The 288,358-nt window shown below is 48.1% G+C and overlaps 4 protein-coding genes across 4 annotated transcripts in view; 1 reads left to right on the top strand and 3 right to left on the bottom strand.

Annotated features, from left to right (window-relative positions):
• The first annotated feature begins 30,740 nt into the window (after positions 1 to 30,740).
• LOC119381995 (hairy/enhancer-of-split related with YRPW motif protein) lies at positions 30,741 to 32,779 on the top strand. The gene is made up of 3 exons (XM_037649740.2): positions 30,741 to 31,158; positions 31,719 to 31,909; positions 32,535 to 32,779. The coding sequence occupies exons 1-3, from the start codon at positions 30,755 to 30,757 to the stop codon at positions 32,777 to 32,779; spliced, it is 840 nt and encodes a 279-aa protein (XP_037505668.2). The 5' UTR covers positions 30,741 to 30,754.
• Positions 32,780 to 32,824: 45 nt separating this feature from the next.
• Positions 32,825 to 35,437, bottom strand: LOC119383824 (uncharacterized). Its single transcript, XM_037652111.2, has 3 exons — positions 34,884 to 35,437; positions 34,592 to 34,799; positions 32,825 to 34,225 (listed from the first exon to the last, which is right to left on the bottom strand). The coding sequence occupies exons 1-3, from the start codon at positions 35,349 to 35,351 to the stop codon at positions 33,837 to 33,839; spliced, it is 1,065 nt and encodes a 354-aa protein (XP_037508039.1). The 5' UTR covers positions 35,352 to 35,437; the 3' UTR covers positions 32,825 to 33,836.
• A 9,230-nt stretch (positions 35,438 to 44,667) lies between these two features.
• Positions 44,668 to 206,878, bottom strand: LOC119383825 (venom metalloproteinase antarease-like TtrivMP_A). Its single transcript, XM_037652112.2, has 14 exons — positions 206,800 to 206,878; positions 206,198 to 206,361; positions 193,286 to 193,375; positions 187,220 to 187,349; positions 179,620 to 179,679; positions 154,613 to 154,734; positions 146,164 to 146,238; positions 129,257 to 129,402; positions 114,503 to 114,552; positions 94,097 to 94,205; positions 79,133 to 79,300; positions 78,922 to 79,063; positions 55,796 to 55,897; positions 44,668 to 44,827 (listed from the first exon to the last, which is right to left on the bottom strand). The coding sequence occupies exons 1-14, from the start codon at positions 206,861 to 206,863 to the stop codon at positions 44,774 to 44,776; spliced, it is 1,476 nt and encodes a 491-aa protein (XP_037508040.1). The 5' UTR covers positions 206,864 to 206,878; the 3' UTR covers positions 44,668 to 44,773.
• Positions 206,879 to 243,154: 36,276 nt separating this feature from the next.
• The window catches only part of LOC119381996 (uncharacterized), a 94,798-nt gene continuing 49,594 nt past the window's right edge, over positions 243,155 to 288,358 (bottom strand). The window contains exons 7-13 of the mRNA XM_037649741.1: positions 285,582 to 285,727; positions 282,438 to 282,487; positions 275,892 to 276,000; positions 249,895 to 250,062; positions 249,696 to 249,837; positions 244,033 to 244,134; positions 243,155 to 243,356 (exon numbers count right to left, since the gene is read on the bottom strand). Coding sequence (XP_037505669.1) covers positions 243,303 to 243,356; positions 244,033 to 244,134; positions 249,696 to 249,837; positions 249,895 to 250,062; positions 275,892 to 276,000; positions 282,438 to 282,487; positions 285,582 to 285,727 — 771 coding nt within the window. The 3' untranslated portion in view covers positions 243,155 to 243,302. The remainder of the gene's footprint in view (positions 243,357 to 244,032; positions 244,135 to 249,695; positions 249,838 to 249,894; positions 250,063 to 275,891; positions 276,001 to 282,437; positions 282,488 to 285,581; positions 285,728 to 288,358) is intronic.

A 288,358-nucleotide genomic window follows, 5' to 3' on the forward strand; every position in this document is an offset into this window, starting at 1 on the left:
CGGCGCTCTTGACTACGAGGGCATCCCGGACGGCATTACGAACACCCAGCGACGCCGCGCACGACCTGAAGTCGTTCATGTTGTGCGCCTTAAGCCGTTTTTTGCGCGTTAGTGAACCTGGGGACTCTATTTTTTCCTTTGTTATTGTAATTTATTTGTGTATGCACTTGTTTTTTCTCTTCTATGTTCTTTCACAAGCATCGGGACGATGCTTTATCAGAGGGGGGCAATGCCACGCCCACTTCTTGTCTTGTTTTGATGTATTCCGGTTTGACCGGCAGGGACGGTTATCAACGCTCGATGCTGTCCGCGAAGCAGTGTTCGAGAAGCTTTGCGACTGTAGCAGATCGTTTTGTTAAGATTGCGCCCCGCACGCGAATGTTCCAGCTTTGTCTAGAGATAACGCCGTCACCAGCGATATTGCTGGAAAGTTCGATAGCGCCTGTATAAAAGTCGACGCGCTTGATCGCTTGTCAGTTGATCGACGGTCGACGCTCTGTTCGCCGCTATCAGTGTATTGCTGTAGTTTGACTTTCAGTTTCCCGGCCACAAGTTCGGCCAAATAAACAGTTTCATCTCGGACGTGCTGACTGTTGTCTTCGTCGACGTTACGACCACGTGACAAGATTCGCAAGGATCCAGCAGCTGTAGCTCGCGGCAAAGTAGGTTTCGAATTTTGAGCCAATTGAGGCTTACCCGAACTAGTTTATACTATTGCAGTACTCATTGTAGTGTGTCACGAGTTTGCTGCGCACTCCAATAGGCCAAACGCCGGAGCTGTTAGGTACGCAAAAGAAACCCGTTAGCTTTCCCAGTCGGTCTTCTCCAGCATGCAAGCGACTTCATCACAATTTCTCCACTTGACACATTCGATCTGGTTGGGATTCAGAGCTGCGCCCATTTGCTCCACATCACCCAGCTCGCGCATGGTGGCGGGCCTGAGCTAGCTTGATCATCGGGAACCGCCGGAATAACGGCAGGATGGAGGACGCCCGGATTAGTTTACCGCGTGAAGCATTGAAACTAAACAGTGTCTTTAAAAATTGGGGGACGCTTAAGCTTCGCCTTTAAGAGTTGAACGCGATAGCAATTCCTGCCCCTAGTGCGCACTTCGAACACTACGAGTGTTTAACAGAATGCGCGCAATAAGGTGTGTGCCTTATGTAATGGGTAGCATGCTTTAAACCAGGAGCAATTATGCGCGAGAACCTTTTTCGAAGCTGCGATGCACCCACTACGTGGTCTTAAGGGAATACGCGCAGTAATTAATGTGTGTGCCTTTTGTAATGGGTGGCTGTCATTAAACCACCAAGTCGTTGTGATATTGACGTGGTGTGACGCCCGATGGCAATGTACGCTTGTACCACGCAATATTACTGCCATATTACATCTCGTACTGTGACACCTGTATACAGGACGCGTATTTTTGGGAAGCATGAAAGTTACTTTCCACTGCAGCTCCAAGCAGAGGCGTGGCTGTGTGGTAGAACACCTGCTTGCCACGCAGACGGCCTGGGTTCGATTCTCACTCGGACCTAACATTTTTATTATTATTTTATTTGCAGCTTTTTTTATTTTTCGGTCACGGACAAGATGATAATTTTTCGCTCACAACCAACGGGGCCGACGCCGACGGCGGAATTTCTGCGATACGAGCTCTTTAACGCTATCGCGTTAAAATTGAAACCAAAAATAGTTCCGTCCCTTGGCCACGCTTTTAGTTTAAGCCTCGCGCAAACACGCCCCCGCAAACGCTATGCAAGTGTTTATTATATCATCAATGTACGTGTTGATATAATCTTTGGGCCGGGTGCATTACGGCATAGACTGGCTAAATGTGTGCAAAATAAAAAAAATGGCGGCGCTTGCACTACGTCGCGCAAGGCTTGAAATAGCGGAACGGGACGATTCTCAAGTGTAATCTGGTTGCTTCTAGGTTGTTACTAGGGTTTAGCTAGGTGATGCTAGGTTCTTTCTAGGTTGATTCTCAGCTATGAGAGGTTCGGGTTAAACCACAGACAGTCGCAGGCTAGACACGGATGTGCAAACTCCAGGGACAGAAACTCGCAAGGAAACCGAGCGTTCTCACCTCTCATAGATCTACGGGCACGTCGTCTTTGGCGAAGTGCTTCCATCGATTCGGGGTCTTCTCGCCGCCACCGCCGCCACCGCTCCCTAGTATTTTCTCGTTGTACATATTTGGGGTTCGCGGCTATCCGCCATCCCTTCGCAGCCATTTATGGGGCTTACTGTTACATTCTTCCTTTTTTAGTGGACCAATGGTGAGTAGTGGGATTTGCCCAACTTCTGTGGCACATGCCCGTGATGAAAACAATTTCTTGTGCTAACGGGTGCCTTATTCATTTTTAGTGGGCCAGTGGTGAGTTGTCATATTTAACCAATTTCTGTGGTAGGTACCTGTTTGATGATGATAGGTTTCCGCGGTCTTGCATTTTACCTCCAGCTTTAAGAGCTTCGCTGCTAAAAATAGGTGAATAATAAGCAAGACGGCAGTGGCTCAATATACAATGCTAGCTAAAAAAAGATGTTTGATCCCTCAATCATAGGAATCGGAATAACACGAAAGTAAAGCATGCCCTTACAGAAGTGACTGAATGTTTACTGTACATTGCTATAAGAGAGTTTGCACAATGTATATTGATGTCTGGCAGCTGTAGCACCGTTTAACGTGGATGCACCCACTTTGATGACTGGTGGTACATCTCCATTCTGACGACTAACGTCCATGTTAAATGATTGCACAAAAGCTTGTGGTAGGTGAAGTAGTTAACGGTGAAGGCGTAATCAGAGAACGAGGTGTGATAGCCCGAATAGCGTCGCATATTGGACGCAGAAATTGGTCGCCATCCCACGGCATGGTAAAATGTGATTGAATACCACGGCCAGACTAGATGGAAATGCGAAGCGCGTCGTGCCGCCCCCCGGCCGCGTTTTTTGTCGGGGCGAGCGCGTGAACGGTGTACGCGGTGTTACAGCCTGGTGAGGCAGGCGCGCGTTGCAGAGCTATTTTTGGTTTGGATTAGCGTGATGCTGTGAGCGAGGCCGACGCTTTTACGAAGCTTTAGGGAGCCTTCATGTGCGCGCCTCCGTGCCTCCGTCTAGCCTTCACTTGCGCGCCTCCGTGCCTCCGTCCTTTAGCGTGGTGCCAGCCTTTGACCCACCACTTGCCGCCGCATGCCAAAACACAAAGTTGCCAGTCCAAGTTTCCATAGCAACGGGACGACGAGAGCACCATGTTGGTCCCCACCGGCCACTCGTTCCTCTTCCGTCGTACTGCATCGACTGCACGTTGGCGCGTGTGTGCAAGCTGCTTCATGCTCAGCGTTTGACCTCAGCGCTCGAAACCTGCATTCTGCTGTAACACCATCCAGTTTCTACTGCCACTTTGAAGTTGAAATGCCAGGCTGCTGCGTGCCCGATGCACAAACCACTGCAGACAGGGTGTAAGAATGTTCCGCTTCCCGGCTAGCCCTAACCGGCGGAAACGCTGCATTGCGCAAGTGACGCGTGATTGCTGGGAGCCCACTAGTGCTTCCCATGTTTGTGAGGTGAGTAGTCGTTGTATTGCGAGTGTATTGAGTATATTGCCGCACATTTGTGAAATGATTTGCTTTGTCGTGCGACGTAAAGCAGTCTGTGCAGTAAACGCGTTAACTTCTCCTTTACGCCTGCGCCGTCAAAAGAAATGGCTGCGGCTTAGCTCGGCTAGGCCCTGTTAGGCAAGCGAAAGCTTCTTTACTTGGTTATGCTTGTTTACCCTCGTAGCCGAAGCACAGTTTGCCAACCGAACGATATGGCTAGTCGAACATGCCGTACTGCGAGCACTGAGTACCGTCGTTTTGTCAATTTCCGAAGCCGTCGCCGCAGTCGACGCGACAAACACTAGGCCCCTAAACAAACCACCAACAGACGCTCGCGTGTTCCTCTGGTAGCAGATGTGCGTGCTCCATGCGTTTTCACCTCGGACGCTGAGGAAGGGCATTCGTAGGTTATGATGATGATGATGATGATTGAAAACATTTCTTGAAAACAAAAGAGAGGTGCAGCCCTTAAGGGGCTCCGAAATGGGTGGAGTCCTCATTCCGGGACCCCATTGGTATCTGCCGCTAGCTTAGCCCTTCGGACCAAGGCCTTTTGGGCCTGAAGATCCGAGCCACCGAGCAGGGCCACCTCCCACTCCTCTCGGGTTGGGTTAGGGTTGGGGGAAGAGCTGACTTGAGCTGGCAAGCCCAAACCATGTGGTAGGTGTCAGCCACCTCCCCACAGTATTTGCACTTGCCAGTGAAGGAAGAATCGAAGTGTTTGAAGATTGCCGGGCACCATAAAGTGTTAGTGAAAGGTTGTAGCAAGATGCGTTCATTAGCCTTGCCCAGCCCCTTTGCAGGACGTGGATATTGACGATGCGTATATCTGTAATAGGTCGTGATGTCTTTGAATGCAAGGAGATAGCCGCCTTCGGGTTTCAGGTACTCGGGATCTAAGTGGGACGCCCGGTGAATGAGTGCTCCGGCCGCCGTGTTCGCGGCTTCATTCCCCATTAGGCCCTGGTGGCCTGGAGTCCAGACTAGGCAATGGAGGGTAGGATCGATTCCCCGGTTGCTATAGTTCTGCAATATTCTTTCCGCTAGTGATGTGACCCAACCAGCCTGATAATTTCGACATGCCCTACGCGAGTCGGTTATGATACATTGATATTGGGGATCAGAGGCAGCTAGGGCAATAGCTACTTCTTCCGCTTGTGCTGTGTCCGGGGCTTTGAAAGTGAGCCCATCTACTTGCTTTTCCTCGTGCGTAACCGCTGCCGTATACCAGCCCCCGCGGCATGGACCGGCCACATCTACATAGAAGACTCCGTGTTTGTTGCCATAGTGACGATGCAACGCGTCTGCCCTCGCCTGGCGAAGACCAATATGGCCTTCCCTATCCATCTTTGGGGGGAGGGGTCGAACTCTGACGGGGCGTCTCCAGAGTTCGAGCACTTGGACCCGTTCCTGCGTATGAAAGTCATGTTTCAAGTGGAGCCGGTCCAGCAAATGTTGTCCCGATTTTGTCTGTCTTAGACGTGTATATTGGTTCGTGAGGTGTGCTTCCTTGAGCTCCTGAAAGGTGTTCATCACTCCCAAAGCGAGAAGTCTCGCATTAGAAGTTGCGACAGGGAGGTCAAGGGCCCTCTTCATCACTTTGCGGAGGATTACCTCGACTTTGTCTTCATCATGCTTCCGCAGATAGATAGATAGGGGACCGAATATAAAATTCGGCTGATTACGAAGGCATGAGCTAGCCGCACAGCGTCCTTGCTTCGTAATCCCCCTTTCTTGTTGGCGACGCGGCGGACCATTCGGCCCACTTGGTCCCCAACCTTGCGGAGCTTTTCTAGTGTTGTGTCGACTCTTCTTTGATTGTGAATAAAGAGTCCGAGAATTCGGATCTCCTTGGCTTCGCGAATGGGGCCACCACGTGAGCGGCTGCTTGCAGACTTTCCTCCATATGTCCGATGTTTCCCTCCGTGGCCCAGATGGTGATATCGTCGGCGTACAGAGCGTGCTGCACGCCTCCAATACCCTTTAGCTGGGCCGGTAGATGTACCATCGCAAGGTTAAAGAGTAGAGGGGAAAGCACAGCGCCTTGTGGCGTCCCCCTGGTACCCAATGCGTAAGGTCCATATTCATTGTCTTCGATTCTTACGAGCGCGGCTCTATCTGTCAAGAAATCCTTTATATAATTGAATGTGTTTGTGCCGCAGTGTGCCTCACTAAGGTGTGTTAATATAGTGCTGTGTTTAATGTTGTCGAAGGCGCCCTTTAGATCTAAGGCCAGGACGACCTTGTCATTGTGAGAGTGCTCCGTTGTTTGTAATATGTCATGACTGAGTTGTAATAATATGTCTTGTGCGGACTTGTGTGGACGGAAGCCGAACATGGTGTCTGCAAAAGTGTTACGATTTTCTCCCCTTTTCTCCCCTTTCCATATAACATTAATGTAGTTAAGAACGGCCTCATCCACGCGACCAGGAAGGTTGGCAGTGCCTCTCTTCATTTTGGCTAAGGCCGCTTTGAGGTCGTAGAGGTGGAACGGCTTATCCATCTCTTCATTATCTCTGCCTGCATAGAGATATTCCTGACCTCGAGGGTCCTGTTTGGTGCAGAGATACTTGTCCCTTAAGGTCTCTGCCAGCTGTGTTGTTGTGCCCTGGAAATTGTGTAAAGCGCGTTGTAAGTGTTTCTGGGTTTCTCCTCGCGATTGAGCGGGGTCGATCAAGCTGCGGAAGAGCTTCCATGTATTTTTAACCGACATCTCTCGGGCTGATGTGTTACATCGATCTATCCAGTTGGAATCAGCTAACTGAGAGGCATACTCGGCAGCCTGTCGGGTAAGATCTGTTATGCGTCTTTTCAGCGTTCTGTTGCGCTTTTGTAGTTTCCATATTTTCGTGAGACTGCGGCGAGCTTCCCAGAGATGGAGTAAATGATTATCGACCGCTGGGAAGTCCTCCGTCGTCTGTATGCATTTCTCATGATCTTGAGTGTTGCCATGGGATTTTCAGCCCACGAACTGTATCCATTGTCGATAAGACTGGTCTGTGGCAGGGACTTACGGAAACTAGTACAGTCTTGCAGTCTGGCGCGAGTTGATGTCCTGTTTAGGGGCCGCGTATGAATCAGAGTCTTAAGGATGCAGTGATCGCTTCCTAGCGTGTCTTCGGTGTTATACCACTCACTGTGTTGTATGTGTTTGGAAAGCGTGAGATCGGGACAAGTGTCCGAGTCACAGAGTTTCCTAGACGTGTTGGTTGTGCTGGGTCAGTCTGGAGGGTTATGCCTAGCGTGGAGATGAGCTCCGCTAGCTTTCTGCCGCGCACTTCATCCTTCTTGTAACCCCACACCTTGCTAGGAGTATTGACGTCCCCTACAATGAGTAGGGGATCCCGACCAGCTGTCTTCAGTGCCCGACTGAAGATGTCCACAAACGGTATGTCTTTTAGCTTCGGCGGACAATATGTGTTAAGTATGTGTAGTTGCGGGTCAGAGCGCGGTAGGGGTAACACCGTGACCATGGTGTACGAATATGTTACCTGCAGATCGAGGTCCACCTCTTGTGCCGTGTACGCTTTGTGCACGAGCATGCAAGTAGATGGATCTCGCCGAAATGTATTGTAACCTGAAATTTTGGCTGAGGCCCCGGGTTTTTGTAGAGCCACGATGGCTGCTAGAAGTTGAAATGTTTCTAAGTAGAGCCGAAAACGAGCGCGCCTAGCGGGATCCTTGAAGTGCCTACAATTCCACTGCACGATTGACAGTGGCTCCTGTCTTGAGTTAGCTCGCTTCTGTCGAGGTCCCTGCGCCATGATTAGCGCTACTAGAAGCTTGCTGGCTCTCCGCTACCTGAGGGGTAGGAATGAGCCGGACGTCTTCGGTAGCATCCTCATCAATATTGCGGGAAACTTTGGAGAGGCGACCCACCTCTTTACGGGTCCAGCCTGCCTAAGCAATTTAGGACTAGCCTGAATCCAGGACTTGACATTTTGGGTCACCGCAGCGGTGATTTGCTGAGTGAGTGTAGTCACTAGCTGTTGCATTTGTGCCTGTATTATTTGCTCAATCATTGTTGGCAGCAGTGCGATTTGGTCGGCGACACTTTTTTCGAGAGCCGTCATGCGGCTTTCCAAGTTGTTGATAAGAGGGCCATACGTCACAGATCCCATGCCCGAGCACAGTGAGGCCGATTCGTCGCCGCTATCCAGAGTGCCTGGTAAAGGTGGCTCTGCCCTAACGTTTTGGAGTGCAATGGCTTTCCATGCTAGCTGCTCATTTTTAGTTCGGAGAAGTGCTATCTCTTTCTTGAGTTCAAGTTCTACAGTTGAGGGGGAGGAGGAGGCGACCGCTGCCCAGGTGCTCACCTTGGATGGTGTGACCGCGTTGCTGGTGTCAAGGGGCGAAAAGTCCCCTTCCTGGGAAAGTGGTGTCTTGACACTTTGTCGAGGTGCGTTCCGGTTCTTATTCTTCTTAGATGTCTTGTTTTCGGGAGCAGGCCCTGTGGCTTGTCCGGACTTGCCCGATGACGAACCTCCGTTGCCGGAAGCCTTGCTAGTCTTGTTTCAAGGGGCCCCTTGTTGGTTTCCTGGGCGTTGAAGCCGGCGGAATTTTCCCTTGCAGTTTGCGGTGCCGGTGAGATGGGCCTCCCCACAAACCATGCACAAAGGGGCACACGCGTGTTCAGCTAAGCCCTGCTCGGAGGCGCCTACTTTCTGGCCACAGTAGCCACACATTGCGACATCCGGATGTGGGCAATTGTCTATACAGTGACCGACAGTTCCACAGCGATAGCAGGCTGGGACGGTCTTCTTATATTCCCTAACAACTGTGCATTCACAGTTGTAGTGTACGCAGCGGGGCACTCTCCGGCCACGAATGTGAGCACCGCCACGTTAGATGTACCAAGCTTTCGCACGAAGGCCAGTTCGCCCTCGCGCAACACCATCTTGCCTACGAGAACGGATAACTGGGCTAGTTTGTGGGAACTCATGTTAAGGCAGGTAGCGCAAAGAGACACGGACACAAGCGAAGAATAAGTGCACAGGACAAGCGCCACCTGGCGCTTGTCCTGTGCACTTATTCTTCGCTTTTGTCCGTGTCTCTTTGCGCTACCTGCCTTAACATGAGTTACCATCTTGCCTTTAATTGATGCCGTTGTCTCATCTGCTCGCACGGTGATGACGCCTCGGCACACCTCTCCGCTCAGTTTGACATGGCCCCGCAGAAGAACGGAGCCAGATCCCACGTTGAGGTTCCAATCGCGGGCTAGTTTGTTTGCTACTTCCACATGTTGCGTCCCGCAGACAATCAAGTTCTGTGTCCACACTGCCCAAACGTTGAGGGTAGCGGCAGCTTTGCCGCCGACGTACTGGGCGATGGCAGCGCCTAGATCTCCAGTTTGGAAGGCAGTTTTCAGGTGCAGAGTTTCACGGGGCTTCAACACCACGATGATATCATCTGCGCTCATCTTCGGAGTGTCGCGTGGGCACCACTTAATCAGCTTACTCTTCGGATGTACAGTGCGAGCACGGCCGTTGAAGGCGAGGCCATCGGAGTTCACGGCAGCCGGCTTTGGCATCATCTTGCGCTGAGCAGTTTTCCGTCGTAGAGCCACGAGCTGGAAAAGGCCTTCATCTTCGATATTGGTGGGTCCATTTCCTGTTGCAGCAGCCTGTTGCACATCAATTTCAGTCCACACCATGGCGGCTGGGTCGTAGCCGCGTTGGGTAGCGGTCGCCATCGTAGGGAGTCTTCGGGGAAGGCCCCACACCGCCGGTCTCCAAGCTAAGCTCAGGGAAGTTAGCTACTCCCGGTGTGGCGAAGAGACAAATTGGGCGAAATTGGTTAAATTTCGGCCCACCTGCGTCGGATCGGTGTCAGCAGGTTCCTCTTGATGTTAGGACGAAGCTCTCAACGCTTTCAGAAGGGTAACATTGAAATTTCCACTGTTATTGGCAAAAATTTCCGGAACCGACGCGCCGCACGCCCGATCTCAGCGACGCAAGCAGCGTCCTCCCTCTCGTAGACGCATAAAGACGAGCCGCCGAACGCATTCGCTGTATACTCGTGCACAACTGCAACGCCACAACTATATTTCGCGCGGCTTGCCACTGGTATCCGTTCTTCGCTTCAAGGCCACGCGAAGATGCACAGCGAAATTCGCTCGACTAGCCCAGTAAAAGCTTGCGCTTTAATATTACAGAAAACGACTGATTTGCTCTTCGCGGCTGCCTGTCTGTCTGTTTGCTTACTTGATTCGTTTCCTTGTTTTCTTGTTGGCTTGTTTGTTTGTTTGTTTGTTTGTTTATTTCTCTGTTTATTTGTTTGTTTGTCTGTATGTCCATCCGTCTGTCCGTTCGTCTGTCTGTTTACTTGCTTGGTTTGTTTGTTTGTTTCCTTGTTGGCTTGTTCGTTCGTTCATTTATTTGTCTACTTATTTGTATGGCTGTCCGTCTGTCTGTCTGTCTCTCTGTCTGTGCATCTGCTGCCTGTGCATCTGTCCGTTTGTCTGTCTGTCCTAAGCGCTTCAGTTTGTGTGCACCAACAAAGCCGGTTGTTGGCTTTTAACTGTGTTTGTGTTTATCTTTTATTTCATAACCGCCCACAAACAGGACTTCATATGGTGATCTAAGTTTTCATTTATTGCTTGTAGAGAAAATGTATATGGACTACGTATGTGTCTTTGGTGCCGTGTATGACTTTTCGCGTTATTTCTTTATTTTAGCCGCACATCGAGGACACAAGCTTGGAGCAAAGGAGGCAGGACGGTTTAAAGAAACTAAGGCCAGATGCTGTTTTGACGCTGTTTTCTTTTCGCCGTAAGTGAGCTCAGTTGAATGTGCTTGCTTAATTATTTGGACTATTGCTCATGCATGCGTAAAATGCTTGTGAACCACACATTTGCCTTTGTTCGAGCTTTGTCAAATTCTCACACTCGAAGACTGTCCTTTAGGTGCGTCTTCTTTGACAAACTTTATAATGGCTAACTTCTGCCAATAGTGAGTCTGAAATCTGACATGTCGCGCCTTTAGTTGTTAGTAAAAATGCTAGAGTGGTTTTGTTAACTCTTTCAGCTTTTTCAAAGCACAGGTTGCCCCCAAAGAAGCGGGCTGCTGTATCAACCGTGCTACGTAGGCGTCCAGATGTCTCAAGTGACAGAGTCGGCAGCGTACAACCCAGGACAACGAGCATTCAGGCATCAGAGGTGGCTCCATTGCCGAAAGTGACTCCTGAAGCAAGCAGTGCTGTGCAGCAAAGCTGTGCATTTGCAGATGTAGACACTCCTCTGCTAAGTCTACATTCTGGTGACATCCCGAGCAACACTGACAGTTGTGGTAATGCTAGTTCTGCTTGTCAATCGGTTCCTGCTCACTCGTCACAAACACTTTTAACTGACATGGGCAACACTCCTCACTTAGGTATTCATTGTGCATCATTGCCAATTCCACTGAGTGCACCTGTTTTTGATTATACAAGTGCGCTAGGAAATGATTCCAGAAATGTTTCATATGCACTTAAGAAACCTCAGGTCCGATGTTGTCTTCGCGATAACGTTCAAATTGGCAGGGCTGAGCAGTCCTGGCGCGCACAAGAATTGTTAGTTTCTATGCATCAGCATTTTTATTTCGATCACACAGCTGCTGAGAATGCAGCCCAGATCTCTTGTCTTCAAAATTCTCGTAGCTTTGAACCATGTGTCACGCCCCCTCCTGAAAATGCCACTTCAACGCTCCAAAATCAGCCTGAGTGTGAAGGTGGAGAATCGCTATCAGCACACCTCTTTACAAATGGAAGCAGTGCACCTAAAACTACGTCACTAATTCGTCGAGAGAACGCAGAACTTCGAAAAAAAAAACGTTGACCTGATCCGCAAGTACAAGAGCCTACAAAAACTTCATGAGAACGCCAAATTACAGCTGAAAATGTAATGGAAAAACTGGCGTCTGCTGAACAACAAATACACGCATTAACTACTACAAGCTTTCTCAGCAAGCCCCAAACAACTGCTCTGACGAAAAAAAAAAAACTACGAAGAGAACAAAATGGTCTGATAAGTCTATCAGAGTAGCACTTCAGATTAAACATGCATGCGGCACAACAGCATATGAACTACTAAGGTCACTGTCTTAGCCATTACCATCGAACAGGACCCTGAGTAGAAGACTTCAGAACATCCGTTTTTTGCCAGGCGTTCTTCATGAGGTACTAGATGTTTTCAAGCGCAAAAGTGAGACAATGCATGACATAGAAAAAGACTGCGTGTTATTCATGGACGAGATGGAAATCATTCAGGGTTTCGATCACGACCCCTCTCTAGACTGCCTTTTCGGAGGTACCACGAGGTTGAAGCAGATGATGGCCTATCACTTCACAGGGCGATCGGTTAACGGGGCGGTCCTGAAAGATCTTGTCTTTTATTTAATTGCGCGCTGCTTTAATATCTCGATGCGAGTGCTCGTGGTAACCAGTGACATGGGATCAGCTAATCGGGCAGTATGGCGCCTACTGGGATTCTCCAGCAACAGGCACTCAGAGACAGTCTGTTCTCTACCACACACGTACCTTGAAGAGCAGGAATTGTTCTTTATGGATGACCCAAGGCACGTTTTGAAAAACATTCGGGCCCAGCTACTTCGTTCAGAAACATTTACACTAGGACAAGAAACGGTAAAGGAGCAAGGCCTTCCTGTAAAAACTGTGAGCATTGCTCATATTAAAGCAGTCCTTGAATTTGACACTGACGATGACCACAACGTTGCGAACAAGTTGTTTGACATCCACATTGGCAGCGGACAATTTACTAAGATGAAAATGAATGTCTTAGTTCAAATGTTTCGCGAAGCCCCTCCTGCTATCACATACCTGATCAAACAAGGAGGGTTAAAGCCTGAAGCAGAGGCAACAGCCTGGTTCCTTGAACTAGTGAGCAAATGGTAGATGCTCATCTCATCACGTAACCCAGTGGTTGCTTTGAGCTATTTGATCACTCAAGACATGAAGATGCAGTTAAAATCTTACAGCTGACATGCACAACATTCTGCCATATCAACATGGGCAAAACTCCCACTGGAAACCTTCACAAGCCGGTGTCTTGATATTGCCACGCCCGCTCCTTCTTTTATTTTGATGTGTTCGAGTTTGACCAGCAAGGACGGTTATCAACGCTCGACGCTGGCCGCGAAGCAGTGTTCGAGAAGTTTCACGATTTTAGTAGATCGTTTTCTTAAGATTGCGCACCGCACGCGAATGTTCCAGCTTTGTCGAGAGATAAGGCCGCCACCAGCGATAATGCTGGAAAGTTCCATAGCGCCTGTATAAATGCCGACGCGCTTCACCGCTTGTCAGTTGATCGACGGACGACGCCCTGTTCGCCGCTATCATTGTACAGCGTGTATTGCTGTAGTTCTGGTTCTCATTTTCTCGGCCACAAGTTCGGCCAAATAAACAGTTTCATTCTGCAAACGCCGACTGCTGTCTTCGTTGACGTCACGACCACGTGACATCTGGTGGAGGTGCTGCTTCTTCCATGATCTGGACGCCCCCGCGAAGCGCTGACCCAAGCCCAAGCCGCGAGGAGGACGACGGCAAAGAAAACCCGGAGCGTCGAACAAGCCGCAGGCAGAAGGGACTGCAGCCAGAGTACGGGCTCCTTCCCGAAAACACCAGGCAGCCCCAGGTCCCAACACCGACCGCAGCGACGATGACCGACCCCGTGCAGCCTGCGCCGATACTTCTCCGGCAGCCCAAGGAGCCGCCAACTTTCCTCGGGTCGTCATTTGAAGACCCGGAAAGCTGGCTCGAGGCCTACGACCGAGTCGCCCATTTCTATGGCTGGACAAGCGAAGACAAGCTACGACATGCGTACTTTGCCTTGGAAGACGCCGCTCGTACCTGGTTCGAGAAGCAAGAGCGAACCCTGACAACGTGGGACACCTTTCGCGCCAGGTTCCTCGCGACATTCACGAGCGTCGTCCGGAAGGAGCGTGCTGAGGCTCTGCTCGAGACCCGCGTGCAGATGCCGAACGAAAACGTGGCGCTCTTCACGGAAGAGATGACAAGGCTGTTCCGTCATGCAGACCCTGCCATGCCCGAGGACAAGAAGGTCCGCATCTTATGCGAGGAGTCAAACAGGAGCTCTTCGCCGGGCTGATGCGGAACCCCCCATCGACAGTTCAGGAATTCGTCTCGGAAGCAACGGCCATCGAGAAGACGCTCGAGATGCGCACCCGACAGTACAATCGCCGCGCATTCCAAGACAGCGCAGCAGTTCATGCCCTCGGCTCCGACGACTTGCGCGAAACGATCCAAGCCATCGTGCGAGAGGAGCTGCGAAAGCTCGCACCTTTTGCACAGCCCGAAGTGACGTCGATTGCGGACGTCGTACGCGAGGAAATCCAACAGTCACTGGGTGTTCCTCAGCCGGCGCAGCCGCAGCTGCAAGCAGTGAACTATGCTGCTGCAGCCCGACGCAATGCCCCCCTCCTCGCCCACGTCAAGACGCCGCGCCGCACCAGCAGTTCCGCCGCCAGGCACCACCGCCGCCACCACCGACGTCATACCGCCCGCCAGCCGGTCAGCGATACACGCCGAGGAAGACCGACGTTTGGCGCGCCCCCGACCATCGTCCACTCTGCTACCACTGCGGATAAGCCGGCCACACCTACCGCCGCTGCCATTATCGACAGATGGGACTGCGTGGGTTCGCCGTCGACGCGCCGCGTCCACAGCACGGTGAACGACCACGTGACAACGCCGACTATCTGGCAGGAGCGCAGTGGACCCCCCCGAGGACCTTCCCGATCGCCGTCGCCAGGCCGCTACGCCTCTCCCCAACGCCGACCATACACTGGCCCAACCCGGGGCCGGTCACCTAGACAACATCCGGAAAACTAAGGGCAGCAACCCGATGGAGGTGCGGTTGCTGTACGACGAAATACCGAAGACCCTCCGCCGCCGACGCCGCCGCCACGACGAAGGCTTCAGCACACGACGCGAACCCCTGACGACGAAACCTCGCGGACCGAAATAGACCTGACGACGCAACGTGGAAGCAGCGGAACAAACCGACGTAGCCGTGACCCGACGCCACGACCTAACTGCAACGCAAGACGACGAACTAGCGACCTCGACGTTCTCATCGACGGCCACAGCGTCACAGCCCTCGTCGACACCGAAGCCGACTATTCTGTTATCAGTGGACCGTTCGCCACGAAGCTGAAGAAAGTTAGGACAGCCTGGGAAGGCCCCGAAATCCGGACAGCTGGAGGTCACCTCGTCACGCCGGAGGGAATCTGCACAGCGAGAGTCGCCATTAACAACCGGATTTATCCCGCGGACTTTGTAATCCTATCGCGATGCTCGAGAGATGTCATCCTTGGTATGAACTTCTTAGGCCTTCATGGTGCAATCATCGACCTGAGGTCTAAGTCAATAACACTGTCCACGGAAAAGGCACTACCGCCGCACACTCCGCCAAGAAAGCACGCCTTGAATGTGCTGGAAGACCAGGTCACCATTCCCCCTCGCTCCAGCGTTATCCTTTCCGTCGGCACTCAGAAATCAGGAGACCTGGAAGGCGTTGTTGAAGGCGACCAGCACCACTTGATTAACCGCAAGATTTGCGTCGCAAGAGGAGTAGCAGAGCTGCGGGCAGGGAAAGGAACAGTTATGCTCACGAATTTCAGCAACGAGTACAAGCACGTGAGCAAAGGCACGACGGTCGCCTACATCGAAGAAATTGTAGAAGCCAGCAATGCTTACGGCCTCACCGATTCGCCCGAGCCTATTCCGACGAATAAAGCGCCGCAACCAGCTTTCGACATCAATCCCAGCCTTCAGAAGCACAAACAAGAACAGCTCAAAACCCTGCTCTTGCAATACAAGGACTGCTTTTCGTCGTCGTCAAGAATTAGCCAGACTCCGGTGGCGAAACATCGCATCATAACAGAGGAAAGCGCCAGACCACTCCGTCAGAGTCCGTACAGAGTTTCGACGCGAGAACGCGAGGCCGTGAAGAAACAAGTCGACGAAATGCTACGCGACGACATCATCCAGCCGTCGAAGAGTCCGTGGGCATCCCCGGTGGTGCTAGTGAAGAAGAAGGATGGGACTCTACGTTTTTGCGTGGATTATCGTCGCCTGAACAAAGTCACGAAGAAGAACGTGTATCCCCTTCCCCGGATAGACGACACCCTGGATCGATTACACAACGCAAAGTACTTTTCGTCGATGGACCTCAAGACCGGTTACTGGCAAATAGAAGTCGACGAGAGAGACCGAGAAAAGACTACTTTTATAACACCAGACGGCCTGTTCGAGTTCAAGGTCATGCCCTTTGGTCTTTGCTCGGCACCTGCGACTTTTCAACGGGTTATGGATACAGTACTGGCCGGCTTGAAGAGGCAGACGTGCCTCGTGTACTTGGACGACGTCGTTGTGTTTTCCTCAAACTTCGATGAACACCTTCGGCGCCTTGAAGTTGTACTTAAAGCAATCAAGACCTCCGGACTCACCTTGAAGCCTGAAAAGTGCCGCTTCGCGTACGAGGAACTCTTGTTCTTGGGTCACGTGATCAGTAAGGATGGTGGTCGCCCGGCACAAAGGGTGAATGGTGAATCAAGTAAGACGTGTGCGGCAGCGAACGGGGATAACATTTTTGTGAAGGGCTCCAGTCACTTTTAATAATTACTGCTTATATAATAATAATATCTGGGGTTTAACATCTCAAATCCACGATATGACAATGAGGGACGCCGTAGTGGAGGGGGTCGGAAATTTCGACCTCCTGGTGCACCTAAATCTATGTACACGGGCCTCCAACATTTTCGCCTCCATCGAAAACGCAGCCGCTGCGGCCAGGATTCGATACCGCGACCTTCGGGTTAGCGGTCGAGCGCCATAACCACTACACCACCATGGCGGTGCGCCTACTGCTTATGGAAGGAAGTTTTTTCTGTGAGCATACTGTGCAAATAAACAGTCGTGCAGCTGGCTCAATTTGTTGATTTTGATGAGCTGGCCTTGTACAGGAAATGTGCTAATTTTAGTGCGTGACAACGCCTGCACGCACCAATTGTTAATTGTTCTATGTGTACTCCACCTTGAATATCCGGTGTAAATATATATCCATGGAAATAAACAAATTCATTCATGTATCATGACGGGAAGGCATTTCTAGAATTCATTAAAAAGGGGAAAAATTCCAACCCCAAACGTGACATTTTTAAATTTTTATTTGCCCCTGTTTTACGTAATATCTTTCTTTGTTGTGCTCTGTCTTCGTTGAAATTCCTGCTTGCTTCAATCGCTAGAGTTCTTGTTGCCATTATTATTAATAAAACCGTTTTTGCATTGATTCATTCCTGTTTGCTTCGTTTGGGTTTTCACTGTTTCATAAGCATGCATTGTATCGTTTATGTCTAGGTGCATAAACTCCGATCTCTATATAACTTCATCCTCCATTTTTGTGTACTTTTTCGCTTGATTATGCTCGTCTTTTTCGTTGTTTTCGTAGTGTGTTTTGAGGCAATTGGGTGCGCTATCTTGGTTTTTAATATATTTACACAATCATGCAGGCGGGAAGCTCAAAGAGTGGTAAAAGCGTGCCCTTGACAATGAAAAATGCGTATTAAGCTTAACATCCCACCAAAGATGGTAGTAACAACGGGTAAAAAGGGGGATTATAGTAACAGTAAAAGCTAGGAAAAAGAAATAATATGGTGGGTGTTGCGTTGGAAGTAACGAAGCCAAACACAATAGAACAATTAGGAGGACGAACTACAAAATCATAGCTAAATAAACATGCGATTCAATAAAATCTGACCACAAAAAACGTATTTACAGCGTATCTTACAGGTTTGGGCAGGGGGGGGGGGGAGGTAGGTGCGATATGTGACTGAGTGCCCTACTATTTTTCGCGAATGCTCACCACCGGTGATGTATTTCAGCAGTCCATTGCACGAATTCGTTGGCAGGAGGTAAACTTCCTGTAGGGAATTTATTACGCACGGACTCAATGTGTAGGGTATAAGAAGCAGGGCGCCGGATTTTTGCGGCATGCAGAGAACATCGCGAGCTACGCGATTGTTTGCTCCGCCTAACCCACGGTTACAGGCGCCGTCATATAATATAGCACAGCCTCGTGCCCTACACCTGAACGCCTTTGAAGTGCCTGCACTGATAAGGTGACTTTTGCTTCAGGAATGCCACGCAACATTCAATTAGGTTCACACTAATATCGAAATTCTCCCCATCACAAATATAGGCTTCCTAAAAAAACATAATTCACTCGGCCAATCCGGCAGTATATTATACGAACTCGAGTCAACGGACACGCTCTTTCTGTTCTAGAAAACTGCGGCTAACTTCAGAGAACAACCTCCCCCCCCCCCCTAGCTTTCCAAACTTGCTATATAAGCAAACCAACCCATTCTTGTTCAAACCAGCGCTACCTTCAATGTAAACGAGCGAACGCTGGGGACCAAGATGGCGGCCCGTCAGGTTTGGCGGCCGCCGAAGCCGCTGGTAGGCAACCATGATCAAACTTGTCACCACCCTAAAAGAGAGAGGCACGCAGGCGCGCACATGAAGGCTCCATACGACGCTTTGGCTAAGATTGCCACCTCGCGGCGTGTTAGGCATTGACAAAATTGAACTTCTATTGAAAACGCGCCGAATGGGACGGACATGTAACGCGTTGCAGGTGTAAATCGCCGAGGCCACAGTGATGACGAATTACTTTACCGCTCCCAGAGGGCAACACCACCCCGCCGACCGGGGAAGTGCTAAATATAATAGGCGCGTTTGTAAAGCCTCTAGGGTCTGTGACCGTGGCGCAGTGGATACCGTGCCCTGCACCTGTTGTTGCGGACCGAGCGGTCGTGGTTTCGATGCCCGTTGACGAAATTTTTTTTCTTTGCCACCTGATCGCATAAACACTTTCGTGTTAAAATTCTGGCAAATGCCACGCATTGTGGGAATCGATTTCATGCGAAGCAGTTTGCTTGGAGCAGCCTATGCCAATTTCTTGGCTTAAACCAACGGGGCAACTGGTGTATGTGTATCTTTGTAAATTGGGTGGTTGTGTGCATTGGACAGTCGACGTGCTGGCCAAGCACGTCGATTACAATAACGGTAGTTTATGCTTTTATTGACATCAACATTGCAGAAATCTCCTATGAACTTTTTAAGTACACCGTTCGTCATGCGCTGAAACCAAGCGCCTGAATTCACCCAACCTAATGACAGGCGGTTGCATTCGTAAATATCAAATGGCGTTATAAATGCCGTGTACTTCGATTATTCCTGGAGAAGCACCTGCTAGTAGCATTTGCACAAGCCGATTCCTGAAAATTCCTTGCATCCTCTGGTGTCGTTAATAATGTCGACAAAGGGTATAGGGAATGGATACAGCTCTATAGGGGCGTTGACTTGCCGTTAATTGGTGCAGAGTCGCAGTGAACCATCTTCTTTAGGGACAATGGTTATAGGTGCCGCAAACGGTGATGTAGATGGCCTTACGGCCCTAGCGTATAGCATTCGTTGCAGCTCTTGTTTCAGCCATGTCTTCTTTTCATGGGACGTACTATGGGCTCTCTTTCGCACAGTAGCCATGTCAAGAAGTTCGAAAGCTACTCCGGGTACGAAAGCTGCAGGTGGATATGTGTCCAGGCATATAACCTCCGGAAAAATTGTCCGTAAATCACTAGCGCATTTGACAGTTCTCATCTGCGTCGGCGTCTGGATAGCTGAAACAATGGAGCCTAGAGTCACTTCATATTTCCAAGAAATGTTAATTCTTAGCTTCTTCATGTCGGGTCTGGACAGTACAAACGAAACGTCGCAATGACTCATGACCAGTACTTCTATCGTTAAGTTCTCCCCAGCCAAACGTACATTGGCTCTTTTCCAGGCATGCAGTGTTCGAGATGATCCAGATAGCTCTTAACTGTTACCATCTTACCTTGCCGTATCTCCTCTGGCTTCACCTTAACTGAAACACTCGTGCCAACTAATGCATTTACATTCCTTCAATTTATAATCAGTGCAGTTAGTAAAACGTTTGCCCAAACGTAGTAAGCAGCCTCATTTTGGTTACACGGGTGGGGCTGTGCACCCACGATTATTCGTTTCTTTTGTGTCCTGGAGGTCTCCGTTGCTAGGCCGATAGTATGAAGTGTGGTTGCTTCCCTTACTGTGGCTGAAATATCTACAGGAACTCTCGCTCAATGGGTCCAATTATGCTGTGCAGCGTGCTAGAGGCTTTATGGCGAACGTCCTTAACGATATCCCAGCAGGCTTTCAGCCATCTCGGGCAATCTTATTTTCACTTGCATTTGGCACTCCTTTGACATACCATCGATGACTAAAGGCACAATGGATGATTCAGGCAGCACAGCGTCTGCCAATCGCGAAAGACCTCTCTTCTCGTAGAAGTAATCAATTAGTGGGCCTGAGCGCTTATCGAAAATTATTGCTTTGTCCCACCGGTCAACAGGGTTTTGGTCAAAAGCCGAGATGAAACTTGCTCGCTCTGATTCCACGAATCATCCTGATCGCCTAATATTTGGAGGTCATACCATTTCTTGGCGTTATGAATAAGGAACAACCTCATATTTTGTATTTTAAAGACGACAGTCTTTCTTTGGAAACTTAAACGCAGAAATTTTGGTCTGTCTTTCTGTTTGTCGGCACGTCACTCCATTCAGCCACCCGGCCAAAGTTGAACCACTTGCCCAAGGGCCAGCCATCTTGAACGGCTGACTAGGTTCATACTTGTGTACATAGTTGATCAAAAAGCAAACTTTATACATATCTGAGGCACAACATCACTAGGTAAGTATTAGGTGGTGTGTTCCTTTCACAGAAAATACATAGATACGTAATTCTAGAGACCCTAGTTTCTTAAGCAGCGCTGAAAATGCGACTGCGCTGAAACTTGCCTTTCTCCGGCCCTCTGCACGAGCTCATTGTTGTGTTTCGATTTCGGTTCAGTATTGCACTGTACGACTGCCATGGGCGCTGCTCTGGCATTCCTGTTTTACCCAGGCGACGTGTAAACTAAAGAGTGTGTGGAGAGTGCTCGTTGAGTGCGGACGTTTCTTCTGCTTCGGCGCTTCGCGCCAAACCGCGTGTTCCGGCTGGCTGGCGTCCCCGCCGGTCGCGTTGGTCACCGCCGGTCTTCGCCTGCTGCTGCGCCGGGACTACCAGCCCGCAGTACAGCACTCATGTTTCCCGACGTATTGCCAGATGGCGTCCATATCTCACGCAGCGCCTCTTCTATCGTCTTTAGATGACATTTGCATCGAAGCAAACAGATACGCGTCCAATTTATTCTTGTGACATCATCCACCTATTCTTCTCACAAGCGTACTCGGAGAATTTCAGCCAAGTAGTTGCTGACGAGAACGTCCCATCGAACATGTCCGGCTTGACTAAGTCATTTTTGCGACAAATGTTAGCGCATAGAGTCTCTGTTAGCATCGCAAGCAATCACCCATGTTGCTCAGCTTCTAGCGCCTGCACTTGCAACCACTGCTCCATAAGCACCGCAATGTACTGGTTAGCGTCACTTGAAAACTGCTTGTCATTGATTATCTGTCTGAAGTGCTTTTCAATTCGGATATCTTGATACTGATTTCCCACATACCTCGGCTGCTGAGATCCGCCTCAGTGACGTTCGCCTTACTTTCGATTAACTACAGCGGACTTGGTGATGTCGCCGACTCCTGGAATTCGACTCGTTGCTTGTCTTCAGCTTTGTATGACGAGAGGTATGATTGTCCCGCAGCAGTAGTACCAACTCGTACTTCTATCCATATCCTGTCGCGCTGCGCTAAATATAAAATAGGGATCCGAGACTCATCAACTGTTGTTAACGGTTTAATCTGAATATTCCATCTTCTTCGTCTTCACGATACCGCTCCTCTTCGTCTTCTGTTCGGGACACTTGATGTATCACGTGACATCGATCATTCTTATAAGGTTTCCGTTCTTTCTAGGAGCACCAACACATTTTGCCAATTATTCATTCCTCGGATGTCATTCCGCTTTACGAAAAAACTGTGTCTCTGAGCGATAATTCTTTGTTCCTAGATGTCTTAACGATATTGCTAACTAGAATGCCATTTTAAATACCCGTATATTCTGTATGTCTTGCTTTCCTTGTTTTTTATATTTGTATTTCTTATATATTTCTTTTGACCTAACAGCTCGTAGTAATTCCTGAAATTTCACACTGTATTTTATCTCTACTGAATTATTGAATTATGCTTTACTTTTGTTTACAACTTCCCAATGTAACCCATACCCCACTCACCTTTGTGGTGCATTTTTTGGTCCTGCGGGCCCAATAATTTAAATGAAGTCATAATAAATTACACGCTCTTCTTGCCTAAATTCTTTTGTGCCACTTCTGGTCGAAATATTTTGCTACACACGACTCCTTAGGTGAAGGTAGTACCGTGTTTCATGAAATGTTCGACGTGAGGCGTTTTGGCAGAAATGTCAAGCTATTTTATCTTGCCCCCACGATTCGAAGGCGAGCATCGTAATCACTCGGCAAACTGAGCACACTAGCCGAGCACGACACAGCCTTGTATAGTATACAAATCGAGTTGAAAATCCAACAGATTCAACGCAATGTGGGAATCGATGTCACGCGAAGCAGCCAGCAAGAGCTGCATACATCACCTTGTTTGTCTTTGAGGCAAATGAAGTCATTCATGTCATGACATCTAGTGCACTATATATCGCATCTTTGTCATGCATATATACATGTAGTACAATCTGGTATATTAACATGCTATTTAAACGTATATTCTGGTATATACAATATACAAACGTATATTCTGGTATATTCTGGTGGTTACTTATTTTCGTCGTGCCCTCATGTGTTGCCATACCAATTTTCCAATTTTATGTAAATCCACTTAACAAAACCGCAGGAAGGGCAGCAATAAAGTGTCACGTATATCATACCATACATGACATGAATATCTTGATTCGCATGTTAGGATCTGTCAATTATGTTTCTCGTACAGTCACGTCAAGCAAGACGAATTTTGGTGTATATCAAGTTAGCGAAACGGCCGCCAGCGCACCACGAGCGTCTCAGTAAATCATGTTGTACATGAAATTCGTGCACTGCTTGTCATGTTACTACTCGTCATTTATGTTCGTCATACAGTCACGTCACCCAGTGCCAATTTTGGTGTATATTTAGCAAGAGAAACGACCGCGAGCGTACGATGAGCGTCTCATGTAAATCATACCCCACATACACGCATATCATGACTTATACGTTACTTCCTGTCGTTTATGTTCATCGTAAAGTTGCGTCACGCAATACCAATTTTGGCGTATATCAAGCCAGTGAACCGGCTGCGAGCGTACCATCAGCGTGGCATGTATTAAATGCTGTACATTAAATGCATATCATGTTTGTCATGTTACAACCTGTCACTCATGTTCGCCATACACTACTGTCACTTAATGACAATTATTGTGTATATCAATTTAACGAGACGGCCGCATGAGCACCAAGACCGTGGCATGTAAATCATGCTGTACATGAGAATGATGGAGCTATTTTCATGTTATTACCTGTCATTTATGTTCGTCATGCAGTCATGTTTTGATATACCAATTTTGGTATACATCCCATTTTACGAAACGCCCTGGGGAGCACGAAGTCTCAGGTGGCTTCATTGATAGATAGATATATAGATAGATAGATAGATAGATAGATAGATAGATAGATAGATAGATAGATAGATAGATAGATAGATAGATAGATAGATAGATAGATAGATAGATAGATAGATAGATACGCTCAAAGTCACAGAAGTTCGCTAAGAAATGTTTCGTATTTAAGAGATAGAATGCGAGAGAACGACTTCCTAGAGAGCCCAGGCAGCACAGAACATTGGACAAATATTGTTTATACGTTCTCAAATAATGGCCAAATGAAGGCCCATTCAAACAACTGCAGAACAAGTGTTGCCAAAGCCAGCCTATGAGGATTCCAACAATCGTGCATGAGAGCCAGTCTTGGGCAATATCGAAGATACATGTATCTTAGATTCTCCTTGGGTATCTTGTATCTCTGTTGCAATACGTGTTGCAATACGTATCAGCGCGTGTGTTTCTGATACTTTGAAAAATGTATCGTGTATCTAACGATACAAGACACTAAGATCGCAGAACCACCGTGTGAAACAAACGTCGGCTGAACTCCGCTTCACAAGCTGACACTGCTGCGACTAAATCACCTAAAGGCAGTGACAAAACTAAAGGCAATGACGTTATTTTATGTATCCGCGAGAGCTTTCTACCGAGGATAGGCGATTGCCTCTGATCGTCCTTATAGGTGGAGCATAGTCACGTGGTGGCGCTCGCGTCGTCGTCTCGACAGACAAACGCGCGAATATCTACGCTCAGCCAACCTTTTGCGTTATCGTTTGTTTGAGGTGTGTCAGTGCCATGACCCTTGGCACTTAGCCACTGTCCTGCGCCGTGTACTACAATGCGTCCGGCGTCTTTCGCACACATTCCTACGCTGCTGTAGTGTCATTATAGGCGTTTGTATTGCGCGGTGCTTCGTTACGAAGTCTGAAGACAACGATAATGAGGGGGATGCTTTGCGTCTGCTGGCTTTGACACATCAGCGATTTGAAGGATCTCGTGGATGATTGTTTGACATTCATGCGGTGAGATTGACTTGTATGCAAATAGGATTCTGACAGCTATAGCGGCACTGGTAACGATGCGGGATCAAACGGAAGAAGCATTCACGTAACAGACGCTATCTTGGCGTACGTCACTTTTTCTTTTATTGAAAGAGTTGCTAAGATCGTAACTTGATTGTTAGCACAAGTTCTTCCTTTGCTGTCTTCCTTTTCCATCCCATACATCACCGATGTCTCTATATTGTTTTTGTCCGGGCTGCTTACTGCAGCAAGTTTTTTTCCTGCTCCGAAGGTGAGCTTTTTGCATTATACTGACTTTTATCTATCGGGCATCATTTATGCTACTGCTTAATTGCTTATATTACCCTTAAATTTACTGTGATAAATATGTATATATACCGGGTGTCCCACCTGTCTTTCGCCAAGGCTTAAAAAATACAATATTAGAGGCAGGCGAGTGAAACCAGTTGCAAATTGGTGACAGCCACCTTGCGCGCTACAGAATTTTTAGGGGCGAAGCTCCTTAAGGCGGCACCCGTTCGTCCCTCGTAGTCGTAGTAGTAGTCGTAGTGCTTAACCAGTCTTACGCTTTGACCTCCAAGGTGGTGCCGGTGGGAGATTTTTCCTGTGCGTTGTCGAACAATAAAAAATTCGCAGCGTGCGCGTTAACTAAAAGCCGAATTCTTCTGTCTCTCATTCCCCATTAGCAGCCATTGGCATGTTCCAGTAGGAAACGTTAGTAGAAGTAGAAGTGTAAGTGTTAGCTAAAAGCCGACTTCTTCTGTGTCTCATTCCCATTAGCAGCCATTGTTTACCTCCAAGGTAGTGCCTGGTGAGATTTCTCCTGTGCGTGATTAAACAATAAAAATTTCGTTCAAAACGCCGTTGATTGATGAAATAAACCAACGAAAGACGCCAGATGTTTTGTAAAAGCAAAACGAAAGAACGCCAGATGTTTCTAAAGCAAAACGAAAAGACGCAAGCTGCTTAACGAAAGACGCCAGATGTTTTCTAAAGCAATGGTTTTCGAAACAATGAAAATGACAGCGTAAATGTAAAATTAAAGTGAGCTGCAAGTCGTCATAACTCATCGAACCTTTAGTATAAACGCGACCGATCTCATGTCGGTGATGATGTACTGGGCAGAATTCACGGAAGATTCACGGTTTACCGATGAACCTCCGCAGCTTCGCCCACTCATCATCATTCACTCCGTGGATATGCTGTGAATTTTTTGTTTTCTAATGAACTAATTTGTTAATTAGGACGATTTAACTAAACTGCTAAATATGGACTTTAGGCAAGAAATGCTGCTTGCAAAGTTCGAGAGCGTCTTCAGAAACCCCAGTTGCATCATTTGCGATAAATGAAGTTCAACGTATACCATTTTTTCCAAGCTGCAAAGAAAGCCCGCGAAATACAAAAAAGAACCACGTGACTAGCGCACTCGCGCGCCGCGAGAATGCTGCCCTCAGCCGTGGTTTGAGCAAACGAAATCAGCTGCGGCCGCGACTCGTCGGCTCCGTTGCAGCGGTAGGCCGATAAGTGAACGGCGGTCTCTTGGCCCGTTGCCAGCAAGTGGGCGTGCGTGACGGCGCAAGTTGTAGCGAGCGCACGCCAAGAAACCACCTTTAGCTTATCAGCGTACCGCTGCAACGGAGACGGCGAGTCGCGGCCGCAGTTGATTTCGTTCGCTCAAACGACGGCTAAGGGGAGCATTCTCGCAGCGCGCGAGTGCGCTAGTCACGTGGTTGTTTTTGTATTTCGCGGGCTTTTCTTGCAGCTTGGAAAAAATGGTATACGTGAGACTTTCTTTATCGCAAATAATGCAATTAGGGTTTCTGAAGACGCTCTCGAACTTTGCAAGCAGCATTTCTCCCCTAAAGTCAATATTTAGCAATTTAGGTAAATCGGTCTAATTAACAAATTAGTTAATTACAAAACAAAAAATTGTCTGTTGTGCGCAAGGTGGCTGTGAAAAATTTGCAACTGATTTCACTCACCTGCCTTCTAATATTGTATTTTTTAACCATTGGCTAAAGATAGCTGGGACACCCGGTATATATATATATATATATATATATATATATATATATATATATATATATATATATATATATATATATATATATATATATATATATATATATATATATATATATATATATATAGAACACTGGAGAATTCAGTAGCAAAAGTTTGCTTATTAATAAGTAAATAGCAACATTGACTTTGGATTTTTGTAACGTAAGTTATTACGACCCATTTTAAATGGGTTAGCAAAGGTATTCGAGAAACAGTTTTCTACCGAATGCACCATTTTTCTCATGAGCATCCCAACCAGCCGTTTTACGCTATTTTCCATAGATACTGATTTTAATTGCCGTATCTATTAGAGTAACCCGCCACGGTGTTCTACTGGTTATGGTGCTTGACTGCTAATCCGAACGTTGCGGCGACCGCATTTGGATGGAGGGGAAATGCTCGAGGTACGTTCTGTTATATTTCGGTTATAGAACCCCAGGTGGTCGAAATTTCCGGAGGCCATCCATTACAGCGTCTCTTCTAAACATACCGCGGATTTGGGACGCAAAACGCAACAACAATTATTAGATCTTGGAGGTGCCGCCTGTATCGCGTTTCTATAGTTTTTCGCTATGTTTCTTACCGAGGCTGTTTTCTATCTTACTTAGATATATTTGTTTTCTTTGTCTTGGCTCGCCTAAATATGTTTACTGTTATACTAATCACCTGGTAATCAGAGCTAGAAGTGGGGATAGTGTGAAAAGCGACGGTGTCCTGCGGCGATTTCTGAAACTGTGCAATACGTCTGAAACGTTTCTGGGTTGCACATGTTCTTGGTGACGTACACTTGTGTGGTGATCCGTTATCGCGAAAACCGTAATGTGTCTACAGGGAAGGTAGAACTCCGCCACCGTATTCGTACCATCGTGCGGATGCTTCTTATTGAAGTTCTTGTGATTAGATGGCAACCCGCTAGCAGCGACTTCCATGAATTACAAAAGCGAAAAGCAAGAACCGCTATCAGCGAATGTGTGTCAAGAGCGGTCATGTTAAGCAGCTTAACCAACGCCAATAAAATGTTCCGGAATAAAACTAATAGATCTTGATCAAGAAGTGCAAAACATTTGTTATACTAAGAGACATTTCATTCAAATGAAACAAGATTGGTGGCGGTTAATAAATTTTCATGCGAACATTTTTGTGCATAGTCGTTTAGTGCGACATTGTATAGATATGTACTAACCAATTTGAGAATGTATTGAAAGTAACTCAAGATACAATTGAAGTGTATCGTATCGCCATACAATTTCAAAGTATTTTTGCGCAGCCGCGATCATAGCCAGCCAAACTACAATATTGGTACCGCCATGGTACAAGAACGGCAACGAAGGTCCATCATAGCCAGCCAACATAGATTATTGGCACAGCCATCCTCTAGGGATAGCAACAATGGTATACCGTTGCCCGGTAACGTACAATATTGACGGCGCCGTTGTATAAAGCCGGAAAAACCTCCCATCGTTGTTAGTCAACAAACAATAGTGGCACTTCCATTCTATAAGGAAGGCAACAATGGCCCACACATGGTCTTGATTACTAACTTGGCATTCATAGCGGTTCACCATACTGCCACGCCCACTTCTTGTTTTATTTTGATCTATTCGGGTTCGGTCACTGATCTCCACAAGGAGGAGCTGGATGGTGCATCGAGCACGCGGGCGTGAAGCCACCAGAAGCCGCCGTTTTTGTCCCGGAAGAGAGCTTTTCTGTTCTTTTTTAAAGAAATACCTGCCTGTAGAGCAGTAAATTGTGCGATTCGACCAGAAATGTCGCCAGGGAAGACATTTCACGCGTAAGTACCTCAAAGTTGCATTACTTTTTACTATTTTGTACGTCGCAGCACTCCACCGTATTCGGACGGTGTCGGCGAGGCGTCTGTCATCTTTCGTGTAGCGTTCGTCGGCGTCTAAAGTGAGGCGTAATCGCAGAGTTTGAAAAATAAAAAAAAGAAAACGATCCTAACAACAGCTGCACTCCAGAATATTTGAATTGCTCGACTGAGACGGACAGAAGACGCTAGCTTCCGGAACAAACAGGGGACCTTCCGGTGGCTCCACAAGCTCCCACCTCGCAGAGCGGGGAGGGCGCCGTCCAGCCTTTTTAATGGAGGTCAGTGGGTTTAACAAGCAAGGAGGGTTAGCAACGCTTGACGCTGACCGCGCCGCAGTGTTCGAGAAGCTTCGCGATAGTAGTACGTCACTTTGTTAAGATTGCGCGCAGGACGCTAATAGCTTAGATTATTCCAGAGCTTGCGCGACCACCAGTGGTAAGTCTGCAAAGTTCGATGCGTGATGTATAAAAGACGGCGCGTCCCAGCCATGAGCACTTTTATCGACGGCTGACGCTCTGTTCGCCACAATCAGAAGACAGTGTGCATTGCTTTAGTTTGACTTGTCGATTCCCGGGTACAGCTTCGGCCAAATAAAAATGTTTCACTTTGGACACGCCGACTGCTACCTTCGTCGACGTCAAAATCCAGTGACAATATGTGATAAATAGTTAGAAAAAATCTTTTTTACATTTGGTGAGTAATGTAAAATAAAATAAGTATTAAGTTCCCTCAACTCAGTTTTGCGAGCTGCCGGAAATACTTCTATGAGAAAAGAAACGCAAAACACATTAAAACCGAAGTTTGCAATTTTTGTAAAAGTTACGTTAATCGTGTGCCACAGCCAACATATACATCGCCACTGTAATAAAACAACAAACAACAACAATAAAACGTTTATTTTACATAGATTTATGCTGTAAAAGCCTTGATTAGTTACTTGAGTAGAAGACAATTCTAGTTTGCTTCGCAAAGGGCCTTTGCAGGGCCACGGCTTCTGCGCACGCGCACCGAAAATATTACATGGGACTTCCGCTGCACCTTGTGTTATCATGTTTTCTACACGACTGCTTGGATTACAGGTTCGTAGCTCTTTGTGTGGGCGCAACAGCGATGTGGTACGGTATCCCCCATGGAATCTCCACGTGAGTGATAAGTTACGTTTGCACTCTCAAGGCTTCACGCAACCATGCAGACGTATTCACTTGAAATAAATATTCTGGGTGTTCGGGAGGCCGGAAAAGCAGTACGATACCATGTTTCGCTCAGGAACTTTACTCCCCTCCGCCCGGCAGCGGGGTAGAGAAGTGGTGACTGGTCATAAAACATTTGTCACAAGATGGCTACTCTGGCCCCGACAGTACAGCAGCGGTCCCGCGATTTCAAGGCTTTGAAAACGATGAGGGGGGGGGGGGGGCAGTTGATGGCGGGAGGCGACGGGACCTCGGAGGATACGCACGCGTTTAGTCCTGTTTTGGCCAGTGGCTATTCTTTGTTAGTCGGCCGGTGGCTTCTTTCCCTCCATGAACACTGAAGTAATAAGCACTAAATATCGACGAGCACAAAAAGGAGAGAGCTGACAATGGACTGGCGCTGCTAAAACTCTTTATTTCAGTCACACCCACCGAGCTTTTGTACATATTTTCATGCTGCTGCGCATGCCCAACATCGCATTGGAAACATAATGAAAAACAATATCAAATATAATGTATATGCGCATATAAACGCGGTGGTTGTGACTGAAAGAAATGTTTTTTAGCAGCGGTAATCTATTTTCTGCTCTCGTCTTCCTGTGCTCGTCTATTTTTAACTTTAGTTATTTCAGTGTTCATGGATAGCCAACTATCGCAACAAACTAGTTCTCCTCGTTCGGGCTCCCGGCATGTGCGGGCGCACGCCCTTCGGCACTCAGTAGGGAGTCATGGGGAGAAAAACGGACTCGGATGTCGAGATAGGGTGCCATCCTACGGCAATGCCACAATGAGAAAGCGGCTGCCCTGTGAATCTCCAGACCTGATTGTTTTAATATTTGACGAGCCATCTGCAGATGAGTGCCGATGTGTTCTGACAATCTTATAAATAATCGCCTGATTTTTATGTTCTTATCGCGTTCAGCAAGTCGTTTGTTTTTCTTCATCGCACGTTACATTCTGTGTCTTTTAGTATGTGAAAGATGTGCTGCGTTTATTAATGTCAGATTTACCACGTATTTGCTTTAGCTCTGTTAATTTGCTATTATCAATGTGCTTGGCTTTGGGTTGCGCGTCGACGTTGGTTGGTTAAGTCCTCGCCCCTAAAGAAGTTCTCAGTATTTGCGTCCTATTTTGTTCGTTCGTCGCGCTGTCGTGTGCCAGTTCAAACACCCGTTTTTCATTTGCCCTTCATCGCTCGTTTTGCGCAAGCAAATGCTGGATTATACACTCAGTTTTGACAGCGTAGCTCTTCTAGCTTGGCATAAAATGCGTGGTCTTTCGCTAAACTATCATCATCATCAAAGGTTATGTGCCACAGAAGATGGGCGTCGCCTGTAATAGAGAGTAATAGCTAAGCGCCTCAGCGGGCCAGCGCGCCCAGCGCACGAGCGGAGATGCCAACTGCGCATGCGCGGCACGCCGGGGCAGCGAGCGTTTTTACGGAGAGAGTCGCTCACCCGCTCATTTCGTCTCCTCAGCGAAGTGCGCCCAGCGGACGAGCGGACGAGCGTTTTCAAGATGGCAGCCCCCAACACAAGCGGCGGCGGCATGTCTTCGGCGGCACCTCCAAGCGCGGCGCAGGTTCGGCTGCAGGCGAAAAGGCCCCGGCGCTGTTTCACTACCGAAGAAGACCTAGCCATTTTAAGAGAAGTGGCAGCGAGCAAGCCATTTAACGACGACTTGCAGTGGATTCATGTGATCGAAAACTTGAAAGGTGTGCTTGGCCGGGAGCTCACGCTAAGAAGCCTGAAGGACCGTGTCGATCTTTTAATCGGTTACTGGAGGCAAGAAGATACAAAAAACTTAAGAAAGTAAGTACCACTTTTTATGTATTGTCCGCGCAGATAGCATTTAATTCCGCGCGAGAGCTGTCCAACGCGGTGCGCGTTAAGCTTCGCCGGCGACGCTTTAAGCCGTTCGCGTCTCCGACAAACATAGTCGCACTGTGAAAAGCAAACTGTTGTCGTCCACCTCGAATCTATCAAGTGGCCGCCGTGCGCTCTGTAGCTTGTAAGCTCCGAATCGATGCTTCCACTTGCTTTAGATTCATGTCCTTAAGCTTCTACAGCAATGTATTCGTCCCGATTCGGCATCGTTTTTGAGAGCCATCGCCGTGCCGCTAGAGTGAGCGGGTATTTACCCCGTATTCAGAAACGCTCCTCGACTTGAACTTGACTTGCCACCGCCTTGGGCAGCGCGTTTGAAGCGCGTTCGTGCTGCCTTGGCACAGCCTAAAGGCAGCGCGTTCGAAACGCGTTGAAGGCGGTGGCAAGTGAAGTTCAAGTGAAGGTGCGTTTCTGAATACGGGGGTTAGAGACGTGTTTTAGAGAGCAGCAAGCCTGCTGTAACATGCACGCATTTCTCTTTGCAGGTCGGGAACGGAGGAACAATATGCAGAGAAGGAGCAAATATTACAGGACCTCTCTGATTATATAAGGTCGATAAATTACGTGCCCAGAGTAGCACCTAGAAGTTCAAACAGCTGTGGCCGCAAAAGAAGTCACGCTGCTGCGTCCTGTCTGGCGACGCCGCCAGAACAAGTTCGTGCAGATGAAGATCAAGGTGAGTGCAGCAGTAAAGCCTCACATCTCTCTGAAATTGATAAAATGGTTCTACGATCATAGTCATGTGTATGCACTTTCTTGCGCCTGTGATTTTAAATGTGGCATGCGGGAATAAAAACGACACTTGAAGTATCTCGCATTGTGTTAACGTGCTTGCACATCTGCAACAGCCGAAAAAGAAATGAAGCACTCTTTCTGCCCTGCCTGCCGACTCTATTGGTTCTTATAGTGATAGCAATGAAAAGCAATAATTGCAGTGATCCCGAGCAGCAGGTGCATTATCATGTATTGAGGTAACTCATTAATGATGTTGTCAATGCATGAAGTTGCATTACAACAACAGTGCGAAAGGTTCATTGTGGTTTTGAGTAAAAGTCAACAAATTTGTTTTACTATTTCACATTACCAATAACATGCAAAGTAAACTATCAAAGTGTGATTAACATGTGAGCTCACAATATTATTTCATTACATCAGTTAGCATTTTTTGATGGCTTTGTAACATTGTAATACAAGAAAGTTATTCTCTACTGGTGGGTTCCCAATGTGCCAGAGTTGTAATGGAATGTGCTAGTGTGCTATTATCTGACATCTCCCTGTTTTCCATTATGCATTACAATCAGGACAACAAGCTACACAACTCCTGCTCTCAATGACCGCGCCGTGCAGTCCCGCTGCTGTTGAACTCACTGGAGAGCAGTGCCACGAGGAGGAGGAAGAACAGCAACAACAGCAGCAGCAACAACAACAGCAGCAGCAACAACAGCAGCAGCAGCAACAAGAGCAGCTGCAGCTGCAGCGGCAGCCACAACCGCCGCCTGCAGCTAGGCAACGAGTTCCTGTGACGGCGAGTAGAGGTAAATCTTGAAGGACTCTTTATGCCACGTTGGAACATGGTGCAACATTGCCACAAGGAGCAGTACAAATGGGCAACATGATGTCCCTGTAGAGTCTAGTACATTGGGCTGCTTTGGGCTTACTCGGACTCACTCACCAATATTTTCTTCAACTGGACTCACTCAGACTCACTAAAATATTACTCACCCGGACTCACTCACACTCACGGGCCGATCTGAGTCTGAGTGAGTTTGCCGAGCTGTGGACAAGTGTCACACCTCTCAAAAGTAACTTAGGACAAGACTGTGATGCGAGTCATGGCCATGCTTTACCATCTGTATGTACAAGGAAGGTGAAAAGAATGATTGCTTTCTTTACCACGAATAAGTGGGAGTTTTGGATAAGGTTAGCATACGACAACTTGGAAATTTTGAACCTCTCTTTACATTGAACACTTGTAAATAGCAGTACCAGAACAGTTCTTATTTTGTTATTACACTAAATGTCAGGATCCAAGCAACGGCTGCGATGTTATCAGTCTTCGAGGATCACCCTGCTGAAGCATAAAATAGGTCATCACTAAATGATGTGTGATAGCATAGAGTTGAAGGCTTGTGTTTGTGTTACGAGTTCATCAAGTGAGCTTTCTATGACACGTGATATGCGTATGTGAACCGACTAACTGAATGGCCTGATTTCCCAAAATTTCCAGGAATCAGAGGCCTCCAAAGCATGGGCTTACAGTTGTTGACTATGCGTCAAACGCATGAATTCGAGCTCCGAAAAAAGGAACTTCAAGTCGAAGCCAGAAAATTGGACATTGAAGAGAGACGGCTAGCTCTGGAGGAGCGCAAGCTGGCGCTTGCCGAAAGAAAGCACGAACATGAGGTGACAAGTCGCCAGCAGGAACAGCTGGACTTTATTAAGCGTGTCGAACAGATGTTTGATAAACTCAGCCAAGAGGTGACAGACCTATCAACAAGAATGTCTGGAAATAGGTGAACAATAAAAAAGTGGTATGTTGCACACTTTATTTTTTTAATAAGCAAAGGGATTCACCAGTGCCACATTGCAAGCTGTCACTAAAGTTAACGGGCATTCAGGTACACTTCCAAGGATGGTGGTTGCAGGTCAAAGTATTGCGAGACCTGTGCACCATACAGGCAAGTATGGCAGTTTGCCAGCAATGCACTCGCTTTGTACATCCTTGCAACATTCTGGCGGAAGATCTTCTGGTTTTTTTTGAAATCTACAAAGGCAAAGAGTCCAGAAATTTTTCCGAAGCCCCATTCCACGGCCTGCCTCACGCTGCTCATTGCCTTGTTAAACGCGCATTGCTCCGGTGTCAAAGATGCACCGCCGTAAGGTTTCAACAGTAGTGGCCGCAATGGGTAAGCAGGGTCCCCGTAGAGGCAGTAGTGGTGTCCCTGCACGAGCTTTTCCAGCTTTGTGTATGCCTGGCTGTTGCCAAAGTTGCCTGAAAAAAATTGAAATGAGATACTGCGTTAGCACCACTACGCCTGCTGATCAAACATTGGGTGCAGGTGTGGTACAGAATATAAAAGTAGCAACAGAATAGGCGAGATGCCCTAGCAGGCTTTCAATGCGTCTGCTTATTTAACTAAATTTTATTTTTTTCATCTTACATGATGGATGCTCAGCAGGGAGGAAGCAGTAAAGCTATATATAGAATTTAAAACAGAGAAGTCCGCAAAGGGAACACCAAAGAATACAGAATACTAGGAATTTGACCTATTTTGTTTGATACTTGGTGTACATGACAGTCCCATGGCTACATGGAGGGAAATGTAACTTCCAGGTATATGAACTACCCTTTACTCACCAGCATCGTGCTTGCTGCCTGGATAACATCCATCCAATTGGCAAATGATGCCATTCGGGCACATTATTGACTGATACTTCAGGGCATGAAATCTTTTGTGCCCGCTAAAGTACAGCTGCTGCTGCCTGGTTGGTCGGCATATAGCACGCGCAGTGCCATCAATGAAGCCCCAGCAGTTGGTAAGTGGGGCTCCTTTAGCGTAAATGGCCTGGAAAACAAACAAAGAAATGTCAACAGGTATACCACAATCTCCAATTTGCACAGCTTCCATTCCGCTGTCATTGCTTCTTACCTTCGAGAAATTCTCCAGCATGTCGATGGTCAGCCAGCTGTGGTTATTCACATCGTCCAGCAGGTGGAAGAATTTCTCATCAATGTGCCTCAGCACCTCTATCGTCAAGGACGATATCGTCGAACTATGTCGGCCGAAGAAGTTCTCAAGGTCCTTTAGTCGGTTTGGGTATGCCAGCCGCCGAAGCGTAATGCAGAGGGCTTCGTCTCCAGGGATCGGCACTCTTTGAGCAGTCATAACCGTTTCCGGAATGCGCAAGGCTACTCGCAGCTTCGGTACGTCCTCTTTCTCAAAACGAAAACATGTCCTGAACATGCCGTTGTCCATGGCGTCGATGTTTAGCAGGCCACGGAAGGAGAGTGGGTCACGGCGAGTCTCGCCTAACACCTCTAGTGCTAAGAGATCTTCTATCTCTGACCATTTTAGCTCAGAGAGAAGCAAATGTTCTTGCAGTATGCTTCGCGGCATAGCGCTAACGGCAACGAAGAGCAAAACTAGCAAAACACACTGCAACAACGATGCCACTAAAAACACACACTTGATTGCTTGGCTTGGCTTCACCTGCAACCTTTCAGCGCCGACTGTTTTATTCGAACGTGGAACAGTCCGTCATGCATTCTAACCACTGCAAACATCAAGCTATGTAACAAAAACGAAAATGTGTTTCTACTTAACACATGCGATGTTATAAAAAATCCCTTTCGTAATATTCTTTTCGCAGTAACTTCAATTTTATTCGGCAGGTGACGCAGCAAAGGCTCTGCTCTATCGGGAGTAACTTCAACCTTGTTCAACAGATGGCGCAACAATGCAATCCGCTGAAACGAGAGAGGCGACGCTTAGCTATTACTCTTCTTTTCGTCTTGCGCTCCGCTGCCCTCTCCCTTCGTCCGCTGGCACGCCGGTCCGCTGAGCCGCGTAGCTATTACTCGCTAATAACCCTCATGAGTCAGAGAACGAGTGCACAGACAGTGAGAGAAGGAAAGTATCAGGGAAACAAATAAAGAGACAGAACGAAAGATTTAAAGACAGAGAAATAGAAAAATTCTTGCCGAAAAGAAATCGTTCACCAGGCGGGATTCGAACCATCGCACCCGTGATTCAAAAGGCGACAGTCCCAACCAACCGTCTTTCCAGACACCGCTAGGAGAGCACAGCACATCTTTGTATCGTATCGTCTTGCAAGGGGTTGGAAAAGGAACGTGAGTACAAGGAGGAGCAATGTGATGGTGATGAGGAGGGAAAGAGTAACATGTAGTACAGAAAAAATGAGATAGAATTATAGAGAACGAAATGCAAAAAGAAAAAGAGAGAAAGAGAGATCAACGAGGAATGGAGAAAGGAAATGAGACAGCTAAAAATATACAAGGAGGAAGTGACCAGATACATCACCACCTGGCTAAGCCGCGCAGGCGCATTAGCTAAGCCACGCCCGCCGACGGAGACATCGCGCGTAATCCGCTCTGTACTGCATAGCCTGGCTGCGCTGGATCATGTACTGAGGAGAGGCCTAAGAAAGTGCACACTCCCGTGTAGAAAGCCATGCATCTCAAACCTTCGACAGAGAGTACGAGCGGAGACAGGCCCGTGCTTCGGCGTGCCAAGCTTTGTGCGATTCATTACATACAAACTGCCCATATTATTAATAGTTGTGAATTTATCACACTAATTCCAGCATTAGCCGCAGTCACCGTTTAATGAATAAATGGGCCATGTGCTCTCTGGTAGTTATGAAAAATCTCGTTGTCATTGGAAAAGGTCATAAAGACGTTCACATAGCCAATGTAAAAGGTGACAAGAACCGGTGTTAAACACTGGACCAAAAAAGAACAGTAGAGCAGCCAACGAAAAAGGCGGTCAAGAAATATTGGAGCTGATATTATTGATACGATATTGACGATACATACGACGGAAAATCTTGGCTGAAGCCATCTTTGCCAGTATTGGAGATATGTTCGATGGAGAAAATTTGGCTAGAGCCATGTTCCAAGCACTGGGCCATTACTCACTTCCTATATTGTAGCGGCGCAGATTTAGGTGTAGCAAAACAGCAAAAGTCAGTGTGGGACCGATATTTTCGCCACTGCTTGCCAAACTTGGGCTGATATCGGTCTAATGCTGGCGCACTGCCTTGGTGGTGACGACCGCAGCTGAAGTAGACTAAACGTGCCAGCCATCTCGCTATGGAGAGCGCATGCGATAGCGTCCCCCCGCGTGCGAGACCTGTCGTCGATTACTCAAGTATAGTGGAAATGCACGCCGGCCTTCAATCGAACGTAGGAGCATGCACGCCGATGGTCGTGCTGGCTGCATCGCTCGAGCAGCAACTGTGAACTTCGATCATAAGTTCATGGTCGCGATGGCTGGCGCACGCGCTATCACGCCTTACATTTTCAAGGAGCTCGTATACCCTTATACGATCTGTACTCGCACCACTTCGCGTTAAAACAGACGGCAAGAAAACCGCTTCTCTGCTTATTGCGGCAGTGTCTCTTACACCTGAGTTTTAGAGCGGACCTTTTAAAGCCAAGCTCAAACGGGTGAAGTAGCGTCCGCCGCCTATCGAAATAGGACGGTGAAGAGGGAAGAGAATGAAGCGGAGAATAGCCTTGTGTAGTATAATATACCAACGAGGTTGGAAAGGGAAGTGAGGGTGATCAATTGTTATGTGAGGGTGAGGACGATGCAAAGAAGGAGGGGATAAGCTAATGGCATAATAGCATAGCCATGGATGCTATAGTAAACGAAGGGTGGGAAAGGGAAGTGAAGGCGAGAGGGGGGACTGGAGGAGTGATATAGTATAGCGAATGTCAGTGGAGGAAGGCGGTGAAATGGCGGCAGAGACATGCATGCGGTCAAGCGGAGAAGAGGTCTTGTCAGCGCTACACCATGTCCACGTTTGCCTAACATTGCATTTGATCGCCGATTCTTCCCCTCAGCTCCACTGCACATTTGCTTTTACGACGTTAAGTTAGTAAAAAGACACGTATAAGTTCAAGGTTTACGCGAGAACGCATTGAAAAGTGTGAGCTACTAGTCTTACTTATTATAGGAATAAAATCTGTCGCGTCGCTATCGCATTGATTAGTTCGCCCTTCCGGCGAAACTGTGATTTTTAAGTGCGGAACACTCTAGGGGTCTAGCTTGTCGTCCATCCAAGCATCTCATGCAGAGTCATCAGGCTCGCAGTAAAGTACCCAATACAAGCCGTAACAACGCTCGGCATGTTAAAATCGGGTTAAAATGAACGACCGAGGTCTACAATAATAAATTTATCAGAAATAACCAAAAAGTAACAGCAACAATTAACTGAAATTCTTAAAAACATTTCGGAAACCAGCGGGTGACTCCGGGCCGCGCCCGCGAAGGCGCCATCGCCTCGTCGGTGCTAATGGCCCTTGATCTTAGTAAAATACCGCCATTCATTGTGAAGTGGCTCTTGAGGAAAAGCAATAGGACGGTAATTTCTCTCTGCCTATTGGCCGCGAGGTCGACCTATAGGTGGCAGCACCGTCGCCGCGTTAGTGTGGAGAGGCCTTCGGCGGCGCGTATACAAATGCACACAGCGGCGCTTCGTTATGAGCGGTTTGAGCGGATTGTCAGCCAATAAAATACGTTGATTGCAGCTTATTGGTAATATATACGCTCTTCATTGTTGAATCGATGCACAAAGATCATCCAACGTTACTAATATAGTAAGAGAAGCGCAATCTACCGATGAAAGGGATGCTCGCCCTGGATGACTGTCTGCGCTTACGCACTATATGACGCTTTTGGTTGTTTTCTCTGTTCGTGTTTAGCTTGTGTTCTGCATACTACGCACTGCTGTAGCACGACTCAACTACTTAAATGTTTAATTCTTGCTCTTTTACATACCATATTCTTGTGCAATAAGTTCTATAGCACTGTTCGCGCGAATACGCAAACGAAATTTTTGTATTGTTCAGTTCTGCATGAAATATAGGGCAGTTGATAAGTTTAGTCAGGAAAGCTACGTGATTGACAGCGCTTTAGCGCCACAGAGTCGTTCAACGCGTGCGCACTTGTTCTTGCTCCAGTAACAGAATGAAATGGTAAGAGTTTAGCACAGAGCCGTGATCGATTGATTACGTGCACGACAGTGATGCACCAAAGGTCCGGTTGTTTTATGGAAGAATTGTCTTTACTTTTTTTAAATGCGAAGCATTTCTTAGCGAACTTTTGCGACTTTGAGCGTATCTATCTATCTATCTATCTATCTATCTATCTATCTATCTATCTATCTATCTATCTATCTATCTATCTATCTATCTATCTATCTATCTATCTATCTATCTATCTATCTATCTATCTATCTATCTAGCCGCCTACGGATTTGTGCTCTCCTGGCCGTTTCGTTCATGGTGTGCATACTAAAATTGGTATGTCATAACATGACTGTATGACAATTATAAATGACTGGTCGTAACATGAAAATCATGATATGCATGTCATGTAAAGCCTGATTTACATGCCACAGTCTTAGTGCTCTTGCGGCCGTTTCGTTAATTTGATATATACCAAAATTGGTATGGCTTGACAAGAGTGTATGGCGAACATAAATAACATGAGTTGTTACGGAAATCATGACACGCGTGTCATGTATAACATGACTTACGTGCAACGCTCATGGTGCGCTGGCGGTGGTTTCGTTAATTATATATATACCAAAATTGGTATGGCTTGACAAGTGTGTATGGCGAACATAAATAACAGGAGTTATTATGAAAATCATGACACGCATGTCATATATAACATGACTTACGTGCAACGCTCATGGTGCGCTGGCAGCCGTTTCGCTAGCTTGATATACACCAAAATTGGTATCGCATGGCGTGATTGTGTGACGAACACAAAAAACAGAAATTAACATGACAATCGTGACACGCATGTCATGTACAGCATGACTTACGTGTCACGCTCATGGGGCGCTGGCGGCGGTTTCGCTAGATTTACATACACCAAAATTGGTATCTTGTGACGTGACTGTGTGACGAACATAAAAACACGAGTTAACATGACAATCATGACTCGCATGTCATGAACAGCATGACTTACGTGCCACGCTCATGGGGCGCTGGCGGCGGCTTCGCTAGCTTGATCTACCCCGAAATTGGTATTGCGCGACGTGACTGTGTAACGAACATAAATAATACGAGTTTACATGAAAATCATGACACGCATGTCATGTACAGCATAACATACGTGCCACGCTCATGGTGCGCTGGCGACCGTTTCGCTAGCTTGATATACACCAAAATTGGTATTGCGCGACATAACTGTGTGCCGAACATAAATATCGGGAGTTAATAGGAAAATCATGACACGTATGTCATGTATAACATGACTTACGTGCCACGCTCATGGTGCGCTGGCGGCCGTTACGCTAGCTTGATATACACAAAAATGGCTATTGCGCGACATGACTGTGTGACGAACATAAATAACAGGAGTTAACATGAAAATCATGACACCGGTGTCATGTACAACATGACATGGTGCGCTGGTGGACATTTCGCTAGATATACAACAAAATTGGTATTGCGCGACATCACTGCGTGACGAACATAAATAACAGGAGTTAATATGAAAATCATGACACCCGTGTCATGTACAGCATGACATAGTGCACTGGCGGACGTTTCGCTAGACTGATATACACAAAAATGGTATTGCGCGACAGGACTGTGTGCAAACATAAATAACAGGATTTAATATGAAAATCATGACACGCATGTCATGTATAACATGACTTACATGCCACGCTGATGGTGCGCTGGCGGCCGTTTGGCTAGCTATACACCAAAATTGGTATTGCGCGACATGACTGCGTGACGAACGTAAATAACAGGATTTAGTATGACAATCATGACGCGCATGTCATGTAGGCCATGATTTAGACGCCATGCTCTTGGTGCGCTCGCGGTCGTTTTGGTAACTGGATATATACCAAAATCAGTATGACATGGCAGTGCGTGTGGAATATCACGTATCGTATACATATGCCAGAATGTACGTTTCATTAGCATGACATATACCAGATTGTACATGCATGCATTCATGACAACCTTGCGATATATAATGAACTAGATGTCACATGAATGCGTTCGTTTGCTTCAATGGAAAACAAGGCTGTATATGCAGCTCTGTGCTGGCTGCTTCGCATTACATCGATTCCCACATTGCGTGGGGTCTGCCGGCTTTTTCAATCTAATAATGTCCACTGCCTCTCATCAATTTCTAACTGCTCCACACCAGTGCTCAAGATAATGTAAAAAAAGGATGATGTTTTGCGTGAAATTATACGACAGAAATGTAAGGTACGCCGTCTGCTTAATTTTGATCATTGGGGTTCTGCAAATCATACCTAAATCTAAGCACACGGGTGGTTCTGCATAAATTTAGCCACAAGTTGAAATTGCGCGCGGTAACTCTGTTTTACCACTGCCGTGTCATTCCATTGTCTGTTTTTTTAGGGGACAGTTTGAGTACCGAAGTGTCAGACTTCACGTGATAGAAATGTTTCGCTGTAGCGGGACCACTACAATAAATGGACATCTTAAGCATAACTAAAGATCATCGCATAACCGATGAACTATGCAGTGCCGCAATTATACACCTAACAACAAGGCCAAAGTGCATAGCGTAGAGCCTCGTTTTTGTTTATAAACGAGTCGCTAAAACGGTGCCTTCGCACACTATTTAATGCACCTCACGTTTTGGGCTATGCGAAGTGCACTTTAGGACGTGCTTGAACCAGAAAGTGGCAAACACGCTGAAATGATTCTGGCGAACGAAGAGTACGACACCAATACACAGCCCTCTCGGAAATCGCGCTCACTGATCTTATTACAATGCGCACGCCGCCGAGCAAGCCCATTTGCTCCTGCACACCTGCATACGTACGAGCAGTTAAACTCGCGCTAACATAACAGAACAAACCGCCCTTTGAGAACGCGCAGGACGTACGCACACATGCAAACACGACGTGGCTAGCAGACGACGCAGGGAGCAATCAACACTAGGTGCGCTTCAGCCAGTAGCCGCCAGGTGGCTACTCCGCTCGCGGCCAATATGGCCGCGAGATCGAGCGAGACCTTGCATTGTACGCGAGACCATTCATTGTACTCGCCGCCGCGCGCGTCCTCCTGCCTCCCTCCTCGCCCCTTTCGCGGCCTCCCGTTCTCAGCCGTTTTTCCGCGCCGACGATTGGTCTCCTTCGCCGTTGCCCTTAGCGACGCGTAGATCGTGCGTTTTGCTGGTATTTTTCTTTTTCGCTCGCGCCATTTTACGCCGGGACACCGCGTAGCGAACGTTTCGCGCGCTTTCTTTTCTGTGCTTTGAGTGGGCGCTATGCCGTGCTGTTGCGCCAATAACTGCTACAACGAGCGTGCAAACGGTTATGCACTTTTTACGATTCCCCAAGGTAAGCGTGATGGCTTGCGCAAGCAGTGGCTGTAAGGCGCCTTTCTTATCCCTCGTGTCAAAGCATTGCCGAATGCTGCGTTTCAAATATTCTTCGGGATGCTCATAAAAGTTCTTCTTTTGCTCGACTACTTTCGCGTTGCATAAAAGTGGAGTTGTTCTCAATATGCTGAGTATTATGCTGAGACTCCATCACTTCGCATGTCGGCAACTGTTATTCAGTCTGAAATGCGGAACAACACAAACTGCCTTCCGCTGCGAGCAATACAGCTTCTCGATCGCGCTTTTCGCGATTGTTAGGATCGGCTTAACGTGAATGTTTGCTGAAAAAAAAAAAAAGCTATTGGACAAATGACCCTTACTGGCGTTCGTTTTCATATGAGGTTCTTATTTTACTTTTTGAGGGGGGTGCACACACAAAAATAGTGATATAAATACGATTCGGCGCAATACAAAAAAAAAAAATAGGCACTGCGCAACGGAAAAACAACAACATCGTGATAGCGAAGATGATCGCATGTGAGCCGTTATCTAGCAGGCTGCGGCCGAAATGGCTCGTCTTAGTCACACCTGCATTAACGCGCTGCCCGTTTACCAATAACAAACTTGATTATATTTTGTACTGGCGTCACACGGGCACTTTTCTTCGTGATCAGAGTCAATGCCGATCGAATTTCTTGATCGCAATCAACAATCATCGCTACTATACGGTACCAACTAATCCGGATCGAGTTTGGCGCAAACGTAAATGAAATCGCAATCTGGGAGCCAGATGTCGACGAGTATATCGCAATGGTCTCGATCCCGATCGAACCCAATCGCTATTAAAGTGACCGTGTAGCAGCGCCTGATCCGGAGCAAGCCTAATCCGGGTCGGCCCCGATGACGATCAAAAGTGCCCGCGTGACAGCGGCATTGATTACGGGCTTGCCTTCTTTATGATCATTCACCTGATTAGTGCCTATACTTATCGTAAAGGCACTGAAGTGTTCCCTGTTTAGCTGTATACATCAAATGGACCTTCCAAAGCAGCGCTTGTTTGCGTCACGGGATACCACGTCTATCAATGCTCACTGCATGTAGACGCTTATTGTCTAAGTACTTTTTGGGCAGTAACCGACTATAGAGCTCATTAAATTATTGGTTTGTCTGTGAATGCGCAGCCTATCTAAACTGCACGACTATCCGCATGGAATATTCTTTGTAAAAAGTGAAATCTGAAATCATTATATGAGAATGGAAATTTGAGCGAGTTGGTAGGCGTTCATATTTGGTTGAAACTTCAGTTTTCATCTTTGCTTCAACCAATGATAAAATCATTGCGTTGAATGGTGTAAAAATGCTCAGCATGAGTCCCAGCGCAATTTTCTATGCATATTTTGTATGATCATGATGAGATGTGCTACTATCCGTCAGGTGGTTGCACGGTTGTTGCATAGTCTCCTCTTTCAAACTGCTATTTTTTGCCATTCTCTGATGCTTTATTCGTACAAGCTTCCTTCACGTGTTGCGATGGGGTTTGATTTGTTTCTTCATGCCTCACACGGCTTCTCCGTGTAGTTAAGACTTATCTTGATGCAGTCGCTCAAAGTAAGCTATGTTTCTTAAACGAAACGGTCTTCGCTCACCGTTCAACTGTACGTGAAGCAGAATTATGCGGAGCGTGAGAACGCGTCTTTGTTCTGCAACCCCTTGTTTCTTTCCAAGAAATATACGTCATATCTATGACGCAGCACACCCTTTAGTCTATATACAGGTAGGAATTGAAGTATTTCTTTGGATAGCTCATTCCTGCCACTTCATTCATTTATTTATTTATTTGTAATACCTCAATGGCCCCATGAGGCAAAATGTTATCCATGAGTGGTGGTTATTTCTAGTAAAAGAGCTCTTCGATTATGAGTTTTAAGATGCTCAGTTAAAGTTGTTGGAATGTTCAATTCAGTTATTTTATGTCTGGAAGAAGAATGAGGAGGCATGGGAGACAGTGCGAGGTTGAGGAGGGTACACGTTCTATTCGTGATTGATCCCGCTTGATCTAAATTGAGCAGGAAGAATGATACCTATTTGGGGTAATTTGTAGAACAATATGTGGTAGAGACAAACACGGACGGCTAGACGGCGTGGCACAATGCTGGAAAGGTTGGCTTGGAATTTGAGTGTAGAATAGCAAGAGGTGTAGGAACAATGAGCAAAAGGGAAACGTACAGCACTTCCCTGCCCATATTAAAAAATGACGGATATTTGCAACAGTTGCTGCTAGAATCAGCCACAAGTGACGAACGTTCTTTTAATGGGTTGCGGCGCTGGCCTTGAGCAGGAATTCTTTAACACAGGCATGATAATAGTGAGACTCAGAGGGTGAGGACATTTTTTTAGGCAGACTGTCTTTATTTCATCAGGTGCCAAGGTTTTGAAGATGCGAAGAGAGTCTGATGATATATGATTTATTCTGCTCTCTTTAACTCCGCTTTAGATGTACAATTTCCCAGAACACAAAACTGCGAAAAAGAACAACGTTATAGAATATCAGTTGGAAGAAAATATTCTGTAACATCTCGTAAAGGTATGAAGCAGCTGCTGATCACTGCCAGAGGTATGGAAGAGTGACAATTACACTCTAAGATAACAAAATGCAGTGCGATTCGTAGCGTTGCATATACATATATATATATATATATATATACATATATATATATATACATATATATATATATATATATATATATATATATATACATATATATATATATATATATATATATATATATATATATATATATATATATATATATATATATATATATATAGTTCAGAAAGGAAGACAAAACGTGCGAAACAAGTTTTGCTAAGGTTTCGGCAGGAGGTTGTGCCTGCGTCTCTGACAAAGGCAGGCCCTCCTGCCGAAAGGTAAGTCACAAATATGTCGCACGGTTTGTCTTCCTTTCTGAACTGCATGTCCCACCGGATCCACTGAGCGTTCCCAATGAATATATATATATATATATATATATATATACATATATGTATATATATACACACACACACACACATATATATATATATATATATATATATATATATATATATATATATATATATATATATATATATATATATATAATTGCAGGGAATAACTTCTTGGACGCCGGTAAATGGTATGAATAAAAAGAAGACACACGTCGAAAAACAGACTGGTTTCTTTACGTTTCGGCCGTGGGACCGGCCTTCGTCAGAAGCCGGTCACACGGCACTTCCCTGCCCATATTAAAAAATGACGGATATTTGCAACAGTTGCTCCTAGGATCAGCCACAAGTGACGAACGTTCTTTTAATAGGTTGCGGCGCTGGCCTTGAGCAAGAATTCTTTACCATTCTGTTTTTCGACGTGTGTCTTCTTTTTATTCATATATATATATATTTATATATATATATATATATATATATATATATATATATATATATATATATATATATATATATATATATATATATATATATATATATACTCGGCCATGAGCCGACAATGTCTCCGGTGGGCGGTGTTGGCTACATCGTGGTGGTCGGGTTCGACCACGCCGCAACTTGTTTGGGAGACCTGCCCGAAGAGCCTCTGGTGGTCGACACTGGTCGAATCGCCGTGGTCGGTCTCGACCATGCTGGCGCTTAGCCTGAAACTTTGCCGACGCTGTCTTTGAAGGTTGGTCTCGGCCATACTGCGACATTGCACAGGAAGCTGACTCGTTTGTCTTTGGTTGACAAAATTGGCTCTTTCGCGGTAGTCGACATTGCCTGCAACGATGCGGCTTGGCTCGTCGATCTGCCGTAAGTGGGTCTGGTGGGCGACCCTGGCTATGAAGCAGCGGTCGTTGCACGCCAAGCAGACAATTGTTGTGCCGCCTCAGCTTGACGCTCTGGTCTTTGTCTGCGTTTGCGTGCAAAGCCGGCGAACACTTGCGCAACGCCGAACGCGTATGAACTCGGACAGGCAGCGGGACGGGATCGTCGTGATTCGACAGAGCAGCCTCTCCCTCAATATCACCGTACTTTTTTGCTCTGTGGTGACTGTCCGAACGACTTGCATTGGCTTCTGCAAGTGAAACGCTCGCACACTCGGCCAATGACTGCCGCGATTTCCGGGGCTGTGACTTCCCAGTGAGGGTTGAATCTGGAGCGGCGGTTCGTTCATCGCTTCCAACTTGTGAGGAAACTGACGTCCCACAGCAGGCCGACGGCTCCGTGCGCTCTAGTGCTGACCAGCTTACAGGCCGCGTCGGCGGCCGCTGTGAATGGGATGTGGTCTCGACGCTTACACGGGATAGTATGGTGTCAGATACTGAGGCAAGAAGTGGTGCGCCTGGTTTCTGAGGTATGTGTGTACCAGGACAGGTTGTCATACTGGCTGCCGGTGAGATACAATGCACAGTTGCAGCCTCGAGGTGGTTCTTCTCCTGAGCTCCATCCTCGGTAGCAGTCAGGTTGGACTCGGTGCTCGCATAGGAGTTATAAAGACTCCGTCCAAAAGCAGCTATGAGCTTGTTGCTCCATTCCGCCCAGGACTGCTGCTGCACGCCTTCGTATCGATGCCACGCCGCGGCACCATTCCGAAGGCGGTCAATTGCCAAGCACCATTTCTGTTGGTCCGCCCACGCCTCGCGAGCTCCAAGAGCGTTGACGGTGGCCACCCAGTTGTCGGCGTCGTCTTGGAAGCCGCGGAATTCCGGTAGTTGGCAGGCAGCCGGTGATGGTGATACGGTAGGCGAAACTCTGGAGCATCAAGACGCCAACCAGCCGAGTTAGTATGAGAGCTGCGCGAGGGCATACCGCAACTCCCTGCGGCTCTCGGGTGAGCTCTCTTCATTGTCTTGCGATGCGGCGGCGGCCAGCGCGGCATTGAGTGAGTGCAGTGCTGGCAAGGCGGACCCTTGCCCGAGGGAGCTTGGACAGCACCCCTAAGCGGCTCGGGTGCTGATGGAGTACTGAGTAAGCCGTTGTCGCTGCGTGAAGCGTGGACGGCATTCCCGGGCAAGGGTAGGCCGCGTACTGTCTTGGCGGCGCCGGGTAAGTCTGCCCTTGAGCCACCGAGGAGGCCTGGACGCCTTCCTTGAATGGTGGCACAGGTGCTTCCGGCAGTAGTAGCGAGACGGCCTGCATAATCGTTCCTTGGAGGGAAGGTCCGCAGCGCCGATGAGCCACGAGGACGCACTTACGGTTTATAGTTCGTAGACTGCGCCATAGTAAGGAAGAAAAGAACAGAGACAGCACCCTTGCTGCGGGCCGGCTGGTCTTATTCTCTCCCTCATCTTTCTCTACATCGCCCTAGCTGCCCGCGCGCCAGAGCCTCGGTGCCGCTCTTCGTCCTCACGCTCGGCCATGAACGCGAGGGCGCAGAGCTGCCGCCACTGTCTCTGGTGGGCGGCTTTGGATGCATCGCGTTGGCCGGTCTCGGCCACGCTTTGACATGCTGGTGCATCTGCCGTCTTGGCTCGTGGGTCTAGTGTGCGACCCTGGCTAAATCAGAAAAAAACCTGCTTCCGGCGGCCGGATTTGGCTTTGTCTCGGAAGTAACGGCGGATGTGGCATGCCTGGTGACGGATGCCAGAACAGCATCCGAGGAGGCACCGTAGCTGGCAAGGTGTCTGGATGCTTCTTTTCGGTTAACACCCCATGATTGTCAACACCAGGAAAACGGTCAGGACATTCGTCAGGAACCTTCCGCGGTTTTGTGGGAATTGAGATATTCACTTCTACAGCCGAATTCTCCACACTGTCAACGGGGCGCTCGGTCTCCTCGTTTTCATTGACGCCCGACGTCTCTGGAACCGGTCTAGGTGACTCTTCGGGTGCCGTGGTTTTGAAGTACACCGCACGTTTCTTTGTGATTGATATTCCGTCAGCAGGCAGTGGGAATAACGACGGGGCAACTTTCAAGCGCTCGTTCCGGGAAACCTTCTCTTTGAACGCCTGCGTGTTGGAAACCTTGTACTCTATCCCGTCCAACCGTTGATGGTCTGCAGTCAGGTACTGCAAGCATTTTCCTTTCAGAACGGCTGCACACAGGCATGTCCTGGAATCTTCCAGATGGGTGCATCGGGTAAACGTGGTCGCCACTACTTTCTTGGTTTCATTCAGAGCAAGGTGGCCATCTGCGCAATCGGTCAATGAATGCGCTTGAAGTTGCAGATCATTTAGCTCAGATGGCTCTTCGCACACATCAGTTATGATCTAGGACTCGTGCGGCTTCTGGATTGAAAGCGTGCCGAGTACGAGAGGAGCCGTCACGTCCAGGTCATGAAGGAAAGATGAGCCATGGGGCACGCGTTACCAACTGCTGAGGTGAGAATTTTGTCTCGACTTGCCGGGGTGGTAAGATGCACTGCGCAGTGGCCGCCTCGAGGTGGTGCCCCTTCAGAACTCCATCCACGGTAGCGGTGAGGTTGGACCGTGTGGTGGCAGCGAGGTGGTAATCAATCGGTCGAAAGGCAACTATGAGCCTGGTTCTCCACTCGTCCCAGGATTGCTGCCTCACGCCTTTGTACCTGTGCCACGTCGCGGCGGCGTTTCGAAGGCAGTCTATGGCCACCCGCCATTTCTGCTGGTCCGGCCAGGCCTCGCGAGCTCCGAGGGCGTTGATGGTTGCCACTCACTTTTCGGCGTCGTTCTGGAAGCCGTGGAACTCCGGTAATTCGCAGAAAGCCGGCGATGATAGAATGGCAGGCGAAAATCCGGAATATGCCGACGCCCAGCACAGTGGTTTGACAGCAGCGTGAGAGTACGCTGCAGCTCTCTGCGTTTCTCGGGCGGGCTGCCCTCAAGGTCTTGTGAGGCGGCTACATCCAACAATGCGCTGATAGCCCTAAACGCCGGCAAAATGATAGGAAAAAGCGCAGAGCTCGACGCTGTCATGGCGTTGATTGTGACGCGGAGTCGCGCGACGGTTTAGCAAAGCTCGGCGGCGCTTTCGGGCGCTCCGCACGCGGAGATAGGGGTGACGTCGGAGGGGTGGAAGCTTATCAGTGTACTCATTGAGGCAGTATTCTTCTCCGAGGGAGTTGGGCGGCATCCCTAAGAGGCTCAGGTGACAATGAAGTACTAAGCGAGACGTTCTCGCAACGGGAAGCGTGAGCGGCATTCCCGGCAACGGTAGGCCGTGCACTGTCTTGGCGACGCCGGGGTAAGCGTGCCCTTGAGCCACCGATGAGGTCTGGACGCCGTCTTGGGATGATTTGATGGGTAGCTGCAGCAGCGGTTGGGCTGTGGCGTCCATGAGCGAGGAAGCGTGGACGGCGTTCCTAGGATGGAGGGACCCGCGCTGCCGACGTCCCGTAATGACAGGTGGCTTCAGCCTTACGGTTCACTGTTTGTAGACTGCGCCATTGTAAGGAACAGACAACAGAACAGCTGGCCCAGGCTTGGGCGTTGTCTCTGTCTGTTCCTTAGAATATTGTTGGGCCACCTCGTTGACGCTTCTTGTGTGCCGCCAGACCCTGAGAAAATTTGTGCCGTCACCAGTTTCCCAGTACGCCAATCCGCCAAAGATGTTCGGAGTTTTGTGGGACTCTGTTCCTATTTCCGGCGGTTCGTGAAAGACTTTGCAGCAATCGCTCGACCACTTACTGATCTTCTAAAGAAAGACGTCCTATTTTCGTGGGGGTCCACTCAAGCTGCCGCCTTCTCTCACCTCATCACAATTTTGACGACGAGACCTATATTGGCCCACTTTGACCCATCCGCCCCGACTGAGGTCCGAAGTGATGCCAGTGGTCACGGGATCGGAGTCGTCCTCGACCAACGTCAGCAGGGACACTACCGCGTTATCGCCTACGCTAGTCGCCTCCTTACACCTGCGGAGCGCAACTATTCGATCACCGAAAGAGAATGCCTTGCTCTTGTCTGGGCGGTCTCCAAGTTCCGTCCATATTTATATGTCACTCACTTCTCCGTAGTCACCGACCAGCACGCGCTCTGCTGGCTTTCATCATTAAGGGATCCCACAGGTCGACTTGGTCGCTGGGCTCTGCGACTGACTGCAAGAGTACACTTTTGCAGTGACGTACAAGTCTGGACGCCTGCATCAGGACGTCGACTGCCTATCTCGCTATCCGGTTGGCGAGTCGCGCACCGTCCCTGACACCGACGCTTGCGTGTGCACCGTTTCCCAACCGACCCACATAGCCGACGAGCAATACCGTGATGCATCCTTACGGGCTATCATCGAGTGTCTCGAAGCCTCACCTTCGGACCGATCTCATCGCTCGTTCGTACTCCAGAATGGTACGCTATACCGCCACAATTTTCATCCAGACGGACCATCCCTGCTGCTTGTTGTACCCAAACACCTCCGCTCCGCTGTACTCCACGAACTTCACGACGTTCCAACTGCCGGTCACCTTGGTGTGTCCCGCACATACGACCGAATCCGCCGTCGCTTCTATTGGCCAGGCCTCGCACGCTCCGTGAGACGATACGTCGCGGCGTGTGAGAAATGTCAACGCCGCAAAACACCATCGACGCTTCCGGCTGGGTGCCTTCAACCCCTCGACATTTCGTCCGAACCCTTCTTTCGCGTCGGCTTGGACCTACTCGGCCCTTTTCCCCTGTCTTCTGCTGGCAACAGGTGGCTAGCTGTGGCCACAGACTACGCCACACGCTACGCCATCACACGAGCTCTTCGAACAAGCTGCGCCACAGATGTCGCCGATTTCCTTCTGTGCGACGTGATCTTGCAACACGGTGCACCACGCCAGCTGCTCACGGACCGTGGCCGCACATTTCTATCGAGAGTCATAGCGGACATCCTGCGTTCATGTGAAACGCGGCATAAGCTCACTACGTCGTACCATCCGCAAACGAATGGCCTCACGGAGCGTCTGAACCGAACCCTAACCGACATGCTTTCAAAGTATGTTTCCTCAGACCACTCCGACTGGCACCTTGCTCTACCGTACGTGACATTTGCCTACAATTACTCGCGCCATGACACGGCTGGTTACTCCCCATTTTTCCTGCTGTTCGGCCGCGAACCCACATTGCCCCTTGATAGTCATTCCGTTGCCAGCAGCTCTGACCACTGAATACGCCCTGGACGCTATCAGCCGGGCCGCTCATGCACGCGAAGCCGCTCATATTCTCCTTCTGAACTCCCAAGAGAACCAACGCCGTCGGTATGATCAACGACACCGCGACGTACACTTTTCGCCAGGTTCTTTGGTTCTGCTGTGGTCTCCGACGCGGCACGTTGGCCTGTCCGACAGACTGCTCTCCCGGTACACAGGGCCATACCGAGTGCTTCGTGCGGTGACTCCCGTCACCTATGAAATCGCTCCTGCTGACTCGTCGTCTTCATCCATCCCGCATGTCAGCGACATCGTACACGTCGCACGCCTGAAGCAGTACCATTCGCCCAATGACGTTGACGTCTAGATGCGCCGAGACGGCGCCTTTGCGCCGGGGGTTATGCTACATGTAGGCTGCCGGAATCCATATTGTCGACGCGCGTGTGCGCCCGACGAAGAGGACGAAGGTCGCTAGCTGCTCGAGCTCGGAGCCGGATTGCTCAGCGCTGCAGCCGTTCTTGCAAATATATCTTGTGAATAGCGACTTGTAAAACCGACTGTCACTCACGTGACAATGTATACGCATAACGTGCTCCAGCAAGCTCTAGCGAGAGCTTAAAATTATGCCGTTAATCGCATCGAGTACGTCACACTATATTTTGTGTTCTGACTAATTTCTTAATTGGGCACGTGTAACTAACTTTTGGAGAAATGCTGCTGCGCATAAAACTACAATGGGAAATATGCAGATCGGTTTGCACAATGTCTGATTAGACAGTTCCTAACTTTCTGTCTATTTAGTAATATTGCTTTTGTGCTTACTACCGATAGTCGGGAAATACAAAAAAATTGCCGCGCGATATACTTATGCACTGCGCCATGAATGAAATGCTCCCTAACGCGTTCTGCATGCAAAGGACCATAGCCTTTGGCCGAGTGTGCTGCCGCCTAAATGGCGGTAGGAAAGTGCCTATAGTGATTACAGAACACGTTGATGGGCTGGTTGGTACATGTATTGATATATACTAAGTATGTGCAGCGAAAAGAAACGAGCACAAGAGAAACACAGCACCAGTCTATGTAATTTATGTGTCTTCTCTTGCCCTCGTTACTTTGCGCTGCACATACTCAGTATATTGTTACGCCCACAGTAACGCCCACCTATGTCAATTCTGCTGGCGTCAGTATGAACTTCAGTCGCCGCAGAAGGATCAAAGTGCCGGAGAATAGGCTGCGACGTGAGTAGGAACTTTAGTTGGTTGACGGAAGTCTCGCAGTCGTGTGTCCATTCAAAACTAGCGCCTTGACGAAGCAGGCTGGTCAAGGGGAAGGCAACGTCCCCAAATGCCGGAATAAATCGGTGAAAATGCGAGCGCAGGCCTAAAAAGCTACGAAGCTCCTTCATTGAGCGAGGTGGCTTAAACGTTTTCATGGCCTCTGGCTTGTTTGGCGCTCGTCGAGAGTCAGTGACCTGTCCACCATAGATGAAATTTTCGAATCGTCTGAGCACGCGTTCACTTGGTCATCACGTTGAACGTTACTGAGGACAGCTACGGTCGTCGGCGAGTATATTTTGAATGAAGCAAGCTTAAGTCCTCCTGGTAGTAGCACCGGTTCATTTGAACAATATATGATCCAAACTTCCGTACACCCTTTCCTCACTGGAACTATGCTATGGGCTACCAACATGTTCTTCTTAATGCAACTTAAATGGAAAGGTTCCACCATCGCGTCGAAGCTAGTATCGTTGTCGTAAATAGGCGAAGGAACTACGGGAAGGCTTACAGAACAGAATGCCGGGACAACGGTATCATCGTGGACTCGGAGTGCACCTTGTTCCCTGCCCGAATTCTCCATAAATCCATCAGGATCAGTGTCACTTATGAACACCTCCCAGTTTCTACAATTAACAGTGGCCCCACACATTCGCAGCAAATCAATGCCCAGAATTATGTCGTGCGTGCTCCGTGAAAGAATAAAAAATTCTGTCGCAAACACTTGATCACTCAGCGACACTGCCGCGGTATAAACACCAATACGGACACAGCGAGTTGCCACCCACGCCACAGAGTGTCGTCGCTTTCTCCCACAAAAACATCACTTTGCGTCCCAAATGATCTTTCAATGCAGCACTCATGATCGACACGGTCGCACCAGTGCCCACCAAGGCCATTGTATCTACACCGTCAACAAAAAGGTGCACTTTGTTCTTAAACATAAACACCGGTGGAGGTCTCTCTTCTTGCAGCAAGTCACCAGCGACCTCACCCCCATCGGCCGCGCTGTGTCGTTTTCCTGACGTGGTGAGGATGAGCGGCGACGGGGCGACAGAGACCGGCGCAGTCGAGGTGCTGGAAGTGGTGTCACACTTCGGTCGGAGGCAGGAGAACGGTAGCGAAAGGGTCCCTGCCAAAACTGCTCTTCGGTCGTGGTTGGGTGGTCCAGTGTTCCTCAAAAGGTGGGACACCAGGCTGCTGCGTCCAGGATGGCGGCCGTCCATAGCGTGGTATTCGCGAGCGATCGCAGTACCTTGATATGTGACCGGTCACACCACAGTTGTAACACATGGTATCTGGGCGCAGTCGTCGCTGCCCTTCGACGTGTTCCGGCACGTTGGCATTATCATTTGCGTAAGCGCGACGCTCAACGTAATCATTCGTCGGTCGGCGGTATGGGCGTTCGGTGCGGAAGCGGTGAGGGTACAGTGGTCTCTGGTAGTAAGTCCTGCTTAAGCAATGGATAGGCCAGGATTCCGCAACCTCCGTTGCGTTGACGGACGGTTTCTCGAAATCCCGAAGCTGCGTGATAGCCACATATTGTGGGAAGTAGCATCGAGACGTGCCGGCCACTTCACGCGTCATGTTTTCATGTTTGCATAGCTCTTACCGAACGATCTGACGGGTGGTTGTAGCAAGGTCAACTGTTGGTGTAGCTTCTACACTGGCCACCGTGGTGACATTGGTCAGGCCACGAAACTTCGGCGTTACTCTGCGCTGCTTTAATGTCTCAAACGTCCGACAGTGGCGAATGACATCTGACATTGAAGTTAGGCTTTCTTTGCTTATGAGAAAGTTATAGAGATCCTCTGTAATGCCTTTCAATAAATGCTCCACCTTGTCTTCTTCGGACATGCTGGCATCTGCTTGCCTACAGAGCCTCAATATCTCCTCTGTATACATTGTACATGTCTCTCCGGGTAACTGAGCCCTTTGTGCAAGAGTCTGCTCAGCAAGTTTCTTTTTCGCAGCTGTTACTGAAACACTTCGTTATCTCCTCAACAAAGCGTTCCCATGACGTCAGTAGGTCTTCATGGTTCTCGTACCAAACGAGTGCAACATCGGTAAGGTAAAAACCACGCGAGATAGCTGGGAGGCAGCATCCCATTTGTTGTAGTGGCTTGCCGGCTTGTAGTGCTTGAGCCATGCGTCCACGTCCTCGTTAGCCTTCCCGAAGAAGGGTCGTGGCTCTTTGTGATGCGGCCAAGAACTGCTGGGGGCTGGTTCTCGAGTGTCTTTGTCGTCGGCCATGATGGGCATGAAAGGAGGCAGGCCGGCGAGGTGACGACTTCGGCGAAGTCCGAAGGGTAGCACTTCCGTCGTTGGTTGCCTTACCCAGCACCTCCACCACTCTGTTACGCCCACAGTAAAGTTTTTGGTTTTTTTAGAGAGAAGGGTTGGACGGCACGACCGCAGAGGACGAGGCTGCCGAGAGATCTTCTTCTTTTCGATTTCCACATACTTCTTCCTCTTCTTAGTCCGGCACATACACGGCGTAATATTTTATCAAGATATTGTGGTGGTTATGCGGTGATGCGCGTGCTCGTTGTGGCAGCACAAAACGCCGCGAGCGAAGCATGTCGTTTGTTTGCGCAGGGCCAGGGAGAATGGTAATGAAGACGCCTAAGCGGGCATGTCACGTGACATGTTTTTGTATTTCGGATGCACCTGTAGTAACCAGAAAAATACGAATACTTAGACGACAGAAAGGTAGAGCCTGTGTAATGGTACGTTTCGCAAACCGATCTACGATTTTCTCATTGACACTTTTTGTCAAGCTTCCTTGCTTCAAATGCTGGTTAATTTACCGTACCCAATTGAGGAGAACACCGGGCTTGTGCGACTTACTGTAAGCCAGTGTCAGCGGCATATATGCAGTCGCGCCGTAATAGAGCGCAGAGTTCGTCGGTCTATGTGCATACCGCATGAAACAATACGCAAGGTACATTTTCCATTCTGACGGAAATAGCATGAGAAACATGGACGAAGGGAGAAAAGAACAGCACAAGCTCATGTGCTTGTGCTGTTCTATTCTTCCTTCGTCTACGTTTTTCGCGCACTTTTCCTGATAATGGAATACCAAACCGCCCAACAGTTTCTAAGCATATTTTCTACACCAATAAGCATGCTTCTTCACCTTTCCTTTGCTGCATGTTGCTCCATCGACAGCGTAAAGCAGCCTACTCTGTCCATTTCTGCTTAGAAAGCACTTCAAGACACAAACTAATCCCTTGTATGTCTGCAAAAAAGAGAACCAAGACGGCACCTCATTAAAGTATGTATCGTTATTTTTCGCTTAACGAGTTTTGTTTACCGTTAGCGATTCGCTTTAGCGATTCGTTAAAATTCTGACGATTTCTCACCAGCCTTACAGTAACCACATTGCATACCCCACTCGTAGAGAGGTGTACATTCGCGGCTATCGGCGCCACTGCCATTCTTTTGAAAAATACTTGATCAATACTCGACACCATGTAGCAGGTATTTGGTTTATATTTGGAATGTTATCACTGGGTACATCGACATCAGAATAAGGCGTCATAAAAGCATATCTAGGAAACATCTAGAAGTCGACCCCATCTTCACCTCACCCTCGACATTACAGTGCATTGCGGCAACGAAATTACCGTACATAACGAACACCCGGGACCCAAATATGTAGAAAGAACCAGCCACAGGTAGAGCCGAAGGTGGATAGGGTAACAAGTGTTGTCGTTTTCTAATGCGCGAGCGTTTAACAGTCACATTAGGATTAACAGGTGTTTGTGTAAGGTACAAGTTTGTGTATAGTCACGATATATCCGCTCTGGATATATCAGATGTTTCTCCTCTCCTACGGAGAGGAGATACATCTGGCGTCTTTCGTTAAGCAGCTTAGTCTTTTCGTTTTGCTATAGAAACATCTGGCGTCTTTTCGTTTTGCTTTTAGAAAACATCTGGCGTCTTTCGTTGGTTTATTTCATCAATCAACCGCGTTTTGAACAAAATGTTATTGTTTAATCTCGCACAGGAGAAATCTCACCAGGCACTACCTTGAAGGTAAACAATGGCTGCTAATGGGAATGAGAAACAGAAGTCGGCTTTTAGCTAACACTTACACTTCTACTTCTACTAACGTTTCCTACTGGAACATGCCAATGGCTGCTAATGGGGAATGAGGGACAGAAGAATTCGGCTTTTAGTTAACGCGCACGCTGCGAATTTTTTATTGTTCAACAACGCACAGGAGAAATCTCCCACCGGCGCCACCTTGGAGGTCAAGATCTGGTACTAGCGTTAAGACTGGTTACGCGCTACGACGGGGACGAACGGGTGCCGCTTTAAGGAGCTTCGCCCCTAAAATTGTGGACTAGGGCTATTGCATTTGTTCCTGAAACAGCTGGTGAGCAGATGTCATCAAAAATAAATTGTATCGTGATCTTCGTGATGTGTTTTTGCCAGTACCATTCGCTCGAGCTCCGTACGAGCTACCGCCCAACACATTACGAGGCTACATGAACGCTCCTTTTATCTTTCCCATTTTTCTCTCACGGTGCTCTTGGATTGATAGATGTATGCTATGAGCGTCCCTTTTAGAATGGGGCGGAGACATATGCGCCACCAGGCTCGTAAAAGAAAAACGCGCCGTTGCCACAACCGTGCCATTGGGCGCGTTTCCAATACAAGTTGAATTTGGTCAACGCACGGTGAGGTGCCAGCTTTAGCTCAAGCCTCGCTCATAGCATCCATCCATATCGAAAAATAGCTCTGCGGCGCTTGCCTGGCCAGCTTGGCTGTCGCACCGCGTCCCCGCCCGCCCTGTGAGAAATAGCGGCCAGGCTAGAGGGAAGGCACGACGCGCGTAGCGTTTCTCTTCGCATTTCACGACGCTTTGAAGGAGTGCATTCGAGTTTCAGTGCTTATAATGTGCTTGTTGATGCCATATTTGCGCGAGATTCACCCATATGCGGTGTCCATGTATATGTTAAGAACTTCAGCTACCGCAAGGGTTAAATCAAGATCATGGGCGTTAGTCGTTAGTACGGAGATGTGCCACTAGGCGTCAACGTGAGGGAGATGCGTGCTATCAAGCGGTGACATATCTGCCAAACAAAAGTAGACATTGTACAAGCTCTCACATACCAGTGCACTGTCAACAATAAACTACTTCTGTGAGAACACGTTTCACTTTCGTTTTATACCGATTTTTCCGTATGTCACTGTCAACAGCCTATAGCTTCTAATAACTGTAATTATAATTTTTATGTCTTCGGAATGTTGATTGGTTATCTATATTGTATATAAGCTTCATCTGCATATTATTAAATTGATCTTGATTTATTCACATGGTGCTCTCCTTGGCACTTTGTATTTGTCTTGTTGAAAGTCGTTTACGCATTACAGCACCTTTTAAGGACTTCTGTGCTATATCAAGGCTCTAATATTCGAAGAAAAACCTCCGCAAACTCGAGTCGAACGCACGACCTCTCGGTAAGCGGCGATTGGTTTTACGGACCCTCTAACGTCTACGCCACTGTAGCACATGCAGTAGGTGTCATGAACGCGCGTTTTATCTCTCACACACCCCTCTCCCAGTGCTCTTGTTTCGCGGGGTGGTGTCGCCGTCTGGGAGCGGTAGCGTGAATTAATGCGTCGCATCCGCGATTAGCTCCGGCAAGGCGCCGTCGCACCATTCGGCCGTCCGATTTGGCGCATTTCGAAAAGAAGTGTAATTTGGCCAACGCCTTACACCACGAAGTGACGGCTTTAGCCGCTGCGTCGCTTATAGCTACAGGAGGCATTGCTCATATCATCGATACATAATAAAAATACCTCTTCGGTCAGGAGCGTAGCACGAAATTTTGTGTTTTTTTTGGGCGGGGGGGGCTTCAACCATCCATTTTTGTTTGTTCGTGCTTGCGTTTGCATGTGTGCGTGAGAAATCACGGAAAGGCTAGAGGGGAGACACGACACGCAACACGTTTCCTGTCGCATTTCTTGCCCGGCCGTGGTGTGGTCTTTTTTTTAACTCTCTAACATTCCGCGGGATAGTGACCTTAGCCCAAGCTTAGTGAAGAAGCTGAGCGTCCAATAACCGACAATCTTCTGGCTGTCACACCGCCTTCTTTTATTACGATCCCGCCTTGCGAATAGAACGGCCTGCGCAAAAACGAGCAACGCCGCGTTGCCGGAGCCAATCTCGGAGGCCACCAGTAATGCACCATGACAATAACAAGCGCCGACTGCAATCAGTTCGGTAGTCCCCGCTCAGCGGAGGCCCTCGCTGCAATACTGCAGGGAACTCTATGGTCATGGAAATGCGGCATCAAAGGTGATTCGATTCGGTGACGATGCAGTTACGCGATTGGCCTTTCACGGCAGCATGTGACACCTCCTCGCCAGCGTAGGGTCATTTCTCCGCATGGTGTTTCTCCGCGGCCTCCTGCTTCGAGTGCACTGGAGGCTACTACTATACTCCGTCTCACAAGCTGGTGAAGCAATGTGGAAGCTACGGGGCTGCTTAGCCAGTGGGTGTGCGAGCACCTCACACAATGTATTCATCAGCGTCGCGTCGCGTGCTCGGAGTTTCTGTCGCCGTAATGCGCCGGGCGTGTAAAGCATGTACATGGCAGCAATCAACGCTCTTGACCTTCGGTAGCAACGGTAGCGCTGGGGACAAATTCCACCATCTCCCACTCAAAAGAACCATGAGGGGATGCAAAGCAGCATTGGAGGCGCGCAACAAGTTTTCGTTACTTTCACTCAGCGTTTCCGTTAGTGTGTGAGGTTTGTATTTAGTGTTTGTGTTATTACGTTGTGTTTGTGCGTTGCTTTCTGTTAGCGCTGGGCGTTTCGGCATCGCGACACCTGCGCTGCTGCTCCGCGGCGATCTCGATCTCAGCAGAGGTTGGAGTGCTGGTGCAACTGGCGCCGACGTTGACTTTACACATCATCTGAACGGGAGCGAAGCGAAAATGACGGTAGCCGACTGAGCGCACGCGCCTATATACAAATAAAAAAGGGGAGGGAGAGGAGAGAGTTGCTTACAGGCTTTATTTAGCTGCCGCGCCGCTGCATCACGCGGGACGAGAGGCTGCGCTGCTGTTGCAGCGCGGGGCGGGGGAGGAGAGGAGAGAAGGCGACCGAACACCTGCGTAAAGGGGGAGAGTGGGAGAGAGAGTAGGCGCATTCGCAGTGGAGCGCGGACGCCAGTACCAGACGGAGCCTCGAGCAAAAGCTGCTTCGCATCTATAAAAGTCAGCTTCACCGCAAGGGCGAAGCAGTGAATACGATATCAACAAATTGTAGTGTTATACTAAATGAGGCTAGCAGCTAACTGTTTTGTACCCGATCTCCCGTAACTACAAAACGCTCGTGTAAGGGAATAAGGCCGCTCCAGGGAGAGATGCTCTCCGCATAGTACTTCGTGTTGAGAGTGCAGCAGGTAGAAGGGTATACGAGCCGCCCGCTTTGATGGCTTTCGAGATAGCGTGCGCGCCAGCGACTTGGACCGCACCCTTCGATGCAAAGTTCAAAGTTGCTGCTCGTGCGACAACCCTCTCCGCGCGACAACCCTCCGAACGAATGCACCCTCCAAGCGACGGAGGGTGCATTCGTTTTTTTCATGCTCGTTAAAGAAGGGCGTGGCGTTTCCTGTCTACTTCGATGGCAGGCCTCCCGAGCAGGGCGATGTTATCGCATGCACTCTCCGAGCTACGGAAATGGGCCGGCTCGTTAGATCTCTCCTTCGGCCGCGTTCGTCGCCCCCGCGCGCGCGCTTTTACCTGCGGTAGAACATATGATGCGCGGGGGGATCTTATGAATGCGGACTTTCTACGGGAGGGACATGACGGCGACGGCAACGGCGAAGTCAAAAACCCATCGAGACTGTCAATGTAATTGCTGCCACAATAAAACAAAACAGCATGGCAGCATACATCGACGCTGGTCCATTGCGCCTGGAAATTATGAAATGGCCGTCGTGAGCTGTGTGGGTTGTAAGTTCTAAACCGACGCGTGTGTTTGTCTTTGCGTCCTCACGCTTCGGCCGCAATTCATCTGTGTCTACTTTCGCACTTTTCCCAAGATTCAACTCAAGGAGGCAAGGCTTAGCAGGCGTAGCTGAACAAACAGCTAATCTTTATAATAAGCACCAAACGTACCTGACACGTTGTCCTCAGCATGAGATCATACAAAGCGATAGCCGATTCCGACGTTTATTTACTGCTGTTAGGGCAGTGGGCAAGTAAGTAGCAAGCGCTAGTTCAGATCGAAGCTTGTGGTCGCGTCTGCATGGGCGTTGTCATGTTGATTCGTCATCACAATTATCGGCAGTTCCCGATGCAATAATTGAATACTTATGAGGTGCATGTGAACAAAGTTTGACGTATCACGCCTTGCTGTGACGTGGCAGGTGCCAAACAAACGCAGTTTTCTTAACCTTCTCCAATTATAATGCAATTACAAACAGAGCTATGTTTTCCTGCGCAAGCGTGTGGTTTGTTTACACCTCGTAAGATCCACTTTGCTGCAACCTGCACACCTTGCCATTTGTCTCCTCAAATCAGGACGGCTTGAAACAGGGCATGTCGAGTTAGTGTTTATTATGTGTATGTTGAAGCTATCTTTGTGCGGAATTTACCATATGATGTGTCCAGGTGCACGTAAAATACCGTAGCTACCACAGTGGTTTAATAATGTTCATGGACGGTAGTCACCGGGGTGGAGATGTGTTACCAAGCGTCAACCTGGATGGGTCTGCATCAAGTGGTGCTATAACTGTGAAACACCACTAGATATTGTGCAAGCTCTCGTATATGAATGTATATTGCACATTTCAAGAGGTCATGAGCCACATTTCCAACTAATGATCTAATGACCTTAGTATCGGAGTTTACTGCCTCCCTAATCGATTGCCGCAAAAGTTTCTCGAATCCGTCAAGAATCAGCGGAGTTAGGTGGCAAGAAGCGCATCTCATCCGGCTATCGGCCAATAAGCACGCCATGTCTCCGCGACGTCAACGTGCAGACGCCCCGCCCACCGACGAGAGTGAGAACCGGCATCTGTTTCAAAAGAGGGCGCCTGAGGAAACAGCAACTTCGCGCTCCGCTTGTGGCCTTTACGCGGCGCGCACAACTGTAATATTTTGCAGAGCATTTCTTAGCCGTGTCAGCTTTCCACAGGTTGTCTTTTTTCAACAAGCCCAAGGGGTGCTTCATGACCCCTTTAACTAATATTGCGAGGACGTGTTTCACTTTCGTGTCATACCGTTTCCTATTATTGAGGGGTCAACCATGTTTTAGATGCGAAGCAGCTTATGGCCGAGCTCAATCCGGTGGTGTGCTTCCAAACCAGCCTTATTGCGCATGCGCAAACACTCTCCACACACCTTCCCTTCACTCCACCTAGCCTCCCCCTCTCCTCTCCTCCCTTTCGCGCGCCTGTCGACCGCGTTCCCGCTCGCCCTGTGAGAATTAACGCCTAGGCTAGAGGGAAGACACGACGCGCATAGCGTCCCTCTTCGCGTTCCACGACGCTTTGAATGGATGGATGCAGCTTAGGGCGCGGTACTTCGCCCCAGCTTAAGAACCTGGTGAGCCAGCTCCTAAAGAGAATTACGCTATCTCCAGCTCAAGCGAACCATCTCTCCGCTGCTTCGCATCACCACATGGTTCCCTTAGCGGGAGATGGTGTAATTTTTTTAAATGCGAAGCATTTCTTAGCGAACTTCTGCGACTTTGACCGTATCTATCTATCTATCTATCTATCTATCTATCTATCTATCTATCTATCTATCTATCTATCTATCTATCTATCTATCTATCTATCTATCTATCTATCTATCTATCTATCTATCTATCTATCTATCTATCTATGTAGCCGCCTACGACTTTGGGCTCTCCTGCTGGTTTCGTTAATCGAATGTACACCAAAATTGGCATGGCATAACATGACTGTAGCACGAACATAAATGACGAGTCATAACGTGAAAATCATGACATGCGTGTGATGAACGACATGATATACATGCCACAGTCTTGGTGCTCTTACGGCCGTTCCGTTAACTTGATATATACCAAAATTGATACGGCGTGGCAAGAGTGTATGATGAACATAACTGACAGGTCCTAACGTGCAAATCATGACACGCATGTCATGTACAGCACGATAACTTGCCACGCTCATGGTGCGCTTGCGGCCGTTTCGCTAGCTCGATATATACCAACACTGGTACTGCGCGGCGTTACTGTGTAACGAACATAAATAAAATGAGTTAACATGCAATTCATGACACGCATGTCCTGTACAGCATGACTTACGTGCCGCGGTCATGGTGCGCTGGCGGCCGTTTCGCTGCCTTGATATACACCAAAATTGCTATTGCGTGACGTGACTGTGTGACGAACATAAATAACAAGACTTAACATGGAAATAATGACAAGCATGTCATGTACAGCATTACTTACGCGCCGCGCTCATGGTGCGCTGGCAGCAGTTTCGCTTCATTGATCTACCCGGGAAATGGTATTGCGCGACGTGACTGTGTGACGAACATAAATAACACGACTTAACATGAAAATCATGACACGCATGTCATGTACAGCATGACTTTTGTGCCACGCTCATGGTGCCCTGGCGGCCAGTTTCGCTAGCTTGGTCTTCCCCGAAATTGGTATTGCGGGACGTTACTGTGTAACGAAGATAAATAACATGAGTGGCACGCATTTTCCTCAATGACAGCAGAGGCGATGTATGCAGCTCTTTGCTGGCTGCTTCGCATTACATCAATTCTCACAATGCATGGGATCTGGCGGCTTTTTTTTTCTTTCTCTCTCTCTCTCTCTGAACTCATTCTCTCACACAACAGAGCTATTACAACCCGCGCAGGAGAAATCGGGGCACTCTTTGGGAGCGAAGTAGAAGATGACTGAGAGAAAGAAGAGGTCGAAGATAGCGCATGCCAATACATAACGATATTGTCGCGTGGTCGTGACGTTGACGAAGACAGCAGACGGCGTTTGCAGATTGAAACTGTTTACTTGGCCGAACTTGTGGCCGGAAAAATGAGAACTAGAACTACAGCAATACACGCTGTACAAAGATAGCGGCGAACAGGGCGTCGTCCGTCGATCAACTGACTAGCAGCCAAGCGCGTCGGCTTTTATACAGGCGCTATAGAACTTTCCAGCGATATCGCTGGTGGCGGCGTTATCTCTCGACAAAGCTGGAACATTCTCGTGCGGCGCGCAATCTTAACAGATTGTTCCAAAACCATCGCGAAGCTTCCTACACATCACGGCGAGGCCTGCGCAGCGCGTTGCCCACAGTCTTTGTGGGTGAAGCTTACACTCATGAAATATAAGACTCGCGGCAATGCCCCCCTCTGAAAACGCATCGTCCCGATTCTTAAAAACAGAACATGAATGCATGCAATACTAAAGAAAACTAATAAAGAAAGCAAACATTAGAGTCCTCAGGTGCGCTAACGAGCATAGTACGGTTTAAGGCGCACCACATGCGCGACCTCGGGTCGAGCTCAGCGCCTCTGGGAGTTCGTGATGCCGTCGGGGACAACCTCGTAGTCGAGTACGCCGAGACGTCGAAGTACCCTATACGGTCCGAAGTGTCGTCGAAGAAGCTTCTCGCTCAGTCCGCGTCGTCGTATTGGCGTCCAGACCCAGACACGGTCGCCGGGCTGGTACTCGACGAAGCGTCGTCGAAGATTGTAGCGGCGGCTGTCGGTGTGCTGCTGGGTCTTGATGCGCAGGCGGGCCAGCTGTCGAGCTTCTTCGGCACGTTGTAAGTAAGCGGCGGCGTCGACATTTTCTTCGTCGGTGACGTTGGGTAACATGGCGTCGAGCGTCGTCGCCGGGCTCCTTCCGTAGACCAACTTGTACGGCGTCATCTGCGTCGTTTCTTGGACGGCCGTGTTGTAAGCGAAGGTCACATACGGAAGGACGGCGTCCCACGTCTTGTGCTCAAAGTCGACGTACATGGCGAGCATGTCGGCGATGGTCTTATTTAGACGCTCGGTGAGGACATTGGTCTGCGGGTGGTAGGCGGTGGTGCGGCGGTGGCTCGTCTCGCTGTACTTCAAGATCGCCTGAGTTAAGTCCGCAGTAAAGGCGGTACCTCTGTCTGTGATGAGGACCTCTGGGGCACCATGACGCAAGACGATGTTCTCCACGAAGAACTTGGCTACCTCGGCGGCACTCCCTTTGGGCAAGGCCTTTGTCTCGGCGTAGCGGGTCAGGTAGTCAGTCGCTACGACGATCCACTTGTTGCCGGAAGTCGACGTCGGGAACGGCCCCAGTAGGTCCATCCCGATTTGCTGGAACGGCCGGTGAGGTGGATCGATTGGCTGCAGAAGTCCCGCTGGCCTAGTCGGCGGTGTCTTCCGTCGCTGGCAATCTCGGCAAGTCCTAACGTAGTGGGCGACGTCGGCAGCAAGGCGTGGCCAGTAGTATTTTTCCTGTACTCTGGCGAGCGTTCGGGAAACACCGAGGTGTCCAGCCGTCGGGTCGTCGTGTAGGGCCTGGAGGACTTCTGGTCGCAATGATGAGGGCACGACGAGAAGGTAGTCGGTTCGAAGTGGCGAGAAGTTCTTCTTCATGAGAACGCCGTTCCGTAAGCAAAACGACGGCAGTCCTCGCTTGAATACCTTCGGAACCACGGCGGTCTTGCACTCGAGGTACTCAATAAGGCCCCCCAGTTCCGCGTCGGCCCGTTGCCTTTCGGCGAAGTCGTCGGCACTTATAGTTCCGAGGAAGCAGTCATCGTCGTCGTCTTGCGGTGGCGCGTCGACGGGGGCACGAGACAGGCAGTCGGCGTCAGAGTGTTTTCGTCCAGACTTGTACACGACGGTAATATCGAATTCTTGAAGCCTCAGACTCCATCGTGCGAGACGACCTGAAGGGTCCTTCAAGTTAGCTAGCCAACATAAGGCGTGATGGTCACTGACAACTTTGAAGGGCCTGCCATAGAGGTAGGGGCGAAACTTTGACGTAGCCCAGAGAATGGCAAGGCATTCCTTTTCTGTTGTGGAATAGTTTGCTTCTGCCTTGGATAGTGACTGGCTAGCATAACTGATAATCCTTTCAAGCCCGTCAGTCTTTTGCACAAGGACGGCACCGAGTCCTACGCTGCTTGCGTCGGTGTTTATTTCCGTATCGGCGCAATCGTCGAAATGCGCAAGTATGGGTGGCGTCTGCAGGCGTCGTTTAAGTTCTTGAAAGGCTTGCACTTGCGCCGTTTCCCACCTGAATTCCACGTTATTCTTCGTGAGAAGCGTCAGTGGTTTGGCGATCCGTGAAAAGTTTTTGACGAAGCGTCGGTAATAGGCACATAAGCCGAGAAATCGGCGCACGGCCTTCTTGTCGGTGGGTGGCGCAAAGTCGGCGATGGCAGCTGTTTTCCGCGGGTCTGGGCGCACTCCAGATAAAGTGCAGCTAAAGTGGTTGCTTGGGCGAGTTGGTACGACATTATTGGAGGGAAACAGCGCGAAAGACGAAGGACCAGGCAGAGAAGGACACAGACAACAGCGCTGACTTACAACAAAGTTTTATTCGTCAAACCACGCAATATATACCTGCGCAGTGAAAACGAAAAAGAAGAAACAAAACATGACAAATCGAAGATACAAAAACTAACAGAAATATCACCAAAAGCAAGCTCATTGCGCATGCAGTCACTCTGACAGATAAACAACCTCCTTTTCTGACAAGGCACTCCAGACTTGCTGATCACATGACCCAGAAACAAGAGCTCGTCATACGCGAATCTGCACTTTTCTGGCTTCAGGGTCAGTCCAGAGGCCTTAATTGCTTGAAGTACTGCCTCAAGCCGCCGGAGATGCTCGTCGAAGGTCGAGGAAAACACGACGACGTCGTCTAAATACACAAGGCACGTCTGCCACTTCAATCCGGCCAGTACGGTGTCCATGACACGCTGGAACGTCGCAGGTGCCGAGCAAAGACCAAAAGGCATGACCTTGAACTCAAAGAGGCCGTCGGGTGTTATAAAGGCAGTCTTTTCTCGGTCTCTCTCGTCGACTTCGACTTGCCAGTAGCCGGTCTTGAGGTCCATCGACGAAAAGTGCGTCGCGTTGTGAAGTCGATCCAGGGTGTCGTCTATTCGTGGGAGGGGGTACACGTCCTTCTTCGTTATTTTGTTCAGGCGCCGGTAATCAACGCAGAAGCGCAGTGTCCCGTCCTTCTTCTTCACTAACACCACGGGTGACGCCCACGGGCTCTTGGACGGCTGGATGATGTTGTCGCGTAGCATCTCGTCCACTTGTTTCTTTATCGCGTCGCGCTCTCGAGTAGAAACTCTGTATGGGCTCTGACGGAGTGGTCGAGAATTTTCTTCTATAATAATGCGGTGCTTCGCAAGGGGCGTTTGTCGGCCCCGCGATGACGACGAGAAACAGTCCTTGTATTGCAAGAGCAGGGTTTTGAGCTGGTCTTGTTTGGCCTTCGGAAGGCTCGGGTTGACGTCAAAATCCGGTTCGGGAACTCTATTCGTCGAAGCAGGTTCGGCAGCATCGAAGAGGGCGAAAGCATCGCTGGCGGCTACACATTCGTCGATGTAGGCAACCGTCGTACCGAAGTTGAGGTGCCTATATTCGTGGCTGAAGTTTGTCAGCACTACTTTTGCTTTACCGTCACGTAGCTCGGCTATACCTCGTGCGACGCAAATTTGACGATTCAGGAGTAAGTGCTGATCGCCCTCGATGACGCCTTCAAGGTTCGCAGGTTTTTCGGTGCCGACGGAAATAATGATGCTGGAGCGCGGCGGAATGGTCACCTGCTCTTCTATCACATTCAATGCATGGTTGCCTGGCATCGCGTGGGGCGGGAGCGCTTTGTCTGAGTTCAGTGTTATCGACTCAGACCTCAGGTCGATGACGGCGCCGTGGTCACTTAGGAAGTCCATTCCCAGTATCACATCCCTGGAGCAGTTTTGTAGAATTACAAAGCTCGCAGGATAAGTCCGGTTATTGATGGTGACTCGTGCCGTGCAGGCACCAATAGGCGTTATCAGATGGCCTCCAGCTGTCCGGATCTTGGGGCCTTCCCAAGCAGTCCTAACTTTCTTCAACTGTGCTGCGAACGGCCCACTGATGACGGAATAGTCGGCTCCAGTATCGACAAGAGCGGTGACGTTGTGGCCGTCAATAAGAACATCGAGGTCGCTAGTTCGTCGTCTCGAGTTGCAGTTAGTACGTGGCGTCAGGTCACGGCTACGTCGGTTTGCTCCCCTGCTTCCAAGTTGCATGGTAAGGTCTACTTCGGTCCGCGATGTTTCGTCGTCAGGGCTCTGTCTGTTTCGCGTCGTGTCCTGAAGGTTTCGTCGTGGCGTCGTCGTCGGCGGCGTAGGATCTTCGAAGTTTCGTCGTACAGCAACCGCACCTCCATCGGTTGCTGCCCTTAGTTTTCCGGATACGCGCTAGGAGACCGGCCCCGGAATGGGCCAGTGTACTGGCGGCATTGGGGAGAGGTGTGGCGGCCTGGCGACGGCGATCGGGAAGGTCCTCGAGGGGTCCACTGCGCTTCTGCCAGATAGTCGGCGATGTCACGTGGTCGCTCACCCTGTTGTGGACGCGGCGCGTCGATGGCGAACCCGTGCAGTCCCATCTGTGGATACTGGCAGCGGCGGTAGGTGTGGCCGGCTTCTCCGCAGTGGTAGCAGAGTGGACGATGGTCGGGGGCGCGAAGCGTTGGTCTTCCTCGGCATGTATCGCTGGCCGGTTGGTGGGCGGTATCGCGTCGGTGGTGGCGGCGGCGTCTGGCGACGGTACTGCGGCGGTGTGGCGTCTTGGCGGGGGCGTGGAGGAGGAGCATGACGGCGGGCTGCAGCAGCATAGCTAATAGCTGGCGGCTGCGGCTCTGCTAGCTGAGGCGCGCCGAGTGAATGCTGGATCTCCTGGCGCACGACGTCGGCGATGGACTCTACTTGAGGTTGCGACGGAGGTAGAATTTTTCGCAACTCCTCTTGCACGATTGCTCGAATCGTCTCACGCAGGTCGGCGGGTCCTAGGGCTTGAACGTCGGCGTAGCTTGTAGCCGAGAAGCTCAAGCGTTTTCTCGATCGTGGAAGCCTCCGATGCGAATTCAGCGACCGTCTTCGGCGGGTTCCTTATCAATCCAGCGAAGAGTTCCTCTTTGACACCCCGCATGAGGAACCTTACTTTCTTCTCTTCGGGCATACTTGGGTCGGCGTGTCGAAACAGGCGATTCATCTCTTCCGTGTAGATGGCAATATTTTCATTGGGCAGCTGCACACGGGTCTCCAGCATAGCCGCGGCCCGTACCTTGCGGACCACGCTCGTGAACGTGCTTAGGAACGTCGTCCGAAAGAGATCCCATGTTTGTAGGGCGGATTCTCGGTTCTCGAACCACGTCCTCGCGGCGTCTTCTAGGTAGAAGTATACGTGGCGCAGCTTGTCCTCGCAGTTCCAGTTATTAAATGTTGAGACCCTTTCAAAGGTCTCGAGCCAAGTCTCGGGGTCTTCACATGGCGAACCACGGAACGTCGGCGGCTCCCTGGGTGGCTGCATCACGATCGCCGTAGGGGGCACTGCGTCAGTCATCGTCTCGGCGGTCGATGTGACGGTCTTCGGCTGCCTGGCGTTTTCGGGAAGGAGCCCGTACTCTGGCTGTAGTCCCTTCTGCCGGCGGCTGGTTCGAGGATTCGGGTTGTCCTTAGAGTCGTCTTCTTCGCGGCTTGGGCTTGGGTCAGCGCTCCGCGGTGGTGTCCGGATCACGAAGCAGCACCTCCACCAGATGTCACGTGGTCGTGACGTCGACGAAGACAGCAGACGGCGTTTGCAGATTGAAACTGTTTGTTTGGCCGAACTTGTGGCCGGGAAAATGAGAACTAGAACTACAGCAATACACGCTGTACAATGATAGCGGCCAACAGGGCGTCGTCCGTCGATCAACTGACTAGCAGTCAAGCGCGTCGGCTTTTATACAGGCGCTATCGAACTTTCCAGCGATATCGCTGGTGGCGGCGTTATCTCTCGACAAAGCTGGAACATTCTGGTGCGGCGCGCAATCTTAACAGATTGTTCCAAAACAATCGCGAAGCTTCCTACACATCACGGCGAGGCCTGCGAAGCGCGTTGCCCACAGTCTTTGTGGGTGAAGCTTACACTCATGAAATATAAGACTCGCGGCAATATTTTCTTTTCGCACTACCCAGCGCACGGAAAAGAATAATGAGGTCCTCTTTTAAAATTATGTTTTCTTGTTATTTTTTTTTAACACGGAGCTGTTTTACTCCGGGGTCCACCAAGACTTTTCTGATGTACTTCGGTCACGGAAATCACGTCGAAAAAATGCACACGATCAGATGACAAAGAAAAGGTGAGAAAAACAGCGGGAGTCGAACCCATGTGCTCTTAGTCTACGACAACAGATGCCGGGCATGCTATGCACTGCGCCACGGTCACACACTCTGGAGGGTTTATAAATGTGCCTTTTATATCTCACACTTTTCTCTCACAGTGCTCGGTCAGCGGGGTGGTGTCGCCGTCTGGGAGCGATAGAGTGAAATGACCGCGGCTTCCGCGATTAGCTGCTGCAATTTCGCCGTTGCTAGGCGCCCGTGCAATTCGGCGCGTTTCCAATAGAAGTGCGAACTTGTCGACGCCTTAACATACCGTGAGGTGGAGACATTAGCTCTTAACCGCGGCCTCGCACATAGCCTCCATCCATATTATTAATAAGCAGTTGCTCGTTGTACGAATGCAACCAATGAGCTAAGCTCCCTAGAAATGGGACGCAAGCGACTATGTACGTTTCGACACTTTTTATTGAGCTGCGCGCCTTGTTTTGGATGGGAAGCATCTTTTGCGCTGGGCTTTGTCCGTAGGTCCATTGGTGACCGTCCGCTTTCTAAAACCTACCATAGCCATCCATAACATAATGAGCGCCCGCTCGCACCAATGAGAGGTCTTCTTCGTCTTGTTCTTCGGCCGCCTTGATGATGATACGTGAAGTGCGCACGCTCACGTCAAGGAGAAGTCTTCTTCGTCTTGTTCTTCGACCGTCTTGATGATGATACGTGCAGAGCACTTTAGGGGCTCGAGCTACCGTATGCTGTTCTAGCTTGGCGTAACGCAGACAAAACCGCGTGTGCTGGTATGCGCTAGCGCGTTCGGGCCTATGTAAGGGGCTGAATAAGACGCTGTGGCCTCTCCCCCTTACACTCTTTCAGCAATCATGTGATGGCGTCGGCGAACGAGATTCTGCAGCCACGCGATGAACCAATGCGTTGTATCCTAGGCAGAACTCACTGGCACGAGGTAGCGCGTTTGGGTCTGTGTAAGCGGCTTGGTAATACGCTGTGGCCTCTCCCACTTACACTCTCTTAGCAATCACGTGGTTGCGCCTGGGAACGAGATTCTGCAGACGCGCGATGAACCGGCGTGGCCTGCTCCGATAAGATTTTGGGACGAGTAAGAGCAACAGAAACTACAGTGAATTCATGGTGTGCTCAACATGCAAGTACGCGTTAACATCGTGCAAGGGGCCCGTGATGAACGGCACTTTAAGTCGACCCACGCGCTCCTTCGCATCCCCACATCGTTTCCTTTAGTGGGAGATGGTGAAATTTTTCTGCGCAACGCGCGCCTTGTCTTTTTTTTTCTTTTAAATGTCACACGAAGAATGGCAAGCAGCTCAATTCTTGCAACGCGCCGGTCGAGCGTAAAAGACTGACGAAACAAACTCACACATGACAATAGTGAACTAACAACAGGTACAGCTCGACACTTGCAGCGCACTGCTTAAACACAAGGAAGGGCATTCGAAAAGAAAGCGCAGGTATCCGCCTCGTGTGCTGCTGCTTTGAGTTGTACTGGTGGCGCCACCAACGGTGAACGGTGGAGAAAGGTGGATACGCGCGGCTCATAGAAGCCGTGGGCAAAGCGCTCGTTACTCGCCGTTTTTCTATTCATGTTTCATTCTGGTTTGAGATTTGTACTGCCGACGCTGCTCCACTAGACAACCATGCCGTTTGTTACGTCAGTTGTTCCGTATTATTTGTTTTAAAATGACAGGCCCATTTTTTGTGCGTGCGCGCGACGCACTGCGTACGCTTCTTACGTGCATGTGTCCAAGTTGTTTGCGTGATATTTTAACACAGATGAAAAAAAAATGTTCCAGTACAAAACAGCATTCTTGTTTTATTGAACGCCCCAAACAGTACAACAACAATGAATATTACGGCTGTATGCCTGCTTAAGAATCGCACAAAAGACACGCGTTTTTATCTTCGCCCAACAATCGTAGCACTCAACTAGGCCAAGAAAACCAAACCAAAATCTAACTCGCTGAACGTTTCAACAGCCGTCACACATGTGCATAATAATGCGTGAACGTACTTTAGTAAATGACCACCAAACATTCGCACAGCGCTTTTTTTTGTTCACAGACCGTGTTAACATATGAGAAAGTTCTAACTGCATTGCAATCACATATTTCGGAATATCTAATCACTTTCACCATTGAAGCCACAATCCTCTAACACATGCGCTTTAAATTGAGCATGGCATTACTCAGACTTAATAGGAAATGCGCACGCGTGGCATTACTCAGATTTATATAGGAAATGCGCACGCGTGTAATGTATCTCGTATGCTAGATTCTCCTTTGGTACGTGCAGCTCAACATAAAAAATCACACCATCTCCCGCTAAAGGGGACCATGAGGCGATGCGAAGCCAGATCACTTGCACGATCGCGTTCCGTTGGCGTTCGTTGGGCATGCTACCGACCTCGCGTCGTGGAACGCGAAGAGGGACGCTACGCGCGTCGTATCTTCCATCTAGCCTGGCCGTTAATTCTCACAGGGCAGGCGGGCGAGAGGGGGGCAGCGTAGGAGAGGAGAGAGAAGGGGAGGGGACGCGCATGCGCTCGAGCACATCGCGGCGTTGCGCAGGAGAGAATTCCGGCATGTCTAGCCAAAGCCACCTAGTTTTGGTCTAGCCCGCGTTTCAGAGGAAGAGTGGAAAGGGGGAGGGAAGAGGGGTATGGGAGAAAGGAGGGGAGAGGGAGAGTGGACAGGGAAAGTGGAGATGGAAAGGGGAGAGGGTGAGTGGAGAGGGGGTGTGTGGCGAGGGTATGCGCATGCGCAGCAAGGATGGTCACGCCGCACACCACCACCACCACCACCACCGGATTGAGCTCCACCTTAAGATACTTCGCATCTAAAATACGATTCTAGAAGTAATGATCGTGGAGTAGCGAGCGTATAGAAAAGCAACTACTTACAGCTTCACTTACCTTTCCAAAAACGGTATTCCAATTGCAATTCAATATTAACCGACGCAACAACGATAACAACACACTTGTTGCACGCAGGCGTACCAGGTTGACGCGCGAGGCCAAGCGCGGTATTTTAAGTAGCACAATCGTGCGCGTACAGTACGCTAGAATACTCTGGCACAATGTCGTCAAGCTTGCAGTCACTTCAGCGGTTCCCACGATGTAGCACCAGTTGACGTCCTCGCGTCATCAAACTGCTACGACGCCGAGACTACACACACAGCTGACTTGGAAAAACGCGGTCTTGCAGGAGGCCATCTTGTCCAGTAACCACCGGACAAAAGTACACAACTGAGGCGTCTGAAACATTGCCGTTGATGAGACGGAGGCTGAACGAAATCGGGGCATCGGGGTTCATCGTCCGACGTGTGGCCACCGCCTTACACAATATTAACGTTGCAACGTCTAAGGAAGACGGGTCGCAGGCGACGGTCCCAGCCGCATTTGTCGGGTGCACTGTCGACTGCACAGTGCACAGCGCGCGCTCTCACGGCCACCGAAAGAAATAAAAGAAAGTGGAGAGAGGGTTCACCTTGGAGCATAGCATATCGGTGGAAGCAAGAGGATGTGTTGCGTCGTCGGTGTGGCGTATTGTCGAGAGATGGCGCTAGTTTGCTTTTGCGCAACGGAATCGCAAATTTCACTCAAAATGCACGGGATCCTATGAGGGGTTGCGAGAGGGTGCAACCGCCTGAGCCGAGCGGTGGCGCCACCATACCGACGCACGAGGCGGATACACATCACGAGTGCGAATTAACAACTGTTACGGATGTGACATCTTCGTGTTTGAGCAGCGCGCTACAACCCAACGCTCTTCGAGATATTTTTTTTAAACCCTGGCGCGCGGAGGGACCCCTCCGCGCCTCCTGCCGCGTGGTCGCGTTCGACGCGTTGTTTACTTAGGGTGCCTTGATGCGCGCGCCCCCGGAGGAGCGGCCATCGAGGCACTGTATGTTTACTCAGCGTTCCACATTGTTAGTGGGCACAGAAACGAGCCAGTTTTAGGAGCAAAGCTCCTTAGCCGGTACCCCTCCGCGCCGTCGAAGCTCCGTTATCTTTAAGCAACGCTTTAGGTTGCAGTGGCCGGGATTTAAGATGGAATATTTAGGCCTTGAGACGTTTGGTTCTAGCGCACCAGAAATTCGAGGACAAGATAAATAAGCTCTGCGCACAACTAGTTATAATGGTCGTCTTCACTTTCACCAACTTTATCGTGGATTGTGAAAGGACAACCATCATCAGTAGCAGAAGGTCTCACCGCCCGGCGTCGGCGCAAAAAGACAATGAAACCTGCGCACGCCAAACGGCACGCGCGGCGTTGCGTCGCCGCTGTCGAAGCTCCCCCGCCGCATCACTGCCCGCACCCCTCTGGCACCTGTCCGCCTCACCCTGCGTTGCGCGCACCGCACTCACTCGCTCAGTCGTTGCCGCCACCGAGCGCAGCAAACGCTCTCCCCACCCGCTCTCCACCCTACCGCCTTCATGAAAGCCAGCAGCGTGAATCTCTCGGGCGATTCGGCATACGCTGATGCAGCCCCGAGCTCTGCGTTTCATTAACGTTAAATGGTGTATTTAAATGGATGTTGTTGTTCTGTGCAGCCGCGGCGTGTGGCCGGGTTCTTTGAAGCGGCGCGCCGCGGAGCCAGGTTGAAATCCCGTTGGCGTCCTTCGGAATTTTTTTCCTCATTATATTTCTTTCTTCCTTTTTTTATTTATACACATGTATACATATCCGTGACATCACGGTGACGGCAAAAATCAGCCGAAAGTGTTCATATAAATGTTGTCGCATAACAATTCAAAAAGAGTTGTGACGTTCGTGGAAGCATATTATAACAGGTGACTTTAGGGCTTCTCAGCTGATGTGAAGGATCTGTACAATTTTTGCTGCAAAATGGATTGTCAAGTTGTGTTCAACCATGCAGTTATGAATTTGGGAATGTAACGTTTAGTACGAAAGTGTGCGCTAGTGCAGAACGTTTTTTAGAAACTTACACATGTACTTGAACTCTACCTCTGTGGAAAGAAGTAGTACCATACCAGCAGAAACAAGTAGTATGTATACGTTCCTGCTTATCCCCAGTTTTATGCAACACGTATTTAGCCAAATTAGGCAGATATAGGTCTGCCGACCACAGGGAGACACAGGTTGTTAGAATTTTCAGTGTGGATCATTTTAGGGCCTCAGCCTTTCGTCTCATGTCTCCAGTAATCTCATGTCGTCACTTATCACTACTCAGGCGAAGCTATCTGTTGCATAGCCATGCATAATATAGCCACGTACCACACAACCCTGTTTAGTAGTATATTATAACAAGGAAGCAGGAAAGGAAAGTGACGGTGATTAGGAGGAAAAGGAGGAGGAGGGGTAGGGTAAAACACTGCATAGCGTGTGTAGCATAGTACAGCAAGGAGGTGTGAAAATAGAGTGACGGTGAGGACGAGTGCTGTGAAAGTGAGAAGGGAAAGAAGGAGGGAAGAGTATTCATTGCATTGGAGTCTATTGTATAGTATATCACGATGGTGGGAAAGGGAGGTGAAAGTGAGGAGGAGGGATATGAGAAGGAGAGGGTGAAGCGTATCATTACCATGCCAATTATAGTAGGGCAAGGTGGTGGAAAAGGGAAGTGATGGTTAGGAGATATTGGAAGGTGACGAGAACGGAAAGGAGGAGGGTAGGGTAATGGATATAGCCGTGTATAGTACCGGTACGTCACGGTTTGGGAAAGAGAAGTGAAGGTGAGGATGACTGGTGCGGGCGCAAGGAGGGGGAAAGTAGGTGCAAAGTAGGAGGGGAGTGGGCGCCAGCTTCAACTAACGTTCCCACGCACCACTTTAGTTATGGTTTTTGTTGTACATTCAGTGCCACTGTCCGAGTTCACAGCATTTGTTTAAACTATCGTTTTCCTTATTAGATATATTCTTATGCATTAAAACATATAACACAGAAAACTACTCTGTTATTCTCGTTCTCGAGCAGTTTACAGCCACGACCGCCAAGGGCATGCCCAGCGCACGCCTTGGAATAGCCGCAGCCGCCGCGTTTGTACGTAAAGTTTATTTTAAGGGCCCGTTATAGTTGTAACACAGTATTACATAAACATTGTCTGATATAAGAACTATATGTTGTACTACTTAAGTACCCATCGCCATTATAATCATTTCCAAAGTGCACTTTTCTTTCTCGTGTAGCAGCGCGCTGCGAATGTGCCATTCTGGGAGCGTAAGTGTACTCGCTCAAAATGACACAAAATTTGCGAGTGACACTATATTTGCGAGATTAGAGGAACCACCGCCGGTCCGCTAAAAATGAAGAAGGCAAAGGGTAGCCCAACAAATAGCAGGCGACGTTAGTGGAGCTGAAACACCCTTCAGTACATACCGTAAGTAACTGAAACCGGGCATGTAGGGAAGAAGAAGAAGAACCACCGCAGGGTAAGCTGCATTCCGACGCAGTTTTCTCACGACGTTAGTGAAGCTGAAGCACCCTTCCCTACATGCCCGTTTTCAGGCTAGGATCCAGTAGTGCCCCATCACAGAAACCTCTGAAAACAATGTGGCGAATGACCTCGGTCAAGCCCTTCTTCTTCTGTCTCTTCTTTTTATGTCCCTCATTGCCATTAGCAGCGATTTTGCTGTGGAAAACACCGGCACACACTGTATGCTTCACCGCTGCCCAGTTTTTAGATGCGAAGTATCTTAAGGCGGAGCTCAATCCCGGTGGTGGTGGTGGTGGTGGTGGTTGTGGTGTGCGGCGTGACCACCCTTACTGCGCATGCGCATACCCTCTCCACACACCTCCTCTCCAATCACCATCTCCCCTACCCCTCTCCACTTTCCCTCTTCCCTTCTCCTCTCCACTTTCCCTCTCCCATACCCCCTCCCTCCCCTCTCCACCTTCCCCTCTCCACTTTCCGTCTCCCCTCCCCCTTCCCCCTCTTCCTCTGAAACGCGGGCTAGACATGCCGAAATTCTCTCCTGCGCAACGCCGCTATGAGCTCGAGCGCATGCGCGTCCCCTCCCCTTCTCCCTCATCTCCTACGCTGCCCCCCTCTCGCCCGCCTGTCGACCGCGTTCCCCGCTCGCCCTGTGAGAATTAATGGCCAGGCTAGATGGAAGATACGACGCGCGTAGCGTCCCTCTTTGCGTTCCACGACGCGAGGTCGCTAGCATGCCCAACGAACGCCAACGGAACGCGATCGTGCAAGTGCTCCGGCTTCGCATCACCTCATGGTCCCCTTTAGCGGGAGATGGTGTAATTTTTTTTCTCTTTTTTGTCTTTTATATATCTGGTTTTCTCTCTGTATATTTATTTCTCTTTCTCACTCTATCTTTAATTCTCTTTCTCCCGTTCATTGTATCTCTTTCTCTGTAGCGCTTTTTATTTGTCGCTGCCTCTTTCTATCTCTTTCTTCTCCTTCTTGCAATCACCCTCTGTCTCTCTATTCTAGGTTCGGTTATCGTTAAATACCGTTTTAAGCGGCTTATGTTCTGTGATCGATACACGCATTAAGTTCGTAAGTCTCGGCGAATGTCTTCCTCCACCGTAAATAGACTACATTTGACCTTTTCCGACTGCATAGAGTAAATAGCTACATACACAGTGCTCAACAACGGGTTACCAAACACAAGAACGACTTGCAGTGGAAAAACAGTTCACTATCTCCCACTAAGGAGAACCACGTGGGGATGCGAAGGAGCGCATGGGTCGACTTAAAGTTCCCTCCATCAAAGGCTTCTTGCCCGATATTAACGCGTCCTTGCATGTGGAGCACACCATGAATTCACTGTAGTTGCTGTTGCTGCATGTATCATCAGCAAGGCGGTCGAAGAACACGACGAAGAAGACCTCTTGTGCGCGAGCGCGGGCTCAATAAGTTACAGATGGTTATGGTAGGTTTTAGAAAGCGGAGATTCGCCAATAGAACTACGGACAATGCCAGCGCACAACCTACTTCGCATCTAAAAAAGCTCATGGCACCCTTACGCATTCATATAAGACGACTGGAAAGCGAACGCCATCTTGTTCATCCAAGTCGATGTGTTGACCCCGCCCGCCCTCCCTCTGAAATCTTTCTGCGCCCAACGTGCTTTTGCACTGCCTCCACGGTCGCAGACACCTCGGCTGGTTTCGCATTGCCTCCGTGATCGGCCCACCTTTGACGAGGCAATATAAAGTCACGCTGAAGTCACGAATTTCGGCGATCTGTGACGACATGTTGACGTCACATGGTGATGCCATCACTTGATTCCTTTTTCCAGCACTCGTGTGGACGCCGACTGGAGACACCGACGCCGGACGGCGGTCAATTTCCCCGTTTGATCAGTCATCTAAGGCTTTCGCCTTGATATCTTTAAAATATGCCGAAGCGCCTTTCTACTACAAGACCAAAAACCTGAGTACATTTGTGGTGGGCTTCAGGATATTGGTCATAGGCCAGCGATCAGTATTTTTGAAAGATTCACAGATAATAGCAAGAACGGCAAGCGCGTCAATTTTGGACAATGCCGACACACTGCAAGCTAAATGCTTGTAAGGGGTTTGTAGTATTGGTGGTAATTCTTTGCACGTTCCCAGCAGGTGACCTGGACCTCAAGGTGAAAAATACACGCCATGTAACTCGCTTTCCATCGCATCTGTACACGTGTACTCACGTGCTGGCGTTTCCCCTTCTATCACGCGGTGCATATCACGATAACTCTCGCCCACGCTGTAGGTGTATAACTTTCGCCGCAAGGCAGGGCTGAGAATCCTTCCCTTCTTTCCTAGGTTGTCATTCCGCTCTATTTGGTAATATACCTGATGAGGTTTCTTTAATGCTCGATTTGCTGCCATTAAGTAAAGCATGTTTAAGTACCGGTTACCTCTTCGTTGGCGGAGCCCCCGAGAAACGACAGCGTCACAGGATGTAGAATTTTTGTATTTTATATAAGAGAAACGTCAACTTACTTTGTCTAGCTTAACGTAGGTGTATTCTGCATTCATTAGTTCGCAATATTTTTGACGACTCATCACGGTGCCTGGGAGTTTGGAAGTATATATTCCGGTATTCAGGCGATTTTTTTGAATGAGGCACCGATACTCTGGGCGACTGCAAAGAAACGAATCCAGGTTCGAGGTGCTACACAAGCTCATTTTGAGTCAATTGCAATTTTCTTACTTGTACATATTCGTAATTTCTCTCTTGCAGCACTCGGAAAACCTGAACCTGTTATACTCGTGATGCTTGTAGCTCATGATGTAGCCATTGTTCCAGTCGCAATCTTTGGACCCAATGTTCCCGTAAACCCAGCTGTCGGCACCTTCTCCATCGTGTTGACAGCCTAGACTGAAAGCGAAACAATCAAAACAGTATTTTCTCAGATACAGGAATAACTATATTAAAGTGGTGGTAAATAGAAAGAGCACTGAACATACTACCAAAGGTTTAGTGTGTTATTACCAGATGTTTTACCGAGTTTGGAACATTGCTCCATGAATGAATGTGTAGAACCAAGCAAAAGCCCGAAGCCTAAGCCATATGTGATATGCGAACTGATATACTGGTCGAAACTGAACCACAAAACGAAAAATAATCTGAGGACTAAGCGAACATGAGCCGAAAAACAAATGACGCGGTTGAGTTTGGAACAAAAGGAGTCAAATGTTAATGGGCGCAAGGCCGCCATGCGCTCGTTGCCGCTATTCGGTCATACTGCATCGTCGCTGTCATCGGTACAGGACTTTCCTAGAACTGATGCGTGAATATTTGGTTATATACATTGCAGGCTATTTGCCTACATTTCTTTCTTTTTTTATTAAAAATCCGCTTTCGGAGTAAGCGCCATTCGTCCTTTCGAAGCCAAGCACAATGCAAAAGACCTTACTTTCGCGGAAAACTGCGATTCAGGATACCTCACAATGTAATTCTACAAAAAAACAAAGCAAACATCCAAGGCATTCTCCGCTTAAAAGTGCGTAGTTGATTCCTACAATCAATAAATGGCAATATACTAGCCAAAAAATTGGCCGCGTATCTGCGTGCTCCGCTGCAAATGCCGTATAATCACGATAGAGGAGGCGCTGCGTTAGAGTTAATGTATATGATACCTTTAGGTAGCAGAGTTGCGCATAGATCTGGCAAGCAACCACAGTTATGCGGCGAAGCCGCTCTCTGTGTTTGCTGGCGACAATTGCCTACCGTGTCGCCGATCGACATGTTTGGCGTGTCGAAAACCGGTGATCAACTTAACTGTCGATGCCTGGTGTCAATCCAATTCGCTGCAGCGGAGGTGTAGAGAAACAGAAAAATTGACCCAAGTGGCAGCTTCTTCGCAATGCAAGGTTGCTAGCGGCGTTTGGAAGACAGATGCGCAACTCTGCTACCTAAAAGTAGCAATACAGTAACTCTACGCTGCGTGAGATATGGACGCTTTCTGGCAATACGTCGGGAAACATGAGCGTGTGCAGAGGGTTTCCTTCCCCCGTGGGCATTTGTCGGCGCGCATAGCATGGCATTTTCAGAGCAGCTTAAGGAACTTGGGTCTTTAGAATTACGTATGTATTTATTTTCTAATAAAGGAACGCACCACCTAATATCTACCAAGTGATGTTGCACCTCAGAAATGCGTAATATTTCATTTTGATCGACAACGTTCACAAGTATAAATAGCCCTACCAGTTCAAAATGGGTGGGCGGTAAGCAAGTGGTTCAACTTTGGCCGGGTCGCTGAATCGGGTGACAGACCGACAAACAGGATGACAGAGAGACAGACGGATAGACAGATAGAGACAGACTAAAATTTTTGTGTTTAAGTTACCCAAGAAAGACTATCGTCTTTAAAAATGTAGAAGTACGGAGGAGGATAGAAGCTTGAAGAGCTGAAAAATTTATCAACACGGGATGTCGCTGAATCTGACGTTTTGACAAGTGGACCTGTCTTCTTCAAGGATGCAACTGTTTGAGTTGCAGCCCTGAAGAAGTCAAGCCCGCTTGTCGAAATGCCGGCTCCAGCGACAACCCGTGTTGATGTTTTTTCATCCCATTATACTAACGAGAAACATTACGCATGTATCACCATTTTCAGATAGCAATCCCCACTGCATTCTGAAGTGAGCGTTGGTCTTGGGGTACCAGAGTACTGCATGCTTTAAAAAAACATGGCTGATCCCCCCGTCATAGGAATCGGCATAACACGAAAGTGAAACGTATCTACGCAGAAGTTGTGCTTATTCTGCAGTGACATATGAGAACTTGTACAATGTCTATTCGTGTTTGGCGCCTATAGCACCGATTGGTGTGTTTGCACCCATGTTGACGCCTAGTTCTTAGAGGTTCTTCCCTTGAGCCGCAAACGCGGGCGTCCCGCTGGCCTGGGTTAGAGTGTACTTGGAGAGAGGCCAGCGTCTCGCTCCGCCAAGGCACGACATTCGCCCGTCGAAATCTTGTCCTTTCTGCAACACGTGTTGCAGCAGTTTTGTCAGTCGGTGCTCTCGCAATCGAAGGAGTCTGCGGCGGAGCAATCCCGTTGGTGCATGTGGATGCTAGTACTCCGATGAGCCGGCGCACGCTAACACAAAGCGAAACGCAGAGACCTTAACTGCGTCTAGGGTGCCTCGGCGACGCCAGCGCGGCCAGTGTCCCTCGCTGGTATCGAGACGCTTTAACCATGACCTCCGATATTGTACGCAATTTCGGAGTAAGCGCTAGTAAGTGTCGATCGTGACGCATTACTTCTTTTCACCTCTCACAGACGGCGACACCACACCCCGCTCCGCCCCGCCTACCTACATAGCCGACAGAGAACACCGTGCGAGAGAAAATGTATGAAAGATATAAGGCGCGTTGGTGAGGGGTCCAGCAACTGTCAAACTAGCTTAGTTGGTTTAGCATAGGGCGCATACCGTCGCGGCCGCAGCGTCGTGGGTTCGATTCCAAGCGGCGGATTTTCTTACTAGTTTTTTTTTTCTTTCTCACCTGTTGGCGTCCATTTTATGAACACTATATGCGGTAACGGAAGTACATGGTGGGCCCCGGCTTAAAACACTTTCGTGTTAAAACATATGAAACTAATAGGCACACCTTTAGATTACAGCCCACATTTTTTAGATGACATGATTTTACTGTGATCGATATTGCGAACGTGCTATATCAGATAAGGCTTACAATTTCAAAGTATCTGTTTATTTCTACCTGTCCACGGCGCTTGTTATAGTCCCGAAAATTTGTGTTTGCTGGCTGCTTTGGCTGTTTATCGCATCCCTGACTTGTATAGCAAATATTTTATAGACGTCATGGGCAATTCTACAATAATATCCCATGTTTGATTCAATGTTAAGCTATAAATGCAAAACTATTCACTACTGAAATCGTCGGACTTATAAAGACGGAAATTACATTTATATATTTTATTGGCTTATGTGCAAGGCAGTGAAACTGTCACTTAGTCTAAGCAGAAATATTTGTTACAGTGGAGGGAGTGATTTAAATGGGGACTGATATCAGTTATTTGGGTGTGTTTATTTTGTATCACACATGACGTTGTTCCTGAATAATCGTTCAAACAAATGGGGAATAATTGTTGCCGTTCAGTGTCTCACCTTTATGCAGTTCCTAAGTTCACATATGTTCAACATATATCTAATTAAGTACTGAGCAATGTTCGTGGGCAAATTGCAGGAAACGTTTATTGTATTCGATTTCATTGGATAATTGACCGCCGCTTTTTTCTAAAATTCACATTCGGCTGAGCTCCGCAGTTGGCCTGTTATAAAATGGTGGGCGCATATGCAGGGGCTGAGGCCTACACCCGTCAGCCCCTACGTAGGTGCCGACATGGGCGCAATAAAATAAAATATTTTATTTTTATTGCGAAGTTAGATTGAATGCAATACCACGCAGTCACCGGTTTCAAAGCAAATAAATTTTCAGCTATCACATTTTCGTCATGCAATGTGCACAAGCAGTCTATGTGACCTACATGTGTCTACATGTGCATATCCAGACAAGTTCAAGAATGTGATCGGCTACATTTGCCTCATCTACTCCGTCTGAAATTTCACACTCCGTGCTTACGCTCGCGCTGATTGGACCTTCCAGATTGCTCGAGTCGGTATAGGCCGCCTTAGGGCCAATCTTTACCAGAACTGATTTAGGGAATAAATTGTCATGCCAGCAATTGTTATGCACTTTTGGTTCAGCGCACACTCAGAAAGGCATCGGCCACGGGTGTTGCCATTTTGTTTTGGAGCTTGAACTTCACGACATTTATATATGTATAGAAGTTCTTTGAAGGGAATTTTTCCTGATGCATCTCTGTAGTTCGCCACTTCACTCCAGAATGGCACGACATCGGAAGTGTTCTCCGATAGAACCAGTGTTCTCTTCCCCATTGGAAGTCAATAGCAGTGATAATCTCAGCTGGTACGACGAGATCACTTCTAACAAAGATCAATGACGAAATTTCCGCTTTCAGTTTCTGGTACACACCACTGTTGAATTCAGTCATGACGGCCGCATTATCAGTTCCCGTGCCTCGCATATTGCTGCGGTCCAGGCTAATCCTCTTCGCACACGCCTTTATTGCATCTACTATTGACTGGGCGTTACAGTGCTGAAGCTTTGCAAGGGTCAAAAAAAATCACAGCATAGCCACGGAGTGAATGATGATGAGTGGGCAAAGCTGCGGAGGTTCATCGGTAAACCGTGAATCTTCCGTGAAATCTGCCCAGTACATCATCACCGACGTGTGATCGGGCGCGTTTATACTAAAGGTTCGATGAGTTATGACGACTTGCAGCTCACTTTAATTTTACATGTACGCTGTGAATTTTCATTGTTTAGAAAACCATTGCTTTAGAAAACATCTGGCGTCTTTTTGTTAAGCAGCTGGCGTCTTTTCGTTTTGCTTGAGAAACATCTGGCGTTCTTTCGTTTTGCTTTTACAAAACATCTGGCGTCTTTCGTTGGTTTATTTCTTCAATCAACGGCGTTTTGAACAAAATTTTTATTGTTTAATCACGCACAGGAGAAATCTCACCAGGCACTACCTTGGAGGTAAACAATGGCTGCTAATGGTAATGAGAGACAGAAGAAGTCGGCTTTTAGCTAACACCTACACTTCTACTTCTACTGACGTTTACTACTGGAACACGCCAGTGGCTGCTAATGGGGAATGAGAGACAGAAGAATTCGGCTTTTAGTTAACGCGCACGCTGCGAATTTCTTATTGTTCAACAACGCACAGGAAAAATCTCCCACCGGCACCACCTTGGAGGTCAAAGCGTAAGACTGGTTGCGCACTACGACTACTACGACTACGACTACGACTACGAGGGACGAAGGGGTGCCGCCTTAAGGAGCTTCGCCCCTAAAATGTGGACATGACACTGCTCTTCCTCTCGCTGTACAAAACAACTGCTACACCGAGCACCTCGGTAGTGCTTATGTCAGTGGATTCATCCAAGATAAGGCTGCCCCGAGGTCGTTTAGCAGATCGTTGAAAAAGTGAGATGTTCTTCGCGATTACACTACACGATGGAGATGACGATTGTTTGCAGCCTCACTGAAACTGTTTCTGCGCATCACACCGACATGATCCGCGGACATAACGGAGCACTGACAAATAGAGCTATTGAAACCTCTGCAGCGCTGGCGTCCTCGTGCTTCACAGGAAATATGAGAGTAGTTTGTCTCTTAGAAGACAAATTTTCAGTCGCAGAAAGTTGTTTTTTCGTTGCAACTTGGCTGATCAAGTCGGCATGCTTTGCAACAATTTCACACCTGCACGCACGGCACGTTGCCCTGGTGGAAACGGAACTCACTTCGGCAGTCCAGTCTCTGAATCGGTGACGCTTGAGCCACTCCCTTCTGAACTTTTGAGTGAACCTTTTCTTGGTTCGTCCTGTTTCCCACGTGATTTCTGTCCGCCTCATTCAATACCACAACCGCATGCAGCAGTTTAGCAGGCTGTAGGTCAGTGTTGCCAACTCAGATTATAGCAAACTTTCAACCAATAGTGGTCAAAATAGATGTTTTAGAAACAAGTTAGAAAACCCACTAGATTTTATATAAACAAGCTGGAACATCCTGCTAGTGGCTAGACCATATTATTGCCAGCTAAATGGCCACCATAAAAATCTAAATAGAGCGGGGAAAAGGCTAAGTAGGCAACACTGCACTGTACCCCGAGGGCAAGCGGGCCCAACGCGAGCGCGTTCTTCGTTGTCATCCTCCTCGCAGCCGCCGCAATCTCCAGCGCCCCCATCGTATTTGTCATCATCATCATCATCAGCCGGTCTACGCCCACTGCAGGGCAAATGCCTCTCCCATGTTCCGCCAATCAACCCGGTCCTGTGCTCTGTGCTGCCACGTTATGCCTACAAACTACTTAATGTCATCTACCCGCCTAATTTTCTGTCTCCCCCTCGCGCCCTTGCCATCTCTTGGAATCCAGTCAGTTACCCTTAATGACCACCGGTTATCCTGCCGACGTGCCACGTGCCCAGCCCATATCCATTTCTTCTTCTTGATTTCAACTATGATATCCTTAACCCCCGTTTGTTCCCTGACCCACTCTGCTCTCTTCCTGTCTCTTAAGGTACACCTATCATTTTCCTTTCCATCACTCGCTGCGTCGTCCTCAACTTAAGTTGAACCCTCTTTGTACGTCTCCAGGTTTCTGCTCCGTAGGTAAGTACCGGTAAAATGCAGCTGTTATATACGTTCCTCTTGAGGGATAGTGGTAGACTACCATTCATGATTTGATAATGCTTGCCGAATGAGCCCCATCCCATTCTTATTCTTCTAGTTATTTCAATCTTTTGGTTCGGCTCCGTGGTTACTACCTGTGGTAAGTAGCATTTGTACTGCTTCTGTAGCATTTGTCCGCATTTGTACTGCTTCTCAAATTCTAAGAAAAATTACACATCATCACCCCCTACGGGCAACCATGGTGGGATGCGAAAGCGTCGCGGGGGTGCACATCGAGTTTCCGTTACTCTTATGTGAGTTATGAGACGGTGGTTGTCGAGGCGTTTGAATTACCGCTTGCCGACACTGACGTTTACGTTCGGCTTCCCGAGCCTTCCTCTACTAAGACGCGGTGGCGCTTCCGCTGCAACTAACGCCGACGTTGACGTTGTTCATGGCCTTTCGCACACCGTTGCACACAGAGAGAATGACGGAGGCACAGAGAACGCGCGCTATCGCAGCCTCGCAGCTTCGATATTAGCTTGCCGGCGTTGCCTTGTACGTTAAGCTTCGCGAGCTTCCATATCGCCATTGCGAAGGAGAGTGCAACGGGAGCAGCGCGCGCTGCATTATATACGAGAGCACAGCAGTGGCGGAGATAAAGAAACGGCAGAGGAGAAACATAGTGGAGGCAGCGCTCACGCCACCTCTTCTCACCTCCTGGCGCTCACGCCAGGAATTGGGAAGAGAGTTGGCGCATGAGCAGTATGGGTGCGGACGACGCAGAACGGACATAACACCGAGCATCAGATGGTTTCGCATCTAAAAATGAAATCACCATCCTAAAACCTGTCGAGATGGTCGACCAGCGAAGCTGAAAGGGGTGGCTCTGGTGCTAATCGCAGGATTTCTCACCGGAATGACGATTCATCAGACGGGTATATTAATGTGTTTATCCACTATGTTCAGCATTCATGCGTCCCTTTAACCGCGTCCTTATGCCGAGCATTGAAGTGCACACGTTTGGCTGGGTCCGACATCATTCACAGCGAAGTTGCTCTCACGCGAGCTGTTTCTCGAGAGAATGCACGACGCGTGGGATTGCAAAGACGGATAAAGGCTAACACGCGTTCCGAGCAGTGGCGTGATTAGTGGCGACGTGGTGCACGGGCAGTCAGAAGAGTGCGCAAACGTGACGTCACGGCCACACGCTCTTACTTCCTCACACGTGACGCGTTTTTCGACAGAAGGGCTGAGAGAGAGGACCTACGTGACACAAACATGTGTGTAACTCGAAGGATTATGACTCAGATATTTCCTTTCCTCTTGATCCGAAATCCTCCCCGCCTGGATCTGTATTTGCGTACGCGCTCTGGTTTCTCATCCTACCAATGTTTATCCGTGTCGCCCAGTTATATACGGGTTGGCTGTAAAACTTGCCAATTTCGCATGCCTTTGCCGCAATGCTCGACGAAAGTGAGCCCAATAATGTAAATTCAAAACTTGAAAATACCAGTCCTAGTGAAGGTTTAGGAGCAATCACTTCACGAATGCTGCTTGTACGTTTTCAACATAGTACATTAGGTTAAAGGCAGGGTGCAAGTTGTGAAAAATAATTTTAATGCGTGCAACCGACTTAAACAACGTCCACGATTTTCGGCCATAGGAAATTATCTGCTACAATGAATTTTGAAATAGCGGGCTCTGATATCACACGAACAGGCTGTATAAAATGTTTGGGATAAGAAGGGGAAAGGAAACAACCACACATTTGTAGCACGAAGCCACAAGGAAATCCATACGAATTTCCTTGTGGCTTCGTGCTACAAATGGGTCGTTGTCTATTTTCCCTTTCGTAACCCTTCCGCCACCTTGCGGGATTATGCAGAACTGATTTTCAACATGTGTCCTGTTGTTTTGAGTTGTCGATGAATTCCCCCTCGCGCTATCAATTGCTAGCTTCCTGGTCAGCTGAATTGGTAGAGCGACCGCCCCGCAAAGGCGTTGGTACCGGGTTCGAATTCCGGACCAGGACGAATTTTTCGGCGACTAAAAGGCTGTCTTTCTGAGAAATTCGTATGGATTTCCTTGTGGCTTCGTGCTACAAATGGGTGGTTGTCTATTTTTTCTTTCTTAACCCTTCCGCCACCTTGCGGGATTCCGTAGAACTGATTTTCAAAATGTCTGGGTATAACCATCACAAAAAACCTAAAATGGGACGTTCATGATGAGAACACATGCGCAAAAGCATTTAAAACTCTCGGGCTTCTACGAAGAAACTTAGCCGTGCCTCCTGCATCCGTTAAGTTAGCAGCCCAGAAATTCTAGAGTGCCCCATTCTTGAATAGGGTAGTATCGTTTGGAACCACCACCAGGTAAACCTTGCACATAGACTGCAAAGAATCCCAAATAAGGCACTACGTTTTTTTAGGGCGGAAGCACCATAGGGTCTCGGCGTGCATCGCGCATCGTCGTCTGCTGTCACGTGTGCATCGCCGTCTGCTCCATTTGCTTGAGCGCAAGAGAGCGAACGGTGCACATTGACTATGAAAACACTCTTTCTACGATGAATGATGAACTACGAGCTCGCAAGAAACAAGAACGAGACCTGACCAGAAAGAGACAACGCCGACGCAGGCAGCGTGTGCTAGCGTGTTTCCTGACTGAAAAAAATTGTTGTGGTTTAGCTCGGCTGCGCCAGGACAAACATAGCTCGAGATAAGGTTTAGTTGATTATTCTTAGCTCTCCTAGTTGTCTAGGAATAGCTTCGTTATCATGCTTACCGCTGCTTCAATGAAACACACATTGTGTACGCATTATGCGACACGTATATTTATTTTTAGACGTGAATCAGATTAAGGCGGTGGCTTTGTCCATCCCTCTCTTGGCGTCTAAACGCCCACTGTGCATGCGCGTCCCCCCTCTCTCTCCTCTCCTACGCTCCCCCCGTCTCGCCCGCCTCATTCTCCTATGCGCAGCGCCGCGATGAGCGACAGCGTCAACGCCGCCGCCAGTGTCAGCGTTAGCGCCGGCACAACCACGCCACGGGAGGCGTCCACACCCCCACTGCCCATGCTCGTCCCCTCCCCCTCTCTCTCCTCTCCTACGTAAAGCCCCTGAAACTTCGTAAAGTAGCGACATACGTACTTAAAAGCGGGCCTCCTCTCTTTTCTCCCTCCTCCGCCCCCTCCGAGGCTGACGCCGCGTCCGTATTCGCCAGCTGCCGTGGCTCTGCCGTCTCTACAGTCGCTCTCGACTGCCATCTTTGCTCGTGAAGCGTGCACTCGCTGGTGCACAGCGCAGGTGTTTTATGGCTGCGCACCTGTCATTCCGTGCGCGTTGTGCTGTGAAATATTTTTCACAAGAGACGGACGTCGCTGTTGGTTGCCATGGGCGGCTGTTGCGCCTTCTGATGTCAGAAGTCTAGCGAAGGCAAAAAGCTCCTCATGATACCGAGTTGCGACGAAAGACTTGGTTGCACACAGTCGCAAGGGAGAGCTTCAGGCCGAGATTTACGATTTGACTAGGCGAGGCAAGTTGCGAGTCTCTAATACTGTATGTATGTGTCGAGGTTCGCGAAGTTCGATGCCCGCTCTAACGCCCTATAGTGGAACGGGACTCGCACTGCAGTACGTCGCCATCTCTCACCCACGTTTTGTACTGCTTCTGCATGGTCTTTACTTTGTTTTTCTTTCTTTGTCAACAGTACATGTTTAAGTTCTCTGCTTGAAGTGATGCGCCGACTGGTTCGAGTTCACGGTATTGGTTTGTGCGCAGCTAGCATCATGCACGCGGACTGAAGATCAACAATGTCATTGCGAAACTTCAGAGATTCGGCGCAGCTCTTTTAAAATAAACAAATCTTGAATTCAAAAACTCGCATGAGGATTTATTTGTTCTGTTTGCTTTTGTTGCATGCATCGTTTAATTAAGATAAAATAGCTTTCTCTGGCTCTTTTACTGTGACCGATCAGCCGGTGAACTTGCGATACGATGGTAGCTATGCAAAGCGTGTGTTCCTAACCGAGTCGTAGGGTGCGTTCATTGTTTAGGAACTCCACGTATACGTGCCAATTCGCGCCTAGGTTTACGTGTTTCGTGCGAAGGCTTTTATCCGCGAGTGGAGGTCTCGCGAAGGAAACGTTTACGGTGACACGCTAGTTTTTACGTACGCTTTCTCATTTATTACGCGATATTTCGTGTGTCAGATACATCTACAAGGCGCACTTGCGCAATACGGTTGGTGCATTTATTCACTTAACGAAACAACCACAGCAGTCCAAATATATCAGCAATAATTGATGTACGCCTTCTAGCGCAATATTATTGCGAAAGCTTTAGATGCCTCATCGAACGCTAAGACTGACCGTCGGCGACGTCGCCCTCCCACGTCGGCGGCGTGAACACGAGTGATTCAAAATATCATCCCGTGAAGACGGCTCCAGTGACGTCATCATGACGTCACAGATCGCCAATACTGGTGATGCCATGGTGACGTAACAATGACGTCATAATGGTGTGGCATAACGTGACGTCACACGATGAGATCAGACGGCATCGTCACTTTGCAGTGCCTCCATGATCGTTGGGCCGATCACGGAGGCAGTGCAAAACCAGGTGATGCGCAGAAAGGTTTCGGAGGGGTGCGGGATATGATCAACACGTGAACTGAAAAATAACAAGATGGCTTTAGCCTTCGAGTCGTCTTAGGCGAATGCATAAGGGACCCTGTGAGTTTTGCATAAGCGCCTGATGCCCAGGACCAGTTTATCTTGCATGCGCGGGGGCTTCAGAGACTGCAGTACGTCTCGTGACTTGATATTTACAATTGAAAAAAACTACTAAATTTACGAATGAAAGGCAACCACGTGCTCTCGGCACATGTTGTACACCCTATGCAACACTACACAGAGCTGTTATGGGCCACCGTTACGCTCGTTGAGATAATTTTAAAATAATAATAATAATAATATCTGGGGTTTAGCGTCCCAAAACCACGATATAATTATGAGAGACGCCGTAGTGGAGGGCTCCGGAAATTTCGACCACCTGGGGTTCTTTAACGTGCACCTAAATCTAAGTACACGGGCCTCTAACATTTTCGTCTCCATCGAAAATAGGTTATCAAACAGCAAAAGGTGCAGTTAATAAAGGTACATAAGCCACCGGAGAGAAATGTGTTGTAGAAGACGATACACGAACTCTCTCAAAGTGCTATTTTAGCTAATTTTTTCATTGCTCTGATTTTCCCGAGTTTTCATTGCTCTGATTTTCCAGCCATTTGCCCCAGTCAACGCATTGGGCCAGCGAAGCGGCCGTGGCCGTACTACGCAAGCTGGTTGCAGCAGGGTGTAAGCACGTCACATGCTTGCGCAGCAAAACATAGTTCTACATGCAATCGCCTCAAAGTTGAAAACATTGAGACATTTGCGTTTGTTTGGCACGTACGACGCCACAACGATAAGCGATGTGTTTATTCTACTTCGTATTTGTGGTATATGCCTTTAATTGTTGTATTAGCAACCGCCAGTAGTTGGGGTTACAAGCCAACATAGCAGCATTCATGCAGACACGACAGCCCGCTTCGATCCGAACTCGCATTTGTTACTCGCCCACTGTCCTCACAGCGATAAATAAATGACCGAATCGGCCATCGTTTTGTGTCAGCTCACGCTGGAGAAAAAGCGTCAGGTATGACTTGTTTTATTAGTGCGATCAGCTGTGTGTATAGGCATGCCTGCTAAGCCTTGTCTCCGACAACATGAGAATGGATCTTGGAAACACTGCAAATTACCGATGAGTGCATTGCCCTCAAAGCATCAGGACGCGAATATAAAGCAAATAAATGCGTAAGTTTTGAACTTATGAGCCACACAGCGCAGGACGGCGACGTGATAAATTCGAGGCGGAAGGAAACTGCATCCACAGGTGCCGCCATGTTTACTTTTCCGGCGCTGCCGTCTGCTCGCTTTTACTCGCGCGCGCAGACGATATGGGAACTCCGAGCAGACAACGTGACGGGGATGGAGACATGTACATGCCTTGCACGTGACGTCAAAGACAGGTTCTTTGAGCTTGGTCCTCAACATGGCGGCCACCGTGACTTTTGTATCTCATTAGAGTGTGTCAGTGCAGAGGAGGACACCCAGGTGTTCGGTTCCCGCGTTCTTTTGTGCTCTCCCCGTTTTCTTTTGTTCGCCAGCCGCGCCAAGGGGGAACACAAAGGAACGCGGGCGTTTTGGTGTGAAAGATGCTTGGGTGCACCAGCACAAAGCTGATGGCGAGCCGTCACCGTTTCTTGCTCGGCGCGTTCGAACAAAACTCACGGCGCGTCTCAAGCCGCTGGTCCCTGAAGATGGCGGCCACGGTGACGTCAATGCGAGCTATGTACTGAGCAGTGCTGCCGAAGGCGACTGCAGGGGGATGTCCGTGGAGATGGCCACGGTAGGGGGACGGCCATGGTGCGGTGGCGCCATCTAGTTCTGATTAAACAAAATAGCTGCGCAAAATTGTCTAGAGACGATTTTCCGCGGCTGCTTTTCCGTGCTCTCCGCAGCTCGTCTATAGACAAGCAGCGTAAATCCACGATATGATTATGAGAGACGCCGTAGTGGAGAGCTCAAAAAATTTCCACCTCCTGGGATTCTTTAACGTGCACCCTAATATAAGTACACGGGCCTCAGACATTTTCGCCTTCATCGAAAATGCAGCCGCCGCGGCCAGGATTCGATCCCGTGACCTTCGCCCCAGCAGTCGAGCGCCATCACGACTAGAACACCGTGGCAGGGCTTTTAGGGACATAAAACAAGATGATAATGACAGTGAGTATTATATAAACAAGCAGTGAACACTTATTTCTCGGTAATGAAATTACAACGGCCACTATTAAATGCGAAGCATTTCTTAGCGAACCTCTGGCATTTTGAGCGCTTCTATCTACGTATCTATTTATCTAGCCGCCTACGTCTGGGTGCTCTCGTGATCGCCTCCTTAACTTGGTGTAGACCAAAATTAGCATGGGAGGGTAAGAGGACTTGACGATTATGACTGTGCGGTCATGACCTGAATAACGTGAAAATCCTGTCGCGTGCGTCGTCAAACCCTTTCCTCCAGACACGTGTGGCACATACTCGTTTACCACCGGCCGCGGTGTACGGGTATGCGCCACAGGTGATTGACAGTTTATATCTACCCAGGAACAGCGAGAACAGACATTAGTAATTTAATTGCGAGAGCGTTAAGAAAAACCGACATCGGCAGCATTGACCCGAAGAATGGAAAGAATAAAAATCTGGATTCAAGCAGGAATCGAACCCAAGCATTCTGCGTGGCAATCAAGTATTCTACCACAAAGCCACGCCATGTCTATAAACTCGTTTGGAAAAACAGCCTATGCAGGCGTAATGTCAGTGCAACGTCAGTTGTGGTTTTGGTGCTGGGTATCTAATTTTACAAGAAAGCAATAAAGTCTACATATGTAGTCCTACAATACAGGCGTCATATCAGATTAACGTCCGTGATTCCAGTGCTGGCTCCGCTTTTATAGCAGTTTAATAAGCATTACATTTGTATTCCTATGATTCAGCAACCTATATTGAAGCATTGCTCTACCCTGGAGGAATACATTAACGAAAGTTACGTATGATATTCACATCATCGCAGCGTAAAGTGCACATAGTCCGCTAGAACGACGCAGTGTCCTCTTCATTTCTTACGAGGCTGGGCGATGGCCTCATGCTGACCGAGGATGATGATAGATTGATTGACAGCCGCTTTGTAGACTAGGCTACGTAGGCCACATACGCCAAGGTAGCCTACGAATACGACAAGCGCCATCCACTGATGTTGGTCCCTATCCAGGCCTACCAGCCTCAACGTCCTAAACCTCACCAACACGCTGGGTGACTTCAGATTCCGACATGTCGCCGGCTCTATATACAGACAATTTGTCGACGAAATGACCGAGGCATCCACGATTTCTAACAGTTGTACTATAAGTCGTACTTCATTACACAAGGACCCCTCGCCACCGCGATCGCGACATGATCCGAGAAATCATGACCAACGTCTAGTGCTCACTGGTCACGGTCATGATGCCCTTGTTCAAGAACTGTTCAGGAACCCCTTCCACACATGCACACGGATTCGTGAAACGTGCGCGCTTTCTCCACGATAACGAACAGGTATAAGCACTACATATCAGCTTACCGCTTCTGGTGTTGATAATATCCACGTTGCCATTGGCAGCGTTACCCAACTTTAAACAACTGGTTTATTACACATATGCGGCTGTTCAGCATATATGTGTGCGTATAAAATTTATTCAAACCTTTAGCATCATTTCGTAACGTTTCGCTCAGTGAAAAAATACGCCACAGTCACCTTCCCGCCGCATGCTTCGCATAACATCGACTCCCACGGTACGTGGTATCTGCCAAATTTTTTATGCTCACCTGTGTGCAATCTCATGCGCATAGACGTGTACTCCGAAATAGCTTCCCGCTGTGTCTTGGGAGATGCCAACTTTATATTCCGTGCACACTCCACCAAGGTAAGCAGATCCTGTGGGAGCAAAGTGGTTAAAAGATTGTGCTTTCCGAAGAAATGACAGAATTGATGAGAACATTGATTAGCGAAAGCGCATTATCGGTGTGCTGTTAGAAAGATATTCCTTGGTAATTTTGTTAGCTACATAGCATTAGGTATATTTCATGTGTATAATTGCTACGCCACCTAGCCATCATTTTTAGAATGATTTTATCGGGACGATTTTCTACACAAGCGGACATCACTTGTCCTGTGGAACACAATGTACGAGAGGTAATTACGCCTGCGAACAGGTGTACTACCGTGATAGAATGAAACGCGCATAGGGGAAACCAGTCCAAGTCCATTTCCGTGGAGTGCATAAATCAAGGGCTTTACACACTTCTTGAGAAATATCGAGGTGGGGAGGATGTTTGTCTATACCATTGCTTACATCGTAGCACACGAAACAACAAAATCCAGCTCCGATATGCCTGGACCGTCGCTTGCCGAATCTGTGCTTTAAACCAGCGACACTGTAGCGCTGAAAACGTCCTCTGGCAGTCACTATCGCACAGCGTGTGCTTATCATCTGCCAGTTGGAACATACCAACACCACCTAGATAAGCTGAATGCCAGCGCACGCGTCCATGACGTCACGCTAAAGAGATGGGCCTGACAGTCAGCTTCACCCCACGAGGTTTTCGTCGCCTGGCCACCAGAACAGCTGTTTTCAAACATATCACCTCTTTTGTGCGAGCTTACTGTTATTATTTAGGATGTCTATAATATCAGATGTACTCCTCGGGAGGACGACACATTGTCTTTAGGCTCATTCAGTCAGGAGAATCCTCTGGCCTTTGTCAATTGCTGCACCGGACGGTGAACTTAGTATTCGTGCTTCTCTTTTCTCCCTGAAATTATATCTTCAACGCAGCTTTGGAAGCAAAAAACCCATTTGTTGGGAATCACAGCAACTAAGTAAACCCTAACAAATCCATTCGAAGGTCATGACCTCAGATCCAACCTGCGGCATGGGTTTCTTTTTTATTATATCTAGTCAGTTACCATGTAATCACAAAATGATTGCCATATTCGCTTCCCATTGTTTGCAACTACTCCTTTACCCCTACACTTTCCTCAGTTGTGTTGAATGGTAGCTTCCCTCATATGCTAATCTATGGCTACATCAAGCTGCATGACTGTGTCAAAACAAGGCTGAAACACTTCGAAAAGATTGCAATAAGTACAAAGAATGAAGACTTTGTTTCAGTGCTTCACACATACACGCCCAAGACAGATGTCGCCAAGTTGTGTGACATGTTGAGATATGCATCTCAACCAGCGAAAAACCAAGTACAATTTGTTCGACACCACAGTGTGTGAAACAGCAACAAGCATAGACATTTACATATACATGCCAATCACACAAATGGGCAAAAATTTGGAACACAAGTCTGCACCCACTACAGTGCTATATGCAGCAGTCGCTTAGCATAAAAAGATAATGTACAAAGCATAACATGACCTAATACAGAGCTATTATAGTAATGTAATTAGATGTACAAGAAGCATCCACCACTGATAAACAGTTGTCATTAAACAATACTATTAATTCATAGCTCTTTAGAGTCTGCAATTTACGCTTCTTATTTGAAACTGTTGTTTTGTCATTGCTTGTCTTACATAGATTATTGAAACGAGTGTTGGCGGCTGCTGTCAAAGTATGGTGCGTGACTTTTTCTGGCGAGTGGCCAGAATCACAGGCTTCGAGGTAATCGCGGCCATCAGAATCGTGCAGAACGGTTGACACAAGAGCAACAAGGGCCTCTTTCTGACTTGGAAGAGCGAAAAATTTTGATGCAAACTCCTCACTCCTCAATTTATCAATTACTATTGCTGTATAAACCACAGCATTCACTACAACAGCACGCGGAAACTTCAGTCCTCCTCTTGTCATACCTGCAGTGAACAGTGTGTCTTCATGGTCCAGAAAGGTGTTCTCCAGTATAAGGTTTTCTTTGCACGACACACAATGAGCTTTTTCAGTGTCACATGCGCACAGTACCCAGCAACATATATTACGGCGGGAATCACTGATGATTTTTATAAACATCAGCATCGGTCACTGCTACGGTGAACTGCCGACGAAGTGAATCAACACTAATAGCAGGGATTGGCTGTGCAATAACCTCCATGGGAGGCAGATCCAGTACTTTTTGGAGCCTGAGCTTCTTCTCAAATCATAGGTTTGCCTGATCGAGATGTGATATTGGGCACCAGATAGCTGGCGGTACTTCCCACACCTGTCTTCAAGGCTGTCTGAAATTTTCCAAGGAGCACATGCCAAAAACCTAGCTCTTCAAAACAGTACATAGAGATCTCATGCAGAGCGTGGCTCGTGTGGCCAAAAGCCATGTGCGTTTTTTTCGTGAGGTGGCCGGAATCGTGTTTGAGGCCAGCACAATAGTCAAGGCACACTGGTATCATTTTAACATATGGTGTAGTAGCGCAAATTCGACGGGGACAAAGAGGACAAGAAGCAAAGAACACGACACTCGCTACACTCGCAACTAATTTTATTTCAGAAGCAGCACTTCATATATAACCCCATGCGCAAAAGGTTTTTTTGGCAATGATTCAGTGTTCGTAGTTCACTTCTGTGTCGCTAGGGATTTGGGTTATATATGAAGTGCTGCTTCTGAAATAAAATTAGTTGCGAGTGTAGCGAGTGTCGTGTTTGCTTCTTGTCCTCTTTGTTCCCGTCGAATTTGCGCTACTACACCATATGTTAAAATGATGTCTCACCAACTAGCCCAGCTCTCAACCCTACTGCACGCTGGTATTTTTCGCAAAAGCTCCAGCTGTGGACATGCTGTTGACACAATCGGATACTGCATTTCATCACGCAAGCGTTCACCCGTTCTCAGAGTCTTTACATTTACTATTCGCCACCATGTCAAAATAGTCTTAACGAACTCTGCCGTTCCTTTGGCATGTTCAACTGTGCAGCATTGCAACGCAGCAACTGTCAATTCAATAAATATTGTGACAGCGAGCTTAACATTCTGACGCTCCATAGTTGACGGGTTCAGTGCTTTCATTGACAGCGTTGGTGCGAGCTTTAAAAAAGCTATTCTGATGTAAATCAGCCAAAACTTTAAATGACGCAGTGACAATAGGTGACTTTGGACCATTGCTACTCGGATCAGGGTAATACATGCACTTTCCCATGTTTCTCTGGTTTATCCCGTTGTTCATGAACGACTTCAGAAGGTGTACAGGATCTAAAATAAAGAACAGCAGACGAGAGGAGTCAAATGAGTGTGGGTAAACAATACTGGCTTTAGTGGGGCTAGCAAAAAATGTCATGGCTTTTTTGTTTATAACATTATTGTCTGAAACAACTGCTAGTACCTTGAATCCAAGTGACTCAAGGTGAATGATGAGCTTGAGCAAAAAAATACGCAATGCTTTTGCATTGATCTGTGCGACTGGTGAAATGTGAACCACATCATTGTTACACGAGAAAACGCTCTGTAACATGAACACATATGCTGTTTTAGCCGGGCTAGAATTATTGCCTGCGGCACCTGTAACGAAACCTGCTTTGTATTAAAAAAAAACTTTGAAGATGGATCTCATTCATCATTAATGTTACAGTGCACTCATGCTCGGCCATTGCTTGCAAGACAGTTTTAGCATAGTTCAAGAAAAAAAATCTTGCTCTTCAAGAGCTGGATTCAAGTAGTATGACGAACATAATCATCAAATGATGTCTGGGTGTGGCAGCTTAACTTTAAGAGAACTTCTGATGAACCTGTACGCATGTGGAGAAATGGTATACAGCAGAACTGAAAACACAAGCACATCTGGCGGATATCGCAGCACATTTCTCAACACAAGCTCGACTTGGCTTCGCACAAATTTCAGCACCTGTAAGCTGCATGCATGACGTTCTTGAAGCTCATATTCCATGCTCACGTCATCCAGAAGCATGAGCACAGTTGAAAGTAGCTGGCATTCCTTTTCTTTTTCATTGTCAGCACAACCACTTTACAGCTTTTCCACAGCTTGTAGCGACCGGTCAAGCTCCCTTAAATCCTTCACTTCTGATGGCACGCACACACCCGGAAGATTGTCAAGGCGGGACCCTCCGAGGAACACCTGAATAGACAGGTCCTCTAACACCACCACTGACGAACGCACTGCAGGAGCACAGTCGAGGGAGAGGTCAAGAAACAAAATCCTTGGCTCTCTGGTGATCACAGTCCACAAGTTTGAAGTCTTTAGCCTCGGAAGGGCATGGCAAAGTTCCTCAAAACTGCAAATTTTGTTCCTGCGATCGTCGTCTTGTTGCGCAGCGACAGAAAGCTCTATCGCTCTTCGGAGCGATGCTGCCTCGAGTCGAGCCTTCTTTTCTGCAGGTGCTTCCCACGTTGGTGGTGGTCGAGACATATATTTCGGGGTGTCGGGGAAAAACTGGGGACAGCAGTTGGCTTGAGGCGAACACGCTCCAGCGGCGCTTCAACAACTTTTCCAGTCTTCACGTCCGTGTACGTTGCAACCCTGACGAAGTCACTCGGCTTAAAGTGTTTTTCATACGCTAAAAAAGTGAAACGGGGGTAAGCTATGTTTAGGTGGACAGGCTAAAAAAATCGGCATGCGAAATAACTCAGAACCAGAACTCGGCAAGCGACGCAATAAATAAAAAAAAACAGAAAAATTACACCATTTCCCGCTAAAGGGGACCGCGAGGCGATGCGAAGCCGGAGCACTTGCACGATCGCGTTCCGCTGGCGTTCCTTGGGCATGCTACCGACCTCGCGTCGTGGAACGCGAAGAGGAACGCTACGCGCGTGTTGTCTTCCCTCTATCCTGGCCGTTAATTCTCGCAGGGCGACCGGGGAACGCAGTCGGCAGGCGTGCGAGAGGGGGCAGTGTAGGATAGGAGAGAGAAGGGGGGGACGCGCATGCGCTGGTGCTAATTGCGGCGTTGCGCAGGAGAGAATTTCGGCATGTCTAGCCCGCGTGTCAGAGTAAGAGTGGAACAGGGGGGAGAGGGGAAGTGGAGAGGTTGAGTGGAGAGGGTACACGCATGCGCAGTAAGGGTGGTCACGCCGCACACCACCACCACCACCGGATTGAACTCCGCCATAAGATACTTCGCATCTAAAAAATCGTTCTGCGCTCCCAAGTAGGACACAGAAAAAAAATAAAGCGGCATCAAGCATGTAAGTTTAGCACAAGCATTCTCAAAAGCACAACAAAAAGGAATGCTTAACACTGCGTGCTTCGTTGGCACGAAATTTTCACGAGGTATAGCCTTTGCCCATGCTGCCCTTCGTGCCTCGTGCGCAGGAAACTCGCGCTTCTCGGAACACCGCCATAGTTCGAACTACAGCTTGGGGCGCAGCAACTGCCAGGCATTCCCGAAGTGAAGCTACACCCGTTCCGTCATGTAAACGAAGCCCTCGCGGATGAAGCAACTTGCACAGCTAGCTCTCCGCTGAAAACACGCCCAGAGTCACCACAGCCACATGCGTGCCATGTGCTTACCATGTGCTTATGCTGGCCTTTGTGCATGCTAGCCGAAGCCACGAGAGAATATCCAAGTAAGAGCCAAGTCAAGGCCGTCGCAGTAGCCGGCAACGCCACCTATCAACAGGAACTGCTAAGAAGTTGTGCTGGTTAATCAGCCTGCTCCTAGGTAGCTCTATGTGAATCCGTTGCGGCGGTAACACGTCCTCATCTGCTAGCAGTGACGTAGTTGCTGGGCGAGGAGGTGATGCGGAGGTCTTGTAAAATAATCTACGTGGTGTTGAACATACACCGGGCGCAACGACATTCTTATATGTCTCTTCGCGCTGTCACTGCAGCTGTGTGTTCAAGTACGCCGAAGAGTTATCTGTAATTTCCGATAGCGAAGATCGAAAGGCGGATACAGAGAACCACACCTTGCTCTTTTAAACGCTAGTGGGTGCCGAGTAAATGGCGCGCAGCTCACGGAGCCGCAGGTAATCAAAACTTCGCGGTGCGGGATGGGGCTTCGTTCAAGAGGTGGTACCACAATGCATGTGGCGCTAGCGTACTGTCGTGTCGTAGGCGCATAAAACAGGCCAATCCCAAGATCCATCTCACACAGTGACGCAGTGGCGTACCAACTCGTTCGCGAGTGGGGGGGCTGGCGGCTGGCGTCGCTCACTCTGTCCGCCGTGTATATATATATATATATATATATATATATATATATATATATATATATATAAACAATGAAGTGCGACCAAAAGGACCCGGAAGTACAAGTTCACAAAAATCAAGCACGTAGGAAAAATTGTTCTGTAAAGGACTGACGTTTCGGCCGCGGGACCGACCTTCGTCGCAGTGATGCGAACACGCATCACACCTTGCCCGCGAGCTGCGCGCATCACTCCGACGAAGGCCGGTCCCGCGGCCAAAACGTCAGTCCTTTACAGAACAATTTTTCCTACGTGCTTGATTTTTTTGAACTATATAGATAGATAGATAGATAGATAGATAGATAGATAGATAGATAGATAGATAGATAGATAGATAGATAGATAGATAGATAGATAGATAGATAGATAGATATAATAATCTGCGGTGATTTTTTATATTAATAGAGCTGATCAGATGACATGCTTTTCAAAACTGTTTGTTTTAAATCAAGGAAGAATCTGCACACACAGATTGTGCAGCCTGGGACGCCCTATACCGCGACAACACAGCAATATTTAATACCATTTTGGAAATATTACCGTGAAGTTTTAAAAGTACACCCAAATTAAACCTGATCATCTGAGCATTGCATCAGCAAACTTCCCAGTCTTAGTTTGGCGTTGTAGATACGATGGATATGTCGAACCTGCTTCGACTCAAGTACCTAAAAGGGACACTAAAGGCAAATGATAAGTCGACATTGATTGTTGAAATAGCGGTCCGGAAACCTCGTAGTGCTACTTTTGTGCCAAGGAAGTGCTTATTTTTAAATAAAATCACGTTTAGTGGTCCACATCGCGTTAGCGCACTTCAAATAACCCGCCTGAAATCAGTCTTTCACACGTCACTGCTGCCGAGCCCAACGTTGCCCGCCGTTACTGCGCGGCGGCGTGTAATGGCGGCGTGCACGCTTCGGGCATCCGGCAACATCACATGCATGCGAAATTTTGTCGAACTTTCTGTCAGAGCGACTTTCACGAGCGCGCAAAACACACGCGGCAGTACGCGATACCGAAACTACCACTGAGACGCGACGGCGTGAGCGAAGCAGGGCGCCGGGTGAAGCGCAGTTCGGCGAAAGCGGAACCTTTGAACCACGAGCGCCGTTCCCCATGGCAACGCCAGAGGTCCTTTTTTCCATGAATCAAACAGAAACGAACAAGCAGTATTGTATTATGTCTCTTGATACACGGAGGGTTCTTTTTTATTGCAGCTAGTTTGATTACTAGTGATTTATTGTAGGCAGACGCTCATACGTCATCGGAATCGTTTTGAAATTTGCGCTCATCGTGAGATACATTTAGCTTAATTTCTTGATAAGTAGGGCACTGCTGTTAATAATATTTCCGTTTTAGACGTTGTCATATATTGAGCTTTCACTCTGACACAAATTGTTCCTTTAGTGTCCCTTTAAATTCTCACGTATTACACAAAAAATGTGGCTGACAAAGCAAGGTACTTCGCAGGATCGCTGCAGGCTACCATATGATGAGCCACGTGAAGCAGGCTAATGGGAGACTAAAGTGGTAATCTATTTTAGCTCTCCTGGCTAGGCACAACTAAAATACTGGGCACTTCTGCACACTCATCAACTCACAGCAGCTTGAATATGAAGCAGTGGCGATGCTATTCGTTTTCAAAGCAAGAAACTGAATTTCCTGATAAAGGAGAGCGTTGTTTGATCGGGCTATACAGCGTTTACTGGTTCCCGCCCATATTTGCGTCGCGGGTTACTTAAATTTCAGGCCACGGAGAACAAGATAGAAATATGATAGATCGACGGATTCTTTGAGAGCCCCTGCTGAGCGATAGCCTCCTCTTCCATGCTCGAGTGCAAGACGCACAAGCGTGGAATAGGCAGCCCGCAACGCAGGTAGCCTACAAAGCGTGGTCATGACACACGGAGGACAGTCGTCACAGCAGCATCGTAGGTCAAACTATATTACAAAATTAGGTTATTGCTGCGTTCAAGTAAAACTTTGCCTGACTTGTTAGTTTCCTAGTCTGCAGCCGACAATAACCACTGTCGAAAGTGGGGAGAGCTCCGCCCCCCCCCCCCAACATTTCTCAGTGGGCCAACAACTGAGCCAACAACGCTGATGCCACTTTTCTCCCCAAAGGACCTTTGCAGGCCTTATTTACTCATTAAAAACAAACATTATTTACTCATTCGAAAGGTAATTTTCAATCTACAGACCTACGACCTTCCAAATTTGCTATTTAAACATTTAAAATAACGATACATCTGTGGAGCAACTGTCACGACTTTTGTTCACAAAAAGCGTCGCTAATATTTAATATTGCAATTTAAAATCCACACAATGGAAGCACTAGTATACTTGACTTCCTATAACCCTTTGTTCAACAGCGGGACATAGACGTCGAACTTTTAACAGGGAAGCTGTTTAGCAAATGTCCTTTGTCCGACGAACCAAAACTCGGTGTATCACCATCAACAGGTGTATGCCACACATATTGCGTAAATCCTACTACTACTACTCACCACTGGTCCACATAAAATGATCATCAACGGAACCTCTCTTGTCGTGGGGGTCAACCAGAATCAACGTAGAAACAACTTAGTATCATGTAGCTAAGTCCTAGAAACAACCTAGAAGCAACCAGGTTAGTCTTCAGGGCCGTCCAGTTTTGGTGTGTCAATGCTTGCTCGGCTTCGTTTTTTAGATGTGAAGCATCTTATAGCGGAGTTCAATCGGGTGGTGGTATGCGGCGCATGCGCAAGCCTTCTCTACTTCCCCTCTCCACTCCCTCTCTCCCATTTCCATCTCCACATCACGTCTCCCCTTCCCTTCCCCCTCTCATTTCCCTTTCCCATCCCCTCTCCACTCCTCCTCTCCATTTCCCCCTCTCCCTTCCCCTTCCCTCTCCCTACCCCCTCCCACTTCCCCTCCCCCTCTCCACTTCCACACTCCCCTTTCTTCCTCACCACTCCACCTCTGAAACGCCGGCTCTACATGCCGAAACACTGCTTCGCATCGCCTCATGGTCCCCTTTAGCGGGCGATGGTGTGATTTTTTAGTTCATGTTCTTCGTGCTGTACCGCCATAACAATGCTTTACCTATCATATACTGGCCTCGAATTCAGGCAAAGGTGAAAGCTTGGCGAGTTGGTTTTGTTCTCGGACATTGTATGTCCCAGGTTGGCCGCAAGCGACCTACAATTAAAATCAAATATAGCACACTTTTCTGCATTTACTTTTATGGTGCCTCCGGGAGATGAAATTCGGTACTAGGTAAGTGGCAATTTTTATTTTAATTTCTATAGTTCTAAAATTTAGCGTTTTTGCATGAAAGCGACTACCAATAAAGAATAAAAATCAACATTTCGTGATGTAAGGGTGTGTAGTTAACTGCAAGGTAGTTTAACCAATGCAATGCAAATCAAATCGTTCGGGTAGGCAGAGCAGGATCAAAGCGTGGGGGCTGCACAACGCTACAGCCTTTTTTTCTAAAATTAGATAAAAGAGTGTACTGCTGAGAGAGCACTTCAATCAATGTGAAGATTGTGAGAAAATTCTTGCAACAGTGATGATGAGGGGTTTAAAAGCACTCAAGGTGAAGATCGGGAACGACCACCAGATGAGCACGGCGACAACGACACTGATATGGAGGAACAATCTGCGACCAGCTGCCCTAATATGGAGAGGAAAATAGACAATGTTCACTGTACCCAGGTGAAAGAAACAGAAAACAAATACCATTTAGCAACCTGACGCCGAATATAGTTCAGAAGAGCCTCACTTTGATACGTCGAGAATTAGGATACCTATGCTCATGAATCACAGACTCACCACCTCCTAAACGTTTAGTCATACGCGCACTGCCCTGGATGCATTCTGTGTGTATTTTGAACATTAGGTGGTGGACGATGATGTTGTGCAGATCAACCTTTACGCTCATGAGGCACATCAAAAAGTGTGGGCGTCATTGACACATGACGAGTGAGAGGTTATGTTCGGGTGCCGATTGTCGTGGGGGTCAACCACATGCATCCAATTTAGATGTTACGGTGTTCCGCGAGTTTTTAGCGCGAAGTTTGTATTGACTGACTTGTGCAGCTGGTGACTGAGTAGCGGGTGGCGCGCAGCAAAGAAGTAGTGAATAAAGCTAAATAAATTTTCTTGCTTGGGCTGGGGCTTCAACTTGGGTCCTCCGGTCCGATTTTGATGAAGATTTAAAGCTTTATTACGCCTAGAAAACGGGAACTAATCTGGGGGTCGGTTACCCCTCTTTGAAGAGTTTGGCAAGTCCCTTGGGATGCCGCGGCCACCATTACCGACATCTCGTCTCGCCACACTCGAGACACTTTTCGCGGTCAGCCACTCTTATACACATGACTAGCACGATACGCTGACACTTCACACAGAGTAGACACATGGGCTTCCTTCTTGCGTGACACCGACCCGGTACAACAACGACGAATAATCCCGCGTTCTAAAAGCGAGCACCTTGACTACAAGGCTTCGCGCATATACTTGCCCAACAAATGAATGAATAAAGTACTTATTGCAGAAATTTTATCGTCTAATGAAGTTATAGCTAGAGAGGATATGGTGAATACCTATCGGAACCGCTTTGCGGAAACCAGCAAAATGTCGGAAAGCTGATGAAAAGAAAAAGTGACCATCATCATCAGCCTGTCTACGCCCACTGCAGGGCAAAGGCCTCTCCCATGTTCCGCCAATCAACCCGGTCCTGTGCTTTTGCTGCCACGTTATACCTGCAGACTTCTTAATCTAATCTACCCACCTAATTTTCTGTCTCCCCCTCACGCGTTTGCCATCTCTTGGAATCCAGTCAGTTACCCTTAATGACCACCGGTTATCCTGCCGACGTGCCACGTGCCCGGCCCTACGGAGCAGAAGCCTGGATACTTACAAAGAGGGTTCAACTTAAACTAAGGACGACGCAGCGAGCGATGGAAAGGAAAATGATAGGTGTAATCTTAAGAGACAGGAAGAGAGGAGAGTGGGTCAGGGAACAAACGGGGGTTAAGGACATCATAGTTGAAATCAAGAAGAAGAAAAAGTGACCAATACCAACCAAAGCTACAACGAAATCCAAACAGATACATCAGAAAGCAAATTTCTTACATGGCCTGAAGTATTCCTTGGTCTGCCGAACGAACCCAATTTGAACACCTTTCTTTCGCAGTTTCTCTGCATAATAAGCTAAGCAGAATTCAAGCAGTTCGCCGCGCGAGGGTGAATAAATCGACAAATTGAAGCGCATAGACACTGAATATTGCACATCAGTTCGCCGGAGTGCCGCAAGGTGCCGAAATGGTTGCAACAGAAAAGGTTGAAAACCACCCTTTTGTAGAACTTGTAGTCAGCGCTCCTGTGCTTCCTCAAGATCTCAAGATCAATTACAGGACGAATTTCGCGTTCCCTATACAAGCTTTCTTTCGATGACGCCCGCAATCATTTTCTTGTAGCTTTGGCTATAAAGTGGGGGGTGAACTTCATAATTTTAAATCACCATTACATTGGATTACTCTCAAGTGAGTTTGCGTGAGGCGGCGGGCCTTCTTTCTGGTTCCCTGTTGACGATCGAAGGTATTTCGTGTATCCGTAAAATACATGTTTTTAATTAGGCGTACCGGAGCCGTCTTCGGCAACACTGTTGGCTTAATCACCCAGGCTGGCGAATCAGCCGGTTCCTCCTCCGCGGACGCCTCACTGTTCGCACACCGTAAGATCTGGCAGTGATGTGCGTATTCTGGTTAATCACCCGGGCTGGTGAATCAGCCTGTTCCTGTTAAGGCGGGCGCCGTGCGGTTCGCCCACCATAGGATTTGGCAGTGATATGCCTATTCTGAGTTTATAAGGCAACTTCTGTTAGTAACACAGTAATCTAGAAGCATACGATAAGCTTCTTGCGAGCCTTGATTATAGTGGATGACGCTCTTTCCGATTATAAATGACGCTCTTTCCGCGTTATCGGTTGTCCCTGAACGCCGCAACATTCTACAGCCGCCTCACTGCCTCTGTGGCAGGTGCCCAAAAAGCCCACTTGGCTTCCGCGGCAACTACTGCCATGGCGGCTTGCCCCGCCATGGTGGTCCAGTGGTTTTCGCACTCCACACGACTGCTCACCCGAAGGTCGTGGGATCGAATCCCGGCCGCGGCGGCTGCATTTTCCATGGAGGCGAAAATGTTTGAGGCCCGTGTACTTAGATTTAGGTGCACGTTAAAGAACCCCATGTGGTCAAAATTTCCGGAGCCCTCCACTACGGCGTATCTCATATTCATATCGTGGTTTAGGGACGTTAAGCTCCAAATAAGATTATGCCATTGCGGCTTCATATATTTATAGAATACTGAACCAGGCATTATCTTGATAGTCTGTTCCACCGTTTTTACTTTCTGGGCGAAAGTGTTTGGGTATCGCGGCCAAGGTTATTTGAGCTTGGGTTGAGTTTCGTAGGGGTGCCACTTTTTTATTCGTTAACTCTGTTCGTGCGGGCATACGTGCACTAGAAAGTAGAGCCCGTTCCTTCGAGTGTAGCTAGAGCACTCCCTCATAGGCAGTAGCGCGGCTCATTTTAGACTTTCCAACGCGCATTGTAATTCTGATGCTAGCAAGAGATCTGGGAAGGTCGCCTCGCGTATTTGAATTCGTTGAGGTGCCAGCAGATTTACATTACATGCAAATGTGGTGAACCAACTTTGAGTAACTTCTAAATGCGGAGCATTTCTTAGTCGCACCTGCGGGGTCGGCGGCGCCGTCCACACCCCCACTGCGCATGCTCGGCTCGTCTCGTGCGGGCAGCAAGCCTCTCCCTCCCTCCCTCCTCCGTCCCTCCTTCCTCTCCGTTCCTCCCTCCTCTCCCTCGAACGCGGGTGGTGTGTATATAAGCGGCGGAGCGTGCGTTCGCAATTTAGTCAAGGGCGCCTTTACTTGGCTTCCGCCTGACTTGACGCTTTGCTTGTCTCGAGTAGATGATGGAAGCAACAGTACCTTCAATCAGCGTCCCACCACTCGATGAAGGCAACGTTACCCCACCCTCAGTATCGTCGGCGCCAACAACAGCAAGCAACGCAGAAGACAAGGCTGCGAAGAGACGATCATACGACGCTGAACGCAAACGTCTAAAGCGAGCTGCGGAAGAGGCGCTTCGCGCACGCTGGAGCCGTTCAAGTCGTACTTGGTGTGCGCATCGTGTAACAATTAAGCATTCCCATACCATAACCAATTACGCAACAAAATCGCGATACCCCCACCTTTGTTGTTGAAGACTATACGGGTTTTATTTTGTTTAAATGTGCCATTTAATAGTTTTCTGTGCTAAAATTGACGAGAATCTGTGAAAAATTGAGCGGTTTCTATTCGTACTCAGCACAAGCGGAAAAACAGAGTCAATATTATTGCCGAGATACATTGCTGTACAAAATTACTTGCTTGCGTCCTAATGCACCGAATTTCACCGGCGGAACACTCATTCATCTACGTGCACTGTGTTGTACCCGATGTCATATGTCATATAGTATGGATGTGTTTATGAAAACCTGGCACCGTAGGCAGTCAAGCAATCTCCGAAGAGGAGTGGGACGTCAAGCTACCATACCCGGACCTGAAGAATCAGCGCAGCGTGACAGAACGGGCTCGAGAAACGGCCATAGACAGTGGCTACCTGCAAACCTGCAGGCCGCCCACTTATGGCGTACCCTGAGCTTATTTTTAATAAAAGTTCATTCATCGCAATGTGTACAGGTGGGCCATTTGGTGTGCCATATTTAATAAGGCAGCGCACAGAGGACACAATCACGCACACATGAAAATGACGCAAGGTGTTTGAGTTAGTTTTATGTACGCGTGATTGTGTCCAATGTGCGATGTTTTGTCACATTACTCTTCTCCTCCCTCTTCCGACGAAAATGTTTCAATACACACGGCCCTTTATTTAGCAAAATTTTGGTGTTGTGAGATTTATATGTACCTTGGCGACAGTTGTAATTTTTGCTTCTAGTATTGCTTTTGTATATTCATGTACCCACTCCTGCTTGGGCCCGAGAAGAGCGTGCAGCATTTGTAATGATGGTACGCGTTTAGCGTTGAGTCCGTGAGGCGTTTAATAAATAAATAGCACAGGATCAGCGACCAGCAGTCCGAAACGGAGCAAGCACGAGCACCAACAACCGTCCTCGTCTTCGTCTTTCACTGGCGCCCCTGTTTGCGCCCTAGCCATTCTACAAATCACTCCCCCGCAGAAAAGGAGCCATCCTGGCGACTTAAGGAACAGGGACGACTGGTGGGTCGTAATGCGGCTTCAGTCGGTCGACGTGAACAATCTCACGGCCACGGCGGCGCCGGTCTGCGGATGGTTGAACGGGCTCGACAACATAGTTGACGGGAGAGGCTTGACTTAGGACGCGGTAGGGGCCTTCATACTTCTGCAGTAGCTTCGTGGAAAGGCCAGGAGCAGAGGAGGGAACGCGAAGCCACACCAATGTTCCAGGCGAATATGACTGGGGAGGCAGGTTTGCGTCATGGAGGTCCTTTTGGCGTGCTTGGTCTTGTGCGGTTAAGGAACGTGCGAGCTGCCTGCATTCCTCGGCGTAGGTGGCGACTTCAGATAGAGTTGTGGACTCTGAAGCGTCCGGGCGGTACAGAAGAATGGTGTCCATAAATGAGGAAGGTTCGCGGCCGTAAAGAAGAAAGAAGGGAGAAAATCCTGTCGTAGACTGAGTAGCGCTATTGTAAGCGTACGAAACAAAGGGTAGTATGCGGTCCCAGTTGGTGTGGTCAGCGGAGACGTACATGGACAGCATGTCGCCTAGTGTGCGGTTAAAGCGCTCAGTCATTCCGTTGGTTTGTGGATGGTAGGCGCTGGTTGTCCGGTGCACAACGTTGCATTCACGGAGGAGGGCTTGTACGGCATCAGAGAGGAACGTGCGTCCGCGGTCGCTGAGTAGCTCGCGAGGCGCGCCGTGGCGAAGAACAAGTTGGTGAAGTATGAATAAGCCGACTTCACGTGATGTGGCCTCTGGCAGCGCGGCAGTCTCAGCATAGCGTGTCAGATGATCGATAGCGACGATCACCCAGCGGTTCCCGTCTGGTGTGTACGGAAGGGGGCCGTACAAATCAATCCCGATGCGATCAAAAGGCCGGGAGGGACAAGGCAACGGCTGGAGCAGTCCAGTGACTATACGTGGGGGGCTCTTCCGGCGCTGAGACTTGGAGCATGAACGCACGTATTGGCGGACGAAGCGGTACATGCCACGCCAGTAGTACCGCAGCCGGAGGCGTGCATAGGTTTTGATTACACCAGCGTGGCCGCATTGGGGATCCGCGTGAAAGGAGGCACAGATATCGGCACGGAGGTGGCGAGGAATCACCAACAACCACTTGCGACCATCAGATAGATAGTTGCGGCGGTATAGGAGCCCATTGCGGATGGTGAAATGTCGAGCTGTGCGCCGCAGCGAGCGAGTGGCGGTACGTGGTGATGGCTTAGAAAGGAACTCGATTAAAGAGACTATCCAAGGATCCTGACGCTGCTCAGAAGGCATGTCAGCGTGTGTAAGGGCCGCAGAATCGTAGCTGGAAACAGACTCGTTGCCACAGTCATGGGGAAGGGGAGAGCGAGAAAGAGCGTCGGCATCTGAATGTCTACGGCCTGACCTGTAGACGACGCGGATGTCGTATTCTTGGAGACGTAATGCCCATCGAGCTAGACGACCAGATGGATCTTTCAGTGAAGATAACCAGCAGAGGGCGTGGTGATCAGTCACGACATCAAATGGGCGGCCATATACGTAAGGTCTAAATTTTGTAATTGCCCAAACGATGGCTAAACATTCCTTCTCCGTGACCGAATAATTTTCTTCAGCTCTGGTGAGAGTGCGACTTGCGTAAGAAACAACGTACTCGTCGAAGCCAGACTTGCGTTGAGCAAGAATAGCGCCAAGGCCGACTCCACTGGCGTCCGTGTGGATTTCGGTAGGGGCGTCTGGGTCAAAGTGACGGAGAATCGGTGGCGATGTCAGCAGACGACGTAATTTCGCAAATGCGACGTCGCAAGCGGAAGACCATGCCATGACCCCGTGGCTATCAGCAAGTAGGCGTGTTAAAGGGGCCATTATGGATGCGAAATCACGAACGAATCGCCGAAAATATGAGCATAGGCCTATGAAGCTCCGGAGTTCTTTCAGGGTCGACGGCTTGGGAAACTCGGCGACAGCGCGGAGCTTTGCAGGGTCAGGTAGAATGCCATCCTTGCTGACAACATGTCCCAAGATGGTGAGCTTCCTGGCGGCGAAGTGACACTTCTTCATATTGAGTTGTAGACCAGCCTGTGTGAGGCATTCCAGGACACTTGCGAGGCGCAGAAGATGGGTGTCGAAGTCCTTTGAAAAAACTACGACGTCGTCCAGATAACAAAGGCACGTGTTCCACTTGAGACCTCGAAGGATGTTGTCCATAAGACGCTCGAAGGTGGCGGGGGCGTTGCAAAGGCCAAACGGCATCACGTTGAACTCGTACAAGCCGTCAGGAGTTACGAACGCAGTTTTTGGGCGGTCAGCTTCATCCATAGGTACCTGCCAGTACCCCGATCGAAGGTCCAGTGAAGAAAAGAACTCCGCGCCTTGCAAACAGTCGAGCGCGTCATCGATTCTGGGGAGCGGATAGACATCTTTGCGTGTGATCTTGTTAAGGCGCCTATAATCAACACAGAATCGGATGCTACCGTCCTTCTTTTTCACAAGTACCACCGGGGAGGCCCAAGGACTGTGGGACGGCTGTATAACGCCACGACTAAGCATATCAGTCACCTGGTCATCAATAACTCTGCGTTCAGCTTGAGAGACCCGGTATGGACGCTGTCGCAGGGGTGCATGGCTGCCGGTGTCTATATGATGGACGATGGCAGACGTTCGACCCAAACTGGTTTGCTTGTAGTCGAAAGACGTCCGAAAGTGGTCGAGAAGCTTCAAGAGTTGGGTGCGTTGAGCAATAGGAAGGTCCGAATCAATTGATGGAAGGAAAGCGTCTAGGGAAGATGTGTTGGACGTGGTAACGAGATCAATGCTGGCGACCTGGAGGCTTGTTGTGCGATCGAGCAGTTGGCTAGCGCAAACAGAATCAATCTCCTCAAGACGCCCTATACATTCTCCGCGGAATACTGTGGCTGCGACCGAAAGCAGGTTCGTGACATAAATGCTGGAGCAGGAGTCTTCGAACGTGACAAGAGCAAAGGGGAGAATGAAGTTCTTACGAGAAGTGAATGCTTCTGACGGTGTGAACATGGCGCTAGAGAAAGCATAGTCGCAGGAGATCGGTACCCGAACAGAAGACATAGGTGGGATGTCCGTGTCCGCGGCGACGACGACACGAGGAAAAGATGACTTGCCAGAATCGATGTCGGAGATCGCTGATAATTCTAGTTCGGCACGGGCACAGTCAACAATGGCATGATGTGTGGAAAGGAAGTCCCAGCCCAATATAACATCGTGGGAGCAGTGTGGAAAGACGACGAATTCGACGACATACAAAACGTCCTGAATGAGTAGCCGAGCCGTGCACGTCACGGAAGGTTGTATGGGATGCGCGGTTGCCGTACGGAGAGAAAGACCAGAAAGCGGAATCGTAATTTTTTTTAACTTGCGGCACATTGCTTCGCTCAACACAGACACAGCAGCTCCCGTATCGACTAAGGCCTGCACGGCAACACCTTCAATGAAGACAGTTATTTCGTTAGCAGGTTGAGAACGAGGTCTTGTAAATTTCGACAGCGGCGCAGTTCTTGCCTCCGGAACTGCGATGGTCAGTTTTCCGTTCGGACGGGCGAGGGACGACGAATCATTGGCGAAAGCGAACGTCGGCGCGGGGACGGCGATCGACGGGAGTTGAAGGCTCGGCGGTTGGATGAAGAGGTGTCTGAAGTAGCGTAGGAGGGCATCGGCTGTGGTGGCTCTGGACGGACGTAGCTGTAACTTGCGTCAACGGTACCTGGACGGGCAACGCGGCGGCGGCAGAAACGCTCGACATGGCCGGGTAGACAACAGTAGTAACAGATTGGTCGGTTGTCCGTTGTGCGCCAAGGATTATGAGGAGGGGTGACAGGACGGCGATAAAGTGGAACGGGCGGGCCTGCCGGCGTCTGCGCTGAGTAGAGTGCACTTGAGGAGTGAGCAGAGTCCGTGCCGTGTGGCAGCGCATGTGACTGCCTTCTCGCGACGTCAGCGTAGGTCAAGGGCGCAGATACAGGCGGCGGCTGGTGCGTAGGCGGAAGGGCTTCGGATACTTGCTCCTCAATGGTTTGTCGCAGCGACGAGGGGAGCCCATGAGCATTGCCTGGGAGAAAGGGTGCAAGAGACAGTTGTCGCGCAACTTCTTCTCGGATGAACTGCTGGATTTGTTGAGTCAACACCATCGGGTCCGGAGAGATGGCGCCAACGGTGAGTGCTGACGTACTCGTCGTGTCGAAGCTAGGACGGCGTGTGGAAATGCGCTGCTTTCGCAACTCGTCGTAGCTCTGGCAGTGCTGAATGACGTCCGTGACTGTTTGAGGGTTTTTGGCCACAAGCATGTGGAACGCATCGTCCTCGATGCCTTTCATGATATGCTTGACTTTGTCGGCCTCGGACATGGCAGGATTGAAGCGGCGGCAGAGGCCTACGACGTCCTCAATATAGGAAGTGAAACACTCTCCAGACAGTTGGGCGCGATCACGCAAGCGCTGCTCTGCGCGGAGCTTGCGCACTGTCGGTCGGCCGAATACGTCCGCGAAAGTCGTTTTGAAAGAGGCCCAGGTGGTAATCTCAGCCTCATGGTTGTTAAACCAGAGTTCCGCGACTCCTCTCAGGTAGAACTGGACGCGGCCGAGTTTGTCGTTATCGTCCCACTTGTTGTTGACACTTACTCTTTCGTACGACGAGAGCCAGTCTTCGACGTCCTGCTCATCAGTACCGCTGAAGATGACTGGGTCGCGCTCCCTTAGAATACCGGGACAGCGAGGAGCTGGGGGTGTGGCAGCATGCTGCTGTGCGACGTCGTCGGGCATTGTTGACAGGGAAGGTAGAGTCCGGTTACGGAGTTCCAGGGTGCAAAAGAGAACCAGCACTCTCCACCACTTGATGGTACGCGTTTAGCGTTGAGTCCGTGAGGCGTTTAATAAATAAATAGCACAGGATCAGCGACCAGCAGTCCGAAACGGAGCAAGCACGAGCACCAACAACCGTCCTCGTCTTCGTCTTTCACTGGCGCCCCTGTTTGCGCCCTAGCCATTCTACAGTAATAAAAAAATTGGCCGCGTATCTGCGTGCTTCGCTGCAAATGTCGTCTAAAGACGATAGAAGTGGCGCTGCGTGAGATATGGACGCCATCTGGCAATACGTCGGGAAACATGAGCGCTGTGTTGCGGGCTGGTAGTCCCGGCGCAGCAGCAGGCGAAGACCAGCGGTAACCAACACGACCGGCAGGGACGCCAGCCAGCCCGAACACGCGGTTTGGCGCGAAGCGCTGAAGCAGAAGAAACGTCCGCACTCAACGAGTACTCTCCACACACTCTTTTATTTACACGTCGCCTGAGTAAAACAGGAATGCCAGAGCGGCGCCCCATGGCATTCGTACAGTGCAATACAGAACGGAAACCGAAACACAACAATGAGCTCGTGCAGAGGGCACGGAGGAAGTCAAGTTTAACGTGCAGTCGCATTTTCAGCGCAGCTTAAGAATCTAGCGTCTTTAGAGTTACGTATGTATGCATTTTCTATTAAAGGAACACACCACCCAATACCTACCTAGTGATGTTGCGCCTCTGATATGCGTAATGTTTGGTTTTTGATCGAAAATCTACACAAGTATGAACCTAGTCAGCCGTTCAAGATGCCTGGCCCTTGGGCAAGTGGTTCAACATTGGCCGATTGGCTGAATCGAGTGACGTGCCGACAAACAGAAAGACAGACAGAAAGGCAGACCAAACTTTCTCCGTTTAAGTATCTCAAGGAAGACTATCGTCTTTAAAAGACTATCGTCTTTAAAATATGAGCAACCATGCTCGCACGGTGAAAGCATTTGCTTGTCTAGTGGACTAGTTTTTGTAGAAGCGAACAAATGATACTTACCTCCAACCCAAGTTTGTAAGACGCTACCTTCCCATACAGAGAAATTTAACCTGAAATAATACGACCGCACGAATGAGTAGTCATTCTTTTATATGGCTACTATCTGCAGCTGAATAGTGTGCAGACTAGCAAGCGGCATTGAGCAAAATGCACTTCACCTGGTATCTGCTTACAACTAATTCACTTATCCCTCGCTAAAGCAAACGCTATTTATAGTACTTCCGGCAATGATATTGCGTAAGAATGTACATAATGAAATATTGATACTGGGTGATAGAGATCGGACCCTTCGTTGGCAATTGGTGGTGGTCCACAGGCTCTTGGTACTCCCAATCAGAACGCACGCATGTGAATAGTCTACCGAGGCTACTGTTCCAGAACACCTGCTGCGTGTTATTATTGCTTGCCATAACAATTATACGGGCACTCTCGTCGCCGTCATGTCTCGTATATATATATATATATATATATATATATATATATATATATATATATATATATAGAGAGAGAGAGAGAGAGAAAGAGAGAGAGAGAGTTAAGCTGTTTATTGGACGGCACTCAGCGGCGATGCGCAATGGCGACAGTCAAGGCAAAAGCGCGGACCCTGAGCGCAAGCAGCGTTCAGAAGAGGACGACCCACTAGAAGCCGCTGGAGAGCGCAACCGTTAAAGAGTACCAAGGCTTCGCCACAATTACACCGGGTACGAAAAGGGAGCCGTCCGGCAAACTAAGAGATCCTCACTATGAGTGGGTCACAGAAGGCCTTGAGGTGCTCCACGTTTACTATGTCGCGCCCTCGACGGCGCATGTCCGACGATGGTTCGATGGGTTCGATCAGGTAGTTGACCGGGGATGTGTGCTCGACGACCCCGTAGGCGCCTTCGTATTTCGGCAATAGTTTTGAAGAGAGCCCAGTTGCAGTGGTAGGGACCTAGAGCCATACGAGCGCTCCAGAGGGGAACGTGGACTCAGAAGTGGTGGTGCCACCGCGAATGCTCATCTGCCGTTCTTGTTCATGCGTTGTAAAGATCTTTGCAAGCTCGCGACACTCTTCAGCAAGCCTGGCTGTGTCAGAAATAGGCGCACATTCAGATGGATCCGGCTTGTAGGGTAGTATCGTGTCAATTGTGTGCGACGGGTGCCTTCCGTACAATAGGAGGAAGGGTGAAAAACCAGTAGTGCTCTGAGGGGCGGTATTATAGGCGTAGGTGACGAAGGGCAGAATGGGATCCCAATTTTTGTGATCAGCGGCGACGTACATTGAGAGCATGTCGCCTAGCGTGCGGTTAAAGCGTTCGGTTAGGTCATTCGTCTTCGGGTGGTAAGCCGTTGTTTTGCAATGAACAGCATGGTACTCTATGAGAATGGCTTCGACGACTTCCGACAAGAAGACACGGCCTCGATCGTTGAGAAGCTCCTGGAGTGGACCGTGACGCAGCATGAATCGGTGTAGCAGGAAGGAGGCAACATCGCGCGCTGTAGCCGCTGGGAGGGCGGTGGTTTGAGCGTATCGCATTAGATGGTCAACAGCGGCAATGGCCCAGCGGTTACCAGCCGACGTCAGAGAAAGTGTTCCACACAAATCGATGTTCACGCGCCTAACAGACGTTTAGGGAAAGGTAATGTTTGTAGACCGACTGGTGACATGTGCGTTGAAGGTTTTCGGCGTTCGCAATCGAGGCAAGAACGGACAAATTTCTGCACGTAGCGCTACATCCCTCGCCTGAAGAATCGTTGTCGAATGCGGTGGTAAGTTTTGGATACCCTACAGTGCGCACATTGCGGATCAGAGTGGAAGGACTCGCATATTTCAGAACGCAGACTTTGGGGTATCACAAGTAGCCACTGGCGGCCATCGGCGTTTTAATTGCGTCGGTGCAGTAGGTCGTCACGAATGGCGAAATAGTGGGCTTGACGACGCAACGCGCGAGTGGTTGGTGTTGTTGACGGATCAGTGAGCAAGTCTATTAGCGAAGCGATCCATTTATCCTTGCGCTGCTCGGTAGCGATGGTGTGAACGCCGATAGAAGAAACAGCAATGTGAGATACAGAGCAGGAGGCATTGTCGTCAAGCAAGGGAGAGCGCGAGAGGGCGTCGGCGTCAGCATGGTGGCGTCCGTTACGGTACAGCACGCGGATTTCGCAGTCTTGCAGGCGAAGTGCCCAGCGGGCGAGACGGCCGTGGGGATCCTTCAGTGACGACAGCCAGCATAGTGCGTGATGGTCAGTGACATCAAATATGCGACCATACAATAAGGTCGGAATTTTGTAAGGGCCGAGATGATCACCAGGCACTCTTTTTCCGTGACGGTGTAATTGGTCTCGGCTCTAGTAAGCGTACGACTTGCGTATATATGCTACGACATATTCGGGAAACCCTGGTTTGCGCTGCGCAAGAACAGCGCCGAGGCCTACACCGCTGGCGTTCGTGTGTACCTCCGTTGGGGTTCTAGGGTCGTAGTGACGTAGTATGGGAGGAGGCGTCAACAAACGATGGAGCTTTGCGAACGCGTCGTCGCACTCGGACGACCATGAATGTAGGGACCCGTTACTTCCAAGCAGCTTCGTCAACGGCGATATAATGGTGTCAAAGTTGCGTATGAAACGTCGAAAATAGGAGCAAAGTCCTACGAAACTGCGCAGTTCTTTGATGGACGAAAACTTGGGAAATTCGGCCACGGCCCGAAGCTTGGCCGGATCGGGAAGGATTCCGTCCTTGGACACGACGTAGCCTAGGATTGTCAGCTGCCGTGCCCCAAATCGGCACTGCTTCAGATTCTTGGAGGCCGGCGTTGCTCAAACGGGTCAAAAAATGCCGCAGACGTGGAATATGCGTGGAGAAGTCCGGAGCAAAAGCGACGACGTCGGATAGCTAACACAAGAACGTGTGTCATTTCAAGTTGCGCAGAACGGTGTCCATCATGCGCTCGAAGGTCGCGGGCGCAATACACAGACCAAATGGCATGATGTTGAACTCGTACAAGCCGTCGGGCGTGACAAATGCTGCCTTCGGTCGAGCGTCATCAGCCCTGGGTACGTGGGAGTACCACGAGCGCAAATCGAGATATGAAAAGTATTCTGTTGCTTGGATCGAGGCAGTTAATAAACGTCCTTCCGAGTGATCTTGTTGAGCCGTCGGTAGTCCACACAGAACAACACAGACCCGTCCTTCTTGGCAACAAGAACAACCGGACACGCCTATGGGCTGTGCGAGGGTCGAATAACGTCACGTCGAAGCATATCGTCGACTTGCTCATTAATTACCCGACGTTCTGTGGGAGACACGCGATATGGAGGTTGCCGCAGTGGTGGTTGAGCGCCAGTGTGGATGCGATGCGTAACGGCGGACGTGCGGCCGAGAGCAGTTTTGTCCGACATCGAAAGAAGAACGAAATTTGTCCAACAGGCACAGACGCTGGGAACGCTGGACCGACGTAAGGTTGTGAGTAATGGAGGGACCAAATACATCAGCGGGTGATAAATCTGACGTGTAAACAGCACTGATGGTACGGGAACTTGTACAGTGCGAGGCATCGGGTGCGTCCATAACTTGTGCGTCTTCGAGGGGCTCCACTCTGCCGAGACATTCCCGTTGCACCAACGTAACAACGTGTGGGGATGGGTTGGCAACAAAAATAGCGGTGCTACCCTGAGTGACTTGCACGGTCGCACCCGTAGGTCGCGGGTTCGATCCCGGCCGCGGCGGTCGCATTTCGATGGAGGCGATATGGTAGAGGCCCGTGTATTTAGATTTAGGTGCACGTTAAAGGACACCAGATGGTCGAAATTTCCGGAGCCCTCCACTACGGCGTCTCTCATAATCATATCGTGGCTTTGGGACGTAAAACCCTATATATTATTAATTATTATTATTGCACGGTCGCGAAAGGTACCAGCAACCCTTTGCTAGTGCAAACGCGGTCAGATGGAGAAAGGAGTACAATGGTGTCGCAGAGACCGTCGCAGTAAACTGGCACGGCCATCGACGAGTTTGGAGGCACTTTGGTATCGTCTTTGACGAGGATCATGGTCAATGCCGCTGGGCTGTCTGCCGGCGCCAATTGTGAGAACGGTGAGAGTTCGATGGCGGCTGGTGCGCAGTGAATTATGGCGTCGTGGCGGGCGAGAAAATTCCATCCCAGGATGACGTCGTGGGAGCATGCAGCCATTATGAAGAACTCGACGTGGTACAGAACGTCCTGAATGACGACGCGAGCAGTGCATACTGCTGTAGGCCTAATACTCTGGTAGCTGGCGGTACGGAGGGACATCTCAGAAAGTGGCGGTGTCACTTTTCGGAGTAAGCGGCTAAGTTTTGAGTCCATAACGGATACGGCGGCTCCAGTGTCGATAACGGCAGATGCGCGAACACCGTCCACAACACGTCTATGGCATTCAATGGACTTCGCTGAGGGCTTTTACAGTTCGGTAGCGTAGCAGTCAATGCTTCATGGAATACGACGACTAGTATTCCTGCTCTCGTGCGACAGGACGTGGCCGCATTGGTGACAGTGAGCGACGGCGTGGAGACGGATAGCGGTGAGTGGAGGGAGCTGGTCGGGACTTCGGTGACATAGGCGCTTCGTAGAATGCATGGCTGGTCTGGCTGGAGACGGGTGACGTGACTCGAGGCAGCTGCACGCGATGGCAGTAACGTGCCACGTGACTGGCATAACCACATGTAAAGCAGATGGGCCGGTTGTCCGGTGTGCGCTATCGGTTCGCCGCGGCAGATGCCACCTATGTCACAGGATGCGACTGACGGGGCGGCTGCTGAAATGGCTGCACGGTGAGTTGCAGTCGGGGCCTAGGGATGACGGCAGCATACGTAGCCGGCACGCCCACTTCAGAGAACGAAGGTCTAGCGGCGGCTTGGGCGTAACTCAATGGTGCAGCCGCAGGGATCTCCTGGGGCGTCCTGGAAACAACTTGAGCGCAACTCTGTGGCGCAGGAGCCGGAGGTTGCTGGTGGTACTCAGGCATCACCTCCGCAATTTCCTTCTCAGTCGCTCGGTGGAGGGGAATAAGAAGAGTCGTCGACGACTCTTGAACGTGCTCTGCGGGTGGGCGAAGGCCAGGAGAGAGAAGTGGCGTGCAATTTCCTCGCGCACGAATGACATATATATATATATATATATATATATATATATATATATATATATATATATATATATATATATATATATATATATATATATATATATATATATGTATATATATATATATCCCGAAACTGTTGAGAATTAAATATTTATATCACTGTTGACAAAGCCCATCGCGGTGAGAGTATATATATATATATGGGTATAACACAACGAAGGCTTTGTGAACAGTGATATAAATATTTAATTCTCAACAGTTTCGGGAGGACTCCTCGCTTCGTTAGGGGATGAGTTAAACTGACGTCGAAGTTCGAAATTCCTTCTTGCCGCATCCCTCTCGCCTTCAAGGACATTTCAGAGAGAGTGGGGTAGATAGATTACAAAAAAGACAAAAAATAAAAAAAAATAAAAATAAAAAGAGAACCAGACCGACGAGGTCAGACCACACGAGGCGTGGGAAAAAAGCAAATTGTGTATAGCCTAAAGTCGTTGATAGTCCACATCTGGTTATGATCGCATCTTTGCCGGTCCGCGTCATGCGCTGGGCCACCCAAACTTGTCGCCGCGGAGGGCGCGATGGGCCTGTGCAGCCGCACGTGAGGGAAGATTGTCCCCTTAATGGGTCGGCATTCCACCTTTCATTTCCGCTCGCTCCTTGTGAATAGCCTCCAAGTGGTAGGGGAGCGTAAGAACTTTACATTGTAAATGTAGAGAAAAGAAAATAATAAAAAAACAAAGAAGAAGAAAAAACAAAAGCAAGAAAGAAAATGACATGCACACGCATGAGCCAATCAAGAAATAAGCACGGTCCAATTATGATTCCGTGTTGCCAAATTCATTTTGGCTCATCTCTCGGAGGCAGGAGAGTCTTCCAGGGTCCTCGTTGATGCCGGCTGTTAATGTTCATAATTTAAAAATAAAATATGCATCACGTTGTTCGCGCTCGCGCGTGTTTTGAAAAGCGGATTGTAAAAGAGTTACGCCGATATTCCAAAGCTGTGGTTTGGCAAGCGTACATGTCTGCATGAGGGTAGCTTCGACGGTGAAGTAGCGTGGTACCGGTGATTATTGAAGCGCAGCCGAAATCGCCTGTCCGTTTGGCCAGTGTATTAGATGCGAAGTATCTTAAGGCCGAGCTCAATTCGGTGGTGTGCGGCGTGACCACTCTTACTGCGCATGCGCATACCCTCTCCACACACCTCCTCTCCAGTCACCCTCTCCCGTTCCCATCTCCCCTTCCCTCTCCACTTTCCCTCTAAAATTTCCCTCTCCACTTTTCCTCTTTCCACTTTTTTTCTCCCCTCCCCCTCCCCCATACCCCTTTCCACTATTCCTCTGAAACGCGGGCTAGACATGCCGAAATTCTCTCCTGAGCAACGCCGCGATGAGCTCGAGCGCATGCGCGTCCCCTCCCCTTCTCTCTCCTCTCCTACGCTGCCCCCCTCTCGCCCGCCTGTCGACCGCGTTCCCCGCTCGCCCTTTGAGAATTAACGGCCAGGCTAGATTAAAGATACGACGCGCGTAGCGTCCCTCTTCGCGTTCCACGACGCGAGGTCGGTAGCATGCCCAACGAGCGATCGTGCAAGTGCTCCGGCTTCGCATCGCCTCATGGTCCCCTTTAGCGGGAGGTGATGTAATTTTTCTTGCCCACAGACTTTGCATTGTAACATGTATATTACATTGCTGGAGTCACAATTAAGGTTTTGGGTGATGTTGAATTTGAAATCTGAGAAGCTTGCTTTTGATTCACGCATAGTGATCATGTGTGGGCATACCTTGCAACGAGCTTTTCCGCATTGGCGGCACCCTGGTTCAATTTTGGCGGCGTTTGTTTTTGCACTGAGAAGAATGCCTGCCCTTCAGGTTTTCATCCCTGTGGTACACCGCGCGAGGTGGCTCCGCGAAGATGGAAGTGAGTCGTTTACTTTGCCTGATTAGTTGAAATTGCGGGAAAGTATGTTGTTAACTCGTGGCACTGATGAGCAGTAACTTAGTACAAGGTGTGGCGTCAAGCGTCTTATGCTTGATCGATTGGAGATTAATGTCGGTATTTTTATGGTGTTTTGACCTTTTTTATTATGCGGCAGAAAAAGAATGCGTATTATGGAACGCACCTCCATGAAGTGAATGATGACGAGTGGCCGAAGCTAGGTCCTAAGATCCATAATGTCGACGCTGTAGTCGCCGTCCAGTATAAAAGGTTTGTGCTTTGTAGGAATTTATATACTTCTGTCAAAATTATGATTGATATTAGAGTACTCTTCAACCTCTTTTTGCGTCTCACATTTGTTACCCTAGCGTTGCCCCATATAATGTACACTGAGTGACAAAAGGTCACACAAAGAGTCGACGATTAAGCTCGGTCCCAAGGTTCGTAATGTGTAAATTGAAGTCGCCGACTAGTATATAGGGTTTGTGCTTGTAGGTGCTTTATATTGTTTTGTGACAATTACGATTATTGTTTGTTTATTGTAAACCTTTTTGTAGCGTTAGCTACACTGGCCTAGCCGAGCCGGTCTCGCGTGGACCCTCAAAAGCCGTGCTGCGCATGCGCGAGGATCAGTGATGTCAGGCAGCTGGCGCACCGGAGCCGCCGCCGCGCGTGACTCGCCGCCGCCGGTGTGCGCATTCCACAGACAGTGACATCGTAGCCGTGCCATCGGCGTTCCACAGACAGTGACATCGTAGCCGGCGCCAGCGCGCGCGCAGCTAGTCGCCTTCACTGTGCAGTCGCCGTCTGTCACTGCGCTGGAGCCACTGCGCCTCTGACTGGCGTTTGCCAGTGTGGTATAGCAATGGAGGAGGAGAGCGCAAATGCTGCTAAACGGCGCAGAAGAGCGGAGAAGCTTAACTCATCGGATCTCGATGTAGTTCGCTCGCAATTTGCGGTTGAGCGTAGGAAGAATGAACAGAAGAAGGCTAAACGTGCTGCGGAGACACGAAAACCTAAGAATAATCAGCTGATCCTTTGCTAACGCTATGCATATCCCGTAGCATAGCCGAGCTAAGCCATTGCAACATTTCTTTTATTCACATGTACACATGTTTCAACTATAGCAACGGATTTCTAACCACCATGACAGCGGACAGTGAGCGTCGACGACTAAGCTAGGTCCTATGGTCCATAATGTCTGCACTGAAATCGCCGACCAGTCTAAAGGGTTTGTGCTTCTAGGTGTTTCATCTGGTTCTGTGAAAATTATGACTGATATTAGTGTTGTAGCGAAGCTTATTGGAACTCTGAAGCTCTCCGGCCCCTTCTAGTGGGTTGCCCTCTTCGGACAGAGCGCAGCTCGCGCAGAGTCGGTCCCGCCTTGACTGTCGCTGTCGTCCATCTTCGCCGAGTGTCCGCCAATAAACATCTTTATAATTTGGTGGAGAGTGCTGTGCCCTTCAAACAACTACGGTCAGCATTCAATGCCCTTGGAGCTTCGATCCCGTGCCGTGCCCTCTACCGTGACTCAGGATGCCGCCCAGCAAACGCCTCCCCCTGCACCGACATCCTGTCCCGGTGTCCCCCGCATCCGCGACCCTCCTGTTTTCACCGGCGCGGATGGCACCGACGTCGAGGACTGGCTCGCGATTTACGAGCGTGTCAGCGTACCCAATAAATGGGACGAGGCAGGAAAACTGTGCAACTTGGTTTTCTACCTCGCGGGTGTCGCAAGCCTATGGTACAACAACCACGCATCCGATTTCGCTACGTGGTCCGCTTTCAAGACCGCCATCGTCGACGTGTTTGCTTACGGGAACGAGCTTACGGGAACGAGCCCAGCAGTCCGGCGAGTCTTTCACGAGTTACATCGAAGACGTCCTGGACTTGTGCAAGAAAGCCAACTCGACCATGTCTGAAGCTGAGAAGATCCGGAACATCATGAAAGGCATCGACGACGATGCCTTCACCATGCTACTCGCCAAAAACCCTTGCACTGTGGCTGAAGTCATCACACTGTGCCAAAGCTACGAGGAGCTGCGTCGGCAGCGGCTTATGACGCGTCGACCTCCATCGCGCGACGCCGACCTCGCTGGCATGTCGGCTATTTCGGACCACTCCGGCTTGCTCGCCGAAATCAAGTCCTTCGTGCGCGAGGAGATTGCACGCCAGTTCTCTCTACTGGCCTTCGCTCATCACCCGCAGCCTATTGAACAGCCGTCGACCCCACTGCTGCCTCCCCTACGCCGGGCTATTGAGCATGAAATCGCGGAGGTCATGCCGGAATACCACCAACCTCCTCGGGCGACTGCGCCGCTCAGTTACGCGCAAGTTGTAGCCAGGCCGCCTCCAGCGATCCCTGTGGTTCCCCCACTTCCTTACGCCGGAGCCGTCGCCAGGCCTCAGGCCTTCGAAGAGAGTGTGCCGGCTGCGTACGCCGACGTCATCCATACGCCACGACTGCAGCCCACCATGCAGTCATACCAGCAGCCACCTCGTCCCTCGCGTCCTGCGACATGGATGGGACCAGCCCGGCAAGCCGATGGCGCACTTCCGACAACCGCCCCATCTGCTTTGCGTGCGGTTGCGCCGGTCACGTCGCCCGCTATTGCAATCGCATGCAGCCGCCTCGAGTCGGATCGACCGTCACCAGCCAGTACAGCCGTCCATATTACGAGCCGCCGCCGCCTATGTCACCGACTTCACGCCCGTCTCCATCTACCCGCCGTTCGCCATCCCCAAGACGCCGCTCACTGTCACCGATGCGGCCTCGTCCGGTCGCCCGAGACCAGGAAAACTAGTCGTCGCAGTCCAAGAGGCAAGGGCTGCGACGCTATCGAACTGCCGAAGCCCTCAGCAAAGCCCATCTAACGTAGTAGACGTGTTTGTAGATGGCGTGCGCACATTGGCCCTTGTGGACACTGGAGCTGCCGTATCCGTTATGGACGCTAAATTTAGCCGACTACTACGAAAAGTGACGACGCCGCTTTCCGGGCTCTCCCTCCGTACAGCCAGCGCCCAAAGCATTCACCCGACAGCGGTGTGTACAGCCCGTGTCATCATTCAGGACGCTCTGTACGCCGTCGAATTCATCATAATTTCTTCATGCTCTCACGACGTCATCCTGGGTTGGGATTTTCTCGCTCGCCACGACGCCGTAATTCGTTGCGCACCAGCCGAAATAGAGCTCTCACCGTTCTCCAATTTGACGCCGGCGAACAGTCCATCGGCTGCGACCAAAGTACTCGTCAAAGACGACACCACAGTTCCTGCAAACTCGTCAACGGCTGTGTCCGTCTATTGCACTGGTCTCTCCGACACCGTTGCACTCCTTTCCCCCTCTGACCGCGTTTTCACCGGGAAAGGTTTGCTGGTGCCATTTGCGACCGTGCAAGTCACTCAGGGCGACACCGATATTTTCGTTACGAACCCATCCCCGTACATTGTTAGGTTGGTGCGAGGGGAATGTCTCGGCCGAGCGGAAGCCCTCGAAGACGCACAAGTTATGGACGCACCGGGTGACACGCACTGTGCCAGCTCCCGTACGCTCAGTGCTGTTTCCACATCTGACTCATCACCCGCTGATGTATTTGCTTCCTCAATTGCTGATAACCTTACGTCGGTCCAGCGTTCCCAGCTTCTCTGTCTGTTGGAAGAATTTCGTTCTTCGTTCGATGTCGCGCAAACTTCTCTCGGCCGTACGTCTGCTGTCACGCATCACATCGACACTGGCGCCCAACCACCGCTGCGGCAACGTCCATATCGCGTATCTCCAGCAGAGCGTCGTGTAATTAACGAGCAAGTCGAAGACATGCTTCGCCGCGATGTTATTCGACCCTCAAACAGCCCGTGGGCGTCCCCTGTCGTTCTCGTTGCGAAGAAGGACGGCTCTGTGCGGTTCTGCGTGGACTACCGCCGACTTAATAAGATCACCCGTAAGGACGTTTATCCCCTCCCTCGAATAGACGACGCCATTGACAGCCTGCAAGGAGCAGAATTCTTTTCGTCGCTCGATTTGCGCTCAGGGTACTGGCAAGTCCCCATGGCTGATGACGCTCGACCGAAGACAGCGTTTGTCACACCCGACGGCTTGTACGAATTCAACGTCATGCCGTTTGGGTTGTGTAATGCGCCCGCGACCTTTGAGCGCATGATGGATTCCGTTCTGCGCAACTTGAAATGGCACACGTGCCTGTGCTACCTCGACGACGTCGTCGTTTTCGCCCCGAACTTCTCCACGCATCTTCAACGCCTCAGACTTGTTTTGACGCGTTTGAGCAACGCCGGGCTACAACTGAACCTAAAGAAGTGCCGATTTGCAGCACGGCAGCTGACAATACTAGGCTACGTCGTGTCCAAGGACGGAATTCTCCCCGATTCAGCCAAGCTTCGGGCCGTGACGGAGTACCCCAAACCTACGTCCGTCAAAGAACTGCGCAGTTTTGTAGGAATATGCTCCTACTTTCGACGCTTCATACAAAACTTCGCGACTATCATATCGCCGCTGACAAAGCTCCTTGGCAGCAACGGGCCTTTTAATACGTGGTCGTCAGAGTGCGACGCCGCTTTCGCGAAGCTCCGTCGTTTGTTGACGTCTCCTCCGATACTACGCCACTACGACCCCACGGCCCCTACAGAGGTACACACGGACGCCAGCGGTGTTGGCCTCGGCGCTGTCCTTGCACAGCGCAACCTGGGTTCCCGGAATATGTCGTGGCATATGCAAGTCGCACGCTTACTAAAGCCGAGACCAATTACACCGTCACGGAGAAAGAATGCCTGGCCATCATCTGGGCCCTTACGAAGTTCCGACCTTATTTGTATGGTCGCCCGTTTGATGTCGTCACCGACCATCATGCGCTGTGCTGGTTGTCGTCATTGAAAGATCCCTCAGGCCGTCTCGCCCGTTGGGCACTTCGCCTCCAAGACTACGACATCCGCGTACTGTACCGCAACGGACGCCAGCATGCTGACGCCGACGCCCTGTCGCGCTCTCCCTTGCCTGACGACAATGCCCACGGCTCAGTGTCTCCCCTTGCCGTTTCTTCCATCGACATTCAGACAATCGCTACCGAACAGCGCAAGGATCGCTGGATTGCCTCACTGATGGACTTGCTGACTGATCCATCGGCAACACCATCCACTCGCGCGTTGCGTCGTCAAGCCCACCATTTCGCCGTTCGCGACGACCTCCTCCACCGACGCAATTACAGCGGCGACGGCCGCCAGTGGCTACTAGTAATACCCCGAAGTCTGCGTTCTGACATATGCGAATCCTTCCACGCTGATCCGCAGTGTGCGCATTCTGGGGTATCGAAAACTTACCACCGCATCCGCCAACGGTACTTTTGGCGAGGGATGTACCGCTACGTGCAGAAGTTCGTTCGCTCCTGCATCGATTGTCAGCGCCGCAAAACTTCAACGCACCTGTCGCCGGCAGGTCTGCAACCTCTACCTTGCCCTGACCGGCCGTTTGGGCGTGTTGGCATCGATTTGTATGGACCACTTCCTCTGACGTCTGCTGGTAACCGCTGGGCCATCGTCGCTGTAGACCACCTCACGCGATACGCCGAAACTGCCGCCCTCCCAGCGGCTACAGCGCGCGATGTGGCCTCCTTCCTGCTCCACCGATTCATTCTACGTCACGATCCACCTCAGGAGCTACTCAGCGATCGAGGCCGTGTCTTCTTGTCGGAAGTCGTCGAAGCCATTCTAAAGAGTGCAACGTTGTTCACCGCAAAACTACTGCTTACCACCCGCAGACAAATGGCCTCACCGAACGCTTTAACCGTACGCTCGGCGACATGCTCTCCATGTACGTAGCCGCCGATCACACCAACTGGGATGCCATTCTGCCCTTCGTCACCTACGCCTACAATACCGCCGCTCAGAGCACCACTGGTTTTTCTCCCTTTTTCTTATTGTATGGCAGGCACCCCTCGCACACAATCGACACAATCCTTCCATACAAGCCGGATCGGTCTGAGTGTGCGCCGATTTCTGCTACCGCCCGACTTGCTGAAGAATGTCGCGAACTTGCCAAGACCTTCACTACGCATGACCAAGAGCGGAAGAGGAGCATTAGCGGTGACAGAATCACTTCTGAGCCGACGTTCCTCCCTGGAGCGCTCGTATGGCTCTCGATCCCTACCACTGCACCTGGCCTCTCTTCAAAACTACTGCCGAAATACGAAGGCCCCTACCGTGTTGTTGAAACGCACATCCCCTGTAAACTATCTGATCGAACCAATCGGTCCATCCTCGGACATGCGCCGTCGAGGGCGCGATATTGTAAACGTGGAGCGCCTCAAGGCGTACCATGACCCGCTCATTGTGACAAGTTGTTAGGTCGTCAGGCGGCTCCCTTTTCGCCCCCGGAGTAATTGTAGCGAAGCTTATTGGAACTCTGAAGCTCTCCGGCCCCTTCTAGTGGGTTGCCCTCTTCGGACAGAGCGCAGCTCGCGCAGAGTCGGCCCCGCCTTGACTGTCGCTGTCGTCCATCTTCGCCGAGTGTCCGCCAATAAACATCTTTATAGTGTATGGTTAAAGCTTTTTCACGACATTTTACAGGGCGATCTGCCGTGAGCACCGACTACACCATACACCGGCCAAGCCTATACCCTAAGGTGGTTCGCCTTTAAAAGAAGAAGCGGAAGCGGCAGTAGCTGCAGCGGCGGGGGTGTTGTATCTGCGGCCCACCAATTAGAAACAGCTACAGCAAGATCGGATATCATAATCGGCATTAAAAATAAACAACGTCATTTTATTGCTCGACGAATCATCTGTGGATCTACCCGCATGCAAACATTGCGTAACAGATGTGTAGTAGTGGATCAACTATCACGTCATACCAATCGCCAAGTGCCTTAAAGTTGACCCCTGTTGGCAGATGGCTGAGTCATGGTTTAACATCGTCATAAGGTGCGGTATTAAGAAAGTTACATTGTACTTGCCAAGTGGAACTCCTTGTGTGATGGGATAGGAACTACGTAATACGTGACACTTCAAAAGTTGTAATCGTTGCAAAGGGACGTGCGGCAATTATTCATCAGTGGCCCCGAAATAGCTTGATACGACACCGTTAAACAGTTGCTGTAAAGCTACCAATCATTTAGAGTATACGCATCTATTCATCATTAGCAGCAGTGCGCACATACCTTATTATTTGGTTTGCCTAACGCGGACGCTTTCATAGCATCGATAGGAGTGCGCACTTCGTTTTTATGCTCTTTCCCTTGGGGTTTCAGTTGTCGTGTGTAAGCTTCGTGTTTGACAACAACGACGTTCACACAATGGTAAAATGGACATTCATTCCAAATGATCTTTCTGATCACATAACACATATCAAACTGTTTCATTTAAAGTGGGCGGAATAAAAAACTGCCATCTAAGTTCTGTACTTTCAAAAAGATTAAAATTTTGAACAGCCTCATTTTACGTCGCTCTTCCAGCGCACGGTGTAACAGTGCTGCGTGCCGCGCGTAGGCCTGGTATTTCTTTGTGTCACAGTTCAGGCAACAACATTCAGCTCCCGCTCTAAGTCACATACAACGATCCCAATGAAGGGGATTACTTTATATGGCATTTTCGCAGATTTTAAAGGCATTGAGTGCTCGTGTGATGCAGAAGATAGGGCTATCAAAAATATCTCGTAACTACAACAGAAGCTTAGTCGTAACAGATGTACCAGCAAACTCTGAATAGGAACATCTCACGTACCCAGAAAGTAGAAACACAACGTCCGCATGCGCAAAATACGTTTTCTGCATTACGTGTTTGCGAAAATTGACTCTGGTCTCCTGATGAAGAATATTGTTTGTAGCTCGATATTCAGGTACATAAAACATATAAGGCTCCTCTTCTTGCTGAAATAAACACAGAGCAGAATTTTTATCTCCGATACCATTTTTATGGAGACGGCAATATGTACAGATGAATAAACATAGTCTAACGACTTCCTTTGCAGATAAAGAGTGCACATAGTTTTATTGGTGAAGGTATTTGTAAATTTCACTGTCACATTTCGATCTGCGTTTCAGATTTTCTGCTAGACATTTAATACAGCAGAGTAACTAAATTTTAAAACAGCGCACTGTTATCGACCTTCATTACGACCACAATCGCTTATGCAATGTCAATGAACGTGCATTTAGAACATGATAGGATACGTGTTCCTATTGCATTACGTCGTCAGAAATGCCTCGAACAAGCAGGGGTCTGGGACCTGAGTTACAGGGGAGAACAAAGGGCCGCTCGTCGTCTGCCCCATAGAATCCGCCTAAGTTGTCCCTGCCCTCACCCAGCCATATGTCTTAATAACCCAGATTGTGAGCTGCGCTCATTCTCGATGTGGAGTTAGTACACTGCGAGTGATGACTTCCCCTTCTCCGCTCTACGCCGGCTCTGTCGTCTAAACTGCGCCACAAGCAAAGAATTGTTTGTGCGCGAAACATTTGCTGCTTTAGAACCCTAAATGTAAATGAGTCTACAACAGCCGATTTTTGTGGGTCAAGACTACGCCATCGCCGCTGACGCAGGTGCCGAGTCTGCTCTCGCGCTCAATAAGAAATAGAAGCATGGTTCGAGCGGTATGTGAAGCCAGGCACACTGCGTGGCGGTCGAGGATGCCACGAAAGAGCGAGTCATGTGCCTCAAATTTCTTCGTAAAAACAGCCTATATAGCGTCATTTTGGGCGAGCAGCAACGTAGACACAGGCTATATTGTCCCTGATCACACTGATCTGTTGCGATCAGTGCTCATCCCGTGCAACTGTTGCGAAAACATGCACGGCAGACTTCGCACGCGATAGCGTGCGGTGATACAGGGAAGTTTTTCCAATTGTAAGTGCGTTGCCTAACGCGATATGCGCGGGAAAACTTCTTAACACTGCTACTCATCCTTATCATTGTGTAGATTCCAAAAAATCACAGTTTCGCCGCAAGGGCGAGGCAATCAATGCGATTGACCGCGAGATCGAGCGGAGTCGCCGCCTAGCGGCTTCTGACTAAACCGCGCGTAGTGTGGATTGCTCCATGCGTCGTCTGCTAGCCACGTTGTGTTTGCATGTGCGCGTACGTCATGCAGATCCTCAAAAGGCGGTTTGTTCCGTTGTGTTAGTGCAACTTTAACCGCTCGTACGTATGCCTAACACGATGTAAAGAGGCATTTGGCCTTGATCGGCTCTATACGTACTGTAATAAGATCAGTGAGTGCATTTGCCGAGAGTGCTGTGTGTGGTCGTCGTGCCCTCCGTTCACGAGAGTCATATCAGTGTAGGTGCCGCTCTGTGGTTCAAGCGCACTGCAAAGTGCACTTGTTGTTGCCCTAAAGATGAGAACTATTAAATCTCTTGTGCATATAGCCTTTTATCGGCGCGGTGGTTAAAAAAAGGCTCGCATGTACTTGAGCGTTGTGGTTAGGGGTTGTTTATACGTTACACGACGAGCTTTAGTTGTGTACGGTCCTGGTCTCACTAGAGAAAAATATTTCTGTTAAGACACGTCTGACGCTTCGGTACTTAAATTGTCCCCTAAAAAGAAAAAAAAATGAAATGACACGGAAATCGCAAAACCGAGTTGCCTTGCGCAATTTTAAGTTGTGGCGAAATCTATACAAGAACACCCGTGTGCTTGGATTAAGGTGCGCGTTAAAGAGCGCTGATGGTCAAAATAATCCAAACGGCGTAGTTTACATTTGTCGTAGTAATTTGACACGAAGCCACAGCTTTTTTTTTTTCTTTACGTTATCTTGAGCGTTTTTGTTGCGCTGTTTAGACTGACGGAAGACAGCGGACATTATTCGTATGAAAAAACGTACTTTGGTCTCGTGAAAAACCGGACCTTTGTTCCATTACTGTCGTGAAAGTAATCAATCGAAGAAATTTTCGGTGCTGTACAGTTACCTATGTGTACTGTTACTGAAATAAAAACAAGCGTGTGCGTGTTAAACGTCTCCGTAGCGCAGAAGCGCTGTCAGCCACGTAGCTTTCCTCAGTAAACCTTTCAACTGCCCTTCATTTCAAGGAGAACTGAATAAGAAATGCAGATGAATATTTGAGCAAGCAGTGCACAAAGTGCTATTTCAACTCATCGTGCAGGAATACGGGCTTTCTTTTTGTTGAGGGTCATCCAAATGAACACGAAATAAATAGTTAATTCAGTCATGCTATACAGCAGTGCGTAGGAGGAACACAAGCTAAACATTTACAAATAAAACAACAAGAAAACGTCACCCATTGCGAAAACGCCGACTGTCGCCGAAGGCGAGCAACCTGTTCGTTCGCAGAATGCGCTTCTCTCTCAAGTAATTTTAACGTTCGGCGCTTGGTGCATTATTTCGGGAATGAAGAGCGCACATATTGCCACAAAGCTGCAGTCAACGCGTTTTGTTTGACGGAAATGGGGTCACATCGCTCACAGCGAAGCGCTGTTGTGCACGTTTGTATACGCGCCGACAACCGCCTACCCACACTAGCGCGGCGACGGTGCTGCCACCTGTAGCCCGATGTCGCGGTGAGTAGCAAGAAATGAAAATGCCACACGAAGAAGCAGAACCAGCTCGATACTTGCAGCGCGCCGCTGAAGCGCAAAGAAGGACGCCCTAAAGAACGCACAGGCATGCACAGTGCAAGCGCGACATAGAAGTAACAACTGTCCCATTTGTTACGTTTACGTGCTTGAGCAAGGCGCTGCAAGTGTCGACAATGGAGAATCAGATGCTGTTAGATATTTCTTCTTTTAAAGTGTGACGCGTTGACTGACCCCCTGTGTCTACAGCCACACGGGGGCGTCTGATGCATGGTGTGCCCGGTGTTCTTTATTTTTTTTTCCTTCGAGTGGGTCGAGAAAAGGGCCTCTTCGTCGTGCGCGTCAGAAGGGTAGTTTTCAAAATGAAAGAAAATTAGGAGCGTTGCGTGATATAAAACACGCTCACGCTCCTCCAAGATTTCCTTAACTCCAGCGGTACATGGTGTGTATAAATACCTCGTCGTTATTTCGCCGGCGCAAACGTGGCGTGTGGTTGAGTTGTCTAACGTAGCGCGCTGGGGAGCGAGAGGTTGCTGGTTCGAATCCACGGTCGGGTACTTCAGAATATGTTTTATCTTCTGCTTTATTTTTCTTTGTGCCGTTTTTATATATATACAAGCGTATACATATCCGGGGCATGATGGTGACGGTGACGGCAAAAATAAGCCGAGAGTGTCCATATAATTGCTATCGCAATAAACAAAAACATTCTCAACTCGGAATTGTCAACGGAACGTTCTTATGTTGCGCAGATGCAACAAGTATGTGGGATTTGTTCTTCTCAAAAATGCAAATTGGCCCTAAATGCTTTTAGACAGAGATATTCCTTCTCGTAGTGAGGACAGCGACCTCCCGGACACGACGTAGACCACCAGAGAAAATCCATTTTGATTCAATATGTGTGCAGCATGTTTTAGGCCTAATGTCCAAATCTTCACCTAGCAGTTCGGTATATTCCCGCCCTACTATGTCGCTTCGTCCCGGGTGCACCCTTAGGTCTCTGCTTGTACGTTCTAAATATTGGGTGATACCACTAAAACGCTTTGTGTCGTAGTGGCGTTTTATTACACGTTCCACTGTTCCCTAAGTTCCGAGCGTCCCCGCCTCTCTTGCCCTGGCGATCCCCTTGCTCTTCGTTCCTTGACGGAGCCCAGAACGCGTAATAAAAGTAGTTCTGCCAGCTCTGAAATTACACAAGATTTGTTTAGCCTGCGGCTGCCTTTAGTTCTATTTAGACACAAATTTTATTTGCTCTGTTGGGGTCTGTTTTCTCCTCCCGAGGTGTTCCGATCAATAATACAACGGGCCCAACACATCACCGCCAGGATCCTAGAGACCCCACAGCACGGGTTCCTTCCGCGCTCCTCGCTCAATTCCAATAATAATAAGAATGATCTTTTACTCTCGTTCGAATTTGGACCTGATGTGGAAAGGCGCTCCAAGTCTCTTGGCTGCACGGAAATCTCCATGGCGTACTGCTAGAAGTGTGGAAACAAGCTTTGTTCAACATGAAAGAACAATTGCGTTCGTTTGTAACACACTACAGCGTGCTTGCAGCCACTGATTGTCATATGCAAATAAATATTTGAGTTCGAATTGTAATGAATATCTTTCCCCCTACACTTGTTATTTACTTCCTTGTTGTTGTAAATGTGCCGATTACCTTTTCTCTGCTTATACCTACTGCAAAAAATTGACGAAATTTATTTTCAATGGTAGTACAGGTATGGTCATGTTTCCCTGCTACTCCACGAATAATATTATCACGAAACAAAAAAAATGCAGTATTATCACGGAAGAAACAAATTTTACAGCAAATGGTTAAATAATGTTCATGTCACTGTCACCGGGAGTGCGTGGAAAACACCGTTTTGCGATGGCAGAGAGTGGGTACTGCGCAGGCGCCTGCATTTTTACACGTCAGCTTGCTCTTGCACTTCCTTCGTGTTTGCACACACCGGAATGCCAGAGAAACACAAGGTGCACTTCGGTTGCCGCCGCGGGAGCACCGAGCGATGATATCATGCTACCGTGACGAAAATACGTAGCTACTACTGGCAGTGCTCGGTGCCCACGACACTCTACGGCTTGTTCCCAAATGCTACGAGGCGCGGAAACTACGCTTTGCGACAGTTATTCGTAAAGCGGCATACGGGTTGGGATTACCCAGCGGGTTTCATTCGTGGAAATCATGCATCCTGCAGATTCCTGTGGTTCTCGGTGCAAGTATCCTGCGCCCATTCATATGCGCAATGAATAAAGAAACTTGGCACCTACCATTTTGCACCATTTTGTTGCACGGTTAGAACCAAATTCACACAAGTTTGTCTTAAAGAAAGACGTTCTATTTGACGAAAACATAGTCCGGCATTGAGGAGCGAGTGAGAGAGAACGTTATTGATCAAGTTATGTGAAAGCAAGGGGTACGTCAGGCTACGTATGATGCTAGGCCGTGCTTTTCAATGGCGCCTTCAGCGCGTGCCAGGATACGCGTCTGGATGTCTCTGTGCTGAAGAACGCCTCCGCATGGGCAGCAGCGTGAATTTCTGACGCCAGGTTGCGGGTATGAGTACGGCGCCAATCGATTTCGGCAGTCTTGGGATGACTGTCGTGAGGGATGCGTCGGCGTACCGTTCAAGATGATAATGATGGGTGATGCCGTGGTAGGTGGCCTGGGACTCCGGCACTAGGGCGTCCTACTGAGAAGAGCCAATCGCTCGTTCGGCGAATCCACGAACGGGTTCGTGAGCCGACTCAGTGCCGGGGTGACCCGAGTGGGCGTTGACCTAGACCAGTTCATTGGGGTGCGGTTCGTCCCGGAGCAAGAGCGGGCGAGGGAGCTGCAGGATGATAGGCGAGATGAGGCCTCGGCCGAAGTTCGTGATGGCGTACAGAAAATCATGGCGTGAGTGTTACGATGGTTTGGGTAGTCATCGCATGTATGTTACTGGCAGTCTCCTCCCCCTCAACGGCGTTGGTTGTGCGCACGATGCCGGTTATGACTTGCATATTGGAGGGCACCGACGAGGAGGGCGCGACGGAGACGACAAAAAAACGTAATAACTTATTAATAATTGTTTGGGTTTTATGTCCCAAAACCACTATAAAAATATTAGGGACGGCCAAGACGTTACCGGCCGAGTTCTAACGGGCCGCATCCACACAACCACGGTCATGTGGTTACTTGTTACGAAACTTGACGGCGGGCGATATGGTGACCCGCGAGTATGTTGTTGGGTACCGGCTTGACGGAGAAGGCGGCCAAAAGGGCGTGCGGCTGAGAGACCAGGTCCGGTGGATGAGAGGAGGAGTCTTGGACGACGGAAGGTAGGATCGAGCGACCAGTGAGCCAACATAAAGCGTTGCACTTGAGCCGTATGGTCGTTGAACCACCTCGTCGTTGGTGCAGTATACTCTTAGGCGGAGAAGGCGCACCTTCGACGCGTTGGGGTGAAGGCTCAGGGCGGTCTTGTATGCCCCGTGGACGAGGCCGTCGGTCTTGTAGTGTTCAGGTTTGAGAAGGTGAGTCTAGGCAGGTCGTACGTGAGACGAGAAATGACGAAGGCGTCACTGAAGCGTAGTAGATCGCGTTCTGGCATACCCTTGCGCCAGGTTCGAACACGAGTAGCATGTCCGGAGATTGAATCGAAAGCTAAATCCTCTCGACAGTATGAGTATTGCGACGGTTGGATTCGGAGATAAAACGTAGCACGCGAAGGTATTAGGCGATGGGAACGGAGTGTAGTTGGCGTGAGGCATGATGGTAGGATGGGGTGTCTTGGAGCGGCACCGGTCGCGGGCCGTATGAGGAGGGAGCTTGATTTGCCCGCCTGTAGGGCGTGGCAAAGCATGCTCAATGTGCCCGACGGAACCCGACGTGCCCCCAAAATTAACGTCGCTGGTGCGCAGGATGTGTTTCAGGTAAGGGATGCGGTCAATCTTTCATGGAAGTGAGCGGATAGCGGGGTTTAAAAGGAAAGGTGGCAGGACAGAGTCCCTGGGTGTACTTCGAGAACGGAGAGCGTACGTGAGGGAGGGCAGGTAAATGTACTGGATATCATCAATGTCGGAGTGCTGGCGACGCGAAGGGAAGGCGACCCAATCCGTATGACGGATAGCGTGTAGACGACTTGGACAGGGAGACTGCCAGGGTGAGGACGTTGTGGTCGCTGCCCTTTGCGCTAATATGTGTTGGACCAGCTGGTACCAGAACCATGCTGGTAGGTGCAGAAGCTTAGATGTGGCGTGGTGTCGTTGCGCACCACGGATCCAGAATTCCTGAGGAGGCGACATTACGCTCGCTCAGTCGTCCTTATAAGGTCACGGAATCGGGCACAGCACTGACGCGCCTTCTGTCGTGAGAGTCCGCTAGCGGAGAAAGGAAAAAAAAAACGCCAGGCCTGCGACGAAAGCGCAGCACAGTCACAGCGAAAGCACGAAGAGTGCTATTTCTGAAGCCCGTTATAAACTTTCTCTTGGATACTAATACAACTACACTAGCAACGTACCCACTACGCCACAAATCATAATTTTTGTGAAGTTGGGAAGCATCCACGACGACATTACTCGTGATTCTGCGGAGAAGCGAGGTACCATCTGTAAGGCATTATGTGCAGTTTCTTGATGCGACGGCTGATGACGATGAAGAATTATGACTGAACCTTTTGTAGTCGGTTAGATGTTTTAAATGAACCACTAGTTACGTAATTCGCATTGTGTGACGCCCGGTCGTTATTTCACTCTCCGACCACGCTTTATAACATACGCTAACCTGAGAAAGAGAGAGAGAGAGCGGAATTAACTTTACTGAGACCCTGAGGAAATGGATCATCGGAGCCTTATGGGTTGCCTCGGCAACCAATAGAGGTGCACTTGCGAGGAACCCACAATGCTATAAATCAAAATTTTTGTGAAGTAAGCAAGCAGCCACTACGCAATTTTTTGTCATTCTGCGCAGAACCGTGCTCCCTGCCAAACACCTATAAGGTCTCCCGCCATGCTGTATAACATACGTTGACGTGGGAGAGAGGTGGGGGGGGGGGGCGAAGAACTTTACTGAGACCCAGCGGAAACGGATCATGCGCTTATAGACTTCCTTGGCAATTAATACAAGTGCACTTGCGAGGAACCCACTATGCTATAAATCATTGTAATTTTTGAGAAGTAGGCAAGCAGGCATTATGCCAATTTTCGTCATTCTACGGAGAGCCGTGGTACCTGCTAAACGCATGTAAGGCGTTGCGCACTTTACTAATCCTGTGCCTAATGACGACGACGAATTATCGCGGAGCTCTTTGCAATGGGTTGGAAGCATTCAACAACATTCTCTTTGCGCCATTCGCATTGTGTGACGGCTGGTTACAGAATTCGCGTTGTGCGAGGCTTTATGCTTATTTTACTCTTCTACCACGCTTTATTGCACATGCAGTGGTTATTTCCCGACATGAAGCCTGTATAGGACCTTTTTGCAAAGCAGTTTCAAGCACCGGTATGGCTCAGAGGTTGAATACTGGGCTCCCACGCAGAGGGCCCAGGTCCGAACCTCGTTCCATCCTGGAATTTTTTACTTATTTAATTTTTTTTCTTATTTCGAGCGATAGTGGTTACGGACACCGGCGGCGGTGGCGGCGGCGGCGGACAACTACGGCGCCAAAAACGGCCGGTTATATGATCTCATAACAGCTTTCGCTGTAAAAAATTGCAGTGGCTCAGCTCGGCTATGCCAGGATATACGTAGCGTTAGCAAAGGTTCAGCTGAATATTCTTAGCTTTCCTTCTTCATGGTGTTACCCAACTGCAAATGCCAGTCAGAGGCGCTATCAAGCGGCTCCAGTGCAGTGTCAGACGGCGACTGCACAGGGAAGGCGAATAGCTGCGCGCGCGCCGGCGCCACTATGTCTATGGCTACGACGTCACTCCTCTCGAATGCGGCGCAGACCAGCAGCGGCGAGCCATGCGCGGCGGTGACGGAGTCTGCGCGCGTGCCGGCGCAAGCGTGTCTGCCGCGCCTACGACGTCACTCCTCCCGAACGCGCAGACCAGCAGCGGTGAGTCGCGCGCGGCGGTTTGGGAGAGCGCGTGAGATGCCAGCTCCGGTGACCCAGCTGTGTCACATCACTAATCCTCGCGCATGCGCAGCACGTCTCATGACCCTCCATGCAAAATCGGCTCCGGCTAGGCAAGTGTAGTTAACGCTACAAAACGCGCGCGTCGCGCTCTCCGACGAAGCTTGGTGGTTCAAGGCTATTCGGCGCCAATTCGCCGTTTGCGTTTTGCGCCCATGTAAGTGTGTTTCTTGTGCATTCTCGGTGGATCCATATTTTGGGTAAATTAGCGTAAAAATGGCGTCACATGCAGGAAAAATACCTGAGCCATATTACTTGTAGGACGCGAAATCTCTAATTTTTGATAACGTGAAGTCGATTGGTTAGGTGTAATTTTTAAGGCGAAAACCTCAGATGCCTCATCAAACGCGAAAATTGACCGTTGGCATCCCGCGTCGCTGGCGTCAACATTAGCATTGCAAAAACATCATAATCAGGTGATGACGACACCACATGACGTAACCTGATATGATAAATGACGTCGTCGCTTTGCACTGCCTCTGGGATCGGTGGGCCGTTAGCGGAGGCATTGCCAAACCACGCTAGGTGCAGAAAGTTCGTGCAAGTTCGGGAGGGAGGACAGGCACATCTACTGAAGAAAAAGGAAGAAGGCCTTCGCCTTCGAGTCGTCTTGGTCTAATAAATAAGGGACTCTGGGAGTTCTTTCCCTGAATGATGGGACCTACTCTCCGAGAAGTGCTTCTCGCCGACGCAGTCACGAGGCGTGAGCTCTCGATCTTTCATTGGTATAGCACTAGGCTACGTGTTCAACCTCACCGGCTCACTAGGAACATTGATAGTAATTTCCTTCTCCTTGCAGTATGCGTACCGGCTGTTTTAGTTCGGCACGACACATTTTCACCCCATCCTAAGGGAGCACTTGTAGAAGTCAGCAAAATGTTATTCTTTGTTCACGGAGCAATACTTCATTCCCCGTGCCTTTGTTGCGGCGTGGAAAGCGCGCGCAGAAATCTAGAAGTGAGCGCCGCCGGCACACCGCGAAAGGCACTGAGAGCGCTAAAGAGACAGAAAGCCTGCAAATCGCCTAGGAATGTGCAACACCTTGCTCGCACAAATTGGGAACTTTTCCTCTAAAGGCCACCTACGCAAGCTTGCGACCTCGGGCTACGCGCAGCCCGAGGTCTAACAAACAGGGAGGCGCGTCTCTCGGACCCGGTCTTCCTCGGCGAGGCACAGAGTTCCTTTAATCAAATAAAGAATATCTATAAATGTGAACGGCAAGTCTACCCTCCGCCTGATGAAAATCACGAAAGCGCAGGCCACGATCCTCCGCTGCATTCAAACTGACTCATTTCCTAGTCCTCATCGACTGGCGCTAATTACATGCGGATCGGTTAACCCAATCTGCCCAAAATTGCAGCGCGCATGAATTGGCAACGCAAAGTCACATATTGTGGGGCTGTCAAGGCTTCGTTGATAAAGTTGACCTCCCCCCCCCCCCCCTGCACGCGAAAGAAGACTGCAGAAGTTTTGCGAATGTCGCTTGATGCGCGCATGCACATCCAAACAATGCGCCGGAAACAGTTGCCTCTTTAGCTGTTCGTTCGCTAATAGGCAATGCCGACATTGGCGATTTGGAGGCTTGATGAATGTGACGTCAGGTCCTCTCTTGAGGTTTCCTTCCTCCATCGCCGAGATGCGCATAGGGCAGGACTATCTGGCAGCATTGAAGAAATGAAACGCCACGTGACTGCACCGTGTGCTCTGACTAGCCGCCGCGCGCGCGAGACGTTTTTTTTTTGGTCTACTCCTAGTAGTAACACTCGGCGGCGCTATTTTGCGATGGATCTTCTTTGTGTGCGTCAAAACGACGCGCATTCCACCTGCCACGCATCAATCCAGCCTGAAATCGCGTGATACGGTCTCACCTTCATATGATTACAAGGTGAAGACCTTGTAATTCTTCTTGGCCGAATGTATTGATCCCCTCCCCCCCCCAACCGCGAAAGCTGACTGCACCCAACGTTTTTTTGCGCTCCCTCCGGGACCGGAGGAATTGAAAGATTTCTGCACCTCCCGTCGTTTTTAATGTCTCGGCGATAGACTCAGCTCTTATTTCGAGACTCTGCTCTGAGACTCAGCTCGATAGACTCAGGCCATGATTTTTGCATCACTCGTGCTGACGGCGCCGAGGGTCACTTTGCGGCTTTCTCTTACTCTCATTCCTCAGTGCTAATCTTTATCTTTGCATACCAGTGCGAAAAGGGCGACAAAATAAATTTAGGGTGAATTTCAGCAAACCACATGACCAATTCAGTCGCCGAGAACGCAGGTCTAATGCTACCAGACTTCAGCAAGCCGTTAGTGCTGGGAAGCACTTAGCGACTAGAATAGAGGAGACGTTTCAATGCATGAGGTCGAGGCACAATGTCTCGGCCTCTGTCGGCCTCCGCTCCTGCTTACCGGGCAATTTTGTTGACGCGGCGCGGCATACCGAGTGCTCCTACTCTCAGTAAACGTTACATCTTGTTGTTGTCTTCGGTTTCCACGTCCAGTTGTGTACATTCATTCAAGACCGTGTGTCATCAAGGCTACGCGCAGAGTTGGCGTCTGCTGGTGGATCATTCGAAAGCCAGGCATCGTTAGTTTCCCGACGAGCAGCTCTGTTCAGTTCAGTCGTTATGTCCTTACCGAAGATGGTCTCATACATTGATGGATACCTTATCACGGTGACCATGACCAACCTCCATTCTATGTGTTGTCATCACGCAGACATGCCTCCATACACTAGTTTTGTGAATCTGCCTTGGCGTGTTGCAGGTCTGCCCACAAGACCTCCGATGCTGTTTGTAACAATAATGAATGCCGTTTTTCGTGCCACCACCACGATAATACTATGAGGCACGACATAGTAAAGGCCTCTGGATTCGAAACTCCACCTGGGGTCGATTAAGTGCGCGGGTGTTACTGCATTGGGCCCTCATTGAAATGCAACGCGAGTGGCTGGCAATTAAATCCGCGACTTCGATCTTTCCAGCATAGCACCTCACGAGCTAAACTAACATGGTAGGTTAAAACGCTGTCTGGCCAAGCATCGGCGCTGCGAATGCCAAATAGACACCTGCGCAGAGGTGAGGCTGGACAACCTTCGGAAATCCTGAATATGTCCCCGTATCTGCGGCAGAAAGTACGTGATGGTCCACAAGGCGGCTTGTTGCAGCTGTTTATTAGTTGCAGGCATTGGCAGAATACTGGTTTCGAAACTATGGGACTATTTCCTCCCACTCATGGAGGCGACCGCAACTCCTAAGACTGCATCTCTTTAGGGGCTACCCATGTTTGCGGGGCGTGTGTGGTCGTTATGCAGAGCCCACAGCTGGTACCTCCGCAGGTTCCCCGTGGTGTCATGTGACCTTGCGGGGTGGCGAGTCAGATCGAACGCATAGCGAGAGTGGCATAAGAAGGCTCGCTCTGAGGGGACAACGTGAAGAACGTCATGGCACGCTCGCTCGGATGGGGGAGTGTATACATGCAACGATGCCTCACCAAACGCCCTTGGTGAGGCGGGCATGCCAGCCACAGCAGGAGCACTTGAAAAGCTGCTTGCATTGCAAGGCAGCTGTGAAAGGAATAAGCACTTTGGGTGACTGGCCGGGTGCAATGGGGCATGGTCGCAGTGAAGCACTACAACAGCGTTCCAGTGCGGTCGTGCAGGAGCATATTCTCACGTGGGATCGATATGCTTTAACCCGAAGAACAAGTAAATCCTTAATGTAAACTACCAAAACCCAGCAGGAAAATGTAATGCCTGGCGCGAGCGGTGACAAGAGATGACAGCAGCACTGCTACTACCACATTCAGTAACATAAAGTAACAAATACAGCTCAATGATACAACCCAGAAATACGCAGAAAAGACTTACGAAACAGACAAATGCAGTACCTTGACAAGGGGTGCGCATAAACTTTATTGTCTCAACTGCTTTCACGGAACGAAAATGGCTGGCGTTTTTGTATCTGCTGACCAGCTTGGAAAGTGTGTTGAACAGTGGGCTTTGTGTACATTCGTACATGATCTGCGACTTACTCTTGGAGGTATTCTTCCTATTCGGTATTCTCATACAGTTGCTAACAATGGCTGGGAAGGGTTACCCGCCAACGTATTCACGAATACAGATTTAGAACTGCTCGTGTTGCAAGCCTGACATACACATGCTCAGATAAATGTGTCTTTGGCGTAGTAGGATATTTAGAAGTTAGATTTGCTAAACAACAAAAAAAGTACCCCGGAATAGAGACTGAGGAACACAGGTACAAGAGTACATAAAATAAAATACTACTTTGTCTCGGGAACGCTGATACTCCGCAAAGACTTTATTAAGTGCCAGGGTAATACTGTGAATAATGTTCCAGTGCATTGAAATTTGCAAATGAAGTGCACCGCTCGAATAATTAACGAACACCATTCAATTAGGAAGTGAAACAGATTTCTTTACACACCAGATCTATCTTGCTGCGAAGGTTATCGCGTTACCTGCACTTAAGCACCAGCAGCTTCTCAAACTGGCTATCTTTTCGACAGTGTTTAGGCGGCCTCAGCACAAGGTTCGCGAAATGACTAGCCACCGCTGAAAAATTAGAGGTGCGGCAGCAGTCTTGAGAGGCAGCGGCTTTCATCGACAGAGACAGGCAGTACTGCCTTCGTTACCCTAACGTGGTGTTGGGTGCATTACCACATGCGGCATTCAGTGCGTATCGGAGTACCTTCAGCAACTCCCTGTGTAGCCAGCGGACAGCGCGCCTTTGCTTGCCTCAGCCCAAAGAAGTCTTTCGTTGCCAGTGGAAACGCATCAAGTTATTTCCGGCAAAGAAAGGAATCAAAAAAATTCGACAGATCCCACGTACCGTGGGAATCGAGGTTATGCGAAGCATGGGCGGGATGGTGACTGTCATGTAATTTTTCACATTGAGCGAAACGTTACGGACTGACGCTAGAGAAATGTGGAAGTGGTATACGCACTCTCATATGTCGAACAGTTGAATATGTATTATATCAGCAGTTGTCTACAGTTGCGTAACGATGCCAACAACATGGATGTTACCAACGCCAGACGCGGTAAGCTCATATGTAGTGCCGATATTCTTCAATGCTGGATAGTGCGAATCCGAAAAAGACAATAAAAGCACACAGATGCTCAGGACAGGCGTTACTCGCAACTAAGCTTCATTGAGAAAAGCTTCCCTAGATATATACACAGCCGAGTGGAACGCGTAATCGTACTGCACATACCCTACAGTCACAGTTGCAGTTGTTACAGTTGTTATGCTTATACTTTCCATTATGAAGGAGAACGCACGCACGCACGCATGAACCCGAGTGCATGTGTGGAAGGGGTTCTTCACAGTTCTTCAACAAGGTAATCATCACCGTGATCAGTAAGCCCCAGCAGCTGTACCGGACTTGTTATTCAGATCCGTTCGTGATCGCGGGTACAAGATGTGTAAGTGCAGTTAAGTGCGAGGTATAGTACAGCTGGTCGAAATCCTGGATGCCTCTAACGATGAAATGATCTATGATGCATCCTGTCCTGGACATGGCAGCTAGGTCTTTTGATTCCCTGTCCACATCCAAGCCGTATTTCAGCGCAGTATAATGACCAGGCGTAGTTGGGTCTTGATGAATCAATGTTGAAGTCACCTGTAATGATGAGAGGCCTGGTCCTTTGCAGATTTATTGTAGAAAGCATTGATCCCGTTATTGCGTAATCCACGTTGTCCACGTTGCGGACCACGTGGACGAGTGGCTGGCAGTTGAGCGTCTTCCAGGGCTGTTCTGTCTTCATTTTCCTCACTTTCCTTGCGTCCGCCGCGGTGGTGTAGCGGTTACGGTGCTCGGCTACTGAACCGAAGGTCGCGGTTTCGATCCCGGCCGCGGGGGCCGAATTTCGATGGAGGCAAAATGTTACATGCCCTTGTACTGTGTCATCTCGGAGCACGTTAAAGAATACCAGATGGTGAAAATTTTCGGAGCTCTTTGCTACGGCGTCTCTCATAATCATATCATAGTTTTGGGACAAAAAACCTCAACAGTTATTATTATCGCTTTCCCTGCGTGTGACTGTGTGTGTGTTCGCGGTTACTGTGTTGGTAGAGGCTCTGTATCACCTGTGGCGCATACCCGCAAGACATTAACACTGGTATGCGGGTATTAGCCAGACGTGACTGAGACAAAGGGCTTCATGACGTACGCGACAGATATTTCGCGGTATTCATCTCGTGACCAGTGTATCGTGTTCGTCATACACTAGTCCCCTGCTATGCCAATTTTGGTGTATTACAAGTAATGGACACGAGCTCTAGAGCGCCCAGACTTAAGTGGCTAGCTAGCTAGCTAGCTAGCTATCTAGCTAGCTAGCTAGATAGATAGATAGATAGATAGATATAGATAGATAGATAGATAGATAGATAGATAGATAGATAGATAGATAGATAGATAGATAGATAGATAGATAGATAGATAGATAGATAGATAGGGCCAAAGTGCCTGAGGTTCGCTAAGGAATGCTTCGCATTTAATACGCGTGTCATGCTGAGTACCTGAATGTAATCGATACATCACAAAAGTATTTAACTACTGGGATACAGATACATTCTTCAAACGTACCCGGGCATTTCCCAGCCCTGTTGCTTACCTACACAACAAACCACTAGGCTGTCGTCGCCTTCACGGAGACGTGATACGCCTTTGGTACTCAGAGAAATGTCGTCGTACCACCCAAAGGACAACATTAACAATCTTGTCAATCGCAACTTCAAGGCCGTCTTTATTACACAGACAACCAATCACGAATACTGTGTAGCCAATCCTTCAGAATCGGCATTAGCTACATACCACAATGAAGCAGCGTAGTGGTTTCACGTCCATGTTCCTAAATTTTCGGACGTCAATTTGTTCCCGTGTTGTATAGAGGATTGTGCCGTGAAACCTATCACATCCTATAGCCAGTGCTTTGCACGTATTTACCTAAACGTGTTTGATCAATGGTCATTGTTGCTCGCATGCATTTCATTCATGCTCACTTGATGCAGACAGTACCATAGCCTTACGTCTTGGAGTTCATTACGAGGCTTTTTCATTGTCTTTACGCCGTGCAAAATATTTAAGTCCCTAATGTAGGGTGATTACAATATTTCTTCCACCTACATAAGGCAATCCACTCAAATTCGTTCGTAGCCAAGCAACCTGCCTTCCAGTTTCAAAATGCCACTATAGGTTCTTTCCTTGGCTACCCATGGATCACAGCTAAAGCGATATCAGACATCCTGTTACTGTACTTGTACTCCTCCACTTTCTGCGGGAGCCATCAACATTGGGAGGACACAAAGACTTGCATCACAGGCTTTCAGTTTTTTTTTATCCGTGCTCCATCACTTTACCCACATTGCCAGAAAATTGTCATAGTCTTGTATAATGCATTCCCGGAAACTGTGCATCCGTGGTCCCCGCCTGTAACATCGGGTTGAATTTTGCCGCCGCAACTGGCCTGCCTGCACTCTGTGACCAACTGTTCTGCCGCTGGACCCCTACCATTGCGTCCATCGCCTGCGCCAGGCCACGATTGTTACGTGGATTTCTTGGATGCTTTCCTGCAGACGTATAGGCTGGAGACGCTGATTGCCTTGGGAAATTCCTCCATGACCATTTCTTACAGCGGCGTCCCCAGATTTCAGCGGCACTCCGCGGAGCCGTCGCAACACTAAATCCCCAAAGAGGCACTGTACGCTCTTTGACGGGCCATGAGCTGTATCAATTGATGCACTACAATGGCAGATAGTGAGAATCGCATATCATACTTGAGAGCGGCCGTGAACCGCGACACCCAGACGCATTCCAGCCTGGTGTTAGCAGTTCCCCAATGGCTGTGCGGGACAGAATATGGCTGTGCGGGACAGGGCCACCAAATATTACACCTTAACAGTGTCCTCGCTAGTCAGTATTTTTAATTGCCCCAGTGGAATAGAAGGTTCGGCTTACCGTTCTTGTCACGGTGACGCCCACAATCAGCAGCTGTACCCTCGGCTGAATCATGCTTCGATAACGCAAATTGGCCTATATGATAGAAATAATGTGTTTCAAGTTATGAAATTTTCCAATATACGCGAATAATAAGAATAATTTGTGGCAAATATGGGCAATGACAATCAATAATGCACAGTAACGAAGCCAGTTGAATACAGAACGAAAAGTAATGACTTGTGCTGAATGATGCGCCAACACGACAAAACGGCCTACGAACTGTAAGAAAAAGTTTCTTTTATGTTATCGCAGTTGTTCAATCACACCAAAACAACAAGAGCATATGGCGACTACGCCCATTGACAATCGTGAAACGTGCACTATCCATTCAATAAATGAAGATCACGACGTAAAGTGTGAATATTGCGAACAATATTGACAGAAGAATATTAGTTATGGAATATTGATGAATTTTATGAAGAACATTTAATAATGGTCACAATTGCTCAAACAGTTTCTCAAACAGTAACCAAATGAGCTATGATTAATGAATATTGGATGTCACTGTGTGAATACTCGATAAAATGCAGGGTGACAATAACCGGGGCAGGGGAGCAACCCACATGGCATACTTGCGCATATGAGAAGTAAATAGCAAATTTTATTACTAGATATATCGCGTGTTATCCCCAAGCACCATTGAAAAAAAGTGTCCTGTGCATTCTATTGTGACATTGTTGTGTCGGTAAAGAACAGAAACTCGAGCAGTCAAAGAAAAAACTTTTATAGGGCGAACCTATGCGAACAAAAGAACGTGACAAACATAGTGCAGCGGCAGCATTGAGCGTGACCGTCGGACGTCGGCTATCTGGTGGTCTGTGAAACACGTCGCCTTTTATGCATGCCTCATGGAACCTTCCAGTGTTATCGCTGGTGCTTCCGCTAGCTCAAGGAAAAACTCCGCTGTCTTGCTCACGTGTTGTAGCCCGGCCACATGCACCCTGCGCGGAAAATATGACGACTATTTTAACACGAAATTGTTTTATGCCGGGGTCCACCAAGATTTTCATGACGTATTTCCGTCACGGAAATACGTCAGCAAAGTGAACGTCATCAAATGGCAAAGAAAAAACTATAAGAAATAGTTCTGTTGATAGGAGTCGAACCCATCACCTCTCGGTCCGCGACGATGGCTGGCGGGCGTTTAGTCCACTGAGCTACCGCCACGCACATATCGAAGGCTATATGGACGCGCCTTTTGTCCTTCACACTTTCTTCTCACAGTGCTCTTGGATGGATGTATGCTATGCGCGTCCCCTTTATAACGGGGTGGTGACATGTGTGCCACCAGGTTCGAAAACAAAAACACAAAAAAGAAAAAAAACGCGCCGTTTGTATACGACCGCGCCCTTTGGCGCGTTTCCAATAGAAGTGTAATTTGTCAGCGCTTTAACACAACGTGAGGGTGCGGTTTCAGCCCAAGCCTCGTTCATAGCATCCATCTAAATAGAAAAATGGCTCTGCGACTCGGCTGTCGCAGCGCGTTCCCCGCTCGCCCTGTGATAATCAAAGGCCAGGCTAGAGAGAAGACTGGACGCGCGTAGCGTTTCTCTTCGCGTTTCAGGGCACTTTGAAGTAGTGAATATCAAGTATCAGTGTTTATTACGTGCTTGTTGATGCCATATTTGTGCGGGATTCACCACATGCGGTTTCCACTTATATGTCAACAACTTCACCTACCAAGGGTTACATCATGAGCATGAGCGTTAGTCGTGGGTACGGAGATGTGTCACTAGGCGTCAATGTAAGTGCGTTCACATGAAGCGGTGCTTCATCTGTCAAACAGCAGCTCTCATACACCAATGCACTATAAAAAATCAACTACTTCTTTGAAGACACATTTTACTTTCGTGTTATACCGATTCCTATGACAGAGAGATTAGCCATCTTTTTCATCTTATCGGGAAGAATTTCTCACCAAAACAGTCGGAAATCATCGATACACTCAACTTCAACTCAAGAAAAAATTCGGCAGATGCCACGTAACGTGGGAATCGATGTTATGCGAAGCATGCGGCGGGAACGTGACTGTGGCGTAATTTTTAACATTTAGCGAAACGTTACGAAATGACTCTAAAGATATATCCAAATGCTATACGCACGCACATATGTTGAAGTCCCACATGTGTAAAAGACAGAATTTAGAGTTGCGTAACGATGCCGACAGCAACATTCGCATTAACAACACCAGGCGTTGTAAACTGTTATGTAGTGCTTATACTTGCCCGTTATGATGGAGAAGGCGCGCACGTTTCACGAACCTGAGCGCATGTGTGGAAGGGGTTATTGATAGTTCTCAGGGAGATAGCGGTGAGTGGAATTTCTTTGTTATTGTAATTCATGTGCGCAACGCAGACCTCGCCGATTCCGCTGCTTGTCTGTGTGGGTTCTGTGTCTGGCGGCCGGCGAAGTGGGATGCGACCTATGTTGAATTTGCGCATCGCCGTGTTCTTATATGTACCCAGGCATCCGTACCTGCAATGAAGCCGCTTGCTGTGGAAGACACAGTGCGCTCGTCGCTCCAGGTTTCAGAATGTGCTACAACGCCAGTTTCTGTCAGCAGAGCGTCTTTTTCGAGGTCGTGCACGTGCGCGTGCACTGACTGTCCGCTGAGAGCGGCGAGCGTAAGGTGAATGTTGTGGTTGTGGCATCAAATGAAGGTGGTAGCCCGGTCCGAGACAATTTCCTGAGGCCTGTTCGCAAGCCGGTCATATCGGCGACAAACTGTCTGTCGATAGAGCCGGCGACATGTCGGAACCTGAAGTCACCTTTTGCGTTGGTCAGATATCAGCCGTCGAGGCTGGTAGCCCTGGAAGTGCTACGTCGACCAGCTTCAGTGGTTGGCGCTTATCGTATCTCTATACTACCTGGGTGTATATGGCCCTTTGTCACTTAGATATAGTTATGGCATTTGCTTGCGCAAGGAGAAAATGTGTCCTGTTACACGAGATATTTTTCTGGCGTATATTGTGGTTGTGGTGGTTTGCATTACCATGGGCACCCATTTAAAATCTCTTGAGAGGAGTGCGGTGGTATGCTTCGTCTTGGCTGGGACGACAATACCTACCGTCGACGTTGAAAATTCAAGCCACACTCGCACTAGGTTTCTGTGTTCGTCACGCACGATGTACCACAAGATGCCTATGTTTCCATTCACGAGACCTTCGCTTACGTCGATCATGTACGGCTTGCCGATGATCAGGCAAAGTGAGGCCGGCAGGCCACCCATGTCTTTTGCGTTCATCTTTGCACCTTGGTCAGGGCATCCCTGTGTACCTGCTCGTTCTTATAAGAACGGAGCATGGGGCGAGTTGGCTACTATATAACCACCCCCCCTCTTTCGTTGGTGTCGAGGCGCGATTTCCTGAAATCAAGGACATGGAAGCTTCTTCCGCCAATCCACGCTTCAAAAACAAAGCAAGCTGATCAAAGCGAACTGAGAGTACAATGCAAAAGAAGTTGCAGTTATTCCGGCGCGCTGCAACTCGCAAGTACAAGCAAGCATCGCACGACATCGAGTTCGAGGCAAGCCCTCCGACATCCATTCTCTAGCGCCTAAATGCGTTAAAATCGGGTATATACGTAATGCCAAAGCGATGATGTACATTCGCGATCAATTTTCTTAGCTATGTATCTTACGATCAGTGGTACAAAGCTCACTTTATCAGGGACGAATGGCCCCGGCGATTTTCGCCTTTTCAGTTGCATGTTTCCTCCATTCATCTCTCGCTTCCTGTGCATAGAACTGTTTTGTTACGCATCCTCAAATGGACTTTGATGGTCGCCTTTCGTTTGTATATACTGCAAATGGGGATACGTGCGTGTCCACTTTTGCGGGGTATAACCAAAGGCAAAACCGTGGCCTCCAAAATAGCTACGGCAACCGCGGAGGCCACTGCAAAACAAACCTGAAGGTGGTCACGACCAACGTTTACCTGCATAACGCATGTGTTAGCTAGTTAGAACCAGAACTCTGAGCCTTCAAAACGTACGTCCGCGATGCTGTGTGGTGACGACCAACTCCGATTATAGGTTGTCACGGTGTGTGTATCACGCGTCTTCAGTCCGCCTTTCTTCGTGTTAAACGGCGTGCCGCGGTCAGAGCCTCTGCTGACCTTCATAATCAAGGTTACCATTGTTCTCCATCATGGCTACGGCAAAAGAAGCAATACGGCACTGAAGTGCCGATTGCTTTTGCGTCGAGCAGTATCACGTCAGCGGAGCGCAACTGCATTTTATTTGGACAAAAAAGCTCTCATGTTCGGAGCGACCAAGTTTCGACAGTGTGTGTGTGGAGCCAAGAGCCCGAGGCGCGGTCACAAATCACAAGGTTTTGCTTGGCATGCTCACCCCTGACACACCAGAGCCTAACACTTACTGACCGCGAGTGCTGTGCTGGTCACTGATGCTGGCTTCCTTAAGCGACAAGCTTAAGGGCAGGCCCAGATCGAACATCGCGAATGCTGACTCTCTTAGGGAAGCAGCCGGTAGACGCGTTCATGCTCAAGGCTGCGTATCCCAGTTTCTTGGTGCCGTCTGTTGTGGCTGAGGCAACCACCAAAGATCCTGTGCTGGCAAATGTTCGCGATAAACTGTGGGCACGCTGAAGCCATATGCCATTCGTAGCGCGAAAATGAGCGTGCAAGAAAAATGCATCCTGCGAGGTTCACGCCTGGTGCAACCGCAAGTGCGACATCTGCTCCATGAATACCACCCTGGTATTTCAAATATGAAAGCGATGGATCGTAGCCATATGTTGTAGGTCTGGATGAAGATATCAATAAAGTGGTGCGTCGGTGACGCATGTGCTAGGAAAACCAGAGAACTGCACGGCTCGTAGTAATGGCACTGTGGCCGTTCCCAGAGAGTCGTTTGTCGCAAATAGACATTGTCATTGCCGGGCCATCCAGGAACTGGTACATGCTGAGTGTGACTGATGATTATTCAAATCGATAGCAGTCATTCCTCTGACCAAACCACCGGCCGATGGCTTCATTACATGCTTGGGGACCATGTTTAGTACCCGCGGGTTGCCGGACAGAATCGTGTCGGGTACTGAGGCTGCGTTCGTGCCACTTTCACGGAATGCCTGCAGTTAAATGGCATTAAGCATGTGCCCGTATCACCCGGCTTTGAATGGTGCTGCGCTGTGCACAGTATAACAATCAAAGCGAACCTGAAGAAGACAGTGGGTGGAATGTTCGTCTACCAGCTTTCCCGCGTCTTTTTGAACTACAGATGATACCACATGTCGGCCGCGCTAACTCGGCAGCATGCTCACAGGTCAAGTTGATCATGGGACGCAAGCTGAAGACAGCTTTGGCTACTTTGCCTCCCGATCTGAGGTCCAGTGTATTGACAATGCAGCTAAAGCAGAAAGGAGCACACGTGAAGAACATCCGCCCGACGCTTAATGCGCAACCAGGGGACGGTGTCTATACGAGAAATTTTCCAGACGCTACACCCTGGGTTCCTGCGACAGTAACTACTATGTCGGGCGACGCAATTGATCATGATACAGTGTGGGATAGTTGACTCTGCAGGTGTGATCAAGAGCACCTGCGCCGTGATTTAGCCGCTTCTTACGCGCCTCCAGATGCTGTTGCGGAAGGGCAGGCCTGCTCACGTGACAGGAGTGCACATTACCAATAGGCCTGTGTTGGACAACCGCACCTGAACGCAACTGTGAGGACGAAGCTGCGCAGCACGAAGCTCAGCCTAGGGTAGGTTTAACAAAGGACGTGCCTGGTGCTTCAGCGCTCTCCTCGTCTGAACCGCAAACACCGCCAGTGCGAAAAAGTTCAAGAGCAAGACGTTCCGTGGTGCGCTATTCGCCATGAGGCCCCTACACTCTGCCTTTGCTGTGTGCGTGGGCAGGAGCGTCACGTTTCGCCATCTGCGTGGCATAGTATGGTGGATGTCGCCACCTACCCGACTCATGCGCCAACGGCGCAGTGCGCGAAGCGCGCGAGCTGAAATAAAACTCAGTCAGTCACCGGAGTCCGTGTTGGCTGGCCGTTCGCTCTTGCGCTCCGTTTACACGCGCACGCGGTAACCCAACGTCACAAGAAGTACGTGCGTATCTTATGCCGTTAACTTTAGAATAGACAGCGTTACAGCCTGTCCGTACGACATGCGAATAAATTAGAAATACCGCATGGGGTAGTGATGGGTCTCTGGCGAATATCACAGGGATCAACACGAAGTTTAATGTAGGCAGTCATCAAAGCAAATTTGCTGCCGATTTTCTTCCTACGAGGAGAGAGGCGAAGGTATCAGTGTGCTAATGGGTGGAAATGGTGGCATTCAACTCTCGGTAATAACAAGTAGACAACCTGTGAACGATGCCCTTATTTGGTACAAGATGAAGAGGGGAATACCAGTAGCAGGAAAAAAGGCAATTAAAACCGGGCTGGTGGATCTGTTCGAGCTGTGTAGTGGCTCACTTGTTTCCAAAGTGACGGCTGTAAGTGGTTCTATTGAGAACGCCAGAGAAAACACAAATTTGAATGTAGGCGGTCCTCAAATTGCTATTGCTGCCGATTTTCAGCGTACGAGGACAGAGCTGAAATTAATAGTGTCTTAGGGTGGACAGGTGGAGGCGTTGGTATTGCATTATCCGAGGCAAAATGCGCGAAGAGGACGACAGACAAGAGACAAAAACACACACATGGCGCCATCCGTTTCTATCAATGTTCTCCTGTAGAGCCGAGAAGTTGCATTCCCAGGTGTGTTCTGCAGAGGCGGGCTTCCCTTAGCCAGGATTTTACACATGCGATTGCCACGACAGAGTGAGAGGCTGAAGCCACCGAAACTACTACCATAAGATGTGAGGCACCTTTTCGGCGGCTTCAAATCCGCAGCCGCTCATGGGTGCCACATGTGTAAAACCCTCAAGTCTGAATGGTCAAGGCAAGCTCTCCTCTACACAAAACACCTCGAAGCAGGGTTCTCGTTGGGTGGACCTAAAAAGTAGCCAGAAATCAATCTAAAAGTAGCCAAAGTAGCCATGTCATTTCATATAATCACCAAATTTGACGCCAAATTGAACACAAGCGGTATCATGAGTAGAGTTTTTATTATTCAACAATAAGTAATACCATTTTCAATAAAGAACACCATAGAAATATGAGCACAGTTTTTTGTCTAGCTTGCTCTTGAAGCGAAATACAGGTTGCAAATGTAATAAATAATTACAATGAGTGCAATGCGGTGTGCATATATTTCATGTAAAATACATAGTTCCTTCTAGATACATAGTGATTTTCGGACAGCCGAAAAGTTAATGCGAACATTAAACGTCGAAGCAGCTTTTCGTGGACGCCGTAAATTGAAGTTGATTACTAGAGCTTACATAATGCCAGTCCAGCTTCGGATAATCAACTGCTGCTAAGTATAAAAATCCAGCTTCATTTTGTCGCGGATCTCTGTTTTGTCAGGTTCTCAGAACATGCGCTGCGCATCAGAATGAGAAGCTTGCGTGCAGAATCAGCACAGATGGCGGGATGCTTGAGCAGCGTGCTATTTACACGTTTACCAACATGCATGTAACTTCGCCACTTCGCATTTTCAGGCGCGCCTTGCGTTGCGTGGCGGCGCCTCGATGCGCATCAGCCTGCTCGCATGCGGACATCGATAATACGACAGAAAACCTTCGGAAACAGTGTGTTTCATTTGCAAATAATACAAAACAATTGCTACCTAACACACTAAAACAAAAGTTAAAAGTAGCCAGAAAGTAGCCATGGCGGCAATCTGATATTCTTGTGGGTAGATGGGGTCAGGAGGTAGCCAATTTGGCGCAAAGCAGCCACCAACGGCAACACTGTCTAGAAGTCCAACTGCTCGGCTCTTTGGGAGAACATGGAAAGTGGATGGCGCCCTATGTGTGTGTCTCTTTTTTGTCTGTCGTCGACTTCGCGCATTTTACCTTGTTGCATCTTTCGCAAGAATCTACTACATATGACAGCTAGAGTGCTCGTGCAATACGGAGATCATAAATATTTTTACATATTTTATTTCAGTTTATTAGGACGAACAGTCTCAAGGTTGAAGGGACTCAAGGGCGATTATCTTTTCTTGAATAATATCTCTCCATGCTCCACCCACCTATTTGTCAGATGCAGTACCCATAAAAATACGGTGACCTCTTTATTGGTATAATGTTTTTTTCATATTTCGTGTGGTGATTTGCCAATTTCAGCAATTTGCCAATTTTTATTTACCATTGCTGACTCATGAGAAGGTGAGGGATTACTAATCTTCTGATGAGTGGGTTTCAAAGAAAGCTAGTAATAGTTTAAGACAAATTTCACTTTAGGGAAAACCTGTTTGTCCACCGCTGCAATTGAACGGTCGATGTCATATTCATTGATTCAGTTGAAACTCGCACGAACGTAATACGTACCGAAGCCGTCATGATGGCGACGTACTGAGCAATTTTCTTGACAACAAATTTCAGCAATTTGCAGATGGCGTAATCAACGACGACGTGAAGTTCAGGGTTGATTAACAATGGTAAACGGGGTGCTGTAAATAAAGTACAAATTTTCCGACGTATTAATTAATTTCAAATATCAATCCAAGGGAAAGAACGAGATATGGTCAACAAAATACACTGCGCGATTATAAACGAAACAAGATAATTTCGAAGGGTCATTTCTTTGTTTGATGGATGGATGGATGGAAAAACTTTAATTAGTCAGAAAGCAGCTGCGGACGATTCCGTGTTAGATGGCCAAGGGAATCCAAGGTTGACGGCGACCTGTGTGGCCCACTCCACGACCCCTGTTTGGACGAGTGGGTCTGAAATGGTCAACATGGCTTCCCACTGCTCGTTAGAGGGATCAGGCATAATATCCGCTGGCGGCGGCAGCATGCTACATTCCCATTGTATAAGGTCATAAGTTGTCACTGCCTGTCACCATTTGCGCTCTGGCTTAAACTCCTGCAGTTATATTTTCCTAAACACGTACTCGTTGGGAAAACATCGCGTCTGCAGTTTTCTCCAGACGCATTCCTGCACCTTGGCCAACCGCTTCTGCGGGCGTGGATAAACCTCCCCAGAACGAGCGGCTCACCTGCCCTGCTGGCGAAACCTCGAGCATTCAGGTGAGCCGCCTCGTTCCCAGGGTTTTCACATACACCGTTAATGAAAACCAACAGATAATGAAGCCAAGGATTGTATAGGGGACAGTAGTTGAACTGTTTTAAGTGTATCGTAGTAATTGGGATATGGATGTCAAGGTAGTAAAGTGGAACAGAAGACAATTTGCCGCCGGCCGGGACCGGACTGTAGCTCAAAAAGAGAAGCGGTGTAGCTCGAACAGTAGCAATGTAACTAAAAGCGGAAGGAACCTTCTATGTGAAACAAGACAGGGCAGCGCAGTCTTCGGTCGGTCAATATTGGCTTGAAGGGGCCCTGAAACACTTTTGCAGCATGGTCAGAAAACGCTGCCGATCTGTATTCGAGGCTCCTGAGAACACGCGAGCCAAACGTCATGTTGCAGCAGGCGGCCTAGACCATTGAAATTATTTCTCAAAGCCAGCTTGAAACTGTTCCTTCTTCTCTCGACAAATGATGCCATACACCAAAATGACTGCGCCATAAACTCAAAGTCCTAGGCCACTGGCGGATTTCAGCATCGTGAGCAGTATTCTTGTACACTATAGTGAGGAGTATAGTTGCCGTGGCCGCCGCGGTATACCGCCACGTACCCGCGCGTGCACTCGCGGTCACACTGAAAGTAAGCCACGCTTTCGAATAAATAAAGAAAATGCTCAAAGTCATGACGCCCACTGATGAAGTAACGCATTATATTGCCTTCGCGTTATCTTGCCTTCTTAGAGCCTTGTGAAAGCGCTTGAAGCCTTGATAAAGCTTGAGCACGTGCTTGAAGCCTGCTACAAAACCAAGTGACTCCGCTCGTACTTGTCAGATTCTAAAAAAATTGCGACGGTCGATTGGTGAGGCAATAAGCTCTTTTAATGAGGTCATTCGAAGGTTACTTGAAACAGTGCGCCACAGCATACTTAAGGAATACTTTGTCAAAAGAATATACACGTAGCCAGGCACGTAGGCAAGGGGGGGGGGGGGGGCAGGTGGGCCTGGCGTGGAGCTGCCTGCAGTTTTTTTTTTGTCTTGATCAGATAGGGAGGCGGGCGCTCGCGAACGTTTGAACCGGCATTGATCCGTACTCTCGGCCGCATGGAGCGGACACAACAACGAACGTCGATGATATCTTGCGGGTTATGCACGGTGACTTCGTCATTCATTCGGTGTTTAGTTCCAGCTTCGTGATGCTGGAATGAAATGAAGGTGTACAAGGCATTGGAGACCCATATTTATTTCACCAGTTACTGGGAGAAACTCCTGTCTGCCCGAAGACTGGAGGAGCACATAATGGTGACGATTACCGGGGTAAAATCTACAGCTTCACCAAATATTATCAGCATTTTGCGCTCTCGGACGAAAAGCAACATATGAAAAGACCTGAAGACAAACGCGCAAGCAGTTGCGCGTGAATGAAACAAGGTTTCGACACTGTCCATGCTCGCGCGCCGATGCTTCATCTGTGTCTCATGCGTTGCTTTCTGCTTCTCCTGTACTTCTTCATAATTATTCCTCTATGTGTTACTTTTCTTGAGCTGTACAGGACAGCATCACAATAGTTACAAAAGTAACAAGCATAATTTTTATTTCGAAAAACAGGAACCAAGTCATGGTTGTTCTTAAAACGCGACTGAGACTCGAGATGAGCTTCGAGCCACACCAGGAGCCATTGATCTGTACAGCAATATTCATAAGCACGTATTTGTTGCAGGAAAGAGAAGCACATAACTTGAAGCCACTGATAATGGACAGACACATTTACGATGTACACGTTCATTCTGCGTGTAATGTTTCACGAAAGAGAAACACGAGCATGAGGAGCCCGCATCAAAACTGAGTACAGACATGGGGTCAACAGCAGGGGCGTAGCCACGTTAGGGCACACCGGGCCCGTGCCCCCCCCCCCCCGAATTTTTTTTTTGCCATAGCATACAGAGCAGAAAATGACACTCGACCACATCTGCCTGCTCGTTCCCACTACAGATCAAGGAGGTGCCCCCCCCCCCCCGAAAAAAAATTCTGCCTACGCCCCTGGTCAACAGTACGCATAAACTGCATGTCATCTATATTGATCATTAATATGTGTGGCGAGGCAGTTGTATCACCTGGTCGCGCTGTTTTCGTAATATTTGCAAGATAACCACCCCGTAGAATGAGACGAGGTTGGCCATACCTTGGCCATATGCAAAAAATATGGCGTGATCCTGACTGAACACTCCTCAACCATTGGAGGGGCACGTGAGTCATGTTCACAGATATTGGCCTCTTTTTTTACGGTGGAAAGAGGTGTGCGTATGAATAGCACGACAAGCCGTACACAAAAAGATAATGTGTGGTACCTGCCTATGTTGGAAATGTGACATGCATGCGAACGAAATACATTGGCTTGACGTCTCCAAAGGCAGAAAATGTGACTGGAGGGTCGCGTAACGAACAACCCCTAACAAACACACGTGCAGAACCATTTCGATATTGCAGCGCAGTCAGCAGTTGACCTGAAAAACTTGCTCTGCATTTCACAACCATTTTTCATCGCCCCAACCTTTTGACCTCTAGCAGAGTACTCTTGAAGCTTAAAAGACTCTGCGCGTACACATCCAATTCACTTCAAGAGCCTGTAAAGAAAGACAACCTGGCTGACAACCTGAAGAGTCTCACTGCAAACGCCACTCAGTATGTTTCTACATATACGATAAATGAAAGTGGTGTTAAGCAGGTGGAGGCTTCGACAAAGCTGCAGGCCAACTGTCTAGCATGTAAAATAAAGAGCACGCAGGATAACTGCTTTATGATGAGAATTGCTTACATGATAAATATTCACAAACCAAGTATTTTCCTGCAACAATTCATTTCTTACCTCGAAAAGCACCTAGCAAGACAGCAGCCATCAATTGGGGCTTAGTCTGTACTATAGATGCCTTGAAGGTATACGAAACGATTCAAAGAAAAACGCATGGCGGCTTCAAATGTGCTAGGTCAAAGGCTGAATCTCGGTGCAAAGCACTTGCAGGCTTATGCCACCGAATTGAAGGAAAGAGACGACTGAACCAGAATCGACGCCAGCATGGAAAGCGAGCCGCGGCTCTATGTGCCAGCACTAAACGCCGTCTTTATTTTCTTTTTGTGCGGTCACACGTTATCCGATTTCGTCGCTGCCCAAAGAAGGGCGCTACAGGACCCACTATGTAGGCTGCAAATCAGAATCTGACGGAAGGCCACTTGTGGCAGTCCATCGGGAGGTACAGCGCAGACTTGATGCTTTATATGGCGGTCTCCAGGTACGCCGGCTTAAGTCGGTCCAAGCCGAGTGTCTCTTCGTGGCCCTTCTGTAGGACAGTGGCAGTTTTTTCGGTACGGTTAAGGACGCTGAATGGTTCGTCGTAGGCTAGAGTTAAAGGTGGTTGGTCTGTGTCACGGCACGCGAAAACATGTGTTCAAGTGGCGACTTCAGGGTGGACGAACATTCGTTTTAGTGAAAAGGCCAGGGTTGAGAGGGCCAGAGGTCTTGAATTTAGTCCAGGAGTCGTTGTAAAAATTATTTGTGCTTCGCTGGTATCTACATTGATGTGAAGAAGTCTCCAGGGAGTCACGGAGAACTTCCATACACGGCTCTACTGCAGATCACTGTAGGTACGCCCGGATGACAGCCCGTAAAACCAGGAGCACCAGGGGCAAGGTATCAACTCAGCTGGCACTATTGAGGCGGGTGGTCAGGGCTGTCTTCAACTGTAGGTGAAGGCGTTCTATCACGGTGTTGACACAGGGATGATGCGCAGTGGTACGGCAATGTCTGGTTCCAAGGATGCGATTAAGGCAAGTAATGCACTAGGATTCGAACTGACGTCAACGGTCTGTGGTCAGGGTGCTAAGACAGCCAAAATGAGATACCCACGAAAACGTTAAAGCATGGGCAACCGTCTCAGCGGTGATATCATGAATGGGAACCGCCTCCGGCCTGTGCGTCTTGGTATGCCGGTGGACCTTTGCATTTGGCAGGGCAGACACGTGCTCATCCAAGCACGAATGAAACCGATGAATCCGGCCCAGACATTAAGCTGGGTGAGAAGGCGCTGAGTAGCCCGCATGCCTAGGTGACAGATGTCGTGTATACAGTGGGAAACGGTGTGGCGCAACGAAGCCGGAAGAAAAAAGACGCCAGGCCTGCGCTGAAACCGCAACACAGTCACAGCGAAAGCTGGAAGAGCGGCGTTTCTAGACCCCGTTGTAAGCTCTCTTGGGGCTACAATACAAGTACACAAGAAAAGTACCCACTACGCCTTAAATCACAATTTTTGTGAAGTTGGGAAGCACCTACTGAGCCATTATTTGTCATTCTGTGGAGAAGCGAGGCACCAGCTACACGTCTGTAAGGCATTATGTGCACTTTGTTGACGCGACGACTGATGACGATGAAGAATTATGGCTCAGCCCTTTGTAATGGGTTGGAAGCTTTAAACGGCCCACCAGTTATGTAATTTGCATTGGATGACGCCCGGTCGCTATTTCCCTCTCCCGTCATGCTGTATAACATACGTTGACGTGGGAGAGAGACGGGGGGGGGGCGAATAACTTTACTGAGACCCCGAGGAAATGGATCATGCGCTTACGGGCTTCCTTGGCAACCAATACAAGTGCACTTGCGAGGAATCCACTACTCTATAAATCATTTTCCTGAGACCCCGAGGAAAAGAATCATGCGCTTATGGGCTTCCATGGCAACCAATACAGGTGCACTTGCGAGGAACCCACTACCTCTAAATCATTGTAATTTTACTGAGACCCCGAGGAAATGGATCATGCGCTTATGGGCTTTCATGGCAATCAATACAAGTGCACTTGCGAGGAAACCACTACGCTATAAATCATTGTAATTTTTGAGAAGTAGGGCAGCAGGCACTGTGCCATTTTTTGTCATTCTACGGAGAGCCGTGGTACCTGCTAAACGCATGTAAGGCATTATGCGCACTTTGTTGATGCTGTGCCTGATGGCGACGAAGAATTATGACAGAGCCCTGTAGTGGGTTGGAAGCAAGGAGGTTTAAACCTGCTTGGTTGGAAGTATCCAACAACCTACTCGTTGCGCAATTCGCATTGTGTGACGCCTGGTTACAGAATTCGCGTTGTGCGACGCTTGGTGCTTACTTTACTCTTCTACCACGCTATATTGCATATGCTAATGTGGTTCCTTCCCGACATGAAGCCTGTATAGGACCTTTTTGGAAAGCAGTTTCAAGCACCGGCATGGCTCAGCGGTTGAGTACTGCGCTCCCACGCAGAGGACCCAGGTCCGAACCTCGTTCCATCCTGGAATTTTTTTCGTCTTTCGTTTTTTTTTAGTTCGAGCGATACTGGTTACGGACACCGGCGGCGGCGGCGGACAACTACGGCGCCAAAAACGGCCGGTGAAATGATCTCATAACAGCTTTCGCTGTAAAAGGGGGGGGGGAGCTCAGCTGAGACATCGCGCCACAGGGGCTCTGACGATAATGGCGAGGGCACCAGGCGCAGTTGGGGAGAACGCAGGTTCTCCCGAAACGCGGTGAGCCCTGCACCACTCTGCTGTTTGGAGGAGAATTAGGCCCAGTCGACAGTTGGCGATGAAGAGTCAACCGCGGCTATACGAGAGAGGGCATCTGCTTCGGTGTTTTTCGCGCCTTACACGCAGCGGATGTCGGTTGTGCAGCTCCTGGGAAAATTCACCAGCCCCATGAATTGACGTAACTGGCGTATTGTGGTAGGCTGAGAATAACCCTGGATTGTTTCAACCCTTAAACGCCCACAGGGAACATATTTCGCACCATGTTTCAACGCATCTACCTCCTTGACGCTTAATTCCTCAGCGCTGAGACGGTTGCCGCACCTGGGGCAATGCTTGAGAATGAACTGGAATAAAATTTAGCGACCCTCAAGGAATAAGCTACCTGGTGCCAGAGTTCCCGTTGGCGCCACCGGCACTTTTCGCTCTGCGCGGGAGTTCTTCGCGGGTGTTTTCATCGCCTGCAATAACTCGTGGATGATTGTGCTTGCCGCATTGAGAAAGGTCAGTAAATGCATTTATTGAATGCCTCAAGTGTAGGGCTATTATCTGGTTCACGTTTATAGGTCAATCTTAGGGGGACTAAAGTTATTGACTTTTGAATTGTAATCATGCAGTGGGAATTTACTTCCGTACGGGTTTCCCACGAAGCTGGTCCTCGTAGTGCGATTCTGTTTCTGTAAATGGAAAGACGCTTGACCGTTGAAGAGGCCCTGGATTTGTATTTTTTTGCCTGATAATGTAAACAAATCTTTTGTCAGCGAGGAAGACGACGACGCGGACCAATCATTGTTTATGATTACTCGCTGGAATGGTGATGCAACACACAAAGACCACACGACTGCCATGCAAGGCGTCATCTCCTCGGACAACTTCTGAACGGATCCAGTGGAAGATGAAAGGCAGCAGCGCACGCACCCCGAAGGCCTTCCAAGGTGACATGAAACACACTCAGTTTACCAGATGAAGCGTGGCTTTCACCTGTACCGTATTTTCCTACAGGAACAGCAACCTTTAAACTCTGTTGCTGTTGCTCAAGTGAACAGAATCTTTTGACATTGCAGCATGTTTTTTGGACAATAAACAGTGTTTTCAAACAATTTTGCATCCGTATTTACAATAGATACCTTACGCGAGTTTAAAAAAAGTGCGTGTTCGGGTGGGCCAAAACTACACTTGGAGGCGTTCACAACGAGACCGTACTGCTGCGGACGGTAGAACATAGCGCATAGATGTTGCTTATGATCTTCAGGCGTATGGCTGGCGATGAGGACATCATCAACGTACGCAAACACAGTAGGTTGGCCCCGTGTCATCTGAGATGAACCGCTGGGAGGTTTTAGCCAGACTGCGGAGTCTAAAATGCATCCGCACGTACTCAAACAAATCAAAGGGCGTTGTGACGGTGGCCTTATGTACGTCGGCAAGCTTGACAGGAATTTGTTGGTATGCCTTAACGAGGTCCACTTCGCTGAAAATGGTGGAGACGTCGAGGCGCGATGTAAAATCCTGCATGTGCGGTAGGGAATAGCTGTCGTGAACAGTCTTGGCGTTCAACGCTCGATAGTCTCCACAAGGACGCGAATTACCTGTATCACACTTCGGTACCAGATACAGCGGAGTAGCCCACGCACTTGACGACGAGCGTATAATGTCGCGCTGCACACTCATTTGATGGGGCGAAACCTGATGCCCTCGTCTCATGTTGTTAGCCTGGCAACGGCGTTGTGAGAGGCCGTGCCTCTACAGTGTGCGGAATGCCGATGCAATTTCTGACCTGAAAACATGCTTTGGGGATAACAATGATGTTGCGTAACTGCAGAGAGACCACGCATTATGCTTAGAAGTACAGGCACAAATTGCTGTCCATGAGGTGGAGATTCGCGGCTTTGCCGTATCGGCACCGAAGTTATTCCACATTGAAATAACATGACCTAGCATAGCGCTCTTCTAGAAGATATTTTCTGATGGAAGAGAGGCATTTAAATACTGTTTTGCATTAGCGCTTCTTACCATACATCACAAAAAAACAACTACTTCAAGGAGTGGGCCCATCCAAATTGTGTGGCGTAGTGTTTTCTTCAAGGGCCAGAGATATGGTAGATAAATTCATGTGACAGTGATCCGTGACTTCGCAAGTGGTTTAATTTTTTTGTGTGCGTCTCGGAAACGAGCACAAGAAACAAAGCGCTGCTTTTGCCCCGATTTTAGTGTACACAGTTTGCGGTTTGCCCCAATTGATGTTGCCATTGCAACAGAAAGAACAAGCAAATTAAAAATGATTTTCAGCCTTAAATTGTTGAGACATACATCGCTTTCTTTCCCACTACACGACGTATTTTATGTTTAATTTACCGTAGATGGGTTGTGAGAGTACTGAGTGCAAGAACTCTACTCGCCACGAGATCGGGCTATAGGTGACAGCACCATCGACGTGTTAGTGTAGATATGTGGTCAGCGGCGCGTGTACAAACGTAGGCCGCGGCGCTATGCTGTGTGGTTTCAGTCTATTGTCGGCAAATAAGTCGTGTTGGCTAGGCCCTAATTATGGCATACGCGTCCTCCATTCTCACGTTAATGCACAAAGCCGGCCTAACGTGCCTATTACGTGTGAGAGAAGCGCAACCTGCCAATCAATGGGGTGCAGGCTTACGGTCACAGTCGTGTTTTCCACTGTGCTCGATGTTTTTTTTTCTTGCTTTATTTGTACGTGTTCAACTTGTGTTCTGCCTATACCACAATATAAATAGTGTTGCGCAACTGAGCCCAATAGGTATTTACTTCTTGCTCTAGCGGCTAAAAAAAGAAAGCCTGTATTTCTGCTTAAATAGATGAAGTAGAACATTGAGCACTCTGCTTTTCTGTTTGCATCAAGACGTATGGCTTGAGTTCTTTGTTACCGCTAACCGGCCATTGCAGACATTAGTTCATGCTTTGCGGTATCACAAGGGTTTCGAAATCGCCAACACTTTACGAGAAAGTGTCGCTAAAATTCTACATTCACACCTCGACCTTAGTACTTCTTTCGTTTAGGACGGTGCCAAATGCACTATGTGATGTTCTTGACCGACCAAGTGGGACCTACATTGAAACGATTTTGACGAATGTTCGGTGCGGTGATTACACCTAGCGTCATACCGACACGTGCATGCACTCACTGGAGTGCATACAAACCTGGGAAGACGAAATGCTTGTGTACATCGTATAAGCATACGTACAAGGATTTCATACTGTGCTAACACGACAAAATGAGCTGCCTTCTGAGGACGTTGCAAGATGTACGCTCACTTACGAACACGATGTGACTAGCAGACAACGCAAGCAGCCATCCACACCGCGGGCTTTCTTCCGCTCGCCACTAGGTGCCGACTCTGTTCGATCTCGCGGCCAATAGGAAAGCCACAATTCGGTACTTTTAGTGTGTGCTGCCTGTTCGCATGACCTGTTGCAAGTGCAATCATAGATGTTCACACTTATTACCTACCGAATCCATCTTTAAAGCCGGCAGTTTGCATGCAATAATCTGGACGTCATAATAGGGTACACCGTACGTGAGAATTTCGGTTGCCTGGGGTTCTTTGAGGTGCGCATGGACTATTAGTGCAGTCAGTGCTGATTCACTTCAGTAAATAATGCCTTTTACGGAAACGAATATGATTTTCAGTATGTATGCATAACGACAAACAGAATAAGACATGATACCTAGTCGAACAAATACAGGGCTTAAACTACTAATCGCACCTGCAATGACATAAAAGAGTTAGGAAAAGATACATAACACTTTGACTTTGGCGAGTTGGTATATACTCGGGTACATGCAGCGGGACTTGGACGAAAAGAGGAGACTCATAAAGCACAGACGAGCGCCGACTCTTGACTGGCAGGTAAATACAGCAATCAAGTTTGCACATGCAAAGGCTGGATCAGTTCGGAAAGTTCCAGAAAGTTCTAGGCGATCCGGCCTTAGCATGTGCAAACCTGATTGCTCTATCTAGCTGCCAGTCAAGAGCTGACGCTCGCCTGTGTTTTATGTTTAGGGCGAGAGCAAACAGCGCTAAACACGGGACGGAGGAGAACGACAGACACAAGCGCTGAACTAACAACCACTGGTTTATTGCTTGGATATGCAATATATACGGAAGCACTGCGCAGAATAACAACAAAACACAGTAAATGCGCAATGCGCAAAGAGGGGTGAGAAGTCATCATAATAGAAGCGTCGGCAAAGCAGGCTGTTATGGTTTGGACAAGTAAATAAGTTCACACATATGCAGATAAATGGAAGGAACACTGACGCACGCATTTCCATGTGCATGGATAAGTTGTGCTTCACTAATCTCACGTGTTCTTTTTTGATTGTACGCTTCCAAAACGGTGCACCGCTCAAGAATTGGCTGACAGCTACACACTTTGCAGTGCTGGGCTAAATTACTGGGCACTGATCCGTTAAGCGAGTAGGCGTGCTCTCGTAACCGGTCATTCAAACATGGGCCGGTTTGGCCGATATAGCAGCTTCCGCACCTAAATAGAATCCTGTATACTACAGCCTTCCTACATTCGACAAAGTGCTTTCTGTGCTTCTTCTCACACATATCTTTCTTCCCACCTTTGTTCACTTTTCGGCACAGCGCTGCAAGTTTGTTTTTTGCACTAAATACAACGCGTACACCAATCTTACCGGCAACTTTTCAGTCTGTGCGATACCTCGTGAACATAGGGTATAACCGCCGTATATGAACGAGGCCTTTGATCCTCTTTGTCGCAGTTACTGTGTTTTGTTGTTATTCTGCGCAGTTCTTCCGTATATATTGCATATCCAAGCATTAAACCAGTGGTTGTTAGTTCAGCGCTTGTGTCTGTCGTTCTTCTTCTCCGTCCCGTGTTTAGCGCTGTTTGCTCTCGCCTTAATAATGTACCAACCAGCCCAGTTAAGCACACTCATGTGTTTTATGTGTCTCCTGTCTTCGTCCACGTCGCGCTGCATGTATCCGAGTATGTACCAACTCGCCCAAGTCACAGTATTATTGGAGCATATTTCTTCTACATTGGGCCTCTTCCTATCTGGAACTTTCCGCACTGCTCCGGCTTTAGCATCTGCAAACCTCATTGCTGCAGTATCTGCCAGTCAAGAGTTGGAGCTCGTCTGTGCGTTATTTGTTTCCTGTCTCCGTTTAAGTCGCGCTGCATGTATCCGAGTATTCAGCAACTCGTCCAAGTCAAAGTGGTATTGGAACAGATTTGTTCTGCATTGGGCCCTTTCCTATCTGGAACTTACCGCACTGATCCGGCCTTATCATGTGCAAACCTGATTGCTGTATCTACCTGCCAGTCAAGAGTCGCCGCTCGTCTATGTTTTATTTGTCTCCTGTCTTCGCCCAAGTCGCGCTGCATGTATCCGAAAAGATACATGTGTCTTCCGCTTTCTGATTGCAGTTTGGCCTCTTGAAAGTATTGTCAACTAGCGAAATGAGCCCGCCAGCCTTATTGTACGTGTGAAAATGACTACAGTCGAGGCAAGACACACTGAAATTGAATTTAGTTTTTTTTTTAATTCTTTAAAATTTGTGATGTTTGCTCTGAAAGTCTGCTGTCAAGAGACGTTTGCCTCGGTAAATGTGGCAAGGAACGCCTGTGCCTCTAATAACAATACGACACAGGCTAATTATAGCAGTAGGAAAACTCAACCATTACCATACTGTTTATTTTAATTTTGCTAAAGAGGGAGTACAAATGGAACAATATATTATTGGTGTCAATACAGCAATTTTACACAAGTCAAAATATAGTACAATTTGAAAAATTGTGCACGTTCCCAGATGACTAATTTTGAATTTTCCATTGCAAGAATGGATCAAACAATTTCGTAACTGCTCTGAGTAAGCAGTACTGTCCTTTCTTCCATACAAAGTTGTACAAAAGTAGGCAAACTAAATTATTGAGGAATTATATGCTGTCGAACGAATATGGTGAACAAAGATTCAAAATACAGCAAGTGGCACTTCAAAACAGATGTGTGCAGTGAACACCGCCTTTCATGCACTCATATGGTAGATAATATGTGTGACTAATCATTATCTTTGAAGACGTCACGCATTCAACGGCGTTCACAATTTTTTTCAGAAGGGGAAAGAAAATTTGTTAAGCTATTTCTCTTTTTCGCAATGAAAGTACACAGATTTGACAACGCTCAGCCAAGAGTTGCCAACATTTTGTCAAGTAGTTTCATGTCATCACTGTGAATAGGGATCATTTAGTCCATTGGTGCAGTTGTTTTCAAGAACAGAAACATGTTCCTGTTAAGGCCAATTACAAGTTCCATAACAATCCCGACATTACCAAGCCTTGTCGTGCTTTGTACATTTGGTGTTCCAAGCTGATGCTTTCATTTTGCGAATTCAGGTATGCGCATGAGACACTTTCCGCTATGGTTTAACTTATGTCTACAAGCAGGATACCAAAGAAGTAGTTCTCAAAAACTGTGTAATATTCTTTATATGATTATTACTGGCTAGGCTCCCTAACCTTTCGAGACCGTGGCAGGAAATTGTTATCAAATAATTTGCAGTGTTGGTGTTTTCTAAGTTGCCCAAGTTTCAGTTCTTGTGCAAAATATTAGGGAAATCTGGATGTTTCCCTCAAACCGTTCGGTAATAATTGCAAAAAGCGGTCCAAATAAGTCATAAAACACCAGTGGCGTGGTGCGCTGCAGTGGGGTTCCTTACATATTTAAGCTCGTAGCAGGGGTTTTGCCAAGAAATGTTTGACGGGTGCATATTTTGTGAGCGGGCGGGGTAGGGATACCTGATATGTTTAGTTTGAAAATTTTGCTGAAATATTCACAGCTTCCCACCTTCGAGACACATACACGCTGAACTTCTGTCAGACATTTCTGGTACCTATCACTCACATCAAATGCATAAGCATTCACCGCTAGATTCGCTCATAGCAAGCAGAAGCTAGTTCGCTTGTGTTCGGGCGCTCGCACTTGTGGCCAAATGACCAGCTGTTCAGACTTCTTTTTTAGGTAAGTAAGTAGCGGGAGGCACGCCCTCTTGTTGAGAGCGCACATAAGACTATCTCGGTGTAATACAAGTCTCTTAAACTGCTTCTCAACGCGCTGGTGTTGCGAACGTACAGTTGCCATTTTTTAAACAGCGCAGCGTTGAAGCTTGGGCTAGATCCGGTGGCGTTCGCAGAAACTGCACCTTTCATTGCCGAGCCATAACTTCAACATGCTTTGCCTAGCAAAGCGTTGGAGGAAGTAAAAGAGAGGGAGAGGAGAAAGGAAGTGGAGAGCAGAAAGAGAAGAAAGAAATGAAATAAAATAAAATTGCTTGGCGAGGGGGCATTCGAACCTGCGTACCCGCGGTGCCAAGGGGAGCGTCGTAACACTTCTGCTATTGAGGCGCACTAGTAGAACAAGCATTCATGGTAACCTTGCGTTCTTGTCGCTATGGGCGAAAGAACGATCAAAAGATAGAAGATAGAGAAGAAAGAGATAGAAAAGCCCAGAGTGACATACAGAGGGATAGAACTAAAGATATAAAAAGAAACAGAAAGAGAGAGAAATATTTAAAATTCATACTATAACCATGTATAGCATAGTATAGCAAGGAGGTGGGAAAGGATATTGAGGTTGATCAGGAGGAAAAAGAGAAGGGGAAACGGTAAATCATAGTGCCAGGCGTGTTTGCAAACATTATCTTGATGTATTCGGGTTTCGGCCGCAAAAACTGTTAGCGACATTCGGCGCAGACCCCACCGCAATGCTTTAAAAGCTTCGCGATTATTTCAGGTCATTCTGTTCAGATTACGCGCAAGACGCGAAGAGTCATTTTTATTCTTGAATTTACGCAGCACCAGCGATAACGCTGGAGGTTTCGATGACTGCTTTGTAAGAAACAACGCAGTCCGCTGATGATCAGATTACTCAAAGGCCGACGACTCTTCTCACCGCTATGTTCCGAACGGCTCCGTCAACCCGTGAACCCAGCCCAAATCACGAAGACATTGATGCCAACCCGAACCAGCGACCAAGCCACAGGCAACAAGCTCTAATACCAGAGAACAGACCTCTACCCGAAAAGATCCAAGAGGACAAGGCCGTGACCACGACTGGGGAAACAATGACAACCACTCTGCCAACGCGCGCTGTAGTAGTGCTACAACCACCGAGGGAGCTGCCAACCTTCGGCAGATCGTCATTCGAAGACCCGGAAAGCTGGCTCGAAGCGTAGGACCACAGGGCCATTTGCAACACATGGAGCAGTCAACACAAGTTAGGCATATCTAATTCGCCGTGGAAGACGCAGCTAGGACGTGGTTCGAGAATCAAGAGCGAACGCTGCCAACGTAGGGCGTTTTTCGCACCAAGGTCCTCGCAGAATTTACCAGCGTCGTCCGCAAAGAGTGGGCCAAGGTTCTGCTCGAACCCCACGTGCAGCTGCCAAACTAAAACGTGGCATCTTTCATGAAAGAAATGATTGACTGTATAAGAATGGAAGCTGGAGCGAGTTGGTATGCATTCATCTTGGTTGAAACAGCGCTCACGAAACGACGACAAAGTAAAAGAGACCACAGGACAGGCGCCTGTCCTGTGGTTTCTTTTACTTCGTCGTCGTTTCATGAGCGCTGTTTCAACCAAGATGGACTAGACTGTCCTGCCACACCGATGCTGCCACGCCCAAACAGAAAAAATCACAGCATATCCACGTGGTGAATGATGATGAGTGGGGCGAAGCGAACTTGCGCTGCAGCACGGCGATGGCATTGGCGCGAGTGTGGTCCTTCTTGATGGAAAATATTGTGACTAGATTGTTTGAGAACCACAATCTTTTGCACACACCGCAACTATGGCCGAAACTGTTCTCAAGGAAGTCCCGCTGGAAACGCGCGTCGGCACCTTCAGGCAGAGCCCGCCTGATGCGTTTTGCAGCCACTTTACTTGCTCACACAGCATCGGGCTCTGCCTGCCGGTACGCGCGCTTTCTCGCCGCTTCACCGTCCTTCACAATTTGAAGATCCGATTCGCGCCGTAGCCGTGCAGCTTCGGCCTCGCGGGCTCGAACGGCGAGGTCTTCACGCCGCAGCCATGCTGCTTGTCGAGTAGCTTTGGTCTCGCGGGCTCGAACGGCGGGGTCTTCGCGCCGCAGCCGTGCAGCTTGTCGAGCAGCTTCGGCATGGCGGGCTCGAACGGCGGGGTCTCTCGCCGCAGCCATGCAGCTTGTCGAGCAGCTTAGGCTTCGCGGGCTCGAACGGCGCAATCTGCTTCGCGGCGTCGACGTGCAGCTTCGGCCTCGCGGGCTCTCACCTCAGGATTATGTCTGCGAGCGCGCGCTGCTGCCGCCTTCCGTGCCCTCCGTTCCGCAGCCTTGTCTTCTATCTGGCGACTCCGAGTTAAAGAGAAAGCTTGCCAAGAGGGAGCCTCATGGCGCGTTACTTCTGAAATATTGTCTTCGGGTGTCGTTGAAAACACGAGACGTAGTAAAGAAGAAAGAACGCCACACAGGCGAACACGCACGATAGTGTCACTCGTCAACGTCGTCTTCTTCTTCTACTGCATACCAGAACGCGCGCAGTAAAGGAGAAAGAATGCCACATAGGCGAACACGCACGAGAGTCTCACTCTTCAGTGTCGTCTTCTTCTTCTACTGCGTAGGAGAACGCGCGCTTCTCACGAGCTAGAGGTGGCTACTACAACGCTACAAACAAACGGAGGATGAACAGACCCACGGCATAAGGAGCTTCGCCCATAAAAAAAAAGTTCGCATCCGCATGCGAGAAGTAGAGCAGGAGCTCTTCGCGGGACTGATGCGGAAGCCACTGAGCAGCATCCAAGAATTTGTTGTTCAAGCCCTAGGCTCCGACGGCTTGCGTGAAACCATGCGAGTCATCATGCGAGTGGAGCTCTTAAGCTGTCTTTTCCACAGTCTGAGGTGACGTCGATTGCTCAGGTAGTGTGCGAGAAAACCTAGCACTCCCTTTGCGTTCCTCACGCAGCACAACCACCGCCGCAAGCTGTAGCTATGCTGCTGCAGTCTGTCGTTATGCTCCACCTCCGCGCCCTCGTCAAGACGCCGCACCGCTGCAGTTCCGTCGCGCGACAGCGGTGCCACCACCGACGCCATCCCGCCCGCTTGCGGACCGGCGCTACGTGCCTAGAAAGACTCACCACGCTGCAGTCATCGCGCTCACATCTGAGTCGATAACACTAACCTCAGAAGAAGCGCTACCGCCCCACACGACGTCAGGGAACCACGACTTGAATGTGCTTGACGAGCAGGTAACTGTTCTGCCTCGCTCCAGGGTCGTCATTTTCAATCAGCGCTGAAGGAACCGCAAATTTAGAAGGCATCATCGAGGGCGACGAGCAGGGGCGTAGCCAGGGGGGTTGGGGGGGGGGGGGGTTCAAACCCGCTCCCGAAACTTTTTCAGTTTTGGTTGCGTATATATACACGCGCATATACAAACGCACGCACGAACATACATAAAGTATGGTTGAACCGCCCCTTTCCCGAAAAAAATTCTGGCTATGACCCTGGCGACCAGCACCTGTAGGTCACCCACGACATTCGCGTCGCAAGAGGAATAGCCGACCTTCGCGTAGGAAAAGCTGAGGTGATGCTCACAAATTACAGCAACGAACACAAGAACGTCAACAAAGGCACGAAAGTTTCCTTTGTCGAACAAATTGTGGAAGGCAGCAATGCTTTCGCCCTCATAAGTTTTGCCGGAACATCCTAAATGACGCAAGTGCCACAACACGCTTGCGACGTCAACCCAAGTGTTCCCCATGACGGGCAAGAACCGATAAATGTCCTGCTCCGACAATACAAGGACGGCTGCTCCTCATCATCACGAATTCGACAATGTCCGGTTGCGAAACACCGCATTATAACCGAAGATTATGCCCGTCCACTCCGTCAGAGCCCCTACCGAGTTTTCATGCGAGAACGTGAGGCCGTTAAGAAACACGTCGACGAAATGCTACGTGACGACACCGTCCAGCTGTCTAATAGTACGAGGTAGTCTGCCGTGGTGCTACTGAAATCACAAAGGACGTGTACGCTCTTCACGAATAGACGACGCCCTGAATCGACTCCACAACGCGAAGTACTTTTCGTCGATATACTTTTTAAGACCGGCTACTGGAAAATCGAAGTCGACGAGAGAGACCAAGAAAAGGCTACCTTTATAACACCAGAGGGCCCGTTCGAACTCAGGGTTATGCCCTTTGGTCTATGCTCAGCACCTGCAACTTGACAACGCGTTACGGATACAGTACTGGCTCGCTTGAAGTAACCGACGTGCCGCGTGTAGTTGGATGATTCAAGACACCTCTGGCGCCTTGAATCTGTAGTTCAAGCAATCAAGAGCACCGGACACACCCTGGAGCCAGAAAAGTGCCGTTTCGCGTACGAGAAGCTCTTGCTCTTGGGCCACATCATTAGCAAGTCGGGAGTTTGCCCCGAACCGCGGAAAACGGCTGCCATTTCTGCCTTCCGCTGCCCACCGACGAGAAGAACGTACGCCAATTTCTCGGCTTGTGCGCCTAGTACAGACCCTTCGCAAGGAATTATCTCGAATCGCTGTGTCAATAACTCACTTAACGAAGACCGTCGTGCAATTCAAGTGGGAAAACGGCGCGTAGTCAAGGCTTTTCACCAAGTGAAACGACGCCTGCAGACGCCTCCCTTACTTGCGCATTTTGACGAAAACGCCGATACGGAAATCCACACCGGCGCAAGCAGCCTAGAAGTCGGCACCGTCCTTGTGCGGAGGACTTACAGGCTACCAGTTATGCAAGTCGGTCGCTATCCATGGCGGAAACGAACTATTCCACAAAAGGCAAGAAGTGACTTGCTAGCATCTGGGCTCCACGCAAGTTTCGCCCCTACCTCTACGGCAGGTCCTTGAAAGATGTGAGCGACCACTACGCCCTGTGTTTTCTAGCTACCTTGAAGGTCCCTTCCGGTCGCCTCGCCCGGTAGGAGCCTGAGACTGCAAGAATTCGAGATTACCGTCGTTTACAAGTAGGGAAGAAAACACTCCGACGCCGACTGCCTGTCTTGTGCCCCGTCGACCTACCGCCACAGGACGAACAGAATGATGACTGCTTCTTGGGAACCATAGGTACTGACGACTTCACTGAACGATAGCGAGCCGACCCGGAACTCAGGGGCCTTATGCAATACCTCGGGGGCAGGACCGCCGTTGTTCTGAAGTTTTTCAGCGAGCGTTGCGCCTTTTTTTATGCGAAGCGGCATTCTCCAAAGGCAGAACTTGTCGGCACTTCCAGCAAAGTACCTTCTCGTGGTTCTTCTCGTGGCAACCAGAAGTCCTCCAGGCCCTGCACGACGACCCGACTGCCGAACGCATTCGTGCTTCCGGCATGCTCGCAAGAATACAGGAAACGTACGACTGGCCGCGCCTTGTCGCTGACGTCGCTCGCTACATGCCTAGACTTTCAGCGACGCAAGACACCGCCAACAAGACCTGCAGGCTTCAGCCGATCGAGCCATCTCGGCGAATCGGGGTGGACCTACTAAGGCCCTTCACAATGTCGACTTGCTTAAGTTAGTCGATTGTCGTAGCTACCGACAACCTCACCCGCTACGCCGAAACAAGAGCCCTGCCCAAAGGTAGTGCCGCCGAGGTAGCACCTCGTCGTGGCGCAACAGAGGTACTCATCACCGACAAAGGTACGGCATTTAACTGCAGACCTAACTCAGGCGATCTTGGGATACAGCCGGACAAGCCATCGCCGGACCACTGAATACCATCGACAGACCAATGACCTCAGCAAGCGCATATATAAGACCATCGCCGACATGCTGGCCATGTACGTCGACGTCGATCAAAAGACGTGGGATGCCAACCTTCCGTACGTTACTTTCGCATACGACAGAGCCGTGCAAGAAACGACGCAGACCACGCCTTACAAGTTGGTCTACGGAAGGAACCCGTCAATGAAGCTCGACGCCACCCTACCCAACATCAACGATGAAGAAAACCTCGACGTCACCGCCTACCTTCAGCGCGCTGATGAAGCCAGAGAACTCGCCCGCCTGTATATCAAGAACCAGCAAAAGAAAGACAGCTTTCACTACAATCTTCGACGACGCTACATGGAATACCAACCCGGCGACCGTGTTTGGGCTGGACACTAATACGCCGACGAGAACTTAGCGAGAAGCTTCTGCGATGATACTTCGGATCGTACAGGGTACTTTGACGTCTAGGCGCACTTGACAAGGAGTTTTTCCCCAACGGCATCATGAACTCTCTGCGGCGCCGGGTACGCCCCGAGGTTGTGGATATGGTGGCCTTGAAACATTCTATGCGCGTTAAGGAACCTCACCGACTCTATATTTAGGAGCTTGCTCGCCAAGCTTCTTATGATCGCGTCTTGTCCATGCGCGGCGTGCCCGCTGGCGGCTCACTACTTCTCATTGGTCCCACCAGGAGCGCAGCTGCGCTCGCTCCGGTGATTTCAAGAATGCTCACTAGATGGCGCCGCCGCTGAAGGCGGCACACACCACGCTCGGCGCAGCTGCGCTCTCTCCGGTGATTTGAAGAATGCTCACTAGATGGCGCGCCGCCGCTCAAGGCGGCACACACCACGCTGGGCGCAAGCGCTAGTCAGCATACTGCTCAACGATACATCTCCGCTTGAATACACCTCCGCAGCATGAACACCCCGGCCAAGGCAGCAGCGCGATGGCCTAGACGCCAAGAACCTGCGGTGAGAGCCCGGGAGGTCGAAGTGAAGAGGGCTCGCCGTCAAGCAAACCCGGAGCTGCGAGCCATCGAAGCAGAAGAGAGGCGGGCGCGCCGTCAAGCGGACCCGGAGGTGCTGGCGCGAAGTGGAACGCTGGAAACATGCACATCAATGCATTCGTTCCAGTCGTCTGCACCAAAGAAGCGGATCGTCCTGCGGGCGGTGTCGGGATCTACTTCAAGCTACCTGATGCGGCTTAAGATTTCGCGTTGCCAGTAACAAACCAGAGCCATAACGGGGAGCACGCCACTGTGAAGCTCTCATCCGGGATAGTAGTCATGGCCATGTACTTGGCAGCAAACTTGTCACAAGCAGACGTCGCCAAGTACATCGAGAATGTAATGCATCGATACAGCACCGAGTTCAAACGCGGTCCCTTCGTACTCGTCGGAGATATGAACGTTGACATCATGCAAAGCGATTGGCTAGTCCAACACATGATGTGACGTTACGCTCTCCGATGCGTATCGTACGATTGCAAACGTCCCACCATCGATGATCCCTTGGCAACATACTTCACTGATCATAAAGCCATCATCTTTAAAGGGGAATGAGCCCCCTGCTCATCGAGGGACGTCCTTCTTGTACTTTGTAAAAGAACATCTCTTGTGTATATCTAATGTTTATAGTTCATCCAAATGTATATATACTTCATCAAAATGTATATAGTGCATCCAACCGTACATTAATAAACATTGTGTATGTTGTGCATATATAACAACGATGTGACGTCTATATATGATGGTAGAGGAACGTGTACGAGCATTCGCGGGTTACCCGATCACCTCCTAGCAAGCTCCTCTAACATCATTCACTTCGTGGATATGGCGGTGAATTTTTTTGCTTATCTTATTGCTGTTCCTTCGTTATACATTCCTTTTTTTACTTCTATGTTCTGTTCAAGGGGAGCAACGGCATGCGCGTTTACAAACTTCATTTTGATCTATTCGGATTGCCGCGACAAAAGTGTCATCAACGCTCGGCTCACACCGCATCACAATGCCTTTGAAGCTTTGTGATTATATGTGATCCAGCAGGTTCTGAGGGAAGAGCTTGCAAATGTCGGACTGCAGCCGGTGTGTTCGTTGACGGAACCTCGTGTCAGTTCCATAACGCCTCCTCGTGCACCGGAAATGTTTCGCCGCTATCGTGACCCTGCCCAGTGGAGAACGCAGGACGACGAGCCGATCTGCTTTCGTTGCCACGGTGTAGGACATATTTCTCGCTACTGTCGTTCTCGCACCTTTCCATCTTGCTCGTTTTCTGGCTATCGACGTGACGACAACCACCGGCCCCTGCAGTTTCCCGCTCGTAACGGTGGACCATACGCTGAGGCTCCTGCGACATCGGTCCGACGCTCCAGCCGTTCGCCGTCCCCAAGCGATCGTCGCTCCCGGTCACCTCAGCCCCGTCGCCATTCGTCGCCCCGCCCTACTGGACGCCCATACTCGGAAAACTGAGCAATGCAGCTCCCGGAGGTGACGCTGCATTCGACCCCCGACCTGAAAACCCTCTGCTGACCCTCACTACGGACCAGAACCTGCTTGCTGTGGAAGTGGATGGCCTACCTGTTACTGCCCTCATTGATACCGGCGCACATATTTCTATTATGAGCTCTGATCTCCGTGCACGATTAAATAAGGTCCTTACGCCGCCCGAGTCCCTATTTGTACGTGTCGCTAGTGGAGGAACTCCGGCTGTACTCGGAATGTGCACGGCACGTGTGAGGTTCTCCGACCGCCAGACGTCCGTTCTGTTTCATGTTCTCGCTCATTGTCCACATGATGTCATCCTCGGACTCGATTTCTTGTCTGACCACTCTGCTGTCATTGACTGCTCGGCCGGTGTTGTACAACTTGACTTGCCTGCGTCCGCCGACGTGTCGGAGGTGGTTCAGACCAAACTTTCGTGTGCCGAGGCTATTCGTCTGCCACCACAAGCCCTAACTTGCGTCGCTGTTGAACCCTATCCCAATGTACCGGATGGTGATTACGTGGTTTCTCCTTCTCCCAGTGTTCTACTGGCCCGCAGCGTCTCCTCTCCGTACACAGTTGTAACTGTTACAGCGAACAAGACGTGCCTTCCTCTTCTGAACTTCGGATTCAGCCCTCAAGTCCTACCACAAGGCATTGCTCTTGCTACTCTGTCACCGTCGCACGAGTGCCAGATCTCATCGGTGTCACCTGAACTGCCCGTTGTCGTCTCTCCGAACCCGCATAGTGTCGACGCAGTCACCTCTTCTACACTGCACAACAACATCACCAAGATGATTGCCTCAGAACTTTTGCCCTCTCAAGTTAAAGACCTCACTGATCTCCTTATGATCTACTCTGACATATTTGACTTCGACGGTAGGCCCTTAGGTCAAGCCTCGCAAGTCAAGCACCGCATAGATACCGGTGATGCAGCTCCACTTCACAGGCGTCCTTACCGAGTTTCACCATCAGTGCGCCAAGTTATTCAACAGGAGGTCGACAAGATGCTCACAAAAGGCATTATTGAGCCTTCTTCGAGTCCGTGGGCTTCCCCTGTAGTCTTAGTTAAAAAGAAAGACAACACCTGGCGTTTCTGCGTGGATTATCGGCATTTAAACAAGATCACCAAAAAGGATGTCTACCCGCTTCCTCGTATCGACGATGCCCTGGACTGCCTTCATGGTGCTACCTATTTTTCTTCGATAGACCTACGCTCTGGTTACTGGCAAATCGCCGTAGACGACCTCGACCGTGAGAAGGCTGCCTTTGTAACGCCTGACGGTCTCTACCAACTCAGAGTCATGCCGTTCGGCTTGTGCAATGCGCCAGCCACGTTCGAGCGGATGATGGACACGCTTTTGCGCAGCTTTAAATGGTCTATCTGCCTGTGTTACCTGGACGACGTCATTGTATTTACCCCGCACCTCCACCAAAATGTTGCGAATATATTTATAACTTATTTACAGTGTAGGATGGTCCAGCAGTGAAGATGGCGGTTGTTACTTCCAGCACACCGACACGTCGTCTGCCTCTTCTTCGCACACCTCACCATAGACATGGCTGCAACCCCGCTACAATATCATTCAGTTAAGATTACGAGCAGGGCATGAGTAGTCAGGTTTATTCTAATGCTTACGAGAGCACCAGCGACAACGCTGGAAGGTTCCATGAATGTTTAATAAAAGACAACACGCTCCACCGATGACAAGATTACTCGATGGCCGACGACTGTTCTCGCCGCTAGGAGTTTACAGAATACATTACTTGTATTTTGACCTCTTATTTTCCGGCTGCAAGTTCACCCCAATAAAGAGTTTTGTCTATGAACTCACTGACTCCTACCTTCGTCAACGTCAGCACTACGTGACAATAGCACAGCCGAGTATACTTCAGTGTAGAAAGGGGGTGGAAAGGAAAATTGATAAGGAGGAAATGGCGGAGGAGGAGCCCGCCTGTCCCCCCGTTTCCTCAGTCCTCGCAGCACTAGTGCGCGTTTGGCCAATTTTTCGTTGGTCTGCCGTTCATTTTAAAGATATAAGTCGGATCGGTGGGTGTCTATCTAACCTGGTGGGCTGCGAACCATAGCTATTGGCGGTGAAGTGGATCGGCGGGCCGCATTTTTACCGCCGCCCAACGTGGAGAGAACTCTGGAATTCTGAGGCGACAGTAGGCAACATGCAATCGCTTGTGAAAATTCATTGCGACTGGAAACGGGTACCCTTGATTTCAAGGCTAAACGTCACCTTTATTGTGAAAATGATGACTTCCCCCCTTGAATATTTCTTTTACTTTCGTTAACATTACATGAGACAATGCTTTGCAGCAACCTGCGCTATCGGCGTCAAATGAAACCCGAATAGCGGCAAGCATTCGCAATGGTATAGCGCGTGCCGTCCAATCATCGCCATGGACAGGCGCGCATACGCGCAGTGCTGCCAAACTGGATGCGTGCGCTTGTCAATGGTGATAACTGGAGGGCGCGCACTATGCCATTGCGAATGCCTACCGCTGTACAGGTTTCATTTGGCACCAACAGTACACTGCAAGTATAGCAACAATATTCACAATTGCTGTGCAGTACATTACATTTGGATGGGATCTACTCAATCAATGATGGAAAGTGTTACTGCATACTAGACAAAGTATGTGAGTGAGTGAAATATCATTCAGTCGGACACAAGATCGAGTAATACAAACAAGGTTTTGCGAAAGCCTTTTTCGCAACCTGTGGCATCAATGATTTCGGTAAGTTACAGGTGAATCATACCAAATTTAAGCACGTTATGAAAACACGCTTGAGTACATAACGTAGAAAGTTTTTGTTATGTTTTCTAAACCTCTGCGCAGGATTCAGCCTATGTTGTCTGCAGGTGTGTGTTAACTACGTCAGCTTCCACAACGGTTGAATGACGATCTTTGGCGTTAGTCGTAGGTTGAAGATACGCCACAGGGCGTGAACGTGGGTCCATACACGACAAACGGTGCTATAGGTGCCAAAAACCAATGGACATTGTACCAGCCCTGATACATCAATGTACAAAAAACCATGAACTATACAACTACAAGCACATTGTTCGCTTTCCTATAAAAACTCGGCCGCAATTTCCGGAGTCTTCCACTACGGCGTCCCTCATATTCATATCGTGGGTTTGGGACGGTAAACCCCAACAAGTATTATTAATATAAACTATATATATACTTCTACTGGGCGTAATTGTAAACATGTACATGCATATGCCTTGTGAAAAGTTCGCAGCCCACGCTGCCTTAGGAATATATCGGATAGCGCCGTGCCAAATAGTGATCCCCCCCCCCTCTGTACCTTGAAATGTACATCATCAATAAGCTACTCGAAGCTTTTAGCACGTTCCGTCAAAATCAGCTATTTCGCAAAGTGCCCGGCAGCATGGGATACTAAAAAGGCTGAGATCCAAACGCCCTGAGAAAATAGGCGCAGAATAAGTCACTTCCTGCTCCACATAAAGAAATGTTCAACGACAAGCAGACTTACATTTGTACCAGTTCGTTCGAGATTCCACGACTCGCTCCCTCGCACTAATATTTGGAATCGCTGCGACAAAGAAAAATAAAACATCCATTATTTCACCCTATTGAATTGAGATTCGAAAGGGTTCGTTAATAATCGTATACCGGGTGTCAACGTTTGCTTTATGGTTGTATTAAAACTCAGTACTGGGAAGCGCTGGGGAAGAACGTCGAAACCACCTTTGCGGTTATGCGTACAGGGGCACACAAAATGAGACAATCATGAGCGCTGGCAGCTGCCCAAGCAGCTTAGAGAGAGAGAGATACACTCTTTATTAGAAAAAAATTCGGCAGATCCCACGTACCGTGCGAATCGATGTTATGCGAAGCGTGAGCGGGATGGTGACTGTGGCATAATTTTTCATTTTGAGCGAAGCGTTACGGAATGACGCTAGAGAAATATGGAAGTGGTCTAAACACACTCATATGCTGGGGAGTCGCATATGTAATATATAACCAGTTGTTTACAGTTCCGTAACGATGCCAACAGCAAAATGGGTGTTACCAACACCAGACGCGGTAAGCTGTTATGTAGTGCTTATATTCTTCAATAGTGGATAGCGCGAATCCGAACAGCACAAAGAAGAAACACAAATGCACAGGACATGCTTCATTCAGCAATGTTCCCCTGTATATACAAACAGCCGAGCGACACACGCAGGCGCACTACACGTACGTTACAGTCACAGTTGCGATTGTTACAGTTGCGTTACAGTTGTTATGCTTTCACTTATCTGTTGTGACGGGAATGCACGCACGTTTCACGAACGTGTGTTTATGTGTAGAAGGGCTTCTTGATAGTTCTTGAACAAGGTCATCATCGCCGCGATCAGTGAGCACCAGCAGCTGGACCGGACTTGTTAATTGGATCCGTTCGTGATAGCGGCTACGAGGGGTCTAAGTGTCGTGAAGTGCGAGGTATAGCACAGCTCATGGAAATCCTGGATGCCTCTTACGAAGAAATTTTCTATGACGCCTCCTGCCCTGCACGCTGCAGCGAGGTCTTTTGATGCCCTGTCCACATTCATGCCGTCTTTCACGCAGAATAAAGACCAGGCGTTGTTGGGTCTTGATAAATCAATGTTGAAATCACCGGTAATGATGACAGGCCTGGTTCTCTCGGCAGATTTATTGTAGGAAGCATTGACCCCGGTTTTTGCGTAATCGACGTGGTTCACGTTGCGGACCATGCGAACGAGCGCATGATAGTTGAGCGCCATCTAGGGGTGTTCTATCGACAGCTTCGTCACTTTCCTTGTGTCCGCCACGGGGGTGTAGCGGTTACGGTGCTCGGCTGCTGACCCGAAGGTCGCGGGTTCGATCGCGGCCGGGGTGGTCGCATTTAGATGGATGCAAAATGCTAGATGCCTGTGTACTGTGCGATCTCGGTGCGCGTTAAAGAATACCAGATGGTCAAAATTAAAGCCCCAACAATTATTATTATTATCACTTTGCTTGCGTTTCAATGTGTCTGTTCGCGTTTACTGTGTTGGTTGAGACTTTTTATCACCTGTGGCACATAACAGCATAATATAAACTCTGGTATGCGGGTATGTGCCACACGTGACTGAGGGAAAGGGTTTCATGACGTACGCGACAGGTATTTCGCGTTATTCATGTCGTGACTAGTTAATCGAGTTCACCATACGCTCATCCCCTGCTATGCGAATTTAGGTATATTAGAAGGTATGAAGACGACCAGGAGAGCGCCCAGACGTAGGCGAGATAGATAGATAGATAGATAGATAGATAGACAGATAGATAGATAGATAGATAGATAGATAGATAGATAGATAGATAGATAGATAGATAGATAGATAGATAGATAGATAGATAGATAGATAGATAGATAGATAGATAGATAGATAGATAGATAGATAGATAGATAGAAACGCCCAAAGTGCCTGAGATTCGCTAAGAAATGCTTCGCATTTAAAACAGATTTCTGCCGGCGTCTGTATACCCCTGGCATGATACTCTGTTTATGAATGGGGAACGGGATTGAACGATTCCAGAAGAGAGGGAAGAAAATAGTATTAAAAAGAAAGAACATGAAAGAAACACGAAATGCGCAAGTAAAACTAACAGAAACATTTACTAGGGGGTCAGGTAAGTTGAGGCTTTGCTATGTGAAATAGTTAATCATTAAAGCTTTGAGACGTTAAACCGCAGATATTAATATTATTATTAATCATAAAGCTTTCCGACTAGGCCAAATTTTACAGGTAATAAAGAGTGACAGTAAAACCCGTCACTGTTTTAAGGGTCGGGCACCGGGCCTAGTATGCTGTGTAACGCTAATGATGGTGGCAACAGTTCTCTTGTCGCGGCACGCGAATTATTCACGTAGTATGTGCTCAACTGTCTCTACGCTGCCACAGGTACCACAGCAGCGACTGGTGGTACCTACTATGTGGTAGAAACAACTGTTCGTGCATGCCACGTTCAGTCCAAGACAATGGCACATCCTCTCTAGGTGGCGAGGAAGTGTCCGGGAAATTTTTGCTCGCAGATCTGGGTCAATGCAATACAGAAAGTTAGGTTGTTGGAAAGGCAGATTCCAGAGGCGGTCTTTTTCTTAATAGGGGATTTTTTGCGATGTTCGAGGCGTCGCCTTTAGTAAGACATATTCTTCTGAAACTCCGGTACTGAAGATTATTTCGGGCTGCTCATCCGCTTTTTCGTTTTCCGAAATACCAGAATAGCCAGGTATCCATTGGAACATAATGCTATGCCCAGCAATCTTTACATTGTGATGAAGATGGGCGATATCATTTGTTCCGTGTTCGTCATTACCACGGGAAACGGAGTCTTTGTGCCCTCTACAGTGAAAGCCCTGTCGTTTCGTAGTGAGAGTGCGACGTCTTACGTCATTTGAGCTATATGGCGTTAAGGAAGCTGTTATATTTATACTACGAGAGCGGCTGCCAAAAATATCAGCAATATTTACAGATTCCCAAGCACCTAAGAAAGTATGCGGAACACGCAAGCAGCTATGACTGAATAAGGAACTGTTTAGTGATTGCAGTAAGCGGGTAAGTTAGTGTGAATAGTTGGAGGCAATCCCGTTTTTACACTGTTCAACTTGGAAGAATTCTTCTAGCCTGTCTGTACTCCGAGATATCCCGCTACAAATTTAATTGCAGTTTGCGTGATTACGCATGGTAGGCGCTGAGGATCAGTGCAAGGTTCCTAACTGATGTGACGAGCAGTCATTGCATGCTGACTCTAGCCGGTACTAAAATGGTGACCGTTGTCAACTTTGGCCACACCTTCAATCCGTTGTCAGATTAAACGCCGCACTCAACTCCCGTGTCACATCGGGGAAGACGTTTGCGCCTTTGTTCACTGTCTTGCATGCGTAAACATGCAAACCGCAACTGAACTTTGCAGCGGCATACCTCAGAGCACAAACATGTAAGGAAAACTTGAGCTTCACCTTTAAGAGTAGAACATGATGGCGTAATCGGCATTCGCGCGCATCGCCTTTTCAACTGCTAGCCGAGCTTCAGTTCTCGCTCGACGCATCAACCGTGCCACAAGAAACATCGAAAATGAATCGTCTTTGCATCACAGGAAAAATCATAAACCAAACTTACAGAACCAACCAAACCTGTGCCAAAAGGCAACTACGCCAGATATTCAAGAATACGGCACATTTTTTTACTTCCAAAAAACACGCGCAAAACTTTAATGTACATCATAAAGATGGCGCTGCCGCTAAGCCAAAATCACTACGTTAAGTCATAGTTGTGGCAAATAAATGTTGCCTGCGTAGAAGTTCCCAGTAAAAATGGTTCTGCGACACGGAGTAACACCACACATGACCGCCGACCCCGTTCGTCTGGAAGCGACACATTCTGCAACCCGGATATCGCATGACAGTGTGTTTGCCACCTGGCGCTACGAATGAAAAAAAACTGCGGAGGAGAGACGCCGGTCCTCGATCACAGCCGTGCACATGGTTCTCTGTGTCGTTCTTATAACAGCGGCGTACAGTAGCGCTGCGCCGCGTTACCGCGTCTGCTTGCCCAAGCAGTGCATGGTCAATATGCATATGCGAAAGCGTGACGATGAGCTCAGAGATAAATCAAAGGGTGCGCCAGAAGCCCGCATCCGCGTTGCACGGTTTCTACCGAGCGAATGTATTGCACGGCGGCGGAGTCGGCGCTCCTGGCTTTTCTTACTCCGCGTTTTGTGACAAGGGCCCTGGCTATCTAAGATTTGTCACCTACCAACGCAAGCCGTACCATCAAGCAGTCTTCAGGAATGGTGATCTTACGGATATGAAGCTTCTAGAGTTTACGTGCGCAAGGAAATGTATATTACGCATCTCCGCTTCCTTTCCTGCTCCGGCAGACGAAGTGACAATGGTGAAATCGGCACCTTGACGGCATCAGTAGCTGGATGATCGGCTGCTGTCCCGGATGTGGCAGATTTGATACCGGCCGTGGAGGTTGCATTTTGATGGAAGCGAAACGCAGCAGGCAAGTGTGTTAAAATGTAGCTCAGGTTAACGAATTTAGAGAGATAGCTGAGTGGGCTGCATTCAGTAGCAGTTAGGAACCGCAGGTGATCGCAATTTCTAGCGCATTCCACTACGGCGTGCCTCATAATCATGACGTGGCTTTCGCATGCGTAATCTCAGACATTTTTGTATGTAAAGGTGTATGCCACACCTGCAGTTCCTATAGGCACACCTGTGAGGCTGTGCAGGTTCTCTACATTTGCCCGCCGTAACGTAAAACCTAGATACCCAAGGAAGAACGACAAAATTTGCAATCATTTCATGCACATGAAAACGCAGTGCACTCTGCGAACTATGACACAGCAGGTACAAGGATACGTTCCATGGGCGGTACGGAGATTTGCAAGAGAATTGTGAAGTCTAGGATTGATTAAACCTAAAGTTATGAATATTATTAATAAGGTATACGGCTGAAACAGGACAAGGGGAATGCCGAGACACACAGGTCTCGCAGATATTCATTGTAGCTGATGACAAATGAAGCGACTACATACGGTTGGGAATGCCTTCTGCAGGTGGCGTCGAAAAGAAGTTAAGAATAGTGTTATTTTATATGCTACCTTTAGGTAACAGAGTTGCGCGTCTCTCTTCCTAAATCCACCAGGAACCATGATTTGCGGACTCGCTGACGCTCGGGCCAATTTTTGTATTTCTCAACGCCGGCGCTACAGCGAACTGAGCTGACACTACTCATCGGCTTTCTAGTTGTTCACCCGTTTATGAAACGCCAAATATGCCGATCGTCGACAAGATAGACATGCCGCCTGCAAAAACAAGGTATGGCTTCGCCGCATAGCTGTGGGTTCTAGCGAGACCTCCGCACAACTCTGCTACCCAAAGGCTGCAAATACAGTAACTTTAGTTGAGATCGCCGAGCGACCTGAAACGATTGCATTGCCCAATCAGAGCTGAAGACGCGAATGGCGCGTGACGGACATACAGCGAAACAAAACAAGAGATCGAGTCCACCGCCCGAACTCCGGCCATACAGAAATATACTTGCGTAAAGAGCCGGCACTCCCATAGGGTCCTCCAGCCAAGCTACTGCACTGGTGTCAGCTTCACGATCGGCTGGTCGCATCGATGCCTTCCGATGTTCGGGACAATAGTCGCCATACATAAATAAATGAACAAAACTAAAAAGATATTTTCTTTCTCCACCGCTAGGATTTGATCCCGCGCCATCAGGCTGCGAATCCGAGTATATTTACCGTTGGGCTGCGCACCCATGTTTTATGAATGTGAATACGTGTATATGTAAACCATATGAATTGCTTGGTACGCATGGGACAAATGAAATATAGAAAGAGAACGCTTCCGATGCGGGCTTTACTGAATTTTGTGGTAGTTTATGAAACGCCCTCTGACGACAATAGTTAGAGCCGACATGCGGGCTTTTGGGGCAAAACTTTCCTTTGGGAAATCTCGCGGCCAAGTCACGTTCATGTGGTCCTCCTACAGGCGGCCGTTAGAGATGCTGACTAACGGTTGAAGCGTTCATTGCTTCGCCACCTGGTGGGGATTGAGACCCTTGCTTGCTCGGCCGCGAAATGGCTCGAGTGGCCGCTCTTTAGCAAAGCATATTTCTCTATGCTCTGGCGGAGAAGCGGCTTGCAAGGACAGCAAAGACAGGGGTCAGCTGGCCATTGGCTAGTTGCTCCGGCTTCCATTGCCTTCGGTCCAGTACCCAGTGACGCTTCTTCGACGCCCTGCTAGTTGGCCCGTCTTCTGCTCCCGTTCCTCAGCGTTCTCCCCTTGGCCAGTGCGCTTCGCCTTTTTAAATTTTCGCAGTGTTTAGTTCTCGATTATTGCTTTTCCAACAGCCTTGTGATTTAGTCCGATCTGTCTCTTTGGACTCCGTGGGCGGACTCATTTTGCAGATCGGTTAAATTATTGTTTCTGTCCACCGTTGTCGTTCATGCTTCTTCATTGTCTTACCATTTCTTTTTCTTCGTGTCACGCAATTCGAACGTGCAGATTACTGATCACAAGGGTATTGATGATAATGTGAGATACTTCCGCTAGCTTTATTGTTGCAGCAAAATGAAAGCCGAAATATGAAAGCCGAGGTTTTATTTCGAACGGTTTATTCGCGGCCGAATTTTATAAACCTTCCACGTATAACAGCCATGAATGATTGATAGCATGATTGAATCATGTGTTCCTAGGCGCACGCAGCGTAATTTATCACACTTTTTTTCGAAGCAAGCAATATAATAAAAAGCAAAATGAAGAATTCATCCAGAAAAAAATGTTGGATATCCTTAAATGAGCAGTGCTACCTTTGCAGTGAAACCGCGCGATCCTATCAACGCTAAAAAACCCAGATTTTCAAATTATTCTAAAGCCTTTGTGATATGCGACCTAAAGCAAATTCATGGCTTAAAGCACCCAAAATCGTTCTTTAATGTATGCGCAACGGAAATCCTTCGTTTCGGGTCAGTAGAAGGAGAAGAAGAAGAAACAGTTATTCATATAAGGGCTTGGAAATTTTGCATTCAAACTATGTTTTACGCCGCTCTATTATCGGATCCTGCATCCCATACCACAAGCAACGATATTGGTTCACGACTACGAGCTTTCTCACACATCTGTTCTCAACATTGATGCAATGCTTTCCAACACTGCGTAATCAAATATATAGGTTCTCTAACATTGTAGGCCCATTTAAGCCTGCATTTCATCCTTCACCAAGGGAATGAAAGAAATGAAGCAATACTTAACACCAGAGATGTCCTGTGGAACATGTGGCAAACTTGCTTCCAGAAAATATCTTTCGCTTTGAACATGAATTCATATTTGCACCTGTCTCATTTCGAAAACACCATCTCATCAATTCAAAACATCATTCGGTGCGTTGTTTGCGCCATGCTAACAAGAACTTCGCAATTGCGTCTAAACAACTCGAACAATTAGGGCTGCTGCCGAGCTTATCAACCATATATTAGGCTTGAAATAAGATATTATATTGCAGCATTTCGTTTTACTATGTTTCGGGAAAAAGCTCCAGTGCCGGTAAACAAGTTATTTTACTTACAGTAATCATCTCTGGTGAGTTTACTCGTTGGGTCGGGAATCTCGTATAGTTCATGAGGTATTCCACCACTGAATGATCTCTCGCTTCCCTCTAAAGGTTTTATACGCAATGTGTGGCCGAGGACACCCTCCTGAAAAGAATTTCTGTCGTAAGCAATATCGAGCACTCGAATAATAAAACAATAATTATTCAATATTATCCGAACAATCGCCCCTTCTTAATCGAATGCACAGGATGCAGGAACCTAATAATAATAAATTGTGATGCTTATAACTAGAGAAGGTCTGTAAACGCCTAAACAATGTTCTACAGCGCGGTAGTTTCTCAGCTGTGGATTATTCCCGAAATTTTTGGTTGACATAACTGATTCACAGAACATATAATTACCATGAGTCTGGTAATTGTCATCAATTCACTCTAGCAGTCAGCCCTTCATTATCTGCTCACACCACTGAGAACCGTGTCACTGAATGTCGCCATGAGCACTAAGCTACGCTGAAGGACGGTGCGCTGACAACGATCAATTTCCGTGTTTTTCGATTGTGATGTATGATACTGAATAAGCATATATGCCCTTGTTTGAATCCATCAAGGTTCCAAGCCCATTGAAAGGATTATGAAATGCTCCATAATTCAATATTCACGTGATTTGGAGCGAACGATCCCCATGATGTTCAACGCTAAGCATAATGGTTAGGAAGGCTAGCGCGTGGACCAGTGAGAGACGTCAAACGCCGTATTATGGCCGAGTTGCTGCCGAAAGCTTACGTGCTGAATGTACTGTTCAGAACTACAGTGCTTTTCGTGGTGAACACTTAGCGAGTGACTGTCATGGCCGTCTGCATCTTCGGTTGCGGTAATGTATCTTTACTGCTAAATCGAACCTAAGCATTCTGCGTGGCAGTCAGCTATACTAATAGTAATATCTGGGTTAAACGTCCCAAAACCACGATATGATTGTGAGGGACGCCGTAGTGGAGGGCTCCGGAAATTTCGACCACCTGGTGTTCTTTAATGTGAACCTAAATCCAAGTACACGTACCTCAAACATTTTCACCTCCATCCAAAATGCAGCCGCCGCGGCCCGGATTCGATCCCGCGACCTTCGGGATCGAATCAGTCGAGTGTCAGGACCACTACACCACCGTGGCAGGGAGTGAGCTATACTACCACAGAGCCACGGCAGGTCTGCAAACCGGTTTGGAAGAACAGTCTATGCAGGCGTAATGTCTGTACAACGTCAACTGTGGTTGTGGGGCTGGCAATATTTTTTTTTTACAAGGAGGAATACATTCACTATATTTACGTATGATATTCACATTATTGCACCATAAGGTTCACTTAGCTTTGAAAATACTGGCCTATATTTCCTAACGCGAATGCTCACGTTACGTCACATTGTAAGTTACCCTCTAAACGCCAATGTTGTCGGCGTGCCTGGTAAGCCCATAATGTGCACACCATCTACACTTACAAAAACACGTCTATCTACCTCGTAACGCTAGGCTCAAAGCCATAAAATACAGCATAGTATTAAACAGCACTCGGTGACTTCTTCGCATGTAACCGATTCCAAACAACACGTGGGATCTGCAGAATTTTTTAAACGGGCTTCCTCGGACTCAAACTCACCAAAGTATTACTCACCTGAACTCAAGCAAACTCAGACTCATGGCTTCATCAGAGTCTAAGTGAGTCCGACTGAGTCGAATCATTAGTGATTTTGCCAATCTATGGCCTGGATGGTGATAAAAAGCTACGAGAATCATCCATGGTACAACCAAGGACCACCCAGCATGTTTTCATGGCCACCAAGATCAGAGCGTGATGAAAACAGCGCGCCGCGCTGGTCACGTTTCTTTTCATCCCCCTGTACATCTCAGCCATCCAAAACGACGTCATGGCGGCTTGCACAATAGCAATGCGCTATCAAAACAATCTAACCTCGGAAGCAGTGGCGTAGCCAGAGGAGGGGGGGGGGGGTCAGACCGGGCCCATCCCCCCCCCCGATTTTTTTTCCACGGCATACAGAGCTCAAAACTACACTCGATCACATTTGCCTGCCCGACCCTCACTTCAGATCAAGGAGGTGCCCCCCCGAAAAAAATTTCTGGCTACGCCCCTGCTCGGAAGAGAGCAAGTCACTGGTGTGTCTAAGCCGTCGAGCGGATCTGGCAATTAAGCCTGGGGTAAAAGATGGGGCAGTAGTATTATACGATAAAGCTCGCTGCCTGAAAGAAGGTTATCCGGAACTAGAGGGCAGAAACTCCTCTACGGTACTTGAAAAGGGCCCCTCTAAATTATCTGACTCAGAAAAATGTCATGAATCAAAATCGCAACATAATTGAAAAATCATGGCGGATAGGCTCAAAGAAATGCAACCAATCCAGCTTGCTTCAGGTTGTTTTGACTTCCTCCCTAAAACTCACAATCCCAAACACCCCGGCCGTCCTATTGTCTCAAGCAACGACACAGTAACAGGCACAACGTCAAGCGCATTGGACTGCCACTAAGACCCCAGTTCCAACTATCCCATCTTGCTTTAAGGACACGAACCACTTCCTCCGCTGTAGCACTGTACTCGAGGTTCCTAGAGATAACAACCCTGTGGCAATAGATATAGTGCCACTTTACACAAGGATTATACACACATATCGCATTCACGGTAAAGTCAACGCTTTCAACAAGGCGAGTACACTTGCATGTTTAAACAAGGACACGCTGTCGACTATACTGCGGTTCGTACTTAGCCGCGAAAACTGAATTTGATAAACACTTTCTCCAGATGAACGAAGCAGCTATTTCTAGAAAGATGGCTTCTAGTTATGCGAATATTTATAGCTTCCATCAAAGAATCTTCTTGGATGCGAGGCAGCTTTTTCTCGGAGCTGTGTCCGTCCCTTGGCGACCGTCCGCTCGGGAACCAGGTGTACTGGCACGCACTAGCGCGTTCGGGCCCCTGTAAGGGGCTGGGTAAGACGCTGTGGTCTCTCCCCTTTAGACCCATGTGTGCTAGCAAACGCGAGCGCGTTCGGGCCTGCGTAAGGGGCTCGGTAAGACGCTGTGGCCTCTCCCCCTTACAGTCTCTCATCAATCACGGAAGTTAAAAGTCGACCCGTGCGCTGTCTCGTATCGCCACATGGGTTCCATTAGTGGGAGATGGTGTAATTTTCTTGCAACAGGAATTTTGAAGGCTCTCGTCCACAAAGCTTCTTCGACGACGGATTTTTTAGTTGGTGCCACAGATAGGAAACTTTCCGCATGGTTCATAGTTGGTTTAAACTTAACTCATCCATTCATCGCTTTTACACAAGGCTACTGTAAGTAATCCATAAGCTTTCAAATTTAGTGAGAATCTTATCCTCAAAAACCTATAAAGAAGCCAACAGTTCGTCATCAGTACCTTCATTTCAGGAGTAGCCGTTCGCGCCGCTGCAAGACAGCCATGCCGTACTCACAAGCCCACCATACCACCGAATTTGTTGGAATGTAGCAGATTTCGAAGGTCATGCCAAGCAGCGCGGTTATGCCAAGGATCTTAAAACAGCACCACAGGCGAAGGACTTCCCAGAAAGCATAATCGATGATGCTATAGGCCGGGCACGGACTTTTGATAGAAACGAAAGCTTGTCGGACTCGAAATGATGCCATTCACAAAGCCTAATCAAATTTGTCCACACATACTCGTCCACACAACCGCACCTCAAGACCATCCTATCCAAATATTTCACCGCTATCTAGGAGAGTACGCCTACAGCCTCGGCGCCGCCGTGAGTGGCCTACCGCTGCGGAAGGAACATAAGCGACATCCTAGTTAGACCTTAGACTACCGGGTCTGCAAACATCGAATCGGGTCGCAAACCCCGTGACAAACAACGCTACCATGTCTGCCAGTATATGGTCACAACCTGTGTTGTCCAAGGCTTTTCGCTCTCACTTCACGTTCAAAATTGAGAAAGCTCTAAATTGTGACGCTAAGAATGCCTAACGCTGACATACACACAGCAACCAGTTTGGCCGATGTGCACCCGACCACCACTGAGTGTCATTTCATACACTACGCCAACTGAGCAAGCCACATGAGAACAATTGTGTTTCTTCCGACGTGGGGAGGGCCTCGGTGGTTTACTATTGCGCGGACGCAGGCCAGCCAACATGCATGCATTAGAAAAAACCACAAGCACATTGTACCTGTTGGCCCCATTCTTGAGGTAGTGAGCTACCTTATCGGCATAAGGTTTACCTACAGGTCTTATGACCACAATCTGCCTGCCTTTCGTGTGCCCTCTAACTTGTGAAGGAGGGTTTCGTAAACCGATATGACGATAGAGAGGATAACCAGCTGAATAAAGTCGCTTAACTTATTTTATGAAACTATTCTACATGCTGCGAGGGCAAGGTTTCACCAGCGCCCCCTAAACACACATGGTTGACAATGGCCCTCTTAAGAAGTTCAAAATGGGCCGCATCAAAGGGTAAAACCTGTTTGCGTGACCTTGCGTAGTAAGCACAGCGCACGTCTCGCTCGTGGTTAGGCCCTTGTTGCACACAACCCTGCATCAACGAGCACGCGTTCTAGATGGGTACCATAGGTCGAACGGTTGGTGACCTAGCTGTCGGATAACCACGCTAGGTAAACGAGCGCGACTATTTCTTCAGCGACGCAGGCAACCGGCGACCGTGTTTCGGCCACTTAGGTGGCGTTGCGATGGGGAGTCCCGATACATGGACGCCAAATCCACCACGAAGGGTTGAGAGATCTCAAAGCGTAGGACCGGGCATTCAGGACAAATTTTGTTTCAATACATCATGTGTGGTCTGAAAGATGAACCGCTCTCAGAACACACGGAGACATTCACGGCGTCGTGCAACGAACCCGTGTGCATTTAATAACGAGCTTTTACATAACGGTGAGCTCGCCTGCCGAATCTAATACACAAATTGTAACACCTTAAGTTACCTTATAAATGAAAATACAATGCACAGAAAACTTGACACATACAATGCGCGCATACGGCGTCTCCTACGTCGCACTCACCACGAGGGCCCATGCGCCCGACCCGCGGAATCGTACGAACGGACCCCACCGAGAGCCGTCCGCCTAGGCACACCTGCCAACACTAATAATACTCCCTGCGGTTTTGTGTGTGCCGGCCTATCCTCGCCGAGAGGGCGGCGCAACCGCGACACCTTACACCGCACGATGACAGCGCCCCCTTTCGTTCGGCGGCTGTTAAACCTAACTGCGGCTAATACGCGAGGCACGCGTTCGCCATGAGGCGCAAACTACTTCAGAGAATATAGCACTCCCGCAAACTGCATCTGCAGTGTGTACATTGAGTAACATGATTACAGAGATATCTTCAAACATCGACTGACGACGCCGACTATTCGCTCCTGTTGCTCAGTACTGGCCTCCTGCTTAATTGGTTGTGGCCTATTAACAGAGGGGAAGGAGGCCCGCAGCACTGGAGCGCCAGAATCCAATCGGAGCCGGGACAGCATGTGTTAGCATCCCATTGAACTCGCGCCGGCCTCGTTGTCTTCGCTCCCCTTTTTTTTCCTCCGAAGCGTGCTGCTGTCTACGGAGACCCGAACGTAGGGAAACCCAGCCTGGCAGCAGCGACGTTGTAGCGGCAGGGTCGAAGGAATGCATGGAAGAGAGCGATTGGCTGGGTGCACACGGGCACGCAGCCGCCGCGGATCACACCTGTTCAGCTGCACACATCGTTATCCCGCCTTCTATTCGGGGAATGCTGGCCCGGTCACAACAGTGGGGCGATACCGGCCTTATTTCTTCCGTTCAATGCTGCTACATTGTGGGATCGAGTTCACAACATGAATACGAAATATAAGCCCGGAATTTTGTGGAAGGCTGTTCCCGTGAATTAATTTCACCTGTGTTCACCTGCAAGTGTCTCTAAATGCAGATGAGCAGAGCGTGTGCACATTTATTGAGAGCGCAATGTTTTTACTTCGCGGCAAAGGAACTTGGAGTTCACTTAGGCATTCTGCTGACATTTCTTAAACATAAAGCACATTTACAAAGTCCCATGTTATACTTACCACCTTCACTCCATCCTCTTCCGAGACATGCACCGCTGCCATCTGCCCAATGTCATCATACAAGTTCTTCTCCATTTCTGAACCAAGCATCTGAAACGAAATCATTTACACGAGTTAATAAAACCTCGCGCTATGTGTTCAATAAAATTGCAATGGGTGCATTTAGAAGGGCAACCTATTTCTTCAAAAGGTTCTGGGAATTTCAATAATTAAGCAGGCCTGCTACGAGCCAGTTTAGACGCAAAACGTCTAGTATTGGCTGTATCATTCAGTGTGGCAAAGCCATAAGGATTTAAAATTTATTTGCATTGCAAATCCACCCACAACGATAATAAGCAAATAAACAGATACAATAACCACGGTGACGCCATCCCTAAGGACATGCAATGTTGGTCTCGCGCGGGACGAAATGCTTGCGTCTCAGCACAACGGCGACAATGCCAGCACGGCTCCAACACTTGCTACGTGAACTGGAGCCTGATACCGGTCTTGCCTAGCGACTGCGAAAGTTAAATGACCGGGAAGCCAGATGAAGGATGCGAGCGGTAACTACCGAAGAGATCCTGGCCATTGCGACAGCCATGAATGGTAAGGACAAAAAAAAGTGTACCATACAACGTGACAACCATTATCAAGAGAGACGTGCCCACCAAGGTAGAAATACTGCTAAGAAGACCACTCCAACTGCACGAAGGAATAACCACGTCCACGGCGCACGAGGGCATTGAGAAAAGAGAGGCGAGATTCAATCGCTCGATAAGCGAACTACGAGCTGCCGTGTTGATCCTTGTGTCCCTTGCAATGAACACAACACCGGTCGTACAGAAGGCGCCCCCCGCCCTCGAGAGGAACCAGATACGAACACTTATTTCAAATCATTTCTTTATTACACCTTAGAGCCCGAATGCATTACATAAGGGGGCATGACATTGCTGCCGACATGAGCTTACCTCGCCTTTTCGCGCATGTTCTTTTCAGAACTATGCTGATTCCGTTGCCTCGCTTCTTCAATGTGAGTGGAGGCCTGCCATCGCATTCAGATTCTACGTTGCGGACAGATACGTGTGATTCCACGGCTTCTGGTAAACAACAAGCAAGTGCCAACGTTGAATTCATTCAAGTATCTGGCCTGGCAACCACCTTCGTCAACTGATACTGCGGTGGCGGAGACACTACTTAAGCATCAATTCGACGGACTGCTGCTGGGGCGTGACATGAGCCGACATGAGCTTACCTCGCCTTTTAGCGTAGGTTAGTTATCGAAAGCGTGAGTCTTGTTAGCGATGTCCAAATCGCTGTTTGATAGCGATGTCGTGCCCCTAGTGCCTATTTCAGTTTTTGAAAAAGTGCATGTGTTTGCGTGCTTTTACCTATCGCATCTTTGATGTATTGCTCTTCTACTCTCCGGAGACGTGGAACTGAACCCTGGCCCTTTGTCGGCTACAAGAAGTAAACGCGAAAGTTCTAGTCTTGAAGGCATTTATGACATTGTTCGCAGGCTAGAGCAAGGTCAGGCGCGTCTTTTCGCTGATCTAAAAATAGTAAAGAAACAACAGTCTGCTTTTGCTACCTCGCTTCAGGAACTGCATAGTACCGTAGCTACTCTCCAAACGACTTTCTTACAGTGAAAGAAAGCTAATCTGAAAATCGACGGAGACTGGTTGAAGTCAGGGCGTCTCTCGAGGATAGCAGCAACAGGTCTCGCAGGAACAGTCTGATAGTGTTTGGGCTGCCTGACCGCGCAAACGAAAGCTGGCTCGAATACGAAGCAAATGCTATCGCGTTTTTTAAGGAAGAGCTTGATCAAACTGTCACAACGCAAAACATTGAACGAGCCCACAGATTAGGGAAGTACTGTAAGGGAAGGAACCAACCGATTATCACCTCGTTTTCTAGATTTAAAGTTAAAGAACAAATTTTGTATTCCAGATCAAGGTTTCAGGAAAAGGACTATGTAATTCGTGAGGATTTCTCTCTTGCTACCAGGTGTGCGCACTCTAAAGTGACTGAGTATGCTCAAGGTCTGAAACTCCATTTCAAACTACGCTTGGATAAGCTTCATATGGGAAATAAAAGGTTTGTTTATGAGAGAGCAGAAGACAGGGTGACGGAACTCAAGAGATAACTACGTGGCAAGCAATTTGTTAATCAAAAAGCTGCAAGTGAGAGTTCTAAACTTGCCCCCTCTCGCAACCTATCTCTAATTATATTGCTGGTAAACTGCCGAAGCATTACAAATAAAGTTGACGAATTAGCTGCTTTGTTGTCTGCTACGCAACCTTCTATGATATTGGAACTGAATCTTGTTACATGATTCCTTTGCTAATTTTGAAGTCTTTCCTCCTGGTTACGATGTATACCTATCTGATAGAAACGCACAAGGTGGCGGTTTTTTATTCTAATTAATGAACATCTTCAGAGTGGTGAACTGTCTGCTAGTTTTCATCATTCTGAATCTGATTGGTGCAAGGTCGGACTTAACAATGGAAAGTGCTTTGCACTTGGTTCCTTCTACCGACTACCTAGCTCGACTAACCCAGAATCATTCGACGAGTTATCACAATTTTTAAATTCCGTAAACTGTGATTGCTTCTTGAAGGATACTTTATTATGCCCCTGGTTGCCTAGAATAATGGTACACCTGTGTTCTCCCACTCGAGTTCACTATAATGTTCATTATCAGAGCTTGTCACGACTGATGACCTGACTCAATTGACTGTATGCTGACTGACTCCTGTATGCTGTATTCTGCCAGCATACAGGATTTGATTTTTGCTAACTCTGAGTCGTTGCTCCACGTTGTAGTTGTCATCCCAGGCATTAGTGACCATGACTGCGTCGTTGCCACTTGCAATAACATATCACTAAGATCAGCCCACAAACAACCTCGGAAAGTTTATTTATATGAGCGAGGTGACTATGCGTCATTATCTCAAGAAATTTGCTGTTGCTACCTGTAATTGTGTGAAGTCGCCCAGTCAGTCAACATTGATTATTTGTTGTCTGTTTTTCGTGATAAACCGATGACTTTATTTTAAGAATACATTCCTTCTAAATTCTTAAAAATTTGACACCGTAGTGAGAAACCATGGGTAAATAAGGAACTTCGAAATTTATTTAGCAGGAAACACCGCCTCTACGTGGCATAATAAAACATTTCGCAACCAGAGTGTTTACGAAGAAATGGGCAACATAGGCTACAAAATAAAACATTCCACTCAAGTATAAAAAGGAGAAATACATTTCTTCGCTCGATGTAGGGCTGAAAAATAATCCCGAAGAATTCTGGAAATTTAATAAGCTTAACAGTAAAGAGGTGAACGCCATGCCAAATCTATTAGCCGATGGACAAGCAGTGTTTAGTAATTACGAGAAGGCTTGCTCTTTTAACTCCTATTTCAAATCCGTGTTTTCTAAGATGTGCGTAATGAACTTCCTGTAACGCCAGATTTACCCTACGAGAATATGCCCACGGTTACTCTCACGTACAATGGTGTTTTTAAGCAGTTTAGTAACCTGAAAAACCATTCAGCGGGAGGCCCTAACGGCATACCGATCAAGGTAATTAAAGCATGCCCTGAAGAAATTGCTAGTTTCTTAGTCGTCTTGTACAATACGTCACTACACATTCGTTCAGTTTCAACGCAATGGAAAACAGCAGGTGTTCTTCCCATTCAATAATGTGGTCCCAAGCATTCTATACAGAACTATAGACCGATTTCGCTAACTTCTGTATGTTGCAAAACATTAGAATATATCATTTACAGTGATGTGATGAAACACCTCCAAAACAATGGTTTCTTTTCACATGCTCAACGTAGATTCAGGCCTGGCTTGCCCTGCACAACGCAATTGGTTGAATTTTGCGATGATCATTTTTAATTCTATGATTCTTGATTTCAAAGAGGCCTATTGCATTTTTTTTTATTTCAAAAAGGCATTCGATACTGTTCCCCATGATGTCCTATTGTATAAATTATCATCTCTCAGCATTCATTCTGCTATACTCGATTGCGTTGGAAATTAAGTTTCCGGAAGAACAGAGCATGTTATGATGTGTGGTTTTAAGTCAATTGCAGTAACCGTTACTTCAGGCGTGACACTAGAATCTGTTATGGGACTTTGTTATTTTTTTATTTATATCAAGGATTTTATACAGGGTCTTCAATGCAATGTCAGATTATATGCAGAAGGCTGCGTCATTTATAGGAACATATTAAACGAACACGATGTTATTCGCTTACAAACCGATTTAAACACAATTCAAAGTTCGTGTTCCACATGGTGTATGTCTTTGAACAGTGCTGAATGTCAATTTGTATATTTTACCCGAAAACGTTTGCCTGTTAGATGAGACTATTATTTCGACGATATATAACTTGAACGGGTGCAACATTACAAATACCTTGGGGTTTATTTTTTAGAAAGTCTGTCCTGGACTAGACACATTGAACACGTAACCATAAAATCTTCTCAAATGCTTACTTTCATTAGACGAAAATTTCACACAGCCCCCAAAAGCGTTGAAGAACAACATTATAATACGAATGTTCGCCCAATACTTGAGTAGGCGTGCGTAGCATGGGACCCCGACACCTCATGTCTTATCAATTTGAGCGTATTCAGAATCGCGTAGCCAGGTTTGTCTCTGGTAATTAAAACTCTAAAAGCAGCATTTCATTAATTAAAGACTACCTGGGCTGGAAAACCCTAGCTCAACGCCACTTAGCAAGGAAATTAGAACTTTTCTACCGAATTTTCTCTGATCTCACAGGAATAATAAAAACATGTACATATTCCCCCTCACTTTATCTCTACGCGTTGTGATCATGACTGTAAGGTACCTGACACGCGTTGTCGCACGAATGTGTTTCAATATTCATTTTTTCCGCACACCTCCATGCACTAAACAGACTTCCTAAAGGTATATGTAATTGTCAAACATTATCCCAATAATAATAATAATATCTGGGGTTTAACGGCCCAAAATAATGATGTGATCATGAGAGGCACCGCAGTGTAGGGCTCCGGAAATTTCGACCACCTGGGGCTCTTAACATGCACCTAGATCTAAGTACATGGGCCTCAAACGTTACCCCACTTCCAATCGTTTTTACATTCTAATCTCCCGTGAGCTATAAGCTACCTGGCCCCTTTGCTTTTGCTGCCGTTCTTTTTCTTTTCTTGATGAGATTGTGCCTGAATTATGTGCTGCCACTTTCCATGCTGCATACACCGCTTTGTAATTAGCCCATATTTTCATCTTTGTATTTGTGTATACATAGTATTTCGATATGTGAATATTTCTTCTCGAGTTGCCCCCCTGCAATAATGCCCTCGTGGCGCTGCAGGTACTTCTATAATTAAATAAAAAAAAAGATAGCTGATCCCTCCGTCATAGGAATCGGTATAACACGAAAGTGAAACGTGTCGTCACAGTAGTAGTTTATTGTTTATAGTGCATTGATACTCGATATGCATTTCTTCAAAGCATCGTGAAATGCGAAGGGAGACGCTACGCGCGTCGTGTCTTGCCTCTAGCCTGGCCGTTACTTCTCAAAGGGCGAGCAAGGAACGCGATGCGGCAGACAGGCGAGCGTCGGAGAGCTATTTCTTGATATGGATGGATGCTATGAACGAGGCTTGGGCCAAGGACGCCACCTGACGGTGTGTTAAAGCGTTCACGAAATTACTCTTCTATTGGGAACGCGCCGAATGGGACGGTCGTAGCAACGGCGCGTTTTAGGGGCGAAGCTCCTTAAAGCGGCACCCGTTCGTCCCTCGTAGTTGTCGTAGTCGTAGTGCGTAACCAGTCGTAACGCTAGTACCAGATCTTGACCTACAAGGTGGTGCCGGTGGGAGATTTTTCCTGTGCGTTGTTGAACAATAAAAAATTCGCAGCGCGCGCGTTAACTAAAAGCCGAGTTCTTCTGTCTCTCATTCCCCATTAGCAGCCATTGGCATGTTCCAGTAGGAAACGTTAGTAGAAGTAGAAGTGTACGTGTTAGCTAAAAGCCGACTTCTTCTGTCTCTCATTCCCATTAGCAGCCATTGTTTACCTCCAAGGTAGTGCCTGGTGAGATTTCTCCTATGCGTGATTAAACAATAAAACTTTTGTTCAAAACGCCGTTGATTGATGAAATGAACCAACGAAAGACGCCAGATGTTTTCTAAAAGCAAAACGAAAAAACGCCAGATGTTTCTAAAGCAAAACGAAAAGACGCCAGCTGCTTAACGAAAGACGTCAGATGTTTTCTAAAGCAATGGTTTTCTAAACAATGAAAATTCACAGCGTGCATGTAAAATTAAAGTGAGCTGCAAGTCGTCATAACTCATCGAACCTTTAGTATAAACGCGCCCGATCTCACGTCGGTGATGATGTACTGGGCAGAATTCACGGATGATTCACGGTTTACCGATGAACCTCCGCAGCTTCGCCCACTCATCATCATTCACTCCGTGGATATGCTGTGATTTTTTTTTCTCGAGCCTGGTGGCATATATGTCACCACCCCGTTATAAAGCGGCGCTCATAGCATCCATCCATTCAAGAGCACTGCGAGAGGAAATTGTGAAAGAATATGCAGAAAAGTAGAAACGATAGACCACACGTTCCTCGACTGCTGGGACGCTGCGTTTTTATGGGACGTACTGCATCGTACCATCAAGAAAGATTTCCCCTTAGAACCCCCTGGAATTCGGTATCTCTCTATTGAAAGTGATGACGGGACACCGTTTGATCTAATAATGTTGATTACACTCCACAGAATATGGAAGTGCAGGATGGCCATACGCACGCTGATGTGGACGCCCGTCCGGCGCGTCAATACTTCAAAGAAAGCGTAACCCGTTTTGTTGAAGAACAAAAACTTCTTGAAGATGTTCCCGATTGGTTAGATCGTGTAGAGCTTCTTTTACAAATGAAGGAGGTTTAGAGCATCCTTATTAGACCCAGTATTGCCCTTCCCTTTTTTTCATGTCGATCCCTCTCCCTTTTTACCCAGCCAGTGTTTGTATTGTAAATAGCGTTTCTTCTTGTGTTTCTTTGTTTCTTGTCGAAAGCAGGCAATAAGGAAAATAAAATGGTGGTAGCTCAGTGGGCTAAACGCCCGCCAGCCATCGTTGCGGACGTGAAAGTCATGGGTTCGACTCCCGTCAATGGAACTTCTAGGGGCGTAGCTCCTCTTAGTCTAACCTTGTCACGTCTCCGTTGTCCGGCGTAAACGGATCTCCCGTACAGTACGTGATATATATCGCCCTTTCCTCTCCTACGCTTCCCCCTCTTTCTCCTCTCCTACGCCCCCCCCCCTCTATCTTGCCTCGCGGCGCAGCGGCGCCGACGCAGGCAGCGTCGCGAGGCAGCGTCGCGGCAGCGTCTTGATTGAAAAAACCGACCGCTCGCGCTGCACAACCGTTCACTGACCACCCCGTATATATAGGCACTGGATTTTGACCTCCAAGGTAGTGCGTGTGTGCGATTTCTCCTGTGCGTGATTAAACAATGAAAATTCACAGCGTAGATGTAAAATTAAAGTGAGCTGCAAGTCGTCATAACTCTAATCGAACCTTTAGTATAAACGCGCCCGATCTCACGTCGGTGATGATGTACTGGGCAGAATTCACGGAAGATTCACGGTTTACCGATGAACCTCCGCAGCTTCGCCCACTCATCATCATTCACTCCGTGGATATGCTGTGATTATTTTTTTCTTGTAGTTTTTTTTTTGCCATCTGATGGCGCTCATTTTGCTGACGTACTTCCATGATGGAAATACGTCATGAAAGTCTTGGTGGACTCCGGCATAAAACACTTTCGTGTTCAAATATACAAGTTTCTAAACAGTAAAATAAAAATAATTGGTAACAAATCAAACAAAAGAAAGATAACAAACAAATGTAGCATCGGGTAACACAAGGGCAACTAAACACGCTACGGTAGGCGCATATTGTTAAAGCAAATGGCGGATTAGTTCTTCGCGAACTTTTTCTCGATCTGAGCAGGAATCAATGGCGTTAGAAAGCGTGTTCCACATGGCTATTGTGTGTGCGAAGAAGGAGTTATTTATCGCCGCTGTACGACCACTTATGCGTGCAATAGGACATATGTGAGCTAATCTCCAAGATGATCGTACATTTGGTATAAGAAGCGTTTGCCTTGTATGTGACTGATAAAAGAAATAATGAAGGAGGCAAAGACGAGCAAATATGCGAAGAAATTCGAGGTTTGAAAGTGGCAGGGTACGCTTCAAAGCAGTTATACAAAGTTATGGCGAGCATTCGGATGATATAAAACCCGCCTGCGTTTTTTTGTACTACTTCCATTTCATCCGTAAGATATGAATGCGATGGGTGCCAACTCGATGACGCGTACTCAAACTTCGGTCGCTCAAATGCTAGGTATGCCAGCTTCTTCATGTCAACGGATGCGGATTTCACATTGCGACGTAAGCAACCAAGTGTGTGTGATGCCGCAGAACAGATTGTTTGAATATGTGATACCCATGATAACTCCTTAAAAAATGAATGGCACTTTGTCAATTCCAAAGTGCGTCCAGCGAAAGCATGTGGCCATTTGACTGACTATGCCATGGTATAGAGGGAATCCACTCTTGGGGCGCTTCTCTGAACCGCTTACCGTGGAATCATCAGCGGGTCGCTTGTGAGCCATCCAACTTACTCGACGGCTGAAACGAGGCGTCTGACGAATGAGCGTTACGGCGTGCGGCGCTTCGCCATCACGTGGTTGCTGTGAGTGTGGGAGGAGGCACAGACAGTTGGATGCCTCCACTGTTCCATCACGTGATTGCTGAGAGAATGCAAGGGGGGGAGCCCACAGCTGGCACCGCCCTAGGGCACGCAGGGGGGGTCGGGAGTATGAGACATTAAGGGCTTTCGCCTTCAATACTTGTAAGTTTCAGGGGAGCTGATGGGCGACGAACTTATGTGGTATGAATGGTTTAACGCTGTCACCCAACAACCTGAGCTCACACGCAGTCCAGGGAAAGGACCCGCACAGAATGCACATCAATGCAAACGCATGGCATCGTGCAACGCGAAGGCGAACCAATATTTCCACGCTAGCTCATTTTCGCATTTCTATGTAACCGGTCCGTCACACGTATAACCACTGCCTTTCGCAAACCACGCCTGAATCTCAGGGAACGATCAATGTTATTTAGAATCGTATGAGAGGTTTGAACACGCATATGCGAATAGTTTAGTTCTTTCTGGAACTAGCTGGCCACCATCAATAAAACTGGAATGTTCAATACCGCATGTAGAAACGCCGACGCACCTAACGGCAGACCAGATAACTCGACGGCTGACGACTGTTCCCGCCGCTATCTGTGCCCAGCGTTTATCGCTTATACAGTGAGCTTTCATTTTCCGGGCACATGTTCGCGCAAATACAGTTTGGTATTTGCCAGTCTTCTGGCTGCCCTATTCAGCGTCACGACCATATGACAATATCATAAAACAACGTTCGCTGGACTAGTTGTCCGAATGACGGTGGAACACAAGGACCCGCCTGTTAGGAATCGCAGTGAAAATGAGAAGTTATTGTAACAACTAGCTGGTAGCAGCAGAGTGGTGTAAAATCAGTCTGTAGAGACTGCCCAGGTTCCGTATAATGCGCAGCGTGTGACTCACGCTCCACATATGGCAGAAACTCGGCTTATCGCACAGCGTCTTGTTCCTTGAGTCTTCTCTCAAAATGTCGTGCGATCACAAGATGCGCCAGAGTGTTCGTGCGCAGATTGGCAGACCTTCAGAAGCTGAGTACGCTCGATCTGTCATTGTCGCAGTAGCTGAGCTCATGTTGCAATAGCGTAAGCGCATAAGAAAAAGCGTATGACGCGGCACGATGTTCGGCCTCATCTGCACTGTGTGTCGCACTCCTTCAAAAAGGTCGCGTGGAAATGTGGAGTTCCGCTTGTTATTTCGCCCCCAAATGAGCGGTCCGTGCTTTGCTCACGCACTAGAGGAAATAAACAGCGACTTGCGACAAAAGGCATGTGACGACTTTCGGCAAATGCGGCGTCGGAGTGGTTTACGACATTACACCTAGCGACGAAAAAGGTCTACATAGGCCAAACGCGACGCTGCATAAATGACAGAACGAAGGAGCATCTACAAAATGAAAAAAAGAAAAAGAAAAACAACTTAGCCGATCATTGTAATGCGTGCAATTGTGATCCACGAGTGGATGAGATTAGGATTATCGAAAGTCGTAACATGAGCGGACCTTTGGTCCTTGAAGCTTGCATAATATCGAAGAAGGCAAGTGTTTGCATTAGTGATCCTTCCATCAACCCGTGCGCATAAACCCTTGGTGCTACATTGTTTTTCTTATTTATTCAGCGCTTCCCTCTCATGAATAAATCGTGTGTATTTGCGCTCGTACCCGTACCCTTTCTTGTGAAAGTGACATTTCTTGCATAACCTATACGTTCAAGTGAAAATACATAGTTTAATCCATGCATTTCGTAATTCCTCGACGAAATCCTCCAGCACGCCATCTTCCACCTGATTGCTTTCTACGTGAGCGTTTTAGGATATTTGTTGTAAAGCTAATGGGACATCAGTGACCAATGTTTTATGAGATGTTTCGTGTTGTCGATTTAGTGAGAGAAAGTTGCACGCGGCACTATATGGCACAATACTGTTTTCATACTATGAAGACGCCTTTCTTCACAAAAAAATACAAAACCCTTCCTTCATTTCAAGGAATTTTAGCACTGGCTGACAGAAAGAAGGCACAATCAACGAGCCTTCTTCTTGCTTGATTTCAGCTTTCGGGCCTTTAGGTACTGTAATATCTTCAATAAGGTTTGTACAAACAGGTTGCGCAAAAGGCCATGCGTTTGTAATTCTGCACCTGGATATTTGCTGATTTTTTGTAATCATACAGCGAGCAACTATGGGATGTTCAGTGTATTCATACGGGGCAGTAGTTTCTGTAACCAAAGAAGTACTTCTGTACAACAGGCCTGTTAACACGAGGAATACACAGGGCATTACAGAGTAGCAAGTTGCATGGCAAGATGTCATGGTTTTAGTTAACGATTACCTCGAAATGATGACTACATAAAAGTTTAGTGTGGGTCTTCATTAGCGTATGTTCACATATAGCGTAAATATCACTTCTGATACGTATAAATACATGAGCTGGTCAGTGGCTGATAAAGGTCTCGCCGCTTAAACAAAAGAAACACAAATGTCCAACCGTACGCTCGCCACTATTCTTTTGAATTCTTGTGTTCTTAGTACTCGTTTCATTGGCTCTAGAGTTCCTGCATAGTTCCTGCATACATTGAAACAACCGCAGCTTCCACGAAGACTTGCACAACAGCCCTGCTCGGAACTCAGTTGCTATATAAGCGTTCCTGCCTGCTGATCTTGGTGTCAGTATAGCTAACAGCAGACTCATTGCGCTTGGCCACGGCGGAAGAGCTTGTTTGGAGAAATGAGAAAAAAATCATAGTTTCGCCTCCAGCGCGAAGAAATGAATGCCATAACGACAAATGGGAATGTCGCAAGAGGAACGGCAAGCAGCTTGACACTTGCACTGCGCTGCTCAAACAGAAAACAAGGCGCATGAAAAGAACCCACAGGTAGACCGAGCATGATCGCGAGCAAAAGACTTACTTAAACTATTCCCCACTTTGGCTAATCTAGCTAGTAGCTCACTCCTTCCGCAAACGCTACCGCTGCAGCGAGCGAAGTGACCTTCCTGTGGTCTATAGCTTTAACGCAAACCCAGCCTTGAAAGCGCAATACCTACAGACCTCCCCATCAAAATATAAGCGCACGAGCGCAGGCGAATACACTCTGCATGTCATAGTACAAGTCGGAGACGCACATCCGAACTCCAGCAAAACACTAGACTGTTTTAGAATTGGGTACCGAATGAGCTAGAGAATGAAAGAAATTTCCGAACCCAAGACAGTCTGGGGTCTTGCGCTCGCCTTGTCCCAGAAGCCCACAAAAATTCGAAACAAGCACGAGTAGCCAACGAGATGACGCAAACGTAGCTCGTGCAACGACAATGCATGTCCATGTCTCGCATAATTTTAATTTCGCCACGTGTGGCATTCCGTGCGTTTAAACCAACGCCGACTGCATTTGATCTAGTTCTCGAACGCTGCTGCTCCTCCGAGCACACGAGCAGCCTACGCCTGGCTTCCGAGATTGGCTCAGGCTGTGCGCAGGTTTCTAGAGCCAATTGGCTACTAACACATTGACGGCTTTATAGCGCGCCCTTCGCGCCATCTCACGGGTGAGCACGCTGAAGCACCTCCGAGCTATGCGTACAGCCAATGGTAAACGGTGTATTTAATTAGCTCGCCGTTAATGTGCTGGGGGATTAATACTGCCAGGTAGAATCGTCCACTTCCTTCGCGTGCGACCACTTCCTCCATTGTGGAGCAAGTGGTCGCAGACCGAATCCCCGGTTGCGCGCTTCGGAATATTTGTCGTCTGAATTATTTTTATTAGTGGCATAAACATACATACACATACATACATACATACATACATACATACATACATACATACATACATACATACATACATACATACATACATACATACATACATACATACATACATACATACATACATACAAACAAACACGAGACATGACAGTACCGGCGATGGCGGAAGCCCACCGAGAGTCTTCATATGATTGCTATCGCAATAAGAAACTCTTGCTCCTAATTTTATACTTGCTCCACTGAACTTGAGGAGACCATATTGAAATAGAATATCATGCCATGGTTTTCACGGGCAAAGCCTCAGAATAAAAAAGAATTCTACACGCTGTATATTCAACACAGTAACATACCGGTTAACTGAGAGCACTTCATTATTTTATGCCTTAGACATCCAAAAACGTACAGTTTTACTTACGTGGTACGCTACGGGTTGACCATCTTCAGTTGTGTGAATCATAAATTCTTTCGGAAAGACTGAGCATTTCCGCAAGTTCAGCGTTATACCGTCACTTATCTTCAAAATTTTAACCCCATCTTCAGATCGGCTTTCAAGCATCTTCGGATAAACAATTATTGTGCCTGAAACAAAGTTTTGATCCCTACATGTCACAAGGATAAATACACTATTTTGCGAAGACATCATCGTATGCGGGTATGAGAGAGGTGTGGCAATGCACTTCACTTGCCACAAAAACCATGCAAATAAAGGGCGGATCAAGAACCTTACGTCTAATACGAAATCACGTGCTCCTATTCTCGCTTGCTGCAATGTATACTGAACTGCTCTGTGAGAAACTTTAGCCCGAACAGTCTGATTGATGGATGTAGATTTCTTGTAGGTTTCACATCAGCCATCGTTCCATTACATACAAGCTCCTAATATAGACTACACGCAGGACAGATTTTCTTACATGATTCACCTCTTCTATATTAAGCACGTTTTGATAGTTTACAGAAGCGATAAACACCACCAAGAGATATTTAGTTACGGCAATGCCCTACAAGTACAATTATTACCTTCTGTGGCAAAGAAAGACGCGTTGAACAAGAGAGCGAGCCACAAACTGCGAGTAAACTTCATGATGGTTTTGAGCACGGCGTTGAAAAATCAAGGTCGTGGCATGGGCTTTTATAACGTATAGGGGAACGTTTCTTCCATTAGGTCAATACCGAAGCAGTACTTGAATGTCACCGTGTATGTATCGATGTTGGGACATATACATAGAGTCAGTGATTGACGTTTAAAGGTATGTCAGGAAAAAAAAACACCAGCTTTACATTCACAGATCGAACACCGCTATAAGGACACGGCACGACAATTTAGAAACTGAGATCACCTTTTGTACGTAAAGTTAAGTTCCCTCAGGACAGAAAATCAACGCTAGCTATAGAATGCCTACAACTCAACACAAAGATAGGCGCATAACTTCAAAGGACCTGCACATTGTAGTGAATATTCGGTTACTATGTGAATAAACGCGCTGTGTAGTAAAGAAAGTATCAGATAAGTAGCGATATGACGCAGTTATGTTGAGAATTTACACACAGAAGTCGTTATGTAGCAAACAAAATGATGGCGCGTTTCAAACTGTTAGTACACTGTAGTTTTTATTCCACGTAGACCGGTGCGTCCGCCCGGGAAAGACGACAAGAAAGAAGGAAGGAGTGTTGCTCTCGCCGCCGTGGCTGTGAGTCGTTTCTCTCGTTCGTCATCAAACTTTTGTCGGTCTGCGCGTCTTGCGCTCCTTAGCTTTATTCGCAGTCCTGTCGTAGTTCACGTCGGCGGCCATTGTCGGGCGAGAAGGTGCAACACCACTGGTGAAGTGACCCGCTGGCTCCTCGCGCATGGGGGCAAACAGCGCCTACTCCCTCCGCCAACCGCAGAGGACCTCGAAAATGACGAGCAATATTGTACATGGCAAATCCACGCAGTCAACGGTTACATTACGAAGCCCCGTAGAATGCGTCGTATTTTATATTACCACGAACTAAAGGCCACAATAACAAGCGTGGTTGCTCTGCATCACGGCTAAAGTTCTCATTATGTATAAAATTGCGCACCGCATCAGACTTTATTTACTACACTGAAGCCGCGATTGTAAAGGGCGCGCTGTGAGCACAGGGGAATTACTGTGGGCTGTGCCACAACCTAACCTTATATTATAAGGTAAGATTACGTCAGGTAATCTATTTTTGTGTTGCTGTGAAACCGCGCAAATATAGTTCTAACGCACGGTCCAGTACCGGAAGCCAGTGCTTCTTCGGGCCGTGGTGTTAGCTGTCGAGGCAGCACTGTGGGAAACAGGTACAACCATAGGTACAACTTTATTTGTAAGGGTTGGGATAAGGGGTCATCAGCTCGATGGGCGGGGCCCCAAGTCCATGGCTCCACTGACTACTGCTGCCTGCCGCACGTGACCCAGGAGCGCAAGCTGGACCTCCGGGTCAGAGCTGGCAAGCTGCGCCTCCCATTGCTCGAAAGTGTTACATAGATTGCACTGGCCTAAAAAGGCATCTAAACTTGGTGGTCGGTTTAGGCATCCCCACGAAATGTGATAGAGAGATGGCGAGCCGCCGCACCACGGACAGGCGTGCCCATACAGAATTATGAAAATTTTGTTCGATCTTTGTAGGTTCGGAAATACACCCATTCGAATCCTACGGAGATCAATCGGGTCCTCCTGTTCTAATGATTTGGGGGGGCGCTGTATTTTTGTCGAGTGCCTCGCTGGGGAGCAAGAACATCCAGAATGGGAAGCACGTGGTGTTCTTATAACGAAATTATACGGAATTACACAACAGCAACTTTTTTGAAACGGCTCAAGAACTGCACACGTGTTAAAACCGTCAGTTCGGACTTGCACCTTTCAGTGGAAACGCACAAAAATGTCGTGAGTACAAAAACGAAGTGCCTCGTGTGGTACTCAGTGGTGTACCTAATAGCTTATCTCTGGAACTCCTTTTCTGAAATTCGCGACAAATTTCACTCTTTGCTCTGTAAATGACCAACTTTAATATCATCTTTGTGGCTTAATGAACTGTGCCTTTTTGCATCGATCGAATTCCGCGTCACTATGATATAAATAGGAAAAGTAAATAATCACGATATGTTGTTCATGCTTAAGAGTGCTTTCGCTATCCGTGCGGAGGCCAAGACTGCTGCTTCGAGATATGATTTGTTGCTTCCGAGCTATCGCCGACTGAGTATACAGGACGCTTTTCTAAACGTGCATGAGGGCGAGTCGTGCGGCGCGCGAGAATGTCATAGTCAGGTCCACTTCCATAAACGCTATAGTTGCACAACAGTGCTTCTCTTGCTCTGCTCCCAACCGAGGAAACAATGGTTCGATTCCCACCGTGGGTACAATGTCTTTTTTCCTTCAGAGCTTCCTCTCTATTGATGAAGGGCTGCACCCCAACGTCCCTCTCTTGTGGCTAACAGTTGCGTCCTAAGGGATGTTAGACTGACATTGAACCGCTCTACATTTAGTGTCGAGCAAAACTTATGATACCGCCAACGCATTTCGGGCATGAAGGGTGTGCTTTTTTATTCAAAACGGACGCAAAGGCACTTGAGTGTAATGATCGGAAAGAGGCACTCGCAACACTTCAGCAATTATGTTATCGCTCTGAAAAACCTTACGTCTTTGAATTCTTTTTATCTGTGCAGCGAAGAGGCACACCATGAAAATGGAATAGATGTACCCTGCGTGAAGGCACTCTTGAGAGCCTCTTTTACCCTGAGGAGCACGTCTATTGTGGCGATATTACCTGATCTGCTGAACGAAGAACTGGTAAGGCAGTCCTGAACCTTCTTATGTTCCTCTTTATTTGCTCCCATTGCAATATTTGAGAAGATTTTGCTGGTGCCCAGTGTATATGATCATTTTGTTCTGCTATAAGCAAATTGCGGCTCAAAAAATCTTACGCGAATTTCAGACTTCGAAACTCGTTTGCACTGTTCTTGCTGGTTCACACTGCCGCTATAATTAAACTATCAAAGAACCATGAAGTCTTGCTTATTATGTGTCATAGCTTGACTTCGATAACGACTTGAGATATTCAAACACTGTCGAGGATAATGTAAAACGCCTTAGGAGAGTTCTATCAGCAGCTGCGACACTGACATTTCTGGCTCAGCCATCCTACACAGTCGTACCTGGGGCGAAGGCTCTCAAAAATCGCCCTAATTTCACCGGCGAGTAAAATGTTATCTCACAGCCGAAGGTCCCGTGGCAATCTAAGACGCCTTCTTTATGTTAGCAGTACTCGCTTCTGAGCCGTGAATAACGAAAATTTAAAGCCACAATCGCAATGTGAGGCTTGCCGATAAACTCATTTTTATGAATTGTTAGTTCTACCTGAAGTCAAGTTTGTCAATGATTCACTCTATCGGGTACCACTTTATTTTGTTAATTTTATCTTTTGGCAGGTTCCACCCGCGGACACCGTTGGCCCGTGCATTCTATGGGACGATGTGAAGCAGCTGGTATGCGGCAAAGAACACAGAGAAATTGTGAAGCTGATATCGAACACATCACTGGAAAAGCATTGGTGCTTTGTTTGTATGTGTATTACGCAAATGGCGTTACGTACCCGCCTGATTTCGCGCTCTTGCTAGACTTCGTTCAAGCAGTAGTAAGATTTTGTGGCATCGACAAAATTTCATAAGGGCAAAAAAAGAAAGAAAACTGTGCCATTTGTTGACGAAACTAACGTTCCTTTGAGTGGTACACATAGCAAAGCTCACGTGCTGCTTTAATGTGACATCACAAGTTAACCCATAGCCTATTTCATCACTGACGGACGGTGTACATGATACGATTGATTTAGGCTGCAAGGCCAATGCCGGGGCCTTGCAGCCGGGCATGGTGTCTCCCCAGGCCCTACGGATCATCGAGAAAGCCAAAGCTCTCAAACATCACACATTGAGCTGGTTCCCTGCACACCATGGAACCACTGAAAGTGCCTAGCTAAATCTTAACCAGGAGGCACAATCAGCTGCACGAGGCTTGACGACCGTGCGCCGGGTAATCCGTACTCTACAGGGCGACCCGAGCTTAGATTCACGTACAACGAGATATGCAAGCAGCATTATGTCTCAAGACGGCTCCTGCCTCTACCGCACTCCTCACTGTGCAAAGCAGATGGGCCGATTGTCGCGTGTGGGCCATCGGTTCACCGGATCAAGTCCCACCCATGTCGCAGGACGCGATTGACGGGATAGCTGCTGAAGTGACTGCATGGTGGGCTGCAGTCGGGGCCTAGGAATGATGTCAGCATACGTCGCCGACACAACCGCTTCGAAGGACAGAGGTCTAGCGGCGGCTTCGGCGTAACTCAGTGGGGCAGCCGCAGGAATTACTTGAGGCGTCCTGGTGACAGGTTGAGCGTAATGCTGGGGCGCAGGAGCCAGATGTTGCTAGTGGTACTCAGGCATGACCTCCGCAATATCCTGCTCAGTCGCTCGGCTACGCTAGGGTGTAGGCCTCGGCGCTGTCCTTGCGCAGCACAAACGAGGGTTCCCCGAGTACGTCGTAGTATACTCAAGCCGTATGAATACCGGACCGTCACGGAAAAAGAGTGCCTGGCGATCATCTGGGCCCTTTCAAATTTCCGACCATATCGTTATGGTCGCCCATTTGATGTCGTCACCGGCCATCATGCCCTATGCTGGCTGTTGTCATTGAAGGACTCCTCAGGCCGCCTCGCCCGCTGGGCACTTCGCCTGCAAGACTACGACATCCGCGTGCTGTACCGCAACGGACGCCCGCATGCTGACGCCGACGCCCTTTCGCTCCCCCTTGCCTGATGACAACGTCCCCTGCTAAGTATCTTACATTGCTGTTTCTTCTATCAACGTTCACATCCTCGTTACCCAACATCGCAAGGATAAATGGATCGCCTCGCTGGTCGACTTGCTCACTGATCCGTCGGCAACACCATCCACTCGCACGTTGCGTCGTCTAGCCCACAATTTCGCCATTCGTGACGACCTACTGCACGGACCCAATTACATAGCCCTACCTCTGTTGAGAGGTCGGGCTATGGATTTCCTGGAAAAATGACGTAAATACAGCAAACATGTTTTAAAAGGCAAAAAGTGACTGATATTGAAAAAGCGGTTCCCTAACTAGGAACATCGGTGGATGAAGTGGTATTTTTTGTCGGTAGGGTAATGGAAAGTGTTTTGTTAGAGCAGTGTTTAATTCGTTGCATTCGATTCACATATCTCTCACATATGGGTGGATCACCACAAGGCAGATGCTATGCATGTGTGCTGTATGTGTGCCCTGCTTGTGCGATATCGATGCTGGTGGCCAATTATCTAGATGCGACTTGACGCATTAGGAATAGCCATGGATGTATCAACAACGTTTTCATGGACGGATGCAGCTAGCCGGTCCGCTAACATATCGCATACGATCTCGCGGTGCCCTGGCACCCAGCACACGACGACATGCTGTTTCACTGTGTTGACTGTGCGTAAGACTGAGTAGAGCCAGATAAGGAGAGACTTTTTGTTGTTTTTCAATTTTCAGATCTTTTAATACGCTTAAGAAATCCGTGTATATCACTGCACCTTGTAGTTTGAATTCTATTGTTTTTTTTACCTCACAGGTCCATGAAAGGACATTGAGTAAGGGGGGTACAAAGGCAATACAATGAAAGAGAAAAAAGGTAGGGCAGCTAACATAAGTGCATAACATAATATACACATGTTAAATACAGCATATACGGTAAAACATTAGTACACAGCTTGCGTTTTCATTGCATGACAATGACCTATATTTTCTAGATAAGAGAAGGTCATCATCAGTGCATGGCTGCCCCCCCCCCCGTCCCCCATCCACAAATGCTTTTTATTATGCCTTTGCCGCTTGTGAGCAATAAAAACAGCCTGATGAGCAATACTATTGAGCATCCACTGCTCTTTGCTCTCACCTTTCACTGAAAACAACTGTTCACTTGATAATAAGTCACGAGGCCGTGTGGTCACATTTCCGGCTCTTTGTAACCTTTATGCTGGAAACCTCAACATGGCCTTCACTGTGAACAAAAGTCAAGTAGTACTAGGAAAAGGCGCAGCACGGAACCTATATATGGGATCGTGGGGCAGTAGACAAACAACCTCTGAAAGAGCATGCCAAATACACTGAAAGATGATCTCATGTCAAGCCTCCTACGGTACACGATGCTTGAAAAGACATCCCTTTATCTGCTGTAATAAACACGAAGCATTTATTAGCAAACCGAAGGGAATTTGAGAGTTTCTATCATCTATCTATCTATCTATCTATCTATCTATCTATCTATCTATCTATCTATCTATCTATCTATCTATCTATCTATCTATCTATCTATCTATCTATCTATCTATCTATCTAGCCGCTTAGGGCTGCGTGCGCTCGTGATATCGCCTTCTAGCTTGCTGTAGACCAAAATTGAAATGAGAGGTTAAGAGGGTTTTACGAACATGACTGTCTGTTTCTTACATGAATAACGTGAAAATCCTGTCGTGTACGTCGTCAAACCCTTTCCTCCAGACACATGTGGCACATGCCCGTATACGGTAAGTGGGTATGCGCGTGTGATATGAGATGTGCGCGAGTGCCGTGTGTGGTATTACGGAGCCGACATGGACGGAGCGACATAGGCAGAATCGCGGCGCCAGTAGTTAGGCGAAGAGGAAGACGACGATGGGCTGAGACAAAAGGCCGCCATTGAGAGAAATACGTGGGCGCGAGAGGCATGCGCGTGCAGCGCCATGCAGTTGAGAAGCTGGTGTTCGATCAAGCAGAGGCAGCGTGAAGGCTGGTCGCCAGCATCACGATCACGGTCGGGTGTGGTCCCGAGTGCCTAGCAGACATCAAGGGTTGGAGTGGCCTGCGGTTCTTCGCCTCAACTTCTTGGAAATTCGCGCTTTTAGATGTGAAGTATCTTATGGCGGAGTTCAATCCGGTGGTGGTGGTGTGCGGCGTGACCACCCTTACTGCGCATGCGCATACCCTCTCCACTCACCCTCTCCCATTTCCCCTCTCCCCGCCCCTCTCCCCTTTCCCCTCTCCCCGCCCCCTTTCTACTCTTCCTCTGAAACGCGGGCTAGACATGCCGAAATACTCTCCTGCGCAGCGCCGCGATGAGCACCTGCGCATGCGCGTCCCCTCCCCCTATCTATCCTCTCCTACGCTGCCCCCCTCTCGCACGCCTGTCGACCGCGTTCCCCGCTAGCCCTGTGAGAATTAACGGCCAGGCTAGAGGTTAGAAGGAAGACAAGACGCACGTAGCGTTCCTCTCCGCGTTCCACGACGCGAGGTCGGTAGCATGCCCAACGAACGCCAACGGAACGCGATGGTGCAAGTGCTCCGGCTTCGCATCGCCTCATGGTCCCCTTTAACGGGAAATGGTGTAATTTTTTATCGTACGAGGACGGACTGAGCACACACAAACACAGACCGCAGACTAACAACTGTTTTATTTCAAGGCGCTCTGTGTCTGCGCTCTGTGTTTGTGTGTACTCGGTCTGTCCTCGTACGATTAAAAAAGCGCGAATTTCGAAGATGCAACACCAACTAGCCCCTGTAGCTGCTGCCTCAACTTCGACGGTGAGTCCATGAAGCCAGCGGCAGCTACCGCAGCCACAACTAACACCGTCGGTCGTAGGCCCGAGTGTTTGGCTGTGGTCCCTTGTCGGCGCGTTCGAGCAGAAGGCTGCGCGACTTCGATGACCATGGTCTTTGTCACTTGCCTCCTCCGTCGGGGCAACTACTTGAGCCTTGGCCTATCAAACACCTTTTAGATGCGAAGCATCTTATAGCGAAGTTCAATCCGGTGGTCGTGGTGTGCGGCGTGACCACCCTTACTGTGCCTGCGCAAACCCTCTCCACTTCCCCTCCCCCTCTCAATTTCTCCTTTCCCATTTCCCTCTCTTCACTTCCTCTCTCCCCTCCTGCTCTCCGCTTCCCAACTCCCCTTCTCTTCGCCCTCCCCTTCCCTTCCCCCTCCCCTTCCCTTCTCCCTATCCTCTCCCACTCTCCCCTCCCCCTCTCCACTTCCCCTCTCTCCTTTCCCCCTAACCACTCCCCCTCTAAAACGCGGGCTCTACATGCCGAAACACTGCTTCGCATCGCCTAATGGTCCACTTTAGCGGAAGATGGTGTGATTCTTTAGAAATACATTTCTCAAACTTATTTTAAGCAGGATTCTAGAGCTTGTGATATTCATGTATGCCGCACCTTAGCAACGGAGTATGAGCGACGTTATCCGGCAAAATCCAGAGATTTTGTAATGCCCAGTGAAAACTTCCAATTCGTCTTGGCCGATCGCTATTCCAGCAGTTTTCTATCGCTTTTGCGCGAGCTGGATTGTGCACACTGGCGAAGACGAGAGTGGGCGGACCCCCCCCCCCCAACCCCACTCAAAAAAATATTACACGCTACTACGCTACTCATGGCGCGAGGATATGTGTGTTCGCTAAATGTGCGTTACATTGATGCTCGTCCCATCTACTGCGAACTCCGTGAAATGTTTGACTTGGTTAAGATATGCCAAAGCTCTCCTCTATAGGCGGACTCGGCAATCGCACTAGGCCTAACCGGCACCGGACAAATGGAGCGGTGCCTCTAGGGGCAGGACACTTTCTAAGGCAACATTTTCTGCCTTTGAGTTTTAGAAGCTTTTTAACTGTTCCATTTTATTGCATGTAAGGTAAGTGAAATTCGGGAATTGCCCGAGTAGCTTTTCCGTTGTGGTGATATCGATCGACGGCTGTTTTTCTGGTGTCTGTTGCGAGAGTTGAAGACCTCACAGGGTTTTGCACTGCTTTCGTCATCTGCCCTTTTTTGACTAAGCGACGACATCATGTGATATCATCATGCGACGTAACATGATGTGCCATCCTAGGGACGTCATGTGGTGACGCCATGTGGTGACGATTGCCTCATATTTTTTACATCGAAAGCTGTTATGAGATCCCCGGCCGTTTTTGGCGCCGTAGTTGTCCGCCGCCGCCGGTGTCCGTAACCAGTATCGCTCGAAATAAGAAAAAAAAACGAAATAAGAAAAAAATCCAAGATGGAACGAGGTTCGAACCTGGGCGCTGTGCGTGGGAGCCCAGTATTCAACCTCTGAGCCATGCCGGTGCTTGAAACTGCTTTGCAAAAAGGTCCTATACAGGTTTCATGTCGGGAAGGAACCACTTTAGCATATAAACATAGCGTGCTAGAAGAGTAAAATGAGCACCAAGCGTCGCACAACGCGAATTCTGTAACCAGGCGTCACACAATGCGAATTGCGCAACGAGTAGGTTGTTGAATGCTCCCAACCCATTACAAAGGACTCTGCCATAATTTTTCATCGTCATCAGGCACGGCATCAACAAAGTACGCATAATGCCTTACATGGGTTTAGCAGGTACCAACGCTGTCCGTAGAATGACGAAAATGGCACAGTGCCTGCTGGCGTACTTCTCAAAAATTACAATGATTTATAGCGTAGTGGGGTCCTCGCAAGTGCACTTGTATTGGTTGCCAAGGAAGCCCATAAGCGCATGATCCATTTCCTCGGGGTCTAAGTAAAGTTCTTCGCCCCCCCCCGTCTCTCTCCCACGTCAACGTATGTTATACAGCATGAAGGGAGAGGGCAATAGCGACCGGGCGTCACCCAATGCAAATTACATAACTGGTGGGCCGTTTAGAGCTTCCAACCCATTACAAAGGGCTGAGCCATAATTCTTCATCGTCATCATTCGTAGCGTCAACAAAGCGCACATAATGCCTCACAGACGTGTAGCTGGTACCTCGCTTCTCCGCAGAATGACAAATAATGGCTTAGTAGGTGCTTCCCAATTTCACAAAATTTGTTATTTATGGTGTAGTGGGTACCTTTCTAGTGTACTTGTATTGTAGCCCGAAGAGAGCTTAACGGGCTCTAGGAACGCGGCTCTTCCAGCTTTCGCTGTGACTGTGCTGCGCTTTCCGCGCAGGCCTGGCGTTTTTTAGCGCAAACAGGAAGAAAAAGAACGAACGGGCTGAGAAGAGAAGACTGTGCACTGTCTTCTTCTCTCCTCAGCCAGTTCGTTTCTTTTCTTCCTGTTTGTGATAAAAAAAAATATGACGTCTGGGATATAGTTGCTTGGTTGGTTCGTTGATCCTCAGCTGCTTGGCGCAATTATATAGAAACGGCACGAGATCTCCTCGTCCTGTTCTACCTAATCGCCGTCTCCTTCGTCTTCTGCTTTGTTCCCAGAACACGTGGGCCGTTTTCTCCGATGCCATCTTCCCTTTCTTCTCAATCGATGTATTGCTCGTGCCCCGCCCTCCTATCAAAGCTTTCTGCGTCCAACGCACTGCCTCCGAGATCGGAGGCTCTAGAAGCTTTCTGAGCGTCTCCTGGTCTTGCACTGCCTCCGTGATCAGCCCACATTTGACCAAGCGACAATGTCCTGTGACGAGGTTATCATATGAACTCACGTTATGTGACGTCATGATGACTTCAGGAATTTTGCCGATCTGTGATATCATGATGACATCTTATAGTGATGCCATCATAGGCGTGCACAGGGGGGGTGCCCCCTCCCTAATCATCTAAGAGGGCGGGCGCAAAATCTGCCCCGTACATTGACCATTCTAGTCACCTAAGAGGGGGGGGGGGCGCCAAATCTGCCCCATACATGGACTTTTTAGGGTGGGGGGCGCTGCGATGAACCTTCGCCCCCCCCCCCCTAATGAGGAACCCTGCGCACGCCTATGGATGCCATCACGAGATGATTAATTTTGTTTTGCGTCACTCGTGTAGGAGCCGGCACCGCGTGACGGCAGTCGACGCGGACGGTCAATTCTTTCGCTTGATGAGACATTTAACGCTTGCCCTTAAATTAGGTCACCACCTTCAAAAACACATTTTTTGGGAACAAAAATAATTTTTTCATTTAACATTTTCAAGCGTCCAGTATATTCAAGATTTCAAGAATATTAAGACAGAAATAATTATGTAGGTCTCTTGAGCCGTTAGAAAGTAATGATGACTTTTCCAACCCCTCCCAGACAAATCCGAAACCAGAACTGAAGGTTTCTGATTCAACACCTGCCATCTCGTCATAAATATATCTTCGTATACACATTACGTGATGCCAGGACTGGGAAGAGATACTCAAAAAGTATTCCGGTATATAAATATCGAAATACATGCGCTGGAAGTCTAAAATACAGATACTGAGATAAATTCGTCTTTGACGTAATGGGATATTTCCGGAATACTTTTGCAAAAGGAAGAAAGAAGTATTCCTGAATACAGATACAGGAATACAGATACAAGAATACTAATACTAGAACACTTTTTTTCTATTTCGGGGACGCTGATTCTCCGCAATGTCATTCATTAGGTATAGGATAGTATTGTAACTAAGGTTTCACCACATTGAAACTTGAAGGTCAAGCATATCGCTCGAATCACCACCGAATGCCATTGAACTAAGAGAAAGTATGCTGTCACGTCATCGTGACGGTGAAGAAGGCTGCAGCAGAATTGGAAAATAAGTAGCTCTTTATTTGGGCGAACCTGTGCCCGGAAAGTAAAAGGCGCAAATACCAGCATTACCAGCGGGAACAGCGTCAGCCGTCGAGTGATGTGATCTGCGTTGAGGTTCATCGGCACTTATACATGCGGCATCGAACATTACTCTGGTGTTCTCGTAAGCTCTCGATTAAACTAGACTGTTCGCGTGCTGCGCGTAATCTTAACAACGTGATATCTAACAGTAGCGAAGCTTCTCAAACATTGCGGGGCTCATCAAAATAAAGCAACTAACTTGTGTGACAATACATTTATTCTAGACACAATTTCTGTATTGCTGAGATGGTTGCGTTCATTGTATTTAAGCAATACGAGCATCTCAATAGGCTGTCTTCTAGACAGCGTCTGTCTAGACTCGCACAAGACTCGCGAAATAGGTTGCTGACCGAAAAAATTACGTGTGCGGCACCTACATTGCGCGACCGAGACTTTCGTCGGCAGAGCATGACAATACTGCCTCCGCGTTTCAGCTGTCACAGGGTCCGGCGCTTTGCCACATGGTTTATTCTGCGCATGTCGGAAACCTTTCGCCACCCCACAACCCCTGTGTCGGCGACCGCGCCGTGCCTTTGCTTGTGTTAAAACAAAGGTGTCCCTTTCCCTTTTAGAGACAGATCAGCTCATTTTCGGCAAAAAAGTAACGAGATACGCGTGTCCTGCACAGTATCGCGATATAACCGATACATATTAAAAGTATTTCGCTGCTGAGAGACAAATACATATTTCAAATGTATTCCGATGCAGAAATACAGATACAGTTCCTAAGCTTGTGGGACATGACGTTTCCGATTCATTTGAAAATTTATCTTAATACACAATTTTTGCATCCTACAGTTACGGGAATTGCTATAAGATGCCTCGTAATAAACATGTTCACATAAAATTGTCCATGCTATTTCTTTGTATGTGTAACTGTGCATTCGAACGGAATAATTGGAAACGAGTGTAACGTTTTGTATTAGGAACAACTGCGCGCAAAACAAACCTGACAAATATGAACTTTCTGAATATTTTTATGGTAACGCACCTTAGCTTACAGATGTGGTGATCGTGCACGTTATATCCACGTGATATTTTTCTCACGCCTAGCTGCTAATTCGCGTTTCAATCGCACCAATCATTGTGCAGTTATGACTGTTGGCTCAACTTGCATACAAAACATACAAATAATAGATAATCCCCTCGCTATTCTGTCGAAGTGCGATTATGTTTCTACAACGCAATGTGCTTGAGCACGCCGTTAAGAGGCCACCTTGAAACCCAAAGACAAAGAGATGTGGTGACGTGCCGCTCGAGATTCTATCAGCAGGATTAGCAGGTTTGGCCACTTTTTTAGGCAGGTGGTGGCAAAAAAAAAATCGTCGTAGCTATTTGGTTCCTTCTTGGGTACTTTCCTGTCCCCTCGATTTGAGCAAAATTATCAATATCTGGTGACGTAGCAGGCTATGGTGTTCGAGTACATGGTGCCAAAACGTGGTAGTCAAAGTGCAAAAATGAATTTTGCACTTTGACTGCGCAGGTCATGAGCATTATTGAAAATGATGGCGCACTCGCCTGAGCCGGCGTAAGCGTGAATGGTCGATCACATCACAAATTTAAAAACCTACACGTTTAGAACCAGCCAGTCAAGCATGCCTCGCGAACACACACACAAACACAAAATGCTTTTGGGTGCCTGGTTAAGACTAACCGAGAACTGTTGCATTGGGCCTCATTTTCCACATCACCCATTGCTGAACGCGGCTTTAAACCACAATTCCAAGTGAACGGGAATTGAAAGCGCTCCGCATCCAAGGCGCTCTGCACTAATCGACAGTAGATATCGGATATCGGACGTTTTGAGTGAGCACTGAAAAGCAGGACGCAAGTGGCAAAGGCGGTAACACAAGCGCTCCATAACAACAGTTGTAAGTGCAAGAGTCTGTTGCCGCCTTCGCCTCTTTTGTCGTGGTTTTCAACGTGACAGCGTTAAAGAGCTTGTTTCGCAGAAATTCTTGTGTCTTTGTTGGTGTTGTCGTCGTTGGGTTCGAGCCAGAAATCAGCCTTGTCCTTGGGCAGAAATTCGAGATCAACGCAAATATATGAATAATCATCAATTTTAGCTTGAGGGGAAATTGAGCGCATGACTTCTACATGGCAAGCAGTGGCTCTCCACAGCGCCACGAAAGTGCTTCGAGCTGGTTCGAAAAAAAAAAACATGGCTGTCCCCCTTTCATAGGAATCGGTATGTCTTTAGACACCGTCTTCACAGGGGTAGTGGAGCGGTAATTGTGCATTGTTTCGCCTACAAGGCGAAGGAATGAATGCTGTAGCAACAAATTGTAGTGTCATGCGAACAACTGCAAGGAGCTCGAAACTTGAAGAGCGCTCACTAAAGCAGAAAGGACGCACGAATAGAACATACGCAGGATGAGCGCAAACTAAGAACTGTCGCAACTGTTACTTCTTTTTGTGTGATCAGTGCGCCATTCGGAAACGCGGGCCCTGCAGCGAGCGAAGTCACGTTTGTGCTCTCCGTAATGTCAACGTAACCTTGCGGTGAAAAGACGTACAAACCGCCCCCGTCACGAGATAAGCGCGCGCGCGCAAGATACACCCCCTGTAGAAGCGCGCTCGCGTCTCAACACGCCGGCCGACGACTTTTAAAGCGCGCCCTGCGCGCTTGGCGCGTCATCTCGCTAATGATAACAAGAACACGCTGAAGCCACCAAGCTCTGAAAACCGCCCACGGTAAATGGTGTATATAAATTGGTCGCTGCTAGTGAGCTCAAGGACGTCCGCTATATGGCCGAGTGGTTTCGCGCCGTGAGCTGCTGAGCGAGGGGTCATTGGTTCGACTCCCGGCAACGGAACATTTTTTTCTGGTTTCTTTTACATTGCTGTCTGTTAGTGTAAATTTTAAAACGTCATATCCGTGACGAAAATACGTCAGGGGAGACATGGTGGACCCCGGCATAAAACACTTTTGTGTTCCAATCTCTATTCGACTGTTATGTAGTGCGAGGAGGCACCTTTACACATGCAATATTGGTACATGCAAAATTGTACCAAGTGTCAAAACACGTGAACTGCGCAACGAGTTTGTGGCTTAATGGCGCATCCATTACAAAGCACTCAAGCATAATTAATCACGATCATCAGCAAACAGCGTCAAGAAAGCGTGCAGCTGCGCTGGTGCGTGTGATGCCTTATGAAGGCGTAGTGAGCACGCCACCAACTAGGAAAGGGATGAATTATAGCGTAGCAAAAACTTCGCAACAGTATTTGCAGTAGGCATTCTAGCATACTTTGAAACGATCAATGTTCCGCGCACAGACGTTCCTTTCTTTGTGGCATGGTTAAGGTGTGAACTGAGAAGAGAAGCTAGGCTAGCGATTGAGATTGCAATGCCAACGGGGCCCGATTACGTTATCGCTTTCTACGCTTCAGGGCGAAGCTCAAGCGACCTCCAAGTGGTCGCTTTTTAGTGCTCTCTTTAGAATGTCGTGCCGACTCGCCGAACACACAATCCATCTAGGATATACGACGAACTGCTTCTGTCATATCATAGACTTGGTACGGACTGCTACATCGGATTCGTCATCACGGAAGAATTTATGCGAAAGTGACTTCAATTTACACTTCCATGCAGAGACCGAGATTTTGAGTGCACTCATCATGCCATAGACGAATTTTTGTTGTCGCAACTATTAATCATTTCAAGAATAGTAATGCAAGACGCGTGGAGAGAGTCAGTCTTTTAGCAAGTTACTGAAATACGGTACGCAAATGTGCTAAGGCCGTACGGTAGCGCTCCTCCTTTCCCAATCGTTGTGCTTTTGCGGGTGAAGGCAACCCGACGCCACAAAACTTTTTGATGCGAAGCACCTCTTTCACTAGCCTGTGTAACGCTGTATCTCCGTCCGCACAAACGCGAGGCAACGCGCTTCCCTCGGCGCAGGTGTTGGAGCGGTGCCAAGTAGGTCACGCCGCAGCTGGGCGTTGACGTCGCGCTCCCCTCGCAGGCGCGTGCGCATGTCACTCTCTCTCTCTCACCCGCCGGAGCGCCCGCAGCTGCCGGCTCCAACGCCCGCTCATCTCCCGTGTCTGCGTTTCATAAAATTACACCATCTCCCGCTAAAGGGGACCATGAGGCGATGCGAAGCCGGAGCACTTGCACGATCGCGTTCCGTTGGCGTTCATTGGGCATGCTACCGACCTCGCGTCGTGGAACGCGAAGAGGGACGCTACGCGCGTCGTATCTTCCATCTAGCCTGGCCGTTAATTCTCACAGGGCGAGCGGGGAACGCGGTCGACAGGCGGGCGAGAGGGAGGGCAGCGTAGGAGAGGAGAGAGAAGGGGAGGGGACGCGCATGCGCTCGAGCTCATCGCGGCGTTGCGCAGGAGAGAATTTCGGCATGTCTAGCCCGCGTTTCAGAGGAAGAGTGGAAAGGGGGATGGGAGAGGGGAAGTGGAGAGCGGGAGGGAAGAGGGGGAGGGGAGATGGGGAGGGGGAGGGGAGAGGGTATGTGGAGAGGGGGAGTGGAGAGGGTATGCGCATGTGCAGTAAGGGCGGTCACGCCGCACACCACCACCACCGGATTGAGCTCCACCTCAAGATACTTCGCATCGAACAAACGTTTACAACAGTAAACGCTACACCGAGTTTCCCTTCAAACGAATCTTCCAGCGCTCACCGCAGCACCCGCGTTAGCGCCGTTCAACTCGTGACGCCACCCGTGCGCAACGCTGCTGCTTCGCATCCCATCAGGGTTTCCTTCGGAGAGATTTCTTTCTTTCTTTCTTTCTTTCTTTCTTTTTTTCTCACGTTCTATCGCATAGCGCAATGCTCCCTCCTAACTGTTTCTTCCCTCCATTCCGGAAATTGGACCTTCATCCACGCATTCAGCAGAGCAACACTTCATTCGCAACAGTCACCAAAGAAGACAACGATTTCATATCGAGGCGACAGTGAAATGTGGCAACGCGAAATGACAAGCGACCTCGATAAAAAATCAGATTGCCGTATCAGAAACAGCTGACCACCCGGAAACCCACGAACGAAAGAGCATAAGTTAGTGCAAAACAGTGCATACAAATGTGCATGTGACCAGCGCACTTGCGAAGGCCACATTTCTGTTTTTTTTGTTCAGAAATTACTGTGGGGTTGTCAGTTCCCATTGTTAGCGAGGAACCGGTCGTTCGGTGGGCGCACTTTCGCTGGAAGTGGGAGCGGGTTAAGCACAACGAGCGGGAAAGGAGGAGCGTTACCGTACAGCCTTAACGTATTTCATAACAATAGAGATTTTTTAGCAAGTTACGGAAGCACGGAACGCAAATACGGTATGGGACTACGGTAGCGTTCCTCCTCTCTCGCTCGTTGTGCTTTTGCCGCTCCTAATTCCAGTAAAGACACCCCAACACCACAAAGGCATTTTCGAAAATTTCTGTGGGTTGTCACGCCTTATTGTTGTCTGTCAGCCTACGCATTGCTAACGAGGCACCTGTCGATCGGGGGACGCACTTAGCGCAGCAAGCTGGAGAGAAAGAGTGCTGCCGTATTCCGTACCATATTTCCGTAACTTGATAAAAATCTCTAATAATATGTGGGGTTTAACATATCAAAACTACAATATGATTAGGAGAGACGCCATAGTGAAGGGCTCCGGAAATTTCAACCACCTGGGGTTCTTTAATGTGCACCTAAATCTAAGTGGCTGTGGATCCGCTGTAGATTTCTTCGATTATGTTTATATAGGCTTCGTCGATGCCCTGATTCCGCAGTGCCTGCATGACTGCTGATGTCTCCACCGCATCAAATGCCTTCTCTAATCTATGAAGGCTATGTATAGGGGTTGGTTGTACTCCGCACATTTCTCTATCACCTGATTGATAGTATGAATATGGTCTATTGTTGAGAAGCCTGTACAAAATCCTGCCTGGTCCCTTGGTTGATTGAACTCAAATGTCGTATTAATTATGTTAGCAATTACTTTTGTATATAGCTTGTAGACAACGGACAGTAAGGTTATGGGCCTGTAATTTTTCAGGTCCTTGACGTCCCCTTTCTTATGGATCAAGATGATGCTGGCATGCTTGCAAGATTCTGGTATCCTCCCCGTCGAGAGACACTTCGTATACAGGGTGGCCAGTTTTTCTAACATAATCTCTCCACCGTCTTTCAACAGGTCTGATGTTACCTGATCCTCACCAGCTGTTTGCCTCTTTGCATTCCCTTTAATGCTTTCTTTACTTCTCCTGTCAATACTGGTGGGATGTCAGATTCCTCTGCGCTATTACTGCGTCTTACGTTATCATCATGACTGTATCGGCTGATGTACAGATCTCTAAAACTCTTCCGCTACCTGAACTATTCTATCTATATACATAAAGGGACCTTGCCTTCCTTGTCCCATAATGCATAAAGGTCCTCCATAAAGAAACCGACAGAATCCCAATGAAGAAGGGCATACGGCAGGGAGACACGATATCTCCAATGTTATTCACCGCGTGTTTAGAGGAGGTTTTCAGGGCCCTAGAGTGGGAAGAATACGGGATAAGAGTTAATGGAGAGTGTCTCAGTAACCTGCGATTCGCTGATGACATTGCATTGATGAGTAACGCGGGAGACGAATTACAGCTGATGATTACTGAACTGGATACGGAAAGTAGAAGAGTAGGTCTCAAAATTAATATGCATAAAACTAAAGTAATGTGGAACAATCTTGGCAGAGAACAGCGCTTTGCGATAGGTGGCGAGACACTGGAAGTTGTAAAGGAGTACTTCTACTTAAGACAGGCACTAACCGCGCAGCCGAACTATGAGAGTGAAATAACTAGAAGAATAAGGATGGGATGGGGCTCATTCGGCAAGCATTATCAAATCATGAATGGTAATCTACCACTATCCCTCCAGAGGAAGGTATATAACAGCTGCATCTTACCGGTACTTACCTACGGAGCAGAAACCTGGAGACTTACAAAGAGGGTTCAACTTAAATTGAGGACGACGCAGCGAGCGATGGAAAGGAAAATGATAGGTGTAACCTTAAGAGACAGGAAGAGAGCAGAGTGGGTCAGGGAACAAGCGGGGGTTAAGGACATCATAGTGGAAATCAAGAACAAATGGATATGGGCCGGGCACGTAGCACGTCGGCAGGATAACCGGTGGTCATTAAGGGTAACTGACTGGATTCCAAGAGATGGCAAACGCGTGAGGGGGAGACAGAAAATTAGGTGGGTAGATGAGATGAAGAAGTTTGTAGGTACAACGTGGCAGCAGAAAGCACAGGACCGGGTTGATTGGCGGAACATGGGAAAGGCCTTTGCCCTGCAGTGGGCGTAGATAGGCTGATGATGATGATGATGATGAAATCTAAGTACACGGGCTTCAAACATTTTCGCCTCCATCGAAAATGCAGCCGCCGCGGCCGAAATTTGATCGCGTGACCTGCGTTCAGCAGTCGAGCGCCATAACCACCAGACCTTTAGGCTTACCGTATTTGCGTACCGTATTTCCGTTACTTGCAAATAGACTGTATTTTTAAATGCGAATGCATATCTTAGTCGGGCTATGTGAGGCATCCGGCGTTGTCCGCGTGCCTCTTCGTTCTCACTCCCTCACTCATAGCAACAGCTGCGGGCGCGCGCACTTATCCTCGGCCCTGACCGGAGCAGGTGGTGAGGGCGGAGTAGCGGATAGTGAGTGGAGAGGAGGAGCGCGCTCTGGCGTGTGAATGCGCTCGCATCGCAGGAGCTCGGCGGAGCTCCCGCGTGTGTGGAGAGAGTGTAGGAGAGGATAGGTGCAGTGCTTCGCCGCTCCTTCTCTCGCCGTTCACTCTCTCTCCTCCCTGCGCCACCGCCTCAATGCAGTGCGTTTGAAACGCGTTTGTAGTGTTTGTGCTGCCTTGGCACAGCCTGAAAACAGCGCGTTCTAAACGCGTTTGTGCTGCATTGAAGGCGATCGCAACATCCCTGAGGTGATTACAAACGCATGTAGGAAGCGTTCGTTGAAAGAGGCGCCCAAAAGGGAAATACTTGCGCGCGTCGATGTGTCCAGCTTTACGCCATTAAAATTACTACGCCGTGTACTCTGGACGCAAGAAATGCATTCGCATTTCCTCACGATTCCCTTCGGGGAGGTGGGGGCATTTTTTCAACAGCACGAACACTATGTTATCATGCATGAAATGATTGCTAAGTCAACAATCTATGCTGTAATCTCAGAAATTATGATTTTGAGTTGTTCATGCAGCACATATTTATATTTTTGCCAAAATACCTTTGCATTTAGCCGTTTAAATAAAAATGAGAACTCGATTTCACACATGCGGGGCTTCTTTTGACAACTTTTACTGGCCTTGGCACAAGTTAGCTAGCCTTTGCTAGTTTGGCAAGTTTCCGGCTGTCTTTTTCTCTTTCCGACCTGGCAATCCTGCTCTCCAGTGGTCATCGTTTCGGAGTCTATAATGGCCGACAGGGCTCACCCGCCTGGATCGGCCACGACAGCAACGGCAACGACCCTTTCTACGCATGTGAGATACCCAGGGACATTTTGCTGTTCGGATGAAGGTGAGCACAAAGATTAAATTCCTGATTTTGTACTGGCTATGTGACCAGTACGGGAACGCATTGCGGATCCATTTGTTCGGCTACCAAACAATTCTGTGACACCTTCATGCAAACGCGAAACAACCTCTTGTGTGTAGTGGGCGCCGTCCTCAAAATTCGCACAAATCGCGCCTCTGAGAATAAAAAGAATTACTCCTGGTTTTGCCAACAACGGCCGTGACGATTTTCACAAGACGCACTGGCTCCTTCTTCGCTATAACTGGTCATATGCCTGTGCTACCCAGACTAGGTCATTCAGTGTGCGACAAAGTTTAAATGTCACCTTACTCGTCTATCCACCAGTATAGCCATATTCTGCCGTGCAGGAGTCTAGGTTAACTGCAAAATGTGCAATTTCATTTGACAGCAAATCTGTGCTCAGTCATCTTCCAAGAGCTATCTCTGTCCAAAGTGATCTTTGCAAAGCTAGTGCCGTCAGGAACTTCCCTGTGCACTATTTTACTGAAGGTGTTTGCAATTTCGTTGCAGTAGGCTCGTACTTCTGTACTTTATGCGCAACTTCGTCATCATGGCACCGCACGTGACCGACCTACTAGAGAATAATTGCTCTTGTCGTGGAGCTACGACCAAGTGACTACAATCTCGGCGCTGATCAACTGGCTGACTTCACCACGATTACTGGCTGTTTCCACTCAGCCGCGACTACTCAATTTCGCACCGATAGTAATGGACATGTAATCGGAGCCGTCCTCGTCCAGCCCTAGTGCGTCCAAACATGGGTTATTCAATACGCTAGCTGCCGTCTCTCCACACATGAGTGTCACTATTCGATGACAGGGCCTAAGTGCCTTGTGACGGTTTGGGCTGCCACCCTTCTTTATAATGCCGCATAGTTTCAGTCATTTTGGACAGTCGCGCTAATTTAACTGTTATCGCTCAATATCAAAATATTCTTTTAGGTTTCATGGGCTTCATGGCTACAGGAGTATTCCTTTCACATGAACTACAAATCTGTTAGTTCACATCAAGATGACGATTGCCTCTCGCGTCATCTGGCGGACCCTGTTAGCCTCCCTGGCCGTGGAATGGAGTCTTTTGTACTCGCCTTAGGTGAATTTGTACTCGCCTTAGGCGCCATAAAGCGTAGGGTTGAAACCATAAAGTAAGGAAACCAACGAAAAGAGCGGCCACTGCATTCAATTTATGCAGCCGATTCAGAAAGAAAGAGAACCGAGGGTGTGCTCTCTTTTGCAAGAAATTCACTGCATGCAATTAGTTAGATAAGTATGCATCTTCCGGGTTCTGTTTCAGGCCGGCGCATTTAGAAATTTAGGTGTGGTACACTGGGATGCTTTTATTTGTTATTGTGTTTGTTTTTTGTAACGACGACCGACGCCACCCTACCCAACATCACCGACGAAGGAAATCTCCACGTCACTGTCGAACAGCAGTGCGCCGAAGAATCCCGACAACTGGACCGCCTACGCATCAAGAATCAGCAGAAGACCGACAGCCACTGTAAAAATCTTCCACTGCGCTTCGTAGAATACCAGCCCGGCGACCATGTTGGGGTTTGGATGCCGATACGCCGACATGGACACGGCGTTTCGGCGCTCTAGACTACGAGGTCATCCCGGACGGCATTACGAACTTTGAGGGGCGCCGCTCGCATCCTGAAGCCGTCCATGTGAACTTTACATGTACGACTTCAACTTGAGGACTATACTTCTTGCTTTATGACTGCACTTTATTTCTGTATGCACTTTTTCAACCCTTCCTTGTTCTGGCGATGCTTCTTTGGGGGAGGGGTAATGGCACGAGCGCTTATTTTACTATTTTATTGACTGGTTCGATACACGTATGATCCCTGTCATGTGCAAACTGCGCCCAAATGTCTGGGAAAATTCGAGATTATTTTAGAGTTTTCTGGTATGCTTTAGCGCTAAAACACGAACAGTCGCGTATGGAACTAGCACGGCCACCACGAATAAGACTTGTTTGATGCAGCATGTATAAATGCCGACGCGCCTAACCGCAGATCAGATTACTCGACGATCGACGCTGTGCGCGCCGCTTTGAGTGCACAATAATAATTGCTTGTACTTTGCCCCTTTCATTTCCCGAGCACAGACAGGTTCGCGCAAATAAAGAGTATTCGTCTTGAACACGCCGTCCACTGCCTTCGTCATAACGTAACGTCAAAGCGATGAAGTACATACACGATCAAATTAGCTAGCTATGTATCTTAAGCTTAGCGTACAAAGCTCAGTTTTTCAGGGGTGTATGGCCTCGACTATTTCCGCCTTTTCAGTTGTATTCTACCTTCAGTGATCCCTTCCTGTGCGTTGGCCTTTTATTACTCATCCTCAAATGACCTGCTGAGGCTTGTCTTCCGTTTCTATATACTATGGGGATCTTAGCTAAAAGACCTATCACAATTGCAGATATTGATGAGTACTTTTCTCAGGCACGAACGTACATGACAGCAAACGCATGCCAGCAGCAGCAAAATGAAAATAGCGATGAGATAGATGAACTGCAAAGTTTTAATATTCCAATGACTAGAAATATGCTCGTAAAAAGTAATTTCTAATCCTACAATAATCAATAATGTAAATTGGCGCAGCATGCCATATAATCTTAGGACTTGTTCTATGCGAGGAAAAAGTTATCAGTCGGAGTTGAACAAAAATTGAACCAACAGCTTTGTATTTGCAATGGTTAAATCAAGCCACATCGCAGCAAATAAAAAATTTGCGATCTCATTTCAATGCAGCGTAATATATTATAAATCAATGTATTAAAAATAACAATATTTCTGAGATTATTGCTAAAGATTGCATTGTTTTGGATGACTGTCCACCTCAAAAATTGCAAGAAGCAATCGGTAGCGCTTACCTAATAATTCGAGTAATGCAATATTACTGAGATTTGAAAATAGCACGATTATTGCTGCTGATTTCATTAGAATAATTAATAACAGTGGCGTTTCTCCTACTTATAACATCGGTAGCTGCGAGTTTGTTAAAGCTCCATTTTGCTGTTTTCTAGGATTTGAACCAATAGTTTCATTTTCTTTGAAAAGAAAAGAGCGTAGATTTTTGTTTGAAATTATTAATCATTCTACCGCCGAAGAAGTGTCTGCTATATACTTTTTTGCTTAAATCAAGACATCTACTATTGAATGTTTATGCCGATCCTGTGTCTATAAAAAATAGACATTTTGTTCAAGTATCTCGGATATGTCATTGTATTGCATCGTCTATATTCAAACATTTACCAAGGCAACCGATGCTTAAAAAAATACAGCGTGTATGTTGTATGTTTGATATGCTAATAAGCTCATGAAGACGATAGGAGATCAATATAAAGCTATGTACATTCAAAAACGTCCAATGTTTAATAAAATGGTTGGAACAGTTCAGTATGCAAATTGCTTGTATATGCAACAACCACTAGCTCGGATGTATTTTGATCAAGAATTGAAAAAAAAATATTTTTCGAGTACGTATATTTACGATTGATCCTAGTGTAACTTCATCCCAAACTAATATTAGCGAATTAGTAGAAGTTATTTATACGTTTAATCTCACTAGTGGACAAATTAAGGCTTCATACAACATAACGGATCTAGAAAAGGTTGAGCGGATAGGTCCACGTAATTACGTCTTGAAATATAGCCATGCGGTTAATAACAAATTTACCACGGAAATACATGCAGATCAACTTAATCCTATTATTTTTAAACAGTTTTAATCCCCTTTTTAATATAGATATATCGAATTATTCTTGCATTTATACATTTCCAATAGCACGCTTCAATATCTCGCTATTTATTTTCCCAAAATCACTGTTGGTTACATCAATTGTTTAAAATGTATGATAAACTATGATTTCACCGCAGCTGCGTTCGCTATAAATCTTGATGTTATGTGTACCCCTCATATAAAGACCAAGTTTCTCTGAAAGGTATGCTTTGTTGTGTACTAATGATTGTAAGAATTCTTGCATGGTTGCTGCTTTTGATTATATTTTAAACATTCCATGCTCGATCGGTAAAGTCAGACTCAATGTTTCGACAGCTACTAGTTTCTTCGCCGCAGCTAACCTACAATTTAGAGGGGTTGTTGGACGTAACTTTTCGTGAAGTATGTCACAAAATGGCGGTCATAAATTACGTTCATGATAGAAGCGGGGTATTCTAACATGCAAGACGATGGATTAATGCAAAATTCACCGAATTTGGGAAAGGTATCGCTCACTACACAATTTCAAGCTATAACCAGTCTGTTGACGCGATAACCTGTGCTGCTGGCTTGTTGACGACGCGGCTACTGTTGCTGCTGATGCTGTTGAATTGGAATCCACACAGTGCGCCCTTTCCTGGTGTTGTAAGGTCGATGAGTCTTGGGTTCGCAGCGATGTCTTCTGCTCTTCTTGCACTTACATGGAGGTGAATGGTTCAAGCACGACCGAAGCCCTTCGGTAGTTATCTTGACAATGTCCACCTTGTTGCTCCATTCCTCGGCGGCGATGTCGCCACAGGAAGATCGCCGCTGTCGTTCTTGTTGTAGCATGAGCAGCAGTTGCGGCGACTTAGGTGACGGCTTAAGCAGAAAGGAACCGTCGTCGTCCTCTTCCTTTTCTTCTTCTTGCTCTTCCATTGCTGCGACAGTAGTAGTAGTGGTGTTGGCGGTGGTGGCAATAGAAGAAGATGAAGAAGAAGCAGCTGGTGCTGTAACATCATTTAAAGAACACGATGAAGAAGATGATAAAGAAATCGTTACCATGGCTTTTTCCACAGGCGGTGTTGAAATAATAATTGCTGCAAGCGCACGGGCAGCCGTAACAGTGCGGAAAAAAGATCATCTATAGGTGTTGAACGTCAGATGCGGTGTGCTATCTCGATGAGGAGGCAGCTGATTGGGGTTGGTGTACATCAAACAGCGTTTGGATGGCATTACTGGGCGCCTGTCGTCGGTCTCCGCTGACATTTCCGACGGGAATCGTCGTTATGTTAATAGCCATTCTATCGGGACTTATGGCATATAGTCGAATCCCAATGTTTTCCGTCACTAAAGACGTATCTATGATGGTTCCGTCACTCGGAAGCAGGGTTCTGCCTATTCTGACATCTGCAGTAGGATGTACTGCCGCTATTGCTACTTATATGTATATTCCCCCTCCGACGACTATATTTTTAATCATTGTGCTGTCTGTCTTCTTTTTTTTTCGGCTGTCGTATTGGGGTAGTAGCAACAGCAGCAGCGACGGCACCGTTAACGCCATCCTTTTTGCTCGGGGCAGTGTCCGTTCTGTGGCGTCCGCACCCATAGTGCGCATGCGCCAACTCTCCCCTCTCTCTCGCGTGAGCGCGAGGAGATGGGAGGAGGTGGGGTGAAGGAGGTGGCGTGAGCGCTGCCTCCGCTTCGTTCCTCCTCTCCCGTTTCTGTTTGTCCGTCACAGCTGTGCGCTCGTATATAATGCAGCGCGCGCTCGCTCCCGTTGCACTCTCTTTCGCAACGGCGCTATGGACGCTCGCGAAGCTGAACGTAAACGGCAACGCCGGCAAGCGAATCTCGAGGCTGCGAAAGTGCGCGTTCGCTGTACTTCCGTCATTCCCTGTCTGTACAACGGCGTGCGAAATGTCATGAACAACGTTAAAGTGGGCGCTAGTTGCAGCGGCAGCGCCAGCGCCGCGGAGCAGAGGAAGCCTCGGGAAGCCGAACGTAAACGTCAGCGTCGGCAAGCGGTAATTCAAACGCCTCGACAACCACACCTTTTAAGTCACATAAGAGAAATGGAAGCTCGATGCTCACCCCCGAGATACTTTCGGATCCCACCATGGTTGCCCGTAGGGGGAGATGATATGTAATTTTTTACGATATGATAATTCAATATTAGCAGCAATAACAGAAAATGTTATTTTCACAACAATCGGTAGCTTTTTGAAAACGATAAATTAATGTCAACGTAATATATTACCGATACGAAGATGCTACGTCGTTAGCCTTTATTTACTTACAAGGACATCTGATTAAGGAAATACACGCGCATAACACTCTCAATTATTTTTATCAATCGCAAAAGAAACTACCTTGTTATATTTTAAACACAACAAAATTTACCGCGACTTGATGAAAACATATTGCACTAATATGAATGTCGTTCCGTTATAAGCTAATTTCAATTACGTCTGCATGCCGTGGTTCTTGAGCGTTTCAACGCGCAACATATAGTTGATATCCAAAAATACGTTGGGATATTAATATTCTAATACGCCCCTAGGGCGCACTTCAGCCACTAAGTGCATACTTATTATTGTGTGTTGTTGGACGACGACGAAGTTACACAGTGCCCGAACGCGTCTGTCACTGCTAGCTGATTTTCGTCATATTTTCTACAATTACCGGGGCGCCCTCCGCGTCCAGCCTTGTGGCGATGGCCACAGTGACTTCTGCAGGCCCGCGCGGCCAGAAGCCGACGACCCCAAGAACTTCAGTGGCTCAAGGGTCATGGCCCAGCACCAGCGAAAGCTCAAGAGATGCACCTGCTCTCGTTCCCATGGACGAAGAGCCGACTGCTGGCCCGTCTGGAAGCTCATCAAGGAAACGAGGCTCTTGGTGCACCTCTGGCGAAGACACAGATATATACTCAGTCACTGGCGACGACTCCTCGGACGACAGCTTCGTGTCTGTGAGGAGTCGAAAGGCCAAAAGGAGGCTCATCAAGGCGTCATCACCGGCGAGTACGTCAACCATGAAGGCGGGAAGTGAACGCTGGCCGCACACGATCCTCTTCATGCCCGTGGATCCTTCCGTCAGCCTTCGAGTATTGAACAGGCAAGCTATCTCTGCTGTTCTTGAGGAAATAGCACCAAATGAAATCAAGGAGGTCCGGCTAAATACACGTAAGAATGTTTTAGCTGTCGACACAATACGTGCAGACACACTGGAGAAACTTCGACCGATGACAGAGTTGGGAAGCGTCAAAGTACGACCAGTCGTTCCAATAGATGGGACCTGCACTGCAGGTGTAATTTACGATATTGACTTGGCAATTCCAAACACGGACCTGCCCATTCTCATAAAACCGGCATATGAGGGAGTGATCATCACGCAAGTATGCCGCCTCGGAAACAGCCGCTGCGTGAAGATAGTCTTTAAGGGTGACTCTATCCCCACGCACGTCAAGGTTGGTCACTTCCGGCATGTCGTACGACAGTTTGTTCCGAAGCCGCTTCAATGCCATAAGTGCTTCAAGATCGGCCATGTCAAGGGCGTATGCGTAAACTCTGCCGTATGCCCCCGGTGTGCGGAGTCACACACGGTAGACACCTGCTGTGCAACCACATTTAGATGCAGCAACTGTCAAGGTACCCATGAAGCCACGTCTAAGGAATGCCCAAGACTGAAAAATGAAGTTGATATTCTAAAGCAAATGGTCAGGGATAACTCCACCCATAGAGAAGCCTCAACGAAAATCCGACGTCGGCGCCGCCATCGACGAAAACGCTCCAGTCACGGCGGTGGTCGTACGCCATTTGAGCCAACAACATCAACTTCTAGTAATAAGCCGGACAGCACAAGAAGGCCTCCAACGACGAAGCCTCTCCCCCCGGAAGACTGGCCCGCCCTCACGAGCACACGGACTTCCAAGCAGCCTCCACGCTCCGTGCTTCCATCGAAACCGGATTCTGTTGTTGACGAGGCTTCGAAAATAGATCGTCAAATCGTTCCTATGCTCCGATCTATCGTGAGTGTCATCAGAGGTCTTCTGACAAGCATCGATACGCCATCTGCTCGAAGCGGGCTACAGGTGCTGGACGCGTTGTGCCCAGTCCTTACAAGCCTTGAGTGAAGCCATGGCCGACAATCACAGGTCATTTCGACAGGAGGTCAGAGAATCGTCGATCATTCAATGGAACGCGAGAGGTCTAAGATCTCGCATCTCCGATTTCCGTCAATTTGTTCGTCTATACCGATTTCCAGTCATTGTCATATGTGAACCGAAATTATCACACCCAATCAGACTATCCGGCTACGAGTCATTTTTCTCATCAAGCGACATCGAAAGTAGCAAGGTAGTTGTTTTTATTCGACGAGAGCTTGCTTACGTCGTTCAGCCAGTGCAACCTCACGACGACAATCAGTATGTGTGCTTGACTGTTAAAAATAGAAAGGTCACTTTCGCACTCCTGGGTGTGTACCTCTCCCCATCAAGTCGATTCGACGCGAAACGACTGGACGACATTTTAAAGGCCTATCCGGGTCCATGGGTTATTACCGGGGACTTAAATGCACATCATACCATTTGGGGAAGCTCAAGGACCAATTCAACGGGACGGCGTCTAGCTTCATTGGTCGCCAGTCATGGTCTCGTCCTCCTCAACGATGCAAGTCCTACGTTTCTGCGAGGCACCACATACAGCAGCTGCCTTGATTTGTCATTCGTGTCGCGCCACTTCGCCACGCAAGTAAAGTGGTTTTTGGACATTGAAACACATGGAAGCGACCATATTCCCACCTACCTGAAGATCAGAGGTATTTCCAACACGTATTCATCTACCACAATACGAAGAATAGATTGGACGAAGTTCAAAACTCAACTTGAGGACGCTTGTCAGCAAGGCCTTCCCTGTGGACTTGAGCAAGCTATTAAGGAAACGGCTCAGATGGCTATGCGCACACTAATGTGCTCTCCAAAGTACTCTGAATTCGACCTGGAGTTAGAGAGACTTCGTGCGATCCGCCGTCGTGCTGAAAAGAAGATACCGACGCACCAAGTCCATGGATGATCTAAGAACAGCCCGGCGCATGCAAAAGAAGATACAACGCCGCATCGATAAACTAGAGGCACAACGATGGAAAAAATTTTGCGCGTCGCTTGATCCTCGTACACCACTGTCTCAAATATGGAGAACTGTGCGAGGCCTACGTTCTGTTCCGGAACAGCGCTTTCCGTTCAAGGCCCTCGCGCTCTTCCAGCGCCGACAAGAAATTGAGGTGGCAGAAGATTTCTGCACTATGATTGTGGGCCAATCAACGTGCCCAAGTATGCATACCTTGGACGATATCCCGGATTCGCGGGACACGCGCATGGATCTACCGTTCACAATACAAGAACTTGACGCGGCGCTCGCCCTATGTAATCGGTCGTCGTCGCCTGGCCCGGACGACATATCTTACCGGCTATTATGCCACCTTGGTGAACGTGCACGAGATGCGCTCCTTCATATATTCAACAAGTCCTGGCAGGATGGCATGGTTCCCCAAGATTGGAAGATCAGCCGCTTGGTACCCCTTCTTAAGCCTGGAAAGTCTCCCCTAGAGATTACCTCTTACCGACCCATTGCGCTGGCAAGTTGTGTTGGAAAGGTCATGGAGCGAATGATCCTCGCCAGACTAGAATGGTACCTAGAATACTACGAGATATACCCGAACGCCATGGCTGGTTTTCGACGTCACCGATGTTCCATCGACAATGTTATCGATCTTGTCGCGTATATCCAACATCAAAAGACATGTAAAAGATTATCTGTTGCCATGTTCCTTGATGTAAAAGGAGCGTACGACAACGTTCTTCATGACGCCATCCTAGAAGCCATGGGATCAGTGGGCCTAGGTGGTCAACTGTATCGTTGGACACGCAATTACCTACAAGGAAGGACTCTATTTGTGAACACTGAAGATGGTCCAACCTCCCAACACCACACGCACCGTGGAGTTCCGCAAGGTGGCGTATTGAGTCCAGCTCTCTTCAACCTCATCCTCATTGGTCTTGTGGAACGACTACCGAGTGTGGTCGAGCTATCAATGTATGCTGACGACATCTGCGTCTGGGCATCTGGCGTGACCCGGCCTCAGGTACGCGCAAGGCTTCAGAAAGCTGCGACGTTGATATCGATGTACCTCAATGAACAAGGTCTCAAGATCTCGCCAGCGAAATGTGCATTGATTGCTTTTAGCCGCAAGCCAATGAAACCATACGCTATATCTATCGACGGCCAAGTCTGACCTTATGTCAGGAGGCACAGATTTTTAGGTGTGATCATTGATAGGGACCTCTGCTGGGGTACTCACGTGGCCTACCTAAAGAGGCGCCTGACGGACATTGCCCATCTGTTCAAGTATCTTGGAGGGAAAACCTGGGGGACCTCAGTACATGCAATGATGCAACTGTACAAGACGCTTTTTCTCGGCTATTTGCGATACAGCCTGCCTGTGCTGACCAATACCTGCAGAACCAATATTCGCACACTCGAAAGCGTTCAGGCTATGGCTCTTAGAGTTTGTCTGGGGCTACCCCGATGTTCGTCAACAGCTGAGACCATTGCGATTGCAAACGACTACCCGGCCAAGACGCATATTATAATGGAAGCGCTCAGAGCACACGTGAGGCATCTTGCTCGCGCCCCTACCCATCATTTAGCCTCTCTGCCTGAAGACCGACCTCGTGCCTCATTTTGTCAGACAGTCCTGTCCTACCGTACACGCCTACCAACAGGATATACAGCTCCAGCAAGAGTTCCAACTCCCCCATGGTGTATGACTCATCCACAAGTTCGCCTCACGGTTCCAGGTATAAGGTCAAAAGCACAGCTTTCGTCACCAGCGCTCAAGCAGCTTTCTCTTCTTTTGTTGTACGAGACGTACAGCGAGCATAGTCATCTCTATACTGACGCCTCAACTACCGTGGATGGGTCTGCAGGGTCGGTGATTTTTCCTGCAAGAACAACCACCGTGAAGATTAGGCTATCCCACCAGACTACATCGACAGCTGCGGAACTTGCTGCTCTGCGTAGCGCACTTAGAGTAATTTATGACCAACCACCCAAGAAATGGAGCGTGTTCACGGACTCCAAGGCAGCTTTACAGTGCGTGATATACGCCTTACGCCGTGGACCTCACGAGCAACTCGTGTTGGAAATTAGAGAGCTGCTCCATCACCTCTTCGTTCAAGGGCATGACATCACCTTTCAGTGGCTTCCAAGTCACTGCGGCATATTGGGCAACGAACATGCCGACGCTGCTGCTCGAACTGCACACGAAGACGGCGTACAAGAATCCATCCCGTTATCAAGAACGGATGCTGCGATGAAAATTCGAGAGATTGCCAATGAAGACATAAAATCCTTGTGGAACACACCAAGTTTACAGCACACACGACTGCATAGACTGGACCCGTGTCGTCGACTTCGGCCTCCGTCCGGACTCTCTCGACTCGAGGCAACGGTGCTTTGTCGACTGTGGCTTGGTGTTGCTTTCACCAAATCTTTTGCCTTCCGAATCGGCATGGCAGAGAGTGCTACTTGCAGCCAGTGTGACAGCGAAGAAACGATAGAACACGTTCTTTGTCGCTGCCCTCGCTACAGCTCGCACAGACTGTCGCTAGCTGCTGTGTTGGCCCGCCTTGACGACAGACCCCTGTCGGAACAGTCAGTGCTGGAATGCCGACCTGAACTGTCTGCACAGCGAAAATCGTTTAAGGCCTTACTGAACTTTTTGCGTGCCAGTGGCCTATTGAATAGGCTTTAGTACTGCCGATCTACAGCTTCCTTTTGTTTATATCTTTTTTTTTATCGCGCGCCTGCTCTTCTCTCCGCTGTCCTTTCCATCTTTCTTTCCCTTTCCCCCTCCCCTTAGTGTAGGGTAGCAAACCGGATGCTACAATTCTGGTTAACCTCCCTGCCTTTCTCTCGTTTTATTATCTCTCTCTTTCACACACACACGCATACAGACACACACAAGCGCTCGCGTGATGTATCTATATTAATGGTACAGGTTTTCGATCTAAAGCACTTCCCTGTGCTAAAGTCTAGACGTGTTTCTCACAATGTCTCACAGATCGCAGCACATTACCTAATGTTTGCTTGATATATTTTGCTTGATATATAGATGGGCATAGTTATCCATTTTCGGAGCTCTTTGCAAGTTTTTGTTTTTAGTGGCGATGGGTGCACTATCCCGGCTTTTTTCGAAGCATGGCGTCGCGCAAAAAACGTAGTTTAATGACATCGGCAATGTGCTACAAATCGCCGAATGGGTTTATTTTCGTGGTGACAACTGCCGAACAAAACGCGTTAAGGAAACTCCTTCCACTACATGGCAATTAAATAGTGTTTTTTTTCGAAGCAGTTGCAAGTAACATCGTGCCTTTGTGGTAGGACACCTACTTGCCACGCTAACGGCCCGGGTTCGATCCTCAATGGGACCTCAGATTTTTATTGTTTAATTTATTTGAATTTTTCTCCATTTTTCGGTCGCGGACGATTTTTCGCTCACAAACGATGCCGACGGCGGAATTACTGCGAGTCGAGCTCTAACGCTATCGCGTTAAAACGTAATTTATACCCTCGATGCACGAGGCAGAAAGTAGACTCATTGGCCACGTGTGCAATTTTCCAGGAACTGTAGCTCTTTATCTAGGAGAGCAACTGACGGTTTGCTAACGCAGTTGTCCGATTCCTGCGCCATTTTCTCTGCTTCAGGGATTACACGGGCACGCTCATCTTTGTGATTATGCAACACTACTGTGCTTTCGAACTGCGCATGACAACTGCACCTGCTGTTTAAGGTGTGGGCTTGGCTCACGGCTGGAGAGGGGCGTTCAGTACATGGACCGGGAAACCCCTCCACCAGATGTCATGGAGTCGTGACGTCGACGAAGGCAGCCGTCGGCGTCTCGAAGATGAAACTTCTATTTGGCCGAAGTTGTGGCCGGGAAAAGGAAAGTGAAACTACAGCAATACACACTGTACAATAATAGCGGCGAAGAGAGCGTCGGCCGCCGAAACTGATGATCGCCGGGACGCGCCGGCCTCTACACATCACGCACCGAACCCCCAGCCCCACCACCGGCGGCCGCGCAAGCTCCCGAACAATCCTTAACACTCGCGTCATGCGCGCAGCCCCAACAAAACTATCCACCACAATCGCGAAGCCTCCCGAACACCGCGGCGCGGCCAGCGCCGAGCGCTGCCAACCGTACTTGCGGGTCAAACCCGAATTCATCAAAAGAAAACAAAAAGCGGGTGTGGCAATATGAACTTCTGAAAAACTGAAGGATTATTGCTCTCTGTCATGGTTGTCGAGGTGACGTCTCGGAATGCACGATGATGACGTCGCCTTCCTTCAAATGTGTAGCTGGTCGATTCACTGCTGATTCGGAGTACATCGGAGTTGTAGCAGATACACTTTCCGCAACCGCTTGCAGAAATTATCTGTTATAAGCTTTCTGCAGGCATGTGAACGATGGTATCCGATCGCCTCTAATTTCCCTCAACTTCAAACGTGTCTTTGCTATTCGCCGCGAGATCGAGCGGAGTCGCCGCCTGGCGGCTTATGCCTGAACCGCGCCCAGTGTGGATTGCTCCTTGCGTCGTCCGCTAGCCACGTTGTGTTTTCCTCAAAAGGCGGTTAGTGCAACTTTAACCGCTCGTACGTAGGCCTAACACGATGTAAAGAAGCATTTGGCCTTGATCGGCTGTATATGTACCGTGATAAGATCATTGAGTGCACTTGTCGAAAGTGCTGTGTGTGGTCGTCGTACCCACCGTTCACGAGTCATATCAGTGCAGGTGCCGCTCTGTGGTCCAAGCGCATTGCAAAGTGCACTTGGTGTTGTCCTAAAGATGAGAAGTATTAATTATCATGTGAATATAGCCTTTTTGGGGCTCGGTGGTAAAAAAGGGGGCTCTCATGCACTTGCGCGTTGTGGTTAGGTGTATAAATTCAGGACTGTCGTTTACAGGTACGCGACGAGTTTTAGTTGTGTACGGTCCTGGTCCCACTGCAGACAAATATTTCTGACAAGTCACGTCTGGCACATCGGTACGTAAATTGTCCCCAAAAGCCCCGCCACGGTGGTATAGTGGTTATGGTGCTCAACTGCTGACCCGAAGGTCGCGGGATCGAATCCCGGCCGAGGAGGCTGCATTTTCGATGGAGGCGAAATTGTTTGAGGCCCGTGTACTTAGATTTAGGTGCACGTTAAAGAACCCCAGGTGGTCGAAATTCCCGGAGCCCTCTACTACGGCGTCTCTCATAATCATATGGTGGTTTTGGGACGTTAAACCCCAGGTAATATATATTGTCCCCTAAACAGAACAAAAACGTGGAATGACACGGAAATAGCAAAACTGAGTTGCCTTTCACAGTTATAACTTGTGGCGAAATATGTACAAAGACACCCGTGTACTTAAATTAAGATACGCGTTAAAAAGCCTTGATGGTCAAAATTATACCAAACGGCGCACTTTACGTTTATGTCGTAGTAATTTCTTTTAATCTTTTTTCTTACATTATCTTGAGCGTTTGTGTTGCGTTGTTATAGTAGATTGACGGAAGGCAGCGGGCATTATTCGCATGAAAAAACGTACGTTGGTCCCGTGAAATAACCGGACCGCTGTTCCATTACTGTCGTGCAAGTAACAATCGAAGAAAGTCCCGTGCTGTACAGTAATCTTTGTGTACTGTTACTGGAATAAAACCAAGCGTGTGGGTATTAGTCTCCATAGCGCTAAAGCGCTGTCCGGGTTTCCTCAGTAAACCCATCAACTGTCCTACATTTCATGAAGAACTGAATAAGAAATGCGGATGAATAGTTGAGCATGCAGTGCACATAGTGCCATTTGAACTCATCGTGCAGGAATACGGGCTTTCTTTTTGTTGGGGGGTATTCAGATGAACAAGAAAAAATAAATTCAGTAGCGCTACAGCAGTTCGTAGTAGGTGGAACACAAGCTAAACATGTACAAAAAAACAAGAAAACGTCATGCATTGCGAAAACGCCGGCTGCTGCCGAAGGCGAGTAACCATTTCGTTGGCAGAATGCGCTTCTCTCACAAGTAATAGTGCCGTTCGGCGCACTTTGTGCATTAATTCGGGAATGAAGAGCGCACACATTACCAGAAAGCTGCATTCAACGCATTTTGTTTGCCGGAAATGGGGTCAAATCGCTCACAACGATGTGCTGTTGTGTGAGTTTGCATACGCGCCGGCAACCGCCTATCCACACTAGCGCGGCGACGGTGCTGCCACCTGTAGCCCGATCTCGCGGCGAATAGCAGATGGCCGACGTATTACACGCCAGTCTTTACCGATTCGCAAGCAAGTGTTTTTCATGATGCTAGTGAATGTCTGTTTTATTTGACAGTGAAGCAGAAGTTAAGTTGTGGTGTTATCTTCGATATTTGATCTTTATCCATAATTACAGTGACCATGTTTACGTTAGATGCCTACAATATGTCAGCATAAGCAGGGGGAGGGCTACGGCGTTCTCGCACCCAAAGATTTGCGGCGACAAGGTACCGTTCAGTACAGCGCAAATGTAAATTTCGCACACGCGTGATACATGCTCATACAATGAAACGCCGGCGATGTGCTGAGTTCACAAGCGAAAATAATTAGCCAATAGAAATATTTCAAAATCCCGCGTTGTTGCCTCTGCCGTACCTATCCCGAAAGTAATTGCTGTTGAGTGCTACCATGGCGTGCCCGTGGTGCACGCACACGTAGGCAGACACGCAGGCAAGGATGCTTGCAGCAATCTACTCCCCGCCCAACATGCACCCTATCACAGCATTACTCGTTCCACCCGCCGTGGTGGTCTTGTGGCTATGGCGCTCGAGTGCTGACCAGCAGGTTGTGGGATTAATTACCGGCCACTGCGGCCGCCTTTCGATTAAGACGAAATGGTAGAGGCCCGTGTAGTTAGATTTATGTGGACGTTCGAGAACACAGTATGGTCAATATTTCCGGAGCTCCCACTGCGCTGTCATCCATAATCATATCGTGGTTTTCTGACGTAAACCCCAGCAATTATAGTGATATTAGCTCTCCTCGTTACACTTTTTACGACTTGGGACACATGATTCACCCTCGAAAATACGCACACGGCACGTAAACTTCTAAGCTGCATGCGAAAAAGGGCGTTTTCTTTCCAAGAAAGGAGGAACTTCGGACGTATACATTGTCGTGTGCACATTTTTGCACGTACCGTGTTCACCGTTCGTTGGTTGTTGGGGGTAAGCACAATTCTCGGTTGAACTGTGCAGTTACTCCTTAAACATTTTAGAAAGTGCGATGGTTCGCCACGCTCTTTTCTTCGAACATGTGAAACAGTCGTTTCCAATGCAAAACATCTCAAATAGAATTGCGAAGAAGATTTATTCAGGGAATAACTGTTGAAATTACTAGGTTATAGCAGATGTATGTGCATACACTGGAGGCGAACAGTGACATTCTGCCCTCTGATGCTTATGCTGCTGGGTTTTATTAACGCTTACCCATTGTACAAATAAAGAAGCTTCATTTTTGTTGTTCTTTTAAGAGTGTGATTTTTGTTTGAGAAAATATTCAAAAAGAAGTTTGGAAAGTCGGTTGCGCTGATACATATCATTCGGCTTTGTCTATTGTTGGTTTGTAGGTGCAGTTGCCGAGCACACAAACCTGAAAATAAGCATATACCAAATACTAAATAAAAGTATGTCTCAGACTACTACCAACCATAACATCTAGAAATGTGCCAAAAAAAAAAACTCCTTTGATAGGGCATGTTTTATTTGCGATGCTAGGAGCGCAACATACAGTTATTAGTGCAATCGGTTTCTGAAGCGCTATTTCGGGAATTGCTGCTTCATATTAGTTGCGTAGCGCTGTCTAGGAAATAAAACAAAATTCAACCATCGATCAATGACACATCCCCATCATGCCTAGTTATGGAAATGAGGTGGATAACATTCCTGAAGGAACCGTTGGAATTTAGGAGAGTGCCAAGCTTTTTTCTCAGAAGCTGAATATTTCCTTGCAATGGCTGAGAACAGTGCGGTAAATTTGTGCGTTAGAAAAAAGACTCTAGTGGCACCCTTCTATATTTGTGGCGACAGTCATCCTTCTTTAAGTGTAAACCATTTTTTCTTATTGTAATGACCTGGAACATCACGGTATTAGTAATGTTTTACAGCTCACTAGCTTTTTAGAGGCACATTGATTTTGCAATTATGAATAGCACGGGTTTCGTAAGACGACAGATAGCATTGCTCCAGTAAGTGTACTAGAATGTTCCAAAAAGTTCAATTTCGCAATTGTCCTCTTATTTCCGAAATATGTTTATATGGTGACTCACCTTTCTTTTGTCGCAGTGGACACCATCAACGGCGCCAATGAGCATGTTATCTCCGTTTTGGTTAATGTAACATTTTACTATGCATTGTTTCATACTGTACTTCTAAAAAAAGGAGAAACATAGTGAACATTTGTAAGACACATTCTCTAAAATAAAAAAAAAATGTTCGTCAAACGTCCTGAGCTTATCAAGAGCTGGCTTTCCAGGCAGCACACCGACACTGTACCGATCTTGGCCCAACGTCGGCAAATGTAGGCAGCAACATTGTCCCGACGTTGGCAAATCACGCTCGCTCTACTTTCACCAACATTATTTCACCAACACCAACAATCAGCGCCTCAATGGGTAGTGCCCTAAATATAATGTCAGGTTCGGCTTATGCACAGAGACAGCATTCACGAAAAAACTGCTTACGCTAAAGGAGTACGTCCGGCAATATTTGACCAAACCCTATGGCTGGATATACTACTGAAGTCGGCTGACCAATACGAAATACACTGGCGCCAGAGAAGTACTGTGAATTTGGCCCATGAAGTTAGTGGCAGCTGTTATAAAGTTTCAACATTACTTGAATGACTGGCCATAACGAAGTGGGCATCGCATGTTAGTAAGTCATTTTTCTCAAGGCCACTGTTATCGGTTGAAACGTGATTGTGCCAATGATGACCGTTAGTCGTTGTCATTTGTCGTAGCAAAAACTAAGGAGAGATCGAAACCTGTTCAGTGAGCGATTCTTTGTGTTCCGAATTGTAGGTGCGGCATGAGCACGGCACAATGCATACTGTTTCTTATTTGTGCTAGTACACCAACGCATGTAGCGGCTTTCTGCAGCTTAGGCGACAAACAGCCAATCGCCTCATGCTCTATTACATCACAAATGTGGGTGCTTTTCACATATACATGTGTCTGTCATTCCTTATATGTTTTTGTATCATGTGCTTATGAAAAAAAAAGAAAGCACACAAAAAACATTAAGAAGCGCGCACGCGTGATGCACCGACGACGAAACACGCAGAGGTGCCCGCGAAATTCGGAGCGCCAGAGCGGTGGCTGCTCCTCGGCGGAGCGCGCAGGTGAGAAAGTAGTGCCAGCGTCTGCGCATGCGCGATATCCCTCACAAGCTCGCCTCTCTCACCAGCGCATCTATATCGGTGTTGCCTTGCTCCAAAAAAATCGAGCTGCGTGCCAAGCCGCACATTCGCTGCACTATCATATAAATCGCGTGATGTAAATATTCGGCCGTAAACCCAAACTGCTGGCCAAAGAGTCGGCGGTGATTCTCATTGGCACAATCGCAAGCACCCCGCGCTGCTAGACAAGATATACGGCCTCTACAAGGACGCTTTCCTCAATAGCCTGATTTCAATTAGGATTCCTGAGTAGACTGGAATGAACAGAAGGTGAAGCACTACCGAGATGGTGTGCCCCAACGTATTTCGCTTTTGCCCAGCCGGGCGAATCCACTACAGCCGCTGCCGGCGTCTCCGCTTATATAGTTTCAGCTAGTCTAGCTAATGAATGAACGGTTTGAAATGGTGAAAACTATTGCTTTACTGTGTTTTGCATGCATATCTCGAATTCGTTGCGAAATGAAATGCTCAGGAAACGAAAAATGAAATGTATCCTGAAGATGGTGAAAGTGGCGGCGTCATGCAGGAGCGGCAGAACAATTCTTAACATTATCGACGAACACGGTTTTCAGGCCAATCTGGCCTTTTCGCTTTATTTTCCCTTCTCAAGTATGAGTGTACAGGTGTCCACAGTTAAAGGGAACATCGGAGCGTGTGGCGGCAGCTCGGCGCCACCGCCGGCCAGCGGCTGCAACGAGTTTTGCGAAGGCCCAGTGCGCGCTGTGAGTTGTGCTCTTTCGTTGACTGCTGCCGTCTGCTTCCGCACTGCGAATCGTCGCGTAGCGAACCCTTCACGCGACTAGAGTGTACTAGAACAGGGGAGCGCCCGGAACGAGCTTCGAAAAGTAAGCCCAAACGGGGTCAATCCTCTCGCAGCGCTGTGATCGGTAGTCTGCAATGCGTCGTCGTTTAAGAGTTTCGCGCGGCACCGCCGAAGTGGCGCAGAGGTAGAATGCCCGCTTCCCATTCAGCAGGCTCGGGTTCGAATCGCGGCTGTAGATGGTGGATTTTTATTCTCAGCGTCACCTATTGTAGCTGTATTGGTTTTCATTTGTTTCTTAAAACTAGCTTCAGTTGCTACGTGTTGGCTCAAAAAGCAACGCGAAATGTGAAGTAAAATAGAAGAAATTTGAGAGCGAGCGCAGTTATTTGCAGCGCCACCACCCGGGATTGAACAAAAACGTAAAGTCCTCCGAGATTTTCGCGAACACGAGACTCGAAACGAGATTCACATTTTACGTTACTTTTTGCAGCAATACGCAGCAACAGAAGATTGTTTTTTTAAAAAAACAAAGGAAAACGAATACAGCTACAAAATGTGACAACGAATAAAAACCCACCATCTACAGCTGCGATTCGAACCGGGGCCTTTTGAGTGGGAAGCGCGCATTCTACCACTGCAACACTTTGGCGGAGACGCGCGCAACTCTTAAACGACGACACATTGCAGACTACCGATCGCAGCACTGCAGGTGGATTGATCCTGTTTGGGCTTCACTTTCTGTACATTGGTGCTGCGGCCGTTCCGAGCACTCCCCTGTTCTAGTACACTCTAACGCGACGAAAGAGCACCGGGCACGGTGCTCACTGCGTCTGCGCGAACCTCGTTGCAGCCGCCGGCCGGCGGGGGCGCCGAGCTGCCGCCACACGCTCCGATGTTCCCTTTAACAGTGGACCCCTGTGTACCTGTGCAGCACCGAGCACCTCCAGAACAAGTTACGTATTTTCATCAAAAATGCCATCACTCGGTCCTTCTATGGCGATTGCAGTAGTTGCACTTGCGCTCCCCCTGGCGTTCCGCTTAGCGTGCCCTTTAAGCGAACGAACGACGAGGCTGGTAGGTAAAATTGGACGGGCGTGCCAAGTGTGCGCTCTCGAGCGTAGCAAGCAGCCCCCAGAAGGCGCCGCGACAGTGTTGCCACGCGCTGCCGTTGGCTGTAGACTTCTCACCGTGACTGTACGTTGTGGTGTTTATTTATATATTTTTAGTATACCCTCAGAACCCAGAGGGTGTAACAGGGAAGGTGGGTGCAAATGTGGGCACAGAAAAATAAAGATAGGAACAGTAATAAAGCAAATAAAGTAATTAGCAATACTTAAAAAACGAGAAAACAACACTAGTTTGCAGTTACACCATAAAGTTTTCCGAAACTTCAGCCTTTCAGAGCGCTTGGTCCTTAGTGGCAGCGATGGAGGGAGGAAGGCGATTCCAGTATCTACTTGTCTTCTGAAGGAAAGAATGCAAAAAGTGGTTGGTGCGGCAGTAAGGAACGGCCACTTCATTCGGGAGGCCAACACACGATGAAAAGTAAGCAGGTTCTAAGAATAATTTCTCTTGAAGCAAATAATTATGGACGAAAATTTTACGAAAGAGCGACAGACGGGACATTGTTATTCTGTTTACCAGATGTGGCAGATGAAGAGTACAATTCATTAAGGTAACGCTGGCAGCACGAGCATAATTGTTATGCATAAAGCGGGCTGAGCGGTTTTCGACAGCTTCTAAAGTTTCAATTAACGGTGGCTGAGCTGAGCCCCATATTGTACAAGCGTAGTCGAGTTTTGGATGGACTCATATTTGATATAACTATACTTTAAGCTGTGTTGGTGCTTGGCGAAAGTTTCTGCGAAGGTGACCAAAAGAAGGTTTAGCATTGTTAATTATGTAGTAATGTGAGAATACCATGATGCTATGTAATGTCAAGATGTTATGTATTTGTTTTGTGAACACCAAGGTAGTTGTAAGCAATATCCTAGTCTATTTCAGTTCCATTTACCTTGTTGTTAAAAATATTATGATGTCAGCGAAACGTGTGATTCTCATGCTTTAACATTTAGTTATGTTAAGAGTCCTTAGCCGCGTACTACACCAGTCAGAGACGCGATGAAGATCAGCTGTGAGAATTAAGTTGTCGTTTTCGTGAGGGGCATTCCACCGTACAGGACACAGTCGTCTGCAAACAGTTTTATGGATGATTTATTGCTACTTGGTAGATCACTGATATAAACTAAAGATAGTAAAGGACCCAGAACGAAACCTGAGGGACGGACCGCCAGATCTATCTGCACATGAATTTGAGCAACAATAATCTGCGGTTACGTACTGAGTTGCCATTAGTTGGAAAGCATTTATTCGATTTCGTGATGTTACGGTCGATATTCAGTGTTCTAAGCTTAAGTAGTAGTAGTTGGTGTGAAACTTTATCAAAGGCTTTTGCGAAGTCTAAAAAATGCAGTTAGCGAGTATCTTATTATCTAGTGCTCACACGACATCATGCGTAAAAGAGAGAAGCTGAGCTTCGCACGAGTGATGCTTACGGAAGCTGTGTTGGAACTTGCCGAAAAATCACCGGAGCTAGAGTTCTAGTATTCACTAGACTATATGTCTCAAGCGCACAATAACCTCTCACAATTCGCAAAGGGTCAACAATGTTCCACTAAGTTCAGGCACGGCCTCAATGTAGTGTGCCTAGCGATAACACGCATTAGTTTCAAAATAAAGGCACAACAAGAGTGCGTGCCAATACTTGAAGGTACTTTCTACCCTCCTGACGTGTACGATTGTATTCGACTGGAATGCCGAGAGTTTGTGGAGAAGATTGATGGCTAAGAGATTATAGCTGTGTTCCAACGGGATCTTGATTATCCAGTTCACATCGAGAAGCTATTTGGTCACCAATGAGAGTTTCGGCATCATCTTTGTTGAACGTAGTGCGCCTAGCGATAACACGCGTCAGTATAACAGTGTAATCCGTTCACAGTAAAACACGAAACACGAATACTTGGAAAGACCGAAAGACTAGCTAGTTGATACATATACAACTTATAAATGCCGAGCGGGAGCGAAGCGCTGGTGTCGTACCCTCCCTCTTTACCCCTGTCAAAGTTCGCGCTCGAAGTTTTTTACAAGAATAAGTGTCAATACTAAAAGGCACTTTCTACCCTTCTGACATATACGATTGTCTTCAACAGGAATTTTAAGAGTATGTGTAGAAGCTTGAAAGTTAATACAAGATAGCCGTGCTCCAACAAAAGCTGGATTATTCAGTCCACAACGAGGAACTATTCGGTTGCAAATCGGAAGTTTGGCATCAGCTTAGTTTAACGTGACTGCATGAACTGCACTTCCAGTTGCAATTTCACGAAAGCATTCCGCAGCATACAAAGACTATGTGAGTAAAGTTTATGTATATATTAAACGTAAACACAGTGGAACTGTATGATGTGAGCGTATTTGGTTCGTCAAGATCTGTAGGATGTTTGGGACATCATAAAGCGTAGCTGTCGAATACGAGAATATATTTTTTTGAAACAATAGAAAACCAGGACATCTGTCGCATTGGTGAAGTCCACAAAATTTCAGCGCATTTTCTTTGCTTGGTAAGTGCTAACTGAGTGGTTCTATTGGAAGGTATAAATCTAGACATACTTAAAAGCGTATTCTTGGCAGAGTGTGGTGTATATACAGTGTTCTGAAAAACCACGAAATTTCACTTTACTCTTGGGGTTGAAGAAAACATGCAAGGGACTCACCTTATCAGCTGTGACATAAGTGTAGCTACGGTAGACTTGCTTACAGTATGTTGTGAGACTTGAAACCTCACCAGGAAGCTTACTTGAATATATGGTCGTTGTTATCGAATTTTTCACAATAAGACATTCATATGTAGGACGACTGAAAACAATGTGACTAGTTCAGAAATGTGTCAAATATATATGTTGAAATACATACTTGTAGACATTGAGTACCTCTCGTTGGCAGCACGAAGAAAACTTGTACATGTATGGAGTTTTAAACTTATAACTCATCATATAGCCGTTTTCATAAGGGCAGTCAGCTGAACCAATGTGTCCAGCAGGCCAAGAATCAGCACCCTGTCCATCGTGTACACACCCAAGACTGAAAATAGAAGAACAGAGCACTAAAATGCATTTATTAGGGTTAAAATGTAAAATAAACTAACTTGGAAATGTTTCGCCTTGAATTTATTTTTACATGAGAATATTTTTTTCTTTTCACTGTTCCTTCTTCCAATAACCTATCAAATGTCGATTAGCAGACAATGGTGCGTTTATTTTTGCATTAGGCCGTCTGAGTTTACCGTGCCACTCTTTCATTTCAAATGTTATGTCCGACTTTTTTTGCTCGTTGTCTGCATTACGTAGCTTTCGAAGAGAACACACTTAAAGGTTAAGAATGCTATTTTATTAGCAGCAGTGACGGCTCCTTTGACGGAGTATGGTGACCATCGAATTTGCATGTTAGTGACAAGTGGTAGCTACATAAAAGAACAGTTCTAATTTCTTCGTGATGATAACATCTGGGGTTCAACGTCCCAAAACGACGATATGAATATTGTCACGTGCGTTTCTTATTATCAATTTTGCTGTATTCGTTTTTCGCCCACAAAGACAGTCAGCAACGCTCAGCGCAGACCGCGCCTCATTGTTCGAGATGCTTCGCGATTATTCTAGATCGTTTTGTTCGAACTTATTCTAGAACTTGCGCGACAACCAGCGATAACGCTCGAATATTCGACGGCACATGTATAAATGCCGACGCGCTTCACCGCTTGTCGGTTGATCGACGGTCGACGCTCTGTTCGCCGCTATCAGTGTATTGCTTTCAGTTTCCCGGCCACAATCTCGGCCAAATAAAGAATGTCTTCGCTGACATGCTGACTGCTGCCTTCGTCGACGTCACGACCACGTGACATTTGGTGGAGGTGCTCCCCGGTCCATGTACCGAACGCCCCCATCCAGCCGTGAGCCGAGGCCTCGCCGCGAAGAAGACACCGACAACATCAGCGACAGTCGAGCCAGCCGCAGACTGAAAGGGCTACTCCCCCAATACGGACCCCTACCGGACAAGACAAAAGCCATAGCGACAAGAACAACAGGCACGATGACGGCCGCAGCGAACCCGACCGCGATAGTGATGCAGCCGCCCAGGGAGCCGCGGACATTTCGTGGTTCGTCATGTGAAGACCCCGAAACCTGGCTGGAGACGTTTGAAAGGTCGCAACATTTAACACCTGGAACGCCGACGACAAACTGCGCCACGTGTACTTCTACCTGGAAGCAGCAGCAAGGGCATGGCTTGAGAACCGGGAGCCCACACTTCGAACCTGGGATCTCTTTCGCAGTGCTTTTTTGGAGACGTTCGCGAGCGTCGTCCGAAAGGAAAGGGCCGCAACCTTGCTGGAGACACGGGTTCAGCTCCCGAACAAAAACGTCACCATCTTCGCGGAAGAAATGACCCGGCTGTTCCGCCACGCTGACCCCAACATGCCTGAAGAAAAGAAGGTTCGTTTCCTCATGCGAGGAGTAAAGGAACAGCTTTTCGCTGGACATATCAGGAATCCGCCGAATACCGTCCAAGAATTTGTCTCCGAAGCAACAAAAATCGAGCAAACGCTTCAGATGCGAACGCGGCAATACAACCGCAGGTTCTCGACCACAAGCTACGCCGACGTTCAAGCACTAGGAACCGCAGACCTTCGTGAGACGATCCGAACAATCGTGCAAGAGGAGCTGGAAAAATTCTACCTTCATCGCAACCTCAAGTTGATTCGATCGCCGACATCGTTCACCAGGAGCTCCAGCAGTCACTGGGCGTGCCTCACCTTGCACAGGTTCAAGCTACGAGGTATGATGCTGCAGCCCGGCGTCATGCTGCTCCTCCACGCCCACGCCAAGACGCCACACCGCCTCAGTACCGTCGCGCGACGCCGCCGCCGCCACAGGCGCCCTACCGTCCGCCTGACGGCCAGCGCTACACCCCGAGGAAGAGCGACGTTTGGCGCGCCGCCCTGACAAGCGCCCGCTCTGCTACCACTGCGGGGAGGCCGGCCACACGTACCGCCGCTGCCAGTACCGATAGATGGGACTACGCGGACTGGCCATCAACGCGCAGCGCCCGTAGCCAGGCGAACGGCCTCGCGACATCGACGACTACCTCACCGGAACACAGTGGCAAGAACGACTTTCCCGCTCGCCGTCGCCCGGACGCTACATGTCACCGCACCGACGTCAGTACACTGGCCCAAGCCGGGGCTGGTCACCTAGCCCGTATCCGGAAAACTAAGCGGTTGCTGTACGACGAACTACCGAAGATCGTCCGCCGCCGACGACAACGCCGCAACGAAATCTAAAGGACACGCCTCAAGCCGAACGAAGCCCTGACGTCGAAACTTCACGGCCCGAAGAAGACCTGACGACGCAACGTCGAAGTAGCCGAACAAGCCGACGCAGCCGTGACCCGACGCCGCGACCCAACCGCAACGAAAGACGACGAACTAGCGACCTCGACGTTCTCATCGACGGCCACAACGTCACCACTCTCGTCCATACTGGAACCGACTATTGTGTCATCAGTGGGCCTTTCGCCACGAAGTTGAAGAAAGTTAAGACTGCTTGGGAAGGCGCCGAAATCCGTACCACTGGAGGTCATCTAATAACGCCGTCTGGAGTCTGCACAGCAAGAGTCAATCAATAATCGCACGTATCCTACGAGTTTCGTAATCTTGCAACACTGCTCCAGGGACGTCATACTTTGCATGGACTTCTTACACCATGACGGCGCCGTCATAGACTTAAGAACCAAGTCGATAACCCTATCGTCTAAAAAAAACGACACCGCCGGATACGAATCCATGTCAACATGCCCTGAACGTGCTCGAGGATCAAGTTACCATCCCGCCTCGCTCCAGCGTCATAATTCCCGTCAGCACCGAAAAAGCTGATGACATCGAAGGTGTCATCGAGAGCGATCAGCGTTTGCTGCTAGACCGTCACATTTGCGTCGCCAGAGGCATTGCTCGGCTGCATGAAGGAAAAGGAAGCGTGATGGTAATGAACTTCAGCCAAGAATACAGACACCTTAGCAGGGCCACGACGATTGCGTACATGGAAGAAATCTTGGCGGTCAGCGATGCGTTCGAATGTGCTAATTCGCAATGCCCACGAACTATAGGTGGCGCGCTGTGCTTTTCAAGATGGTGCCAGGAGGAGGGTCAACCCGTTTGTTAGCATATGAACAGATAGGACGTGCGGACGTACGGCCCGTGCCACTTTCACCGGATGAAGTCATGAGCTGCGCTGAATTGGATATGAGACTAAAATACCTTCCCAAACCATGGAATGTGATAAGTACTCGCCACCTAATTATTTGCTGCGGTGTGAAAGGTTATATTTCAGCTCCGTTACCGTGCATAACGATGCTTTTTGCGAAATACTGTGTGTGCTACATAAAACTGCATGAACTAGAGTTGAAGTATGAGCTGAACGGCACTCCGAGGTAGTACGTACCGAGCCAAGGTTTATAGATACGTTGTACCGAGCCTGCCTGACGGATTTGCCGCAGTAGTAGGCCGCCAGCGAGTTGCGCCATCGCTGCTGCATGGGACCGCACGTTTAACGTGGTGATGGTTTGCAAACATAATACGCCGTCGTCATTACCTGCGTAGTCGGGAACGCGGAGTTACGTCTTCAACGGATCAGTAGCGCTTGTGTCACAGCCATGCGGAGACTCTAACCGTGTGCAATTCACTTCACTCGCATGTTGCAGGCTCGATCAGCATGATCGAAACATGAATATCGAAAAGAATGCACACGTATCCTTTTCGCAACATTGGAGAAGTTAGCCTAGAGGCGTGGATTGTGGCCGTGACTGCACGTTCGATCGCTCTAACCATTTCGCTTCGCTGGTCGAGCTCGAGCGTGTTGGCGGCATGCGGCGCTCCATAATAGCCACAATAATTGTGGTACATGCAATGCACAAGAGAAACTATGCTTTTATTTTGATCTCGCTCAAGGATATTATACATTAAATACAATCAAAGTGACTTACGAGCGTGAAAGAACATTAACGCACGAGGGACGTGAAGTACGACTCGCTCCTCGTGAGTTAACAGCTGATCGTTCATCGTCGATGTCACTCTCGGTGCTTTCACAGTCTTGTACATCCAGTGAAAAATCCTCGTCGTCAAGATGGTTTCGTTCAACATCACTGCTGAAAGCAATCTGAAGAATTTCCTCCGCCGAACGACTTCGACCACTCCGCGCCACCACGTTTACAATTAGAGAGACGTCTGGGCGCGCAGAACATTTTGCTCTCAGATCGGTCAACAAGCAAATCGCTTGCAGTGTGCTGCCACCTATCAACAAACGTACAAAAACAAACGGCGCATCGCTGGCTATATGAAACCAACACACTGACGAAGGACGGCGTGGAAAGCGTTCGCTCCACGAAAGGCGTGGAGCAGACGCGTCCTCGAATGATCGAAACGTCGCTCGCACGATTAGTAACAGCGCTTTGCTGACAAAGGATAGAGGCCCTATTTTAATGTATCAACAACTTGAGATCGCTCAGTTTTACAAGAGCACATCGCCAGCCCGCGCGACCTCCCGCGTACAGTGTTATGGGATTCATGCACTACAAGAAACACTGACCAATGCTATATGCGAGTAAACCAGGGTGAGCTTCAACTCAATATGTCAGACGATAACATCTATCTAACCTACGTGGCTACAGAAAGCCTCGCAAAGCTGATAGTATGCGTACGCTGTGGGCTAGCATTGAAAGCGCGAGTTGCCACGTATTTTCACGAAAACTTTGCGTCTCGCAAGAACGAATCAGATTTCTCGTGTCACGGAGGGCCCGGTTTGTTCACTGATGCAGGGAACATACAAAGTCGTAGTGTTCATTCCTTGCCAACGCGTTAACACTGAGGTTAGCATAGCCGAACAAGGGAGCGGCTGCATAGTGCTGCCATTTTATCGTCTACTAACCCTCCTCGAGAGGACGCTCCTGAATCCCGCTTGGCGGCGCGACAGTCTATGGGCATTGCGAATATATGGCGGCCTCAGCTACCACCGTGTGCCAAGATGTCAAGCATGTCATGAAAAGTGGTATCTTGAGACAGAGTGTGTAAAACGCGCAAAAATGAAGAAATGTGAAAGTAGACGAACGGGCCCACAATCGAAAGAGCGGCAAACAATATTGGTAGATAGTGAGAGGCGGGCGCGTGTGTAGAGAAATGATGTGTCAGCTCGTTCGTGTTGCCTCAACACACGGCTATGATCTGATGCCAGAGTCTATAAGCACCTAGCACAGCGATGAAACGCAGATGTCTTGAAGAACGTTCAGGACGTCTTGGGTGCCTCGCCAAAGACAAGCTTTGGCGAGGCACCGATCATCTCTAGCGGCAGCAGTTCACTCATTAGTTGTGGCACTGACCACCGATACGTTAGAGATGGCTACTCTTTGAGGAGAAATCGAGCATTTGGGGAGTATTCCTGCTACACGACTTTAATTGTCGTCCACCGCGCGTATGTCCTCACGTTATCACAGTGGTCCTGGCTATTCGCGGTCACAAGCGGTGTGCGCGTTATTAGCCTGACATAGCGTTCTTCATAGAAAAGTGACAAGAGCCGGGTTTTCAAGAAAGGAAACGCGATCCAGCCGGATGACGATTACTCTTGTGTAGCAGAAATACTCCCCAAATACTCGACTTTATCTTAAAGTATAGAGCACCCAATTTGAAACTGTAGGTCAGACATATTTGCTTTGGCCGCTGGATCACCAGCCGACATGAGTGCTGACCTGAAGAGCGCCACAGTCACGCAGTGACTTCTCCTTTGATGCGCCATCGCATGCGACGCAGAATTCAGGCAAGTATGTGAAAAATAAAGAAATATGTGAGTCCAACGACCCGGTCGAAACACCCTCGAAGACAGCGTTTCCACCGGCTCGTTGGCGCCGTGTGAGTAAGGTCTAGCTCAGAAAAGTGGGAAATATGCACATTAGTCTTCATAAATGATGAACGCAGTCAGCTTATTTTTGCTGCTGAGTCGTGCTTTGTACATTTTCAGAGTATTATTCGTCTTTGTGCCGAAAATTGTGCTCGTGCCCTGCATTCATGTTTTTAGTCTAGCAGCTGTCGACTCAAGAGAATCTGATTATTTGTCATAGTGTTTGCGTATGACGTTTTTTTTTCTTTTTGTCGGCCTCTTGCGCTCGTTTCTTTATGCCACTCAAGTTTTCCCTTATGATCGGGTACGCATCAGGCGGAACGTAAGCGAATAAGCATAAAAGCGAGTGCATTGCATGTAAGATGTTCTAATGAGTAAGGATTAAAAGTGGCGATTTGTGCGTTTTCGAAACTCCGAATATTCGTTTCCGAAAGTTAGTCAGTGGCTTCGATTCGAAATACACTTTTGGCGTTTGGAATATTTCAATATTCCAATATTTGGAATATTGGAATACTGTCTGGTGGCGGGCGATGCGACTCTTGGCTGCTGCACGCGATTGCATTAACGCGCCACGTCGCCGACATAACCGCATGCGAAGCATATGGGGCGGTTGTCAGGTGTGCGCCATCGGTTCGCTGGGGCAGGGCCCGCCCATGGTGCAGGGCGGGATTAACGGGGCGGCAACTATGGCTGCATGGTGGGCTGCAGTCGCGGCCTATGCTTGGCGTCGGTGTAGGTTGTCGCCACACCTGCTTCGAAGGACTCAGATCTAGCGGCGGCTTCTGCGTAACTGTGTGGGGCAGCCGTGCGGATTACTGGGGGCATCCTTGCGACGACATGGGCGTAACTATGTGATGGAAGAGCCGGATGGGGCTGGTGGTACTCACCCTTGACCTCCGCGATATCCTGCTCAATCGTTCTATCGAGGGGAGGCAGACATGTGGTTGACGGCTGTTGAACATACTGCGGGTGAGCAAAATTCATCAAAGAGAGCTGGCGTGCGATTTCCTGGTGCATGAATGACTTCACCTCTCCCAGCAATGCGGAGTAGTCGATATGGTGGACAAGGCAGCGAGCTCGGCTTCGCGTCATTGAAAGCGACGCGTCATCAACCGGTGCCGGCACAGCTCCTCATAGCTTTGGCATACCGTTAAGGCATCTGCCACTCTGGCCGGGATCTTGGCGAGCAGCTTGTTGAAGGCACCGTCGTCGATGCGTTTCATGATTTTCTGATCTTGTCAGATTCCGACGTGGTGGCGCGGCATTCTTACGCAAATCGAGGACGTCTTCGATGTAGCTGGTGAACGATTTCCCGGCCTGCTGACCTCGTTCGCGTAAACACTGTTCAGCCTGAAGCTTACGAACGGCAGGGCGGCCAAACACGTTGATAATGGCGGTCTTGAAGTCGGACCACGTCGTAAAATATTATGCTTGGTTGTTATACGACAGGCCGTCCCCACCCGCGAGGTAGAAAGCCAAGTTGGTCAATTTTCCTGCCTCGTCCCATTTATTGCGTACACTCGCGGGCTCGTAAATCGCGAGCCAGTCCTCCACGTCGGTACCACCTAGCCAGTGAAGACAGGGGCGTCGCGGATACAAGGGACTCAGGGACATGAGGTCGGTGCAGGCGGAGGCGTTTGCTGGGTGGGGTCTTGAGGCATGGTAGCTGGCAGGGTACGGGATCGAAGCACACGGGCATGCAATGATGACCGATGTTAGGGCAGAGAGCTCTGTACCAATTTGTTAAGGCATTCATTTTAGGGTACTCAGCGCCAATACGCAATGGCAATCGTCAAGGCAAAAGCGCAGACGCTCTGCGCGAGCGGCGTTCTTTCAGGAAGGAGCCGAAGATGACGACCCACTAAAAGCGGCTGGAGGGCACAACCCAATCCACAGTTGCAAGGCTTCGCTACACCGCCAACAAAGGAAGACACGCGATCAAAGTGTAATGCTTGCTACCAAGATCCCGTAATTTATTGTCCCACAAATATATGCGAACCATGTATTGTGATGCGCAAATAAAATACCAAGGAATCGTTTAGAGCTTATTTGAGTATGTATGAAGTCACTTCATCTGCATGAAATTCACCTTGAACAACGTGCCGCCTTATTTCGTTTTTAAACTGTTTTGCTGCCGCTGTCACAGATACACCTGTTAAGGGAGGGGTCATGTTATAGCCAAAATTGTCCTCGTATTAGCAAGCTAGTAGTCAGACGGATCGGAAGATAATGAAGCATGAACTAATTCTTCTCTAAACAGGTTAACGCAGTTGAAAAGAAGGCAGCGATGCCGTTGTAACCATGCCATGTCACTCGCGCGTAGTCTCCCAGAAGGCGCTTGATGTGGGCGAGTTGGTGTAGCATACTGGAAAATTTAAAGCTGCGCAAAACACACGAGGACTAGAAAGGAACACTTAGACAATCGCAATGAAAGCGCTTGTCTGTTTGAATGCGCTCTCAGAATGAATACAGATAATGCGAACACTCCGCAATGAATGTAAAGACTTCAGATTTATAGATTACGGTCCATAACATGTTATAGACCCCGGTCTGTCCGTCGGTGCGTCGAGCTCGCCTTGTGGAGACGCTAAAAGCAACTAGCTCTGCCCATTTGGAGCAACACAACGCCAATCTAGATACACTAGGGAACAAAACTTGCTCTCTAGGGAGACAGACAGCTCATGCGCAGACGTTGCCTGTATTTATCCGCGAGCGCGTTCGGCAGGCGAGCGGCTGCATGTCCAGCGTTCCAAATTATTCTGGGAGCGCCTCTACAGTATGCACAGACCTTTTGCATGTCGTAAAAGGTTTAAACTGCGCGAAGAAGACGGGACGGAACGAGGAACATAAACACTCACACAAGCGCAGAACTTTCAACTGATTTTATTTGAGGAAAGAAGGTGAATTTATACTTCCTCAGAGATAACGAGAACAAGGTACAAACGCGATGAACCGGTGAAATCCACAAGAAGGGTCCGCGCGCATCACGTACAGTGCAGTCATTTTATGTGTCCGTCTAAGAAGCTAATTTCTTCTTCGCGCAGTTTAAACCTTTTACGATAACATGAACTGACTAGCCCAACAACATGTTTTTGCATATCACCTCTCTCCCGGCGGCTGCCGGAAGTGTCGTCGGCATCGGAGGGATGAGAAGCGGTTACTCGCCCGTTTCAATGCGAAAGCGGTATATGTATCATGGGTTGAACATTCCGGCGTCACTTTCGGCGTTAATGCTGCAAACACTACTCCATAAACAACACAGATTCCTCGCCACAGCTGGTGGAATAATTTCGACTAAGGAAGTTCATCGTATATCGTGGTAAATTAGGGATACTTAAGCTTAGGCACATTCAAATCATGGTGAATTTGTGTAAGAAAATTGTAACACTTTTGTTGCATCTTGAAATATGTACTACCGGAAGAGATCGAATTTAGATGCCAGTAGATACTTCAATGCATTCCTGGTTTTATGACAAAGTAAATAAGGGGCGTGCGGAGCAAAACGCTTGTGATAAAGCGCTTTCATACATGGTTTTCAGGTGTGTGAGCTCCATTTCAAGCCGCAGTACTTAGGATGACAACAAAATACACCGATCCAAGAACCGGCCGTACAATAGAATCTCCCATGGGGGCTCTCGGCTTACTCCGGACGCAGTAGCGATAATATTTCCCAATGCCACAAGTTATTTGAACGACTACGCACCAGTGTGAGAGGGGGCGAGTCCAAAAGAAAAAACGCCTAGAAGCATCCCAACTAGAAGAAGACATTCGACAGTCGATAGCACTGCATGAGGAAGAAGAGCGCCGCATTAAGCAGACGTCGTATGAGGACCTCGTATCGCGCCTGCAGTCTCGGCCTCTACAGCTACTCGACTACAGTAAAAGCAGAGAATACTGTAGTGTTCGTTCACAAAAGTGGCGAAGATCCACCAGACGTCAAATTATCTGCCATTGTTAGTAGGAACATGGAATTTGCGGTCTTCTGGAGAAAAGTGCCTGCCATGGATCCCAGCTACACTGGACTGCCTTCACGCTATACTGGACCGCATGAGCAGTTTCAAGGCTCCAGACGTTCGCGACAAGGCAACCTTCAGCTTGCTGTTCTCTTTGCTCGACGACCTCAAGTCGGGTCATCTTTTGCCGCAACAGAAAACAGAAGCACTTGACCTTATAGAGGAGCAGCTTGACCTACTGCACAGAAAGGACCACTCATTGCGATACTCTACAGAGCTTTTAATATTCTCCAGTATTCTGCACACTATTTCCGCACACCCCTACCGATTCATTCGCAGTACTGGCAAGATAGCACTGCCACATCGATCTACGCTCATGCGAATTTGCTCGCAATGCAACGTGAACCCTGCAATTGAGCAGAAAATCGAGGGGTTTTTGCGTTATCTGAAGCTCTCAAGCCTTCTCGAACCACATGAAAAAACTGTCGCTATAATGATGGACGAGATTCATATTCAGCCGTACTTTGAATACAAAGGTGGCTCAGTGACCGGGGCAGCTTCTAATTCCTCCGAAGCGGCCGAAATCGCAAATGTTTTTATGATTCAGTCGTTGCTATCAGCGCACAAGGATGTTGCTCACATTCTGCCAGTAGCCAACACTGAAGCAGTTCAATCCCATGCAGCCCTGACAAAAGCAATTTTAGAGCTTGAAAATGCAGGGCTTACTGTAATCACAGTAATAACAGATAACAATTCCATAAACAGAAAAAGTGATGTCCTTGTTTTCTGAAACACGGACAGTTGATATTGTGTACCCTCACCCAGTGGATAATGCACGACCCATTTTTATGTAGTAGACCTAGTGATGCAGAACTATCGATACTATCGATAGCTGAGTCACTATCGAACTATCGATGGTAAAAGATACTATCGATAGCGCTATCGATAGTAAGTACTATCGATAGTTTAAAATCAACAGCGCGAACTCATTGCAGAATAAACTTGGTTCCCCGCGCGCGTGGTACATAGTGGAGCCGGAGTAGCAGGCTGAAGGGCAAGAAAGTGAACATGCCTGTGTTCTTCACCAGAGTGCTTCGCTGACACACGATCATAAAGTCAAACTGTTCAGCTGTAGCGGAAATTAAGGCGTTACATGGGGTCGAACTGCGCGGCTTCATATGTATATTGTATTTTATGATTTCAAAATAAAAAAAAAAATATCAAGAACTAAGTTTGTTAATTGTAAGATGGAACTGGTTGCTTTTAAATGTGAATTTATTGATGGACATATGCCGCCATTTTACAGCGAAAGCTGTTATGAGATCATTTCAGCGGCCGTTTTTGGCGCCGTAGTTGTCCGCCGCCGCCGCCGCCGCTGCTACCGCCGCCGTTGCCGGTGTCCGTAACCAATATCGCTCGAAATAAGAAAAAATACGAAATAAGAAAAAAATTCCAGGATGGAACGGGGTTCGAACCTGGGTCCTCTGCATGGGAGCCCAGTATTCAAGCCAGTTGTTGAATCTGCTTTGCAAAAAGGTCATATACAGGCTTCATGTCGGGATGGAACCACATTAACATATGCAATGTAGCGTGGTAGAAGAGTAAAATGAGCACCAAGCGTCGCACAACGCGAATTCTGTAATCAGGCATTACACAATGCGATTTGCGAAACGAGTAGGTTGTTGAATGCTTCGAACCCATTACAAAGGTCTCCGCCATAATTCTTCATCGTCATCAGGCACAGCATCAACAAAGTGCGCATAATGTCTTACATGCGTTTAGCAGGTACCACGGCTCTCCGTAGAATGACGAAAAATGGCATAGTGCCTGCTTCCCAACTTCTAAAAAATTACAATGATTTATAGCGTAGTGGGTCCCACGCAAGTGCACTTGTATTGGTTGCCAAGGAAGCCCATAAGTGCATGATCCATTTCCTCGGGGTCTTAGTAAAGTTCCTTGCCCCCCCTCTCTCTCCCACGTCAACGTATGTTATACAGCATGGCGGGAGAGGGAAATTGCGACCGGGCGTCACCCAATGCAAACTGCATAACTGGTGGGCCGTTTAAAGCTTCCAACCCATTAAACATTGCTGAGCAATAATTCTTAATCGTCATCAGTCGTCGCGTCAACAAAGTGCACATAATGCCTTACAGACGTGTAGCTGGTGTCTCGCCTCTCCGCAGAATGACGAATAATGGCTTAGTAGGTGCTTCCCAACTTCAGAAAAATTGTTATTTATGGCATAGTGGGTACCTTGCTAGTGTACTTGTATTAGTAGCCCCAAGATAGCATACAATGGGCTCTAGAAACGCCCCTCTTCCAGCTTTCGCTGTGACTGTGCTGCGGTTTCAGCGCAGGCCTGGCGTTTTTTTTTTCACAACGCAAATAATTTCTCTCGCCATAAAATTGCTCATAAATTAAGCGAAGCTGATAGTAGGCTATCGTGAATGTTTTGGCAATTTGGCCAGCCAGCAACAGCATCGTTATACGCACCACTATGGATAGTTCGACACGTGGTTGTGACAGTGGAGAATGCTGCAGCAAGACTGGGAAATACGAAGCTCTTTATTTGGTCCAGAACTTGCGCCCAGAATATCAAAACTCAGAATACAAGTGATACACGCTGCGCACTGATAGCGGCGAGAACAGTCGCCGGCCATCGAGTAATCTGATAATCGGTGGAACGCTTGGCCTTTTATGCATCAGTCATCAAATCTTGTAGCGTTATCGCTGGTGCTCACGTAAGCTCTCGAATAAACTTGAATATTCGCGTCCGGCGCGTAATCTTAAAATGTCAAACAATCGCGAAGGTTCTCAAACATTGCGGCGCGGTAACCGTGAAATGATGCTAACAGTCTGTGGGTGAAACCCGAATACACATAAACAAAGCAATAAACACGCATGACAGTAATATCGCTAGTAATATTACCGATGGTAGTACAGATTTGACTATCGATAGTTTATCGTTAGTAGCACTATCGATAGTTTGTTTACACTATCGATAGTTTCAAGGAAACTATCGATGCTATCGATAGTCAGTTTACCGATAGTTCTGCATCACTAAGTAGACCCCGTTCACCTTCTGAAGTGCATCAGAAACAACTGGTTGAACCAGAATAATCCATGAACGTGTATCTTCTGCCCTGCAATTTTCAGCACATCATCGTTAGTACGGCTTAATGGAGCATCTTTCAAAGCTATTGCACGCTTCGGAGCAACACAGCGTCAGAAAGTTTGGTTATGGATTGAGCTACAAAGCATTGCACCCGTCGAACATTGAGCGGCAGAATGTGAAGCTTGTTTTAGAAGTTGTCAGTTCATTTGTGGCAGAGGCTCTAAAAATGCTCGGGTACGAGCCTAATTTGAATTTCGCCGAAGGGAGAGTGCACTTCATTGACCTAATATTGAAGTGGTGGCATAACGTCAGTGTTAAAAGCCCCTGCAAGGGCCGTCGCTTAAGAGATCCTCTGCAGGACCCAGTCAGAAGTTTGACTGTCAAGCAGATAGAAGTTCCTAATTATTTCCTGGATTGGCTGGATACATGGCGAGACGTCAAGATGGATACAGGCGCACTATCCGCGGAAACGCACTCAGCATTGCGGCTGACTTGTTACGCGCTTGTATAGCTGTGCCGTTACTGCCTTGAAGAATTGAATTTTGACTACATATTGCTGGGCAAATTTCAGACGGACTGTCTTGAGGAATGGTTCGGACAGTACCGGCGGCTGTCAGGAACGAATTATCACATCTCAATACAGCAAGTGTTCGAGTCGGAGAAAAAACTGAAGCTACAGGACAGTTCGGTATTTCGAGATACAGTAGAAACCCGCAATAACGAAATCAGCGGGGAAAGCACAAAATTTCGCTCTTGCGGGAATTTCGTTGGCGTAAGAATGCGGCAGAAAAGGCATGAAAATTACAAAAAAAAACACTTTTCCAAAAGTCAGTAAGTTTGCTTTGGCGGGACTTACCATGCAGCAGTTTCATGCCTCTCGATCGGGAATCTCGTTTTCCACGGCACAAATTTCGCCCCATGCACTGGTCAGTGACAGCGGCACTGCGCTGTCACCAGAACCGTCATCAACTGCGCCTACAGGCGAACCTTCTTCAGGCTCCGCTGGATCAGTGCGGATCAGCGCAGAATCGTGGACAGCGAGCTGCACGCAACGCCGAATTCTTCGGCGATGTCCATTTTTTCCCGCTCTTTTCCACCTCACTGATGATTGCACCATTATCTTCCAGCGTGATGAACTTCCGCTTTTTCGTTGGAGGCAGCATCTTCGCAGGCAGCGAAATCGGACGAAGCAATCGCAACACACAGTTCACGTTGCACCAAGCGACCGAGCAAATGCTCCACAAATGGCTCCACACACGCGACCATGTGCGCGCAAAGCCGACAAAGCCAGGCACAGAGCCAAGCCAACGAACGAAACTCCATGAGGAATGTGGATTTGGCTACATAGTCCGCGAAACGAGCAGGTTTTTCGGCAAGTCATCATCATCATCATTGTCGCCAGCTTTGTTTTTTTTTGTAAACAATGATGGCGGCTGCTTCTGAAGTGAGCTGTAGCGACAGTTTTGCACAATTTATGTGTAGCATGAATGTATTTTAGCAGTTTTCGAGTGTGGTTAATGTTGCGAGAGTAGATTATTTGCGCACTCGCGTGTCAAAAGTTTCGTAATGGGGGAGGGCGGTATGAATATCCTTCGTAGTCGCGAGTTACGAAATGCATCGACTCCTATGGGCGTTCGCCGGTGCCCCGAGAATATCTCGTTGCGGTGAGAATTTCGTTCCCTCGGGATTTCGTTATCGTAAATTTCGATTGTATGTAAGAATTACAGAAGCCATGTGGTACTTGACGGTGCTCAGTTGACAGAGTAGTACGGTATAAAGATATGACACGGTGACACAACAAATAAGGAGTAAATTTTGCCAGCAATCACGTACATCGCTGGCTTTTGCGCCCATGCTGCGTTAAGAACGCTGCCTTGTGAGGATTGTTCCAAGAATATTACATCTCGGGACCGGGAAATTCAACTTGAGAGCAATCAGCTTATTGAGAACATCTCGAGAGGCGCTCTGAAGTACCCAAGCCGGCTGTCGTTAATGCAATTTTGCATGCCCAGATTGTACCTGAACAGCTTATCAAAAAAAATCACGCCATATCCACGAAGTGAATCATGATTTAGGAGCTGGCTCCGAGATAATCGAGTTTTGCCTGAGTTATTGTCACCATCAAGGCTCTCGAAGAACAAGAGGAAGACTTCTCTTTCGCGCGAGCGTGCGCATGCTACAGTTGGCTATGCTATATATGGTTTTGCCTCGTTATTATCATCAGCAAGGTACTCGAAGAACAAGAGGAAGAAGACTTCTCTTCCGCGCCAGCTGCGCCTGTAACTGTCGCCTCTGGAACTAAGGTTACGCCTACGACGCGGGACTATGCCCCAGCTTAAGGAGCTGGCGAGCCAGCTCCTAAAAGTGAATGCAACGCGTTTTCATGAAACGCCAAATCAGAAGGGGCTTCTTGTGGCTGTCACAGACACTTTTGTGAAAATGAAAATTTCGATGTCTCTTTCAATGACCATCACCCAGATATTGTGTTAAATAACATACTTGTGGCAGCGGCGAACACTCTCCTCAATAACTATGTGTCTATGAAGACAGATGTTCTAAAGAGCACAAAAGCGCAGGCACAACAGAGAAAAGTGCAGAAGTTCAGAAAATGAGTATTACAAGTTTCGGCGCATCTTATGGAACAGTGCGTCTTTGTGTGTGTGTGTGTGTGTGTGTGTGTGTGTGTGTGTGTGTGTGTCTGTGTGTGTGTGTGTATGTGTGTGTGTGTGAATAAACAATAAAAAGTCACAGTTTCGCCGCAACGGCGAAGCAATGAATGCGATAGCAATAAATTGGAATGTAACGCGAAGAACGGAAAGCAGCTCGAAATTGCCAGCGCGTTGCTCGAACCCAAAGGACGCACGAAAATAACGCACACAGGACGAGCGTGAACTGTCACGCGTCACAGCTCGACACCTGAAGCGTACTGCTCAAACACAAAGCAGGGCGCACTATACGGTCGAACAGGTACACACAGGACGAACCGAACTCCCACAGTTGTTACTTATTTCTGTTTGAAGAGCGCGCTCCTTTCGCAAACGCGGCCGCTGCAGCAAGCGAAGTGACCTTCGTGCGCTGTAACTTCAGCGCGGACACCGCGGGGAAAGCACAAGACATACAACTCCCCGTTCCACCCCCCTCCGACCGCCCATTCTTTCGTCGTGATAAGCGCACGAAGGCGACCACGTCCTGTAGGGTGAACAGCAACGGCGTTCGCAGGAGCGGGGCGACGATCTTTCAAGCGCGCCACGCACGCACGTCGCGCCGTCTATGTGGTGACTAAGAAAGCGTGCTGAAGTGAATGGTGTATATAAATAGCTCGCCGTTAGCAGGCTGAAAGACGGTTCTGTTGGTGGCCTAACTGCTAATGCCGCGCGCTGCTAAGCGAGAGGTCGCCCGTTCGATTCCGCGCGTCGCAAAGTTCTTCTGAATTATTTTCTTATGTGCATATATATATATATATATATATATATATATATATATATATATATATATATATATATACAGTGGTTCAAGGAATGCACTACGCTTTGGAGTTTTTGACGATTTGTCAGTAAGCCATTTATTATTCGATTAAAAATTAAAAAGAAGATTACACGCCATAGAACGTGCGACCGATTTATAAGAGAAATGTTTCATGGCCCAATGAATTGATGAACTGAATGAAATAAATTTTAGCATTCCAATAGCATTTATATGAACAGACTCGGCTGATTTTTGTTCGCGCCGCCATCATGCATCGTATATATATATATATATATATATATATATATATATATATATAGAGAGAGAGAGACTTATACATTTACGGAGCATGACGACGGCGACGGCAAAAATCAGCCGAGACTGTTCATATATTTAGGGGTGTGTGATTATTCAAAATTTCGAACATTTTTAGAATAACGTTTGCTATTCGATTCGATTCGCACTAGAATTTTACTATTTGAACTTTCCAAAAACAAGTACAGTCAACGTCAACTGAAAGTAACTCCTTCAAATTTTTAGTATGCTTCACCCCATTGCACTCTCGTATTGCGGCAAAGCTGCCTTTTAAGCTCCGTTACGGTCGATTTTGACAAGACATAGTCAACGTCCGATTGCAAGTGGTCCCTAGATTTTCAATATGCTTCACCTCATCACACGCCGGTATTTTGGCAAAGCTGCCTTTCAAGCTCCGTTACGGTCGAACTTCGCCAAGACACAGTCAACGTCCGATTGGAAGTGGTCCTGAGATTTTAGATGTGAAGCATCTTATAGCGGAGTTCAATCCGGCGGTTGTGGTGGTGTGTGGCGTGACCACCCTTACTGCGCATGCGCAAGGCCTCTCCACTACCCCTCTCCCCTTTCCCCCTCACCACTCACCCTCTGAAACGCGGGCCCTACATGCCGAAACACTGCTTCGCATCGCCTCATGGTCCCCTTTAGTTGGAGATGATGTGATTTTTTCAATATGCTTTAGCTCATCACAAACCTGCAATGCAGCAAAGCTGCCTTTCAAGCTCTGCTACGGTCGCAAATGTACTAACTCAAGAAACGCTGGTTCCAACATGGAGATGAAAGATGTGGCAGAGGTGGGGACTCAATTAATGCTGTTTTGGACCTGCAATTTGGGCAGGAAGTCCGAAAAATTGGAAGCCGAAGCTTTTTAGCATCGAAAATTTCAGATGTTATATATCGACGTCTACGAGGCAGACTTGGAAGTCCGGACTTGAAGGGAGCACACCCTTGTCCGCCACATCAGTCAGGCTTCCACAGAAGATGAAAGAAGAGGAGAGGCTGAGGAAATGGCATCTTCGCCTATCACGTGTAAAGAAAGTGTTGTCGGCAACACTTTGGTTGCACCAAATCATGTATATAAATACAATTCGGCCTTTACATTGCCTCATTCTTGATAAGACAACTATGAAACACCACCCCGCCAGTGCTTCATCAACCTAGCGAAAACAAACACTTTCATGTTGCTATCGCGTAAGAATATGCTTAGCAATCCTCCCCAACTTTTTTTTGCAATTTCACTTCGAAGTATTCGAGGAGCATTCTAGAAATATTCGAGAAATATTCGAAAAATATTCGTTCAGTTCGCACTCACACTTCAATATTCGAATTCGCTACGCACCAAAATTTTGCTATTCGCACAGCTCTACATATAATTGATATCGCAATAAAATTTATTTCATTTATTTCATCAATTCATTGGGCCATCAAACATTTCTCTTATAAATCGGTCGCACGTTCTATAGCATGCAATTTTTCTTATTTTTAAGTGGAATAATAAATGGCTTACTGACAAATCGTCAAAAACTCCAAAGCGTAATGCATTCCTTAAAGGACCCCTGACACCGAATTTGGAAACTCGAGATGCTTGTGTTGTTTGATAGTCCTGCATGCGGGGGCACTTCTGACCAATTATGAGTGACGAGCGTTGCCTTTAAGATATTTTAATTTGGTTTTAAAGTAAGCCTGAGTGCTCATCTGAATTTTGAACTCCTATCAACATAACCACTAGTATGACGTAGACGTAGGCCCCCTGTGACGTTGCAGAGGTAAGGCAAGTGTTGTCGACGTCACAGACAGAAATATGCGCGGTGCATGCACTGTGGTATATTGCGAAGCATGTTTGCTCTCCCACCTTCTCCTTCTTCGGTACGTGTCGGCAGGCAGCGTGAGCTCTCCGTGTGTGTGTTCTCCAACTGGCAGTTCAACAAGCGCGTGGCTGACGTCACCCAATACTGAGCGCATGTCATCACGCGTGCCCCGAGGCGCGACCGCCGCGGCGCGGCGCTAGTTTCTTATCCTCTTTCGGCGCGCGTTTTGAACCTACACTAAAAATGGCCATAATTAACGCTGCTAGGATTATTTAGACATCACGTTGGAAGATTTACGGTGTCATTCCGTGATTACAAGACATTGACCTACTTATTACAACATAAATGTCACAAACAAGAAATCGGCTGTCGGGGGCCCTTTAAACCAACACCAATCGGAACGCTAAAGGCGATATGAAGCTGTCGCACACACAAAAAATCGCCGCGAACGCTTCATCTTTTCACGGGAAACGCTGGTGGCAATTCCTTCACATTCTCCCATATTCCCGGTCGCTCGGCCTAGGCGCGTGACGTCACGGCGGTAATGAGTGGGCCTGAAGTTTTTTTCTAGGTGACGTTGGCTGAGGTCGTCTCCCGCGGAATGTTAAAGAGTTAACACAGATTACACCACGGCCGGGCTAGAAACGCAACGCAATTCGTGTCTCCTGTGTAGTCTGACCGTGATCTCTCACGGTTCCAGCGGGGAACGCGATATGCCGTCTAGGCTAGGGTTACAGACCTATTTTTAAATATATTGATGTTATAATGGACGCTTGGGCTAAAGCCGGCACCCCGCGGTGTGTTAAGGCGTCGACAAAATTATACTTTTGGAAACGCGCCGAATCGAACGGCTGTAGCAGTGGTGCGACGGAGCGTTGCCAGAGCTAATCGCGGAGGCCACGAATTACTTCCCTCTACCACGCCCAGACGCCAACACCACGCCGCGAACCAAGAGCACTGTGAGAGAAAAGTGTGAGTGATAAAAGCCGCGTTCGCGAAGCCTCCTGAATGTGTGACCGTGGCACGGTTGTTGAGCGCCTGTGACCTACCGTCGCGGACCGAGACGTTGTGCGTTCGACTCCCGAGTACGGAAGTCTGTAATTGTAGTGTTTTTTTTAACACGAAATTGTTTTATGCCGGTGTCGACCAAGACTTTCACGACGTATTTCCGTCACGGAATTGCGTCAGCAAAATGAATGTCATCAGATGGAAAAGAAAAAAAAACTTAAGAAAACGTTCCGTTCACAGGAGTCGAACCCATGACCTCTCGGTTCTCGACAATCGCTGGCAGGCGTTTAGCCCAGTGAGCTACCGCCAAACACAAAACGGCAGCTACCTAAACGCGCGTTTTATTTTTCATACTTTCCTCTCGCAGTGCTCTTGGATGGATGGATGGATGGATGGATGGATGGATGGATGTATAGATGCTATGAGCGTCCCCTTTATAACGGGGCGGTGACATGCGTGCCAGCAGGCTCGGGAAAAAACGCCGTTGCTTCGACCGTCCCATTCGGCGCGTTTGCAATAGAAGTGTTATTTCGTCAACGCTTTAACACACCGCGAGGTGGTGGCTTTAGCCCAAGCCTCGGTAACAGCATTCATCCATATCAAAAAATAGCTCTCCGACGCTCACCTGGTTGTCGCACCGCGTTCCTCGTTCGCCCTGTGAAAAAACGGCCACGCTAGAGGGAAGACACGACGTGCGTAGCGTTTCTCTTCGCGTTTCACGACGCTTTGAAGGAATGCATATCGAGTAGCAGTGTTTATTGCGTGGTGTAAACTTTGCGTGCTACAAGGATAAGAGTGGAAGAGGAAAGAACGTATCGCTCTTTCCTCGTCCCCTATTGTCCTTGTTGCGCGCAATGTTTACACCATGTACAACCAACTGACTTCTACCCTGGCCCTTCTAGCGTTTATTAGGTGTTTCTTGAGGCCATATTTGCGCGAGATTCACCATATACGGTGTCCACGTATATCTTAAATCATGATCATGGGCGTTTGTCGTCGGTACAAAGATGTGCCACTAGGCGTCAACGTGAGCGCGTCCACATGAAGCTGTGCTATATCTGCGAACCAACCGTGGACATTCTACAAGGCCTCATATACCCATGCACTATAAACAATCAATTACTTCTGTGATGATACGTTCCACTTTCTTGTTGTACCGATTCCTATGACAGAGCGATCAGCCATCGTTTTTCTTTCCCATGTGATCGTGTGCATTTTGCTGGCGTATTTGCGTTACGTAATTACGTGATGAAAGTCATGGTGAACCCCAGCATAAAATCTTTCGTGTCAATAACTGCAAAGGAACTTCCAAAAGCTTCCAGCACGCGTCTTTCATTTGGTCCTATCCCAGCCCCAGCCACTGTATTACCGGTTACAGTGTCACAACGGAGCAGGTCTTGCGCTGTGCGGACTATCAAAAATAGACAAGCAGGATGCACCTGTGGAGCCCATCGTTAACTACGCTCACTCACCTCTACAGAACTACAGATCTGGTTTCTTACACCGCGTTTTTTCCCACTCGGAACAAGCGACACGCACGTGCGCAATTCCGTCGACTTTATTGAAGAGGTACACGTTGTTCCTGCTGAAGCGTTTCAGTGGAAGTGGCTGTAAATATTTGCACCTCTGCCCTCGAGCCTGACAGGTCTCCGCCCGTGAGGTCTCTAATTGGAGCTCAGGTTCTCTTTATCAAATACTTCCTTCGTCTTCCAGCACTTCTGCCTGCAAATTCATGGTACTGCTATGGGCGCATTTATCTTCGTTTCTGCTACCAATCTTGTTATGGAACCCGCCGTGGTGGCCACGTGTGTATCGTGTTCAATTGCTGACCCGAAGGTCTCGGGATCAAATCCCGGCCGCAGCGGCCGCGTTTTCGATGAAGGCGAAAATGCTTGAGGCCCGCGTATTTAAATTTAGGTGCATGTTGAAAAATCTCATGTGGTCGAAATTTTAGGAGTCCTCCGCTAACGGTGCCCCTCATAATCACATCGTGGTTTTCGGATGCTAAGCCCCACCAATTATGTATTTTTGTTATGGAAGACTTCGAGCCTCGGGCGTTCACTTCTTCGACCCATTTTTCGAAGGTCTCTGTGCGATATCTAAATGATTGTTTCTGCATGATTGACAAGGATGCCCTCACTGCTTTTAGTGATCATGTGACAGTGTTGAAAAACCGATTAAGTTTACTATTGAGCATGGAGCCAATGGTTGTATACGGTTTTTTGATGTTCACAGCAAAGAGGAAAACACGGTATGAATTTCAACGTCCAAGGAATTCTACACATACAGACAGGTATTTACATTTTTGCTCAGTGCATTCGCATCACACAAATATTCTGTGTTCACTAAGCAGTTTCAGCGAGCGAAAACCGTGTGTAAAAGTCATGAGGAATACAAGTGTGATATTGAAAGCAGCTTTGAAGAAATAAAAATATGTGGATACCTCCCGCCTATGTTTTCCTCTGTGCAGAAACAACTATCGCTGCCACGTAGGTAGCGTTCAGTACCATCTCTGAAGAAGCGAATGGCCGTCCCGTATGTACCCAGAACAAGAGAGACCATCGCCCGTACCATACGCAGGTAGGACTTCAAAATTGCGCCTGCCCCAACACGGAAGCTAAGAAACGCTTTAGTGAACGTAAAATACAAGTTGCCAAGCAAAAAATGTAGTGTAGGGCGTAGTCAACGGTGTAGTCTACGGAGTAGGCTGCCATGACTATGTCTACATGTACATCGGTGAGGCAGGTGAATTCAAGAAAAAAAGTAAAAGAGCAAGAGCGCGAATATGATATCATGAAACAGCACGTGGCCTGGAATGCGTTTGCTGAACACGTATAATCCACAGGTCTAAATGTTGATTCGTGAAGTGCGCGTCTTCTGGCCAAAGAAAAGAAGGTTGCATCATGCTTGTACCTAGAATCCCTGCATATACAGACGACGGTGCATACGCTGAACAGGGGTGATATGACACTTCTGACGATGTGCTTTTGCTGACTACATCGCGTACTTATGCGTACCTAAATACGCTATGGCATTTTTATTGTGAACAAGACTTCCGCGGTGATTCTTGGCCGGTGTATCTTTTCGCGGTTACATTAAGTTTTGACCTTTCTCCCTACTGCGCACTTGCCTGGCTTGTGTAGTGGTTATGGTGCTTGACTAGTAACCCAAAAGTGGAAGGAACGAATCCCTGCCGCGGTGCCTGCACTTCGATCGCTGTGAAATGCTTGAGGCCTGTGTGCTTAGATTAAAGTGCACGTTGAAAACACGGACCAAAATTGGTGGTTGAAATTTACGGAGCCCTCCACTAGATCTCATAATCATATCGTTAGTCTGGGACTTAACACTCTCACGGGGTCGTGACGCCGACGAAGGCAGCAGGCGGCGTGTCCATGATGAAGCTCTTTATTTGGCCGAACTTGTGGCCGGGAAAAGGAAAGTCAAACTACAGCAATACACACAGTACACTGATAGCGGCGAACAGAGCGTCGGCCGTCGATAAAAACTGCTCATGGCTGGGACGCGCCGTCTTTTATACATCACGCATCGAACTTTCCAGCCTTATCACTTGTGGTCGCACAAGCTCTGGGATAAGCTACACTATTCGCGTCCTGCGCGCAATCTTAACAAAACAATCTACTACAAGCACGAAGCTTCTCGAACACTGCGGCGAGGTCAACGTCGAGCGTTGATAACCGTCCTTGCTGGTGAAACCTGAATATACCAAAATAAAACAGGGAGTGGGCGTGTTGATACTAATTATCATTTGTATTTCCCAACTGCGCGGCGTGGCAGTACCGCCACGCAGAGATAACGTCGCCACGTTGCGCGTCTGGTGTGTTCTTGTCAGCGTCTGGGACACTTTTTTTGCAGATCCTAGGAATAGAGAGAAAATAGAGAGATAGCGTATAACGTAAAGGATATGACTTAATGTTCGCTAAGTCTAGCATATATCACATCCGAGGCTATTCACTTGCAGAGCAAAATATGAACTGTAGCAGAACGGCTGAGGCTGATCCAAATAGGCCGCTAAGCTTCTTGCGAAAAGCGGTTCAGAACCTAGCGAGATAAGGAAGGGGAAGATGGGTGCTACGATTAAAGCGCGACTAGAGGGGAAAGGAATAAACACTAAAAGCGAAAAACCAAGTTCTATTCAAAGGCGAAGCAACCTAAAGTTTTACAAATGAGCTTTATTTCCCGAACGATATTATGTAGGTGTATTTTGCAAAGCATTTATCACAGTGGGTAATTATTACGAAACACTTTTTCCTTAGCGCTCTGCGAAGGGAGGCGCAGCGCGTTATTATTCATTACAGCCCTTCCGTTGCACGGAAAGCTGGCACGTAAAGTTCGTCTGCGACGACGCACCTCCTCACGCGTTTTGGTGTTTCTCACTTGCATGTGTGCTCTCAATTATTGTAGTGAGAACTCAATTATTACTCTGCGCGGACGTTTAAGGTACCTTTCATTGTTGTTGAACGTGTTGTGTCCGGTGTCCAAAGGACAACTGGAAGATGCGCCTAACATTGAACGCCGACCGTTTGCCTTGCCTGGGTGCCCCCGCAAGCTGTGGAAGGTTTCAATAGAGGGATTCCACCGACGTCACTGAAACCACCATGTTGGTTCACCGCTTAATATAAGACGAAAGGTTTGTGACGTCGCGTTAGTGTTGTCATTACATCACTTGCAATTTCTTCTTTAATTGAAGCGCATATTCCAGTAGCGTTGTGGCCGCATCGTTATCATATTGCAGCAGGTTAACTGGAATGTGATTACGCTGCCTTTACGTCATCAAAGCCGCCATGTTGAACAACCAGTACGTTATGACACTGCGTCCATCACATCACGTGCAGACTATCTATAGCATCACACGTACGCCTGGCTACCCATGTCTTTTAGATAAGAGAGCGAGGCAACGATAAGACACCGAGGCAACGGTTTAGAGTAGTGTGCTCGCTACATTTTCTTGAACCAGTAGAACCAGTATTCCTGCGACCCGGTTTCCTTCATGAACACGGATTGCCAACTACAATTACTGTTGCCGGTGAGCAGATCGCGAAGTTGTTTATCGCACAACAATTTGCATACCTCGTTACACCTAAGGATAATTTAGTGGATCATAAGGTAAAACATAGTGTGCGTAGTATCCACGCAGTCTTTGTACATATTACTACGCTTGGTGCGCATTATGTACAATGCGAGAAAATTGTGTTGTTGCGACCATTGAATAACACTCAAATTTCCTAATTTTAACGTGACTAGGGGTCATATCTACTTCTCAGAAAAAAGCACACTAGCAATGTGCACTTTCAGGCACCTGCACATGGGCGAAGCAAATACGATATGCTGTGAATATGCGATGTACGCTGCTCCTTGCTTTAATACAGCTGCAAAAGATGCCTCCAATGAAAAATAAAAGTTGCAAGAATGAGTTCTCTAGTGAAATCAAGGCAAATTCAACGACAATGCACTTAAATACCACTCGCTAGTCTTGAGTCGGTAGCAGTTTACCTAGCGCTGACTTGAAGCGTACTCGGAAAACACTCGCGGGATCGCCTAGCGCGAGTCTTTAGCGATCAGGTGCGTACGAAAGCTAGTTTAGATGAAATTACGTGCCTGTGCAGAGAAAGGGACGTCGGTTTCAAGCAAATATTGTGTCGCATATGCATTACTTTTTTGATCAGCCGGAAATGTTCCGTCCTCACACAGATGGCGCTAAGCCCCATGAGCAGCTGTGAGCAGCCATTTTGTGAACGTATATCGTTCTATGGAAGCCCCGCTACCACTTACATTTATCTTCGAACGGTGCTTTTGCGCGCGCCAGTCACTGTTCGGAACCAAAACGCGGTGCTGCTCCCGTCGAGGAAAGCAGTTCGTGTCGGCACTTTATCTCGTTGTTCTAGTAACCAATACATTTCATTTAAAGCAGTGTTAAATAACTCCCAGCACTATCGCAGCTCGCGCGATGTCTGGGAAGCATCGGCAAGTCATCGCAGGAATGGTGCCAAAACGAAACCTAGCAGGTAGCTCCTGAAATGCTGCAAAATGTGACTCGTTTCGTTCTTGCGCCCAAGAGAACTTGGGAGATAGCGGTTACAGCACTGTTTGCAGCGCTTGCAACAATAAAATAGCGCTTGCAGCACGTTTATTGCTAGGCTTGCTTGCAGCGCTTGCAACAATAAACGTTTACTCCTTCTCCTCCTACTAGATGACGATTCGCTACAACAATTGGTGGACTGTTACGCTTATAACGTTAAACAATCGCTTTCTTTCCTGTGGAAGTCGTAAAAGCAGTGATAGCTTTCTTTCTCACCTGTGGGCAAGCTCATGTGCTAGCACAAATACACCGTAGTAGCTGCCCGCTCTTTCTTCAGTCATCCCGACTCTCCACTTGGTACAGGCGCCGGCAAGATACGCAAAACCTGGATAAGAATATCGACATACAGCTTCCTTATTATACAGAAGTAATAGCAATGGAGAGCCATAGAAAAATGAGATAGAAAACACAACTTGTACAATTGATTTCATCAGTCAAGGAACACGAGAGTGGATCCTTGCATAATAGCATATACATTAGAATAATGTGCTCGTGGGAAAATTACCATATTTACAGCAAATGTTTACGCGCTCGAATACCAGTACGCGCAAATATCTGCGATGAAGCTGTGACACTAGCAGGTTCAGCCCCTTATTCCCTGACTTGGGGATAATGTGATTAGAAGTAGATTCCGATCAAACCTAGCGCGAGATCATTATTACCGCTTGCTTGAACTCCAGGCTGAACTGTGTATAGTTCGGTGTTAACACCGGTGACCTCTGCCCTTGTCACCGCCGAATACATCCTTAACTCATTATGGAAAGTGTTCCGCTCGTACACAACTAAAAGTTAGGGGAAGAAGACAAACAGGCAATTCTCTTACGTCTTTGTTGCTGCACGCTGAAATCTTTGTATAATGAATTTCTAACTCGGCCAGGTTTCTACACTTTTACATTTTAGTCTAGTCACTTGTCATTTTGAAGATTTTGGCGGGCTTTCTTTATCAACCAGAAACAATGAGGACACATTTAGTACATTGTTGATTACAACGCAGTTAGATGTCACCTGAACATGCCTACGTATGCCTCATGGGTATTTTGGTGATTAGATCAGCACTCGCACAGTTACAGGTTTAATGATGAATAATTGATTCATCATCATTATTATCATCATCATCAACAGCCTGACTACGCCCCCTGCAGGGCAAAGGCCTCTTCCACGTTCCGTCAATAAACACAGTCATGTGCTTACTGCTGCCACGTTATAACCGCTGTAGGAAAGCCTTGGAAGTCTGCAGTGTGTTGTCATCTCTAGCATCTTCTAGTGGGTCATCCTCTTCGGCTACTTTCGGAGAGAACGCAGGTCATGCTGAGAGTCGGTTTCCCGACTTGACTGTCGCTGTCCTGCATCGTCGCGTACTGCCCACCAATAAACACCTTTACACCTTAAACTTCGTAACCTTATCTGCTCACCTAATTTTCCGTCTCCCCCTCGCGCGTTTGCCGTCTCTTGGAATCCAGTCAGTTACTCATATAGAGTAGCGGTTATAGTGCCTATGCGCTACATGCCCTGCCTATGTCCATTTCATCTTGATTTCAAAGTTCTAAGATGTCCTTAACACATATTTGTTCCCTGACCCACTCTGCTCTCTTCGTGTCTCTTAAGGATACAACTATCATTTTCCTTTCAAATGCTCACTGCGTCATCCTCAGTTTAAGTTGAACGCTCTTTGTAAGCCTCCAGGTTTCTGCTCCGTAGGTGGGTACCGGTAAGATGCAGCTGTTATATACGATCCTGTTGAGTGATAGTGGCAAACTACCATTCGTGATTTGAGAGCGCTTGCCGAATGTGCTCCATCCCATCCTTATTATCCTAATTACATCAGTCTCATGGCTCGACTCCGTGGTTACTACCTGTCCTAAGTAGAATAATCGATTACACCTCATTAAAGGAAATATTGGTAGTGGATACTCCAGTGTACTGGGAACATCTGTTCCCAGTCTACAGGCATGGATCAGGAAAGGGGGTGCTGATATAGATTCTTGGTACCTCGTAGCTTTTTCTCCTTATCACATAGAACATGCTTCATCAAAAAATAATAATATCAATTCTTGCGAACACTGTAGAAAGTCATATACCCTGTAGTTAGGGGGCGCACTGCCAGTGTCGTGATAAGACGTGCTGAGGCCAGTGTACTTAGATTTAGGTGCACGTTGAAGAACCCCATGTGGTCGAAATTTCTGGAGCCCTTCACTACGGCGTCCCTGATAATCGTATCGTGGTTTCGGGACGTTAAACCTCAGATATTATTAATGATAAGACGTGCGGTTGATAAGATTGATTATCATGTAAAAAAGGCAAATTTCGCCATTACAGTCACTCTTTTCGGGCTCAAATTCATGAGCGGTTTTCGACAAAATTCCCCATTGAATAAAGTGTCGCTAGTTGCCAGCCAAAGTGCATTGCTCCACTCTTCTGACCTTCGATTTCGGATAAGGTCAAACTCACAGGCAGTACTCAAGTTTTTTTTTTCGCGTAAGCTGTTCTGAGCTCATTCCCATAGCCAATTTACGCGGAAATTTGGTTTGCCAGCACCGCCGCGGTCTTCCGCACCTGTCTCTCCTTATAAAAAAGAAAATCCGAGTGCATGATGAATCCGTAATGGACACTCGCTGTGGAAACACGCACGGCAATACGTATCTCTAGTTGGGGACATTAACAAGTGTTCACGCTCACGGCCTTCGCGACGCGATGGAAAGACCCGAAATGAGAGAAACTAAAACGGCACCGCGTCGTCGACCTGTGAACCCAACCCCTCCGACAGCGTCCGAACCGGCCTCGATATTCGGGCTTATCTTAAATTTTGCCTCGTGCCAGTTGATCATCTAGATTTTGGTACCGTATAACAGCCTGTGAAATCCACTAGAGGGTGCTAGATAAAGGTGCCATTTTGAACCAGAATTCTTCAAGAAAATTGATTTTGCGATACTCGTTCGGTAAAAAACAGAGCAGGCGCGGCCGGATTGTTTTATTCAGCAGGCCTAAGTCCTTGCTGTGTCAGCGTCGAGTCACGGCTCGCACACCGCTTGAACTTTTTTCTATTATGGTGAAATCCCGAATCACCGCAGCATTTCACACATTTTGACTTATTGTACGGAGAAGATGTCGTCAATTTTTTTTCTTCACTTTCCTATCTCCTTTCCTCTTTTTCTCCTCCTAACTTCCTTTCCTCTGTCTCTTCCCTCCTCCCGAAAGAGCAGGCAGGCGTTGTGCCCCTCTTGGTGGCAGTTGCCAGCTTGCTCTCTCCCTCTTTTCTGTGTGTCCTTGTGCTTGTATGTATACAAATCAAATAATAATAATAATAATGTCGTTAACTAGGTGTGGTGTGGAGGCACAGCACGACAACTCGTGCCGGCCCATGAGATCTTGCTTACGGTTGACAAGGCTTTGACTGTGAAGGAAAAGACAAATTTGAGTTGCCAAGATTATTCAGGGATTCAAAGATCCTAAAGTTGGTGGGCTTGCCAAATGTATGACTGAGGAAGCAACAGCAATGCATGGAATGCAAATGCCGAGTTGGCGAAGTCTTGCAGGAATCCAAAGATCCGTAAGCCTTCTCTGGAATACCACGTATCGCTCTCTTGAAGATTCGGCGTATATGGCAGTCCGGGGACTCAGGCGCGTAATAACTAGAGCGCTATCGCACAACGACCGGCAAGGCAGATCAGCTGCGTATTTGACGAGAGGACTAACATGCGGGTGATGTTTGCCAAGACATAGTTGCATCTGCTAACCTTTTGACATGCCTCTTGAGCTCCCAGATGTACCACACCACAATATTAAATAATGGTGAGCAGATTCACAAACCACGGATACGTTACCGGAGCTTCTGTCGCTACGCTCACGCTCCAGCACGTACCGCGCCTGCGCTACAATCTTCCAAACATCAAGGCTGAGAGCAATGCGACCGACTCACGGGCGGCATCCGCTGGTCAAGGACAACGGTCGATGACGGCGCAGGTGAGGAGATGATTGCTACAATGCACTGTCCAGTAGACCGCATGGTATCTTTCTCCCTTCAGGCAGTTATTGGGACTAAAGCCCCTTAATATTCCAAAGTAGCGGCGCTCTTTTATCTATGCCACCTCACCCTCGCCGTGCCGTCAATCTCCTCTTTCTTCACCCTCTCTTTCACGGAGCCGGCGCATCCGCAACGCTGAATGGCTGCGACGCGCGATACCTCCCAGTCAGGTGACCCTGACGTCACTAGAAGCGAGCGCAAGCAAACTTCGCGCGCTTTCTGTTGCTCACGCACGTCATGAACCCTCCAGGCGTCAAACCTACAGACGTGTGTGTACGGGTGTGTGCAGGTGTATGCGTGTTTGCATGTGTGCATATGTGCGCCTGCGTCTGTATGTGCGTGTGCTTGCGTTTGTGTGTCTTCGCGCGTGTTTGTGCGTGTACGCACGGGTGTGTGCGCCTGCGCGTGCATGCGTTTGTGTGTTTTTGCGCGCGTGTATGTAGGCCTATGTGCATGCCTGTATTACGCGTGTGTGTATGTGCGTGTGTGCATGTATCGCATGTGCATGCGCATGTGCATGTATATGCGTGCGTGTCTGTATCACTTGTGCATGCGCGTACGTGTCTGTATCGCTGTGTATGTGCGTGTGTGTGTATCGCGTGTGCATGTATGTGCTTGCGTGTCCGTATTGCGTGTGTATTTATGTGCGTGCGTGTATCGCGTGTATATGCGCGTGTGTATGTATGTATGCGCGCGCGTGTCTACATCGCGTGTGTATGTATGTATGTGCATGCGTGTCTGTATCGCGTCTGCATGTATGTGCGTGCGCGTCTGTATCGCTTCTGTGTGCGCGTTTATATGTATGTATGTGCGTGCGTGTCTATATCCCGTGTGTATGTGCATGTGTATATAAGTGCGTGCGTGTCTGTTCGCATGTGCACGCACGTGTGTCTGTATCACATGCGTACGCGCGTGCGTATGTATGTGCGTATCTGCCTATGTATGTGTGTATGCGCGCGCGTACCTGTATCGCGTGCGTAGGATCGTGTGTATCTATGTGCGTGCGTGCCTGTATCGCGTGTGTGTCTATGTGCGTGTGTGCGTGTATGTGCGTGTCTTTATCACGTATGTATGAGCGTGTGTGTGTGCGTGCGTGCCTTATCGCGTGCGTATGATCGTGTGTATCTATGTGCGCGCGTGTCTATATCGCGTGTGTATCTATGTGCGTGTGTGTATGTGTGTGCGTGTCTTTATCACGTGTGTATGAGCGTGTGTGTGTGCCTGCGTGCCTGCATCGTCTGCGTGCGGGCGTGTCTGACAGCGGCATTGACACAAAAATGCTACAGACCCACTCATTTGGCCCAATTAAATTAAGTAAACCACCACATTCCTTCTTGGCTGCCCTCTTTGAGCTCATCAAGACCACAATTATGAAAAAAATTCTGGCCTATACTTTATGCTGGTTACATTATATGCGCTTAATATGCCTCCGCGTTAGGGACAGCCGAGGCGGAGACGGAGAGGTAAACCACTCAGCCGCCAGTTGGTATACTCATTTTTTTTCGAAACGCTTATTGGTATTTATCGAAGCGTCTTAAAAAATATACTTGTCACTTTGTTCTATCGGAAGCCCACTTTCGTCCTGACTACTGCTTAAGAGGCAGGTTCTCATTTAATGCTCCAAGGAGCCGATTAAACAAGCACGCGCAGTGATTCTAATGCGGCTGCGGCGAGCCAGTGGAGAATTCAGCGTGCCGGGCGCACCGCGCCCGGCAGGGGAGGGGAGAAATCCGAGGACAATTGAGGAAGAAAAACGCGCGCGAGGAGGAGAGTGTCGCCACTTTCTAGATCAAGGGGCTTTAATCTTGACTTGGTTACGGTCCATCTAGCAGAAGGAGCCAGAGACTCACGAATGGCTTCCAGTGTAGGAAAGCCGCGATACCGCATTCACAATACGCTATTGAAAGTCATGACCAGTAGTGCCAATCAATCAGCCTGCAGCAAATAATTGCGTACCAACTACCTTGTTTATTTTCCGTGCTAACAACTCTCGCAAAATACGTGACAGTTACTTTTAACCGGCATGATAAATTGAGACAAATGCTAGAAATCTTGTTTGCTGGCAGAATTCCCACAGGTATATTTTAAGAGGGCTTTTCTCCATTGCCCGCGGGCCATCACAAATAAACATTCCCGTGCCAGCGCAACTTGCAGTTTTTGTCTTAGGACATATAACAGTACATATACGTAAACTTTGAGTTTAATTGAACAACTCACTTCAAACTTCTGCACGCTCTTCACTTGAAAACAACTAAACCAACATGCGCGAGTAAAAACACCGAGTGTTCCACTCTCGCCGCCATGACTGCGATCGGCGCTGACTAACACTCCTAGGTTTAAAATGCATAAAATACCACATAAATTGGACGGGGGGATGACCGCCGCCGTAGCTCAGTGGTAGAGCATCGGACGCGTTATTCGAAGGTCGCACGTTCGGTCCCTGCCGGCGGCAAGTTATCTTTTCGTCCAGTTTACCTTCTTCACATTTATATCCCAATTATTAGAGATAACATCTCCTATACTTTTCTTGGCATTGCTGTCTCTTAGTTCTCATTATTATTGTGTCTAACAATAAAAAACGAGCCCTGAAAAGCCATCTTCTTTCCTCCGATATCATAAAGAGGTTTGATGATGTGAAACAGTGATTGCTTCAAAATGTCGCTTGTGCTAGAAGCACTGATGTATGACGAGAAATATATGTACTATAGCTTCATTTTTTTTTTATTACGGAAAGTTCTTACCTCCACAATTTCCAATTAGGTTGTTGTTCTCCCATCGAGACATATTCATCCTGACGCAGTATAAGGAGAAGAGCACGTTAGCTAATACATACAGCAATACAAAAGACCAATGTTCTTAGCTGACACAAGGCCAAACCTTAAACCTCACCTGCAACAATACATGGGCACGAAAGCGCATTCCTTCACCTCCTTGTCCTAAACACACAGACACAGACACACACACACACACACACACACACACACACATATATATATATATATATATATATATATATATATATATATATATATATATGCGCATGTGTGGGGGTAGGTAGCGGTGGAAACGCCGGCCACTGCTCCGACTTACCCTTTCGAAGTGCGCGCCTAAGATTCCAATATACTGCAACCACGCGCGTAACGCCAGCGAGGTGTACCTCCAGCCACTTGTACAAAGCAGTCTCAACTGGTGACCTTGGGGTATCAAAAATTTTCATCTCCAGTGCCAGCACTATAATACAAGCGCCCTTCGTTCCGTTTTCTATGTGTTTCATAATTGCCAGCAATGTGCAACCGGAAATCAACTGCGCATGGGTGTCGAAAACGGGAAGTTTGAAAAAGAGCTTGCTGAAGAAGGCCAATGAGCGATGACCATAGGCTAAGGAGTAGGAAGTTTATCTCGCAATGCGAGTACTGTGAAAACTTGAAAAATTTAATGAATATTCATAAAATAATTTGCTATTTAGGGATACTACTGTGCATTTGAGGCAGAAAATTTGATTTGGCTCCACAACGCAGGAGTGTTTTAGCGAAGAGGCCAGCGCTGAACTTATGAACTTTGTCAAAACCAATTAGAACACCCACTAAAATGAGACAGTTTAAAGCAGGCAATAAGCAAAACAAGGAAAGACAGCTCGGAAGCAGTATTTACTTCTGTTATTGGGGATGCTGACATTGTCCTACGAATAATTGCATCAAAACTGAGCGCCTGGACGATTTTATGGGTTAGATTTCTCGAAAAAACATTAGATAGCTGAGTGGTTTGCACTTTGAAACCGTTAATTTTTTTTTTCAAGAATACGAAAGAAGTTGTACAATGTTTGGAGCAAGGAGGGTGGAGGAGCGTAGCCGGTTTTAACATCAATGTCCATGACCTTTCCTATTCTGTGCGTCACTATAGCTTTTTTTTCTTCTTTTTTTAGTTGCAGTGCAAAATAAGAGCATGAGCAAGGTGAAGCGGAGTTTTAAAATACCGCTCGTATTATCTATGACAACCTTTAGATACCTTTAAAAGTTTATTTCATACTATGCCTATTTTCTTGAATGGTGAATATTACACTAAAAAATTTGGAATTCCCAGTGGTTGTTTCCTGCACCCGTTGTATGCGACAATTTTTCATCTTGTGTAGGTAACCAAATGCAGGAAACCTTTTTGAGACATCTGTAACCAATCAATTTTGTTTCGTTGACATTTATTTTATTCTTTCTGGGGAATCAAAATAATTGCTATATTTATCGAGTTGAAAGAATCTTCGATGTGTTTAGCAAGTCTTTTTGCGTTTGAAATTTACTTGGTAAGCGCCTACAAACAGGGGAATTGATGTCTTTTTAAGACACTACACTCTATTTACTGCTTAGCACGTTTCTTTACAGGTGTCGCGATACACTGCTTCCAGTCAGCAATAAGGTAATTTTTGAGCACTTCATATCAACTAGCTATGATCAGCTAGTAAAGCGTCTGTGATGCTCAAGATGTAGTCGCGGCCCTATCTCTAACTTGTTCCAGAGAATTTGTAAACATCTCTAAGTACAAGCAAATGAAAAGGTGATCAAGAATGTTGGAGGAAAGAAGTTCGAAGCAGTCCCGTATTTTCATCCAGTTTTGGGCAATGCAAAAAAATCGGAAGTAAATATGGAGAAAATGTTCATTTCACTGCACGGTGCTAGTGGTCACGTGTTTGTACCGTAATGAAAAAAAATGCGCAGAAGACATATGAACGGAAGCATGTCTCGCAGTTCACCAAGTGAACTATACTCAAGTTGAGTGGACGATCCCGTTAAATTGTGGTAAATCTTATATATACGCCAGACGGGAACATGTTTTACCGAGCGTGCGCGTCAATACAATTTGGTTGTTAGAAATTTTTCTGGGGAACGCCTTCCTTTTCATTGCAAACAGCGCATATGCTCTCATATTTTTTTATAAAATCATGTGTTTTTATGATTGCGAGATAAGCTCTAACGCGAAGTTATCATGGGTTATTTTATATACATTGGTGGAAGTAGTTTCATCAGTGCGCCATCAATATCAGAAATGCAAAAAAAAATATTTTCTGAGAGGTTTCGTGTTGTCTTCCGAGGACATCGGCACATGTACATTTCTGAATTTTACTGATTAAACATTTAGGCGGGAGTGAGCGCTGGTCCCGTTTCCATATATCTCTTACGTCTTGACTGTTCGGGCTGCTGAATTTCTTCACGCGAGCGTGTTTCACTGCGTCACTTCACCTACGTCACTGGGACCACAAACGTACCTTTTCGTTTTCTGTACCATTGCCTCATGCACATGGTTTGGGCTTCTTCACACCTTTGTGACGTGTAGATGTTGCGTAATATTTAAGAGACACGGTTATTGCGCGCAGTTGCTAGAACGGTGCTCGGCACCACCAAAATGGAGTTGTTTCAATTGAGGCAAGATTGTGCGAAAACTAACAGTACTGCTATGAATAGACAATGAACCTTGACAAATTAACAGGTAGTAAAGGAGCGTAAAACTGTTGGGGCACGTTTTAGTAAATAATAAGCGTCTTTGGATAGGCCATTATGTGGAAGTGTTATCAATCACCTGGTTATGCATTTACTTGATGCTATTGCTTTGTTGTGCAGTGTGTACAAGTACAAACAGTTTACAGTGATGTTGCTAGATGTAACGTAATGTTTGCCGACAGTATTACTCAACGTCCCGCCAACAAGCTGTAGGCATGTGCAAAGACTGACTCAGGAATGCCTCGATTCGTTCTCATAAAGCAATGGAATTGGGAGCTCCATACAACCGTGTGTTTTGTCTTTAGTTCCGTTTGGATTCGTTTCCCTGAATGGGAGTGCCGATAAAGAACATATCAAATATAGCGTAATCACTTGCATGTGGCCATGCACAATACTTACCCTGTAAGAAGAAATATGATGTCAGATGTAGCAAAATAAGCTTGCAGCGCGACGTAATCCATAAATTTTCGTATGGTTTCTCCATAAATGACATTTTTCGTCGCTTCATAGCCAGATGCTTTTACCATGTAGGGCTCGTCGGAAGGCTGAAAAAACAAAGAAATTTATATTGCCACATGCTTAGCTGCACGCATTTTCACAGATACATTTCGACAGTGCAAATAAATTGTTCGAAAATTAGTCAGGTATCTAATAAACGGACTGTATACCGTCCTTCATCGCTTTTTTGTTTTGTACCGCAATAGAAAGCGTACCGTCTGAAGTGTCCAACCTTGCAGAGGTTTCTCTGGCAAGTGAGTAGAAATTTCTAAAACAGAATTCTTCGATCTGCGTTCTGTCTTCGTCCATTGGCGTGAAACATGCCCACAACACTGGTTGGTCGACGGGATGACGATTGTAGTGCCAGTAAAAATTAAAACCGAAAGCACATGTGATTTCTGTAGGATTACTTTATTTTCGCTGAACACCATTGTAATCAATGGAACCGTCGTTTTCAGCGCGCTAGCTGTTAAATGAAGCCTTATTATACGATTACAGAACACTTGTTTTGCTGTAATCGCAGTCTATGCGTTTATGTTAGCACTGCTGCCGCAATCTAATCCAAGTCGGTTAATCAAAAAGAGACAATAAATGCGCGCCTTCACAGCGCAGCACATGTGAGACAACCTAACAACAATACAGCGGCACAGTACGACCAGCGCAGAGACCCGCATGGCATAGCGCACGAGTTGAAGCAGACGAAATCGAAGACGGCGCCACAAGCAGCGCCACCGGGTGCCTTTTTGGATGCGTGAGAAAAAAAAGCAAAAAAAATTACTGTCTGACGCAACCGAAAGGTGCCTCAAGTGCGTAAAATGCAATTTCAAGTTATACTTGTTTGTTTTTAAGCAAAATGAGTCTACGTGCGAGTATTTCTTGTTATACCAGGACATTGAACCACATCGCCGTTGGGTGACGATAGCGGTCATTCTTTCACGATTTTCAACATCAAATTAAAAATATAATGTCTTTTTTATGGGGCAAAAGCATACTCGTTGCCGTCGATGTGACGAACGATCTTCCTATTTTCAGCACAATCAGAAAAATTTTTCCGAGCGGTAGACAGTCCCTTTAACGGGATTTCACTACGGCGTCCCTTCATAATATAACAGCTGTTTGTTTGGTAACATTGTCGCAATGTGGAATTTGCATCTCAAGTGAGTTTTCATTGCATTTCAGAAAGACAAGTAATTTGAGTTTTCTAGTACAATAAAAGCGTGGCTGCTTCCAGCTGCAATGCAGCAGAATAAGTGAAATTTGATTGATACCAAACGATGAGCTTTGACCTAAGTTCAGAATTATTTATAAATTAAATATCTGGTAGCTACAAACTCGACGATGTATTCGTCATGAGAATCAATACATTCGTCATTGGCTCGGCAAATAATGCAGGACCGGCCTCGTTACACGTGCTCGTAGTGAAGAATGCATATACGGCGTCTTAACGTTACGAAATATTATCTCGAGTACAGATAACTTCACTCCTCAGCGATACAGCAGAATGACTTAAAAGGAACATTTTTAAAGCATTGTTATGTATGTAAACTGTCGACTCGTGCTAACCTCTGTATACTAGCATCGCAGATGAAACTGGATTCCTAGAAGCGGCAAAGTCATGTTCCCGATTGAGTCGGTAGACAAAAGAGCATGTGGCATGATATTACGACGCATGCGTGTTTGCTTTTATGGTCGATCTTCACCCACCATAAATTATTTCCGCCGCTCGGGACAGGCGCCGTCGCAATGATTACGAAACTTATCGATTCTACTAGACTGTTCTGATAAGATTGTGCTCAATGTGCGATTAGTTGAGCTTATTCAAGAGCTAACGAGAGCACGAGCGATAACGATGCAATGTTCAGTCACTGAGGTGTAAAACATGATGCGTCCCGCCGACGAACACATTATTTCAAGATTGAAGATGCGCATAACGCTGTGGTTTCCTTGAGTGTTACTCGCTTGTACAAGGATTGTTACTTGACTTTCTCGGCACAGGCCCCATCCAATAAAAGGGCTGACCTATACCAGGGGTTCCCAACACGCGGCCCGCGGGCCGCATTCATTTTTTTCTCGCCAGTCTTCAATTATAACACTTCATTTGGGTATGCTGCAGAGGCGGGACTGGTCCTCAGCCTTTTGTTCGGGATGAAACCGATGCCCTCACCACTAGTTGTAACATAACCGTAACACAAAACCTTCACATTTCAGAATTGCCGTCTAGATTGTAGTTTGTCTGGAGAATGGTATCGATACGTTTTTCAAATGCCAACGTCAAATCCCCTTCAGCGATGACCCATAGACGCGATACATGTGTGAGGCATTGCTTGAAATGGTAATGTCAGGGGACATTTTGTTCAACCACCTGTTGTCATGTACTCCTGTCAGCCGACGCTACGCTCGAAGAAAGGACTATATTTGCATCTGCGTTTGACCACCGCCTGCTCCGCTACCACCTCGAAGAAGCCGACCACATTTACTGCCGATTCCTGCTGCCCAACTTGCAACCCCCCCCCCCCCCGCCGTACTCACCACAATGTTGCTGACCGTTACTGACGAGGGCAATCTGGACTTTGTATCACATCTAGAGCGCATGAAGAACACCACAACTCGCCCGTAAGCTTATCAAGACTCAACAGACGTGGGAAAGCAGTTTCCACAACCGTCGACGACGCTACGTA

Source organism: Rhipicephalus sanguineus, chromosome 2 (genome assembly GCF_013339695.2).
Source record: "Rhipicephalus sanguineus isolate Rsan-2018 chromosome 2, BIME_Rsan_1.4, whole genome shotgun sequence".
NCBI classification, from domain to species: Eukaryota; Metazoa; Arthropoda; class Arachnida; order Ixodida; family Ixodidae; genus Rhipicephalus; species Rhipicephalus sanguineus.

What these genes read in the sequence shown, in the direction of transcription:
- LOC119381995 (XM_037649740.2), top strand. Translation starts at nt 30,755, where the DNA reads ATGCGCGGCACGCCGGGGCAGCGAGCGTTTTTACGGAGAGAGTCGCTC. An exon ending in GATACAAAAAACTTAAGAAA is followed by an intron (nt 31,159 to 31,718) that starts GTAAGTACCACT and finishes TTCTCTTTGCAG; the next exon opens with GTCGGGAACGGAGGAACAAT. An exon ending in TCGTGCAGATGAAGATCAAG is followed by an intron (nt 31,910 to 32,534) that starts GTGAGTGCAGCA and finishes CATTACAATCAG; the next exon opens with GACAACAAGCTACACAACTC.
- LOC119383824 (XM_037652111.2), bottom strand. Translation starts at nt 35,351, where the DNA reads ATGCCGCGAAGCATACTGCAAGAACATTTGCTTCTCTCTGAGCTAAAA. An exon ending in TGCTGGAGAATTTCTCGAAG is followed by an intron (nt 34,800 to 34,883) that starts GTAAGAAGCAAT and finishes TTTGTTTTCCAG; the next exon opens with GCCATTTACGCTAAAGGAGC. An exon ending in AGGCAGCAAGCACGATGCTG is followed by an intron (nt 34,226 to 34,591) that starts GTGAGTAAAGGG and finishes AATTTTTTTCAG; the next exon opens with GCAACTTTGGCAACAGCCAG.
- LOC119383825 (XM_037652112.2), bottom strand. Translation starts at nt 206,863, where the DNA reads ATGAAGTTTACTCGCAGTTTGTGGCTCGCTCTCTTGTTCAACGCGTCT. An exon ending in AAGAGGATGGAGTGAAGGTG is followed by an intron (nt 187,350 to 193,285) that starts GTAAGTATAACA and finishes AATTCTTTTCAG; the next exon opens with GAGGGTGTCCTCGGCCACAC. An exon ending in TCGAACGAACTGGTACAAAT is followed by an intron (nt 154,735 to 179,619) that starts GTAAGTCTGCTT and finishes CTTTATTTACAG; the next exon opens with CACCCCGTTTACCATTGTTA.